Below are 288,358 nucleotides of genomic sequence, written 5' to 3'. Positions count from 1 at the left end.
ATGTTTACTGCGGGAGTAGAGCTCATACATATGCATAAATGCCTGTGTCACATACATACATACATATATATACAATTTAGTATCCAGCAGCGCAAAGGGATATAGTGGCTATGACTTTGACCGTTTGCTGACCAAGGCATTCGTTTCCTGTTTCCTTTTTACATTTTTTAAAATTACGGCAGTTTTGTACATATCTTTATATTTATGTATTTCTTTATGACCCTTACATTTGGCAAAATATTCTGCACACGCTAGTTTTATAACACTGCTCAATCCGTACTTGGTTTCATAAAAGTATCATATAAAAAAAGTATCACCTCAATAATTATGATATACATCGACTATCTCAAGCTGAAGGCTCTGTCATCAAAACATCATTGCATGCGATCTTCAGAAGATAGAAAGATTTATCAACTTAACAATTTTCAATGCTAGCCCGACTTCCAGTCTTCACCCTGGAAGAAGATGTAATGGTATATTTAAAAGGATAATAAGTTGAACGGTCACACATTGGGTAGCAACTTGACAATCTTCTACTATTCAAAAATCGAGTATGATATTCCTATTTCCAAATCGATGCATTTTATTCTTATTATATTATTATATTACTGAGGGCTCCCTCGACATCTTACGACTTTCCTTAGGTCAGAAGGATCTTGCGACTAATCAGCGCTTGCACAGCTCAGCTGAAGCCCAACTATCCAGTAGAAAATCACAATAGGATTGGTGGAGTTCCTACTTGTACCCATTCTCTTCTTGGTAAGTCGGACATTAGTCGTACAATTTCGTGGGATTCCGCTGTGACTAGGCATCCAAATTAGTATAATCTTGAAGATCTAAATCTCCGACTTCTCTGAAGTGAATTAAACAAAATATCCAATTATTTTCCCTGTTCATTTTAAATTCTGTAATTTTTTCTTCGTTTTTGGTAAGCCTAATCAGTTTTGGAGGAATATATCTCACCTCCATGACTGGCAACTGATCTTTCTGTCGGAGTTTACGCGGTTAATTAAACGTTTCATCAAACACCAACTTGAAAGAAGACGGGGTGGAATCATCTCAACACTTTATTCTTAAACGACAACCATTGCGAAATGTAGACTATAATTTCGTGGATTTCATATTTTAGCATATGTACGGGAATTACCGTAAATGAAAATAACAGAGCGCTTTGTCAAGATTTAATATCCAACTACAGGGGTTTCCAATACTACTTGTTATTACTTCCAAATCAGGTTGTTTTAATAAATGTAGTTATAATTTTTTTTCTGAAAACTAACAGATATTTTATGTACTATCATATCATAACTGTATTCATATTAAATATTCCTAAGTCAAACCGCAACAGAAGGTTAGCTGATTTTGAGATAAGATCAAAACACAAACCATAAATTAGTCGAGATTTTACAGTTTTTACCATGTCATACACTTGTTTCACTACTTTTGCAGAATATGAAATTTCGCTTATCAGTCTGCTGATATTTTAACAACTAAAACTGTAAATGTACATATGTATGTATGTAAGAATATCAGTCAGCATACCAAATCGCTTATCCGAGTCATCTCTACAAGTGAAAATGTAAAAAAGGAGAAACAACAAAATATTGCACACAAAACACCTGAAAAGCAATAAAAATGTTAACAAATGTACGAAAACGAGCACAATCGAATGGCAGCAGCAAAGTTGTTGAAGTGTTTGACGCCCACGTTGCACGATCGTCAATCACTTTGTGCGCATTATGACGACACAACAACGGTACACAGAACACAACGCAACAAAGGCATAAACAAAATGACAAACAAAACTGTCAAGAAAAGGACACAAAAAACAGGCGGCAGAGCTGAGAAAAATAAAAAAGTTGAAATATTTGAAAAATCAATTGAATGGTGTAGCTGTCAGATTATAATCAAAACCATAATAAAGAAGAAATTTAATGTCTTCCTTCCTTCCGGACACTCCGATTGCTCTGTGCGAATATGCAATATGTGTTGCTCGTACGTGTGCAACACCTGAGCTGAGTACAATTGAGTAACTACAGTAGTGTTGAACTCAGCAGCTCATTAAGATTAGGTGTCGAAAAGAACACCATATCGACTGCATCGAGGACATGTACAACGAAGACTCGTAATAGCGGGCCAGTCAGGTGTTCAGATTGTCTTCACATACGAGTATATTGTTTGAATGTGTGTACTTTATGGCAAAGGTTAGTAGTTTTTGTTGATCCTTTGTTGATGTGACTCAGCAACAGGAACTCGAAAAATATGTGAGAAAAATAAATAAATGTTATGTTTTTGTTTTTGTAGCAATTGAAGACACTGAGAAGAACATGTTCCCATAAATGTAATAATGCGAGTATGTTCTATATGTACATATGTACATATTTACAATTTGGTATTCGAAAAAAGTGAGTATTGCATAGAAGAAGTCATACAAATATGATCCGAGAGACTTCATAATTTTTACTAATCTTATAATTTTTATTTAATTTATCTCAGCTATAGAACTTTTAAATTTTAAATTGAAGATGTGATTAGTTTCGTAAAAAGGTAAAGTTTCGAGTCAAAGCGAGCCAGTTCGGTTGTCGTGCCAGAAAAGTACCTGTATCTCCGAACATAGTTTGAATTTTATAAAACCTCTTGTAGACATATGCATTTTTATTTCTACATTAAAAAATCTATTCGAAGTTAACTGCGATACAGAAATGAAAAAGATCGATGACGAATGTCATTACCGAGGTGGACCCAAATTTATATCCGAATAAGGACTTTCGCAATCCTCAAAAATATATTGGAAAATTTTATGTTCCTAGAACAAATTAATTCGATAATAATTCGGTATATCATTCATATAGCTTACCCTGTTACGTATTAGGCCCTTCCGAATATACTCTAGAGTCATTTGTATATAACGTTAAAGCTAAATAGTTTGGTCAATTTAACGTTTATATCAAGCAAGTACCGGCATATAAGCCACAAGCTGTTTGCCGTCATTTTGTCCAAGAAACATTTTCATTTAACGAAAAATTTCTAAACACATTTTTTAGGTGACAAGTTGAAAAGTCAGTGCTGAAATGAAAAAAGCAATAATGACAGTAAGTATTCGCACGGTGGGTCAAGTAGAATCAATATTTCTTCATTTCTTGCATATATCCTTTTGCTCTTCTTATGCCTGCCTAAAAGCTAGGCCAGATCTTAAAATGGTACACAATGAAACGTTTTTGGCGACACTCTACAGTTGTAATGAGTTTTTCAAAAGGGACGCTGCAAAATATAGACCGTTAGGGACTGCAATCGCTATTTTGACATTCCTTCTCAATAAGGTTTTATCATGGAAAGATATACGATCTAACAACGAATCGAAATTATTAAAATTCACTAACGAAATTCGCAGTCAGCAGCCTCAACTTTAATAGCGCTACGTCCAATTTATTGACGCGATAATAGTCCTGTCACAACAACAACAATTGAGCGTCTAGTGAAAAAATTTAAATCCACATTCGCAGTACCAGTGAGAGAAAGAAGTGACCGTAGTGTCGAGAAAATTGCAGCGGCTAGCGCATCAATTGAGGAAGATCCGACGTGTGACGTTCTCAAGCGTTGGACATCTCTGTGATGTCGCTGTGGCGAATTTTCCGAAAAGATCTTAGCCTACATCCTTACAAGATCAATTCAGATCAAGATCAGTCAATTGGCCGCTTGGGTAGTGCGATTTGATGCCATGAGACTATTTCTATGGTATATGCCAACAAGCCAGCGTCAATGGATGAACTTAGTACGAATGTCGAACGTGAAAGAAAAACTTTTGTAGGGCTCTTATTGAAAAACACTTTATATGTGTGGTGACTGTGAGCAGTGACGGTTTGGGCTTCTTTAAATTATTTAAAGGAAAAAAATCAACATTCAGGATGAGAGAATTAAAAAAAAAAAAAACAGAAGAAAATAGAATACTGTCGCCGATTATTATCTAATATCTAGTTTCAAAACATGAACAAGTCGAATTTTCGTCAAAAAGTTCAATTCGTCAGTGACAATACCAGCTTAAGGTTTCGAATACCGAAATATAAATATATTCGTATATTCTTCTTTTTATAAATAAATAGATAATACAGATGTAATTTTGGTGTCAGATCTGCACTATTTAGTTGGGATGTAAGCTTTTTGGAAATCTATTACTTCAAATAAAATGTGGTTGTTAGATTTTTAAAGATTTTTTTTTTACACTTTTATATAAAAAATTATAACAAAAAAACATATGCATTTATATAAAATAAATTATTTATTCGCTATGTGTTACTACATACTGTGCGCTATTTTCCTTCATGAGTACATGTTGTAGTTGTATGTCGTTTACTCACTTGTATCGCTTCAGTGGGTGCTGACTTCACAAGTTGTATAGTTTTCGACAACACTTTTGGTTGTTGTTGCTGTTGCTGATATTTTTACACTGGTCTGTGATGGCGGTGATAGTGGTGATTTGAAATTTGTATTGTTGGCATTCATGTTGTGAAAATTGTGAAAATTTTCGCCACGTCTAATGTTTGCGAAAATGTCGAAATGTTAAGGCAATTTTCAGCACGTGTTGTCGGCGCAATAAATTTTCACTTAAAAATTTTCAAGTATTTGCCGCTTCCGATGAATGGAAATTACACAGCAATCTAATGGCAACAACTACATTTACAGCAATTTCACTTAGTGATGCAGTACATATTTACAAATGTACCAATACATTTAAAGCGTCCGATGAATGCGTAGTTGTCAAGGGGTGTCAGCGCCAAAACAACATGTGACTTTGTTCACAACAATTGATCAACAACGCTTTCAACTCACGCCTCACACTTCGCTTGTTACGGCGCGTGAGTTAGTTTTGTTTTTATGGCTATTTTAAATTTGTAACCCATTTGCGTGATAACGTCGGAGGTGGTGGGGAGCTGAGAGGCGTATTATAATGCAATATTTTTATTGCTGCCAAAAATTTAATAATGTGCCAAACACTTGTTTTCAAGGGTTAAAAATGTACGCACGCACCATATTTACCAGCTGGCCCATTGACTGACTAACGGGTTATGCCATCTGATGGATATTATGGGTAGGGGTTGACCCAACTTTTGTAATAAAAACTTTAAATTTCAATTGAAAATTTTCAATATGCGCAAATTGCCGCTAATAAATTAACACTTTATGAGGCTGAACTTTTCAATAAGTGTGGGGTGAGGTGTTAAGGGAAATTTATTTTTATTATATCGCAACTTGGAATTTTAATATTTTTACCGGATAGTGACTTGAAATGGATTGGAAGGAGGAGTGACTTTAGGAAAATTTCTTTGCACCCAAAGAGAATAATAATACAAACTACAGTTATGGTCAACTAGCTAGTGAAGCGTATACTAAAACAAGTAAGGAAGGGCTAAATTCGGGTATACCCGAAACATTTTATACTCTTGCAAATTATTTATGTGTTGTTATTAAAATAACATACAATTCGACCCATATATTTGGAATAGACTAAAATAACGAGAATCTCAATTTATAATATATGGGGATGGGATAATTCTTAGACCGATTTCAACTATTTCTGCCACCAAGCTACATTATATCATTATGCTTTTAATTTTTGCTAAGATATCTGATATATTAATCGATTTATACGGTATAAAGTCTACCGTTAGTTTAAAAATACGTATGTTAAGTATATGGGAGCTACAGGAAGTATTGACGTATTATTTAGGCACAGTGGGAAGTATTTTGACATAGAGGCACACTTCTTCTTCTTGACTGAAGTAGACACCGCTTACGCGGTTATAGCTGACTCCACAACAGCGCGCCACGCATCTCTCCTTTTGGCAGTTTGGCGCCAATTGGTAATACCAAGTTAAGACAGGTCCTTCTCCACATGGTCCTTCCAGCGGAGTGGAGGCCTCCCTATTCCTCGGCTTCCACCAGCGGGTACTGCATCGAACACTTTCAGGGCTAGAGTGTTTTCGTCCATTGGGACAACATGACCTAGCCAGCGTAGCCGCTGTCTTTTTTTCACTGAACTATATCAATGTCGTCCTATAAATCGTACAGCTCAAAAAACCTTTCTCTCGAAAACTCCGCCGTCTCATCGGATGTTGACATCGTCCAAGCTTCTGCACAATAAAGTCGGACGGGAATGATGAGAGACTTGTAGAGTTTAGTTTTTGTTCGTCGAGAGAGGACTTTACTTTTCAATTGCCTACTCAGTCCATAGTAGCACTTGTTGGCAAGAGTGATTCTGCGTTGGATTTCAAGGCTGACATTAGGCTCCTGGCCAATCCCAAGTGAATGGCAGTCAGAAACTTTCCTCACTTACGTGAACTTCTACATATGACTCCAGGTGACTTCTACCAGGCACACTAGTAGAAAAAAACAGATCTTATTTGAATTTTTTAGAATATCTGAGAAATTTACCGATATTTTCAATAAATATTCAATATTTTTCTTTGAGGTCCTCTTGTTCGATATCTGGGGTCTTGAAAAGTTATAGTCCGATTAGAAATGGTCTATGCCAAACTAGAAATACAGTATTTGTTTTGCTCCGATATCTGCAATTGTGCTCAATTTATAGATTGCTAAGTGAACGAATCAGATGGGTTTCAAAATAGTGGTATAAGGAAACTAGTCGTGGTTTTAAACTTACTTCTTATTTTCACTATGTTAAGGTAATGTTACGAACCAAATTTTGTTAAACTTGGTCGAGTAGTTTCTAAGGTATGGTTTTTGACTCATAAGTGGGCGGAGCCACGTCCATTTAAAAGTATGTAAAACGTTGAATGCAGTCCTTCTATACCATCCTTACCATGAAATTTAAGTACGAAATTCTATTCTGAATTAGTAGTTTTCAACATAACCTTTGTATGGGAGCTAAGGAATGCGTGTACCCCTTCAAAAGAGATATAATTTCAATACTTTTATAGAATGCATAATTTTAAGGTGCATCTAGAAATTGATTTTGAGGAAGTAAGTTGTTTAACCTACTCTCTAAAGAAGGGTAGTAATAAGGAGTTTTTTAATCTTCCATAAAGGAACAAAGAATTTCTTTCCAGATAAAAAGATTATTGTTGTGTAATAAAACTATATTTAGAGTTAGAGTTGAAGCTTTCTCAATTGTTTTAAATATAACTTGCTGCTTTGATATATATTTGTAGACCCCATAAGTACATATATTAAAAATAAATTTTAGCCTTCTGATTTTTCAAATATAAGATCTCTTCGCCGAACATACCATTTTTTTCTTCTGACATTTTTAGTTAAAACTACTTAAATCCTTCGTACACCCATACTCTGCATTCAGAACAGGTAGACAGTTGTTTTGCATTAATCAGACATGTCTCATGCCTCAGCCGTTTGCTATGGCGAGTGTGTGGCATGCAACGGGATCTGTTGTCATCTTTACGAGCGTGTCTTTCCTGGGAAATCGAAGATCAAAAACACTGAAACGAAATCGGAATAAACAAGAGAATTAAAATCACTGCACAACACACACTCCCACACATACATGTACATACGGAGAGATAGTCGTAACTCGCTGAGGCGTTAATCAATCTGCTGCCTTAATTGCAAGTAAACTGATGTTCCTGTCGCCAAGCGATCGCCAAACTGTTTAGTATTCCATTCATTCCATTGCACAGAGCTGTCGTTGCCCACATATACAGACATACATACTTACATATGTGGGTGCATGGGTGTGTGTGTGTGTGTGTTCACAGCAATTTAATCGAATGCCGATCATGATCATTGGTGACGGTTTGTTGAATTGTTGTTCGCTAGTTGGGTTTACTCTAAGGAAACTGATGGATTGTGACAAGCGTTAAGTGAGCATAGCAAATCGCACTAAAATGCTTTGGAAAAATAACTAACTGCTTATTTGTGCTTTGGTCGGTTTGTGAAATATTTTCTGTTAGTCATTTCATGGGAAAGTAATAAATTTCAAGCGACTTGCATTTGTTTATTTCAATGCATAAATTTCTAGTGTTGTTGCTGTCAATTCGCTACGTCTATAACTTTTTAAATGTGCTGTTTTGTTGTTGTTACAACTGATGTTTTTCGTTTATTACTTGCAAACATTTTCATCATTACAATATCAAACAAAAACCCATTTTGACAAATTCTTGAACATTTATAAAGTCGATGTAATTAAATTAATTAAACTGCGTTAAACAGCGTTGATTTTAATATGGATCGAATTTAAAAAAAAAATATACATACAGTGAGTGCCACTCAAAATGGCCCACCTGTGAAAAAATTTCAAAACGTGTTAAAACACCAAAACTTAGTTTTTATTTGAAATTTTTTTTTATTTTCTTAAATTTTAGACAATAGCCAACAGAAACAAAACAAAAACAGTTCATTTATAAAATAATACTTTCAATATTTACACAAAACAAGGAATTCACATGAAATTATATGTTCCACATCAAATGGCCCACTTATTTAAATATATGAAAATTCATAAAATAATCAGAAATTTTTTGGAATTAGTACTTAGTGGGATAACCTCTTTGATTTATAACTGATTTTAATCTATTTGGAATAGATTCTACCAATTTTTTTGTATACTCGGGAGATATTTTCTCCCACTCCTCCATTAGGGCAATCTTGAGGTCATTTGTATTTGACATTGCGTGCTTCCGAATTTCTACTTCCAATTTATGCCATAAGTTCTTAATTATGTTTAAGTCGGGAGATTGCGGTGGAGTTTTTAAGACTTTAGGACAATTATACAATAACCATTCCTTTACGATATGGGCGGTATGCTTCGGATCGTTATCTTGATACAAGTGAAATGTACTCCCAATTTCCAGCTTCTGTGCACTTTGTTTTAAATTTTCTCGCAGAATTTGTAAATATTGAAATTTATCCATATTCCCTTCAACGAAGCACAGTTTTCCAACTCCTGCAGCGGAACAAGCACCCCACACCATCACATGCCCACCACCATGCTTCACTGTAGGTCTAAGATGTTTCGGATCCAGCTCTTCATTCGGTCTTCGCCATACGTTAACTCTCCCGTCTGATCCAAATAAGTTAAATTTGGATTCGTCCACAAAAATTACGTTTTTCCAAAACTCAAAATCTTTCATTTGGTAGTTGTGAGCGTATTCTAAACGAACTTTCTTGTTTTTATCACTAACAAATGGTTTTTTTCGGGCAATTCTTCCATGTAAACCAGCCTTGTGGAGAACCCTTCTGATCTGATAAATTGTTCTAATAACATATCTCGAAGATTTGGAGCACTCAGACGTGGATTTACTTTTTGGAGAACCCAACGCTCTTCACGCTCACTTAGCACTTTCTTACCAGGATGTTTTGGTTTGTTTGTGATCCGATTTTCTTCGGTAAAGCGTTTTATTATATTTTTTATAGTGCCACGTGGTCTTTTAACCATTTCTGCTATTTTTCTTTGACTTATTCCATTATTATAATGTTGAATTATTAAATTTCGTATTTCATTTGTAGTTTGAGGACCCATTTTACGAAAACTGCCAATATCTTACACTTCCAAAGTCACAAATAGAACTAATTGATCGATATCATAGTAAATATGTCTAAACTAAACATATATAACATGTTTTGAAAACTTTTCGCAGGTGGGCCATTTTGAGTGGCACTCACTGTATATATAATCATTTATATCATCTATAGGCGCTAAAACAATATTTACTGAAATTCAATTTTTCTAAGCAAACATTTATGTATTTTCAAAATATTCAACTACTTCCGGCTTCTTTCATTCTAATTACCATTTTGAAATACACTAACAAAGTTGACTCAATACTTAGAACTCTCGGTCATCCATAATAGGAATATATGATTTAACATCTATTTTTCATTCATTTATTGCCACTATTGCAGTGCTGTTGTATCAGAGGAATTAATAACACCACTGTTGACATTAATAAAACGTTGTCTTCATTTACTTTACTTTGTTGCTCGCAATGAAGTCATTGCAACAGTCAGTTTATTTATTATGTTTGCTTTCAAGTACCCTTTTCTGCTAAAGATACTACCATTCGTACAAACATATTTAAATAGCATGTGCTTATAAGCGAAATGGTGCCAAGTTAATTGGAGTTTTATTGATTTATAAAACAAAAGAGGCAACATTGTCAAGACGAAGGCGATAAATGTAATGAGAAATAAAATGGTGAGAGAGAGCACATATACATATACTATGTGTATGTACATACATATGTATATAAAGAACCGATAACATTTGTATACATACATATGTATATACAATTTTTTACATTTCGTAGAAAACGCTTTATGACTTTCTTTTCCATAAAAGTTTTCAATCAACTTGCTATAGGGCCACACAGAAATGTTATCTCCCGTGATTCGAAAAAAAAAACACAAACATTATTTAAGCTACTGAATAAAAATTTACAGAACTGTACTCGCTTACAGAACTAAATTTAAGCTTGCTGGATGCATAAGCTTAAATATTATTTTTGATAATTTTCCACTTCACTTTTACAGCTGCCAGAGAGATGTATGTATTTCATTCTTTCCTAAAAACTAAAATTTAATCTAACGGAATTTCATGTATTCCTCTGTGTTCTGTTTAAATTGGAATATCGACTATTTCTCCATGTCATAAATCAATGAGAATTATCCTAACTTATATGAATTGGATAACGAATCACTCACACATTCACCTTTTTCCCGGTTTGGAAAAAAGCCTTTCTTAGGCTCCAAGAAAGTTGACGTTGGAAAGACATTACATTACAGTGAATGTGAAGCAAAGAAAATACCAATCGTGTAATGAAGATCTGGACATACTGGATATACTACATGTATCTATGTATAAATTGCAGTTGTAAATAAATAGCTGTCCTCGATAATCCGAAACTACATTTGAAGGATGAGGAATCGAACAAATTACTTGCTTATATACAGCGATGGTCTCGCGAGAGAGAAAGATTAACATGCAATTATATCACTCTAAGAAGGTATCCGTATAATATTTGAGAATTAAATTATATGTATGTATGTATGTAAGTGATTGGCGTTGCAATCGTTTAGCCGGTTATAGCCGAATCGATGATAGTGCGCCACTTCTTTCTCTCCTTCGCAGTTCGGCGCCAGTTGGAGATCCCAAGTGTAACCAAGTCGCTCTCCACCTGGTCCCTCCAACGGAGTGGAGGCCTTCCCCTTCCTCGGCTTCCTCCGGTGGGTACTGCATCGAACACTTTCAGGGCTGGAGTGTTTTCGTCCATTCGGACAACATGTCCTAGGCATGGTAGCCGCTGTCTTTTTATTCGCTGAACTATGTAAAGCGTAAAAAATGCAAGCCTTAATATTACTATATGGGTATATTTAGTATACATATATATATTTACATAATATGTCTGTACTAACGGCATAGCATACCTTAAATCTCAACTGAGCGAAAAAACTGCAGATACACGAAAACCCCAACAATCAACTTATAACTGCAAACGCTTAAAAATCTAGAAAAAGCGCAAAACAAGACATTTCAACAAACAAAAACAAAAAAAACTTCAGCCAAAAAATCAAAAGTCAAAGCTATGCGCGCTGACAGTAATCGCTTGGGAAAAATTAGTTCCAAGAAAATGTACCGGAATTCTATGGAAAACACGAGTTACGCGACTGACACGAAACCAACACGTAACCCGATGCATTCGGCGGCGAAACCGCGTCAAATCCAAAGTCTCCTGCTCCGTTACAGCGTTTGTATCTAAACTAAACCACGGCAGAGCGGTAGCCTTGCGTCCATGAAATTTGCCAAAGTTGCAATTTTCAGCGCATTGCAGGTCAAAATACATACACACACATATACATATGTATACATAAGGCAGCATGTATAACAGTTGTTTAAAAAGTTATAAAACCATACATAGTAACTAAGCAAAATCCAATTTTATGATTTTCTGCTCGTTGTTTAGTATGTGTCGCGCTGGTGTTTTTGTTGTTGAGCTCAGCATTTTTGTTGCAAATATTTTACTGCACACTTTTTATGAGCAATTACTTTTTTTTCGTGATTTTTGATTTTTGTTTTTTATTTGACTTTTGTTTTTATTTTCGTCAGTCTCATTTTATTCAAGTCATTTGAATATTTTGTTTAAATACGACTGTGCTGCTGCTGTTGTTGTTGTACTGTGCAACTCTAATTACCGTTGATTATATGGCAGCGTATGTTGGTTATGTTGACGATGTCGTGGTTGTATTGCATGTGTTGTATCAAATCACGTCGTCAACAATTTTCGTTTAGCATTTCGTGCAAACTGATACTATGGGAATAATGTTTTCCAGGAATATGCCACCGAGTTTTATTATATGAATGGCAAAGCAAAACGAAAAAAAAATATTATCATTAAAAATAACATAAATTAAATAAAAATTGTATACATAACCACGACTAAAGAGTCGAGCTGGACGAAAAGCATATATGGGGTATATATGTAAATGTGTACATATGTACATTAGGGTGGTCCTTAGTTGTATGGAGGATAAAAAAAAGTTTCTGGATTCTCGATCGCACCCCCTAGAAATATGCGAATAGCCCAAAAACTAGTATATACAAAGTTTTGGGTCAATCAAAAAAGGTTTAGAGGTTGCGCAAGGAGCTTGAAATCCTAAAAAATTAAGAATTTTTGCCATTTTTATGTCTCAGAATTCCATATTTCAAAGCCACACTATCTGGTTTCCATACCGTAATAAGATCTGCATTTTATTACCTTTCCAAAATTACCACAATCTTAAAAATCGGTCGATTTGTCGATAGAGTTACAGAAATACAAATATGAAAGTAAATTAAATGTGTTGCATGTGCATTCTCAAGCGTCGCATGCTCGTGATATACCGTTATAACGGTTCTAATGATATTCTTATTATCTTATTACGGTATGGAAAACCAGTAAGGGATAGTGTGGCTTTGAAATATAGAAGTCTGAGACATAAAAATGGCAAAAATTCTTAATTTTTCAGGATTTCAAGCTCCTTGCGCAACCTCTAAATCTTTTTTGATTGACCTAAAACTTTGTATATACTAGTTTTTTGGCTATTCTCATATTTCTAGGGGGTGCGATCGAGAATCGGAATACTTTGGAAAATAAGGGCCACCCTAATGTACATACATATATGTATTTAGAAAAGATAGTTATTCTAATTCCCAATCGTTGTAGTTCTTTATATTAGCCTTTATTGTATTTTGATAAACTTCTTCAACTTATTCAGTAATTTTTAGATATGTATGTATGTATATCCATAGTACATTTAACCTTTTGTTGTTGTTTTGGTTGTTGTAGCGCCTAATTGTCATCGAAGTCATCTAACGGGGGGCCAAGGAAACGAGCTCTTTCGAAGGGGTCGGACCAAAGGGAAAGGGGTGTTAGATGAGTAGGATCAAGGGGCATGCAAGGAAGTGGTTAGTGTCATGCGGGTACTCTTTGCATGCAGGACATATGTTGAGTATGTCAGGGTCTAGTCTGGATAGGTAGGAGTTTAGTCTGCTACAGTATCCAGAACGAAGTTGCGCAAGGGGCACTCTACTTTCGCGAGGCAACTCGAGCTCTGTGTCTGCAACGGGGGGTGTTGTTTCTCCAAGTACGCCATTCACGGGGAATGAAGGTGTTAATAGCTCTTCTGTGAATGGCGTTTAGCGCTTGTCTGTAGTTAGTCGTCCCCGAAATCTTGTCGGTATAGTCTTTTAGGTTGTCGACGTATTTCAGGAAGGTACTCTTGATGGCTCTGGGAGGCGGCTCGGCTTCCAGCAGGTAACTGCAGGGATGATTTCTAAGAAAGCAACATAAAGTGCTTGGTCAGCATTACGTTATGCTCCTTGACAGGTAGCATGTGTGCTTCATTGTGAAGGTGCTCGACCGCAAACATCTAGTGGCAACCTGTGGCTATCCGGAGGCCGGTATTTTGGCAAGTCTGAAGCTTTCCCCATCTGCGTCCTATTGCATCCAGGCGACCATATTGGGGCTGCGTAGTTTAGGACCGGCCAGCCGATTGCCCGGCCATTAACCTTCGATGAAATCGGAACTGGAATCCCCCCACACTACCAAATCTCCTCTGAACCACCAGGTGACCTTGGACAAGCTTTATACGTGTAACTTCCGAGTTAACATCAAGAAAACCGCGGTCATTATTTTCTTATGCAGAGCCTTGCAATCACATAGCAGATGTACTACAGGTTCTCTTTCTTTTACTTATTGCTTCTACAATAATTATTGTTTTCCCCAGTTTACTGGAGTAGTTTCCAATCAGACAGTGAACCGCTAGCACTTCTACTGCAGTCCTTAAGTCGTTCCTTTTAAATTTAAATAGCCTGCCCTTTATCCATTCCATTCAAGCCACGTTTATCCGCTTGTCGAGCAAGTCGGAGATTGTCTCCACCAAGACTCAGTGACCTTAATTTTCCCTCTTCATGGGAATTTAATTCTAAAGTGGTACCCAAACTGGTTAGTTCTGGCTGCTTCACAGTTTCCTGGGAAATCACTTTGTTTTAAATCCCATTGGAGGTTTATAGTGAAATAAGCAGCTATTCCTATACGATGTCGATCTTGTTGTAAACTCGAATTTCGCATTTTATAATCCCTAAAGCAAAATTGTTTGAAGAATAAAACATCTTATTGAACTGACACCATGTTCTTAGACTTTCTCTGTAACACAAACATTGAATGAGTTGAACAAATATCGGAACCCCTTATTCCTAGTAAAATTAATGATTATTTTTTTCGTCAGTAAATGATTTCATGTTAAGGTAACAAAAGCTTATTCTAAATAAATGTGCTTTAATAGTGCTTGAATTTCAATAGTATATAAAAAGCACTTCAATTTTTTTCGTAAATATTCAATGTGTCAATAAGTTTTCTTGCCTTTCAACGCCTCAGCACCATCAGTGAAGCGAATATCTCTCTAAACAACAACAACAAATACATACGTGTGTACCCTCATTCCAGGGCGCACCCACTACCACAAATCGCACACAAATTCCTTATTTCGAAGTAAACAAATTGATTCCCATAAATGGTTGCTGATATACTGGCAACATTTAATGATCAACATGCGGACAACAACAACAGCAATAAGCATAACAACAATGAACGGCCAAAAGCAACAGGAATTGTCTTAAATGGAGCTTTCAATTAATTAAACCAGTGAATGCAGGCGCCAGACCCAAACAAAATGTGTGTTCTTCAGAATTACTCTTGTTGTTGTTGTTGTTCTTTTTATTTTGTGGCACAGTTTTATGGTGTGGATTCTACCTGATGATGGTCAAGTTGTAATAAGTTGTTAAATCTTTTGTATAAAATTTATGTTTTGATCATATCACAAAATTAGTCAGCAGCCTCAGCATTTGTGCACAGCAACAAAAACAACACCAACACATGCAGTTTAAGCAGGAAGCGCTGAAGTGGCCAATGTGTGAGGTATTTATTTAAGTGCTGTAGGAAGATTTGGTCATTGTTGTTATTGTTGGTGTTTTTGGTTTACGTGGAATAAGTGTTTATTTAACTATAAAAGCACTAATGAGGGGGAGCCGGAGTGTGTGTGTGGGGCTCTGTGCAACACTATGGCTTCGCCGATAAAATCCAAATATTTTGGTCTTCCTGTCTGTCAGCGCGCATTTTTATAACGGTCATTAAATTTGTATCGATTGATGCAATCATAAATTTTTGGCAGATATATTATATTTATCAAATGAAATGAAACGAAACTAAATATTTGTATTTGTTGCAGTCGTAAAAGAAGTGTTGACAAAATTAATGCTTTCATAAAGATTTTGATTTATAGCGCCGCGCTGCGCGCTGTCTTAGCAGCACAACCAATCATGTATGCATACTTACTTACATTTATTGAACACTAGCACGCAGTCTTAATGAAGACGCGTAAGATGCTCGTGGATGCCCCGTTGCTACGAGCAGGTTAGCCACCGCGTGAAGACATGCTGATGAAAACTATACGCAGCGCGCTCATCAAGTCACCATCAGAACCCATATCATTACCATGGCGCGTACACAGCCACCAATGTGGCACACAGCACATCGAGCGCGCATACATATGTGCTTGTGGCATGCCCAACCTCATCAACATCGTCAACGCCGCGCGTCTCCAACGCTAACTGCGGACCGCCCAAATGAGGCCCAAGCACTCAAGTCGGTAAGCGCTTCGTGGCTCCCTTCATTGCTCAATTTAAATGCCCAGCAGCGGTACGAGGTAGCAATGAGTGGCGCGGCACAGCACAGCACAGCATGAGTAGCTGTGATTTGACACCTGGACTGACAGCCTGAATTTGTGGAAAATTATTAGACTACAGTCAGTCAGGCGAACGTGAAGTAGGCGCGGAGTAACAAGCGCACGATCGAAACTGGCAGCGCTCTATGCTGCTGATCGCATAGCATATTTATATATTTTTTTCATTTTTTGTAAGCTTTTTTCTCTCGGGCGCACATTTAATGGGTATCATTGTCGGGTTGTTGTGTTGCTGTTGTGGCACCCAAGGCGCTAATTTGTTGAAAAATTATGTTGAATGTTGCACATAATTAAGCGGTGATCGCGCGTGTAATTTCCAGCGCTGGCTCTTCGCTTTTTTATTTTCTATGTAGATTTTTCGTTACAACAACAATGTAGTTTTGTATTTTTTATTTAAAAAGTCGCAAGGCTATCGAAAATAACCACATTTAATTGCCATCAAATGGTGGCTGTGTGTAATTCGAGATGTTATTAAATTAGATGCTAATCGGTCATTAGGATTTGAGCGATAAGAAAATACTCAAATGTTGTTTTTTTATTTTGTAGTAAGTCTAAGTTACTGTTGGCCCTATTCTGGGGCTCTATTTTTTTAAATGATTATTTGTGTAACCTTCAACTGACAAATGCGGCACAAATGTTTTTGGTATTCCATTTTTACATACATATAATGCTTTAAATATACATATTTCTGTTTTTAGTAATATTAAGTTTGGTCTTCAAAATTTGTAAGGCCTTATAGTTGAGACGATAGCATTGAAAATTAATAGATACTTAAAGAACTGAACCAAATTTATATGCAGTCAAAGGGCAGTCACTTTAAAAAAAAATATATGTGAAAATTTAATTAAATTGAGAATTAGAGAGAATAGGAATGTCTCTTTAAAAATGAGTTAGTTGACCTTTTCATTTCAGATCATGGTTTTATATAGAAATAATTATTATAATATACTTAATTCGTAAGTATGCACTGGTAAACAAGTTCAAAGCGCTCTGGAAGAATCTTCCGGGATGCAAAACCGCAAAAGTTGTGTGTAAGACGGTAGATAAAAAGTACACGAGCGTCAATAGAGCTCGATAGAAGGAAATGTAGGAATATGGTCGTCATACTCACTGGTCACTGACTTGTGGCGGCGCACGCCAACAAGATGGGGCTGATAGATCGCGAAGACTGCAGGAAATTTCAAGAGCAAGGCACCAGAGATCCATTGTTTCTCCTCTTGTTTGAGTGTCCTGTATTACCAAGACAACGGTGTTAATCTGGAAGAGATTTCGGTAGTGAAGCCACAAAGCCGCGTCAAGCGCAGTCATCCTAAAGGAGGATTACTCCTCATAAACTACTTGACGGCACTCCATCTGGTATCACAAAGGACCAAAACTGGTCTATATGTGGCTTTCTAGCCTACCAGATTAACTTAACCTAACCTAACCTATTTCGTAAGTTTAACTGACTCTTTGATAACAATACGTAGCGCTAACTGTTGCAGTACTCTCTACCCTTATTCAGCCTCAGCTTCCTCCTCCTTGTGACCAACCAACGATTACATTGCAAGTAGTCAAAATCGTTTGTTTCTCCCTTCTCTCAGTTCTTTCAGCAAACTGATTGAGGTCCTGGTTACATAATTGATAATAAGAGTTCTGTAGGGGGGTTATTTATAGAACGTATCAAATGCCTTCTTCGCTTTTCATCGAAGAAATTTTTATGTATTTCTATGTAATGAAAAAAAAAATAGTCTGTACAGTTAGTCCTATTGAAAAAGTGAATTTATTAGATGAGAGGTTTAGGTTCTTGAAATTAATTGAAGAGAATACTAAGATAGATTCTTTATACCTTACAATCATAGATGTCAAGATGAACAGGTTGTTCGGTTTTAGATTTTTAGACTTTCTGGTTCATAAAGTCTATCCGGGCAACCAGGCTTTTAGAGTATACAATATTTGTGCTGCGTTACAGATGTTGAAATCGATTGCAAGTTTTACTTGTTAAGAAATGTAAGCATATATGAGAGAATCCTGAGGAATGGCTTTAGGTACCATTGTCAGTATGTTGTCAAAATAGAATTAATAGCGCTGAATTTATGGAAAATTTAGGAAAAAACAAGAACTAGTATACTAATTGATTATCCAAAACATTTTGTATAAACAATAATAGTATCTAAATATTAATCCATTATCTATAGACACCCATATTATTCCAATTTAAGAATTACAAATTCATACAAATTACCTTCCATAACTCGAAGTATCTCTAACAAAGTTTTTTGTGCAATACAGTGATTTGAGTTAGGAAAGTTCAACTGTTCTTATATTATATATATACATATATATATTATAGTTAAGAAGTGCTTTAATTCAATTTTTAGTTAATTATAAATCTTAAAACTACATTTTCATCTCTACTCATAAAGCTTTTCTGCCAGAATATTTAACAATACCACAATAATATTGCAAACTAACCACTTGCAACTGTTCGTCCATGTCATCCCACAAGTTTGTAGGCTCTTGTATTCAGCCTCGAAGTCTATCAAAATTCCTACATAATCATGTTTAATATGTTGTGAACATTGAAATATTTCTTGCTGTTTTTCCGTATTGGGAACATGCCACAAACATCATTGTACATAATTCCTCTACAAATGTGTAAAAGTCCATATAGAATTATTACTGGCAACAACCAAAAATATAGCACAAAATATTTATTGTTTTGGTGGCAAAGGAAGACCGCAAAAAATCTTTTAATGATGACAAGTTCACGAAACATAAAAATTATGATTGTTTTAAATTCAATTAATGCATTTTTTCTACACCAAAAAAGAATGGAATCATAAATTCATAACTCCATAACTGCATGAGGAGCAGAAGAAGTTAATACACGATGAATATGAGGAATGTCAGCGCGCGTTGTTGGACAGTGTGCAGAAATTGATGAATTTGTTAGAAAAATATGAATGAGCTATATTTAAAATATAATTTTATTGCTTTATTATGCTCTCAGGAACCTTTTCAATAACGTTTAACCCGCGATTGATTCTGCTCAGCATGCTCGCCACCGTGGCATTCTAAGATCTTGGCTGCCATGCGGTGATCCGACTTCAACTTTTTGACGCCAACACCCATCTCTCAGCAATTGCCCGGGACCACTGTGAGCTTAACAGAGGCTCCTTTACTAATGCTGGCGATTTTGCCTCGCACCACCGCCTCATTAACCGCTGTTTTCGGCAGGCTTCTGTCGAACTTATTACCCTTTAAGGGGGGGGGGGGGGGGGGGGTGTATCCTCACATGCAAAGGTTTTGTCTTTTCTCTGCCTCCCGGGACACTGTTCGTTTTAAAAGTCGGTTCCGACTTTCCATCTCCCTCTTCCGTTTTCGTTTTAGTAGATTTGAAGTTCATTATTTAACAGGGTCCCCACTCAGAGCCGCTATCCATCTTCCGGAAGGTAGTCGCCTTTAAAATGGTGCCAAGGTTATCTCGGTTAAGAGGCCAAGGCGATGGTTGACGCCCGCCCTAATGGGGAAATGCGTTCAGAGCAGACCAGCGTAAAGGGGGAGTCTTCTCCCACCACATTAACTTAATGATGACGGCAGATCAAAAATTTCAAAATCATAGTCCGTGTCGGTTCAAGTTCATAGTCCGTGAGGAGCTTCAAAAAAGGCCTTGGAAGCCGCAGGTCATTTAGTGTTACTCAGGATGCACTGCTAGGAGGCGACCCGCTTTGCATCCCCAAATGAAGGATACCATAACTGTTTTGTTTAAATAAAGAGTCTATACAAATAGTTTTCTAAATATTGAATTTCCGAAATTTCTAAGTTGACGAGATACAACTCTCTTATTTCTTTAAAAGATGTGACACCACTTTATATTAGTTGAAGGCTTAAGATAATCTCCTTCCATTATCCACTGGTGGAGAGAATATAAATCTGTAGCTCATTCATATCTTGTATACCGACTTAGCTATATTTCTATGGTCGATTGCTGACTATTTCTGAAGATTTTGTTCTCTGTTTCTTCCAGCAGTTATATTTAATTTATCTTCGAAGTTTGAAGTTTCTTAAAGCAGTTTCAGAAGAAAGATATCATAAAGAATATACATATTTGCAGTTGGACTCCCTCTAGCTGTGCCGACCGCAAATTGGTTTACAATAGCATGCAAAATCGCCCACTGTTGCCTTATAAAGTTGTGTCGTGCATGCCACAGCGTACGATTCTGTGATATGAAATATGAAAAACATGAAAAAGTTATGTTAAAATGTCATGCAATAATTTTATGATTGGCAATTTGGAATTTTTTTCCGACTTCTTCAACGTAGTAGCATAGCAATATGTCGCTGAAACTGCGTGCAGTACAATGCTGAAACAAGAGATAGCCGGAATAAGTTCCATAGTCTCTGCACAGTAGTAGTAATGAACTCTTTTCAGTAAGGAAGTCTTCTTCATTTCCCAGTGATTGTTTGCCAGCAGCATCATTTTCGGCAGTGGCGCTCGACTCGGTTGACAACAAATCAACAACAGAAGACATGGATTGCAGTTAGTCGTCAAGAAGTCTCAACGTTTCTGCGAGTAGTAGCAATCAATTAGTGCGGCTTCTGCTAATTCGTCGTTTAAAATGCAAAGCACGTACGGCGTGTGTGTCCTGGCATCCAGCCGCCTTCTGCAAGCAGAAAGCGGCAAGACACTTTTGGAATTCGATGTGGCCACTACAGTGTGTAGTCCTTGTTGTACACATGTCCGTGAAGACACTTGTGATATGTGCACAAAGACGGTCCAGTGCTGTTGAAGACAACGTCGGCGGCGGCGAAAGCGATGGCGCTGGAGGTGCTTGTAGACGTTGCAAAAACATAATCAGTACAACAACTTGAACAATTTCGAAAACACACATATTTGGGTGCCGGCTACAAAATATGAATTCATTAGGGAGTTGGAAAAAGGTAGAGATGGACATCATGATTGATTGAGGCAACATTATGATGAGCACCGAAAATTGGCAGAGGCAGCAGCTTCCATTTCGGTTGCAGTGGTAGCAACCTTCATAAATCCTATATGAAGACATCAATGTTCGCATATGACAGTTGGCGATTTTCATCATTCTTTTTTACTCTTTGTGAGTTCATTCGGCTTCATAATGTAGTGATGCGGACTTATGCTGGAGTTACTGGCGCCCAACAGTAGCCAAATTTTATTATTAAACAAGCATGTTTTAGTATTTATTATAACTTATTTGTACAAATGTTATTGCTAACCATTTTTGGTGCTGAAAACCTGAAAAAAATGGCCGTGTATCGTATTAAAAAGGGAATGAAGGAAGTGGGTTTAAATGAGCATACAAGATGGTTCATATAGTGACTTTTTGATTATATCTTAACTGGATGCGGTTGCCCAAACTTTGGTTCCCAGGTATACGAAATTATCTACAACTTCGAAGTTATGACTATCAACAGTGACGTGGGAGCCAAGACGCGAATGCGCGTACTGTTTGCTAGATATAGGAGATATTTCGCCTTGTCCTCATTCACCTCCAGACCCATTCGCTTCGCCTTATCCATGCAGGAAAAAGCAGAACTAACGGCGCGGTTGTTGCTTCCGATGATATCAATATCATCGGCGTACGCCAGGAGCTATACACTCTTATAGAAGATTGTACCTTCTCTACTTAGCTCTGCAGCTCGTATAATTTTTTGCTACATCAAGTTAAAGAAGTCACGTGATAGTGAGTCACCTTGTCTGAAACCTCGTTTGGTATCGAACGGCTCGGAGAGGTCCTTCCCAATCATGACGGAGCTTTTGGTGTTGCTCAACGTCAACTTACACAGCCGTATTAGTTTTGCGGGGATACCAAATTCAGACATCGCGGCATAAAGGCAGCTCCTTTTCGTGCTGTCGAAAGCAGCTTTAAAATCGACAAAAAGGTGGTGTGTGTCGATCCTCTTTTCACGGGCCAAGATTTGGCGAATGGTGAATATCTGGCCAGTTGTGGATTTTCCAGGTCTAAAGCCACACTGATAAGGTCCAATCAGTTTGTGCACTTTGTACTGAGTAGCCAATTTAAAAGTAAAGTCCACTCTCGACGAACCAAAATCAAACTCTACATGTCCCTCATCATTCCCGTCCTGCTTTATGGTGCAGAAGCCTGAAAGATGTCAAGATCCGATGAGACGACATTTGGAGTTTTCGAGAAGTAATTTTGCGGAAGATTTATAGTCTTTTCAACATTGGCAACGGAGAATATCCTAGACGAAACATTGACATAGTTCAGCGAATAAAAAGACAGCGGCTACGCTGGCTACGTCATGTTGTTCGCATGGACGAAAACACTTCAGCTTTCAAAGTGTTCAATGTTCCCGCTGGAAGAAGCCGCGGAAGAGGACGACCTCTACTTCGTTGGAAAGACCAAATGGAATGTTACCTAGCAGCACTAGACACCAAACTGTAAAAGGGAGAAATGAATGGCGCGTTCTTTTGAATTCGGCTATAACTGGATAAACGGTTTCTACGCCAATTACATACATAACACAAGAGATTATTCCACTACAATGAGGTAGCCACATTCTCTCTTCTCTCTTGTAGCGAATACTTTAACTGTTGATTTTGTAAGTAATATTTTTACCAGTGTGCCGAGCTCAAGCAAGTTACGTTCCGAAGTCCGCCGTTCCGTCGTTTTCTCAAAAGATTCGTGAGACTCTGTTCAGTATTCATTCTGTTTAAGCCATTAGCGAGCTCGACAATTAATACCGCGGTCGCGTTCAATTAGGTGAGTAGTTGATGGCACCAAACATACCTTTATTTTTATTTTTTAATTAATCTAAGCTATAAACCATACCCAAAAAATTTTTATTTTCCAAAATTTTATCAAGAAACTGCCATATGAACCACCCTGTACATATGTAAGGCATCAGCATATCAGAAACAAACTGCTACTGTGTATACACGACACGCCGGTATTCGATAGTTACATAGACCACGAGAGTTCCTAATGCGCTAGCTGGCGCCTAAGGTCTTTGTTGTTGCGCTGCACTAAAATTCATTTCTATAAAAAGCTAATTTTATTGCGTTTACAAACATATAAGTATGCAACTATATGCCCATACATACATATATAAGTATGTATGCTTGTATATCAAATTGTCAGTTTTATGATTGGAAATGTCATGTCGCCTGTCGTCAAGCCGACCAACGGCTACCAAAACGTCAACCGGTCACTACTGGCCCTTCAAAGTCTTCAAAGTACGGCTGCGGAGACAAACGTTTTCGACAACATTTGATTTAACATAGGAAAATGCAATTAAAAATTTTATTCATGCGCCGTCATGAATACTCAACTACACTCTAGCTGCATTAAAACGCAGTTTTTGAGAGCGCGGGGGGAGTAGTGAGTGCACGCAGGTGTATTGATTGTGGCGGACAACAAGCGCCACACCATAATTTTATAGCCATATTGTAAGCGCATAAAGCCGCATTGATTGAATATCGAAAATCAAATATTCAGGTTTTCCAACGAAAATATTGTGGTTTTGTGACATAAATACTATTTGAATTTACAAATTTATTATGCACTCTCATATGTGTGTGTGGGTGTGTATGTGTACGCATTTTGTAAGAAACATATTTTTCCGTTTTATTGCTGGCTTTACGGACAATAAAAAACTTTGAGAGCTTATGCAAATGATTATTAGTTGGAAATGTGCGTGAAGTAAATTTGAAAGAAATACTAAAGAAAGAAGTAAGGCTGGTTAAGTTCGAATAAACACTTTTTTAGTTTCTCGACTTTTTTTAAAGATAAATATTTTGCTTACACAAATATTGCAGTTCTTGTTTTTTTATTACAGAAGTGTTATAACGGATGTTTTTTTAGACGTGTGGTTTTCAATGAGGCATTCCTTTTTTCCGAGTTGGTCTTTATGATTTATACTCACTTGGTTTTCGTTTTCATAATGTACCGACTTACTCGAGAACAATGTTTGTTGCTAATAGTCGGCCCCAATTGCTGTAAATATTGGGCCTTTTGGCTGCAATTTATTTGAGCCAGTTGTCTTAGTCGAAATGATTTACAAAACAAATGATAAATCCTTTAATTCGTAATAAAAATTAATTCGAGGCCATAATGGAAGGATTTTTTTTTGCATTTTTCTTTTTAAAAACCAACTGTCTAACGAAATACCCTTTATTTTCAGAAAATCAATGAATTTTTAAATAAATGGTGGCATCCTTTTTATTGGTTCTATCAATGTTTGTCGGCCTTCAGACAAAACTGCATTGATGCAAGTCTTTCCCCTGACAGTTTCTCTAAAGATTTATTTAAATAAGTGTAACGGAAATAGACTCGGATTTATATCTGTCCAAAGATTGTCAACGCGACAGTTTACCTCAAACTTATTTGTGTTATGAAACGTCTACAACAGCATCATTGAACTCTTTCTATCGTTAGCGACTTGAGTTCATCTAGCATTGCAAATTATAACGTTGTAATAAACCAGCCGTTCGAAATGGGTCTTTAATGTTCGAAGTGATTTCGCTAATCAAAGTAAAATAATTTCGGTTTAACAAGAAGGTTCGGGTCGGGACGTCTTCTACATAAACTCCCTTCATTTGTTAGACAATAAAGAAGCTTCATTCATAATATCGGCATTCCAGCGATGTCTAGACAAGAATGGTTTCATTATTGAGTATTCCACTACTTCAAGTGTTTTTTCCTATAGACCAGAATGTGACCAATTCGGTGTGGAAACATCATATTGCCTTCAAGTACCTTCTTATGGTGTAACTTGCAAATTTTCAATGGGAGAGCACCCAAAAATTTGAAGTACTCTAAGTTTCAATACCTCTTAAAAGTTATCACTAGTTTTAGTTTTAGTTGCCTTGTGGTTGCAGCTCTACAAGATTTTAATGAACCGCATTATTATTTGGTTGGTAGCGAGATGACCGATCCGCATCCAAAGCAGTTTCGACGCCGAAAAACCGAAAGTTGGAATTGCAGAGAAAAAGAATTGTAGAGTGTTTGAACGAAGATTCAATAAACAGAATTCAGGATTCTACCAGAATGGATACAAGTTTTTATATACCATATTCTTTGTTTCAGAATATTGATAACCATAACACTGTACAATGTTTGACTAAATATTGGACGACACTGATTTATCTGAAAAAAAATAACTTGGTCCAATACCACGAAAAAAGTCGATTTTGTCTTATAGTGTTATTATTCGTATGTGGGTAACGACACAACATATGAAATCGTCCTCGAATCGCATAAGCTTGCAGGATAGCGAATCGAATAAAATTAGGCATAATATAAAGGAGTTATGGAACTTTAGTAAGGTGCTCACATCTGAAAAGGCTTGAAATAGAATACGGCTGAAATTTACATATACAAAGCTTGCACACTCTATAATGCTTAAACCATTTAAGCACCTATTGAAGCATGAAAGCTTAACTCTTTATACTTAACCAAAATTAGCTGTAAATCATAAAAATTCAATATACAAAACTCATTCAGCGTGGCAGCCTAATAACGCATTGGTATTCATGAATGAACTTACCGGTCGCGGTTGTCTGAACAGTAGCAAAAATGATAAACATAATAAAGACATATATTATATCTGAAAAAAAAGATTCAAAAAAATTAAATCAAGACAATGCTCATAAATAATTACACAATAAACTAGATGGAGAACGCGTTCGACGGAAATGACCACCAACATAGTGGCGAAGATGTTTAATAAAACAATTTATTACATGTGTGAGAGCTTAACATATTTTGTCCAACTAAATACAATACAAATTGCTCACAGCAAACACACCTAAGCACCGCATTGCATAGAAATAAGTTGTCTCGAGCAGGAGATACTATTTACGTAGCGCTTTGTTTGAATAGAAATAGAGTTATAAAGATGCCGCTCACAAGGCTTTATAGCTTAATTCCTCAAACGGTAGTAACAAGCGAACTGCTACTTAAAAGAAAAAATACATATATTCAATGAAAAAAAAAGTAAAATCATTTTTAATATGCCACAACACATTTGCTACAAACACAATAGATGTGCGTGTGTGTGTGCAACATTATGCTGATTCCATTTGATCACTCAGCGAATCAGTTTTGTACGAACAACAACGCCACCAAACGGCATATTTAAGTCAACAATCAAGAAACACGCTTAAGTACATAAAAATTGTAAAGCAAAAAATCAAAAGAGAAAAAAATTAAAAAAAAAAACAAAATAGAAATAATTTAAAAGCAGAGCGTGAATGTGAAATCCTAAGCTGTTCTTTCAAGGGGAAAAAGCCATTGTGACACTAAAAGCAAAATACCTTAAACCGATTAAGTGGCGATCGCGTTGATGAACAATCCATGCATCCACATTTGCCGGTTATCTATGGTACACGCATACTGGAGCTGACGAACTGTCGTCGCTGCGCCGACTTTAGGCATCTCTGCGCCCACATATTTTCATAAAATATACCTATAAATATGTGTGTGTGTGCGTGCCCACAAATGAAAATGTTACAACGCTATTATTTTGTCTCAAATGATTTTTTTTATTCCGAAATGTTTCTAATGGAAACGCTTAGTAATCCGCTGGAAGCATCATTCAAGCATTGACAATGTGAAAATAATGTTGATCACAACGGGGAAAAAGTCGATCGCTCGCATTCAAGTATATTTGATCCAATTTCAAATGGCCTGACAATGCCGACGACAACGCGTCAAAGCCATAAAATCAAATTTAAATAAGAATATTCGAAAAATGCTTGTAAGAGTAGATATACCTGTTTTGATCTGCTTGTTTTTGTTGTTGATCTTGTTGATGCTACTGTAAAATTGTAATTAGTGACCCAGTAGAAAATTTGATGAAATGTCGCATATTACTTAAATCATTTATTCCCTCCAAAGTCTGTTTTAATCAATATGAATTAAAAAACAAGTAAGGAAAAGCTAATTCAGGTGCAACCGAACATTTTATACTCCCGCAAATTATTGCTATATTTTTATTGAGATAACACACAATTTGTCCCATATATATATTCACTTAAGATATTTCACATATTAACCGATTTATAAGGTGTTAACCCCATCGTATTTTTTGAAAAACCTAATTAGGTTTATGGGAGCTGGAGGAAGTTATGACCCGATTTTAACCATTTTTGGTACAAAGATACAGTATTAGAACAAAAATATATCCTCTGAATTAAATTAGGATATCTGAGAGATTTACCGATATTTTCGGTGAAAAAACACCAGTACTATAGCTCTTCATATTCGATGTCCGGCGCATTGAATAGTTATAGTCCGATTTTGACAATTTGAACGAATCAGATGGAATTCAAAATTGATTTATATGGGAAGCTGTCGTGGTTATGAACCGATTTCATCCATTTTCCGCACGTGTCATCACGGTGTCAAGAAAATATTATAAACTGAATTGAAATCGGTCGAGTAGTTCCTGAGATATAGTTTTTGACCAAATAGGTGGGCAATGCCACGCCCATTTTCCATTTTGTAAAAAAAAATCTGTCTGCCTTTTCTCTTTAAGTACTCAGAACATCTGCCTTCGGCATATTATGCTCATGTTTGGTTAAGTATTCGTTCCAAAAATGCCATTATAATGTTGTGAATGAACAGTTTTTGAAATATATTATCATATATATAGATTTATTCCTGAAAATCCTATTAGAATACTGTTTTGTTATTTTATTTTTGTGTTTCTGCTTTAACAAGAATTCATCACTAAAGCTCTATGAATTTCTGAACTTGCTTCATTAAATTCACTTTTATTTTTTTCGATGTTATTTATTGTTTGATTTTAAAGAATACTGGGTATTTATTTGAATGATCTCAATCTATTTTGGGAAGAACAAAAAAGCTATTGGTTTCTCGTTTTCGTTCAGAATTCAATCATAAAAGGACCACATACTCAACTATTAACGCAAAAATAGTTCGAAGCAGGAAAATAATATTATTAAGAGACAGTTTGGACCTCCGAACAGTATTTTATTGAATCATAGTAGAGTTTTCAATAATGAAATGAGTGTGGCCTTGTTTTTCAATAATTTTGAAGTGGTGTAAAGGTAAAGGTTTTGGAGTATTCTTCGTATAATTGAACGGCTACGAATTATTAATACGTTTTAAGAAAGTATGAAAAACAGTTTTCCGGCTCTTGATCTTGTGTTACAGTAACTAAATTATGTGGGTATTATGGGGTTATTTTCAAAAAGAATACTGAGAGACTCTCTTGCCATACTGATCTTCCCACATTTCAAATTACGATATTATTGTCTTTAATGAAGATTTGTAAAGAGTTAGGGTTAGTTTTGAGATCAAGTAAACTGTTCAAAACAAACTTTAAACATTTTTTTCATCATAAGTAGGCTTATTCATATGAGCTGATGGTAACAACGTTGAAAAATCTATCTGTTCGAGTCTAATTATATCTTCTAAGTTCCTGCTGGGCTGCAATCCACTATCACCAAACTCTTTCTATAATTATTGGAATTTTTCAAACATTTTTTTCTCTTCATACAACCCACATTTCAATATTGAAATGTCGCTTAAAGAAATTCTTGTAAGATTAAAAAGAAAAGAAGCAACAATTGGAGAACAAAGGATTGAACATAACCTATAATTGTTGTAAACCATAATCTACAATAATAAATGCAACAAAAGGTAACACAAATCACAACAGCAAATGCATTCTGATGACTAAACGCCCGCGAGCAGCAAAGCTTGCAACAGATCTAACGACTGCGTTGCGTATTTTATGGCTACTGGTTTTGAATATCTCTTACCACCGTCTGTCAGTCACTTTTGTTTTCTTTTCTACACGACATGCATACATATTTGTTGCTCCAGTGTGTGGGATAAAAACAATGCGGCGGTCGGCGATGCGTTAAATCTTTTACCGGCTGAGAATTATTATTGTTATTTGTGTTGTTATTTAAAAATTTCTATACAAAAAAATTTTGTTGTTTTATGTATGTATACTCACATGTATGTTGCACGCATCCCAAAACGATCAGCGGTAACAGAGTGAGCTGCGCATCAAAAGCGCTGCCAAACAGTAGCACTAAGCACAGCATGAGATTAATTCGATTTTATTAATCCACATGCTGTTTCTAAATCCGCACTTTGAGTGCTGAGGACCCAACTCGAAATAGCGGTTAATATTCTGTGTTTCTGAAGTGTGTGTGCGTAACTCGACGTTGAAGTCACGTCAGCGTCAAAGGAATGTGTGGCTTTGTGTTAAACTCCCGCCTGTTGATTTTCAACCGATGATAAAACGATTTATTCCTCAACTGCACTTATAATGTAGAGGACTACAAAGAATAAAAATTGTTGAAATTCTTCAACTTTAGCTAGTGTATTGATTTAAGTACGGTTTTTTGCTTATTTCGGCTGCGCCACGCCTTTAACTTCAGCGCTTCTTCCGCGACACACCACAATCGAGGTCAAGTATTGTCGAAGTGGCATGCAGACTCGTCTCATCTTGACCAGCAAAGCAAATATTCAAACCAGCGCCGAATAGTTGAACAGCGTTGCCACCGGAAACGACAACTTTTGAGCTGTTATTATTATGCTAATACTCAAAAGTCTGTGCTGTCGTGTAGTTGAGAATGCAAACTGCATACAAAACATATGTTTCCAAATCCGCCTCCAACAAACTCGTAAACACCCCTCAGCACGCTCACCCACTTAAAGTTCTTCTTTTTTGTCGAATTCAAGCTTCGCTTTAATTCACTCATGCGCCCTGAGATCTTGGCCATACTTTGCATGTCATAGCATTCAATCTCATGCCGTCCCGCCTGGCCGTTCTATGTCGCCCCAAGTGGCATGTATACCAAGGCATAAACAATGATGACACGTTATAATTCTCTGGATTTACACGCCGAGGTGTTTCTGCTCTTTTGTTTTCGTATTTCTTCAGCTCGACTGCCACTACATGATCGTCGCTTGTCGTCCGCTGAACAATTGCAAAGTTGCAGCGTCCGCCGCCCCGCAGCCGCGTTCACTTTGGCTTTTGTTGTGCGCTCTGCCGTTTGTTTGGATGCGCTCAGTCGTGTCTGCATGTCGATTTTATGATGTGTGGCTTTGTGTTTCCGTCCCGTCTTAAGCGAGCTGGAACTGCGCGCAGTTGTTGTCGGCGGCGGTGGCGTCGTTGGTGTAGCATGTTCGAAAGGTGTATATTATTACAGTAATTTTGTTCGAGTGGCCACAAATTATGCAAAATCAGTGTTTCTTCGCAAATATTCATGTTGTTTCGCATACTTTTTCCATTTAATTTATGTAGATTTGTAAATAAAAGTGTTAATTAATTGCTAAATATGCAACAGTAAGTGGCTGGGTCGTATTTATTTTATGACTACACAGACTTGGCGCAAGTGATACTCTTGTCGGACACGCTTTTGCGTTGCAGCCTTTGTATTGCGCTTGGGAATTTCGAATGTTGCAATAAAAACGCTATTTAATAACATTGTTTATTTTCACACTGTTAATATTAAACCAAAAGTTGGTGCTGGTAACTGTCATACTCAAACGGGAAGTGGGTCCCGAGATCTGCCGTAAGTAATACATTTAATAAGGAGACGCGTAATAGTATAGTAGTACTCAAAATATGTTCCAATATCTTGTAAAAATAGTATATAAATTGGCTTTCTATAATTATATGACGTTGAAACTGTTGAATTACTTAACAACACTATGTTTGTTCTGACGAAACATATATCTCGAACATCATTCGATCGATCATATATTGTATATTCTGGCGCCAATTCTTTCAGATTAGGTAAAATATGCTTATGGTGACACTCACCAGTACAAAATTGCGTCGTTTCGTTCGATAATCTGTTTCCATCTAGACGGCAACTTCTTAATAGCCCCCTCGTAGAAGCCCCCTCCTTATCTGCGAAGAACTCGGACAGCCACTTTTCACAAGGCTCTTTTGAGTTCTACTTTACACCACCAAGGGCATTCGCCATGGACAGGAACAGGTGGTAATCACTTAGCGCTATGTTCGGGCTATACGGTGGATGCGATAAAACCTCCTATCCGAGCTCCCGTAGCTTTTGACGAATCATCAACGAAGTGTGTGGTCTGGCGTTGTCCTGGTGGAACACTATACCCTTCCTGTTGGCCAATTCTGGACGCTTCTGGTGGATCGCTTGCTTCAGGCGGTCCAGTTGTTCGCAGTAGATGGTAAAATTAAGCGTCTGGCCATATGGGAGCAGCTCATAGTGGATGGTTCCCTTCCAATCCCACCAAACACACAGCAAAATTTCCTGGCCGTCAATCCCGGCTTGACCACTGTTTTCGCTTGATATTGTCGTATGTGATCCATTTTTCGTCGCCAGTCACCATCCGCTTCAAAAATTGGTCGAGTTCGTTCCGTTACAGCGCATATCACTGGCATAGATTCGGTCCAGAAGGTTTTTTTGCGTCCAATAATGCGGCACGCAAACATCAAGCTTTTTTGTGTATCCAGCCTTCTTGCAGATGATTTAAAATGGTTTGGTGACTTACTCCCATCTCCTGGGAGGTCTCACGAGATGCCATATGCCGGTCTACTCAATGTTTTCCAGTCTGAGGGCATGACACATAAGATGTTTCAACCTTGGTCTTGCGAAAACTGACAACTCCAGAAGAAAATGTCGAGTATTCTAGTCTAGAATTTGGCATTCCTGCAAAGATTATACAGCTATATAAACTGTCGTTGTACAATATCAAGGATCTCTCCGAGTCGTTCGGAACCAAACTAAGTTTCAAGCAAGTCTACACTTCACCGTAAAACCAGCATCAACAACACCAACAATTCCCGCCTCGGAATCCAACGCAAAATACTCTATCAACAGGTGTTATTTGGAACTGAGTAGGCGACTGAGTAGGCAACTGAAAAGTAAAGTACTCTCTCGACGAACAAAGGTCAATCTGTACAAGTAGGTAATTATTTTTATCGTGCTTGATGATGCAGAAGCGTGAACGATGTCGATGATTCTTTGAGAGAAAGGTCCGGTTGGAAACCCTACAACTAGAGCATGGAGAGTTGTACTTTTTGCTGGCTATAGTGGTTCAGAAGGACAGTTCATGTACTGGTATAGTTAGTATTACTTTTCGAAAGCTCATCTTCCCATTATTGGATCCAAAATAAGCCGTAATATAGGATAAATTGTCATGTTCAAGTTCTCACGTGTCCTTTTGTGAATCACAAGATCATAACGAAGTAGATTGTTTGATAATATTAGTGGAAAGCATTTCTTGAATATCTTTGCTGAAAATTAAGTCCAGGGAGAGAGAACTGAAAATGGTTTAACAGACCTCGTTGTTATTTTATGTTATCAGGTCCTTTTTAGTCCGTTCTATGATTAGTCGTTGAATTCAGTAAAATTAATGAATATTTTTAAACAAAAGTGTTTTCTTTTCGGACTCATCTTTGAAATTGCAGCCTTATGAGAATCATATTAAGGTAATAAAATTTTCTTGACTTAATTTTACCTTGCAAGCATATTTATGCTAATTACACTAGCAATATATGCACGCATGTCTGTCTACCTATAAGCTTGGTTCAAAATCACTCTATTGTTTTCTATTGTGTATCAACTTCAAAGCTTACAATATTTAATACGCTTAACAATTGAGCAGCCAAACCGCCTTAACAAAATTCACATTTGCTACTCGCATTTTTTGTTTGTCGCACTCTCGGTGGTCAAATCAATCGAAAACAATTGGAACGCCGCAAAAAATGTTTAACACGCACTTAAGATAACAAAAAAGCTCCGGAATTCATGCGCGTTTCCTACAACGCTACCAGCAAACTGGGTGCGACATTGCCTCTTCAACATTTTATGCGAATATTTGCCTAAGCCATTTTTGAAACCCGCAGAATAATTGTGTGGAGAACAATGCGAACCGAAAAAGTGTCGCCAAATTGATTCATGGGAATATTTTTATTGCGAGTGTCAGATCAGAAGTTCTGCTGTAGATAGCAATACGATTTCAGTAGATTTACGCGTAGTCTGTGTGTGCTTGAGAATAAAGAAAAAGTGTTTGTGCCAAAAAAAAATGCAGTCTAAAAATGTCGTCACTTTGATAAATTGGATTGAATGGGGTGTCGACTACTTATAGATTGTTTTCATGTATGTATACAAGTAAGTATGAACATGGATTATCAGATAGGCTTTTTAAATACGAGGCAATACACAAGAAGGTTGCTCCCCTAAACAGCACCAAGTCGGATGAAATCATTTAATACATATATGTAAATACATATATTCAAGGTTATATCGCATCAGTTATGTGGATGATTACAACTATAAGTTTTCGATCTTAATGAAGTTGTATCTAGTTTGATGTTTCATCGAAATTTATGCCACTCGGATAACATTAAGCAAATCTAACCTGACCAATATATCGTTATAGAGCTCATCAGGATGAAGGAGATATTATTAGGTTATAAAGAGTTTTTCAATAGGGACGATACAAAAGTATACGCCATATTTTTTCCCGCTCTTTTGACATTTCTCTTCAGTAAGGATTGCCATTTAAACATGGAAAGATATACGATCCAACAACGAGTCAAATTATTACAATTTATTACCGAAATTCGGAGTCAGTGGCCTCAACTTAAATAGAGCGTTACATCCTACGTAGCTATGACGCTCATTTTTGGCTGAATAACTTCGTCAATAAGCAAATATGCGTTATTGGTCAGGCAGGTCCATTGCATCCCGAAAAAATTACGGTTTGGTGCGGTTTACGGGCCAGCAACGTCATTGGGCCGTACTTCTTACGTGATGATCAAGACCGATACGTTACTGTGAATTTCTCTTCTTGTGGGCAACGTCAAGTCTATGGTCTTTGAGAAGAAACAAAAAGGAATCCGTCAAAGTCGATATTAAAACCTCTTTTAATAGTATATAATAGATTTAATCTCACGTCGATACGACTGAATACAACAAAACTGAACATGAGAACGTTGAATTACACAACCAGAATAGAAAAGAACCTTTCCGTAGCATTGTGCTATCCAATCCAATTTTGGTATATTTGTTTTCAATACTTCTATCATTTTCAAAATAAGCTAAGAAAGGTTAACTTACCAATGCTCCATGGCTTTGCGAAATCTACTCTGCCACTGAGTATTGAGAAAAGGTCTATCGATTGCAACAAACGCGAATAAAAATCATTCAAATAGAGATAGCAATTGAATTTGAGCTCAACAATGAATTCTGAAACTATCAAACTGTGGCAAATAGCTGAGTATTTGAGCAAATAATAAAATCTTTGCGAATGACAATTCAATGGGGACCAAAACGTCGACCTCAGGGCGATCGAACTGCACTAAATGGCTGAGAGTGGCAACTGAATGGCGAATAAATGAAATCAAACGTTGAAAGTAAGCACGGTAAAGCCTGGTCCTCTAGTTTTATAGCGATTTTACACGTGTATGTATGTATGTCAATATACTATGCATGCAAGTTGTTCGCGTTATCATCCATTCAGGAACTGAACAAGCGCTGCTCAATGATCGTGCCGTTTTTTTTTGAAATGTTGTTGCTAGACCACAATAGAGGTGTGCAACAGCTAACTACAATAAAATCCGGCAATAATAAGCAACATTCAATTTGAGTTGCCAGCTGCTGACTGCAGTCCCACTGCACTTGTGGATCAGTTTGTATTTATTATTGCTTTTGTTATTTTGTTGTTGTCGGCAGCATACAAAAATCGCAGCAGAAATAAATTCAAATTTAATTGGAAAGATATGATGGTGACAATGACGACAATGGTGTGTGCTGTTGATGCTAAATTCGCCGGGCACGCTGACGGCTCTGACGAAGGCAAGTTGAGGCGGTTAGCGCGACGCGTAGTGGCTGAGGTGACAATTGCCCTGATGACGGCGATGGTGGTGGCGATGATGATGATGATGCCGTGCTGAAGATTTCACTCACTTCCAATTCCAATGTTGTATTGCTAGCTGTTTGACTGACGTCTTTTATACAAGCGCAACATGTGGCACGGAGTATATTGTTGTTGTTTCGAATTTTGTGAATAATGCGATTGAATTTATGGATATTTAAATAAACAAACTACTAATAAAGCCACCAGCCGACTAAGTATTGTAGATCCGTATTTTCATCCGTCTGGTAGAAAGCAATAAATCGGTTAAACATCGTGATCATTTTGACAAACCACAAAGAAATTTGTTGAGTTCCTTAATAGGAATCACTTTTCATCAACAGTTATTATCCGATTTAAAAAAAAGTTATTGTCTTGTCTGGTAAAGGGTAAAATGGACTATACAAAATTTTATAGATGTACCAAAATATTTAACACCTTGAACATATCTCCGATTCGCAAAAGTTATATTGTTCGGTTTCGCCCTAATTTCGGCCTTCCTTACTTAGTTTTTTATTATTTTTTGTTTTCAATATTTACTTCTTCTGCATATGGTTGAGTGTCTGTGCGTTGGTTGCCGTTTCGCAATACATTTTTGTTGTTGGTCGTGTTTGCTGATTGGTTGGCTTCTTAATTTGCGGAAACACACTTAACACCTAGCAGCAACATGACAACGCCTGGTCACATCAGTGAAGTGTGAAGCGCCTACAATGCGCCTAAATTGCAACCCCGGTCCCGCCTGCTCACTAACAACGTGGCAATTGCAAGTTTTGGGCGCTGTGCATATCGCTACGTAACGATCTTGCCACAGTCCACAATTCGGGTAACTGCATATTTTGTGCTTGTTGCATACACACACACACATAAATATTGATTTCTAAGCTGCAACGCCATTGCAACACATCTGCCACAGTTCTAGTTGCGATTGTTGTTGTTGCTGTTGTTGTTTTCATGGCCTCCACCCACATGCGATCAGTGTACGGTGTAGACTCGACATGCGTCGCCTTAGCCGCCTCGTCGTCATCGTCTCGACAACACGAGTACACGAAATGCTACAACTTGTTAACGCGAACATGCGCATGCGCTTACAACTTACACGAAATCGTACAATAACAACTGCTACATTAAAAACAACACCACCAACAACAACAAGACGAAATGATCTTGCCATCGTGTATTGCTGTTGAAACTTCTGCTCCTTGCAACTGTTGCTGCAGTTAAAATTAAATGCGAAATTGTTGCGCGTGATGTTTGATTTAGCGTAAAACCATCGGCGTGGCCCATCTTTCTCCCCCAATCAGCTGCAGCGCTCCCTCAGCGCTCAAACTACACTACCCGGTTCGCTAAAGAGGATCGTCTGCTGTGTTTGTTGCTTTTGTTTTGCTCGCCTCTGTGCTTTTTGACACAGTTATTGCTGTTATTGTTGTTGTTATTGCATGTGTCGTTAAATTTATTGGTTGTAAATAAATGAGGGCTTCTTCTACATGCAAAGTGAACAGAAAATTAAAACCGGACAGCTGAGAAATAAAAATTACATGGCTTGTAAAATAAATAAGTGTCCGATGGAAAGTTAAGTAGTGCAAAGGTGGGAAGAATTCGAGACACCACAGCGTTCAGACTTACAAATGGTCAGTTCGATTGATATCTGGAAGATTGGCTATTCAGAAAAATCTAGGTTTCCACTTATTATATGCCGAAGAATTATATAGGCGCTTCAAATATCTCCTTAATGAGCTAATTGTATATTGATGAAAACCCAGAGTGTTTGGAGGAAATTTGATATTGGGAAGAAAAGCTTCTCGACACTGCTAAATGGCTTAAGTTCTACCGCGACAGAAGAATAAGAACCCACCCTAATAATATACAGTGAAAGCAGCTCTAAGTCGGTTTAAGAACAAAAAATTCTAAGGGGCCGATGTTTTCGTCGGATATATAAATGCCCAATAATTGGAATATGACTGTATTCTGCCTTATCCACAAAAAGGGAGATCCCATAGTCTGCGCTAATTATCGCTAGTTTTTCAGAACGTCAAACCTTGGAGATAACCGTCGGCAAACTGATCGAAACCCATTTCAAAGCTGTTTTGACAGCACAGACGAAGGTTGCCTATTCGACGATATGTCTACATTTGGTTTTCCAGCTAAACTGGAGAATATACTTAAAGATTCCTCTCGTCTGGGAAACTACGTCACTATCGAAACATTGACGATGACCAATCATTATAAGAACGCATTTTGAGAACCAGCCATTCGCGTAAACGATGAGTACCGAAGAAGATGGAATCATGAACTGTATGGTGACATGGATATGTATACTGCTACATGGATAAGGTTAAGTGCATAGAAATGCCAATGAATGCAGTGGTTGGATTATTCCGTAAGAATGGAAGACTATGATCTAGCAAAAGTCTCATTAAACGATGTTACCTTGGGAAACGAAGAAACTATAACAAACACAAGTAAGGAAGAGCTAAGTTCGGGTGTAACCGAACATTTTATACTCTCGCAATTTATTTATTTAATTTTATTTATATTATATAATACACAATTTGACCCACATACTCGTCATTTATATGGTATAAAGTCCATTGAAAGTTGGAAACCATAATATTAGACTAGAAGCACCGAGGTCCTCGTGTTCGATATATGGGGCCTTCAAAACCTATGGTCCGATTTCGGGGATTTTTAGAATGGGGCTGCCACACTATAAACGTAGTATTTGTGCAAAGTTCTGCACCGATATCTTCACTAGTGCTTACTTTATATATTGTAAAGTAAACGATTCAGATCATCTTCAAAGTTCTGGTATATAGGAAGTAGGCGTGGTTGTGAAGCGATTTGGACTATTTTCACAACATATCATTGGGATGTAAGGAAACTATTACAAACCAAGTTTCATTGAAATCGGTCGAGTAGTTCCTGAGATATGGTTTTTGACCCATAAGTGGGCGACGCCACGCCCATTTTCCATTTTGTAAAAAACTCTGAGTGCAGCTTCCATCTGCCATTTCTTATGTGAAATTTAGTATTTCTGCCGTTTTTCGTTAGTGAGTTAACCCACTTTTAGTAATTTTCAACCTAACCTTTGTATGGGAGGTAGGCGTGGTTATTATCCGATTTCTTTCATTTGGAACGATTTTGGACTGTACTAAGAAGTGGCTAAACAAAACGACTGCAGAAAGTTTGGTTTATATAGCTCTATTGGTTTCCGAGATATGTACAAAAAACCAATTTGAGGGCGGGACCACGCCCACCTCCCAAAAAAAATTACATACAAATGTGCCCCTCCCTAATGGGATATTATGTTCCAAATTTCATTTTCATAACTTTATTTATGGCTTAGTTATGACACTGTATAGGTTTTCGGTTTCCGCCATTTTGTGGGCGTGGCAGTGGACCGATTTTGCACATTTTCGAAAGCAACCTCCTCAGGGTGTCAGGGAACATGTGTTCCAAGTTTCATTAAGATATCTTAATTTTTACTCAAGTTATCGCTTGCACGGACAGACGGACAGACGGACAGACGGACGGACAGACATCCGGATTTCAAATCCACTCGTCATCCTGATCATTTATGTATATATAACCCCATATCTAACTCTTATATTTCTTGGTGACACAAACAACCGTTAGGTGAACAAAACTATTATACTCTATGCAACAGGTTGCGAGAGTATAATAATGGCTCTAATACGTCTTCTGGCAATTGTGATACGCTATTTTCTATTATTACTTTTTGCAACCCCTTTGATTAAAAGAGAAAAAGAGTCCATGTCTTATGTAACCACTAACCATATTCTATCAAATTCAACTCGCTAACTTCGATATTGGTTTTGCTTGAAAAAGAGAGTAGCACAAAAAGATAGCGAGTACAAGTAGTTAGAAGTAGTTAGTAGTTAGTTTTGGCGAATCGAAGACAGGACAGCTATAATGAAATTAAGCAATATACTATAGTGAGATATCCATTTCAACTGTCGCCAAAATTACTTATCTCTCTTTCAGAAGTGCTCGAACCATCTAACTATATTTGCTAGGGTTATCTCATTAATATTAGGTTTATCAGATAGATTATCGTAGAGATATTTGTTGACGTTAAGTTAGAGTTTTTTACATGCAACTTCAAATTTCGTCTGATCCTACATTTTTCCCCAGAATGATTCACAGTCACGGTTATTAGTTATTATCATTATCTCATCCCTTTGGATATAAGCCGAATCATTGGAAAGGGAAAAAAAGGGAAAAAAGGGGGATATATGAGTACTCTAATCTACTCACGGCCCCAGATAGAAATATCATTATGCCGAAAATATTCTTAAACGGATAGTAAATCATTGAAGAGTATCTAAAAAAGTATGAGTTAACGGACATTTTACGCTAACGTATTATTATAATAATTTTTTTAATAAACGGAAAACCCCACTTGTTAAATAATTCCGTTTCGAATAAAACATTTCTACAACACTTTGTAGATTTTTTTCTCTCAGCCTTATAATTTATTGAATTCATCAAGAGCTTTTGATTAAAATAAGTGTTGTTGGCTTGTCTGTTTTACAGTTTATTTTTTGTACGTTCGCTTTGCATATGCACGTCAACAATAACAACAACATCAACGCTGTCAGTTAGAACAAAACCACAACACAAATAATGATGCGTTGCAATATATTACGCATAAATCATACAGACAACACCTTCACCAAGCATTTGGCGAATGCAAATGTGCGCCAACAGCAACAACAAAAACTGCTAAAGCTGACAACAAACGGCACTCATTGCATTCTGATGGGGATGATGATGATTATTGTGATTCTTTTGATGATAATGATATTGCTGATGATGTGCAGAGGCGACTTGGATCATCAAAAGACATGGGGACGGACACAAGAAAGACGGCGATCATCAGAATCGAATCGAACCGAAATGCTGGCGCACGACAAGTGCCGGCGAGCCGCCAGTCACACGTAGGATGAATAACTTGGTCGATGGGTCGACGGTCAGTTTTTAGAGTTGCAAATCGAGGAGCGTCCCCTCCTTGCGCTTTGTTGCTGCTGCCGCCATATTAAAGTGGAACCGCATTTTTATCACGAAATGCATTCAACGCGTAATTAAAATTCAACGCTGCAACTATAAGCGTTTGCCTCAGCTTCAAGGTGAGTGAATTGCTGCCGCTAAGGCAATTGCGAGGCAAAAAAATAAACACCAAAATGCTTGTTACGAAAAAGTAAATCCAAAAAATATTGTTTTCTTTTGTAGCATATTTTATTTCTTTTTTTTATTTTTCACCACAATTCACTCAATTTAGCAGTCAGCAAGCGAAATGATTTTTTATGCATTTTATTGCATTCGGTACTTGCGTATATTTTCTCGTGCCGCCACCGCCCTATTGACGACAATGATTATATTAGTGATGAGTTGTGTCATCAGGCCGTACGTCGTTTGCGGCATGCGCACGTGGTAGCTTCCCTTGCGGCGCAACTCATGCAACGGCTGCATTTGTGGCATCGCGTTCGTGATCTCATCACATTAAATCTCATCGCGTTGCATCAACACTTTGCATTTCCTATGTGATTTTAATTCACTTAAGGTGGCAAATTAAAGATCAAAAGATTTTCCAAAAAGACATCACAACAAATTTCTCTGAACTGAGAACTGTCAACAAAATGAGGTGTTTTTCATTTTCGATGGGGCAACAAAGTTGAAATATTCATTTATAAAAATTTTATATGAAGAGTTTTAATCGAAGTTTATAAATGCTTATTAAATATATTTTTTGAACTGTCCAACCATCAACAAACTACTAAATTGACCGCCATGACATCTGTAGAAACAATGATAAATTGGCCTAACTCCTTGTTGATGATAGAACTCAAATACCGATCAGATGTTTTGGGATTTTTTGGAACTAATGTGGATATATCTAGATATGGAGATTTAAGGGGGATCTCCCACATTCGAAAAAAAAATTGATTGATCTCTAAATTTCTGCGGCCAGATCCAACATTCCTTGACAACATAGTTTTTTTTCATATTGGAATTTTCCGCATCATTCAGTTAGGTCGGAGGCGCAAGATTCAGGCTACATAACTGAATTACACAATCATACATAACTGAACACTACAATCCTTTAAATGAATATATAAGATCGAGTATTTGATATATTTAGTAGCAAGGGAGATGATAAAAAGACTTTTGCATATAAAAAATGATCGTTACCAGAATGCAACTAATAAGTTTCTTCACAAGAAATCATGCATTCATTCAATATGCAAATAAATTTTCGTTAAGGCAACTGAAATATTCATATACATAAGTATTTAAATCCTTCGTGGCAAACAATTGCTTTACGAAACTGTGTAAATCACCCTCAAGTCATAGCATGAATAAATAAATTACGAATACTTATTTGGTTTCTAAAATAATAACAACAAAAAGCTGTCAAAAACTTCAAAACTCCGTAAAAATTAATTATATGAGTAATTTATTGCATATTTTCCGTGTATAATTGGTAGTAAGCCTTATTTGCAAAGTCTTATTTGTAGACACAATAATAAGGAGTACAATAATTGAATACAAAATGTTCAATCTGAAGGATAAACTCATGCATTTTAAGTAAACAGCTACGAGGGTTTATTAGCATTACGCGGTGTAACTGCAATAGGCGCATTGGCCGTTTTGAAATATACTAGAATATTCTGTATTTTCTGATGAGGCCGATTTGGTATCAAAATTTGTTGAGATCCGTTCACAGAATGCTTATTCATCTATAGTTCTGAATTAGGTTAATATTTTCCCCAAGAACAATTCTTCACATCGGCAAATATTTTCATAATAAACATTTTGTTAAGCATAATATAATTTCGGACGGAAAATGGATGCAGACTTTCATATATTCGGATGTTTCTGTTAATATATACAATGCCGTGATAGCCATGCGGCACTTAAAGCAATCTCTTCGTAAGAGAAGTCCCGCTAGGCCAGAGAGTGCGTCGATAGACTCAATAGACTTTCACTGCATAATAGTATGGGTACCGGGACACAAAGAGATAGTAGGGAACGAAATGGCCATTGAGCTAGCGCGATCGGCAGCTTCAATAAAACAGCTGGGCCCAGAACCCTTTATAGCGGTTGCAGAGGTGTTCTGGAAGGAGGTAAGGTTTGACAGGGAGGAACACTAGCGGCAGACAGCTATGAACGCTTTATGGGAGGTTCCTGGAAGGACTGTTTACAGGTAACGGTAAGCACAGGAAGCACCTATATAAGCTGAGCATAGTCTCAACAGAAACGTGTCGCTTCTGTAACTTGGAGGCTGAAACTCCCCTGCACCTGATATTCGAATGTGTGGCACTTCACAGAAGCAGGAGTCAAATTAGCAACCCAACTGAGGAACGCATGGACTCCCTCATTCCCAGCACCATTCTGGAATTTATAAGAGTGCTGCGACTGATGGAGTTGTTGTAGACAAAGGAAGGGTGCAATAGACCATAGGTCGCAGTGCATTCCTCTAAAATTTCTATTCTATGCTATACAATGCCGTTGTCAAAAATGGATCTATAACACAGTATAAGAATGAATACTGATTTCGAGTACCTTAACTAACTAAATGCCACATATATATAAACTTATTGATTTATATAAAATGACAATTGGTAAGCTGCAAAATAAACCGGTGACGTCGTCACACTTTTGCTTGAGCAATTTTGGTCATATAAACAGTTTCATAGCGGATATTTAGCTGCGCGACAATTTTTTTACCTTTTACACTTTTTCGTAGTGTCTCAATATAAAATACCAATTACTTGTGTATTCGCCAAATTATTTTTTGCAAATTATTATTCATTGCAAGCCAATGCAAAATTGAGTTTATTGTGCATTTCGGCGATTGCAACTCTAACGGTGAATTAAAGAAAGCCAGCAATTTTGCCTAAATCGATTTACCGAATAGCGAAATTGCCGCTTTGTGAAATAATTTCCATTTCCATTCACTAATTGCAGCGACAATTGTGGTCGGGCTGAATTTTGCGCTTTTCCATTGCCATTTTCATTCATTAAGGCAAGCTTTTTTGCAAATCTGCTACTTTCCTGCGAGCGTTTTAAGCGCTTTGTTGCTTGTTATTTTTGTTCCCCGCTTTTTGTCGTGAGCATATTACTTTTTTTTGTGCATTTCCGGTCGCTGACATCGAAAGAGACAGGAAAACACGTTTCCACAACAATTTTGCGCTTGCAATAACTTTTAATATTTTGTTTTGCTCGTAATGACAACAACAAAGCAGGTACAGTTTTTTTTCGTCTGGCCCTTTCCACTCTCTTTTTTTCAATAATAAATTATATTGCTGTTTATAAACAACTTACTTCTTTTTTAAATATTCCGTGCTGTACGTTCAGTTAACTATCTGTCCGTTCGCCGGTGCTTCGCTTACTCAGCTCATTACATTTTCATAAATTTTTATGTAATAATATTGTTGCCGATTGATTGTCAATTTGTGTCAATATTGTGTTGCAATATATTGTAACCAAACGTACATAACATATTCGTCATACTCCAAAACGCAGAGCGCGGCAGCGTGCCACTCAACAGTCAGCGGTCAGCAACAATGCACTAACAACTCATTTTGCAACCATTGTTGTTGCTGGTATTGTGCTAAATTGCCGCCAAGGAGTAGTAACTGTTACAAGCGTCCATGGAGTAGTTGATGCTGCCGCTAGCCATCGTCCGTCTGTCATATTTAACAACACAAGTTGTTCTTACCTGTCTGCACCTACCGCTCTCCCGCCGCTTATTACCCATTAGTCATAGGCTCTGCGATGCCAGCAATGATTTATGCAAGTCTATCTGCTCTACATAAATACATAAGTAAACATGTTGTAGTAATTGTTGTTACTGTCCGTCAGTCAAGTTGTTCAGCTCTGGTCTGGTCCTTCAATGGACTAACGAATGAACTGATCGCTTTATGTCCCAATTAATGTCAAAAGAGAATAACTATTACATTTGCAATTACCGCTTGCAGCAGCTTGCAGTTTTCTTGATACTACGAAAATTCCTTTGAAGTGTTCCACTAGAGGTTGCTTCTCTAGCTGAAATACTATATACATGTGTATATGATACTGAGAGATCGCGGCGGGTCCCATTCTTCAAATAGACCACTGAAGCTGAAGAGAATGGAATACTTTCAGGTATTTTTCGCACGTCCATACTCAATACTTATTTTTAATCGAAATGTGGTTTCTAACATATATAACATAATTTAACGAGACTAAAGGAAAGAAAATTTAGCAGAGAGAGGTCCAATATTTGTGATCAACGCTTTGTGTGCTGTGCGTAAATGTGTTTTATTGGATCTTTGTGTTTGATGATTTTTGACTTATATGCACTAATACTATTTTTTGTGTTACTCAACCAATGACTCAAAAAAGGGAATAATTGTAGTTCTCTGGTTCACACCTTTAAAAATAACATATTAAAATTTCAAATCGATATCTCAAATAGTTTTTGAGTTTAACAATTTAAAGAGCAGCCGCTCGGTAACAGCGATCGCTATCGAGTTCTTATTTACATGTTCATTATATAGTTCTCCGTACAATGATCTATCGATTTTTGATCTGATCAAAAAATCGAATTTTGGCAGGCCAAAAACGACCAAAATTTTGGGTAAAATTCGACTATTTTTCATAGGTCATTGTACCGACAATATTATCTAGTTTAAGGAGAATTTTTTTTCAGATTTCATCCACGGAGAAGGCCGGAATCACTGCAGCAGTGAAGGACCTTTTTTTCGCGCCGTTGGAGATCGACTATAACTTTTTCAAAAATTTCACTGTATATTCTTGAAACATGTATAAATATATTCCTCAAATTTTGAAATATTTGATAAAATAGTTTTTTTAATAAAAATTCCCAAAAATCACCTTTTTTTAGGCCATTACACTAGGTGTGCCCCTTAACGGACCATACATCTTCCGCAAAACCTTCCTCCCAAAAACTCCCAGTGTTGCCTCTTCGGATGTTGACATCGTCCACGCTTCTGCACCATAAAGTAGGACGGGAATGATGAGGGACTTGTAGAGTTTGATTTTTGTTTGTCTAGAGAGGACTTTACTTTTCAAGATGTCTACTCAGTCCAAAGAAGGTACAATCTTCTACAAGAGTGTACAGCTCCTGGCGTACGCCGATGACATTGATATCATCGGAAGCAACAACCACGCCGTTTGTTCTGCTTTTTCCCGCATGGATAAGGAGGCGAAGCGAGTGGGTCTGGAGGTAAATGAGGACAAGACGAAATATCTCCTGTCATCAAGCAAACAGTCGGCGCATTCGCGTCTTGGCTCCCACATCACTGTTGACAGTCATAACTTCGAGGTCGTAGATAGTTTCGTATACCTGGGAACCAGCATCAATAACACGAACAATGTCAGCCTCGAAATCCAGCGCAGAATAACTCTTGCCAACAGGTGCTACTTTGGACTGAGTAGGCAATTGAACAGTAAAGTCCTCTCTCGACGAACCAAAATCAAGCTCTTCAAGTCGCTTATCATTCCCGTCCTGCTTTACGGTGCAGAAGCTTAGACGATGTCAACATCAGATGAGACGACACTAGGAGTTTTCGAGAGAAAAGTTTTGCGGAAGATTTATGGTCCCTTAAACATTGGCAACGGCGAATACCGCAGACGATGGAACGATGAGCTGTACGAGTTATACGACGACATTGACATAGTTCAGTGAATAAAAAGACAGCGGCTACGCTGGCTAGGTCATGTTGTACGAATGGACGAAAACACTCCAGCCCTGAAAGTGTTTGATGCAGTACCCGCCGGAGGAAGCCGAGGAAGGGGAAGGCCTCCACTCCGTTGGAGGGACCAGGTGGAGAGCGACCTGGTTACACTTGGAATCTCCAACTGGCGCCGAACTGCGAAGGAGAGAGAGAGGTGGCGCACTATCGTCGATTCGGCTATAACCGGCTAAACGGTTGCAACGCCAATCACATACTCAGTCCAAAGTAGCACCTGTTTGATGACATGAGATATTTCGTCTTGTCTCGTCTCGTCTTTATTAATACTGTTATAGAAATATAGATTGTTATATGAAAACTTTATACAATTTTGTACGCTGAATTAATCACGAATCACGAATGCAACATTGTTGTCCTAACTGTCAAATTGTAAGCTCTTGTTGTGACGGCTTCGGCTTATGTTATTAACCGCAACAGTGACTGCAGTTTCCTCTCGTCTTATCATATTTTCTTTTTAAGTGAATTGTTGTTATTTTGATGAGTGCTCAAAATGATGAGATCGAAACATAACAAGTTTATTAAAAGAATTACTATTAGCTAGTATTAATGCCTATGTTGCAATGTTTAATTGTACACACACAAAAGGCAACGAAACGTAACATGTCGTAAACGCACATTCTCCTGCCTAACTACAAAAATTTACTTGCAACGGCCGACTTAGCGGCATTTGACACATGGCCCCATCGCCCAGTGCCGACCAGTCAAAACAAGCGCCAACATACTGCAAAACAAGCTGGGAACAAGCTCTGACAAGACAACATACATTGAATGTTTTTCTGGCATGTCGCATCTACTGGCAACTTCATCTGCGTTCACCTAAGCTGTGCCACAATCGCACAGCCAACGTAGTATCGTACAGTCCAACGCAGTTTCTCACACTGCTGCGTTCGTTTGTGGCAGCAAAAGCCACCCACTGGAGTTCCGTATGGCGAGCGGTTCGAAAGCAACAAAAACAGTAAGCGTTTAACCTACTGTAGACCGCAATAAGTCTGCTGACAATTCAATGCGCTGCGATCTTCAGCAACTTCAGTGACTTCGGCGTCGTCTTGTCATATCAGCGCGCATCAATTGCGCCAAGAAATATGACAATGCAAACGTTGCGTAGTGAAGAGCGCCTGTCCGACATTAGTTGGCTCGCGAGTTGTGCGCGCGCTTTCTTCAAGGCGATCTTCATAAATCAAAAAAAAATTCCTGTAGATTTACTTGTTCACATTCAATTGGTTGTTGTATTTGATGTGTGTTCTTTGATATTTTCGCATCATGTTTCACTGCTTCATGTTTCGCTTATTCCCAACACGATCGCTTTATGTTCGATTGTGTTGTTTCGATTATTGTTCGCTACTTTTTAGTGATGATGTGATGTTATCTTACTCCTCTTATTTGTTCGAAAAAAGTATTTTATTTATTATACTCTCGCAACAAAAGTTGCTAAGAGAGTATTATAGTTTTGTCCACATAACGGTTGTTTGTAAGTCCTAAAACTAAACGAGTTAGATATAGGGTTATGTATACCAAAGTGATCAGGGTGACGAGTAAAGTTCAAATCCTTATGTTTGTCTGTCCATCCGTCCGTGCAAGCTGTAACTTGAGTAAAAATTGAGATATCTTAATGAAACTTGAACCACGTGTTCCTTGGCACCATAAGAAGGTTAAGTTCGAAGATGGACCTTCGAATTGGATTGGATTCGAAATGGATTGGAATCGGACCACTGCCACGCCCACAAAATGGCGATAACCAAAAACACATAAAGAGCTATAACTAAGCCATAAATAAAGTTATGAAAATAAAATTTGGAACATAGGATCGCATTAGGGAGGGGCACATTTGATTGTAATTTTTTTGGAAAAGTGGGCGTGACAAATAGGTTTTTTGTATATATCTTGGAAACCAATAAAGCTATATAAACCAAACTTTCTGTAGTCGTTTCTTTTAGCCGTTTCCTTATACAGTCCAAAAATGAAAGAAATCGGATAATAACCACGCCCACCTCCCATACAAAGGTTAGGTTGAAAATGACTAAAAGTGCATTAACTCACTAACGAGAAACGTCAAAAACACCAAATTTTACAAAAGAAATGGCAGAAGGAAGCTGCACTTCGATTTTTTTACAAAATGGAAAATGGGCGTGGCGTCGCCCACTTATGGGTCAAAAACCGTATCTCAAGAACTACTCGACGAATTTCAATAAAATTCGGTATATAATATTTTCTTGACACCCTGATGACACTTGTGAAATATGGGCGAAATCGGTTCCCAAACACGCCTACTTCCCATATATCTCAATATTGAATTCCATCTTATTCCTTCACTTTATAATGTATACATAAGGAACCGATAAAGATAGCGAAATAAAACTTTACACAAATACTGTATTTGAGCTGTGACATCACTAGAGAAAAAATTGTCAAAATCGAACCATGACTTTTCAAGGCCCCTGATATCAAACATGAAGAACTCAGTGCCGAAGGGTAATTTTTCACCGAAAATATAGGTAATTCTCTAAATAAATTGCGAGAGTATAAAATGTTCAGTTGCACCCGAACTTAGCCTTTTCTTACTTGTTTGTTATTTAATATTGAGTTTTATCATAAATGAATTAAGGAGTTACATGGAAAATAAATACAAATAGATTTTTGTATTGTTTCATTTAATTCTACAACGTCTCTAGAATATTGTCCCAAAATAATAGTCACGATGTCACGATAACTCGAAAATTACTCAACCGATCTTGGTGAAATTTCAGACATGTCTTCGAGATACAACTTACAGTGACTTAAATATGGTGTAATATTTCAATTACAACTTATTTAAAAAAAATGAGGAATTACTAAACCCAAGTTAGCCCTTAAGTTCTGTCAATGTCTGCCAAGAGAATTCAAATATTATAACGGTTATTTTTTTTAGACGTGTGATTTTCAATGAGGTCTTGTTATTTTGACAGCCGTTACTTGATTTATATCAGTTTTATTTGCCATTTCATAATGAGGAGACTTACTCTAGAACAACGCTATTTGCAGACATATGGCTCCAATTGCTGCAAAAAGTGGTCGAAAATTGGGCCATCGGCAAAAATTTATTCAAGATAGCTGACGGTCACTTGCCAGAAATCATTTACCCTTACATTTATAATAAAGCCAAATTCTTGGACATAACATCAAAGGTAGGAAATCACCCTTAACTTGCATAATGTTATTCCTAAAATAATAAATTAATTAGTTTTCATTGCATTTAACAAATGAGGTTCTCAGTATTTATAATGAATATTATTATATTTTAAACCTCCGAAAATAAAGTGAAGATTTGGAAGCAGAGCAATATGAAAATTCGGCGTCCAAGCTCCTTACGTAGATAAAGATTTGTAAAATTGTATTCGGTTCAAGTTCGAAATAAACAAGAACCGGATTTAAGTGATCTTCAAATCTCCCACAAATACTGTAATCTGAAATAATCAAGGAAGTCCGGTATGTTGGCTGTTTTTCTTGTAATTGTAGCGGTCTTTGGGTGGATGTTCATGTCAGTTCCAATTACATCGATGCCACTGACGTGTATGCGACTGGAATGGTGATTAACAACAAAGAAAACTGCTTAACTCCCCATTCTCGGTTTCAAAAAATTGAGTTTTTTAAATTTAATTCTAACTATTCAAGAATGTTCCTTTAAAATTTTAAGTAAACATTTCAAAAACTCTTGAAGATATAGCCGATTTATGGTGGAAGCGGCAGGCGACGGCGAGAGCGTCTCAAAACTTTAAACACTTTCGAAACAGTGTTTAAACGCCTGGCGCTGGTTAGGTCAAAACCTATTATTCCAAACCGCACAAAATTTTAATAAGATATTCTATACATATATAGCTATGGTATGAACTTGGATAAATCAAATCGGCGAAGATCTAATTTACTGTTCAACTTGATTTGTGGCTGAAAAAAGGCAATTTTCAAACAAAAAATTTCAAAGGTCCGCGATTTTGTTAATTTTTGTGCGAAATTAATAATCCTATTTCATTCCAGAGCCTAACGTGTACTTCTAATCTAATTTTTAGTTTCAGAAAAGAAGGACTTTTGTTTGATCAAAAAAAAAAGCAACAACAACAACAAATTATGTAAAATTTGTTTCTTCAAAGTTACAACCCTAAAAAATAATTTATATTCATTTAGTTGAAAATCGTCAAAATTTCAAATCGAGAATGGAGGGTTCCCCTTAAATAAAAAACAGCTACGGTGATACCACAAAAATGCCATTCAAATATATTTAAAAAGTATAACCCCGTATATATCGGCAACATGCATTTTGTTGTGGTTTCATAACTCCCGCGGCATAGGAATTCAAGCCCAAAACTCGACAATTTTGTACCCACCCATCCAATTTCAAGAAAAACGAAAGAAGTTTTAAATTTTTCAAATCTGTTTTATTTATTGTTTTTTTTTCAGTTTTTATTTTTTTATGCATTTATACTTTTTTTTATTTTGGGATAAAATTTTCATATTGCAACTAAGTACTGCATACCATTGCCATTACGCTGTCATTACTTAAACAACTTGTTTGAATGTATGTATGTGTTGTTGTACAAATGTGAATTTTGTCGCTAAGTGCAAGTGTATTTGTGTGCAGTTTCAATGCATATACATATGTACGTGCGTTTGCCATTTTCCACACAAAATTCAACAAATGAGCGCATGTCATACAACCGATATTGGCTTATCAAACTAACGGCCAATAAGTAGAAATATTTGTATTTTTTTTATTCTTGCTTCCGCTTACGATTAAAGCGATTTCACAATCAAACGATTTGTTGCGATTTGCCAGCTATTTCTAGCGTTGTACGCAATGCGCTCATTTGCTGTTCTTGTTGTTCATTTTTCACAAATACATACCTCAGCTTTGCATTGCTAGTAATGTAAAATGTAATTAAATAATATAAGTACTACAATTACAATGGTACAATGCGTTGTATGCTCAACGGTATTTTTATTTCACATATTTCTTTTTTATTTTTATTTATTTTTTAATTTTATAATTTTCGTTTACTTATTGCATTAGAATAATAATTATTTGTAATACATACTGCACTGCTTCGTTTTTATTTATATGTATATGTATATATGTATGTGTGTGTGTACTAATTATATTAAATTACAATCCATTACTTATACACTTTGCATTATGACTATAATTATTCACTTTTCTTCACATAATTTTTGCAGTTTATTTTCCTTGTTTACTGTTATTTTCAACACATATACATAGTTAACTAATTGCTAATCACTTATTTACGTTTACTACAGTGTATGTTAAATAATCTAATTATTATTGTATTTAAGTATGTGCTAAGTAAAACACAAATTCTGTATACATGCGATTATTTACAATTTACAAAAAATATACATTTATGTTAATATCATTTTCCAATTGCTAAATTGGAAAAATGCTTGCTACACTTTAAGGTTTGCAGACCTTGCATTACATTATAATTTTTTTTTATTTTTTCAAAATTGTGCTTATTTTCTCAATTACGCTGATTTGTTTTTTTTTTTTTCAACTTTAAAGTTGCATAAAAATTTATTTTAATTAATTTTTATTTATTATTTTTTATTTAATAAATTATTTTACAAACGACAGGAACAAAAACGTTTTATGCTTAAAACAATACAAAACAACCTAAACGACTAAGTATGTGTGAGTGTATTTTAGTATACACTGAAAAATTGTTTGCTTAAAATTATTTAATTATTTTTTTATTACTGCGCTGCTCACTGCTTTACTGCTCTTTGATATGTTTTTTGTCAGCTTGCGAAATTAATTTAAATAAATTATAATTATTTTTATTGCATAATTTGTCACTGATTTGTAGTTTGTGTCTCGAATACTTTAATGTTTTTTCTTTTCTTTTTACATTGCGAAAAATTATTTGCTTATTGTATATAACTCGACTCTACTCCTTTTAATTTTTTTATTTTTCGTTCTGTGTATCGTGCTTTTTACAATTTCTTTTTCTAACTGTTACTCGCTATAAGCTCTGTTGCATAAGTTTTATTTCTTTGAGTTTTGGTTATTTCTTCCGGTGTACTATTTTAGGTTATTTTCTTTATATGTCTATATATAATATGTACTCTTCCACCTACTCTTATATACATTGCAACGAAAAAGAAGACTAAACAGAGAAACTCGAATGCCGTTAACTTAACATACATACATATTTTTGTATATACTTGCATATTTACTGGTTTTTACATTTGCTCTGCTAATCAAATACTTTTTTTGGTGTAAACGTCTACAAGTGGGCTGTGTACTCACCGCTCAATTAAAAATTATCAAATCACATGTAAATTATTGTCCGATAGGTCAAATTCTCAATTTCGTTGCGCCCACCTCCACAAACACTCTCCGTGTATGCGTGTTGTTTCGCTTACTCACCTCACGCTACAACAACACACTCGGTTGTACACCGTTATACGAATTACGGCCGCAACGTCACTTTTGGCGCTTGTTGTTGCATATGCTGTTCGCGAAATGCGATCAACGAACGAAAGGCGGACATTGGCGACGCTGAGGCAGCTGCTGCTGAGGCAGCTGCTGCTGCGGCCGCTGCCGCTGCTGGTATCACATGGGTCAGTGTGTGCGTATGCGTATGAGTGTGTGTGTGTGTGAGCGCAGGGGTTGCAGCGCTGACGAGTAACAGCGAAGTCGACGACGCAGCAGCAGCTGTAGTTGACTGCGGCAGCGCTGCATTCGCTCCGGACAACATTGTTGTTGTTTTGGTTATGTTTGTTGTAGCATTTACCGACGGCGACATTGGTATTACGGTCAACTGTCATGGTTTGCCCGGCGACAATTTACCCGAATTGGAGGAGTTCGATGAGGATGTGGAATTGCCGGAGATGGGACCCATATGATGTGATTGTGAGAGACTCATCGAGGTGGGTGGCTGCACAACATCGCAACCAATCGATGAGGATGTGCTGGAGGCTGATGGTGAGGCGCCCGCTGGTGGTGGCACATGTTGTGGCGTATGATGACTGCCCGTTGTGGTGAGGCTGAGTGGCGCGAAGGGTGTGCCACCAGTAACGGCGGCCTTCCATAGCAGCGGATTCATGCTGAGTCCATTGTGTGCTGCTAGGCTGGCGTTGAAATTACGCTGATGCTCGAGAAATTCCTGAGAGGGTCCCGTAAGACCGGCGGGGTTGTAAAAACCGCGATACAGATCGGGCCGCACATAAGGTGAATAATTTGGTATGCGCGCCGCCAGCGGTGACAAAATCTTACCGGGTGAGGCATGTTGCGCGGGATGGCCATAGAGTGCGGGATGTGTGGGTGGTAATTCGCCAAGTCCGCCGCTACCGGGCAAACCTATACCGCCGGGTGGACTATCTTTCGCGGATGAGTCTTTACCATCCTTGGATGCCATATCCGCTAGCGACCATATGCGTGGTTTCGCTGCTAAACTGGCGCTGGTACTGACACCGCCAAGACCACCTGCACCGCTAGCCGCTTGTAAAGAATTATGTTGAGCTTGCTGATGTTGCTGCAACAGCTGTTGTTGATGGTGATGGTAGGCAGCGATGTCGGGTGGTGAACCGGCTGGTGGGCGGAAGTGGTGATGTAACGCGGCGGGATGAAAGAGTGGATGACCGCCACCAGGCATGCCCATGGGGCGATCATAAAGGTCGGGTGAGCCATTTGGTGAGCCAGGACGCGAACCAGACCATTCGCTATTGTTGCTCTCACCGGGACGGTCACTCAAGTCGCCCAAACGATTCGAGCGATCTTTGTCATCGTTCGAGCCCAAACCAGAGTCTTTGGCATCTAAAAGAGCAGAAGAAAAAGAAACGGAATAGCAAATTAGTAACATATAGTGGGAGTATGTACATAAATTATATAGGGAGAGGCATAAAGTATTATTCATTCTTAATTTCTAACATTTCCAGCAACTTACCTAGCAAATCATTATCATCGGTGCTCTTATGATCGTCATCATCGATATTTGCATCATCCTCGTCGACGCGATTTCTCGGCTCCCACGTCATTTTATTCTCTTTTTTCAGTCTTCTTCTCGCATTCGCGAACCATGTCGACACCTGCGTCAACGTCATTTTCGTTATAATTGCCAACATGATTTTCTCCCCCTTCGTGGGGTAAGGGTTCTTCTTATGTTCATTCAGCCAGGCTTTCAATGTTGAGGTGGTCTCGCGGGTGGCATTCTTGCGACGCGCTCCATTCAAGTCGACACCATAACTGCAAATAGAGTAAAGAGAAAAACAAAATCGGGTTAACGCGGTTCGAGTTTAACGGTAACATGTTACTCTATATATTTTATACAAAATGTACTTAGTTAACAGTTATTAGACTGCCTGACTGGCAGTCTACTGTGGACAAGGGCGGGTTTTAATGTTGTCGACATGGCTGAGTGCAGGTGATTACAATTAAATATAATGCGGCATAAGGCGATTAAAAAATGTGCTACATGGCGAATTTAAAGCGCCTAACAGACTAACAGAACAGTGTGGCACAAATGTGCTTATTACGCATGTTGCCACATGCGCGAAAAATGTGTTAAGAAGGTGTAAGGTAAATGGCGTATTTGGAAAGCTGGTTAAATGTAAGTAATTTTTATGCTATTAGCAGCTATTTAAGGTGACAGGAGCGGAATAAGACAGTGTGGCGCCTTAAGTTGTTAGAAAATTTTTACAGTATATAATGTCTGAATGTGGCAACATTTATTTTAAAGTTAACGATTATTTACAAAACGTATTTGTAGTTTAAAAATATACTTTTTCAGTTACAATACCGTTATGATGTTATTTACAGCAATTAACGGTGAAAAAGAAAATATAGATTTTAATTTTTTTATTATATCTATATGATTGTTTAACTTTCATAATCGCAACTAAAGCTGCAATAAAACCACAACAGAACGAACTTAAAAACCAGCTGTTGCAAGCAACGCAGTCAACTTTTACATATATACACACAAACATATAGGAGTGCTTGTCTGAGTATGTTATTTAAAACTCGTTTTGCATTACATTAACGGCAGCTTGCTGCTGCTACACTTATTAAATTACATAGCAGCGAACACAACAACACACACTTCACATTAAACAGGCAACATACAACGTAGGACATGATTCGCAACGATTTTTAATTGATTTTCAGCACAAAAAGGCAACACAAACAAACCGACACAATGCTACACATTTTCACTTTATAACTGAACTGCGTATGTGCCGCATATTGTGGCCACCACTAGCAGCAGGCGGCCGCGCGCCACACCTTAGGCGTGAAACTTGGCGTCCACGTTGGCGTACAAACCACAAAATTTGGCGGTGCCTGGCATGGCAGCCACACGACCAACATGGCGGTCAACATTTACGCGCAATTTGTGGTCGCTTAATAGGCGCCGCGCAATACAAAAAGTGCAATTAAAATGAAAAAAAAAAAACAACAAAGGAGCGCATAACATGAAAAATAGTGAAAGAAAATTAAAAAAAAAAAAGTAAAAGTGAAAATAAAAAAAAAAATTATCTCGAGAGTTACTGTGCTAAAATGGCTTGTGATTGGTTGTAAGCGCGCCAGAGTATGCACACACGCATACATACATATATGTAAATCAATTGCCATGCTGTTTGTTTGTTTGTTTCGACTAATGGCGCGCTGCACATTTGCTTATTATAGGCCTTTGTGGTTCTGCAGGCAACTGTGTTGGTCAATCAGCCAATTGTGGGCTGGGCGGTTTGCATAGCCGACGGCAAAATCACCATTCGCAATTTACATGACTACGCGTAGTTATGTGCAGATGTGCGCGTATTTCAAGGTCTGCAGCAAACATTGCATGGGCGGCGAGACACATCGATATATTGCCTATACATGCGTATATCTATGTTGCTACAATTTTCTGGCATGTTGCAAGCTCCTGTTGTTTGCGTATGTATGTCTGTTATGGCTTTATTGGCTATGCTTCGACCACATAATTGCTGTTTTAACATGAAAATGGCTTGCTACTGCTACTGTCGTTGTGCATTCGAACATTAATGGCTGTTGTTGCTGTAAAGCACTGCATTTTATTTAGCAAAATCGAGCAGCAGGCACTGTGGAAAGTCAATTGTAGAGATCTATTTGTTTGGTTAATTTTTTCTACGTAAAAATATGTATGAAACTATTAGGAATGAATGAAGTATCGCAACAAGCTAAAACAGCAGAAAGTTTAAAGCAAAATTGGCAAGAAAATTTCGTATGCGTGCCTTTAAAGCTTGCAGCTGTGAGCAGAATATGTCACCTAGGCCTTTTAAGTATGTTCAATAAAGACTTTGTTTACTATTTATTGGAACTAAAAGTAACACCTGCAAGCTACAGCCCAAAGTTGGGGGCGCACACGGTGCTCTTGGCTTGACTGTTAAAAAAAAATATATTGGCACATACATACGTAGTCATGTAGCAGCAACTTGTAAATCACAGCACAAACTTGCTACTACTATATAAATATATGTCTATATTCATCATTTTACAGGTGTTTCACACAGGTGTCACTTGTGTTGCGACATACAAGCGCGGGATTAGCCATTGTTTATTAATATTAAAATGCAAATAGCATTTTTGTTTAGTACAAAATTGTGTTAACACCTGACAGGAAAACGGCTAAGCATGTTTAGGCACATACATACAAATTGGTCAACAAACATATTGACAAGTGTTGCAAGTATTATATTGCATATATGCATAGATGTATTTTAAAATATTATATTTTAATTACAACATGTAATGTAAGTGAATTTTTCGTAAAATAATTTTTTTTGCAGGAAATTAATTTATTTTCGCTATCACTTTGGTTGCACAATCATTTCCTGCCGCAAAAAAAATATTTACAAATTTTAAATATTTAATATTATTAGCAAACGGAAACTTTTACAAACTTATATTAATTTTGTATTTATATACAAACGTATATTTGTATGTGTAGTGTTATGCATTTGAAGCGCGCCGCGCATTTGCATTACGTGACGGGATGTTTACAATTGTCTAATTGACGTCTGTTGAGGTGTGAATTGGTGTCAAGTGAAATGTAGAAATCTTCTAACTATGCATATGAAATTGTAATTTCAATTTATTGTTGATATTACATGCATGCATGTGGAAAAATGTTGTTTCTACATTATTTATTGCATTGCATTTAATCAATCAATTATCTTTTTTAGCGCTCTTTTTTGTTCAGTTTCCATAAATTTTTATCACATAAATTAACTAAATTATTATGTGATATATTTATGTAAGCGCAAATGCATGCATGCGACGCCTGATTTTTTCCTTGGCACACAGACACACAAGTCAATGTGTTAAGTTATGCCACCTAAAGCGCATTGCTGCTATTATTTTTCTTTTTTGTTTTCTTTTCAGCATTTTACTTCTTCTGCTCCACTTGATTTGTTACTCTGTTTGCAATCCATCAACATCTTTACGAGCTTGTGTGTTGTGTTGCTTGTGCAGCTTGTACGTATGTCAATTGCATTTTACGCACGTTGAATTAAGCCGCACTTCGATTTGTACAAATTCTCGCGTATTATTGTTGAATTTTTATTTAAATTGATATTTACAATTCGACACAAGCATAAGTACATGTATACATACATACAAATATGCATTCCACATGCTTGCCGATGGTTTCAGCGCTATGCTGCTGCATTGTTGACGTTTGGTGCATCAGCCATGCTGGGCACGCAGCAACAAAGCAACAACAATGCGTATGTGTTGTAAAATATGCATTTATTTGAATATATGAGTGTGTGCGTATGCAATTATGCGCTTTTATAGAGACGCAGTTAGTCACTTGGCGGCAGGAAATATGCATAGCTGCTGCAAAAAAGCAATATCAACAACAGCAAAGCATTTGCACGTGCGCCAAGCGCGTTCTGTTTTTGAGTGGCCACTGTTGACGACCAACGTAGCAGCTAACAGCTCATGTAGACCGCCTACGCGTGCTTCCTTACATTAATTGCATGCTCTTTAAATATTTAATTTCATATAAGCTACATACAAACACTTCAAGGTAAAATTGTCAAGTTTTTGCATTTTTATTTTCACTCAATGCTCTTTCGCATTTTGCTGCGTATTTACTTTGCTAGGCTTGCAAGTAGTATTTCACTTCATATGTACATATGCATGTAATGTAATTTTTTGTTTAATTGCATATTCAGCATTTAAGCTTATCGACAAATTACTGGCGCTGCGAATCTATGTATGTCGTTAAGAACGTCGCTGGCATGGCGACAAGCCAGATGTGGGTGGTTTGGTTGGCGGTGCGTAGGCGCGCATGCGCAATGGTTAAATACACGAAAAATAATAATAATTCAACATATTTAAGCATTTTATATTATTTCGCTTTGTTTGTGCGCGGATTTCTATGATTTTTATCTACTGGCGCCGTCTACTGAAAAACTGCCGCTTGGCTGGATAATTTTTATTTTTTGTGATCGTAAAAAACTTGTTGGCGGCGGCATTTGTAGCAGTTAAATGTCTTTATTTTTATGTTATTTGAATGCGCATAATTACATTTATGTATTTATGGATAATTGGCATTTCTGTGTAATGCTTTGTTTGGCGGTACAAAATAAGCAAGAAATTATGAGTTCGTGACAAAGAAATGACGAAAAAAATATTGGTAAAAGTTAAATGAGAAATAACTGTAAAAATGAAATGGACACATACAGATATAACATAAAATATTAGCGTATAGCTTTTATATGTGTATCTTAATATACTATCACTTGTGTCACCACCCCATCATCCATCATGCAACGTTAATTTTCCAACATTTTTCTCGACACCTCCTGTCAGCCTGAGCTTATTAAGATTTACACACTTAAAACAATAAAATCATCTGCTCAAATTTGCTGCTACATATTCCCATACATTTCTATATTGCCACAAATGGTTCGTGCCACACAAACAATAAGGGATGCTCTACATTTACATTTGTCACCAGCAAAAGCTTCTTGCATATTCGAGTATATGTATTTATGCTTTAAAAGCAAAATGTTGTCACTCAATTTGTACCCATCGACTTTATTAAGTCGGAAGTTGGGCGTTTGCTGTTGTTGTTAACGGCATATAAGCACCCCAATGGCTGGCAGTGCATTGATTTATTTAATTGAAAGTTGTCACTGGTTAAAGTCTACTATTTTCATTTTCATTTTCATGCTGGCTTTGCTTGTTGCATTACGGTGAAGTGTGGCAGCAGGGTTCATAAATTTGGAGTATATAATATATATGTACATAAAAACTGAAAGTTAGGGCACATAAAAAGTGGGCGTTCACGGTTTTTTTGAAGGTTTATGTCCATATGTGCTTATATTTTTGAGAGTGATCTATTAATTTGTCATTAAGGCGAGAGCTGAAGAGCTCGTGGCATTAATAAAAATTATATAATGGCGCCGCATGGGGTTTATAAATGCATTTGTAACTGTAAAATTTAATAGATTTCTATTATAAAGTTGCTAAATAGGTCGTTTACAATAAATAAAAGCTCTCTGTGTGTATTTCTAACTCAAAACCTTGCACTAAGTAAAAATTTAAATAATTCTCATGAAATTTTCGCAGAAGATATATTTTTTGGATGTTATAAATTAATTATAATTTAATTTATTTAACCTTTGTGTCAGATTTTTTTTATAATTTTAAAATTTTTGTTGTATTAATTTTTATTAAAATTTTAACATTTTCTTCTTAAACTTACCTATTAAATGGATAGCCGAACGCTGCATCGTAGGGATGATAAACCGATGGATATGGCCATGGCGCACCGCCAGCTACCAAATTCTCTTTCAAATCCAAACCAGCCTGCAAAAACAAGAAAAAAAAGAATGAAATTAAATTAAAAAATTTTATTTAAAATATATTTACATATATTATTTGTACGTAACAGTTATGCATCTTCAAAATAAAAACACGGAGTGAAATAATTAGCAATAAAAAATTTTCAACAGCGATAAGCGGCTGCTGGCTTACGCATTTCATTCATAAAAAATCATACACAAAATTATCAACTGTATATATGTATGTTTGTACATAAAATCGCATATTTTGTGAACTACATTGTTTATAATATTTTTGAATATTTATTTTGAAGACCTTGATCTCGACACACTAAAGTATCATGTTTAACAAATTAACAAATTTTTCTGCTGATTATTTCGTTCAATAACTTATTGTGTAGCACAGCGGCAGTATTTTGATATGTATAAATGTACATATGTATATAGGTACTAAGTATATTCACATATATTTATACACGCAATGCGTACTGGCAGCGCTTAGCTTTGATTGCGTCAGTGGTCGCGATAGTAGGGGGCAATGGTGTTGCATTGTTGCATGCGTCATTCGCTTGACCCCCATAAATATGACAAGAATAAATTGGCGCGACTGTCAAAAGTGTTCGATTTTATTTTGTTTTGATTCCGCTGTTATGCCATTTAGTACAATGAGCGAGTTTTTATTTAATATAATTATATAAATATACATGTATGTATGTAGAAATATTAATAATCGCACAATTTCATAGAAATTATTATATTGAATGGCATTAAATGGTGGGGCGCGTACACTTAGCAAGTGATAATTGAAATAAAATAATGTGTACATAAATTCTAACAAGGCAATTAACCACACACTTGTTATTTGTTATTTATTTGATACCCCGCAATTCGACGTCAAAGGGAGCAGCGCTCGCGTTTCTTGTAAGATTTGTTAAAACAAGCTTTTATATTATTAAATGAAATGAAATGAAATAAAATATAGTATGTTAATTTAATTGTGCTTGCACACTTATCGCATTATAGTGACACTTATTTCTGCTGTTGTTGTCTAATTGAATTATACTTGTACATATGTATGTATGTATGTGCCCGTGTGTTTGTAATTGTTATAAAGCATTTGCTGATTATATTCAGACAAAAGTAACAAATTAATTATTGCGCACCACAAAAGCCGCAATTTTCTTTGAATGAGAATTAGTAGATTGTCTTATTAATAAGCACTTAGTTGTATAACAAACTGACATACGCTTTTGTCATTTACGCATACGCCGCTGCTGATTACAATGGACATTGTATTAATTGACATTTGACGCATTGAAATAAATATATGTACATATATTAAATAATATAAAGTATATTAATAAACTGAGCCGATAGTTGACTGAAGATTTTATGCAAATTTCGATTTAACTAATATTTTCATATAATTATTAAACAAAAATATATTGATTTCTTTACAAATTTTACAATAAATCTAAAATTTTCGCTATTACCCACATTTTGCACCCTTTAACTAGCTCGCCAACAGCTGCGTTCTCAGCGGTGCGTGTGCGAAAGCGTGTAATCGAAAACGTAACCAAAGGAGCCAAAAACAGCAAGCAAAATTAACAACACGTTGAACACATTTATTGCGTGATTTGATTTTAATGCGTTGATATAAATTTCACTCATGTAGTTGTTGTTGTTACTATAGCTACTACATACTACAACTGCTATTACGAACAAACACAGCAGACAACAATCAACAAGCCAACATATAACCACTCAACGCCGCGGCCTGTAGTTCATGTGCGTATAACAGCAACAACAACAACAAAATAAATAATATGCCAACCAAAACACAGGCAGCTAGAGTAACAGAACAACAGCTACTGTTGCACGTCCTTCAAGCGACACGCAGTGTGTTGCAGCAATAAGCAACAAAAACAAAAAATCGAAAAAAAACAACAACAAATAATAATATACTGCCTGCTGGCCTGCTGTTGCTGTTGAAGAATGTACAACGTATGATGCAAGTTTGTTGTAGTAGCCTCTTGAGACCTTTATGCTGGCCAGCCAAATAGCAACAACACTTGAGTCGGTATAACAGCCACAACAACAACATCAAATATGAAGTACTAAATACTCGAGTCTGTGATAAACATTAACAACTTTCGACATGTTGCTGCTGCCGTTGCTGTTTGTTGGCGCTGCTGCTCTCTGTGGCATGTTATGCTTTTGACAACAACAACAAACAATGTGCTGGTAATAATAACACTAACCTGGCGAAAAACATCGACAACAATGATCAGCAACTTGAACAAACGTGCTATATTGTTGTAGCATATTTTAATGTTGTTGCTGTTGTTGTTTGTAAAAATATTGAGTTACTTTGAAAGCATACAGCTACTAAAGCATGCTTATGTTTGTTGACATGTTCGTGCTGCATATAGTACAACATATAAAATTGCTACCAGTATGTGGCAATGTGGCAGCACAACTATTGTGGCTATAGATCGACACTGCTAGATATTCGCGCTTGCATTCAGAATTTATTTGCTGCAAATGTGATAAATTTCGCATAAATACTGCATTTGTTGTTGTTCTTGCTGTTGTCATGTGACTTGAACTTATGCTGGTATTGTTGGCACTTTGTTGTTGTCGCTCAGACTGCAGCTCCTGCTTGCTACTCCGTATCGTATCGGATTTATGAATGAGCAACAACGCCACCAAACTGCAGCATGTTTATACATATGTATTTATGCATGTGCATGTGCGTAACAGTCGACACGCATTTTATTGTTGCTTGAATTCCTTTTCCCTCTTTGTTTTGCCATTTTTCACTATATTATTTTATTTGTTTTTTATGTAATTTTTGCTTGTCTTTCGACACTTTCTTATTTATTTTTTTCGATATTTTAGTTACCGTTTATCGCGAAAAAATTTCAAATTAATTTATTCAAATAAAATGCTGCTACTCTTCCTACATCTCTTGCCCTTTACCCCAACCACCCTTGGCATTTGCATATAACCACTTCTGCAATATTAGCATATTTCTGTTGTCTTCTCATGTTATGTATGTATGTTAACTTTCTGTATGCTCAGATTGCATTTTTGATATTTTTACATTTATTGTTTTTTTTTCTCTTATTATAATCTCGCTCTGTTTTTTATTACATTATTTAACTGCATCTCGCTCAACTTGCTGAAGTGTGCTGTTCGTTTGATTGTCGTTTCTGCTGACGTCGTGTGCCGTTGTGTGGTCCAGCAGTGCTAATTTTGTTCTTGTTTAACGCATATAACACTGATATGTATACTAAAAGGCTGTTAATATTATTAGTGCTTCGTGAATGTAAACAAATCTGGTTGGGCTTATCAGCGATTTGATTTGCGAACAACGCGAAATGGCGTTCTTACGTAAATTATTGACATGCAAGAGTTTTTTTGCAAAAATAAACAAAATAAAGAACAACAAAATTTTTTTTTTTGTATTTAAAATAGAACAAATTGATTAAAATTACGACAAATTTAACAATTGCTGTGGAGTGTGACGGACGAAAATATGGACAGATGTGCAGAGGTTCTTCTGCTTACATACATATGTATTTTCCAGTTGATTGTGAGTGTTTGTTGTTGTGATCTGTTTTTTCAGCCATGAAGGGCTGATGGACTTAACAAAAATATTATTCAGGGCACTGCCAATTCGAGTGGGGAATCGGAAATTACATCTGAGACCAAATTAATAACCACAACCTTAAAGAATGTCGTTCTCAACTCATATTAATCTATTATATTAAATATTTAAAAACGATCGTTGTCTTAGAGTCGATCAGTGAGGTCATGGCAAGTTGCAAGTTACGAAAAAATAGTTGCAACATGCATAAATATATTTATATTAGCTATTTCGACAAGAATTAACTTTTTGCCGGAAAGAAATGTGCACATAACAACAACAAGAATCAGACAAAATCGACCGGAGATCAAAACTCGTTCTACGCAGACACGGTCAAAATGCTGAAAACTAAGAAGAAAAGGAAGAAGAAGAAGCAGAAGACGTGCAAGCAGACAACAATCCGTTGCACAACAATCGGCCGACAATCGACAATTGTAAAACGCAGACGTAGACATAATTCACATTTACAGACTGTGTGCAGAAGACTGCAACGAGATGCCACCAATGCTGATAAGAGGTGCAAACGTAGCGCATTGAAATGCCAGTTGCACCAATGATGTTGCAGTGGCACACCAAAATTCATTCAGTAAATTCCAGTGTGCTCGTTGTGCAGCATATATATTCCCACAACAACAACAGCAGTGTACTCACTATTTCGCTTGCGATTAGACATTGCATTTTTGATGCGCCACACAGATATAGCGTCGGCATTGACGCAAAATAGCAACAACATGTTGCAGACACATTTACGGGCCAAGCATTGCAGACACACTTAGTTGCGAGCATTTGTATGCGTGTGTGTTTATGGTAGTTGTATGACACAAAGCCAATGAGTGCCAGTGATTTGCTAAATGACTTGTAGTACTTGTCGTTTCGGTCAAACTGTATTGTGTGTCAACTATTCAGTTTTAGGTGCATGCATTTTTGATTTTTTTTTGTTTTTACTAATGCAAAGACATACTCATGTTGTGCTGTCGCCGCCACATGCTGTGCCATTTTAGTCAGACGCTTATGTGACACGCTTGTTTGTACAAATATTTATGTTTTCAGCGAGTTTCTATGTTTAATAGTTTGTTCTTACTGCATTGCGTCCAATATTTGCTCAAAGCTGTTGTTGTTGTATTTAACGTGCATGTTTGCCTGCGTATTTGACTTCTTCGATTAACTGCAGTGATAATGCAATGAACAAATGTGCTACAAGCGTTGAAAAAAAAAAAATAACTGTAAACATAAAATATTCTCAGCAATGACAAAATCTTGCGTATTAAAGAAACACAGATGTATAAAAATTGCATGAATTTTTCGTTTTGGTAAACGTTTAGTGTTTTACATGTTTTAAGCATAGTTTTCGTGCCTATCTCTTTCGAACCCACATGGTCAACAAGCTCCCTGTGAACGCAAAAATGCTGGTCAGAACGCAAAACTTTGCTCACCTTGCCACTGTCAATTGCTTCTTCTTCTACTTTCGAGTATGTATGTACTATGTATTTTGCCTGCTGCGACTTGTCGATTTATATCTAAGTATTTATGTGTTTTTTTTTTTTTGGAGTTTATGTTCGAATGTGGTGATAAATGCATTTGTTTTTTTAAATACATTTTTGTTACCTAGACTCTTAGCATGATGTTAAAAATTTAGAGGTTATTTTTGGTATTATATACATAAATATAATAAGATGTTTTCATATAATAATATGTTGGACTTTTTGAAGTAGAATTTAAGATGAATAGTTGATATGAAATTACGTTCACAAAAAATATTAGTAGAAATGCATTTAAGGGATAGCAAATTATAAATATGTACTCAACATTTTATCTGTGCTATATGTATATTATGAAAAATCTAATTGAGCCTATATACATATATATTTTATGTACCAGTCAAGTAGTCACCAAAGCTGTCAGCCAAATACCAAATACAATGCGAAAAATCACACACACAAGCTCTAACTTGTGATGAATTTCATAATAGAAAATTAGCAACCTTTTGATAAAGACAACAAGAATAGCAATATGAATTACTTTTTAAAATACAGTGAACCACACAAAAAGCGAGTAAATCATGGATGGAGTGAGTCAGGCAAAGAAGACTGTGCCCGAAAAAAACGCAAACACAATCTTTGGAACCTAAACGGAAAAGCTTTCAAACCACGAAGATAGATAGATAGATTGAAGGTAGATACATACATACATATATGAATAGCACAAGACATGTATACACTTTTTTGCCAAAATGTTATTTTCAATTTATTGTTGTTGTTGTTTGGTTAGGGTTGTTTGGCGACAGGGCGAAAAGTTGACAAATCTGTACACAAAGTTGTAAGTGTTGAAGGAAAGACTTGATTTGAGGAAAATATTATATATGCATAAAACATTTCTAGATAAAAAGTTAAAAAATATTTATTTTTATAATTCATTATTTATAACAGAGAGCCTTCAAAAAACAATTACATTACTTCATGACGATAGATCATAACAAAATTCAGATGTGTTTACTTCCCTAAAGGGTACCTTTGAAAAACCCTTCTGTTATACCCCGCCTTCTTCTCCCAACGGCACTCAATTCAGCACATAGGAGACGCCCAATTCAACTCGATTCGGCGCCTTGCTCACGCTGAAGTGCAATTGAAAAATTGAGAAGTGTAAAATTCACAAACTCTCTCATACAAACACACACACACAAACACACATACTCACATACGCCGAAGTACGAATGTGCATTGCACTCGTTGAGTGCTGCCAAAGTGTGTTGCGGAGAACTCAAGTATTGGATGTTGAAAGAAATACGATTTGCTAGGAAAAATTAACAACACAACCCTTAAACAGTAACTATAAAATTTCGAATTGTTGTTGTTCGTGTAGTGGAAAAGTTTATTTGTTGTTGATTTGTGAGCAACAATGACAAGTGGCAAGCACATACATTTAGACAAACAAACGCATGCGAAATTAATATTGTTTGTATGTACGTACAACAACAATAACAAAGTGCAAAGTTGATTTTTCGATAAACACATAAGACAGCTAAGAGGGCGCCATTGGGGCGTACATTCGCACCCACTTGGCTGAATGAGGCAAATCACTCAGGCACTTGACATGTGCGTACGCACGAGATGCGCTGAATGGCATACGATTTTATTTAGTTGGTTGAAATTCTCGAAAATGTTTTCATGCCACCAAAGTAATTTAATGGTGACTAAATAAACAAACTATGTAATGTGTCGGTACTGAGCGCGAACAATGCAATATGCCTGTGAATAGGTATTTAGACACAAGCATACACATATACTGATATACATTTCTGTGTGTATAAATATCTGTTTTCAAAATATTTTCATTTAAAAATCAATCAATTGCGCCCACTCCTTAAAGTACACATCTTTTCTGCCGAATTCTTCGTCCTTACTTCCTTTGCTTTTCATATGAAATTTCATAAATCATATACAATAATTGCGCTGCCGCTTGCCTTTGTCGCTTGCCTTGCCGCCTCTGTCACCGCCGCCGCCGCTGCCTTGCAACATCTGCACTTATTTCCGATTTCAAGTGAGCTGTCATCCGTGTGTTGACAAATTTATTAATAAGGCAATAATAAGATGTGGCAAATATGCACAAACAAAAACAAAAAAGACAACAAAGCAAGTGTAGCTCAAATGCGACGGCGGTGCCTTTGAAATTCACCCCCAACAACAACCAAGAATATGGAGCGCGTAATAATATCAGAAGACACGAAAAAGCCGCGAGTGTCAAGGGAAATTTCAATGTGTCTTATGGGTATTTTAGCATTTTAACTGAACACGCATATACATACATATAAACATTTTTGTATAAACACACGAGCGCACATCTCCTTTGCGTGGCGGCAACAGCAACAGCAGCAAGTGACAGCCACTTGACAGCCTGTGTCAAAGTAATGATTTCCCTGCGACAATTTGACACTTTTTCTCTTGCCACTGTGGCGTCTTGTTAAACATTTTGGCGTACAGTATTCGTGAGTTTGTTGTTGTTTTGCGCTGGCAGTTCAAGAAAAATTATACACATTTAAAGGTGCGTTAGTGCGCTTCCTCGAAAGGGAAAGTCAATGCCGCATAAATGACTAATTACTGTTGGATGATTTATGCCGTGGAACGCGCGTTGGGGATGTGCGCTTATATCTGTGTCGCTAACTAATTAGAGGCAGTCAGCCACGTCCGAGTTGCATACGCATCCTTATACAAGTGAGTTGTCATTTTGGTAATCAGCAGTCGGCAGTTGCCAAGCGTAGCGTGTCTACAGCTGTCAACTGAATTTAACAGCTGTTATGTCAGTGTTGACGTGAGTTGTTATTGGGAGTAAATTTTTTGAACATTAAGGATTTATATTAAATCGGTGTGAATATGAGATGTATTGTGATATTAAGGCAATATTTCTAAGCTTTTTTTTGCCTTTAGGTGAAAAGAATAATAAAGAAATATTAATTATTTTTGGAGTTATAAAATATGTTAAGAGAGTTTTTTCCACAAATCAGAAAATATTTAAGTTTAGAATATTTTCGATAATTTGTGCTTATCTATTGCGAAATCAAATGAGGTTCGTAAAACTGCTAATAATTGTTTAATAAAAAATAAATAAAAATATTATTTCTTAAGTTTCATCACTTTACTGCTATATATATTTCGATTAATATATTATAATAAATTTTATAATTATTTTACTAATCTCCAAAAAAATCGAAAACTGCTTTCTAAACTCATAAATATATTCGCGATCACGCAAATTACTATTGGAGCGTGAACTAATATTTTTCTGCCGCTTATAATTACTAAACAAATAAGTTTAATGTATACATTTCCAATATAATACATATATTTTGTAGTATATTTAAATATATATTCACGTTTGTATGTACATATCTACTTCGTGCATAAATTAGTTGAATGATAATTTTGTACGATTTGCGGCATTATTTATTATTCACAATTAAGCTTCGAACTAATCGCCATGTTGTTAATATACAATTTAAAACCGCAAATGGCATGGTTCAGCGCATTAACATGAGCGAGAAACTGAAACTGATCGTGTTAGCAAAAAGCGGCGACAAACACCCCCAAGCCGTATAGAGGAGTGCTGCTACTTGATAAGTAGTAAGCATTAGTATTAGCAAGCAGACAGACAGACATTAGTTCACAGCGGGATATAATCAGGTTTTTGTTTCAAATTGTATAAATTTGTGCACAAACACACATATATGACGCCTTCTCTAGCTTCATGTAGCGCTAATGCAGCGCTTAATATGCAAATGTGCCGCATATTGACTACCACATTTTTATGTCACTTGACTGCCATTAGCTCGCAAAATTATTGAATTTAGAAAAAAATAATAAATAAAACTCACAAGAAATTTATTTAAAAAAAGTACGAAAATTTAACAAAATAAATTTAATTTAAATGTTCATAAATGAGTTTGCTTATATAATAGCATTTATATGCGTTACTGCAAGCGATATTAAAAATGCAAAATCAAGCTGATCGTGTTAATATTGTTAATATTGTCGCTTGTACATACAAATATATGTGCATATGCATACTTTATGGCATAAATTGAATATTACAACTTTTATATTAGTGTCAACGCGACAATTTACATATTTCTGTAAAACAACTCATTTTATGACGCGAAAACAACAAAAACAAAACGTGTTTTTAGCAGATGTCGATTGTGGCAAGGCGAGACAATAAATGGTTTATTGGAAATTATATTAATTTTGACCAAGAATAGACTCAAGTTCAATCACTTTGAAAAAAAAACTTAAAAAAAATTAAAATAAAAATAAATAAAAATAAAAATGAAATAAAATAATTAAAATTAAAAAAATAAAATAAAATTAAAAATATTATAATAAAATAAACTTTCATTTAATATTATATATTAATATCATATCCAATGCTCCGCACAATATGTAACGCCTTGTAATAACACGCTTACTGTAACTTTAACAAGCTTTTACCGTTTTCTTTTGCTTTTATTTGTTACGCTGTGGCGCGTAGGTGGAACTCATTTGCATTTTAAATCCAACAACACAAAACAAATGAGAAAATACATCGAAAAAAAAAACAACAAAACATTGCTATTAAATGAGAGAAAAAAACAATATCGAACGCTAACAGACGATTACCGCTGATCGTGCTACTAGCGATTGAGTGGCAGCTAACTGCTTGCGACAACGGTAACCCAGCGAGAGCGGCAGCTGTTACAGTTACTTTGAAATTGGGCTTTCGAAAAAGCATTTAACTCGCTATTTATTGGCTTAAAATTAAACGTTACAACGGCTATTAACAGCGAGTCACAACAACAACGGCAACTACAAGTCACCACCCGCAATAGGAGGAAAAAAAACGGTTTTTAACTCACCGCACAAAATGAAAATGCTCATAAACATTAAAATTAATGTCACTTTGTTTGTGTTTTGGCATTTTCGTTTGGATTTCAGGCAAATGGCTGGCCGAGCAGCGGTTTCTACGGCTTTGCCGATCAGTCCATTGGTTAGCTGGCGGAGGCTTCTGTATTGACCTATGTTGTTGTTGCAGCAATTTTTCGCCGCATCGGCTGTTTTTCGTTTTAGCTTTTTTTGTATTTCTGTTTTTGTTTTAATATTTTTTTCTTCCTACTCTTATTATCCACACACTCGTTGCGCCAAAGCTGCTGACGAATTTATGTATCAATTTAAGTTGAAAAGAAATTAGAGATCGTTAAGAATTCAAGCGTAGTAAAACAAATTTATTTATTGTTGTATTGAGATTGTCGTTGTTACTGTTTGTTGCGGTACCGGTGCTATTGTTTTTCGCTTTTTATTATTTTTATTTGTTGCTTTTTTAGTAGTGTCTTCGGCGCTGCGGACATTTTCGATGTTTAAGAATAAAGTTATTATTGTTGTTGTTGCAATACATATATTTTAGTCGCTGCAGCTATACGCAGCTCATTTTCTATATGTCTGTATGTATGTTTGTAGTTGTTTAACATTTTATTATTGTCATATCTTCGCTTTTATTTAACGATATCGTCGGTATGGCTAGCAAACTTGTTATTTATGTCGTTAACGAGCAAGTCGTAAAATGTTTTCGAAATCAATGTCTGCGCCTTTTCTTTCGCCTTCAACGTGCTAATCTGGAACAAAACTCCTTTTCAATCGCACCGAAAGCCACTAACAAAAACATACCGCAATGTTTTAATTTTCGTCGATGTCGATTTTTATTATATAGTGAAATAAAATGCGTGTTATGCAAAGAACATTTCCATTTTTTCTAAAGTCGATCAAAACGAGCGATCGGTGTGTATGTACATATAGTATCAGTATATGCATATTTGGTGGATTTTTTGTTTGTTGTGTTTCGGCTTGATGGATTTGTTTGGGATTTTTATTGATTTCGACCAAAAACCTGTCTATACGTATGTGATATTTTTTGGGTCAACAAATTTATTACTCGAATTTTTATAAATTTGAATTTTATGATTTTTGATACAAACGAGATTGAATGATAATGCCACGACGAATTAGGTGACAATATCTGCATTAAACAATTTGTGTTTTTAAATTTATTTGAAATTTCCGAAAATTTCAAGGGAAAAAATTTAAATCATAAAAAATCGCAAAAAATTAAAATATTTTCGAAAATTCTAACCTCGAGAAATTACTGTAGTAAAAAATGTGCAAACCAAAAAAATCATTAAAAAAAATACAGAATGTGTAATAGGGAAATATTAAAAAAAATTTCTAAGTATTTTTCGAAAATTAAAATTTGGAAAAAGTTTACTGAGAATTTACTACATTCAATTTCTGGACCTCTTATACACATAATTATTGCCCTCAAGATGTATATTTTTTCCTGAAACCAAATAATAAATTTCACTTTTCCCAAAATGAGCCGCACGAGTTCAGTTTACTCGAATTGTGGCGACAATAAGTGGCAACAAAGGAAATTGAATTTATTAAGCCATTGACACGAATTATATACTGGCCACATGGTACTCATGAGTTCCAAATAAATTTTCTATAAAATAGAATGTCCAACAAAATTTCAATGTAAACAGTTAAATGTATTTTGTCCACAGCGCGCGGCAGGAAGTCAATGTTCGCATTAAATGCTATTTTAGCATTGCATAAAAGATGCCACAAATGTCAACGCAGCGGTTATGCCACATGCCAACGCTGTCGGACACTGACCATAGCGAGTTGTAAAGGTTGCTACTAGAATACAACAACAAATATGCCAAGTGAATTTGTACTGTTTTTGCTGCTGCGCTTTTTTGTAACACAGCAACAACTGTCTATGTCGTTGGTGTTGCATGCCACAAAAGGTCGCTGCACAAAGACGATACAAAGTACCAGAAAGAAAAACATATATATTTTCTTCTTCAAGCATTTACTATTACAGCTGCAGCGCACGGCAAGTCTGCAAAGCGCATTAAATATTACTAAGCACAGATAGAGAGGTCAAGGAGCGTTGCTTTGCCGGAGCTATGCTAACTAAGCAGCTAAGGAGCTGTACGACCACCCTCGGTGTTGCAACGAAGACATATTGCAGAAAATTGCAAGACACATTGTTGTGGCTAAAGCTATTGTATAGTAAGTAGCAGCATTGTTGTTTTTAGACAAGGCGAGTCAAATTTGTCGTAGGCGACTTGTATTAAAATATGACATCAAAATTTGAGCGGCGGGTAACAATAACAAATTATTATGTATAAGAATGTCTCAAGATCGCTTAATATTATATTTTATAGGCTAGTACTTACCGGATTCGCATAGAACGGCGGCTGTTCGGCCGCTATGCCCGATAGATACGCAGACATGCCTTCGGGATAGACGCCTATCGGCACACCTCCAGGACCCGTGACAAGTCCGCCGGCGGCCGCTAACCGCTGGTAGCTGAGCATATCATATTGACATGAGCACAGCGTTTGACCGCTAACGGGATCCGTGTAGATTGTGCGTCCAGTATCACAGCAACGATTTGAGCCCGGCGTACCCGGCGGCGGTGGTACACCACCAGGCGCACCTGGTGGACCGCCCGCCAAACTGGGTGGCAGACCTGGCGGCCCACTGCCCGGTGGACCAATTACCGAAACCGTTACACCACTACCGGGTCCACTCGCGCTAAGACTCGCGCCACCTGGTATACTACTACTGCCGTAGGGTGTGGCAGCTGCTGAGCATGGCGATATGGAGCGCGCGCCCGGCGGTACTGACGATGTTACGGCCATTGGACTGCTATTGACGCTGTTGTTATGATGATGATGTGCGGCGGCAGCAGCAGCAGCTGCAGCGGCGGCGGCGGCGGATGTGATTGTTAGCGGCGTTGCTACTGTGGACGTAATGCCCTTGGTTAAAGGCACGACGTTGCTGTTAATGTGACTGTTGTTGTTGTTATTATTTATGCTTGTGCTTGTTGGTGGCACAGCGCCAGCTGCAGCTGCTGCAGCAGCAGCGGCGGCGGCAGCGGCAGCGGCAACAGCGGACGCAACCGAAGCGGTGAGTGTGGGTTGCGGCGCGTTGGCAGCAGCAGCGGTGGCTACGTTGTGCGTTGCGTTGGTGCTAAGGTTGGTGGGGTGCTGTTGGATCGGCGCGACGGGTTGTGCGGTGGCGGCTGTGGGCGATGCAGTCGGTCGAGTTGAAACGGCGTTCTGTAAAAAAACAAGTAAATAAATGTTTTAAAACAAGTAATAGAGGGAGAAGTGCAGGGCTTAAAAGGTGCCCAAGTAGGGTTTGCTTTATCGCTGCCACCAGCAGTGGCGCATACACGTATAATATGAAATTTATGTAAGTATAAATAGAAAATTTAATTAAAAATGCGTGTACCGTTATCAGCTGTATGCATTGCAAGGGACGCACGCGCTGATAAGCAGCTACAATTGCCGTGGCAACTTTTTTCATTAATTTTTTATAGCTGTTCACCGCTGCAGTTATTTGTTAAGTTGTCTCATTGGTATCAACAAATCAATACTAAGTCAATAAATAGGCAATACATATATGTACATATATGTGCTTAAGTCCCTATAACGTTTCAAAGGCATAGCAGCTTACCGACAAATCATGTAATAGATTGACAGCACCGATTTGAATTACACGTTCCAAGAGATGCAACAACAACTCTTTCTACAAACACCTAAATATACACTAGTAGAAATCTAAGTGCGCTAAACTGCCAAGAACCGGCTTTTACTGTACGCAAGCTGCAATTACTAGTAACAAGCGCTGCACTGCAGTAAGGGCTAAGGGCCTCTCCAGCGCTATCTTAACACTGGACACTTGGTTATCTAAGAAAAATCGCAATGTTGAAACATCTATAATTGCAATGGTATTGATTTGGCAATTAAATGGTGCCATGAAGCCAAACATGTTTGCGCTTAATTTAACTTAGAAGTAATTTTTGTAGATTCATCAATTTGAAGGAAAGAAGAGCAGTTTCTGGTTATGATAAATTGGCAAGAAAAAGAAATTATGAGGAGACTTTATATAATTAATGTTTAATAATAATATATTTATGAGGTAACCACCTCTAGAAGACTTAGAAACAAATTATTTGAAGTAAGTTTTAGTTTTACAGCAACATAGGAAAGCATTTACGCCACTTGAAATCAATTTTAAATATTTCAAATATATAAAATAAAATAATACATATTCTAAATTATGTCAGCAATACCAACAAAAACACGCCAACAATCCAAATATGGTGCATTGCAGACACGTATTATTTGAGGCGCGTGTGGCACTAACGCATTATCCGTGTACATATGCAACCGGCAATGTAGAATTGTGCATAAACGCCGTAAAAGTTGAAAACTTCTTCATAAACAAGCATTTAACTTTGTCTAGCTTGACTTGTTGGCGACTTGATTTGTTGACTTTAGAGTCGAAGTTGTTGTATTAGACTTGTTTCAAGTGACAACTGAAAGTGTTTGATTTGTTATTATTTGTAATATTACAGCTCATGTTTTAAACGGTATTTATTTATTTATGCGCTATGTGTGTGCGGTATTTATTTAATAAATAACAACGACATTTTCAGACATATGTGTTTGAAAATGTGACTAAGACGAACAAGCGCGTCTATGCGACATGCTCTAAGCAACAACCGAGCATTTATTGACACAACAAATCGAAAACATATCCAACATATAATGTAGTAAAAATAATAATAATAATATTGAACCGAAAAAAATCAAAACTAAATACAAACAACTTCACCAATCATGGCCGGCAATCAGTTTGATTGAACACGCTTTGAATCTGCCGCTCCTGTTTATTTACACGAAGCGCTGCCCCTGCGTTATCGGTAAGCAAAGCAACTTTGTCAACGTCGTAGTCGTCGCAGTCATTGTCGATATCGCCATAATCTCTGCACACAGCTCAATCAGCTAATAGTTCGCTGAGATTGTTTTAGCTGCATACTTGTACTCGTATGTATGTTGTTCTTGTATCAGTATTTGTTGTTGTTGTTTGTTCAATATATTAATGTCGCCCATTTTAAATTCTTTCCGTACGTTAATGCAGCATGTACGCATGTTCGTTTGTGCGTGTGTTTGCTGCAGGAATTGTTTAGACTTATTATTTTTTAATCGCATATGACCACTTGAGCACGTCACTTCTTTAGTGGCCCTGTCTTTTCGCCATCGTCAAAAAAAACCTTAAGTAGTTCGCTCGTGATAAGCGTTAGGTCATATAAATAGATATTACCAGTATTTATCTCATATATAAGTGTTGTATATTGATATTGATTTGAAGGAATCAGTTGGATGTTCAGACAAAGGGTCATGTTCCAAATGCGTACGAGGAGTTAGGTGATGTAAATTTTATATTTGTTGTTATGAATATGCATAAACACAATTTTTGAGATTTTTTTGATTTAATATTAATTATTAATATTTATTTTTTGGTCCAAAATTTTCAAAATAATACTAATAAATTATATTTTTTATTAAAAACTGTAGTATGCTCAAAGTAGCATTGCTTCTTCAGCTTGAAATAGTTAAATATTTTGAATCATTTTTTAAGAAAATTAAAAAAAAATATTTATGCTATTTATATATAAAATTACAAACGAAATAATAACACAATTTTCACGTATACATGGTATTAAATAATTATTTGATATAAAAAAATGTAATTGTAAATGTAATTTTACAATTTGCTTTTATTGATAAAAAATATTTCTGAGTGGTTTTTTTTTATTTAAACAATTTTGTTAGTAAAAAAATATTTTTTAAATTCTTTAAATTTGAATTGCATCAGAAATTAGAAAATGCTAATTTTCTTTCGAAATATTTTGTACAAAATGTTATTATATTTCTAGCTTTAATCCACTCGCTTTGCTTTTTATATACAAAATACTAAAATTATTTTATTAAATCCTTATATTTTATTATCATTATCAATTTTATTTTTGTGATTTTTGAGATTTTTGTACTTGAAACCCACTTCTAGTAGTAATCTTCTAATACTAACTTTATTACCGAAATTTTATTAATTTCGACTAAAATCTGTTTATTAGTCATTACACAATCATTTAATATGTTTTTGATTTGTTAAAAGAAATAACAATGCATCGCTGTGACAATACACGCGGCGATATAATTTATGAAGCAGAAAACAGAAGATTCTTGCAGATAATAAACCGACGAGATGTGCTTGTAAGCAAAACAAATGTTTCATAACTTTTCGTTTAATCATGCTATATTTATGGCGATTATAAGGTAAATATATATTTTTTTTTATAAACACTTTTAATAGTCACACTGTTTGCCACAAAACTAAAGAATTCATTTTGCAGCAAACCAAAATTGCATTTCAGATGAAACAGAAAATAACAATTTGAGATAAATTGAAGTGAATTCCTCGTTGCTGCTTATATAAGATTGGTAAAGAATGTCACTGCATGTAAGTACATATCAGCGAGCGTTGCTTGTACGCTTAGGTAAACATATGTACTTTGAACATCGCTGAAAAATTCAACAAATTTTAATCAACTCACAGAAGACGAGAGACATTGGCAAGAACATCTATTGAACAGTGCTGAAAAATGGGGACGGTCACAGCGGCGGCATAGCAATAGACTGACTGATAAGCGCGAATCACTGCGGACGGGGGCGGTAAGCAGCAGCAGCAAATCATGTCAGGCTGCCAACACTTGTACTTGAACGTCTGAATGCTGTTTTTCCCCCCAACGACACTGACATTTATGTACTTGCTATATGTTGATGTAGACGCTTGTAGGTGTCTGAAATTACTTAGTGCCACACAGGCATACTCGTAATGATAGCAGACACGATATCGCATAGCACAAGCTGACAAAACAGTAGCGCATGTTTTTCGCCATGTCAATATGGCGGATATGTTTGCTGCACACTGATTGTGGCAACAATGCCAGCAGCTGTTGTACAACATGAAAGTTGTAATTAAAAATCAATTCAAAGTGCCGTGCCAAAGGGAGCAAGCAAAAGAAAAAGTGGAAAAAAGTGGCAAATGAAAATGAAAATTGCGCAATTAAACGTTTTACGTTCGAAATGTGGCAAAAACAAAAACAAAACACTGAATTTCCTTTTTATAATTTCACATAAAGTCATTCACGTTGCAATGCAAACACTTTGGGCCCGCGAAGTTGGCTCGCATTTAATTGAAAATGTGGCATTGCCGTTGACTGGTACATATGTATGCATGTAAATGACGGCATATACATATACATACATATAACTTGTTGTTTTGTAAGTAGATGCAAGCGGACTGATATTTATGTAATATTATTTGTGTGTGGCGGTCCGCATTTTGCTTCACTGTGGCGGCGGTGATTTATTGCTTTGAGATTATTTATATTGCAGTTCTTTACATGTTTGTGTTTGTGTGTATGTTTGTTGTTGTGGCTAACGGAAACATAGTAACCACATATTGCGTATTTTTATTGAAAGTTAATTTGAAATTACTTTACAATTCTGTAAGTGTTATTAAATAATTACGGCATATTCTGGATGGCTTCAACTACAGACTATTGAATATTGATTTTTAATAAAAAATAATAAAACAATACTAATTTTTAATAATGTGGTCATATGTAAATAACTTTTTTGGTAACAGAAATATTTTTTTTTAACAAATTAGTCAAAAATAGGAAATATGAAGCAATATAAGCATATCTTTGCGTTATTAATTTTTTTAATACAAAATAGCATTTTTTATTTTTTATAAAAAATTTTTAATTCTTAAAACAACAAAATTTTACGATTTATAATTACTGTGAAAAATTTTTAAAAATATAAAATAGCATTTTTATAATTTATATAAAGATTTATCAATTCTTAAAACAACAAAATTTTACAATTCTCCAAAAGGAAAATATAATAGATATCAATATTTCTTGATTAACTATGAATATTATTGCGAAACTTCTTGAATATAATCATCCCTAAAAATATTTTTCAACCCAAACCACCATTTTGAATTAATATTTATTCTAATAAACAGCAATTCAATTAAAGAGTTTCTGCAGCAGAACTATAACAAAACAGTCCACACAATGAATTTGTAATCTCACCGAATTGAAGAAGAATTAACGAGTATATTCAAATGCGGTAAATCTGCACGAATATATTTTCGGCAAACAATGGCGATAACCAATGACGACACAGAGTAGTACATAAGTACAGACATATGCATTAACTGTCACGAATTGATAAGAAACATGATTCACGAGCATATTTTTAAAATTTTGCATTCATTCATTAATTTGACATTCGAATACATATAAAATTTGGCGCTACTAATATATGAAAAATAATTATATATATATACATATGTCTTTCAACTCTTGTTTGTAGATACGAAAAACGTGCGTTCTTCAGAAAATGCCTCTTCATGGTGAATATAAATAAATATGTTGCGTTTTCAATTGAACATCCGTACTGAATTAGCTAGATTAATGCTTAAATTATATAAAATATAAGTTAGTTCTTTCGAAACTTGATAGCAATTCACTATTAATACGGTGGAAAGGCTTAAAAATTTCCGAACATATCCGCATAGTTTTATATATCATCTTTTTTGTACTCAAAATTCCATCGATTCTTTTTCGGCTCATAAATTATCTCATCATAATAAAATCCGTGCTCTGAATCGGCGCAAGCTAACTCAATCAGTGCCCACTAACTAGCCGAAATAACGTGATTTGTTTTTTATCACACATAAATAGTTGAACTAATAAAAAAATCAATAGAGCAATTAAAACCACTACTGGGGTGTTGACGCTTGTATTTTTCTAGTTTGCAGTTTAAATCATACCGGTTTCAGTTTGTGAAAAAAATGCTCGTAAATTGCTTGTGCTTAATAAAATGAAGTTTATGTATCATGAGCTCAAAACTATACTGTAGTTTGCAAAATTAAGCCAGTTTCATGTTTAGTTTTGAATATTTTTGCTTGAATTTTGTGTTTAAATATGCAATATGTGCTTTGTGGGTAAGTACGATAATCAAAATGTATGATTTGAATTGAGATTATTTTCGCACATACAATACAAACTCAAAAAATGCAAAATTTTATCAGAAAATTAAACAAAATCATTGAAGAATTATGGTTTAACCCTGTTTAAATAACTAATCAGCCAAGTATAAGCGAAGTTTGTTTTAATATATTAACTGTCAATATTGTGGCCAGTTCCTTATGTAAAAGTTTCAAAAATAAAATAAAATAATTTAATTCAGATTGCTAAAATACTTATCTAATACAGAAACTGCTCGCTAATCAATTAAAACTAATTTGACTAATCTCGATTTAAATAATAATTTGACTAATCTCGATTTAATAAATGGATTAGTTAGATCCATACAAAAAAAGGTAGTTATCCATAAATGGCGGAAAGCTTTCAAAACAATATATCAACGATTTTTTTATTAAAACTACACCCATTTGAATGGAACAGCACTGAAATCGTAAGCGATGAAAAATAGTTTAGTTGAAACATTGTTTTAAATATTTGCATTTTAAGCGAAACTGTATCAGAAAACGTAACTTTTATACTGAAATGTTACTGAATCGATATTGAAAATAGGTATTAAATTGAAAAGAGATCAATATTACGAATATATATACAATATATACAAACTTTCTGATATAATAAAATTTTATAAAAGCTAGCAGAAATGAGTTGATCTTGAAAATCCATTAACCCTTCAAAGGCAACTGAGGATATTAAAATTCCATTATTTCTGGAATTTTATGAAGTTTATGCGCCCAAAAGGGAAAGGAAGGTCGTAAGGAATTTAGCAAAGCTCTAACGATAATTAGATTCACTAATTTTTATAAAATTTATTGATATTTAAATGTATGGTATTTTTGCTTTTGAAATTGAGTGAAGTGAAGTTGATAATATAATAAAATACTTCATACGTTATTCGATTTTTTTTTTTCAGAAAAACTTATCACATCTTAAGGGCGGCGGTAAATACTTGACATGGAACTATAGATGCCACTCTTACTAACTATTTTCAGTAGTTTTCACAAAAGGCACGTGCAGTTTTTAAGTGCAACTGGGATTGATAACATTAATTCTGATGTAAATGTTTACAAAACACCTAATAAGTGTTTTTGTTTTCTGCAAGTTTCAAAAGATAAACATGACACTTTCGCAGCACAATTAAATATAGTAATATATAAAATTTGCGTATTCAAAAATCTATTTTTTTCTCTTCGATGTCTATCATTTAAGTTTTCTCAGCATAAATTTCAGAAAGTTAAAGAATATGCCTGAAATAATTATGCTTATTCAAGCTCAGATAGATGGGAGGTGTTGTCTATATATTCAAATATGAATTTATTGTAATCCATATACATTTCCAATTTCCGTTAGTTGTTATTCTCTACTTCCACTAAGCGTAATATTATATTTATATTAACATTGAATTAAATTGTGTTTTATAATATTTATGTAAGCATATTGAAATTTATACGCACCATTACTAAACACACACCACTGTCATTACTGTGCACTGTCATTTAATGTTATGATTTGGCGAAAATAATAAAAATTAATTTACAATTTATAATTTACTATGCAGCAAAACCGCAATAATTATTTAATGCACTTTTTTGCCTGCATTTGCATTAGTTTCACACGCTTACTTTTTTGTTTCTTATTAGAATTGCAATTAATGCCACAGCAAACACGGTTCGGGTAATCACCGACACTGCTTTACACTAATTTTGTGAGAGTAACTATTCCTTTTTGCTGGTTTACTGTGTGTTTTATTTTATTTTACTTCATGCACTTTTCAATTATTAATAATATAATTTTAATTACACATTTGCATATGAATCCGTTAAAAGAGTTAAAGCTACCGGCGCTTCTATTTCATCACACTTTTGCCGACGCAATTTTCAAATTTTGTTGCACACGCACGATTTTTGTTGTTGCTTTAACGGTACTAAATCGAGTTTTTCTTTTATCTGCGAAAATTGTTGTTTTTACACTAAAGAAAAATCACAGTTCACCGGTAAATAATTTTAGTTTTCTTTTTAATAATTTTTCCGCAAAAGTTAAACACAAATTTCGTTCAGCTGCCTTGCAAGCGCGAATTGGCTAAACACCAGCTAGTAGTTAGTTAGTGTATGGTGAGACGTACTGACAACACTGATTGACGGCGGCGGGCCAGTGGGCGAACGCTAGTACTGGCGAACTACCCGTGTATTGACTCAATAACGTTGCAAACGGCTGGCCCTGGCTAACCAACTGACATTTCTTCGTTCGACGGCGTACTACGGCGGAGCGAACGTGCGAGCGTGCGAGCGATTGCTGAGCGACACGGTACGACGATGCAAACAATCTGCGTAACAGTCAAAAGTAGACTAACATGAATTTCCAACATGAGCAACTACAAAGTTGTACAACAAATGGGAATTACAACACGACGACACGATGATGATGACGACGACAACAAAAACAACAGCGCGCAGCTATGCCTTGCCAATGTACAACGACAACGAACTACTACGACATCGACATAAACATCAACAACGACACGATGTACAGCCACAAAAACAAATGAAAAGCAAAAACAGCAATAACAACAATTGGTTGTACAAGCAAAGCAACGATAATGGTGATAGCATGGCTGGCTGGCTGGCTGACTGGCTGCCCGCAGCGCAGTAGCTCGCTCTATTTGTGTTGGTAGTGGTGACGGTGGTGCCGGTGCTGGTGCTGGTGGTGGTGGTGGGTTCAGCGCTAATACAACAATACGCATAGCAATAATGAGTGCCAAACAACAACAACAATCACCAACAAAACATGAGAGTACATCAAGAAAACATCAGACAATCGCAGCAATAAGACACACAAATACATGTTTACACAAATACATGTTTACACACACACACACATACACAGACATATCTCTGTATGAGCCAAAGCGAGTCACGAAAGGTTAGAGGAAGGTAACAAACGAATTGACACACAGATACACCAATACATAAAAAGATAAAATTCGTTGAGCGCGTGCTATACGCTCAAAGAGAGAGGTTGAGAGAGCGAAACTGTTTGTTTTTATACAGAGCGTACTGCGAGAGAGCGCTTGAAAATTCAATATGAGTAGTATAAAAACTGCATTTGAGCGAGTCGTGCTGTCGCAGCGTTAGTACTAGGTTTTGTATCTATGAGTAAGCGTTTGTTTCTGCTTCAGAAGTGTGTGCGCATTGCTTTAAGAGAGTTATAAGAAAATAAGTTAAATACAGCACATGTAATAAAGAGTAACAAACAATCAAAAGCAAATTGAAGAACAAGAAGTGCTTAAAATACAACAACAATCGGCAATAACAAATGATGATAATACTAAATGAGTATGTACAATGCATACATTGCCGAGTGGAGTTAGACAAGGAGTTTTATTGTAGCACACACAACAGCAACAACAATATCAGCAGAAAAATATGCCCGGCAGCTAGAGGTTTTGACCAGCAAATGTAGCATATACAATTGGGCGATGCAAACGCGGTGGTTAATTGGGGTACTTGTAAAGTCCAAAATCCTCTTATAAGCATAAACTCAGTTGCGTGAGGAATAAACTTATTTACAAATGTATAATGGTATTCGAAGAAATCAAAAACAAAAATAACAAATAGTTCTTTGAATTCTTATAATTATGAATTTGTTTAAATAATAAATTAATAATAATCAACTCTCCTTCAATGTAGTAATTTAAAATTTTAATTAAAAAAACCAAAAATTCGTTAAATTCGCTTTTGAAAAAATCAGAATTTAATTACTTAGTAATAACAAATGTTGAATATAATTTATTTACTAAATATTTTCATATATAATCATAACAACATTTTTTATTGAGAACTAACATTCAAGGAAAGTGGACCCTTAAAAAATTGGCACGAAGTCTCGGTGTGCGGTAAAAGTGGAACTGTTCTATAAGTGTCGAGTAAGGATATGTATATGTGTAGCCCTGGTCATTGATCAAAAGCATATATTCCTTGGAGCTGTGAAGTCCTCCACGCACTAAGAATAGACTTTCACCATTGTTATAGTAAATTGTCATTTAAATTATAATAATCAACTTAATCAAAGTCAATATTCACACATTTTTTCGGTACTTTTCTTTGAAGAAAACCAAAAACTGATATTTTAGCCAAAATGTGCGAAAATGTGAAAAATTTCAAAGGAGCACAAAACACGATTTTGGAGTTGAGTACAACTTATGGCATTTTCTATATTTGCTGAATAAGAGACATTGAAAACTTTAAACAGTTCTCTTGAAAAATCGACTTTTTTGGGTTGTGACACTATTCATGTAAATGAGCGATATGTTAAGAAGGGTTTCAGAAAAATTTTGTTTTTATAATATAAAATTGTGTATTATGTATTATATTTTGAATTATATTTTTTTTGGATATGGGATATAAACATTTCGGTTTATGGAAATTTTGCCTATCATAAGAATAATATAAATTTAAGATTTATTAAGAATAATATAAAACTAAATAAAAACTTATAATGTCATATAAAATATACTGAATGTATCAAAACTACTATTTAATTAGGGTTTTAAGGCATTTAATAATTTTTTTTTAATTTTTTAGAATTTCTTTCACAAATACATATATTTAGTACAATTTTTAATAAAGTTATCTGTAGTCAACATTTAATTATTATTATTTAAACTGTTGTTGTTGTAGAGATGTTCTCAAATTCATTTTGAGGAACGCTACCAAGTCTTTAACCAGATAAAAAAAACGGATCCATTACAGTTACCAGTCCGCTATTAACTACTTTTGATTACATCTACAAAAATAAATTAATCGCAGTCAATTTCACGTTCGTTGAGCAAAAAATTATGATAACATTGGCGAAATTAAATCTAGGTTTCTTCAGCAAAACAATTTTGCTCTTAGCTTACTAATTAGAAAACATTCTGAACCGGACAAATATTTCGATCCTTAAAAGCCGACGGCGGTATGAAATTAAGGCTAAGAAATTTCTTCATAATTTGAGTGCATTGTATGCTATACACCTTACGGTGTAATTTCATATATTTATGTAATGTTGTAAGCAACTAGCATAGGTTAGTAAAAGTCGAAAAAAGAACTTGAAATCCTAGTGAAAAAATATCAAGAAAAATGAAATCCTTAATTCAACCGCACGTCACTTTTTTACGCAAAACTGCAATGCATTGCGCTCTCTTATAAGCTCATTGTTGTGCCTTATTAAAATTCGTTCTCTTCAGATTTATTTATTCATTTTTGTTTTACACAGCTATGTTTATTGTTGTTGTTATTTTAGGAGTGTGTGGCATGAACACTCGCTCATTCATGCTCACCACGAGAATGTACCTACAAGATACGACTTCTTACTACACTAAATGTAACAACAAAAACAATACACAGTGTACAGATCATACATACTACATACATATGTACAAATAACATTGATACACCAAATAGCGACAGCAGCGTAACATCGGCAATAATGATAATCATTAAAGTGGGCAGGCTGCTGCTACTACGCTTCGGCAACAACTACAACAACAATAAATATGACAGACAATTGTACTCAAAGGTTGAACGGACAGCGGGCAAATACTAGTGGTATATAGTTGTTAAGAAGATCCAGCATTGAACCGGTTAGGTTGGACGTCTCTTTGCATATATGTATGTATGTATGTTTGCGTGCTGAACAAAACTACTACAAGATACAATACAAGCAACGTCGTCGTCGTAGTCGTCTCATATCTACTGCGGCCATAAATAAAATATCTACAGGCAAACAGGCAGGAACACGCGAGAGCAAAGTAGCAAACAGCAAAAGAATGCGGCCACTGCGAGTGAGAGCGAGATGCAAAATGTGACAACGAAAAATCGACAACACGAATCAAAAGAAGCGTTGAATATGAAGCAGAGCGGTTAGATTGCAGGGGTAGTAGCGCGATGAGGTCGCGACATAGCAGAGCGTATACATAAGTGTGTGTGTGTACACTGGGCGTTGAGTAGCGGTGTAAGCGACAGGCAGGCAGACAAGCAAGCAAAAGGAAGCAAAATGTATGACTGGTCGCAGCTTTGGTTGGGGCGGTGGTTGAGCGCACTCACTGTTTGTGTTTGTGTGTATGAGTGTTGGCAAGGGAAGTGGCGCGGTGCGGTGCGGTGCATCGCATTAACTTCATAGCGCGCAAGTGAGCGAGTGAAAAAGAGAAGAACATGGAAAAAATTAACTTAACAACTAGAAAAATGGCTGTTATTGCATGTTGCGCTGTAAATGCCGCTGCCACTGCCGTGGTGCGGTAGCATAAGCACCACGGCAACAAAACATGAAAACAATAACTACAACACGATTGCATGCATACAGCTGTACTTATACAGAGGAGCGCGCACACACGAAAGTATGTTGTTGGTAGCTTTGTAAGCGCAATTGAGTAGACTATGTTGCGCTTAGTCGCGCTTTTTTCTATGTTTCTACGCTTACGACAGCGACTGGAGGGCAGCTCCCCCAGCGTGCGCGCATTTTGAAAATGAGAAACAAGAAAAATTAGAAGCAGCAAGACAACAAGCGAAAACAACAGTAGCTACAACATACAAACATTTTCGCGTACACACAGACACATGTACATATGTACATACAAACACATACATGTAAGTACGAAAAGGGGTGGGCCAGCGTGTTTTGGTAGCTCAAATTGCGCACTGATGCGTCCTCTTCTCGACGGCGCCGTTCGTCGCGTTAACCTTTACATCTGGCAGGGGGCAGTGGTTGAAACGCGCTTAAGCAATCGCTGACAAGCATTGAGCATTGAGTGAATTTTCGCCTTTTTCTGTGCGCGTCGATATCTGCTTAGCGTTACTTGTTGTTGTTGTCTGCTGTTAATGTTGTAATTGTGTTCGTATACGTGTACTTTTACCATTTTAATTTTTATTTTTTTCTGCTCATATTTATTTTTGCCCAACCATGCGTTCTGGTTTGTAGTAACGCTTGTTATTATTTGTAACTTTGGGGTTATGCTGCTACAACACGCTGAGTGACTGATGAGCTAGTCAGTTGTGTGGCCTTTTTAGTTTACAGCTTTCATATTTTTTTGTTTCTATTTCATGCCTTTTTCCTAATTAATTGAAGTGGTTACGTGAAATCGGTTGATGTAAGAGCGAGATGGCACAATTGTTTAGATTTTAATTGATATTATATATTTATAGATTATTATATTATTATAGATTTTCAAGAAATTATTTTAATTTCATCGTTATGTGTTTGAATTTATTGGGCTAATCAGTTTTTAAAGTATAATTATAAGTATTACATATAAAATTTATTTTCCAGAATTATAAAACTGCCAAGATATGTTGGTTTATTAGTCAGAAAGCATTTTATTAATTGTAATATCAGTTATAACGAGTTTAATCAATTTCAAACCCATGACAAAAACTTAAGAACTTTTTTCCGAAAGTCTATTCGAATGGTTTTCTCTCAAGGTAAATTTCGGAAAAATGTCTAACGGAATTTTCGAAAATAATTACTTTCGCTCAACTTCTCTAAATCTTTCAATGGGCAATTTTTCTAGTCAGTGTCGATTAAGAATTGTTTAGAATTATATTAGTGTGATCCTCTATGAAGTGATGGAAACATTGAAGGAACACATTGAATTTAACTTGTTTAATTTTTATTTTAAGCCTTGGGGTTGGAATTGCTTCTAGGTGATACGTGGGTTTAATACAGAGCATTACGTATATTTTAAATACACAAACTTCGATAATCCATTTGAGGGACTTAGACATTTGTTAAGAGAAACATATTTTACCATGAAAACTATACTATGAGTATGAGCGGACGCTATTTATCAAAAAAACGTTAAAAAAAACTTATGGCACACTTTCAATTTTAATTTTTTTCTCTGACAGTGATTTATAAATAAAAAATAGCTAAAATATTAAAAAAACATTAATTACTATTTAATAACCCTCATGTACTGCCTTTCCATGCTACGGACTAACTCTCACCCATAACGAATGCCAAGGAGTGTCGGCGATTACATGACTGCGTTTACAATAATTGCAAGGGATTTAACTAATTCACATTACGTTGAGCACAGTGTAAGCTTACATACATGAAAGCAACAACAACGACATTATCGCATACACACAAATTGTTGCATGGTACGTAGCGATATGTTGATGTGATTAAGTGGCTGCCTGTTAAACATTAAATGGACGCAAGTAAAGTTGAAATACAAAGGATGATAGCGAAAATGCGCGTAAACTTTGTATGTACATGTATAAATAATATATACAAAAGTATATACACGACGTTGATATAAACGCTGCTGGTACTTAGCGCATACATAATTGGTTAAAGATGTTGCAACAAATGCGTGCAGTAATTGCATAAGAGTATGTATGTAGTGGCAGTAAAAGTGGCTCGCAGCAGTTAAAGCAAAATCACCAACAATAATATATACAAACGTACACACATTACATACATTTCAATCCTTTTTTCTATAAAAAAAATTCATATTTTTCTTTCTGCTTTCTAGCCTTACATGCACTTAGTTACTTTTCTTCTGTATGTTGCATGTATATACACATGTTTACTAACTATCTGTTGCAACATGACTGTTTTGCGCTATACGGATATGTTGCTTGCTAGACGCTTTGCTGGTTGGTGGGTTATTGTTAGAAGCCCAAGACAGATAGAGAAAGAGCGAAAGAGCAATATAGTACGTAGTTACTACTTGTGTTGAACACGAAGTGACGACCATGCGATGTTATGCATAGCTACAAACACCAACACAGCTAAACATCTTTAGCGACATTGTATATACAAATCCAATAATAGTGAAAAGTAAAACAAAAGTGCAGTATACAACGGTTATAGCGAGCTACACCTTATAGGTCCGCCTGCAACTTGATTTATTGTTGTTGTTTATTGGCTATTTACTTTTTTAGCGGTCTTTGCACACGAAGAGCCAGTACATTTTGTAATCCGCATACATTTCTGGCATGGATAATTTACAGTCTTCTCCTAGAAGGTTGTAGTCTTAAATATCATATAAAAGGCTGATACATGCTTTCTTTCTTTGGCAACTTTTTCTGCTATATATATGGGCCAGGTTTTTGAATTTACATTTATTTAGTTTTGAAATATTTTTGCAACCTATAATCGTGTTCGCAAGGTTCGTTTTTAAAATATTATTAAATATTCTCTTAAATATGCTCCAATTTTCACTAAAAAAATTACCAAATTAATTTATGTATTTTATTTAAAAACTTATATTTATTCATTTACACTTTTATTTTTCTCTAACTTTATTTACGCTCATCAAATGATTTCATGTATCCTTACATTCCCACTGATTGTTTGCGCTACCACACCCTTGTGCCAATAAGTGAGCTTGTTGCTGGCATATTCCTGCATGTTATTTTTTATTATTCCCTACCGCCCTATTGCTGTCTACATTTGTCTTAGTCTGTGTAAGTTATCCCTACTCCTGCTATGCTCCGCCAGAATGTTACATGTTTTTTTGTACTCGTAGTCTCTACACTCCCATGAGGCTGGGTATCGATAGCTTCAGATATTCCGTATTTTTTTTTTGTTTCTGCACGCTTCCTTCCGGTGCTGTTATCCATTTTTTTAACAAACACTTCTTATTTGTGGTATTTCGTCTTTCAAGATTGATTTTGTGTGGTTTCGCTTATCGACATGTTTCCAGTAGCTAATGCGCACCCGAACCAAAACGTTTTCCCCATTTTCCCGCCTCCTAATCTGTGCTGAGTCGTTATTTGGCGTTTATTTATTGTCTCAATTGCTTGAAATTGCTTTTCTTTTCAATGTAATTGATGCATGTAAATGATTTTGAATGGTTTTAATTAAGGTATATCGTTTCACATACATACATATGTACATATATATATGTACATACATACATTCCATATGTAAATATTTATGTATATTATATGTATAGAATCTTACTTTAAATTACGTAAATTAATTTCAAATGGGCTCACTCGTTTGAAATAAGGCTATGCTCGCATAGTATATTTAAAGTTTTTTGGACAGATGCATCACAGGAATGGTAAATTATTTATTTATATGCATATCTCTACATAATTTTGGGCTTTCATTTTGGTTGTTGTCCTTAATATTATCAGACCAATGAATGGATCTATATGATTCCATGGGAACATTTTTCAGGACTTGTTCTATGTTTCGAGTGCTGATTATTTAAGTGTGAAAATCGAAAAAGATCCAACCCAGGTTTGTATAGTGGTAGACCATTCGGCTTGAATGTTATATCGGAAAGGAATTTTGAGAATCAAAATTTGTATTAAAGAAATATTTAGAGAGAGGATTCGTATATAATTATATTACATTGGGAAAAGTTCAAAAATGGGAGAGATATTTATGTTAAAAATTCTAAAATACTAGAGGCCTAGTACATGCTTCGCTATTTATTTTTTTTTTATTGATCAAATTCACTTATTCAAACAAAAAATATTTTATTACGAATGAAGAACCCTTCGACCGATTTTGTGCAAACTTCGCATAAACCAACTCCTAAATAGTCCGAACAAAACCTAAACATTTGGTTTGAATAGGTGAGCTCGTACTTAAGTTAGAAAATTACAACGAAAGTGGCATTAATTTTTACATATATGGATAGATAGATAGATTAGAGAAACTGAAGGTACTGAAAAATTTATAACTATTCACAATACCGAACGATTTAATAAAATCACGAATATTTTGCATTATTTTTAGCAAAAATATGTAGATCTGAATGAATAAATGTTGTTATTTCTTCAGTTTGGGAGTCAACAACTCTTGAAAATCATATGTAACTCATACATTTCCCGCTGCTTAACCGCCGTCGGCAATCAATCAAAGCTAATAAGTATATTTGGGTATATTACATACCTATCTACATATACAAAATTTTTTTGCGAAAATTTAAAATTCTTTAAAAAAAACTTTCTTAGTAAGAAATTACTAAATGGATTCGTACAAATTATGCTTATTTAACGCTTTCTTAATGAATAAAACAACAAATTATCTTTTCAATGTGCAACAAGCTAGTTATCGAGTTTTCGCTTAAATAATTTACAACTACAACTCCTTGTACGTCACTACTTTGTTGCAAAAAAACCATACTCAAATGCCAAATGAATTTCAAACGCCAACTATTTTCATCTAAAACATACACGCAGACATAGCATGTACACACGATCTTATGTTTTAACAGTTTTATGGCAGCAAAACATGGCCCACTAATGCCACTGAACCGAGCGAACTAGAAACCAGCGACAATAGCGAAGACAAGCAAAACAGTTACAACAATCTACAATGTACATAGTTGGTACGAGCGGTGGCAAGAGCAGCTAGCGTTAATAATACGGATCATTTGTGGCAGTAACAACAGCAACGAATATCTTTGAGATACTAAAATGCATGTTCGCATGTTGCCAACACGCGACTATCAACGACCACCAGAAACACACAATGAAGAAGAGCCAAATAGCTACACACACACGCACATGCATAAATATATATAAAAGAAGCTAAGAGACACAGATACTCAGACTTGAGTATACATTAGCACCGAAACAAAGAGCGAGAGAGAGCGCGCGGCCACAGGAGGGGAAGTGCTGCCGCGTCGGGAAGCGCTAGCAAAACCAGCAACCATCCGTATAGAATGTATCTGCAAGATTTTACAGTCTGTGTGTGTAATGTGTGCGAGCGAGACAGCAATATATATACATCTATTACCGAAGGGGAGGTGTTGTAGATGCTGAGTATCTTATAGATAGCATTGAGTATCTGATTGCATAGCAGTGATTCTCTGCAGCTACACCTGAGTATATTTACAAATGCATTAGCGTGTATTCCTGCGTTTAGTATGTGTGTGTGCGTGTGTGAAGTTGTAAAGGTGTGTTCTGCATCCATGTGAAGCAGCTGCATTTGATTCAAGCGAATGTAACTTCATACAAATAGTAATTGTGGAGTGAGACACATACTTGGATTTGTTTTGTAGCCAGTTTTTCTCTCGCTTATTTATTATTATCTGTGGACAACTTTTTTCCATGTAAAACGCATAGGTACAACTACAACACTACACAGTATTCCATTGCATATTCAACTTATGTAGTACATTTAAAACATGGCTCACACAGCTTTGGCAGGATTACACTTTATTTCTTTTAGAATTTGTGTATTAAATGTACTACAAGGGTGCTCTACAGTAGCTAAACGGAAGCGATCTGTATTTAGCAGCTTTTAAAGCGTGTCCATAGAACTTGAATTTTAAGTTTCTCTTCGGTTTAAGGATTTCAGTAAGATAATATCTAACTAAATATGATGTACATAGTTGACCATAGTTGAGAGATATTGAACACAGTTTTCCTTTAAAAATGTCTTTGCTATTCAAATTAAAAATAAATCTACTATACTGATAGTGAGGCGAATATAGCTAAATATTCATCATCTAATCAATTTTTTTCAAGGACTTTTTGCCCTTATTTGAAAACACGCTTCTAAATGAAGCTTAACTTTCCTATAGTCATGATAAACATGATAAATGGAAGCAATCAAATTATAGAATGCTATAAGAATCATTACATTTTCTAAAATACATCTGAACTTCCATAACTCGAACTCTTGAATTGGCAATAGAATTCAAATTTCATACAAATTACCTTCCATAACTCGAAGTCTCTCTAACTCGAATTTTTTTTTTATGGATTATGGTGATTCGATTTAGGAAAATGCAACTGTATATGCTTCCTTTAACCTATTTAATTGGCTTAGAAGTTTATTTTTCTTAAAGACATATTACAAATTTAAGATCAAATAGGTATAAGGATTCATTTCTAATAAATATTTCAGTGGAATGTCACACTTTATATTCAGTAGTTAATAAATGGATATTATTGGTAGTTAAATATAAAAATCTAAGATGTGATAAGATTCAAGAATATAAAAAGTATATGTCGTACAATAGCAGGATTTAATGTACATACATATATGTAGGTAAGTACATTCATGTATATATGTGTAAGTACATACATATACATATAAACATATAACTGTTATGATTATTCCATAGTTTTATCTATACTACTATTATAAAGAGGAATTATTTGTATGTATGTTTGTATTGAATAAACTCAAAAACTACTGTGCCGATTTCAAAAAATTCTTTCACCATTGCAAAGCTACATACATTCACCCCGAGTAACATATTTATTGCTAGAATCTCAATTTTCGTGAAATAGTTCCCAAGTGAGGATATCAAAAAGACTCCGTGATAGAGAATCTTAATCTGAAATTCGTCTTGCAAGTCATTCTCTTCGCATCGCAATCGCGTGCCAGAGATTCGAGGGCTCGCAACTGCTTGCTGAATAAAAGTTCAAAACCTCCCAAGTACGCTGGGTTGAGTATGGAGGGCGTGCAGCGTCTTGAAGAACAAAATATTAAAAAAATATACAAGCCCGCACTAGGGAGTCGAACTCTGAGCGTTCCTGACGCCTTCATAATCAGAGAGAAAGACAACTGAAATCAAAGACTAGATATCATAATAAAGTTTAGCTCATTAAAAATAGAATATAATTCCTTTTCGAATTTTCATCGTTTTACTTTTTTAGATGAACCTACGCAAGAAACGGGAAAGTACATAGATATGTATGGAAGAGTGTGTATAAGTGTGTGAAAACTTATAACTTTTGAATAAGTTTTGCTAGTTAGATATAAAACTGTTAAGATAGTCTCACAAAATTTTGTTTAGAAAGAATAATTTTTGTGGCATTTGTAACAATCTAAATACAGTTACATCTAAATTTAATATACATCTACACTTAAATATTATATATTGTATTTTTTATCATCCGTGAATTAAGTTGATTGGAATGTTAAGTGGTGTGGAAAGTTGTTGTACATAGGCTGGTTGTTCGTTTGTTGCGACTATCTATGCAACGACAATCTCAGCCGTTAGATATTCGTACGCACTTCAAATAAAACGAAAAACATATAGTATATAAAAAAGATACATGCTGAGATTGGTAGAATGAAAAATAAGCTAGTGACAATAAAAATATATATGTACATACATTATAATATTCTAACATATATACAAAACTATATAAATTAACGCTCCTAATTTTACCTAAGAATGCGAGTATACACATGTGTGGTTAAATTTTTATGGAGATGTTGTTGTTGTCATGTACATTCACATGTCATATACAAATATATGGGTAGATATATATTTATGTACTTGCAATATTCGAACTGCGTGTGCGGTCATTTATGATCCTTCCCTTCTTTACGTTCCCAAATTAAATATTGTTCCGCGCACAATAAAAGTTAAATTAAAATAAATTTTATAGCGATACGCGAATGTGCAGATATTTGTAATATAAAATAAAATTATACCAGTTTATTCACTATCGTCTCGTAGGGTACATATGCTTGTAAATAAACTAATGTATGTATGCACTACATCAGTTTCCTTCAGATCTAACACATATATTTCAAATTTTACTGTTACTACTATTGACACCCGTATGAGATTTATTAAGGCAAACGAGAAACAAAATATTAGAAATATTTCAAGCTTAATTTGTTGCTGTGGGGTAGTTAGTAACCAAATATTTGTTTATTCTTTCAAGCAACTAATTGTCTCCTGAATTGTAAAACAATCGAATACTGGGTTCACTGGGTTCAAGTAATCAAAAGTTTATATATAATTTAAAACTCGTGACAAGTGATGCTGTGTCCAATTTAAAGTCATACGAGATTGAAACAATTTTTTGTAAGAAAAGTCATATGACCAATGAGAGGCTTTACATATTATTTGATAGTATTAATTGCTTTCAAACACAACAAATGAAAGTGAATTGAAATCAGAAAACTAAAGTAATAATAGATGACATTATATATCGAAAATAATATATAAATACATATATACTCTTATCGAGGAATTCATTTGAATGGGGCTCGTGCAGACTTAAATTTGGTTGTAAAAAACTTTATTGGCAAAAATTAAAAACTTCCTTTGATAATCAGTTATTAATGTATCCAGATAAGTCTACCTTTCCCTGAGATATCGAACATCATTGCTCTTTAAGTACAACAACAACCGATCTCTGTCGAATAAAGATTACTGTTGTAATCGATGATATCCTTAAATTCAAAAACTAAAAAATTTTGACTGAAAATTGTGCAAAAGTTTCGACAGATTTAGGGCTATATTAAATTATAAGGGTCATAAAATTAGTATTTATTATATATAATATTGATTATATACACACTTTTTCTGTTTCATAAAGCAGAAATTGTGAAAAAAACTCTCCTTATGTAATTGCAAAAACAAGATTACCGTAAAATATTTATATAAAGAATATTGCGAGTGACGTTCTACAACAAAAACAGCAAATATACTTAATAACAATTTTTGTTGTTTTTATGAACTTCCCTTGCTGAGTTCATAATGAAGTTGAATGCAAACAACTACAACTAAGTAACAAATAGCACATACTAGGATACTAAGCACACGCTCGCCAACGCCATATACAAGCTGAAAAGGCATAAACCGTTATTATGCTACAGCAGCGTATGCCACGAAAAAAAATTACAAAGTAAAACTACGACAACCAGCAGTCAACTTTATTCTATTGCCAACTTTCCACCTTTCTCGTTCGTCGTCCTTCGCCTGCTGCAGAGGTTGCTCGGTAGAGGCTAAGACTGTTGCCGCCCGTTGGCGCGACTAGCGCGCTGATGTCCTTGTTTGTCGTTACACAAGTAAAACATATCACAGTGTGATACAAAACTTTTATGACAACTTTTTTCGCCAACTTGTTACATTTTTTTGCTGTTTTTGTACTTATGTATTTTCGCTTGTTCGGTTTTTTTTTCGTTACTTGGCTTAGTCGCCGCTACCCAACATGGCTTCCGTTGCGCGCCTGTTACATCCTGTGTGACAATGTTGGTACCGCCTGCCAACTCCCTGTCTTTAGTGGCGCACTGATACACACACATACATATATGTATATACTTGTGTATGTAGTGGTATGCTAGTACAATGCAACGCTTCACACCGCTTCGCCCCTTCCGCTCTTTAAACACTTCAAACATTATTTTTCCGCTGCTACAGTTTGAATTTATTATCTTTTTTTTGCATTTCGTGCTCTTCCTTTAGTCACTTCATCGTCTTTTATGTTCATCGCACACTTTTTCGTTTTGGAAAATTTATGAAATTCGTGGCGTGAAATGAGCTGTGTACCAGATGTATGCTTGGATATATAAGTGTACATACATAACAATGTATGTAAGCATTTTTATCTTTGTGTCACTTGTGGGTGCGCTTACAAAGTGTATCATTGAGAAATTTGTGTATCCTTTGAAGCATAAAATGAGCACCGCATATTTGTACGTGTAAATGCCACGCCTCACCCTCTTTTATTTGGTAATGAAGAAGACAAAAAATATATTTAAACGATGTAAATTTTTACGATGCTCAACTGCGTGTGCTTCTACTTTTATTTAGGGTGGCGGAATTTGAATTTTTCAAAATGTCAGCGTTTTAGAATTTAAATTTCGAAATTAATCTTACTTTTTGTTGATTGCGTGTTGGCTGCGTTTATTAGTTCAATATGTATGTAAATGAACATAAAATATATTTTCACTCATACATAAGAATATATGTAGATACTTTCATATATTGCATGACCCACTTAATGTAAATATTTTATTAAATGTTATTACATTTTTAAATTAGTATTTTATACGAATTTTTTATACAAATATTCGTTTCCATTCTTTAACAAATTAGTTTTAAACTGAGATTGAAGAAACGAAAAGCATTACAGAAGCGAAAATATTGATTTTAGTGATAGTTAATTTTTAAGTTCAAAAAAAGTATTAATATTTATTTTAGATTGAAGAGAACATAGTATTTTCCATTAATATGTCTACACTGGTAATAAATTTTAATTGGAAAACTAATGATGGAAGTATGTAATCTAAAAAGAAATTATTTAATAAATATTTGTTTTTAAAGTGGGCTTGTCGTTCTTTAACATGTTTAATATACAGTTGAACTTCTCTAACTCGAATCACCATAATCCACAAAAAAACTTTGAGTTAGAGAGACTTCGATTTATAGAATTTTCATTGCAATATAAAATTTTTCAAATATTGATTTATAGACAGTTTTACTTATTTACTTCGCATAAACATATGTATGTATATTCTGTAATTTTGTTTCCTGCAGTTTGTTATTGTTTTGCTCTTGACGTCTGTATCCCATGACTTTGTTACATGATTTATGTAATACATATGTGTAATACCTTTTTTTTTTTTAGCCTCCATACGATATAGAGAGACTCTTTTAAAATACTGCCTCGATAGTAAAATTTTAATTTTTGTATTATGGCCTGACCGAAAAGTTCGATTTATGGAAGGAAATTTGTATGAAATTTTACTTCTATTGCCACTTCAAGAGTTCGAGTTATGGAGAATTTCGAGTTATAAGGCGATCTTCGACTTATAGAAGTTCGAGTTATGGAAGTTCCACTGTACTTATTATTATTACTATTACTTATTATTTCATAAACTATTTTAGCAATTTTAGCAAATAACAACAATAAAGTGCAATTTCTAGCTAAAATTATTTCAAGGAAAATTATATATTATACTTATATGTATATGAGTCAGTTAAAAAACTATGTGATGAATGTGACTCTACTTCTGAATCTTTGGATTTAATGCAACACTTGAAGAATGTCTAGTTGGAAAAAATAAATATTTGAATAGATTTCAAAAATTTTCAAATTTATGATTTACGTTTTTTTGTATCAGCAAATCGGGTCCAACTAATCAACAATATCTACAAGTAAACCAAGCTTCATTAGTAATTTTTCCTTGAATCCGTTCAAAAAATTTCTAATTTCCAAAAGGATTCAAACGAATATTACGTGTGGCTGGGACAAATGTTAAAAACCGGAATATGTTAGTTCAATATACACAATTTTAAGAAGGTAAAATCCACTAAAGATCGACAATCCATGTTTTATTTATAATCCTAAATTTTGAACTCTACTTAACTGCATAATAAGTCCTTTTTGGCTGTAGTTCTTAGAAAACATATTTTAAGAACAAGATTATGACACGTAAAACTAACTCTTTAACAATCTTGTTTGGCATAGGGCATCTTGAGATAGCGCTCGAAATTAAAAAAAAATTGGAAAAATATCCACATATACGATATTACATAGGTTCAGAGCAGCCTAATGATGACCACTGATTTTTAATATTAGTAGAATATATGTGTTCCCATAACACAAACCCTCACATATCGAATGGTTGATATTTTCTACTCAATTTTGTTTTACAATTAACATTAAAATTTCACTTAAAAAGTAGCAATTTTTTAGTCAAGAAGTTTTTTTATACATACCAAGGTACATAGGTGTGCATGTATGTATGTACATATGTATGTATGTATATGAATTCACCATCTTTTACAAAATTTTGTCCGCCGTCATTTGTTCGCTATAAATGCTCCTACACATATATACATAAATACATAAGTACATACATACATATGTATATCCGAATAAACAGCTTGTCCAAAACACCGCGCACACGATGCGAACGCCATTGGTTACAATTACTTATTGGTATTTAGATGGAAAAAACGTTAAATCAAACATAATAATGCGACTATACTGAGGCCTACCACAGCTAAGCCGATTATAGCGGCAAAACACGGTTGGTAAGTTTAGAGACATACAACAAAAACAAAAAAAAATAATTATAATATTAACAAGAAACTTGCCACACTTAAATGTGTGCGACGCGTCGACATACAAACATACATTCATACACACAACTGCAGTAATAACAAAAAATAATTTCATTTGCGGCAATTGCTTATTTTTCCACGTCTTTCATAATTTTATGCACACCTTTCTGATGATAATCGCGCGAAAATGAAAAATCTGCTCAGCAGCAATTCACAATTCCCAGGAATGTGCTAAATTATTGAAGGGAGCCACGCACACACATGCACATATTTACTTACATATAAATGAGTATAACGGCCACCACGTTGGCAATGACAATGGCGAAGTTGGCACAGCGGCGGCGAATGGCGAAGCGGGCGGCTGACTGATGCGTACACTCGTAAATTAGAGGATTTTCAAACGCTTCTAACAAGTTCATCAACTTTTATGTCGCTCATACATATGCACATATATACAGTTAGCAAACAAATAGCATGCATTTACATATTTATACTGTATATACATACATATGTATACGTATTTGTTGCTGTATAAAACCGTTTTGCCATTTGAAGTTGTTATCCTTCAGCAGCGTGTTCACAGTTATTTAAATTTGTTGAGCGACACGAAAAAAAGCGAAGCTGATGATACATAAAAGAAAATAATGAAATCTGCTAAAAAGCCAAAGGAGCGTGGAGAGCAAGTCAAGTCGTCGTCCGCCGTGTTGGCTTTTTCTACCGAGAAGACAAATCTAATTTTCCAACTGCTTTGCAAGCGTCTCACCGCCCACACCATGAGGGTTGTAAATTTCACATTTTGCTTTGTGAAAAATCGTTGTTGGCAAATTTCATAAATACATATTTTTCACGGCCAAGCAATCTCCTCTCAAACGCTAACAACAGTGAAGCGCTGGGGAAAGATAGTCTACACAAGTGTGGCAAAGAGAGTGTAAATTGTGTGTTTATATGCAAAATTTTATGATGGTGGAAAAGGTGGCACAAAAAGGGAGCGAACCGAGATAAAAAATGAAGAGGAAGATGCTGACGATTATAAAGCAAGCATCATAATACAAAATAGCTACGGACAATGGCTGGAGTTGAGAGTTGGGCAGGGTGAAAAATATGTATTTATGATGAAGCCGGCGCTGACGTAGTGAAGTGTGGAGCAGTTGCCAAGTATATTAACGCTGCATATATTCACAAGTATTGTGTGTAAATAAAAGTATAGCTGTTGTGTTGTTGGCGAGGGTTGTTGACTTCATTGGTATCATTTATCATAACGACTTAAGGCACGTTTTTTTTCTTCTAAAACATACATTTTTCGAGTAATATTAACACAAGAGGAATTTAATTCACTTGTAAAATCGCCACCGCTCAACTTCATTTTATTTGTGGGTACAAATGTACATATGTGTGTTAACACAGATATTTGACTGAGTTTGCACTTTTAGTGGCGTATATTTATGTATTTTTATATTTGTGTATGCGAGTTGATAATATAGAAAAATTAGTTTGGTTATTAAGAAGGGCCTCAGGAGAATAGATACTAGTGAGTTGTTAAATATGAAAAATATATATGATATAGAAATATACATATATATAATTGCCTTCTAAATTTCACTTTTCGTAAGGTAATCTTGTTCATCATTTTCGGTACTAGGTGGAGAAAGTTGTCTTTCAGACACTTTATTTTGTTAGAGACAATTTATAAGGAGAAAACAGAACGCAAAAGTGATGTGAAGAAAAAAGAAAAAAAAAGTGTTCCCCCAGTTTTATCTTTTTTTGAACGTCTTTTTCAGATATTTAACAAATACTGGGTTTAATTTATATACTTTTTAAGCTACGGTTTCTTGTTAATAATTATATTTCGAATGAACTATAGTTAGAACCTAGTAGTGTTTTTGCAATCTGTGATAAAAAACTAATATAATTATATCAGGCATGTTCTGCAAATCGGAATCGTTAAAATTTTCCGATTTCATATTTGGCAAGATAAACGATAGCGATTTTGAATCCAAAACAACGATTTGTTTAAGAAACATTTGTTACAATGAACGTATTTATTAAAATACATAAAAATAATACTATTATTAAATATTAAAAAGCACATATTAACATGTTTTGCCTGTACTTGTTGAATTTTCGCAGCCGTTGAGGGCATTTAAGATTCTCGAAGTTTTGGGATAGAAAGTGGAAGAACGGTGGAAGAACGTCCACAGACAAGCAGGGAAACACACTACATGTTTCCGAAACTCAAGAAGGTGTTTAGATATAAAATAAGAATTCACTCATAGAATCATCGTATTTATGCTGAAAATGCCTTGTATGTTAAAATAAAGAAGTCGTTTACAAATCGTTTTACCGTAGCTGCATGAGTGCCATCAATGCATCCTATTTATTTCTGAAAATGCATGCTTGCGGAACCAACATATGGAAATAAACCTGAAACAAAAAGAAATCATCTCAAGTAGACAAGTATAAACGTTTTAGTAAAACTCAGGTGCAGACAGATGATTAGAATGGTCTCTCAAATGCCGCCTTTCGATTTTACCTTAATAATATCGTTCACAACAAAAAAATTGCTATAAAAAACATTGTTTCTTTAATAAAAACTGTTTAATTTCAAACTATTTAAAATTTTGGACAAATTCTATTAGCTAGTTCAACATAAGTATATTAAGATCAAAAATTTTAATCAAAATTCGTATAAATAATAACATTAACAAAAAAAGTATAAACTTATTTTTATTGTCCGTTGTAATTAGCAGTAATTAATACTAAAATCTTCGAATACATGTTTTCAAAAATTATAATTTTTCAGAGTATTTTCGGCTTAACTATTACTATATTTATGTACATACATACATATATATAAACATACTTACTCACTTTTATGCATACAATCGAAGACTGGTCGCACACTTTCACAGTTAAACAGATTAAATTGCTTGCACACTTTTCAGCTTAGCTACTATTTAAATGCTAAACTCATTATCTATAGCTCACGAAAAAAACACAAACTATAACGAACAATTTGTATGTGACTACAAAGAATGACTTGTGCACACATGCGCTTAAACACATAGACAACAATATATATATGTATATGTATGCATGTATATAGTGCCAGTAAGTTTCTCACTGAGTACAAAGTATTTGTTGAACATCATCAGATGCGCTAAATAGGATAAAGGCTAAATGTGACAAACTGCCGGCTGAAGGATACAGGATGAGCCATTTGGTTGACGATATTATTGTTAAGTGCCTGAGTATGGCTGTTTGACTGGTGTTCCATAGCTCACACATGCACAATAAGCTAATTGATAAGTATGGTCATGTGTGACTGTGTGTATTTGTAGGCACGTACTCATAGCGCAGAATGCATCTGGCTATCTTTTAAACGTTTGGGCCGTTTGACATTACCTGTGCATAATGATTTATCAAAACACAAATTTGAGCATACTTTTAATTTGTTTGAGTATATAAGCATATACCTATGTATGAACATATATATAGCATGTATATATACACATATAGGTATATGCAACGTGTGATGCAACCACTAACTCTAGCGCGATTTTTATGACTAAGCAAATTTATAGTTGTTCACGGCATACCGAAATCATAACATAATTAGATTTCACAGCAAAACTAAATCCAGATCAGCAATAATGGCTGCCTTTACCCCCTCGGCGGTTACCCGCTGTGCCTACCACGCTGCAATATCTAATGATCGCGTTATATAACTTATGTGTGCATGTTTCGGGGTGAAATTGGCAAACAACCGAACAATCGAAAACAGCTCGAAAAGCGCAACCATCATTGTAGGTAACCCAAATAGGTGGAGGAAGGAAAAAAAGAACAAAATAATAATAAAATCCATCCAGCGCAGGGGCTTAAATACGCAGCAAATGTCAAAAACAAGGATAACAACTACACAAGGGCAGAAACTGCAACAGCAACAATAACTTAAGCTTGCACACTAACAACTTTGATATCAAAACAACACGCTTAATAAAATAATGGTTGACAATTGTTGTTTGTATATATCTGTATATGTATATACATAGATATGCACGTAAGGGGCGATTGTGTGTGTGGCGCATTATAAACTCTGCCAGCATTTATAGTTTTTCATTATTCGCGCAGGATCACATCCGGTTCGACTGCTTGAGCTGCTCCGGTTTAGACTACCACCAACAGCGCTACTGATTTCGGTGTGCGTAATTTCGAGACCTTTGTTGCTATAAAACTTTTTATTTAGGCATTGTTGTTGTTGTACTATAATATTTTATTACAATTAATGCCGGTGTCAGAGCTTGTTTGATCGATATTAGTATTTCGCACGTTTACAGAACGCAAAACATTCTAGAAATGTTCACAATGTGCCTACATATGTTTGTATTTGCCTATTAGTGGTGTTAGAAATTACAAATCACCGTTACGATATAGAGCAAAGGATTACAGTGTGGGGTGGTGTATGGAATGAGCTTCGCTGTCTAAGGGAAAATTAGGTGAAATAAAAGATATTTGAATAAAGATGAGCTTCGAGCTGAAATTATGACACATTCAGATTGGTTAGAACGTTGTCTAATAGACGTTTCTTTAATTACTGACCTTATAAATTTATTTTATGTTTGTGAAGGCAGTTTTTCATTTATTCGGGGGTCATCGAGAATTATACATATATATTATATACATAAATCACTACTATATCCTCAAAAAATGCATTCTTAAGATCATATTTATATAACAGATTATATATAGAAATAGTAGATATTTATGTATCTATACATATAAATGTATATTTATGCAATGTTTATAACGCTCTGACCTTATTAGACCACCTAAAGGAGGGCACAATGCAAAATGGAGTATTGGGTCGGTTGGATATCTCTAGTTACATGCGCATCTAAGTTATTTGATAGCTGAATTTCAATATCCATATATCTACATATGCATGTATAATAAATAAATATTCAGTAATATTATGGATTGAGGGTTTATGCGAACATGCACCATATATAATATGCACAATCATATGTACCTATGTGTGAATGTTGGTAATTTTACGTTTATTCGTTGTACAAAAAATTAGTCTCCTAATGGTTTCGCTAACGTAAAGCGACAAAAACAATGCAGCGTACATCGGAACAACATAAACATTGGCAAGTTACGCACACCGGTGTAATATTTGACAGCAAATGGTAAACTCGAACGAGGGGATTCGTTCACAGCGGTGTATCCGCCCTAAGGGTGTGAGCTAACGTTTGCAGGCGACATTGTCTTCGTTGTAATAAATGTCACGCATAACTGTTGGTGCGTTAATTTTGTTGGTTTTCGTAATAACTAAGTGGAATAAGAGGTGGTTGAGCAGCACCTTTTAGTTAAAGTTACTATCATGACGCTATATTATGTAACAACAGTGGTACACAGAGAAATGTATAGACCTATGTACATATACATACAATAGATACTATAATTTAATATTATTTATAACTTTTCTTCTCAGCTAGTTTACTTGGAAGCGTAAAATATTTTTAAAACCGACAATTCCAATTTAAGATAGGTCCTTGTAACCGGACGCGAAATTTTAGACATTAGTTTTCCTGAAAACCTCCGTCAAAAATCGTATTTTAATATAATTTTAATTTTAATTTTAATTTTAATTTTAATTTTAATTTTAATTTTAATTTTAATTTTAAAATTAATTTTAATTTTAATTTTAATTTTAATTTTAATTTTAATTTTAATTTTAATTTTAATTTTAATTTTAATTTTAATTTTAATTTTAATTTTAATTTTAATTTTAATTTTAATTTTAATTTTAATTTTAATTTTAATTTTAATTTTAATTTTAATTTTAATTTTAATTTTAATTTTAATTTTAATTTTAATTTTAATTTTAATTTTAGTTTTAATTTTAATTTTAATTTTAATTTTATTTTTAATTTTAATTTTAATTTTAATTTTAATTTTAAAATTAATTTTAATTTTAATTTTAATTTTAATTTTAAAATTAATTTTAATTTTAATTTTAATTTTAATTTTAATTTCAATTTTAATTTTAATTTTAACTTAAATTTTCTTCATCCAAGTTTATTTTTTTACATTATTAAGGAATTACGAGTGATGATTTCAATAACTTTTTTCAGACTATGAATAAATATTAATATTATTTCTATTATATCGGCCCTCCTATGTAAAACCTTTTGTGGAAACATTTTTGATGCTTGAACAGAGAGAATAAGTGACAGTAAAAAATTGTCTTAGTGGCATTAAAAATGAAGTTCCACCAAATGGTGAATATAATAGTGCCGTTATGTCACGCCTTTTGCCTCATTTTTATTACCACCAACCGTGGCTGATGGCAGTAAATGGTAAATGGAGAAAAGCTAAAGCGTACCAGAGGCAGAAGCACACTGTTTCACGAAACCGTTACTCTGGCAACATAACTTCAATCGAAATGTGTTAACGCAGCCAATAACACCAGTAGCTACGATGTTACAACAAAAGCAACTACAACTTATTAACACAAATGGCAGCGCATGTTTTAAGCACAAAAAGGCGCGTATTTTCATATATTATATACATACTTACGTATACATCAATGTTTTTGTTGTTGTTTTTAGCTACACACCATGCTGTCTTCAAAGGTTTTAATAGCATTAAGTATACCAAATAGTGACTAAAAGTTCACATTATTGCGACACGACATGCATAACAACAACAACATCAATAGGCACACGCACTTGGTTGTTGTAAAATGTTAATGTACAAAAAAAAAACATTGCTACAACAAATATGAAATCACGCCATGCTAAATGTTGTTGTGTGGTGTTATTGTTGCTGTTGTTAAACATTACACATCCCTGTTTTTACTCTTGTGTGCTACGCGATTTTGGCATTTTGCGTTTAACATAGTCGTCGTGCGTTGTTAATTTAGCGTTTTGTCAAAATGTGTAATTACGCATTCGCACGCCAAGTTTGGTGCCAAAGGCTAGAGGTACTTGCAACAACAACAGCACATGGAGATGACAAGAATTTAGCACAAAGTTACGATAACTACGAAAAATTTACATACTACATGGAAATGTTAGAATAACTACAACAACGTAAATAACTCAAGTTATTTACAACAGTTTTGTAAGTTTTTCGGGTCAAAAATAATTGCCACGAATCTGTGATCACAAACATGAAAACAAATATAATTAAATAAAGTAGTTGAGTTACATGGATTCGAATATATTTTTTTATTTAGGGCTAATTTCAGATCCCCATCGCAGATTAATTTTATTTTAATTAATATTAGATGACAGAGATGAACATATAATAGAAGGTTTCAAGTAATGTAGACCCGACTATTATGAAAGCACTACTTTAAATCGAGGATACCTTTAGGGATTTTATAATGTTTAACTTAATAACATATCATATGAAATATATAAGGTTGACGACTAATAACACTCAAACCAATAAAATATTTAGTATGGTTTTGATTGAAGTCTAACCATTTTCTCTGATTCGTTGACTCTTTTATTAGTTCAGATTTATTTTACGAGATCCTCGTTAAATCCTCAAACTTGTGAAAAGAACGAAAAATAAAAGGAAACTTTTTTCCTGCCAAATGTCCTTTCCGTAAAGGCTCTGAGTGTATGTATATCCGATACTTTTAACTGAAACGCGAGTACTATAAATAGAAGTCCTTACCGATATTCTAGTTCTATTTTTGTTCTAAATGAACAAATTACGACAAATGGAGATTCGCATACGGTTTAAAACTCTTCCAAATTACTGATTTACCCGAATACTAGACAATACCTACCATTTCAAAAAGCTATGATAATAGTTTTACGACGGCATTGGCATAGTTCAGCGAATAAAACGACAACGGTTACGCTGGGCTAGGTCATGTTGTCCGCATGGACCAAAACACTCCAGCATTAAAAGTTTTCGATGCAGTACCCGTGGTGGAAGTCGCGGGAGAAGAAGGCCTCAACTCCGTTGGAAAGACCAGGTGGAGAATGAACTGGTTACTCTAGGGATTTCCAACTGGTGCCGCATAGCGAAGGAAAGATAGAAATGGAGAGCTGTTGTAGATTCGGCAATAACCGGCTAAACGGATTCTAAGCCAATTACGTACATACATGATTATAGCCTTAGTTCTAGAAATATGATACAGTTTCGTCTAAGCTTTAGTTTAGTTTTGCCAATCTGAGGTAGTGATCTATTGCTTAAGATCGAGTGTTCACATTTCTGGACCACCCTATGGAAAGTTATTCATTTGAAATGGTAATATAATTCGCTTTTTATTTTCGTCATAATTTATGTGGTTACCTACTTTCAATGGCTATTAAATACCAAGTAGAAGAAATTTATTGGTTATCGAAATTTTCGTCTTCTATAAATAGATAATAGCTCATAAAATCAGCGATGCATTGCCATCAATAGCTATATATAGTTATTCCAATAATCAATTTAATTAGAAAGTGGAAAAATAAATTATAGACAGTTTAACCCTGTTCCGGAAGCTAAACAATTGAAAATTAAATAACACTGCGCCAGAAAATCGATACAGCTATTTTGGAATCCTGTATAGACTACATACTTTTTAAAACTAAAAAATCGAAAAGATTTCTCTACAAAATAGGCATGAAACGAGCAACTGCAAACACAACCCAAAATTAATAATACAGAGCAGAACAGACTACGTAAAAAGAGCATGCGAAAAATCTTTAATCCTATTAGAGAAATAATTCACTAAACACTAACACAAAAAACATTTGTACGACAACCAATCGCTGGAAAAAGAGCAAAGCCTGCTGATGGAAGTACGCTCGATAGGATTGAAAAAAGAAACATTTGTTGACATACAATTTTCAAACGGAAGGGATGTTGAGGAACGATATTAATTTCATCATGTGATATATATATATGTATTTATATACGAATTGCACTATTGAAAAAAGTGTATCACACTTCTTTAATTAAATGAATATTAACTGATATAAGTTGAGAAAGTATTTCCAAAATTTTCAAGTAAATTTTAAACGGGAGAAAAATGGTCAAACCAGAAGTTATCATAACTACAACATTTCAGACTTTGTTTCCGCTTGTTCAAAGATGGATATCCAGATATATCCAGATATATATGAGGATTTGGCATTCTTCTGCTTTCTGTGTTTCAGTATGTGGATACCTCATTATGGAAGTATAACCGATTTCTATTCTATATTTATTTCATTATATTAATATATTAGAACTTATAAAGAATTATATTTGATTCGTTCGACGCTCTTTTCTCTAATGTTTAATTAATCGGTTACAGACATTCTTCCAGCTCACATTTAGTAAAATGCAATACCAGTAAATGAATGGTCAATTATGAATTTAAAATCAATAATAAACGAAATCATTAACGGACCTCCGACTTGAAGAGAGTTCTCTAATATTGAGAAACAACACGAATATATGATGAGTTATTGTTGAACAAGTGGTTTAAAAAAATAAAAGCTTTGATAGATTGATAATTATATAACCCATTATATACAAGGCTCATTTAAGGAGATTGGCCATTTTCGTCAGGTGGGATCCTGGGTGTTATCCACCAGATGGTGACTAAAGTAACTTGAAACTATGGAATCCGTTTTCCCTGCCTCACAGAAAGAAAAACATTCAATCTTTATCGGATCTGGGATCGAACTCAGACGAAATGATGCACATTTCTGAACTCTAAACTTTTGATTGTAAATTCTTTGCCTTCTATTTTCACATATCAACCATAAAAAATAAAATATTATTACTACAAAAAATATATTTTGAAATTAAAAATATAATTTCGAGTAGCACTTTATTTGAGAATCCAGAGGCACTACTTTCCTCTTGATTTATTTTTAGAGGAGATTTTTCAGCCGGAGCCATCTCTAAGCAGGTGTATATGCGTGTGTCCAATTTGCATTTGTATTTATCATGCGTTCTTTGCTCATTCTTATTGCTGATTATCCGATTTTCCCTTTCACCTGTCAACGCTTTATGTATGTACATCCCATTTAGAGGTGTTATACAAATATGCAATCTACAGAGTTTTTTCTACAATGCATATTCACATGCAACCTATGTTTCCTTTCGCATTTATATTTTTGTCATTTATTCCATTATTTTCCTTCGGTTATACTCCATTATACTCTCTCTTTGTTTCCATTAACTTCTCTTCACCTTTTTAATTATGTTGTTATATGTGAGCATGCATTTTCCATAATTTCCATTTGGCATTTCTATGTTGTTCTCATTTTACCGTCTAATTTTCAGTTTGTCGCATTTTTGTTCACTGCGCTGCGCGCCGCCGCACTCTCACACTTCGCAATGCATTCGCCAAACTCAGTTGCATTGTTGGCATAAGCGGCATAAGCATACGGCTGGCTGCCTACCTTTTTAACTCAATGCAATTCACTTTGCCATTTTCGTTCGTTTGCTGCACTTTGTTTGTCAGTTGGCTGCCTCTCAATCGGCTTATGCTCGCCATGTTTATGCATGTGCACATTTAATGCGTTTAATTTGCAACTTTTTAATCAGCCTAATCGGATTTGCACTGACAAACTTGTAACGATTCAATTCAGCAAATTCCAACATACCCATATGCCTACTAATGCACATGCACACCTGAATATACATATATACATGCATACACCTCGATATGTATTAGTAGATAATAATTCATTTATGAGTTATATATTTGAACTGCTTTGTCGAATTGGTTTGCTCTCATGACAGTTCAGTGTTGCTCGACGTTTTTTCTTTTGTCTGTCAATAATTCCGCTAATCGATTTTTGTGCATGATTTCCAGCCAGGTGAATTGAATACCATGTTCCTGGTAATAAGCAAGTGTATATTCATTCTCTGCAAAGAGACCCTGGAACCGGAAAAATTACCAGATCTGAACTCTTGAGATTTCGCTCACTGTCATTCTATTTACATACATATATGAACAAGCCTTAGTGTATTTTTTCGTCTTGGAAAAATGATATAAATCAACTGTAATCTCTATAATTCAATCAATTCTTTTAAATATAAGCCAAAAATACTGTCAAGAAGATGTACTTTCGGTCCTTTTTAAATACTTGCTGGGCGTTGATTGATATTTTGAATGAGCAATATATTAGTTTCGCAAATATCTCCCTACCGCCTTTTTGGTTTTTGAATTTCGCGGCTATGTATAAAGTGCTAGAGAGCTTGTATCTGTCAATACTATACACCATTGAAAGGTCTTGACATAAACTACAAAACGACTCTATGCATGATTAGTTTGGATATTGCGTTCTACACGTGTAAACATGGAGTTCACTAACGCCATTTTAAATCATCTGCAGAAGGCTGGATACACAAAAAATTTTGATGTTTTGTGCCGCATGATTTTACGCAAAAAAACCTTCTGAACCGAATCAACGCCTGCGATATGCTGCTGAAACGGAATGAACTCGACCCATTTTTGAAGCGGATGGTGACTGGTGACGAAAAATAGATCACAGACGACAATATCAAGCGAAAACGATCGTGGTGGAAGGGCGTTGAATCGTCCCAAACAGTGGACAAGCCGATTCTTCTTCCGATTTCTCTCCAATGGAATCTAATGGCATTTTAGAATCACAGTTATGCAAAACCCCTGTGTTCTGAATTCTCGAAACGGCGAACAGGAATCATATGTTTGTTACTAATACATCTCATTTATACTTTCCGTCATTTAAAGCTATCTAAAGAATACTGGGAATTAGAGATACGCCTTCCTAGATGATCACACCTCACAAATGTCTTTGTATTAGATTAAAGGCCTACCAAAAATTATAATCACCAACTTTTAAAATATTGAACTAAATACGATAAACCTTATTGTTGAACCTCTGAGGGTAATCTTGACATAAGAAATATGTTTATAAGCTCGTAAAGTCATTGAGAGCCAGTTCAAAACTCGAGGGCCTTTAATTGTTTGTTAATATGAAGACGAGCTCCAAAAATAAGTCGAGAGGATTGGCTTAAATACTACAGATGTTACCACTATTTAAATTCGAAGTACTATCAAACATCAAATCATTTTAAAATACTCAGCGAGGTAAAATATTCGTCTAGAACTGTGGTAAATAAGTGAACGAAGTCGGGTATAAGAATTCAGTTCTGCTTGAATTCAGTTCTTTATAACCTCAAAATTGTAAATCTGTATAGAAAAATGATCTGAATGATCTTCAACTTTGAGTTAGAAATCTCTTCACTTTTTCGGTTAAGAGGACACTTTTATATTTTTCGCTTCGATAAATGCGATAAATAGAGAAATGCATATTCTGCAAATATAAATTTATAGCAAATATTGATTTATACACATATGTACATATATACATGTGTATGTATTTTTGGTTTTCCAACCAGCCGTTTAATGATTTTCTCAGCTATTGTCATTTTGTTGATTTTGCTTTGCGTGTGCGCACGCATAAACATTTGTACAACTTAAGGATTAGTTGAAAACAATATAAATTTCGGGTTTTAACGCAAATAACAGTACGTAAATGGTTTTTGCATTAACTTCTCACGCAAACCACGGGCGTGTTTAAATGGCTGCGTTGGGTCGGCGCACAACGAAAAGCCTAAGTACATACATATCTTTCCATGTGTATGTGTATGTATCTGCGTGCGTTGCATTTGGCTGCGCATGCGCACATACACTCTGCGGCTGTGTGTATTTAGGACGCTAAGCAAACATTTTGGCAGAGCAAAAGCGTACTGATTTACAGCCGGAGCTGGTGTGATTTGATCCTGCGGTTAATGTGATTGTTTTGCCAAGGATTTCTGTGTTTTCATATTTACACGCTTTGTGGTTATTGTGTAATTTCCATTTTTCACTTGGTTTTCCTCTTTATCTCATACCCTTTGCGGAACGTTAATGAATGTCATGGCAGTAAGTAAATAACATAAACAATAAATATTTACACGCTTAGGCAGACAAGTATGTTTGAAAGTATATATGTAGATACATATTGATTGAATGGATAAAAGGCCAAAAATATTATGAGTTTTCCATACGCTAATGTGTTAAGAATGAAAGTATATATATATTTACATATATAGATATATATGAAAGTATATATACCTTTTTCCTTCTTTGTCAGTGTTTCACTTAGAACATTACTTAAGCAGTTTAGGCTATAAAATGTCATAAACGTTAAGCGGATATTCATTTCGTTTGTAATTGAAAAAAAAAAACTACTAACTGTTTGCTGCAATATTCATTTTCCATTCGCTTTTTTTTGTTGCATTCACTCTTGTTGTGGTAATTGCATCATTTAATCCACTTAAAACGCACGCGCAACGCTGCCAGTTGGATGCTGCTACCCGCTGCGCCTGTAGCGCTATGTGTTTTCTTACAGTAAGCGTAGAGCGGCGTCGGCGGCACGCGTTACCATTTAGGCGTAGCATAAACTGCTATACCGCAACTCAGTTAAAAATTAAATATTTGCTGCTTTTTTATTAAGTTAATTACGAGCGTTTGATTGGAATGAGCGAGTGCGTTGCAAAGGCGCGTAAAATGTCGGCGGCACGCGGTTGGCGGCCATTTTTCGTTAGACCGCCGTTGGTTACGGTATCAATGTATTCGATAGGCAATTAATTTATAAACAGTTTAAAATTTTCAATATGGGAATATGGGTGTAAACACTTCCATTTATATACGAGTATATATATCCATATGAGTATACTTCAATTTGTTGCTATAATAATTTAGATAAGCTGCCTGTGGCGCTTTTATTTCACCATTCAGTTTAGTGAACTCATTAAATTTTTGATTGCGTTCCATTTTCTTTTAATATATCGATTCATTTAAAATTTTACAGCAACATATATATATAAATATATACATATACATATATACTTACAGCTGGGTTTCAGCGTTTGTACATAAAACCAAAAAAATCCTTTTCGTTCTTAATGGTCGTCACAAATTTTCTTTAATTAATTGCTGCTATTGATTGACGTTCGTTTGCCTGATAAATTTGTCCAATTGATTAAGATTTATGTCTTCTACATTTTTAAATATATTAGTATCTACGTAGATTATATTGATTTCTGAATTAGAGGATAATACGGTCAGTTTTTTCGTCGGCAACAGGATCATATTAAAATAAAACCATTACAAATTAAATGAAATCATTACATCATCAAACTAACAATCAGCGCACTCGTGTCTTGGCTCCCACGTCACTGTTGACAGTCATAGATAGTTTCGTCAACTTGGTAAACAGCGTTAACAACACCAACAATGTCAGCCTCGAAATCCAGCGCAGAATCACTCTTGCCAAGAGGTGCTTCTTTGGACTGAGTAGGCAATTGAAAAGTAAAGTTCTCTCTCGACGAACCAAAATCAAACTCTACAAGTCGCTTATCATTCCCGTCCTGATTTGTGGTGAAGAAGCGTGGACGATGTCAACATCAGGTGAAACGACACTTGGAGTTTTCGAGAGTTTGCGCCTGATTTATGGTGCTCAGAACATTGGCAACGGCGAATACCGCAGACGATGGAACGATGAACTGTACGAGTTATACGACGACACTGACATAGTTCGGCGAATAAAAAGACAGCGGCTACGCTGGCTAGGTCATGTTGTACGGATGGATGAAAACACTCCAGCTCTGAAAGTGTTCGATGCAGTAACCGCCGGAGGAAGCCGAGGAAGGGGAAGGCCTCCACTCCGTTGGAGGGACCAGGTAGAGAGCGACCTGGTTACACTAGGGATCTCCAACTGCGAGGGAAAGAGAGGAGTGGCGTGCTATCATCGATTCGGCTATAGCCGGCTAAATGGTTTCCACGCCAATCACATACATTCATTTCTCAGATAACTTCTCTTTGATCTCAGGGACTTAACAAAGTAGTTTTCGATAATTTTACTAAGCATCGGCCATACATACATAAGTTATGGTCATAATTATGTTTGAACTTATTATCTTATCCATTCTTAGATTCGTATGTTTTTCAGAATCCGGGCTATTGCGGCTGTATATATCATGAAAAATTTATCCACTTTAATGGCCTTGTATTTCCATTTTCTCATACTATGCTCGACAAAATAATTGGAGCGTTTGACTTATAAATTTTACCGGGCTTATAAAATTAAGTGAGAGGCTACGTTATTGGTAAATCAGTTTGAAAAAAAATTATTTTTCCATAGAATCTTACTCTCCGTAGAAATTCGAGCTCAACTTTATGGAAGTGTATTCACTTGAGAGTGATTACGCTCTTATTGAGAGTGCGATTACTGCAAAAGGTTCATAATTACAGCAAATTTCTATACCAATAGCAGGGAAAGGTTTTTAAAACATAGAAATGATTAGTGGAAATCCATTTTAATAGGTTAGTATATAAATCCGGTGAATAACTGGAAATTGTACATAAGGGTAATCCAAACCCATTGTCTGTACCTAGACTATGGAACCTTGTACAGTATAGAAAGAATAAATTTGTTTTTCTTTAAGGTATATAACAGTGCATCATAAATGACATATTGCTGAAATTCAATAATCACCTTTCAAAATACAATATCAAGAAAATTTAAATATATAATAGTGGTGGCAAGACGTTTATTGATATCAACAGATTTACTGAGTTTTTGGTACAACTAGCTGATTAACACATACATTCATAAATCTTCAAAAGCTGTCCAGCCGCTTTGGGTGACTTTCTGAATTATGGAAACCATTTTTGCTGTCATAATAAATTTCAAAAACTTATACCTAATTTAAATTTATGGCAAACCAATCAATTTTTATGAAACACTCTAATTTCCGAATATCTCAAATGCATACATTTAATAGATTTAATGTTCGTAGCAACAAACCGGTTAAATAACGCCGCTAAAATATTGTTCCGAATACATACATATATATATCAATTGTACAGGTTTTTTTTTCAAAGAAGCCAACAACAAAAACGTTGTTGAGGTGAGCAGCGTTGGTGTGTGAGCGTCACCAACATAGTATAAATCCGTTCCGATTACGCGACATCCAGCGATAATAAAAATAATAATAAACCAAAGCAAGCAACAATACATTAATTCTGTCACCAAAACCGCCACAACAGCAACAGCAACAACAACAACATCACAACAAGCACCGTAGTGTGGGCCAAACAGCAGCAATAAACAGCAGCAACGACAACAATTTGTTGTCACAAATACATATCGATATGCATAATGCCGTATTCACGACTTTTCAACATAAACTACGCACCACAAACACACACACACATCTACATAGGTGTATGTGTGCTTAAGGTAGTAAAAGCCTCAATGCGGCTGATAAAAGAAGGCATACATGCATATTTTCTTTTATTAAATCAACGGCTAACCAAAAAGGTAGCCACAACGACACAATTTGCCGCCTGAAGTTGCGGTCGCACAGTGGACCAAATGAGTTGGCGATAAGCGACACCGCTCCGCTTCACCTTTCTATGCGTGCGTGTGTATGTGTGCATTTACATACGGCAAACTCTGTCTTTATCAGCGCAGCTACATATTTATGAGCGTCCATTCCATTGGCGTGTTAATGGTTAAAACAAATTTAAGTCACTGCTACGACGCTTTTCGGCTGATAAATATTCAAATGAATGAATGAACTCGTATGGGGATTTAATGGCACACACGCGGAAAACATGACGTTAATTAATTTTATTTCATTTCTTAACCAATTCTATGCTTGTGTTTCGAGCCAAATTTAATGCTTAATTAGTTGACAAAAATGCGTGTTTTTGTTTCCTTTTGGCTTCTATTGCCACACTTTGCGGTATGTGGTGTTTTGTTTTGTTAGTTTTGTTCGTTAAAGCAAGAATTGTCCATGTTTTTACTGATATGCTGGATAATAAAATCCGATGAATATCTAATTAACGGTAAATTCAGTTGAGTATAGAGCTGGAAATGCCACAATAAATAATTGTAGTGGAAGGTGGCTCTGAGTTGGATAGTATAAAATGAAACTTTATACCTAAATAAAAGTGTTGATTGGAAATTAAGTTTTAAGCATTAAAAGGCACACAGATCAAAATTTTTCTTTTCCTTCAGGCGACTATGTAATTGAGATAACTAAAGATTAAATATTTCTCTGTTAAAAATACATTTCCCGTTCAAAATCAGATTTGTATTAAACGCATAACAAAAAAAATTTGGATGTTGAATTTTGGAGATGTTTTTAATGAAAGTAAGACTTAATAAATATTAAAATAGTTAAATAAAATCGGAAAATATTTGAAATTGGTCTATTTAATATCTTAGTTTGACTATATGATTTGACCCAGGTTTCAAGATCTTATTGACTCCTTTTTTCTGTAGTTTGGCGAATGACATCACCGATTGCAATATCTATGCCAGGGCAATAAAACAAAATTAAATAAATATAATTGTAATTAAGAAGTTGTCCGTTGCTTCACTACCGCGAAATTGAAAATGCGATCGATTTCGTCAAGTATTGACAATCCAAAGATATTACAATTCCCTTACTTTAATCCATCTGTGTCTTTAACTTTCACTTTTTCCTTCATAAAGAATCAAATTGTACAGAATTCCAACTTTAAGAAGCGTCATCACCAAAATGGCAAATAAGGGGTTATACAAAGAAAGTTATAATGCTTTGGAATAATGTTTAAGTACCGAAAATCTTTGCTACAGCTTTTAAAACTCCTTTTATTTAACTCATGAGTCAATGAATTAACCGTACGATAACTAACCATCGGTTAGCTAAAGTTTTACTTTCGCTTCAGCTAAATTTATACTTTAATGTCTCTTGAATTCTATTTTTTCAAGTCAACAATTTACCGTGTGATAACTAACCACCGGTTAGCTATAGTTTAACTTACGTGTCTCAAACTTCTGCTTAGCTTGAGTACATTTTTATACCGGCCGATCAAGGCCAATCTTGAAAATGTGACGAATCATTTACCTTTTATGCATTTAATTTCACAATTCGTAACACATATTCACACTTTCTTTGTATGCAATAGATATAAAGTCCTTTAAGACCTACTTACTTGTAGGTATATACTACATATAATATATATAGAATTTTAACAACTGTCGCCACACAATAAATATTTGCACTGCATTCATACGAATGCATTTATCTAATGCAACAAAGCTACACATTTATTTGAACACAATACAAATAATCGAAAAAAGAAAATAGTCGTTAAATTGCCACACACGCATGCGCCCAACAACAACACTGGTACAATATGTATGTGTGTATGCATATATGTATCTATAAATATACACATACTCCTTGCATCATTGTTGCAATACTGACAAAGTGCTCTTGCTGCCACAACGTTTCATCATTGTTTGGCAATGACATTATTTTTACTCTTGCTTTGTCCTTTTCGTCCTTCGCCAACTATATGACGCATATGTTTGCTTTATTTGTGTTGTTTTTGTACCTATGCAGGCAAAACGGAAGGATATCCGAATGGTGTTGTCAAAACAAAATGTGATTATCGTTAATTTATGTCATTCATGGCTTTTTTGCTTTCCTGTGGTTTTATCTTATTTTTGGGTGTCTGCCATATAGCGGTCCAGGCGTTTTCTTGAAGCCAATTGAAATAGTAATGTTATTTTACAAAGATCACCCTCTCATACACCAACCAGCAGAAATTATTGGAAGATATGCCTGTATATATCTGTAATTGCCACTTATTTCTCTAGTAGATGCTTGAAGTATCCTCCCAATTTAAAGTCGCCGAAAAATTTTGAGACTCTCCGGAATGTTTTCAAAGTTGTATCATTGGGATCGATTCATGGTTGAGACGACCAGTTGCTTTTAATTTCAGGCGACTGTTCTCTCGGTGGAGAGAGGCTTTATTGCTATAAATTTACAATTCTGTACTAGTTTCTTAAGTTGTTTTATTTGTGTGAGTATTTTAAAAAATATGTTTTTGCAATTAACTGTTCCCATATTCTGATGATTAAAGAAAAGTTATTGGATTTTTTACAAGCTCACTGGCTACGAGTGTTAGAAACTTTAGTCTAGGGAAGATAAAGATAGTAACTGACTGAGATTTGTCGGTTACTAGCAAATTCCACTTTGGACTTCCTTGATATGAGACAAGTTTAAGAAAATGTTTCTTTATTTTTGGGTCATGGTTTTGACTTAAGTTGAGGTTCCTCCGAAAAAAATATTCTAGATTACGTATCCGTCTAGTTAATCGCGACTAGTGAAAAATAATGGAGTAATTGAAGCACTTTTTTAAAGTGATTTTCAAACTGCCGTTTTCGAAATAGGAGAAATATGACTACAGTGTCTGACGTCATATATGTATATATAAATATGTCATAATACAATAATATATATTGCACAATGAACCACAAAAATAATCGTATATTATTTTATACTCCAAGTGGGCACACTTCTCCGCACAAGTGTTTATTCAAGCTTTTGTTATTCATTAACAGGCATTGAACAAACAATTGAAACCCCAAAAAGAATCGAACTTAAATTGAAATATTGGAAATATATTGAAAAGAGCATGTGCCTTCAACTGCATAACGATACTTATTTACACATAAATATATACATATATATGTATGTATGCATTCAGAAGCATATACTTATGTTGATTGAATGGGCAATAAATGCTTGAAGAATGTAAAATCAGTTGGTTGTCTACTGATGTCGGGTGTCTCAATCGCCTATATATTTGTTTGTTCACTGGTTGTTGGCGAGATTCGCTTTTCAATAAATTCGTTAATTTCAAATCAAATAATGATTTATTTGCTGAAAAAAAAACTTTAGCTATGTACACATGTATGTGGAAACCCATTGTTTGGGTGTATGTATGTTCATTGTCTTTAAGACGTCTTCGAGAGTGTTCATCAATAAAAATATTTAAATGAATATTTCTGTTTTCTCTGCTCATAAAGTACTTTGAAATGCTTTATATGTGTGCATATCTGGCAGCTTGTTGCTTCAACCATGCTTGCGCACGCTTCACCACATGAATTGGGCTATACCCAATGGAACGATTCTAAAAATCATTACGCATATATGTATGTGCATATGCCTCTGTACATAAATACTCCAAAGCAAATACATTTGGTCTGTCTATATATTAGAATATATGTATGTACATATGTACATATCGAACCTATAGCAAATAGGCATCGCGTTAATGTTATTCCATTATCAATTTAACTTATTGTTGTTAGTGATAAATAAATTTCTATTTAATGAGCACGTGACGTGCACGCCCAGCAACTTTCTTTCACCTTCGCCGTTCGCTTTGAATTTGGCTGCGAAACATTGTTTTTTATTCCTTTCTAATCTTTTGTTTACCGAAAACTGGATATAACATTGCTGTTTTCAACGAAATGTGATTAATTTCTAATTAATAATATTATATTTTCTCTTCCAGCCACTGTAGTCGAGTGCGAGCTTGTGATATGGTCAGTCTTAGCGTTGAAGTCTGAAAAAATTCGACACTTTCGTTCGCGTTTAAGGTTAGGTTAGGTTGGGACTCTCCTATTTGTGGATCAAGACGACTCACATGTTTCGACAAAGCCCGTTGGGTTCACCGAAAGTATGTCTACCGAGATCCTTCGAATTCTGACGAAAGCTGGTCATTGATGTAATCTTGCCGAGATTGAGATATTCGAAGGACCCCTTGCCTTCCTGCCAGAAACGATCTTGCAACAGTACAATTGCTGGTTGTAGTCCATCCATGAGAGGTTCCTGCCTAGGATCAGCCCCAGTTTACGGGTTACAGACTGGCGCCTCCCAAAGATGGGGGAAGACAACAAGTACAAATGCTGGTTGTTGTCCATCCATGTGAGCCTTCTGTCCAGGATTGACGCAGTCTATGGAAAGGAAAGCGTCTTGATCTTGTTTGGTAAATGGCGGAACCTACACACTTTAAGCCACCTCTGATAGCGAGAAGTAGTTCGTGAGGATTATATTCATAGCTATTGTAATAACATTAGTCATGTCTGTCGAGTTAGAAAGGCATGTAAATAGTATTATCTTGCATAATTGACGCCGAGGAGAGTTTCTTTACAATTCTGATCGAGCTGGACGTACCAAACAAGATAAATAGTAAATTTTGGTCTAAAGCCGCTATGATAAGGTCCAGTTAATGAGACTATTGTTTCCACCATATAAAGCTTCTAGTATCACAGTTGTTCACAGGGGACCGAAAGTACCATCCGTTGTAATTTTTTTGGGTTCACTGCTATTTACTATAAATTATATAATTTTTAATGACAATTTTACAAAATGATCTTAGACAAAATTTGTAAAAATTTCTTATGGAATTTAGATACTTACTATAACTGCTTTATGAATCCACCGCTGACTTACAAATACCTCATAAGTTCAAAAAATATTGGTGTTAAATGTTGTTAAGGCGACGATGTTTTGATTAATGATGATGATGTAGCAGCCAACAACAATGTTATTGATTTATAATGAATAAATAACACCAACTATTCTAGAGAAGTATAGAAAAGTATCTAAAGGTGTATGTGTGTGCATGTGTGCGAGTATTCAATGCGACGCCATCAAGTGGTCCTATGGTACTCCATTGTGGCATAAACAGCTTCTATGACTTTTGGCTGACTGACTGGCTGCCAACACGCTGCCTCAATGACTGAATGAATTTCCATTTGAGTGAATGACTTTAGATGAATTTAATGCATTAAGCATTAATAACGATGCATCATCGCGTTACAATTGTTGATGTTGCAAGCTAACTGCACATGTACATAGTACATGTGGCATGTTGTTGAGCAGCTTCTTCATACTTGAAGGTGGTGGCTGCAAGGCACTTGTGTCGCATGCAAGGGCAAGCCCTTGCAGCTGCTGTTGTTGTTGTTGTGGCAGCGACTGCCACATGCAGCAACCTATTGACGGTTGTAAGTTGAATGTTGAATGACTTATCAGGCGCATTGTTGTGCTTACATTAGCCTACGTAATGAACAGCACTTGAGAATTTTGAATTTTTTTGTACTTGTATAAGCCCAACTTAACTAGACGGCTTTCAACAGTCGTTGCAACTCTGTTGCTGTGGGTCCTGCATGCAACGATTGCCGCGAAGCAGTTGTACTTATATGCGTTTTCTCGGTTTTTTACGGTTGGCAATGATCATGGCAGTGGCAACGTGGCTCGGTTGGCAATGTGAAGGTGTAATATGTTATTTATTCATGCCGCAGCGTGTGGCATCATGCGTGGCGTTGATAACCTGCTGCTTGGCAATGACTTGATTTAAGAGTTGTTCATGTTGTTGTTGTTACCACTGCTGGCAGCACGCGTGTGCAATTGGGTATAAAATATGACTGTTTAAGTGGTTACTCATTGCCATTGCTACTTACATATATGCGTCTGTGCTTTTGTTATTAATATTTTGAACTTTTTTTGGCTTGTCAGCTGCCTCACCTCATCGCACTTAAACTTCTTGCCTCTAAGCGCTTTGATAAACTACAAGTCTACTCAGACACAAAAAGTTTAAAAACCGCGTGTGGCAAATCGCTGAACGCGCATCATTGCGCTTGCAACACTGTTTTCAAGGCAAGAAATTTACATAGTTTACCAAAATGCATTTACCGTTGTTGTACTAACATTTTTGCGCCACTTTAGTGACTTGCGCTGCAGCCAACATATCTGTGGCATCTAAGCACAACAATTAACAATAAGTGTCAACATGACTTTTGCAGGCTGTGAATTAGTCGCGTGCAGCAGCGCTTATGGTCAAAGGCCATCTTGTAAATAGCTAATGTGTGTGGGTAGGCATTTAAGGCGTTCCTTTGTTGCGAGCCGCCACCGACGTGCGCGCTCACACAAGTGTCGACAAATGTGTCTGCAACAGTGTGCAACATGCAGCCGTGGTATGAAAGAGTTGGTAAACTGTGTATCTTTTGTGTGGTGCGACAACAAATAAATTCATCGATTTGCCGAAACTTGAAAAAATGCCGCCGCTTCCATTTTTGTTCACAAACAACAACACTAAACAAAGCAGTAAAATAAATACAACACAAAACAACAACTAGCAGCAGCCACTTCATGCTAGATGCAGTATTTGCATATCTGCCAAGCAAAGATGTTCTTCCATCTACATGTACGTATGCGTATATTTGCTCAGCGGCAGAATCTGTACAGGCATTCCGGCATTAATGTGCGCCTCAACAGCCACCAAGAAACAGTAAACAGCAATCACAACCACTGCCAAGTATTTGCCACTTAGCCGCAAATGACAGGACGGGCACAGAAAATCGCTTAAATACTTGTGCGTTTACTACTCCGGCTCTCTCGCCGCCTCTTTGTTGCAGCCACACGCCAGCACCTTTCCCTCTAAGCTGCACAGCTGTCACATTGCAGTAGTGCGTATGTGAGTGTTCCTATAGTTGTAACCATCACTGCTGCGATCATTGCTTGGCGATCGTCACTCGAACCCTCAGTTGTCGTCGTTGCCGTCTATGCGCTTAATGGCGATACGCCTTGGGAAAACTCAATAATCCGTTAAATGTGTGCAAACAGACAAACAAGTAAGTACACAAACAAAATGAACAGCCTGCTATAGTATCCCTCATATTCGAAACTCTAATGTCATACTCCTCTCTTCCTTTTCTTCCAGCACTAAATTGTTTGTTTTCAGTGTTTGCTCAAATGGTTTCGGTTGCAGTTATGGAGTTCTTGTGCCGGCAACTATAGGTGAAACTACATTAACTATACTTGCAATACCTCATGGATCGAGGTTCTGCGCTGAGTTTGATTTTGGGTCTTGCGATGTAAAATAAAATCTGTAATATAGATGAACATCATTCATGTAGATCCTAACGACATTTTACGACAATTAGTTCTTCTTGATATCGGACGTTCCTATATGGGAGTTCGGGCTAACTGAGGCTCATACATTTATATTGCATTTACATTTTCTTGAGAAAATATAAGCACAGCTCCTTGAAATTTTGATTTTAAAGAAATCTCGGTTACTGCCACGACTAGATTTGATCTCGGTTCTTTCGTATTTCACTGATATCTCATCATAGAAGAACAGAGCAGGTGGTGTCACAACGGCAATTCATTCATCAATTATTTGGCAATGTGGCATGACTGGTTCGGATGCTCTCGTAGAAACATCAACCACTGCTTGGGCTTAACTATCAGGTTTTTTCAAAATACTTTAACTAATGTTACATTAAATACCAGGTACTTATTTCCACTTACAATCTACAATTTACTGACTCAATTCGTCGACTAAGCTCGAACTTCTCTGTGTCATATAACCTACCTGCTGTTATTGCGTTGTCGGTTTTTACACTCTCGCAACAAAAGTTGTTAAGAGAGTATTATAGTTTTGTTCACATAACGGTTATATATAGCAAAATGATCAGGATGACGAGACGAGTCAATATCCGAATATCTCTCTGTCCGTCCGTCCTTGCAACGGATAACTTGAGTAAACATTGAGATATCTTGACTAAACTTGATACATCTGTTCCTTGGGACTGTGAGAGGGTTGCTTTCGGACAAAATCGGACCACTGCCACGCCCACAAAGCCAAAAACACATAACTAAACCATAAATAAATAAAGTTATAAAAGTAAAATTTGGTTCAAAGTATCACCTTAGTAAGAGGCTTATTTTGATGTAATTTGTAATCGCAAACCAATAATGCTATATGCACCAAACTTTCTGCAGTTAGTTCCCTTACGTACTTTATCACACACACCATGAAAATAATTGGAATCGGATAACAACCACGCCCACCTACCGTACAAAGGTTAGTTTGAAAACTAAAAGAGCGTTAACTCACTGACGAAAAACATCAGAAACACTAATTTTTGCAGAAGAAATAGCAGAAGAAAGCTGCACTCAGATTTTTTTACAAAATGGGAAATGGGAGTGGCATCGCCCACTTATGGGTCAAAAACCATATCTCAGGAAGTACTCGACAGATTTCAATGAAACTTGGTATGTATATAATAATTTCTTGACACCCTGATGACAACTTCCCATACAACTCAATTTTGAATTCCAATGAAGATAGCGAAATAAAACTTTGCACAAATACTGTATATGATCTGTGGCATCACTTGTTAAAAAATTGTCGAAATCGGACTATAACTTTTTAAGGCCCCGGATTTCGAACATGAAGAACTCAGTAAATAAAGGGTAATTTTTCACCAAAATATCGGTAAATCTCTCAGATATGTTAATTTAATTCAGAGGAAATCGTTTTCTTCTAATAGTGAAATATCTTATCCAAATTAAGGGAGCATAGAACCTTAGATATAATGTATGTTGGTGATGAAAATGAGTTTAATCGGCTCAGGAATTACCGCAGCCTATATAACATATATGATGATTTTCGCTTTTCTATTGGACTTAATACCGAAATATGGGTCAAGTTGTGTGTAATCTTAATAAAAATATAGCAATAAATTCCGAAAGTATAAAATGTTCGGTTGCACCCGAACTTAGCCTTTCCTTACTTGTTACTTTTACATGTGCCTCTAATTTCAATGCCAATTGCCTAGTTAACAATTAGCAATTTTAGAATCACAAAACTTTTCCGCATTTAACAATATGCAAAACATTTAATTTATTCACTTATTTATGTGTAATTGACCGGATTTCGCCGCGTAATATGGCAGCGACAGTTTTTTTCTGCGCACACTCGAAGCCAATCAGCCACTCAAACAGCGTTGGCAACGACACTTAACTTGTTCATAAGTTTTAATTAAATTTTAATTGAACATGACGTATTTATGAGTTTGACAACGCGTGGTTTTAATTGCCTTTAAATTCGCTGTTGCTCACTGCTCCCTATAAACTATAGCTCGTGGCTCAAAACAATGCTCCGCCATTGTGCGACGCCAATTGCTCACTCCTCTGGCAATGCGTATGAGCTTTATTAAACCGCCACAATGCTTTAACTACGCGCGCACATCCACACATTAATGGAGACCGGGTCACAGACGGCGTACACGCATAATTTTAAACGACGAAAGCAAAATTGTATGTGAAAGCCTGCGATTGCTTACAAATAGTCCTAGTTAAGTAGCTCTAAATATGTACGTTAACATTTTTACATACTCGCTTGGTTTAAATTCAATTAATTTGCATGCAAGTGTATTCTTACATATGTACAATGTACATATGTGTGTGTACTACCCATTACTCGATGCCCTCTACACCGAATTTTAAGAATTTTCGGAATTTACGTAATTTTCATTCTTCATGAAAGTCAACTAATCAGCGCTTACACAAGTTGAACAGCTTCGTGTGCAATCGCACGTATTTTTTACATTTATATATGTATGTATGAATATTTGTAAATACATATGTATGTATAAATAAATAAATTTTAAGTACTCGTTTACATAAGTGCTTTTAATTATTTCGCGTAGAACAGCTGTTGCATTGCGAACGAGCTTTTTATGAAATGTTGAAAACAACCGAAATGTTGATTATTCGCATCGGAGCAACCGAAATATTTATGCATTTCAAATTTTATTTTGGAATAATTGACTTGTGTTGCCGAAAATGTGCACGCCTAGGGTTATTGACACAACTAGAATTGTAATTTGTATACATATTATACTTATTATATAATATAGGCGAATTTTCGATAGCAAGTTCATTCACACTACCAAAACTGGAAAATGTTACTAAAGAGAATTTAGTCGGAATAAAAAACATCAGCCACAGCGATATTTTTATAGTATAGTACTTGATTACCACTACTGATCTTGATCTTCGAGATTTGAGTAGGCCGAGTAACCATTAAATAATATGAACAACTTAAGAGCAATCTCTCAAACTACGAAGCCGGATAAGTCTAACGGAATGCCTCATTTAAATATATTCTTATTACAATATTTGAAACTCTTCCTGGTACTGACTGCATTGAGGAGAATAAAATCATAAAATAATATACTGTGAATACTACTACTGGGTCACCGAATTAATAAATAAATGACAAGCGAGAGTTTAAATTTTGGAATATAGATAAGAGTTGAATCCTCAAGTGTGAAAATGAGAAAAATACGCCTTTATTCTAAAATCATTACAGTTTAAGTAATTAGAAGACTCCAGAAATCAAGCCTTGGGAAAGATACAGAAACAAACAAGTGAACAAATAAAATGAGGAACTGATTCTGCCAAAATTTAAATCGGTATGCATGTTTTGTAACGGTTAACGTGATTAAAGCTGCATTCGATTCTAATGAAACTAGAAGTGAATGCTAGATTTACAATAATATTGGTTGGCAAATATTTCCCTTCCGCCTTCGGCTATGTATAAAGTGCCAATACTATACATCTTTGAAAGGGCTTGACATAATCTACAAAACGACGCTCTACATGATTAGTTTGGATATTGCTTTCAACAGTTACAGACGTGTAAACATGGAGTTCACTAACGCCGAAATTTGCGCTATTTTAAAGACAAATCCGCTAGAGAAACGTTCCGTGAGATTAATGGTATTTTGGGGGATGGTGCTCTATCACTTCGAACTGCGGACGAATGGTTTCGACAATTCAGAGCGGGTGAAAACGACACCATGGATAAGCAGCCGGCGGAAGACCTGAGACGACGAATACCGATCAAATCATGGAAAACATCGAGTTAGACCGGCATGTAGCATCTCGTGACATCGCCCAGGAGAAGGGAGTTAGTCACCAAACCATTTGAAACAATCTGCGAACGAACGAACTCGACCCATTTTTGAAATAGATCACATACTTTCAAAATCAAACGAAAACGTCGTGATCTAAGGCCAAACAGTGGCCAAGCCGAGATTGACGGTCAGGAAGGTTTTGCTGTGTATTTGGTGGGATCTACTGCGAACAACTGGACCGCTTGAAGCATGCGTCGACCAGAAGCGTCCAGAATTAGCCAAGAGGAAGGGTGTAGTGTTCCTCCAGGACAACGCCAGACGACACACTTCGTTGATGACTCCTCAGAAGCTACGGGAGCTCGGATGGGAGGTTTTATAGCATCCACCATATAATCCGAACATAGCGCCAAGTGATTACCACCTATTCCTGTCCATGGCAAACGCCCTTGATGGTGTAAAGTTGAATTCAAAAGAGGCTTGTGAAAAATGACTGTCCGAGTTCTTCGCAAATAAGAAGGGGGGCTTCTGCGAGGGGGTATTATGAAGTTGCCGTCTAGATGGAAAAATATTATCGAACGAAACGACGCATATTTGAACTAAATCCGATCGCTGTAACACTTTTTATAAATCACTAAATACAGAGCTAAAAAGCGGAAGGAAGATATTCGACAACCGAACATTTTAGCCAAATAATGAAAGACGTCAATTTTGCTTTGCGTTCGTCCAAATTTTTACAAAAATTTAACCACAAATGTTCTTAAATCGAAACAATGCACTACCGGAAATAGATGTCCACATTAGAACATACTGAAATTCTAACGAAGATAAGCATAATATCCACCAATATTTGTATGAATGGCACAAACACGCGATACTTAGATAGGAATCCGTGCACAAATTCATAATAAAACTAAAACTGAACACAAAACGTCAATTAAATGTTGTGGCAAAAGGCAGTCAAGGACGATGTTGCCGTGCTATGGTGTCTACTTACCTAGAAGAATGGATGGTGCACCTATATTCACTCGCCATTTTATAGCTATTTGGCTACCATACGCCACTCTGGCTGAATGCGGTGCGCAGGTGAGACGTTTGAGATCGGGTGGTGGACTAGCGGTGCTGTAACATTGTTCGCAACTACAAGTAATTAATTTTACCACTACAAGGTTTTAATGACTTCTCTAAAAACTTTTCAACTTTTTAGCCGACAAGTGAACTGCCGGACATGCCATTGTCGGTTGGGCTAAAAGCTTTGCCCAACTGAAGGGACAACAAAAGCACTGAGTAACAAAGGTGAACGCAAATAAAAGCTGCCGTGCAAGATTGTAAATATATAAATTCTTAAGTTGGTATTTTATTAGGTTTTTCAGGCGGTCAAATGTGGCCACAAGCAAAGCGCACGAGTCAAACGTCGAGGCGTCTTTTAGATGGACTCCTTTCGGATCTACCGCATTGTTGCTATACTTTAGGTTGGCAATTGCAAATGCTACGCGGAGACATGCTCGCATGTAACGCATATGGAATACAACAAAGTGTTTGGCTGATTTGTTGTTATAATTTGAATTTTAGGGTGTAATTGCACCCCGAAAGAGTCATAAATGTATTTGCCATTTAATGGACTACAAATACCCTTTATATGGTAAGCGTGTGTGGTAAAATATCGGCCACGCGAACTTTATTGAGACCACACACGTTGTTGTTGCGCGCTGTAGCTTGTAGCTTATAGTGGCGCCTTTGGTGAATTAAATGAATGCCCCATGCCATCCAATCGCTTACGTGCTTACGTGTATTGTCCGAATACGGTGCTGTTGCGTCGCTTATGATTGCATGCAACATCAAATTGAAATGCGAGTATTTTATAGTAATAAAGCAGTAAAGCTATAAAAATGTGAAACACTAAGAACTACAAGCTGTATCGGGACACACGCGCGTTTGCAGACTCTGCGGTATCTGTTCGTTTGCTGTGCGTAGAATTTGAACTCAGCATTTATGACAGTCATGAGTGAAAGTAGTCGGTGCACTAAGGCAGTGGATGTGGTTTTATGACTATGTCATGACAATTTATGCAATAAATAGTTTATTTTAAAGATCTTTGCTGAGTGAAAATTAAATTACACTCACATAAATTGCCAAAAAATCTGGTAACATTGCAATTCACATCATAAAATTTTCAATTTAGCACAGATCATTTTTCCTATGCTTGAGTTGAGGGAGAACATCTTGGAACATAGATGTTTTAAGGTAGGGTTAAGTATGCAAATTAAAATTGATTTTGGGGTTAAAGTTAAAGTTGTACCATTCTGTAGAAAAAAGTTATTCTTAATCTTCGAAAACTGCAATTCGCTTGTGAAAATAATATTAACGGTAAATCTGAATGGTGGTACAATATTTTTTAACATTGTTGATTATAAACAGAGCCTTATATTGGTCTGGTTGACTGAAGACCTTCTTGTTGACTGGCGAAGACACTGCTTATGCGGTTATAACCGAATCCAGAACAGCGCCATTTATGTCTCGTTTTGGCAGTTAATGCCAAATGAAGTCAGGTCTTTCCAGTCTTTCCAGCAGAGTAGATGTCTCCCTCTTCCTTGGCTTCCACCAGCGTGTACTGCATCGAACAACCAAAAACCAACTTTTTAACTAACACAAATTCGCCTTCTTCAATCGTTTTCGTCCCAATTGGCGCAATGCCAAATTTTTTATGGATCGATTGCAGCTCCAAGGTGCTTGAAATTTTTGGTCCTATATCCGAATGATGATTTATAATTATTAAGATTCTTTCTATATCGATTTTGTTTAATTGCGTTAGAAAAAATGTTATTTCTCAGCAGACTGTTTAAAAACTATTCGGTTTATTCTCAAGAATTTACCAATGATACCCCCAAACTTGAAATTTGATTCGGGTTACTCTACATCGTTATGCCGCGGCATAATTATATTGACTAAGGCTGAATATAATAATATTGACTAAGGATGGCTAGGTTTCACGAACAGATACCGCAGAGTAAACTTTCTAATATTATAGGAAACCAACCGGTGATAGAAATCGCTAAAATCTATGAGAAGTCACTCAATATATGTATGAAAATGTGAATTTAATGCGAATTGAACATATTTATAAGGAGATGGAAGCTTAATCCACTACCTTCAATTTAGTACCTATAGTTCTCTGGTCATATAGTTGATGATTAGATCCACAATGTGTGCCATGTATATCGAATAAAATCGTTTATAAATACATATTCGTAAACTAAATACATGGATATTTGTATTGGAAAACTAAAGAACATTGTCGAGCAACACTTTGCCATACCAAATTCGTGCAAAACAAAGAAGCAATAAATAACATTAAAAAACAAAAACAACAACATAAAAACTCAGAATTTAAAATTGAAATAACTTGTCGCGAATTTTTTGTCACCACTTACGGTAGGACAAACAAAAGCGAACAAAATGACTTGTATATCAACAGCGGACACAACAACACCAAAAACAATGCAGTTGTGGCAAAAATAATCGAAATAAAGCACCGAAATCACAACGCAGCAAAAGGAAGAAATCGTTAACACCCTTACCTATTGCGATTTTTATAGCGAGCGAGTGGCAATCGAAAGCGATTGATCTGGTGGTCCTAGCACATGCAATACATATAAACATGTGCAACAACAATTACAGCTTTAGCTGGTCACAGCCGCTCCAGCAACAATACAGGAAACGTTTCTCGAATTCAGCGCGCGTCACCGCCGGTGTTGCTGCCCTGGCGACTTTTTACCTCCCCGCTGATTGCTCCGCTGGCATCGCCAGGGCGAGGTGCCAATGACAATCGCGACCGGATGTCCCAAATCAGATTTTATTTCACCTCTGTATATCTTGCTTGCTTTATTTCTTCCTATTTTTTATAGCAAGCCGAGTGGCGTCTATATGGATTCGTTTTGGTAGCCTGACGACGACCACTTCTTAATGCCTTTGGTTGCCTTTTTGTTGCATTTTTGGTCGCTTTTGAGGTTTACCAAAGGTGGCGAGGCATAAAGATTGCACTGAGAAATGCATACAATTCAAACCAGTTAGTAAGGAGATGAATGAAGTTTCTTATTTTTTCCCCGAGCTTATTACTGTACTCTACCGTTTCGCGTTTTGTTTCATTCACTTAATCGTGCAGTTGCATTGATCACTGCCTGGTTCATTCATGATGTTGGAGATGGTCTGTTTTGGAACAGAGTTTATTTCATTTAATTTTTCTTCTTTATAAGTGGTCCAATGTGAATATATCAAATCGAAAACAGTAGTCTATATGAACTGAGGTCACAACCAATTCATTTTAGAAATAATGTTGATTATTCTTATACTATTTTCTACTATACTTACGTACATATATGTTTGGCGTAGGAACTGCTTTAAGCGATTATATCAGAATCCACCAGAGTGCGACACACATTCCACCTTTTCGCTTTTTGAAGCCAGGACACTTCCCACTTGGTCTTTCCAACGTAGTGGAGGTCGTCCTTAGCCGCTGTCTTTTTATTGGCTGAACTATGTCAATGTCGTCGTATAACTTACACAGCTCATCGTTCCATCGTCTGCGGTATTCGCCGTTGGCAATGTTCTGAGGACCATAAATCTTGCGCAAAATTTTCCTCTCGAAAACCCCAAGAGTCGTCTCATCGGATGTTGTCATCGTCCACGCTTCTGCACCATTCATCAGGACGGGAGTAATGAGCGACTTGTAAATTTTGATTTTGGTTCGTTTTCAATTACTTACTCAGTCCAAAGCAGCACCTGTTGGCAAGAGTGATTCTGCATTGGATTTCGAGACTGACATTGTTGGTATTGTTAACGCTGATTCCAAGTAGACGACCCTATCTACGACTTCGAAGTTATGACTGTCAACAGTGACGTGGGAGCTACGTCGCCAGTGTGCAGACTATTTGTTTGATGACAGGAGATATTTCGTCTTGTCCTCGTTCATCACCAGACCCATACGCCACGCTTCCTTATCCAGTCTGGAAAAAGCAGTACAAACGGCGCGGCTGTTGCTTCCGATGTTATCAATTTCATGGGCGTACGCCAGCAGCTGTGCACTCTTTTAGAATATTGTACCTTCTCTTTTTAGCTCTGCAGCTCTTATAAATTTTTCCAGCAATAGATTGAAAAAGTCGCACTGTCTGAAGCCTCATTTAGTATCGAAATCTTAAATGTGAGTATTACGAATATAATTGTCTGGAAGGAAATTCCTACTCCTACTTTCACACCTACAGTATATATAAATGTAGAATTTATATATAAATTTAAATTTCTAAATTCGCAAATGATTTTTTGTAAATAAATTTGTACTATTTGAGATAGAGTGAAAAAAGAGAACTTATCATCTTAATTGGACCAATATCCTAAACTCTACAGTCTTTCAGTTAGTATATGATATCTTCTGTTCAAAAACTACAAAAATATTTTGTTACGACAAATAAATATGTCTTCAATATATATATAAACCTTTTATTCCTTTTCCAGCAAAACAATTTGCATACTTTATCCAATGCCAGAAATCGCACTCAACTCCTACAACTCCACTTTCATGCAAACAAAAACTGTAACAAACTTGAGGTGTGAATTAATTTGCTCTATTATTCCGGCAAGTTTAGGACATTGCTTGAAACGAAGGTAAAATCAAGAAAAAAGGGAAGTGAAATAAAATCGAGTTACGAACATTTGTTGTGCTGAAACCACACGCGACTGTTGCGCATATCGATCTGCGGCGAGCGCTTCCAAGAAACTACACGCGAACCGGTTGACAAGCTGGGACCGCACCAAACCCTACACTGAGTCCCTAATCCGTCGACGTTGTGCTGTTTTTATCATCTGAAATCTGCAAAATCCTCGTTCTTGTGTCCATCGTTCGTTCTGTTCCACCAGCCCGACGCGCTTTGGCTGTCAATACATTTTCCGTACCATAGAATGTTGACACTTTTCAAGTCCCTGCGGATTGCCCATACATCCAGCACACCTACATACATACAAACGATGCGAAACAATCATCGCATTGATTGCTCGTCTTGTACGAAAAGTCATTCAGAATCCGTTGGCCAAGCAACCAATTCGTTTCATTCATTCTTTACGTTATTCACTGGCCCTTTACATTCCTTGGCGTCTCCGTTTTTTAGGCGCTCTTTCATCGTTGGTGTCAAGTTGGCTTGGCCGCCTTTAAGGTTTTCATGAATGAAACCAGTAGTCACGCAGTTGCCGATAAGCTCCACAGCAGCCAAGCAGTCAATCGGTTGATTGTCTGTGCTTCTTCCTTTTTTTGCAGCCGCCTTCACTTTGTTTATTACTGCTGTTGTTGTTGTTGTTTTTGCTTGTTGATGGCTTGACAAACGGAAATCGTTGACTTTACCGATGAAGTGAGACAATCAAATGCAGACATGCTTTCAGAGCTAAACAACAACAATTACACAACCCCAAAAACAATAAGAAGCAAGTATATTGATAACCAGACAACTTTGCCAGCAAACTCTTTGAGCGTCTTAAGCCAACCGCTCTTCATTCGGTTCACCTCAAATGTGAAGCTCCGAGATTATTGTCTTTTTAATGACGAAGCGTTCAAGCAACTCAACACGTCGCAGTACAAATCCGCTTTCAATTCGGATGTAGCTATTTGAAAGATTTACAGTATTTACAAATTTTCGCTCTTCTTCACGATTATTTTCGTTATTGCATCAAGAAATCTCATTTTGAGAACTCATCATTTAGAGATGTCGTTAACATACCCGATACTAGTAATAATACTAAAAAATATGGGTTTTGCAATCTAAAGGTGAAAACGTCTGTTCTCAGGATTATCGGTCTAAGGTCCAGAGTTGAAAGGTTAAACAAATTATTGAGGGAATATACATTTATTTTGACTATGATGATTGTACAGTAAGATTTCTCTATAAAAGCTTTTTGGTATGAAAATCGTTTTTGGTTCATTACTTTTTAATGCATAAAAATCATGAAGACAATTTTTAGTTAAAAATATTTTAAAGAGTTGGCAGCTTTTTTTAAATTTTTTTTAATAAATTAAAAGTATTAAAACAATACGAGTATCTCATCACCGATTCCAGTTCATAATATTTTGAAAGAGTTGCCAACTGTTTACAAATGTTCATCAAATTCTATTGAAATGGATACTAAATAGGAACATGAATGACATCTGTACATATATAATGGAGAAAGTTCGTGCATAATCTACTTAGGAAATACACATAAATCACAACCGTATCAAACATAAAAAGTCTATAGAATTTCAAACAGAAAAACGATCAAGATACTTTCACGATCAACCAAATTAATCTAGCACTGTGTGAGGTAATTGTAGTTCTATTTGTAATGGGTTCACATACGCATGAGCATACCTAACCCTTTTACGAGCCATGTCCCAGTAAGTAGCTCCCACACAGTGGTCATAAAACCGATCAATATGCAGTGCAAAACATTTATTAATTATGTTTTAATGTCAGTCACATCATCAACAACAGCAACAGCGGAGAATGTACGCGCACACGCGCATGTCAGCAGCTTTCCCCCAAAAAAGGGCCCGCCCAAACAGACGGCACCGCCAAATCCCCAAGTTGGCTTATCTTTTAGCTATGATACGGCGATCAAACGGAATTGCCGCACCGCGACAAGTATTTAGCAGTCGGAACACAACTACCGCACAAAACAATACTCAACGCGCGTCATTCGTCATCCAGTGGCTTGCATATGCGTATGTACGCCTTGCGCATGCGCACACTCATGGGACGCCCACGCCGTTGGAGGTCCAAGCGTTTGATGAAAGGTCGCGCTACCGCTGCCAAAAAGGGCCGCTGCTTACGCACTTGTTGTATCTAACTGAGCATAGACAGTTACATGTGCTAACTTAGGGACCTACGCTCAGCCAGCTCGTATGTGTGCGGCGTTGCCAGCTGTTATGCATGTTTGTGTGCATTTAATGGGTGTGCAAGCAACAATTTGGAAATTTATTTATAGGTACTCATATTTATTTGAAATTTCAAGATTAATATCACTCATGGCATTAAAGGGGTTTGCTGGCTAACCGACCGGCCAAGCCATGAAAATTAACGAGCAAAGAAATATACCGAAATCGAAAATTAAGTGAGGAAATGTGTATTGTTAGATCGGCTGCGAGTAGAAATTACAAACAAAGTCGTCTCGGCCCATGCCCCACCAACCTTCTTTACCCCCTCCCCCCCCTGCAGTTGAAGCCTTCTTGCACGGCAAGCGTACGCTCTGAGGTGATATACAATTTCCAATTATGGTACCGCCGTCTTTTGCCACATTTTTCGTGAGTTCACGTTGTGCATACAAAAAAATGTTTAATTAATTTTTTTCGACCACTAAATCTCACTGCTTACACCCGCTTGCTCATACGCATTTCTATTTCTATTGACAATGTACATGTTTTCTTCGTATTATTATTTCTTTATACATGGTTTGGCACATTTGTTTTCCATTTGAACGACTTAAATATGCATTTAACAATAAGTTTTCGTTAGTAGTTGGTTTTGTTGTTGTTCTTTTTTTGGACTTATTCAATTTTTTGGTGAGTTATCCAAAAATGCGACGTGCCGACGTGTTCACGGGCAGACAGGAAGTCTGTGCGGTGGCACTGCGCTGAGCGCAGTACGCTTACAACAACAACGTCAGTGCTTACGTGACATAATATATATATGTAAATGTTCATACAGTACATGTAAATACGTATTTAGTTATATTTGGTACAACAAATAAATGTAGTTTGTTAAATCATAGCCACGACATATGTTGTCGCCGCCTTGTTCACACCATTTTGGTGAGAAGTAGTTATTTAAAATTTAAATTACCTGGAATTAATCGTAAATATGAAATATGTTTGTGCCCGCTAATGATTGTCTAGACACACTCATACTTATTCAAATGCATATTCATATGTACATATATGGGAATGTAGGCATGTACTTACGCAAATCAATCACCAACATCAAAAATAAATTTGCCGACAAATAAATAACTCACATTTTATAGGTCACTCGATTTCATATATGAATATGCATACAACGTATGTATGTAAGCAAAATATACATGGCGATTTATGCTAATATTGTATTAGAAGTCGCTTTATGCAAGCCTTTAATCGTTTAATCATTGTATGATTCACTCGATGGGCGTGGGCATAAATTGCGACGAAGTAGAATTTCCGTAAGGTATATATATGTAGGTGTATTGTATACGTTTAATATTGCCATGACCCTTAAGTTTTTGATTAAATACTGTGTCTATACTACAAATAAAAGAATTTTAGTTAAGTGGTTAAGGGTAGTCAGGATTTTCAAAAAATAAATTATTTTTTGCATTTTCGTTAATATCTTAAAAATAATCTCTGAAAATATGAAATTGATCCAATAATTACTTTTCGAGTTATTCGACAAATAACAAAGAGCGCTCGGGCACTCCAAAATGCTAGTGTGAAACTTTAAATGCGTTTTTCTCAAAACCATGTTTTTTGAACTGGTGACAACTGTAACTCGAAAATAATTTCATGAACTTTATACAGCTTTTAGAATACATAATAATCTTTGTCCTGATCGAAGCTAAATATCGATTTATTAGACCAATTTCCAAAAAATTTCCTTAGGACGCCATTTTGTTAATTTTTGAAAAAAAAAGCTCCGATCAAGTCCAGGATCATCTATTCACAAAACTAATTTTTCTTATCCGATCGATTTTAGATGAATCTCCAATGACTTATGATTGTCACCGCAAGGCCTATTTTTTTGGAACTGGGTCAACAAAACTTTGAAAATATAATTTTTTTTTACATTTTCGTAATTTTAATTCAAAACATTGTGAATTAATGCCATATTATTTCTTTTATAAAATAATATGATTTAATAACGGGTGATTTTTTTGAGGTTAGGATTTTCATGCATTAGTATTTGACAGATCACGTGGGATTTCAGACATGGTGTCAAAGAGAAAGATGCTCAGTATGCTTTGACATTTCATCATGAATAGACTTACTAACGAGCAACGCTTGCAAATCATTGAATTTTATTACCAAAATCAGTGTTCGGTTCGAAATGTGTTTCGCGCTTTACGTCCGATTTATGGTCTACATAATCGACCAAGTGAGCAAACAATTAATGCGATTGTGACCAAGTTTCGCACTCAGTTTACTTTATTGGACATTAAACCAACCACACGAATGCGTACAGTGCGTACAGAAGAGAATATTGCGTCTGTTTCTGAGAGTGTGGCTGAAGACCGTGAAATGTCGATTCGTCGCCGTTCGCAGCAATTGGGTTTGTGTTATTCGACCACATGGAAGATTTTACGCAAAGATCTTGGTGTAAAACCGTATAAAATACAGCTCGTGCAAGAACTGAAGCCGAACGATCTGCCACAACGTCGAATTTTCAGTGAATGGGCCCTAGAAAAGTTGGCAGAAAATCCGCTTTTTTATCGACAAATTTTGTTCAGCGATGAGGCTCATTTCTGGTTGAATGGCTACGTAAATAAGCAAAATTGCCGCATTTGGGGTGAAGAGCAACCAGAAGCCGTTCAAGAACTGCCCATGCATCCCGAAAAATGCACTGTTTGGTGTGGTTTGTACGCTGGTGGAATCATTGGACCGTATTTTTTCAAAGATGCTGTTGGACGCAACGTTACGGTGAATGGCGATCGCTATCGTTCGATGCTAACAAACTTTTTGTTGCCAAAAATGGAAGAACTGAACTTGGTTGACATGTGGTTTCAACAAGATGGCGCTACATGCCACACAGCTCGCGATTCTATGGCCATTTTGAGGGAAAACTTCGGAGAACAATTCATCTCAAGAAATGGACCCGTAAGTTGGCCACCAAGATCATGCGATTTAACGCCTTTAGACTATTTTTTGTGGGGCTACGTCAAGTCTAAAGTCTACAGAAATAAGCCAGCAACTATTCCAGCTTTGGAAGACAACATTTCCGAAGAAATTCGGGCTATTCCGGCCGAAATGCTCGAAAAAGTTGCCCAAAATTGGACTTTCCGAATGGACCACCTAAGACGCAGCCGCGGTCAACATTTAAATGAAATTATCTTCAAAAAGTAAATGTCATGAACCAATCTAACGTTTCAAATAAAGAACCGATGAGATTTTGCAAATTTTATGCGTTTTTTAAAAAAAGTTATCAAGCTCTTAAAATATCACCCTTTAGCAACAAAAAAAAATTGAAAATTCTCATTTTTACTTATTTTATACTCTCGCAACCTGTTGCACAGAGTATCATAGTTTTGTTCACATAACGGTTGTTTGTGTCACCAAGAAATATAAGAGTTAGATATGGGTTATATATACATAAATGATCAGGATGACGAGTAGATTTGAAATCCGGATGTCTGTCCGTCCGTCTGTCCGTCTGTCCGTGCAAGCGATAACTTGAGTAAAAATTAAGATATCTTAATGAAACTTGGAACACATGTTCCTTGGCACCCTGAGGAGGTTGCTTTCGAAAATGGGCAAAATCGGTCCACTGCCACGCCCACAAAATGGAGGAAACCGAAAACCTATACAGTGTCATAACTAAGCCATAAATAAAGTTATGAAAATGAAATTTGGAACATAGGATCCCATTAGGGAGGGGCACATTTGGATGTAATTTTTTTTGGAAAAGTGGGCGTGACCCCGCCCCCAAATAAGTTTTTTGTATATAACTCGCAAACCAATAAAGCTATATAAGCCAAACTTTCTGCAGTCGTTTCGTTTAGCCATTTCCTTATACAGTTCAAAAATGAAAGAAATCGGATAATAACCACGCCCACCTCCCATACAAAGGTTAGGTTGAAAATTACTAAAAGTGGGTTAACTCCCTAACGAAAAACGTCAGAAACACCAAATTTTACATAAGAAAAGGCAGAAGAAAGCTGCACTGAGATTTTTTTACAAAATGGAAAATGGGCGTGGCGTCGCCCACTTATGGGTCAAAAACCATATCTCAAGAACTATTCGACCGATTTCAATGAAATTCGGTACATAACACTTTCTTGACACCCTGATGACACGGGTGGAATATGGGCGAAATCGGTTCACAACTACGTCTACTTCCCATATAACCCAATTTTGAATTCCATCTGATTCGTTCACTTTATAATGTATTCATAAGGAACCAATGAAGCTAGCGGAATAAAACTTTACACAAATACTGTATTTGAGCTGTGACATCACTTGTGGAAAAATTGTCAAAATGGAACCATGACTTTTCAAGGCCCCTGATATCAAACATGAAGAACTCAGTGCCTAAGGTTAATTTTTCACCGAAAATATAGGTAAATCCCTCCGATATTTTAATGTAATTCATTCCCTCTGAATTTTTTTCTTATAACAGTTTCTCTCTGTACCTGAAATGGTAAAAATTGGGTCATAACTTCCCCCAGATCCCATATACCTAATTATAAGTAATATTAAATTAAGTGAGCGTATAGTCTTCGATACGTTGTATCTTGGTGGTGAAAACGAGTGAAATCGGTTTAGGAATTACCTCAGTCCCCATATACTATTTATGATGATTTTCGTTATTCTATTGAACTTTATGCCGAATATATGGGTCGAATTGTGTTGTCTTTATAAAATTACATCAATAAATTGCGAGAGTATAAAATGTTCGGTTACACCCGAACTTAGCCCTTCCTTACTTGTTTTCACTTAAAATGTGTTCCTAAAAAATTTTATTCGGACAAGAAATTCAACTTCAATTTAACAAGTAATGTTTTAATAGCTTTCAGATCTTATATGGAAGAAACGAAAGAGTTTTATCTGTTAAGATACAGTTAAGAAAAAAGTATCTTTGGAATCTTTATCCTGTCAAAGTTACGCCAAGAAAAATATTGATATTCACAGATAGCCAATCTGCTTTAAAGTCACTAAGGTCTCACTGAGGTCTATTGGTGCACTGACATCATAATTTATTATAAACCTGCAATGGGTTCCATGACACCGTGATATTCCTAGAAACTGTGAAGCAATTGAACTAGCCAGACTGAGCACCACCTTACAATTATATTCAGAGAAGGAGGGAATATATGTATATGGCTACGTGCAGATATTGAATCGATAAATATGTATAGATAAAGTGAGGCTAGGTGGAAACAACTCAGTGCTTAACTAAGAGCCGCACATATCGATTATTGAAGTTTAAATGCAAAGGCATAATAACACTACAAAGGGTGTTAACTGGCCACAGTCTAATTAGAAGATACGCTAGCCGACCGGGGATACCATATAATGATTATTGTAGAATTGTATTGTAGATTGCTGGGAATGCAAGGCTTTTGTATAATATAGGAAAAGAAACGCAACTATCGGTTGCGGTTTCCTCGAGGATATCATTGACCTATTAGAACATCTTTGTGGACAAACTTTGTCTTGTTTTCCATGAATAATAGCTGAAAGATAAATTGAATGTTTTATGTAAAATCAAATTTGAAAGTTGATTCCATTTAAGGAAAATATAGTATTTTACGTTTTGAAGTCTTTCATCAGAAGTATACGATTTATATCAGAAAATGGTGAAGTACCCTATGTATATTAAACTCATAAATCGATTTTTAGTTTCTTGTATATAGTTTCAACAGGATGAAGTATCTATTAGAGAATTAACCAATACATACATACGAGGGCTGCTATATATATTTCTGGCCTAATAATGAAAATAGGAATATTTATCAAAGAAAATGGTTTTATTGTTTTTTCAAAATATTCTCCATCAAGATTTATACACTTTTGTCAAATTGTGCAGGATCCAACGAGAACAAACCTTTTTTACGGCCAGGTGTTCATGCAATATCGAATGTATGCTGGTGGGAGAAATGCATAGGCATGCCTCTATCTGAAGGTATGTTACATGACGGTCTTGCATTATCAGTTCACGTAAGACATCGATGTTTTCTGGCACAACGGCTGTTTTTGGACGACCTTCACGGAATTCGTCTTTGAGCGAGCGTCGGCCACGATTGAATTCGTTGTACAAGTTTTTCACAGTGCTATAGGATGGTGCTTCATAGCCATACAAAGATTTTAGTTCATCGATGCACTCTTGTCGCGATAATCCACGTCGAAAGTTGTGAAAAATGATCGCACGAAAATGTTCACGAGTTATAATAGCAATATATATAGCAGCCCTCGTACATATAGCAAGGAAATAGAACCATCAATAAAAAGTTCTGCTTCAATCTTCAGTAGTGTCAAAATCAAAAATCAATAGTCTATTTCTCGGATTTCCTAATTAATTAAAGGACTTTGGACCACCCTATTTATTCTTCTAGGCCAACAAATCGAATAAAACTATTTTCGGAAATAAAACTACGAAATCATTTCCATTTGAATAGAAACGGCAACACTGCCTCTATTATATCGCAATCACCTTTCAAATAAAAGTAAATTTAATACAATATATGTTGTGATTGCCGTTTTTATTGTTGTCAACGCATAACAATACCGTGTAGAACTGATAGGTCTTTAGACCCTTTATTATGTAATTATGCTGGGTGTTGTTGGGAATTTTAAATTAATTACCAACGTTCTACACTTTGGACATGTGGCCCCACACAAAGTTCGACCGACCGAAATGTACTCACACGGCTGCCCCCGAAACAAGTAAAGTGACAGAAAAACGTGCATACATACATACATAAATACATACCAGTGTTTGTATGGATGTAATAAGAAGTTGTATTGACATATTTTGTAGGCAACAGTAGCAACGGGAATAGCGAAGTACATGTGTCGTAGGCAAGACATAATATCTGTGGAGAACTTTCGATCACAATAAAAATATATTCAAACGAATAATACAAGTAGATATGTATAAAATGTATTGCATATGGAAGCTAAAGTTATTGTAATGTAAAAGTAAAGCGGCGTGTTGAGCTCATTCTTCGGCTTTGACTTTTTTCTTTAAATTAGTCTTTTGTTTCAAGACGTGTTAAATGCTTTTGGTATACATTGTTATTGAGCTTGTTGTATCTATTTATTTATGCATTTGGTTGTTTATTCTTTTAATGAGAACATGAACATATTTCTACTGTAATTTATGATTTTTCCACAGTGTATTGCTTACGAAATGAGCGAATGCCGCCAAATATTCAAATTGATGTTTAAATTTTCGGTATTTTTGTACTGTGTCAATGGAAGAGCAGTTTAGTAGAAAAACGTTAGAAATATATTTTGAATCAATCGGAGAATATCTTGCTGTTCTATGTAACTTTTTAGTAACTTAAGTATAGGGTGGCTTTAGCAGTATGGAATTTTTTAGAACATATACCTTTTCCAATAGATCATTGAAGCAACCCAATCATTTGTGACTGACCAAATAACAACAATTTACGCATTATAGGCGAGTTAAGACCAACTGTTCCCACACAAAGAGTATCTCTCTAAATTAACAGTTCTTATTCAAATATCGCTCTTAAGCCTTGATCGAAAGACTAATAGAACTATAGATCGGGTTCAATAATATAATTTAAAGCAAATACAAGATTCACATTTCGTACTAATAATACTCATTCGTCACCATCTCACACTTAAACAACTAAAACTAAGTATTTACCATAATTATACAATGTTATGGTATTCCACTTAATTTAATGCGTTGTTATTTAAGTATTTATATATATGTACTTATTTATAAATAGTTATGACAGCGTTATTATTGCCACCATACACCAATCAGTTTCTGTGCACTTGTAACTCTTAAACAAAATAGCTCAAGGGTGTTTATTGAAATTCATTTGATTCATCATACGTGTTCAACAATCTGATAACTTTAAGTGATAACTATGTTTAATACAAATGTAAGCATGCAGTTAATTATTTATAAATTGACCACCTACAAGTTGATAGTCACGTTTGGTTAATTTTAACTCCAAGCTTTGCAATCACTTGTCACTTGTTGTTTAGCATCTCAACGTGACTATTTTCTAGTAAATCAAATAACTGCCTATATCAGAATAAATAATATTTTGTCATTATGTATGTACATTTATTAAGTACTTACATATTTAGTAATAATGATAATATACCGAAATGAGTTGCAATGAGTAGAAACAGAACAGTTTTTTTTAAGTCAGCTTCGCTAGTAAATATACTCATCTGAGGTTTCTTGTATTGTATTTTACTATAAGTGCAACAAGAGGAATCTGTGTCTCAACGATCACATCTGAATATATTAGGCATAGAGTCCAATTATAATAATCTATACTACTATTATAAAGAGGAAAGATTTGTATCTATGTTTGTAATGAATAAACTCAAAATCTACTGTGCCGATTTCATAAATCACCATTGGAAAGCTACAATCACCCTGAGTAACATAGGCTATATTTATTGCTAGAATCTTAACTTTTTGGAAATAGTTCCCAAGTGAGGGTATCAAAAAGACTCCGTGATGAAGAATCTTAATCTGAAACTGATAATCGCTTGCAAGTCTTGTTTTTCGCATCGCAATCCCGTGGGAAGCCGCAGCGGTCTGCTTGTCCAATATATACAGTGGAACTTTCATAACTCGAACTTCTATAACTCGAAGTTCTCCGTAACTTGAATTCTTAAATTGGCAATATTAGTCAAATTTCATACAAATTTGAAGTTTTTGTGGATTATGGGGATTCGAGTTAGAGAAGTTCCACTGTATATATTTGTCGTAGGAACCGCTTAGGGGATTATAGTCGAATCCACCAGAGCGCGCCATTCTCCGTTTTGCAACTTGGCGCCATTTGAAAATTTCAAGTGCAGCCAGGTCACTGTTCACTTGGTCTTTCCAACGGAGTGGAGGTCTTCCCCTTCCCCGTCTTCAACATTTTGAGACAAACATTATTGTATACGAAATTATCTTCCAATTTAAAATTATGACTGTCAACAATAACGTGGGAGCTAAGACGCGAAGGCACTTGCTTTTTATTTGGGGACAAGAGATATTTCGTCTTGTCCTCACTCACCACCACACCCATTCGTTTCGCTTCCTCATCCAGTCGTGAAAAAGCAGATTATATTGTAAATATTTAATAATTATTATACATATATGTGCATATAACTTCTGAAATCCTTTATAATGTCCTGAATATACATATTTAATCCCAAACATATTAACAAATATAGTACAAGTTATGCAAATGAAATATTACTTTCATTGCATGCATATGGACGTACATACGTACTCTTAAAATATCTTATCCAAATTCAGCTGAACCTTAATTCCACGTACGATTATAAATTCTCAAATTTCAAGAAAATTAATAAAAATAATTTTATTACTTGTTAGATTGCATCAATTGGTGTTGATGAACTCGCATTTTATATGCGGCCAGCCACATTTGACTTTTGCGCTCACTCACCTCTTTCACCTGTACATATAGTGTACATATACGCGGTTTCTCTATTATCAGCCACACTCACCGACAACTCCGCCTCCTTTCATTTCGTTTATTTTGTTAATTAATTTTCAGATCGTCATCATCAACACATCATTCAGCTATCATCATTACCACTCTTTAGACGCCGACACAAACGAGTCATTTAAATGTATAAACTTTATTTAAGTATGTATGTATACGTGAGCAACCAAATTATTCTATTTATTTCCTAACAGTAGTCACGGACAAGACCCGCCTACTAAGGCGGCGATACAATACTCGCGTGATATGCACAAACAAACATACACATGGTTATACATCTGTTCATAGTCACACCATCACTATCAACGTCAGCGATCTCTTAATCACAAAATTCAATAAAAAACCTGGAGAAAATGAGGAATTAGAGAAATGAAAAATATTCGTGCATAATAAACGAAAAAATATTAATTTTCACTTCCAAGGAAATGCACTCGAAAACGCGAAGTAAGGCTAACTACAAAAAGAATATAGTAGATATATACAGACATGCATACATATAATATTAGTTGGCGTTTGTGCTCATGCAACAAACTAAAGGTGCCACCACAATAAGCCATGCGCTACTTTTTGTTGCTGTCCTCATTATAATGTCAGTTGGCAGCTGTTCTTACGGTGTTTTCGGTATTTTTATTTGAGGTATCTACATTTGAACATCTAATTCGCATTCATAAATTTCGCTTCGGTACATTTTCATAGCCGAAATTCGAAATTCCTAAAAGCAATAAAAAATTAAGCAAAACGTCATTTATTCCCCAACATAAGATACATTCTCCTTATTGTTGTAGTTGTTGGGAATACCTCGAGAACTCTTGTCACCATCGTAGTTGTCGCGGCTTCTTCTGGCTTCGCTCACTTTAGTGCCACTACTGGCGCTCTTTGGTTATCGGTAATTTGTTGTTGTTGTTAAATATCGCTGGCGTTAATAATGGCCCATAATGAGGCTTCCTAACAATTTGATGATTTATGTGTGTGCGGCTCCTCGAGCTCATTTTATACGGTCTCTTCTGACTATTTAACATAAGAATTGTGTTTGTTATGCGCTTAGTTATCTGCGGACAGCTACTTATCCGCCATTCTATCATCCGTCTGCCGGTTTGTTGGCCGCGCATGCCCATTTGTTTTGTTGGTCCGCATCGTAAAATTACCAAATGGGAGCGTTTAAAAACAATTTTCCACACCTGCTTTATGACACGCTCTTACACGCTGTCTTGGGGCACATTCGCGCGAGCACTGTGTGTGTTTGGTTGTGCCGTTGACGGACTGTTGAGAATTACATTGTAATATGTTGTTAATTGAAAACAGCAGTAAAAAAGCATTAAATATTTGTGGAACCCATTAGAATTGAGTTAAGTTCAAAGGAATTGAAGCGGAAGCAGCAAATGATTCCCTGCGGCGGAAGCGTATTGGGCAGGAAGACATATTATTTTATACTATAAATGTAGAACTAAGGTTCGACAAATTGGCATCAAAATAATATTTCGACGTCTAGATATCTATACATATTCAACGCAAAATATATTTATTCGAAAAATGAATATGTATTTTGTCCATTCATACAAAAGTGTTTATAACCCGTACAATGGATATGTATAAAATGTAATTTTAGATTTTGCTTTCCGTTAGTCTTTCTAACTTTTCTATATATTATATTTTATGTATCTTAAAATCGCTTACAGATATCTGTAAGATCCGGTACTAAAAATACTATCCAGCATTTCAATGAAGAAATTAGAATAGCAATTATCCGCTTGAAGAACAACAAGGCGGCGGGTGCCGATGGATTGCCGACCGAGCTATTCAAATGCGGCGGCGAAGAGCTGATAGGGTGCATGCGTCAGCATCTTTGCGGAATATGTACTCTGCCCAATCCACAAAAAGGGAGACCCCACAATCTGCGCCAATTACCGTGGGATAAGCCTCCTCCTTAACATCGCTTATAAGGTTCTATCGAGCGTACTGTGTGAAAGACTAAAGACCACCGTCAACAAACTGATTTGACCTTATCAGTGTGGCTTTAGATCTGGAAAATCAACAACGGACCAGATATTCACCATGCGCCAAATTTTGGAGAAGACCCGTGAAAATAGGATCGACACACACCATCTCTTTGTCGACTTTAAAGCTGCCTTCGACAGCACAAAAAGGAGTTGCCTCTATGCCACGACGTCTGAATTTCGAATCCCCGCAAAACTAATACGTCTATGTAAACTGACGTTGAGCAACACCAAAACCTCCGTCAGGATTTTGATGGACTCTCCGAGCCGTTCGATACCGAACGAGGTTTCAGACAAGGTGACTCACTATTGTGTGACTTTTTTAACTTGATGCTGGAAAAAATAGTACGAGCCGCAGAGCTAAATAGAGAAGGTAGAATCTTCTATAAGAGTGTACAGCTGCTGGCATACGCCGATGATATCGATATCATTGGAAACAACACCCGCGCCGTTAGTTCTGCTTTTTCCAGACAGGATAAGGAAGCGAAGATTATGGGTCTGGTGGTAAATGCGAACAAGACGAAATATCTCCTTCCTTGCCTTGGCTCCACGTCACTGTTGAAAGTCATAACTTTGAAGTCGTAGATAGGTTCGTCTACCTAGGAACCAGCGTTAACAACACCAACAATGTCAGTCTCGAAATCCAACGCAGAATCACTCTTGCCAACAGGTGCTAGTTTGGACTGAGTAGGCAATTGAAAAGTAAAGTCCTCTCTCGACAAACCAAAATCAAACTCTACAAGTCCCTCATCATTGGCGTGCTTTATGGTGCAGAAGTGTGGACGATGCCAACATCTGTTGAGACGTCACTAGGAGTTTTCGAGAGAAAGGTTTTGCGGAAGATTTATGGTCCTTAACCATTGGCAACAGGGAATACCGATGAAGATGGAATGATGCGCTGTATGTGTTACTCGACGTATAAGCGAATAAAAAAGCAGCGGCTACGCTGCCTAGGTCATGTTGTCCGAACAGACGAAAACACTCGAGCAGGGTTTGATGCAGTACCCGCTGGTGGAAACCGACGAAAAGGTAGACCTTCACTCCGATGGAAGGACCTGTCTTCACTTGGTATTACCAATTGGCGCCAAACTGCCAAAAGGAGAGAAGCGTGGCGCGTTGCTGTGGACTCGGCTATAAACGCGTAAGCGGTGTCTACGCCAGTCAAGAAGAAGATTTCAATACCACTTAAGTCGAGATCTGTCGAGTTTCCGCCGCGTCCTTCACGAACTCTGAAGCTGCATAGGACGAGAACGAATATTAAATATTACAAAATGGGGATCAGCTGCTCGAAAACAGAAATATAAGTATTTTATATGTAATCTATCTATCTATCATAAGAAAATTGTTTTTTAAATTATTTACTGCTATCAAAATGGCGGTAGAATATCGGTTAACATTGTTTTGGTAAATCAAGCTTCTCATGCCGACATTTCCTTCCTGTCTGTTTAGAATTGGTAAGATATTTCGTATAGCTTAAATCTATTATTTTAAAAAGAATTTAGAATGAAATCTCAAAACAAACCGCTGTTAACTATTCATAAAAGTGATTGTTTTATACTAATAAACTAACTAATAACTTTACCTGCTTTCTGATTAATGGTTTTGCTGATTCATTACTTAATTAAGTTAGATATGCACCTAATATGTACATATGTATATAGGTAAACATAAATGTTGTATATTATAGTGGGTATGACAAAAGTTAATTTAACATCCGTAATAATTTTTCAGCAGAAATATTTCTAACCTCTCTACTCTTGCCATCAAGAGCATTTAATTGCATGATATATGACTATATACATGCCAACAAATGCAGGTAAAATATGCAATTGATATTAACAACTTCAAATATATGTATATAAAAATATGTCTGTGCACATATGTATACATATGTATTTATATAAGTACTTGGCATTTATCACCCACCCGCTGATTTGTGAAGAGGAAGTGTTGGCGCAGCAAAAATATAAAAATTTGCATTAAAATTCAATAAACTGAGCTTGTTTACAAGCAAAATAATTTCGTTTTGAATGAAAACAAACGTTGGAACAACAACAGTATCAGCAACAAACAGAGGCCACAACTGAATTTGTATTAATAATAACAGAATTGTTGTCTTCATATTTGGCTTAATGGCAATGCTACACGACTTACTTACGAAGTGCTACTCTCATACATGCAGAAATGTTTACAAGAACAACAACAACCACCAACAACGCTTGAACAACCTTCACGAGGCGTCAGCGCACCCACATTAAAGCTGATGTTTGGAGGGGCTGCGCAAAAGTGGCGGTGTTGTTGTTGTTACTCTCGTCTGCGAATTGTTTGTTGGCTAAGTGAATGCTTACACTAATTTGTGCTAAAAATAGTGTAGAGCATGCATGTATTAAATAAATAAAATATTTGCGCCAACAATTTATGGCATAATGAGTTAGTTGTGTTTCGAAGTGATATCAGAGAAAGATATATTTAGAGGGGAGGGGAGGAATGTGAAAAAACCGGCAGCAAACATGTTGTTAAATACAATTGCAATTTCACCAGCGTTGCGGTAGATTTCCATGAGTGTCTGTGTATGCATTTCTCATTGCATTGTTGAGGTTATGAAGAATGTCTATCTCACAGCTTATCCGAAGCCACCTGCGCGCTCAACTCGCGGCCTACTTTTAAGCCAGTGCGTGTAGCGCTTAAAATGCTTGTTTTGTTTACAGTTATTAATTGCAATTATTTATACTGCATTAGTTATTTATTAGGTTTAGTAGTGTAACTAGAATTAATATACATATATAAAGGGTGATGCAATGGGCGCTTGGGAAACATTTTCAAAATTATTGCGTAACATTTGTTTTCAAATAAATTAAGTAGACCATGAAATTTCGCAGATAAAAATGTATGTACTCTTCACTCATTACATATGCTACCAAACACATAACCCTTTCGTTACAAAAAAATTTCGTGTCATAAATTAATTAAAAACTCGCAGACAACACGGAAGTGTGATAATCCGCGAATTAAATGCAAAACTCGCTTGCAACCATCTGCATTAAAAAAAACGGCAAAACTTTGTGCAATTGGCATAATAATAAAATTAACAAAATCGTGCAGAAAACAAAAACTCAGTTATGCATTTATCGCCACAGAATGCAAAACATAAATTACATTGTTGAAAAAGCCACTAAACTATGTAGTTTGTCTATTAGTTGCATCTTAAACACCCGCACTCTGCCATATCGTAAACACTTTTACCGCTGGTTTTGCTCATTTTTTATCAAACCACCTTGGCGTTTTACTAGACACGACGAATTCCATAAATGGCTACAATAAACGTATAGAAATAAAAATTAAAATATTTTTAAACCTAAAACCCCGTCATTGCTAGCAAACGAAGCCTATAAGCGGCTTATAAAGTCTACGGAAACACAGTGGTTGATTTCTGTGAATTGAGTCGACACTTTTTTATCTGATAGCTTTAATATTTAGTTGTCTATGTTTTTTTCTATTTACACTGTATGGTTTGTGACTTATTTATTAAAAATAAATTCTAGTTGATTTGACAAAACGAATGGTGTATCTTACTTCATTAAACATACGGTATATTGGTCTGATGCCAATAATAGAAAGGAAGTACTCATTAAAGTTTAAAAAGAGCACCAAGTGTACATAGGCAGCAGACCTCGAAATCGGCTCTTAGACTGAGTAAACTCAATAAGTTCCCGTTTCTACCCAATAACACAGACTTTCGTAATCCGTTAGAAGCGAATCTAAATCCAGACCTTAACATTGCCTACCGCTATAGAGAGATGTGGAATACGACCGATGTGGACAAAGATGTAGTGTTAAATATCTGCATAGACGGATTCAAACATTAAGAGTGGAGAGCGGTGTCTTTTCAGGAAAATTAGGCACAGAAATTGCCTTCTGGCTACCGGATCACGCCATATCTTCCCATCGGGAATTCATCACAGTATGGCATCGAAGATAGTGTAATAATGTCATGAGCTATTGGTGGCACTAACATCATAATTTACTATAAACCTGCAATGGGTTCCAGGACATCGTGACATTCCGGGAAACTGTGAAGCAGATTAATTACAACAAACTGGGCATCACCTTAAAATTAGAGTCAGAGAAAGCGTGAATATATATGGCAACATGAAGATATTGAATCAATAAATATATTATAGATAAAGCTGAGTCTCGATAGAAACAATCTCTGAGTTGCTCAACTAAGAGCCGCACATACCGACTATTGAAATTTAAAAGCAATGGCATAAAAACACTAGAAGGGTCGTTAACAGGTCACTGTCTGATTGGAAGGTACGTCAGCAGACCGGGCATACCATATAATGGATATTGTAGAAGCTGCCAAGAACTAGAATATGAAGAGACTACGTCTTCTATGGGAATTCAAGGCTTTTTGCATCCTTACTTAAATTAATTTATATCCTTACTTAAATTAAAAATAGTAATTTGTATATACAATTAATGCATAGTAATATTAACAATATTTCACACTACACACTCCACTGTGCGACGTGTTGGAATTTGTACTCGATGGGCCGTTTCGCACCGTTCCACTTTTACCACTTTACATGTTGTTTTCATAAAAATGCTTGTTTATTGTTTATCACATATTTAATTCTTTATTTATTTTATTTTTCAACTGGAAATACAACAGCGAACTACTACGTACAATATACTATAATAACAATAAAACATATAACTTTGCAAAGGTTTGCAATTGTCAGACCGTGCTTACATATCCGCTACGTAAGTGCATGTATGTATTTATGTAAATTAACTGAATTTGGCCCAGAAGCGACGGCGCATTAAAATAATAATTCAAATACTTTAAGCCACTTAATTAAGTTTTCGAATAAAATATAAATATACTTAAAAATATTTTAATGTTAATATTATTTTGGAAATTTATTCCCATTTTTATAGACGGCGGCGAGCGTGCGGGTGACAGTGTCACGCCACTTGCAGACATTTCGCCAAAGCGATTTGCAATTATAAGTAGCCGAACCTCGCTGACACGCTTTTTGCACCAGTGCATGCACCTACAGGTAAATCGCTTGTCACAGCGAGAGGCGAGGTGTGGCAAGTAGGTTGCAAGTATTGGTGACCGGGTGTGTTGCACATGCTTGTAAAACACGCAAAAGGTCAGCGCTGGCGACACCTCACATACACTTGGTTTTGTTGTTGCTATTATTGCTATTGTTGTTGGTAAATTAAATTGCGCTGGCAGCAACAAATTCTGTCAGCTGGTCAAGGCATATGCATTTGTATATATGTATGTATGTATGTTTGTGTATATATTTATAACACTTGTTCTTGTTGTTGCGGTCAGTTTTTTCAGTTTGCCCATGAAATTGCATGCGTTAATTGCAATTAAATTGCATTGAGAATTAGAAATTAATTGTTTAAACCACAAAACACTTGCTGCGGCATCTAATACGCCTTCTGGGAATGGGATCCTAATTTTCCAATGGGCTGACACGGTGGCAAGGGGGTTACTGCACATACGCATTTGCTTTTCAGCTAAGCTCTTAAACATACGTTAATTTTCGCTTTTCAGTTGAATATATATTGATTTGAATATACAATCATTATAAAAAGTTTTTATATTTAATAAGGCTGGAATTAAAAAGCTGTATTACTAGGACGCTATTCGGTGAATTTTTATGATTCCCGAATTCCCTTAGGATATTTCACTATTTTTAATATCTTTTTAATATCTCACATTTGATAGTAAGAACCCTAAATATACTTCTGAGAGACTGTTACATTTTCTTCTTCTTGTTTGCTGAGCTCAAGCCTCTCTGTCTCTAATTCAAATGAAGTCACCCCATAGAACGTATATTATATAAGTCAGGTCTAATGTTGGTTGTTTTAAGTTAAACTTGCGAAGAATTTAAGATGTCAAAGAGTCTAGCAGCTTTTCATACATATGAAAACTTGTTATGGGAGACAACGAAATCGAAGCTCCAAGACGGTTACTGCATATGTACTTATATATATATATGTAAATACATATATGTATATGTAAACATATTTAAATCTGGATACCAAGTGTAGCTAATTATCAGTGGCATTGCTGGCAGCTAAGCAGTTGCGCTGCACACTCAAGTCGTCGCGTCTGCCACTCAACAGTCGACAAGCAGCTATTTGGATGCCAAAAAAGCACCAGCCATTAGCACCTTCAACCTGAGATCAAACGTCAACAGCGCTAAACACAAACACACATACATACATACATTGATGCAGAGTTCCTTGTTGCCGTTTGCCATTATTGCTGCTGCTGCTGCTGCCGTTAGTAGCTGTTGCTTATTTGATAAAGTGTTGCAATGCTGGGGTGATTGTTGTACAACATCTAACCAGCCTAATATTCTTGCTGTTGTTGTTGTTGTTTCGGCGCGTAAGCAGTTAAAATGATTTCCATGCGAGTAACGCTTACATAATTACGGCGACTCTTCGACTCCGGCACATTTTCACTTGCAACAAGTGGGAAGGCAGACAAGGCGCTTGACAGGCAAGCAGTTGGTATTTAAGGCAACACTAATGTGCAATATCAATTTTTAATTGTTTTTGTTGTTGTTGCTGTAACTTCCTTTTGTTGGCGCGCTGTAGCCGTTTTGTACGATTTTGTTCCGAGAAAAGTCATAAAATTACAGCGGAACAACTGCAACAAGGTGTAATGAAGGCGTTACGCGCTCACCAAACAGAGCTGTGGCGCAGTAGCGGCGGTAGCAATGGCATTAGCAGCGGCACTTACCAGCAACCGTTGCCAAGTTATGGTAATAGAAATAAAATTGTTAATTGCCGTTGTGTGTTTGCTACAAGGTGGCCGAGATGTCGAGCTAACGCTTCGTTTGCTGAATTCGTGTGTGAGAAAAATTGGAAAAGCGTACACATGTATATACATTTCTTTAAAATTACATACATGTGTGCGTTTGGAGGTGTCGACGTACATTTGTGTGTATATGTATCTGTACGTCGCAAACGGTATAAAGCATTTTCCCACTGACATTCGCTATATAAATACAAACATATCCACGTATATACCTAAGAGTGAGTGCTTGCATTTTTAGAAAGCGTTTAGTTGGAAGTTATGCCTGCTTGCGTATGCGTTTTTTAAATGGCAAGAAAAATGCGGTGGATGGTAGTAGCTGCGTTAATATTTCTAAGTAAAATTAAGCTGTTAGTCGTAGGTGTTAGAGATGGAGTTGTTGGTTGGTTTTTCGTTATGCTTCACAACTTTTGTTAGATATTTAGAGCGTAAGTTGTAGCTGAGTGATCGTGGGAAACTTTAAAGTAATAATAATGTATAGCATAAGGAAAATATTGTTAATTGTAAGAAATAAATGAGCATTTGAAAATATCCTTTACTCTTCATGGTTACAATATTTTAACGATTTCCTTGAGTTGAGTACTTCTGTATTTGAGGGCTTATTATGCTACTAGTTAAATAGATGACCCTACAACTACTAGAATGGATGTTTAAATATTTTTTTTGAAGAAAACTAATTTATTTCCAAATATTTGTAAGTGTTTTGTGATAAACTATATTTACAGATAGGGGTGTAATTGGGATGTGGTAGCGTATCATACTTTATTTCTACTCCTGCGTCCACGTTGAGCCCCCTTGGCAACGTGAGCAACCCTGAGCGAGATGCAGTAACCAATCCGTGTTGAACTCAGGGTCATACGAGCGCTGCCCCCGCCACGATATCAAAATCGTGCTTATCGACTTCATTGCCAGGGTGGGCAAGGTGAGCATATTTGGTGCGATAATCGGAAGATACAGCCTTCACGATCTAACTACCGATAACAATTTGAGACTGCTCGACTTCGCCGCGGCTCGAAACATGGTAGTAAGTAGCACCAGATTTCAGCATCGAAAAATTCATGAGGCTACCTGGCTGTCTCCTCATCAAAGAACACTATAAACATGTTGTAATAGACGGAAAGCATACTTCCAGTGTTCGAACCACTACCTTGTTGCAGCCAAGGTCCGCCTCAGCGCTGCGAAAAGCGTACGCCTGGGAAAAGAAGCGGAGCAAATGGGTCTAGTAGTGAACGAGAGCAAAACGAAGTACCTCCCGTCATCATGCAAAGGATCTCAGCAATAGGAACCCACTTCTCGGTTGACAATTACAACATCAAGATAGTAAAATACGAATCTAGGTTCCAGCATAACCTCAAACAACGACGTCAGCCACGAAATCAATTGGAGGATCACTCTTGCTAACAGGTGCTATCACGGGGTAAGTGCGCAATTGAAAAGCAGAGCACTCTCTCGCAAAACCTCATCATACCCATCCCGATGTATGGTGCGGAAGCATGGATGATGACCAGTAAAGATGAACACTCATAGGAGCGTTCGAGAAAAGTCCTCCGAAGGATTTATGGCCCACAACGCGTGGGCATAGGTGAGTACCGGATTCGTTGGATTGACGAGCTGTATGAGATCTTCGCCGATATAGACATAGTGCTCTGGCTGGGATATATCGCCCGAATGGAAGAAAACTCTCCAGCGCGAAAAATATATGACACGGACCCACTTGCGTCCGACGATGAAAAGGACGACCGATACTCAGGTGGAAGGATCAAGTGGATGTGGACTCCAACGTCGCCACAAAAAAAGGAAATCTAATAACTAATGTTCCATAATCGTAATTTATTCTGGGATTTAACTGTATTTTAGAAAAGTCCAGATTCCGGTAGAAGTTCTTACTGGACATAGTGCAATAGGTATACATGCAGTCAATCATATTGGATACAAATTGTTCAAGCTATGTAGTGCTGTATCTAGTCACTTTCTTCTCCAATGTTCAAGCTTTCGCAAGTTTGAGGTTGAAACAACTCAGCAGTATTATCTTCAAAAGGAATGCATAAGAATAGAAAATAGCTGCTTCAACAAATTTGTGGCATGATCAAGGCGGGTGGAAGAAGATATAAAGGAGTAAAGCCCTTTTTTCGGAGGATTTAATTTGGCCTCACAATGGACTGACACTTTCAGCTATCCAAATAGCATCCTTCATGTTCCTTATGCGAGAATCAGCCTCTTAAACTAACCTAATCTAATCTTCGGTACAATGTTTGCATAAAAATTTTAAATTTTGGCTTAACAAAATAAATGTATGTCGATATCGCAATTAAAATGACTCATTAGACACAAATATTCAAAATATACATAAATTAATTATAAAATATTTACGAATTCGCAGCCACATACATAACAATATATTCATTCATAACTCACATTTTTTTTCATTCACGCTTTTAGGGGTGTATCATCCATTTGGCATTGTTGTCTCATTACTTTATTTTTTTTTTTTTTGTATATTATTCAGGCAATTCATATTCAATCACTCATTTATATACTTTATTTGGCAATAAATAAATAAATGTGAAACCGGCGACATTAATGAAATTCAAATTCGCTGTGATAACAATAAAAACAACAACAACATGGTGTACTCTGAGGTTTATGAGCTGGTCACAGCAGCGGCATTAGCAGCTGACTACATGTGTTTTCAGCGCAAATCTGCGCCTTAAGCGGCCGATCACGTAGCGACGAATTGCATGCCAACAACAACAACAATGGCAGCAGCAGCAGCAGCAGCAAGCTGTATTGGTACTCGTAACAACAACAGTAGCAGCGAAAACATTTATGGCGTAGCCTTCATGCGGTGAAATAAATTTAAAAATTTACAAATGTCCACACACTCCCATACATTAATTACACGCAAATGAGTATGTGTGCGGGTGTATGTGTTAAATGAGCGCACGCGTACAAATTGAATTCCTTTCACCAATATCACCAACAATTACAGCGCCACAATCAGCGTCAGTCTGACTGACAGTAAAGACTGTGGGTAGCCTTGCTGGAGTTGGCGGACGCCGCGGCTCGGCGCTTGGCCGGCATGGCTGTGGTCGGTGTCGCACGATCATCATGACTTGGTGTCGCCAAACGTCAGTCAAATGGTCACTTTGGCGCATGACATGGTCTTTAATGTTACAGCAAATTGACAGTAACAACAGCAACAGCTATAAACAATGCGCCTGCGTACATATAATACTTACATATGTACATCGAAAGGGTACATACATATGCTCTTTTATTTACTTTGTTAATATTTGCGTATGTTTATATGCGTATTGATGTTTTTGCGCCAAATAAGTGCATACGTTTACCTTGCAACATTGCACAAAACAGACGGCGTCACTGTAAAATCCATCAGAGCTCGAGAAAGGGTTGCCAGGTTTCCGGTAAATTGAGTCATGTGGAAAAAGTGTATTCTCTGATTTTCAAAGTTAGTCTCCAAAATCGAAATATTTGGCTCCGAAATTCGAAAAAACAAATATTTTTTTAAAAAATTACTATTAACTACAGAATATAGTTACTAAAATATATATATAATCTACATTTTCCTCTTAATAAGCCGTATAAATCTTTTCGATCAAGCTCAAATAAAATGTATAATTTTTCGTAGATCTAACTTAGAATCTTCAAAGCAACTAGCTTATAAACTTTATACACCATTAAATTAAGAGGAAAATATAGATCATTCAAATATCGAAGTGAAAAATTTCGCTTTTGGAGGGTAACTTCGAAAAGCGGAGAATACACTTCGTTTGCTTATGACTCAATCTACCGGTTAAATTAAGTTTGGTCCAATCCCCAGAAAAATGTAGATTTTTTTTCGATTACATATTGCTAAATAAGCATTCTATTTTTCACTAGTTGTCAACTCTGTTCATTCGCTTGATGGTAAATTACGGTACTATTGTTAAAACCATTTCAGCATTTGTTTATGGCTTTTATTCCGCTACTCCAATGTAATTGACAAAACGTTATTGAGTTACCAATTAACTACTCCAATGAGTCATCGATATGTTTACAGTTTGGCGCATTATGTAAATACAGAAATTCATATATATTAGAATTACTATACATAAAGCTATTATAGCAAAATATGTTAAGTGACATGAAAGATACGGTCCTTTTTATTTTATTTAATATAATTTGCACAAAAGGTTTTTATTTGTATGAATATGAACAAAAGAAATGATATTTTAATAAAAAAATAAAATATTAAATTGATTATTTATCTTTTCGTTTATATGAATAATCCTGTCGCTAAGGAGTTTGATATATTTTGCGAAATTTCTGTTAAGATATGTTGTTTAACCGGTGGTAACAATTTAATAATATTAGATCAGACCTTTCTACTCACTTTCTCAAAGGGCGCCAAAGGCGGGATATGTGAGCTTAATTTTAATTATCGGATTTACATTTGACTGATACACCCATAAAATCATCAAACATACAAAATTTGTATCTCGGCACAATCAAAGCACGTTCTCGTTTTCCATAGGGTTCAGCGGCAGGACAATGCAACCCAAACGCATGATGTTGCAGCTGACTCGACGACATTTTGACAATTAATAACACTATTCAATTCAAATGGCAACTTCCGGTGCCGTGCTGATGTTGTTGTTGTCTTTTGTTGTCCAGCCCATGATCATACCATAAAAGACGAAAATAGACGGCAAATCAATAAAAGAAAAAAGAATTGACGAAAGAACTTAAATTGATGGATTACAGTGACACACTTGACGTACACACACACACATATGTATATATATACTTGAAGCATACAAATCTACAAATGTCTAAGCAAACGCTGACCGTTGGCGATCGCTGCGCATTTGATTGCTGTCATTTGTATTATTTAGTGGCCTTAATGCGCATTGTACTTTGGCATGTTATTGTTTTTAATGGTTGCCCAAGAATGGCAGTAGCAATGCGCATGAATTTCGAGTAGTCAAACATTTGACGCTTGACAAGGATTTAGAGAATGATCGCGCGTTGATCGCATGATCGTATGTAAGATTGCCGCTTGGTCATTGGCCGCCGGGCAATTGTTGTCGCTGCGGTTAATAGACACAAAGCTTAAATAGTCGCTGGCTAACACATTTGCACGTACTTTTAGTGAACAAAAGATTTTTTAGTAGACACCAAAAACATAAGCACAAAACATAGGCGACGCAGAGGCAGAGGCAGACGTAGAGCGCGCATTCTACTTGCGTAGTCGCAGGTGTATAACTGCATGCATTTATGACTCGCTATCTGACAAAATCTACATGCAATATTTGTATGCACTTTTACGCGTTTATTTCCTTTTTTCAATTTATTTGCTTTTCCATATACACTCGTATGCATATTTGTTAGTTGCGCGCATGCGTATTTACGCGCGCGAACAAGTGGTGCGTCATTTGGTTGTACGTCCGTCTGCTAAAGAGGCAGCAACAAATAAGAGGAATACACGTTCGTGGCCAGTGCTATGCATATGCACTTCGGCGTTGGACTGCCGCATTGCATGCGTAATAATCTGCACCTGTGCACCTGCGCACCTCGCTTGGACGCATTACCGCATTTGTTGTCGTTGTCGTTGCCGAATCTAGATGTGGCACCGAGTAAGGCGTTTTTTAATTGCAGCGACATGCGTGGACTGCAAATCGTTGCACTTCTCTCGTTCACTGCACTCGCTCGCGCGCATATAGCCAACGCGCCAATCGACGCCACCACAGCGACGAGGCGGCCGACGATCGATCGATCGCATGATCGGTGGATCGAATGTTCGACTGAAATGGCATTGCGCGCCAACAGCGCTTTGGAAGACAACGCAACGCTGCGTCGCTGCAATTGAAATGCGATTTTCACTTTTTCTTCATTCATCGCCGCCACACGGTTGCATTGACGCCATTTAGCTGTAAGTTGCTGTTTATGTATATTTGTTTGTTGCTTGTGGTGTCTTTAAGCTTTCGTATACTTTTTGTACTCAATCCAAGCGCTGTTGTCATCAGTTGCATAGTCTGCAACAACATCTCGCTTTGTTGTTGTTGTTGTCATTTGACGTTCGTGGCCCTAAAATAGGCATCTCTTCACACCTTTAGTGGCCGAAAGTCAACAAGACAAATGCGTAATGTTTGTGCCGTGTTGTTGCCAATAGTTGCCTCTTTTTTTGAACTCAACTCGACTGTTTTTAAACACCATTTATGGCGCGAATCAATCGCCACATTTGTTGTTCAATTGTCACTATTTAACTCAGGAATCAGCAATTACCATTGCATTTAGCATCATACGTCACGTTCAATTGAGCACCAACATGTCCATCCACTCAAATATATATATGTATGTATATGTAGTATATGTACCTCTGATTTGTAAAAACCTGTACTGCAAAGCTTTTCCTATTCGTCGTTGAATGAATGAATCTCTTCGTAATTGCGTCCAGCGTCATAAGCAATGAACGAATGAGAAAACATCTAGCAAATTACAGATCATCAACGCGTCAGAAAAACGTCTAAAATTGGTATACAACATGTCTGCTTCCAAAGCCATTATTAATTCTGATATAATCAAGGTTTCGCCAATTTATTAATGGCTGAGAAATGTGATAAAAGGTGAACTCGGGAGAAATATACGCTTACATTGGTAGAGAAGAGGGAACACCGTATTAAATAATTGCACTAGAACTAATTATATCTAGGCATACCAATTATAATTAAAACGTAAAATAGAATCTGACAGAGGTTTAAAACAAGAACCACAATTTATTATTGACAAAGATAATCTACATGACGTTGAGCAACACCAAAAGCTCTGTCAGGATTGGGTAGGAATTCTCCGTGTCGTTCGATACCAAACGAGGTTTCAGTCAAGTTGACCCACTATCGTATGACTTCTTTAACTGAATGCTGGAAAATATAGTACGAGTCGCAGAGCTAAAGCAGAGAAGGTACAATCTTCTATAAGAGCTACTGGCGTACGCCGATGATATTGATATCATTGGAAACAACACCCGGGCCGTTAGTTCTGCTTTTTCCCGCCTGGATAAGGAAGCGAAGCGAATGGGTCTGGTTGTGAACGAGGACAAGACGAAATGTCTCCTGTCAACAAACAAACAGTCGGCGCATTCGCGTCTTGGCTCCCACGTCACTGTTGACAGTCAGAACTTTAGAGTTGTAGATAATTTCGTCTATCTGGGAACCAGCATTAACAGCAATAACAATGTCAGCCTGGAAATCCAATTCAGAATCACTCTTGCCAACGGGTGCTACTTTAGACTGAGTAGGCAATTGAAAAGTTAAGTCCTCTCTCGACGAACAAAAACCAAACTCAACAAATCGCTCATTATTCCCGTCCTGATGTATGGCGATGAAGCGTGGACGATGTCAACATCCGATGAGGCGACACTGGAAGTTTCCGAGAGACAGCTTTTGCGGAAGATTTATGGTTCCTTACACATTGGCGAATACCGCAGAAGATGGAATGATGAGCTGTACGATTTATACGACGACATTGACGTAGTTCAGCGTATAATAAGACATCGGATACGCTGGCTAGGTCGGTGGAAGCCGAGTAAGAGGGAGACCTCCACTCCGATGGTAGTGCCCTGCCAAAAGGAGAGATGCGTGGCGCGCTGTTGTGGACTCGGCTATAACCGCGCAAGCGGTTTCTACGCCAGTCAAGAAGAAGAAGTTAGATTCCCATATATCAGTTCATATTTCATCATTTTATTACATAATATATAATTTATTGGAATAATTAGTTGAATGAAATTATTTCTAGCTGTAAGCTTTCTTAAATATCCATAAGTGTTCATCCATATTTCAAGTTTCTTAACTTAATCCATTTAAGTATTATCGATATATTGAGTTCTTCACAGTGGCGGAACTCTCTAAACTTCAGTCATTGTTACTTTATTTTATTAAATAATTTTTGTAGAGTTGACAGATCTTGCGACATACTTTGTACATTTCCTTACCAACACTGGTTGCCCTCTGTCAAACTATCACCGCTCCTCATAACCTGTGTTTGATTCAACCTCACGACCAAAGTCGAAAATACCACTGTCACTGACTCCCGAGTATATTTTTGCAACCTTTCAAAAACTACTCTAGTTTCCTGATAAGGTTCGGATGGAAACAATAGAATTTACATTTTTTACTGAAATGCTTTCACATGTTCTAACTGAGATTGTCTAACACATTACATTTCCAATCATGTTCTTCTGTTTGGTAATGAAATTAAGAGACTTGGATGCAATTTTTGTTAAAACACTCAATAAATCTCTCAATATTGCGACATAGGACCTGAGAATTCACGCACCCAAATACCGTAACTTGTCTACGTTAGACCTCATTTTACATATGATGTTATAATTTAAAGGTATTGTACTGAGGAAGCAATGCTTTAGAAAGTTAATGTCATTAATTCTCAACTTCAGAGAAACGAACAATAATACTGTACTTGTCATTGACTGTGTATCCGTCTCGTCATTGCTCTGCTCTTTATATTTTAAAGGAACCGTAGTAAACACCTCTTTAAATTGCATTCCTATAAGATTATACCAGCCTACCAGTATGTAAATATGTACGAGTTGTTTGTTCGATTCGTCACTCTCCAAATTTTATATTCAAATTTAAAAAAATTTGTGAGGATTTAGTTCAACTATAGGATTATTTGCTCCTATTGAATTCAATTTAATGATTTGTCTTTTCACTTCAACGGCATCTTAACTTTATTGCAAATACCGTATTTCGATATTATATATAGACTTAAAATACTTGAATTCTAAATAAAAGATACCTAAAAATATAATATTAAGACTCATATATGAATGAACCATCCTTGAACGAAATTCCTCTATACTTTTTTGAAGACATAATACCAATTAGTTAACTCACCTGTACCTAAGAAATAATCATCTCCGATTACATATTCGAAAAAATTTATTCAATTTAAAAGCGCGCACAAAACTAATATTTAACGCGTGATTCTTATCAGTAAAATGAAGCAAACTAGCCGTTGCCTCGACAAAAAATTCAAGCCATTTAAAACCAAATGAATTGTGGCTAAACTCAAAATGAGATTGTCCGGTAGCAATACACATGCAAACGAACATATTTACCACTATACATATGAAATCAAATGACAACGAGTGAATGAAACTAGTATCCCAAACGGTAGCTTATAAAAGGAAAGTCAAGTTTGAAATGGTTGCGCCGGTTAATCGCACTAATGAAAGTTGAAAGACAGAGTGGCAAGCACGCAGCCACACCCACAGCTGAAAACCGCTACAATAAAGCTAAAACCAGATGTTACACTATTATTGGGTTAGTTTTATTTTTGTTTTTTGTTTTTGTAGCTTGCTTGGGTTGTTAATTGTATGTTCATACCTGATAGTCACACACCCATTTGCGTTTAGGCATCAATTACAAGCAAACATTCCCAGATAAGCTACCACAAAGCGAACAAAAGCACAAACAACACAAGCTTCTCAAAACATTGATGCTAAGCGGTACTTTGCTGTCGCACAAATTGCGGTAGCCTCGATTCCATTCAACACTCCCGAAAATGTGTTGCGCGCTCTCATATCTATTTCATATCAATTTATTGATGTGATGTAAGTTCGCATTTGTTGACATGTAAAAGGTGATTTCGTAAGTGTTCCGAGCACACTCTATCGTTTGCCATTGGGGACACTGTGAGAAATGGTGTGACGTTAAAATCAAAAATGTGGGGTTTTAGAAATTCCGAAAACTTCATTTTAATAAACAATGTGGCATTTCTTTGCACCTTTAAACTTCTATCAACTCTATTCAAAACTTTATTAGAAATTCGTATAAAAAATACCGATAGTAACTTTATATGGTATATACATACATTTTCTGAGTTTTCCACATGCAAGTAAATATGTTCCAATATTTTGAAGATATAGTATCACGAGCGTCGTCAAGATAAATGAGTGCTTGCTCCAAGAGTCGTGTCGATCGTTTCAACGAGAATCGGAACAACCTGGCATTTAAATCCTTCCAAGACCTGTCGATATCAAGACTAACAGGATCGTGTCGAGTAGAATATGAAAAACTTTTGGAAACACATAATCATGAATCAAAGACTAAATTCAAGCCAGAAATGAAGTAACAATCGACTGTTTCGGTATTTGAAGATGAGCTAAATATAAAAAAACATCCATAATACAAATTACTTCAGAACCGAAAATTTTTAACTATATACAAAAATTTTTCACAAAAAAAGAATAAGAAAGGAAAGACGAATAAAAATAAATCAATTATCCTTTACCTAGACGATGTATCCGTTACTTTAACACCCAAACTATGAAATTAATTAAGCATACGTCATGTAGTCCCCATTCCGATCCAATAACAAATAATGCGAAAACTAATTGCTTCGGAGGTGCTAATCAGACCGAAGACTGAAAAACGAATTTTATAAACTTTGAATTTTGAAAATTTTGAACGAGAAGAGAAGTTGATTTTTTATTATTTTAAAACGATTTTTTTCACTTGTATTAACTTTTTAATTGTATTAACTATATAGCACTGGAATGAATCCTTGACAAGATCTATTTTTTTAGTTCCAACTGGTTACTGGTCTATTGATTACACAACCCCAGCGACTCCGAAAACACCCGAGTAACGAGTTTCGAGCGATTCCGATGAATTTTTCAAAATAGGGTCCGCCATATTTGATCCTCCATTTTGAATTCTCTAAGGTTATGTCAATAACACTGACCTGTTGGGGGTTAAATGGACCAACGGATTCGGATTCAGCGACCCCAAAAACATAATACACACATAGTAGGACCTCAAGGTCATGTCACACATTTTTTTTTGTGGCAGTGTTATATATTATATATTGAAAAAATATCAAATTCGTGTTGAAATTAAAAACAAGTGTATCTACTATAACTAATATCTACCAAAATATTACTTAGAACATTTCATTAAGCCTTACATTGTCATTAAATGTTATCAAAATACATTTATACATCCGTTTCGTTATTAAAATAGTTAACAAATAAAAATAAAATTATAAAAATACTATATTTTGCTTAGTACATACACCGAATCGACACACTGTAGCATATTTCCAGTGTAGATCGCATCTACGAAGTCATTTAGCATATTTACATACAATTTATCATAACTTGTTGAAAATAAGAGCAGTTGCCAGACAAGTTTCAAATGCCTGTATAATTTTCATAAAAGAAAGCAAAAAGAATCAAAAGTCATGTTGTCAAAATAGATAAAAATATTTGATAAAAACCCTCAAGAATTCACAAAGCGACAATAAATGCTGTTTCTACTAGATATATACATACATACATACAAATCTACAAAAAATATTCTCGTTTCATGTCGTATTTTTTGCAAGACATGTTTTTGCTTCTGAATTCCATTTTTGACAAAAATCTTACAAGACAAAACAGTAAACAGCAAAACATCTTCATAAAAAGTAATAACATGACAGGGTGCGTAATTAATTATTGCTACATAATTGATAGTTCGATAGTTCAACAGCCACTGTGTGCGCTGGCATTTAGTAGTTAAACAGTTTTTGAAAGTTGTCACACCGAAATTAATGTTTTTGTGTTGAAAAACAAAGCGTTCAAATTTTGCTGCGCATAATTGGTAGGAGAACTATGTCTATATGATTATATGTATGTATGTATGTACTAAAGTTATATTGTCAACGCGAACAAAGCCGTTAAAATAGCACGTGTGGCCCAAACAGTAGGCTACTTTAAGAGACACTTACATATTTAGTACTCACAATGAAATTAGTTATGCTCATATTCAGGTTTGTAAATTGTTTTTGTTGGTAATAAACGGGTACTGCACACTTTAATTGTAATTCGTGGAATTACCATTGAAATGAATTAGTAATGAATGATAAATAAATATTTTTAATGAATGAAACATTTTGACAAACATTCATACATATAAACCGATTTATTTTTTTATACGTTTATCTGCTTACATGTAGTACAATGATGGATCACCAGCAACTGATTGGCTATGTATGTACTACGATTTTGATGTACTTAAATATTTTTCTGTTGTACTTTTCAAATTTTGTTTTTTGGTATATTGCCAAAGCTTCCGTACATAAAAGTGTGGATTGCTTAGTTATATACGATCAAAAGGTCAATAAAGAGAGGAATAGAAACAATACTTGAATTTTCGCGGCGCGTTTTCTTGATTGTCTGAATAATTTAATCCGGATATTGTTTGAATCGTGCACCAGTATACTTATTAGCTATATTTCTATTGAAATAGCTCCATCCTAATCTTGTACACTTTATATAGAACACCATCCTATAAATCTGTACCCACTTTAGCACAAATAATTCGATATGAACACTATATATAACATGAAGAGTAATACGAATTTGCATTCCTAGCAGAGGAGGAAGAAGGTTTCTTAGAATTGACTCTCCGAATTGATATCAACGTGTGAAACGAAATAATGTCTGTATGCTTTTGTAAACTGAGTTTAAGGGCCTTATTAAATTCTACAACACCTCTATAATATTTATCTTTCAAGACTATCTGAATAAGAGTTCAGGAGTTGCCAATATTTCTCGAAAACTACTAAATCGATCTTAATGATATATAAATATAAATATAATAACAAGGAATTGTAATTTAACCAATTATTACTCGTTAAAATCACTGTCAAAAATAAATTTTAATTTTTTTTTTTAATTCGTTCAATTTCTCTTTTAAAGTCTTATCTAAATAATATTTTTTTATTTCCACTTCAGATGTTTCTGCTAGGTGCTATGCTGTCAACACGGACCCACGTTTATCCTAAAGGCTCACTGGAAACGATGTGTGTTCTATTTCGCCCATTTCGAAAGCAACCTTACTATGGTGCTAAGAAACAACTGTACCAAGTTTCATCAAGATATCTTAATTTTTACTCAAGTTACAGCTTTTAAGACAGACGGACGGACAGACAATCATCCGGATTTGAACTCCACTCTTCTCCCTGTGAACAAAACTATAATACTCTCTTAGCTTTGTTGCGAGAGTATAAAAGGTAACTGTTTTCTTAGGAAATCCATGTAACCAATTAAATTCTGATTTTCATCTCACTTCAAAAATTGCATGGGTGCTCTTTCATCAATTATTTCTCAGTTAAGTACTAATTGAGCAATTAAAAAATTATTACAATATGGTAAATTGAGTACATTTAAGGTTAATCGTGTCAGTTTGAAAAAAAAAATTAAAAATTTATACAATTTTTTTGAAAATTCATTAATAAATATTATATATCTCTTATATGTAGTTCCACCTTTACAGTAAATTAATATTTTTTACTATATAACCAAAAGAGTTTGAAAAGAAATGCTTTTAAATATTTATGATTTAAAATCTCTTCCGCACACTTAAGCAAATGTTAAGTAAAGTCTATTATAATTTTCCGCTTCTAATCAATATATACACAAATAAGGAAGTGCATTTAACTTACCATAAAACTGCCTGCTGTTGTCGTTGGTTGTAATGTCACCTTTTGTTGCGGCACGTTGTATGACATGATTTTATATGAATTCAAATCGTTTCACAGCTGAATAATTGTTTATTATGAGTTGAAGTGCATTAAGTAGAAATTATAAACCAAATGCGCACAAATTGTAACAAATTCAATGCAAATCAAATGCAATTACACACGCGTTAGAGTTATTATGCTAACAGTATGTATAAATGTACACTTGTTTGTATGTATGTACATAAGTACAGACAACCGAAGCGAGTAATTGAATTAATGATTATCTACACAAATCACTCGTAATGCCTAAACGTTTAAGTTTTAATGTTAATCACAGCGACAAAACTGTATAATCATTTAATCAATCAAATAAACAATGCATCGAATTGCATTGCATAATTTGCAAAACAATGTTGCATTGCACATATTGGCATATTTATTGTATGTAACTACAAATTTGTATAAATTTCACTCGATCATATTTAGCGATCACCGATCCGCATTGAGGATATAACACTTTCTTCGCTTGAACTTCACGCAATCACTAATCGGCGATTTGTATGACAATTGAGCGCTGACAACAACGACTTGTGTTTTGTAAACATAGTGCACAGGTCGACATATGTACATATGTAGTAGTGTTTTGTTGTTGTTAATAATTCATAAACACAAGCATTTAACAACCAAAAAGATATGTATTAGCAAGTCTTTACAGTTCTTACATATTTGCATATACATATTGCAGGTATGAATTAAAAGCTCGCATTTAGCTGACGATCATTCGAATTGCGCAAACGTAGTGAGTTTCGTAAATTCATTCACAATTCAATAATGCAATGAAAAGGTATTTTTAATTGAGTTTTGACTTTTTATAAACACCTAGTTATTGCTTATTATTTATATTTTTATTTCATAATTATTTATTGTGATATTTTTTGACCAAAAGAAAGTATGACCTGTGTGCAAGAAATTGTGCTTTTAAGTAAGAATTTGCTGGAATGAACATATATATAATTTGTACTCCATTCATTCATTACTTTTACTTAGGAAAATTACACATTTTATAATTTTTGGTCGATAATTATAGTGATAGTTAAACCAAAAATGAGTCAAAAAAAATAGTTCCTGGATACCAGATAAGATTGTCAGGGAAATCAAGTCTTCATAAAAGTGCTCGACAGTTTTGCCTCTCTATATGTATAATATTAACTACGGGCTCGTGGGCCTATGTACCAAATAGTTCTGGACGTAATTTTTTGAAGTTCAGAATATAGTCATTAAAATATGAAAAGCTCGTCGTCTATCAAACAGAATGTTTCTAAGAATTAAGAAATATAAGGAAGAGGTATATCGGGCTGATCTGATTATAATATGTTGAACAAATATATTTTGCAGAGATACAAATGAATAAAAATAGGAACGGAAAACAGCAATATGAAGTATCAGATGCTTTCAACATAATGAAAATACAAATATTAAAAGGTACACAAATTTTTTTTTTGAAATATCTTAATCAGTTGCCGATATTTACAAACTTGAAGAATGAAAATTTATTCCGATAACTCAAAGGTTAACGGGTTTTATATCAATATAACAAAATCATTATGAAGTTAATTTGAGATATTTCGTTTTTCAACTTTATTTGTATCAAAAAGAGGGATTTATAGCTGGGTACAGCCTCTTAACCTTTGGGATCATTAACTTTTAATACACAACAAGGATAATTTTATCAAATTTACTCCACACTAAAATAATTTTTATTAAGTTTATTATTTTCACAAATTCTTCTCAACTTCTCATAATCAAACCACGAACCATAAAGGGTATAACCGTAAATATTCAATTCATATTGTTTTCCTTCCATTACTTATTACATTTTCTTGTTGTTATCGCGTGCTTTGCAATTCCGGAAATATTTCGAATATATACCGGATGAACTATTGGGATCACCGACAAAGCGTCGACGGCGTCGTAGACGACATCAGCAAAGTCTGCCTGACGGCAGACCCATGCAATGGGTGCACAGCAAACATGAAGGGGGGTAAGCAGTGCGTGTTTACCATAGCGGTTTACCAACATTCATATCGCTGATTTACGGGTATAATGCGCCAACATATATGCTTATGTACGCGTTTGCATTTATCACCATTTCAATCTGAATTGCAGTTTTATTTCATTTTTTTTAGGTTTTTTCTGTATCTGCATTGACTAGTAAACTTGCAACTCGCACTGAAGTATCGAATTTCAATTAAAATTGCAACTCAGCAATACACGGTCATCAGCGCAAAGCGGTTGCTGGTGGGACACACTGTAAACAGCTTATAGTTGCTGGTAAATTGTTGCTTGACAAGACTTAAATGGGCAACGAACATACAATTTAAAGTAAAGAAAGTTGTTCGTACATAGTTATGTACATACATATGTAAATATTAATGAATGAATGTAAAGTACAAAGAAGAGGTAAGTACCCGTGGAAGCACCACTAAATTGCATATTGAATATTGGAACGAAAGCGGCGAAGTTATGAGGCTGTGAATTTTAATTTTTAAATTATTTTTAAATTGATTATATTATATATAATTAAAATATTTATATTAATTAATAATATAATTTTTCCAAAAATCCTGTAAAAATATTTTTTTTTTTATTTTAAAAATATATTTTTATATTTTAAAACACAATTGCCGACGGTTTTTCCTGCTCACATATTCTTTAAGACGTCCAATCAAATAAAATGGCCAAAAACCAACACCAAAACTGTCTTGCACAGGTATTCATATAATTATCCTCTTACAACGTGCGTTTGCAGTTGCCTTTACGGTATTAAATTGCACGCGCCTACATGTGTGTGTTTGTGCTTTTATCGAATTTTAGCAGATAAGTATTACAACAACTTTAAACAACTCGTTCTGCAAACAACAACAAAATCTACTGCTGCACCTACGTCTCTTCGTGTCTCTCTCTCTCGCTCACCCACCGTGTGGCGTTCTCGAACGGTCAAAGGAAACACACCCGATCCGCGAATCGCGCACAAAACCGATGTGAATAAGCAATAAAATATTTGTAACTACACCGTTTGATACACACCGGCGTGGTGTGGCGTCCCGTCTGCCGTCCGTCCGTCCTGGCCAAAGCTCATAAACTGAAGTAGAAGACCAGCGCTCGTCGCCGGAAAGCTGCAAAAGCAAAAAGCAAATGCAAAATGCAAAACACAAAATGCAAAGAACGAAATGCAGCAAATAGAGAAATGCAATTTCGCAAAGAAAATTGTTGTAGAAACTATGCAGCAAAACAACATCATCAACAGCACGCATATACATAGATGTTAGCAAATGCAAATACAAACTGTTAAATGCACACAACTAACGTTTGGAGTGAGCAAAAGAGAATTGTTTAAAATGCATGGAGGAGGCTACAGTGGCCTCCAATGAAGGGGACCAGAGACCAAAGCAGCTGATGGAATGAAGTATTCGTATTGTAGCGCTACTAAGAAAGCGCACGGCTATGTTAACAACAAACAGCCAAGCTAGGGTGCCGTTTGTAATTTAAGGTGGTAATTATGTTCATAATGATGATGGAGTAGTTTGCGAAAAAATCTGGAAGGTTGTGTAGAACAATTTTAAAGCATTTTGATTTTTTCTTATGGAAAAATTAATGCTCTCCAGATTCTGATTACCTTCATTGGAAGACATCTTTCAATCTATGAATGTGGATCTTAGAGATCAAGAGCCATCGCCATACTTCATTAGTGCGAGATTTCAGCATTTCTCTAACCTTTTGTCCTTTTCTTTTACTAACACCGCACTAAGCCTGTGTTCATAAAATCGTAAATGGTCCGCAAGTCCAAACTCCGTTTTGGTCAAAGGCTCAATTGTAACAAAATGTTTATTGAAGAAAATCTTTATATTTTGAAAAGAGCTTTCGAGAAATATTGATTTAATGTCTTAATGTCTTATTGATAACGTTGTAAGAGGATAATTGCTGACTGGAACTTTCTTACCTGAGACTTCGATCATGGGGTTAATTATAAAACAACTCTTAAAGGGCTATACCAGTGTAACCCATGAAAAATTAGGCGATTTTCGTGATTTTCTTTTTAAGGGAGTACTCGATCGATTGTTTTGGAAATTTTTGCTACATTTCTAATTTTTTTCTACAAAAATTTTGAAAAATAACCGAGTTATGTTGTCTTCGGAGGTGCCAAAAAAACATTTACAAAATGGCGTAAAAATGGTATTTTCTTTAATGAAAAATTGACAATTTTCAAACAATTAAAAAGAACGTAGATCATTGTATAGAAAATATATTCAAGAATACTCAGTCGCTCTTTAGAACGCTCCCATTCAAAAACTATTCAAGAAGTATAAACTATCATATAAGCAAAAAAATAAAAAAAATCGATTTTTTGAAAATGTCTTACTGGTATAGCCCCTTAAATAAAATGTCACAATGGCTCATATTCGACAGATTCCTTTTTGTCTGTTCTATTTGGTAGAACAGTATATTCCTTACATGAATTATAATTCATGATAATTATCATTCCAAGGTAACTTTATTATTCATTCGAGTTCTAATTGAAATTTACTTTAAGGACTCGAAAAAATGAGATTTCGTTAAAAATATTCATTAAAAGCTCTGTCTTTACCCACATTTGAGCAACTGTATAAAATTTGTATACGCATGAGTTTACATACATACATGTGTATGTCTCACCAAGTGACAAGGATCATATAAACAAAATAACCAAAATTGAAGCAACTTCCACTTGGTAGACATTATTTCATTAGCTCATAAAACCAATGTATTTGCATGCAGAACATATTAAAATTAAGTGGAAATTTATTTTTTGTGGCTTTTGGGTTGACAGCCATTGGTCAGGTTACAAATTAGTCACAAAACTTAACTAGCACAACACCCGCTACAAACTTAACACACACACACTCGCACTTACACATTAACCCGCTCACTAATGCCCATGTCGAACACATGTACCCGAAAAGGCTTCGACCAACTGGAAACTGGTGTTTTAGAATTTAATTTACACAAACAAACATTGGCATTGCCAAAGTTGTAGGCACTAAGCGGGGGAGTCGCAGATACTAGCAAATCCACACAAAAACCATGTCGTACATTTTAGGTCGTTTGAAGCGTAGAAAAACAGCGGTAAATCACACAATGCAAGTCAACTAATGACATGACGCCGACATGTTTGCCAACAAAAACATAAAGTCAGCTGATGAGCGCCGGTGGGTTTGTAGCTGTGTGACAATGTCAAAAGCTCAACTAGCCGGTTCCACTAACCACAAAAGCAGGTACACAATGCACTATGACGTCCCTGACCGCAAAACCATCTCCACCCAATGACCAAAATGACACAAAAGCACAAATTAATACGTCACATGTGTTTGAGTATGTTTGAGTGTGTTTGGACGTGTGCTTTTGCCGGGTTTTGTGACATTCAATTTAAAATCTCAAATTTCGGACATTTACTCATCACTAAATTGCTGTCAAAGTTCGACTTACACTCAACATACTTTTATGCATTGGAAACGTTTTATAGTAGAGCATACAGTTAGTCATGTGTAGTTATATAGCGCAGAATGTGTGAGGATAACAAGAATTTCCTTGTTCTTTTGTGTTATTGGCCGCAGGCTACGAAGGTGATGTGAAAACGATGATGTAGCATACGTGAATAGTGTGACCGAACGCTTGACTTGTGGCAGCTATTAAAAGTTAAATCGCTTACAAGTTGCATACGTGAGAATATAGGAGTGGAGCTTGTAGTTGAAAGTGCTAAAATGACGTCACTAACTGTATAGTTTTCATGTTTTTAATTTGAGATTTTTAAAAAATTATTTAAATTATGGAAAACGGCAACATAATTATAGAAATAATTTATATTACAGCTTTCAGTATTTCTTACAGAAAATAGAGAGTTATTCTGTGTTTCTGGATTTAAAACTCAGAAGAGGATTTCTCTTAGGGTTCACTATTTTTCAAGTTGTCATTTCCAGAAGAAATTGTCAATGTCATATGGGAAGTCCAGAATTTTTACTTTTTACTGTTAAGAACATTGACATATAATCTCCATATTTTCTTACCGGTTTCATAAAACTTTCTCTAGTTCGTTTCTTTTTCCCTCCCCGCCTTAGTTCTATGTTACACGTACATTCATGTCCTTGTTGGAATCAGGACTCTTTCATTATGAGCTTATATATTATTGAGCTTATATATTATGCGTAGTCAAGGTCTCACAAATAGGAGTCATTAGCTCCTATAGATTTTTCTGAAATCTGGAAAGTTGTACACTTATAGTTCAGTATAGTACCTTACCAAATATAAAGACATGTATGTTTGTACATTGGAAGATGGCTTAAAATTGAGGAGCACCCATTATTAGGATAAATACAGTTATATAAATTCCTATATATTATATTCTCCAACATTTAAAGAGAATTTGGGGTGCTTATCCGAAGAAATAATTACACTTTCATATCATTTACTATGAAAGATTTTATGAGCATTTCAAAATCGACCATTTTCATTAATATTTACTTAAATTGACTGGTGCCGTGCTTTTGATAAGTTATAAGCGACTTATTTACTTTATGTTCTTGTGTCTTCTTCTTCTTCCTCCACATTTGCTTTTACTTATTTTCCATGTGTCGTCTGACGGTTTTGTTTGAATATGGACCCGCCGCCGTATTATCTGCTCGATCAAATATAGAAAAAAATTAAAAATTAATAATTTCTTTCAACATTCGCAAAGAGAGCGTGATAAGGGGCGCGGGGTGTCTAAACCATTTGTACGTGATAAAACGACGTACTTCAAGACACTCGAGAAAACATTTCACAGTGTTGTGTTACTTTGTTTTGTGGAGGTTGGCGGCCTTATCGGTGGGGCGTTACTTATCGCCGCGCCATACATGTTGGCGGCGACATGAAACGCGGTTGGACAACAACTTGGCTGATGGACAGGCATACAAGCGGACAAGCATACAAGCGGCCAAGAAGAGTGTTACAAGTACTTTGTATAAACAAAAGCAGCAACATTTAATAAACAACCATGAAAATCAAATCGAAGCAAAGGTTTACTCGCTGCTATCGACAATCTAAGGAGACAAGTCAATATTTTATGCCAACACTTTGTCGTATACAATATAATGCCAATAATTATATTCGATGTACGTACATATATAGGCTTACGAACACACATAAGTTTATAGATATAATATAAAATTCGTAATCAATTACCAGTCGCCAACAATTATGGCTTATTATAGCAACAAGGACAGCAGTTTTGGATACATAATTACAAAGTTTTAGTAAGCAGTATTTTAATACAACGAGGGGGCACAATCATTGGTTGAAATATATACATATTCTCACAGATTGGTTAAAATCTGTTGTAACAAAACGACTACTTGTAACGAACTAATTTGTAAAGTATTTTAAGTCTACTATTGTGAATAGCTACTGTGAATTATCGCTATTATGAATTATTGCCATTGTTAATTATCGTAGTATCCTTTGCCTCTGCCATTCGCTTCGGTGTCCTCTGCTGTAAGACAGCGATCGCAATTCACTCGATTTCCAATCACTGAAGAGGATGGCTGAGACACTGCGGTAAGTTAGCTAAATTATATATAAGTTTGTATTATAATTACTTCTTTATAGAAATAAATTCCTTTTATGATTTATCGTAAATCGAATTAAATTCGCCAGCCGGGGAGTCGAGACATCTTTATTTCGCAGTTGTAAGCGAAATATCTTATTTCGCATTCTGTTGCATTTAATTGTTGCCGCCGTCTTGAATGTAACAGGCCGATCTTTATTATACAGATGTAAGCGAAATAACTTTATTTCGAATTCCTTTGCATTCAATGCTGCCGCCATCTTGAATGCAAAGAGTCATCTTTACTTACGATGTCAGTGAAATAAATTATTTAGGAATCTATTGCATTTAATTGTTGCCGCCATCTTAAATGTAAAGTGCCGATCTGCATTTGCCGTTGCTACGAAATAACTTTATTTCACACATCTTTATATCGCATTCAATTGTTGCCGCCGTCTTGAATGCAAATGCCGAATACATTGTCGTAACTCCTGTGCCAATTGGAGTATACAATTTACAGCAAAGTCCTGCCATCTTTGCACCAGAAGCTCGTTGTGGATTACTTGACCACGTGCCGCCATTGTGACACAACGTGAAAACGCTTCTACGCCGCCAAACGGGACGCCATCCCGAGAATTCGCAGCCAGCGAAATAACCGTTTATTGCCAACGGGACGCCATCCCGTTAATCCGTAACACGTATATAACGATTATAGCCAAGTTATAGTGTTTATATTGCCAAAGGGAAGTTATCCCATTAATTTGAATACCGACTTCCTAGTCGAAGAATATATTTGCCGTTAAGATTATTTAATTATTTGTTTGCCGCCACCATATTAACCGCATAATGGACAACTCAACGAGAAAGAGTGTGCGGGTTCAACGCCAAGACAGCCTTAGTAAGTCAACTACAGCCGAGGACCAAAGGTCAGACATCGAAGACGCCGCCACCGGAGCGAATCCTCCGGTTAACACATCAACCAACCCACCTACCCCGAGTACGTCTACTAAAGCCACAGTAGAGAGCCAACAACAAATGCTAATTGCCATGCAGAAGCAAATCAACTCCCTAAGCAGCCAGTTGCGCGGTACCCAGGCTAGATTGAAGGAGAGTGAATGCCAGTATGAACTTTTGAAGTCTATTATACAACAACAACCGGGACAAGAAGAGAACGGAGTAAAGTCGAATTCCACTGCTGCCTCAGTGGATCCCGCAATAGATACCGCTATCCAGCCTATAGCGGCGACAGCGCAGCCAATAACGGACCCGCAGAACGGTTCGGACGTTACTGCACAGTCGACGTCAACGTATGCAACCGCTACGCATACGTATAGCCAATGTCTTCAAGAGAGGACTACTTTACCGACTTTGACCGCTACAGCCTCTTCGTTAGGAACTACACCTTCAATTTCATCACCGCCACAGCAAACTGTCAACCATATTCAAGACAGTTCATACTTGCTTTCGTTGCCAAGGAAAATACAAGATTTGCCAAATTTTGATGGGTGTGCAGAAGACTGGCCTATGTTTGCCGCCGCCTTCGAACAGTCAACTGCAACATACAACTATACGAATTTCGAGAATAACCAACGTCTCCAGAGGTGCCTACAAGGTGAGGCCAGAGAGACAGTGCACTCACTGCTAATTCATCCGGATAATGTCCCTGCCATTATGGACATGCTACGATTTCGATTCGGACGCCCAGAATTGCTGATCAGAAGTCAGCTACGCCAAGTACGTGAGATGCCCTACATAACGGAATCTGCTGTTGACAAAATAATTCCGTTTTCCGTCAAAGTGAAGAATTTAGCCGTGTTTCTGCAAACCATAAATGGTCAGCATCATCTTTGTAATCCAACGTTGATGGAGGAGCTTGTGGGGAAATTGCCCATGAGCAAGAAACTCGAATGGGCCAGAACCTCATCGACGATACAGCCGTATCCGACAATTAGAGATTTTAGTACGTGGCTTAGTGGAGTGGCAGATCTGATATGTACAGTACAAGACAGTCGCCCAAATGAACATAAGCGACGCGTCCTCCTTCAAGCCACCGCCAATATTCGTGAAATTACATGTCCACTGTGCCGTGGTGGACACTACATTTCCGATTGCGGAACATTTAAGTCGTTAAGTGTTCAAGAGAGATGGAGGAAAGCTAAGCAACTTCGATTATGTTTCTCCTGCCTGCTGGGTGGTCACATCACAAGAACGTGTCACCGACGGAACATCTGTAGAACGAACGGATGCCAACGAGTACATAATAAATTGCTACACGAGTCATCGAGGATCATTTCGAAGCCGCAACCAGCTGAGATGCAACCTTCACAAACAGCAGCCACAGCCGACAGAGTTTTCAGTTGTACAGCCAGTACAGTGAGAAAACAGAAGGTATTGTTTCGAATAGTTCCTGTCACAGTACATGCCAACAAAGCGAATATTGAAACTTTCGCTCTACTGGACGAAGGATCATCGATAACTATGGTCGATTCTTCGTTAATTGAACAGCTTGAAATAAAGGGTTACCCACGCCGAGTATCCCTGCAGTGGTTGGGTGGAAGAGCTGCAAGTGACAATGCAACTATAGTCGACATCGACATCAGCGGTTCCGGTCTAAGTCAGAAGCACAAGTTACGTCACGTTTACGGTATTAAAGATTTACAACTTCCGATGCAAAGCCTACAGAAAGCCGATGTAGATGAAGCACGTTTGAACAAGCTGTCGATTCAAACGTATGCCAACGCAGTTCCCAAGATACTTATTGGACTGGACCACAGTCACCTGGGAATTGCCACAAAGATTGAGACCTTACAACACAAAGGTCCTTATGCCGCCCGTACGAAGTTAGGTTGGGTCGTCTTTGGACCCACCGACAACTTCAATCAAGGAAAGACGTCATGCTTGCACATGTCTGTCGCCGATGACGGATACTTGCATGACTTGGTAGCCGATTACTTCAACACAGAGAGCTTTGGTGTACGTCCAGCACCACTTATCGAGCCCGATGAAGATAAACGAGCCCGCCGGATCCTTGAGTCTACAGTTATGAAAACCGATGGACGTTTTCAAGCCGGTCTCCTTTGGAGACAAGATGATGTTCAGTTACCCGACAGTTACTCCCACGCCGAGAGAAGACTTGTTGGAATTGAACGTAAGATGAAAAGAGATGAAACATTTGCCCGAGAGTATCGTGCAGTTATTCGAGATTATGTTAATAAGAATTATGCCAGGAAACTAACGCCGGACGAAGCTGCAGTCGTAAGCCCAAGGACATGGTACCTTCCACACTTCGGTGTGACGAACGTTAATAAGCCCGGTAAACTGCGCCTAGTGTTTGATGCCGCCGCCGTCGTCAACGGTTGTTCACTAAACAGTTACCTTCTAAAGGGCCCTCAGCAATATCAGCCTATGCCAACGGTACTATTTAATTTTCGTGTGGGCGCAGTTGCAGTCGCCGCCGACATTAAAGATATGTTTCACCAAATTGTTATAAGAGAAGAAGATAGATGTGCCCAGAGATTTCTTTGGAGAGACGGTGATGATAAAATCCCTCCAGAAGTATATGAAATGTTAGTGATGACATTTGGAGCAGCGTGCTCGCCATGCACGGCTCAATATGTTAAAAACATTAACGCACTTGAACATCGCGAACGATGTCCAAGAGCCTATGATTCTATCGCAAAGCATCATTATGTCGATGACTTCGTGGATAGTTTTGCCAATGTGGAAGAAGCCACCAAAGTTGCCAACGAAGTTAAGAATATTCATAAGAAGGCCGGATTTGAACTACGAAACTTTTCTTCAAATTCTATAGAAGCCAAAATTGCCCTTAACGGTTGCAATTCGAAGGAAGTAACAAATAGCCTAGTCACATTAGCCGTAGAACGTGTGCTGGGAATGTATTGGCAGCCAAGCAACGATGTATTTATCTACACACTTAAGTTTCACAACGCGGATCCTGACGTCATCAGTGGACACAGACGACCTACTAAGAGAGAGCTGTTAAGTATAGTTATGTCAGTATTTGACCCGCTTGGATTTCTGTCCAAATTCATGGTCAACGCAAAGCTGTTGGTGCGCGAAACGTGGCGTTACGATCTGCGATGGGACGAATCTCTACCTGAACCTATATATCAAGAATGGGATAAATGGCGCCGCCAGTTGAAGAATGTTTTAAACTTTCGGGTTCCTCGTCACTATTTTGCCTATGGACTACCACCCGAACTCCAGCTACATATCTTCGTAGATGCCAGTGAAGATGTATTTGCCGCCGTGGCCTATTGGAGAGCAGTATATTCGGATGGTAGAGTCTGCGTCGTAACCGTATGTGCCAAGACGAGATGCGCCCCATTAAAGCCAATGACGATTCCACGCCTTGAATTGCAAGCAGCAGTTTTGGGAACGCGATTATTAGAAACCATCATTAATGAACATTCAGTAGTAGTTAAAAGACGGGTTTTGTGGAGTGACTCCAAAACTGTTCTAAGTTGGATTGAGTCAGGAACACGTCGCTACAAGCCTTTCGTAGCACATCGAGTAGCAGAAATCCTCGCCACCACCAACGTGGACGAATGGCGTTGGATATCATCACGGGAGAACGTGGCCGACGAAGCAACCAGACCAAGCGCAACTTTCGATATTCGCCCTACTTCGAGATGGTTAAATGGACCATCATTTCTAAAGGAAGCAGAGCATGCCTGGCCTGCAACCGAAAAAACCCCGGATTTTGTGCACGAGAGTGAAGAACTTCGCCCAAAGTTCGCAATGCTAACAACACAGTCATGTGTTATAGACATTGCCCGATTCTCAAACTTAACTAAGCTGAAGCGGTCAGTCGCTTGGATCATCCGATTTATTAATAAGTGTCGCCGAAAGAGGAATACCGAAGGATGCCTGACCGTTGAAGAACTAAAAATAGCAGAATACTGCATATGCCGCCTAGCCCAATCCATCTCGTACTCTTCTCAACTTAACCAGTTAAGAGAGAGTGGAAATGTCCCGAAAGGAAGCGAGTTATATAAATTGTCGCCATTCATTGATTCAGAAGGTCTTATGCGTGTCAACGGACGTATCAATGCTGCCAGTTGGCTTCCGTATGACGTCACGCGTCCTATCATATTAGCGCCGAATCATGAATTTACTCGCTTAATCTTATTGGATTGTCATAATAGAATGAAACACCAGAATGTGGAAGCGACGATATGTGAAGTTAGGCAAAAATATTGGGTGCCGAACATAAGACGTGTCATGAAGAAGATCATATCGAAATGTCTTGTTTGTAAAATCTCAAGGTGCACACCCTCACAACCGATGATGGGTCAATTGCCAAAGGACCGATTAACGCCGTTCATGAGGCCATTTTCCTACACAGGAATTGATTATTTTGGACCTGTTAATGTAACGATTGGTCGACGTAAAGAGAAGCGGTGGGTGGCATTGTTTACATGCCTAACAATTCGAGCCATTCACCTGGAAGTCGCAGCCGATCTCTCAACAGATGCATGCATCCTTGTGATTCGAAACTTTATCAATCATCGTGGTTTGCCTGTGAGAATTCGGAGTGATAACGGCAAGAATTTCGTCGGAGTCAATAATGAAGGAAAGCGATTTCACGAGGTATTTGATTGTCATAGCATTCAGGACGACCTTGCCGTGAGAGGAGTCGAGTGGATATTCAACTGCCCAAACAATCCTGCAGAAGGTGGTATATGGGAACGCATGGTGAGATGCGTGAAACGCGTTCTCAATATGACCCTAAAAGAAGTTGCACCACGGGAACACACTCTACAGAACTTGTTAATTGAAGCCGAGAATATCATAAATTCCAGACCGCTCACACACTTGCCGCTATCACCAGATCAAGATGAGCCGCTCACACCGAACCATTTCTTACTAGGGACTGCCAACACCGCTCAGACGCCAGCAGTCAACGACCCAGTCGAGAACGCTTTCGTACTTCGTAAACAGTGGCGCATTGCTCGCCAGTTAAGAGACGCGTTCTGGCGGCGATGGATCCACGAATACTTGCCAACGCTCACACGCCGAGCAAAGTGGTGCGAAAGGTCAAAACCCCTTCAGGTGGGTGATCTGGTATTCGTGTGTGATGCTAATATGCCACGTAAGCAGTGGTGCCGCGGTCGAATAGAAGCCGTACATCATGGAGTTGACGGTGTCATAAGGAGAGCCGATGAACGCACAAGTAGTGGAGTACTTAGTCGCCCCGTAGCCAAATTAGCCGTTTTGGACGTGGAGTAAGTGAATCGGATCGATTCACGGAGGAGGGGATGTAACAAAACGACTACTTGTAACGAACTAATTTGTAAAGTATTTTAAGTCTACTATTGTGAATAGCTACTGTGAATTATCGCTATTATGAATTATTGCCATTATTAATTATCGTAGTATCCTTTGCCTCTGCCATTCGCTTCGGTGTCCTCTGCTGTAAGACAGCGATCGCAATTCACTCGATTTCCAATCACTGAAGAGGATGGCTGAGACACTGCGGTAAGTTAGCTAAATTATATATAAGTTTGTATTATAATTACTTCTTTATAGAAATAAATTCCTTTTATGATTTATCGTAAATCGAATTAAATTCGCCAGCCGGGGAGTCGAGACATCTGTAAATAATAATAAAATAATAAAATAAGCGGACGGATGTATAATATTTATACCATCGAGAGAATACTTGAAAATTGCTCGAAATGCAATTATAATATTAAGGAATTAAAATTGATAGACTATTTTTTAGAGATTAAACTTCGGAATTCTAAAAAATTCTTAAACTTCTAAATACTAATGTCATGTTTTTGGATTAAAATTATCATATTGGCAGAATATTGACTTTTTTAACATAATGTAAAAATATGTATTTACTTAAATAAAAATAACAATTAAATAAATTTTAATTGTCCTTAATAAATAAATGTTACTACTGTTCACAACGCCGGTCACGTCCTGTTCCGTCTTCGGAGAGTCTTTCAGTATGACTGGCCTTTTAAATACTACAATTATGTACTCGCCAGAAACGTTGAAATAATTTGACACTAAAAACGAAAATATATAAAATTTCAGTAAAATACTGTACACTGTAAGGTTTTGCACAACTTTTCGTTAAGTAATACTACAAAAAATTGATTTACTTTGACAGATCCAATGACCTTTCGGCCTAGAAAAGTCATTTTCGACCTATAAAACTAAAAAGCATACCCTTTATATCTAATTATTATAATAAAAGTGCTGAAAAAACTTACTACAAATACAGTGGAACTTCCATTCCTCAAACTTCCTTAACTCGATGTTCTCCATAACTCGAACTATTGAAATGGCAATAGAAGTAAAATTTTAAAGAAATTTCTTTCCATAAATCGAACTTTTCGACTAGGGCATAATACAAAATTTAAAATTTTACTCTCGCGGGAGAATCTTAAAATAGGCTCTCTATATCGTATAGAGGCGAACATAAAATATGATATTGCACTTATGGATTACATAAATCATGTAACAAAGGCATCATCATGTAACAAAGGCATGGATGTAAAGGGCCAAAGAATAGCATACTGCAACAAACTAAACACATACAATTTTAGGCGAAGTAAATAAATAAAAAGAGGTATAAATCTATATTTTACAGCTATTTGAAAAATTGTGATTCAAGTTAGAGAAGTTCCGCTATATTTGTTTGTATGTTTAATTTCTTTTTTAACGTATCATTTGATTAGTTTTATTAGAATAATTAAAATTATAATCATATATTTATAAATAATTCAAATGGGAAGATTAATGAATACAATTGAATGTATTGGGAATACATGAGCTTAAAAAATAGTGGCAATTTCTACGTTTGAAAATAATGACCACTCAGTTCTTAAAATTTTCTGATAAATCGAGCTATAATTTTATAATTTATATAAATTTAAAAAACTTCAAACGCGTCAATTGTACGTGATCTTTTTATCAGACCTCATATCAACCTTTATGCATTTATTATTATCAATAGTTTTATTTTTTAATTTAATAATTTTCTTCTCCCCTGTGAAATGCATTACAGTCTATCAGATGTAATTTAAGTTAATTAAATTTTAAGTTAGGCGCCATATTAATACGAGAAGATACAACGTATTATATTATTATTGAGAAATAAGTTTAGGTCTTAAAATTAATTAAATTTCCATATATATTCATATATACATACATATGCGCATATGTATATTGTTTTAGGGGTAACAAGTTAGCAGTGTGATTAAATATATTGGTATATATGTACATATATTATTATTAAGTTTATAACAGCCAGTTTCAAGTATGTTATATTATTATAAAAATAATGCAGGAAAAGACATGACAAGGAAGCTAATTTAGTGATCAGTCCTACATTCTGTGAAGCTCAATTTTTTCACACAATATTATTTACAGACGTCTTTTACTCAATGCGAATTAGATATTTTAGAGCTTCATTAATTTTGAACAGCAAAATATATTCAATGTTTGGAAAATATTGATTTCGCTTAAACTTAGTTTTCCAGAATTGTTAAGCCCTACAAATATATGTATTTACTATTTTACATAGAGAAGGTGCTAAACAAACGGTGGATTGAGTCACAAATTTGAACTGCATACATTACGTATATCTTTAATATATTTATCTGTTATCTTTATGTAAACATATTTGAAAATATCACTATAAAAGCAAATAATTTTTGTAAATAATAAATTTATATATATTTTTTATTTAGCAAATTGTTGATTAAACAAATTTATTTTTTTTTTATTTTCAAAAATTCTAAAGCACTCAAACTTTTAAAAAGGCCTTATTCCACTAAAACGAAGCAGCAAATTCTTCCGCCTCCTCCGGTTGGTTGCACACCGTCAAAAGCAGAAAAACCGAATAAAGCAAATTTGAGGAAACAAAAAAAATATCTGTACTCTGCAATATATCAATTCAAAAATAAAGAGAAAACGGCAGAGAGCAGCTATAAATAAGCATTTGAGCGAAGAGAGCGCGAGCATGCGCCTCAAAGCAATAACAACGTTAAATACAACAAATTAATAAAAGCGCATGCATTTGTGGTGGTGCAAATTTCCCCTGCGCACAAACACCAACGCAAACGCTCGCACTCACCAGCCGCAACAGCACCACTGAAATGTGAGCACTCACACATACCCGAGATTATCTTGCAGATAAATCTAAGCTGTTAGAAAATATGCACATAAGCGCTCTCCGCAAGTGAGAAAGAGATACAAAGTGCGCCAGCACGACCGTGCTAGCTGTGCTACTCATACTTTTGGTCGGTTAAAACAAGATCAGCTGAAGCAAGCAGCCATTTTTGGTGCAGGCGTACACTCGTCCACCGCTATGACACTACCACCATTCCCAACAACAACAAATGCAAGTAGTAAATAACAATAGGCGCTCGCAAGGCATGCGGTTGCCGGTTTTGTGCAGCTGGCAGCCGACTTTCTGACTTTGCTTTGCTTTCATGCTATTTGAAAGTGTTATGTGCTCGAATGCCGCTCTGCAAATATACTGGGAAGTTTTTCATTTATTGTTAGATATATTTGCTGTTAGTGTGGCAAAAAGTGGGGTTTTTCTGCTACGACGCAGTTGTGAAAGTTTGCAGTTACTTTTGTATTTCAAATCTGTTATTTGGGCGCCGTTGGTGTTGTTGGTTAAACCAATATTGTTGTAGCGTGATTTTATGTTTAGGCTGCCTGTTGGTGAGGTGACGCGACTGTGCGAAAGCTCTTTCGGTATTTGTTGTTGTTGGTCGGTTGCACGCTGTGCTTTTCAAATTCCTTTACTTTTGTGTTAACCCTGCCATTCTTGAGACATATATGTACATAGGTATATAAAGGTGGCAGGAATTTTTGTTATAAGTAGTATTCAATTTGAATTTATATATTTATAAGACGGGTAATTTCGGTATGGATTATTAAATTTTAATTTAAAATATTTTTGACAAATATTATAATTTATAATACATTTGCAAATACAGTTGAACTTCCATAACTCGAAGTTCTCCATAGCTCGCAATTAAAGTCTCTCTAACTCGATGTATTTTTGTGGATTATGTTGATTCGAGTTAGGAAAGTTCAACTGTGAATTAACTCTGAATATTCAGTCAAACATTTTTGTTTTTACAATATTTCAATCTAATCATAGTTTTTTTTTAATTATTGGCAATTTTGTACTATAAATTATTATATATTTTATATGAAACGACAGATAATAAGAATAAGAATACAGATTCTTAATATTCTTCTTTATATTGCTTAATATTAAATTCGTTTTATTTTAATTAAACTATCTGTATGTTAAACAGAATTAAGACAACTTCCAATTAAATTTTTCGGATTAGTTACATCTCATATTGACTCTCTATTGGGAAGCATCTCAACGCTGAATACTTTAAAGATATTTACCAATATAAAATAATTATAAAATCGCTTCAAATGACGGGCATCTGCTCAAAAATTAATAGTGCACTATCCCTAAAAGCTTTCGCACTTGTGTCTATTACAAAATTTAGCCTGTAGAGCTTTTATAAAATAGTTTTGCGCACCGAGTAGCATACGAAATAATGGTTGAATGCAAAGCTTGAAAGCAAATCATAGACAGCAAAATAACGGAGATTTTAAAAAGCTTGCAAATAAGTTTACAATTTCAAGGCACCTACCATTTTGTACTTTTAATATAACAGTTATCAGAAAGTAATGTACGTAATTATCAGAAGAACAAATAAATTATATTTTTAATTTTGGACTCTAGTACTAGTTTGACAGTTCTGACTTCGTTTGGTGAGAAATATTTTTGTTGTTTAAATAAAGGATAATGTTTTTATCAAAGAAAATAAAAAAATGGAATATTTTCCTACATTGTTAAAAAATCTGCAGCAGAAGCTTCACTGCTTCATTCAAGTCAAAATATTTTTAGAATTTGTTAAACAAAGTTTTTATCATGCGAAAAATTTTTTTTGTTTATCTTTTATAATTGCAACATGTTTCGACAAAGAAATCTCTGCAACACGCAAGGTTACTCATGAACAAATATACACTTTCTATCGCTAACCAAAAAAAAAAATATAATGATAATTTTATCATAATTAAAAAATATATACAAATATTACTTGAGAGTATTTATCTATTTAATTAATTTTTTAATTTAACTTGTCGACACCTTCAGTACTGTGTCGCACAGAACACTGGCGGCGGCAACTTCATACGCTTTTTAGCGCCGATATTTCTTCAGCTAACTAAATGTGTAAGTATGTGTATGTATTCTTATACTACAGAGCGCCATCGAAAGCAGTTCAAATAAACGATTGTGATGGCAGCGATAATAGTAAATAAAACAACTGAAATACACAGCAGACAATCACAAATAATGTCGCAACATCGATATTGTCGCCGTCAATGCACAAAACGCACACACTTACATACATATATACACATATGTATAAGTATTTACATGAGTACGTGCAGTTGTTGTCATCACGATGCTATTGCCTCATTTGTTGCAACCTTTGAAGCGTAGCGCCAGCATCAAAAGGCGACACAGAATGCAACCCTTTGAGCCTCAAGAGTGATTTTTATCGTCTTAAGCGGCAATCGTTCGAACATACATACGTGTGTACAATTGATATAGTAAAACTATAGCAAGACATTCGATTTTGAAGCTGGAAACTTATAACAGCAAAACAACAAAAATGTAATGGAGACGGCATATTCATCTTCATATGACGGAAAAATGTACAGCGACGAGGCAATGAATATCTCATTTGACTAAATTTGTTTATATACACACATATGTATGTATTTGCATTACGTTTTGACTCATACGGGGTATCGATCTGCCCGTCTTTAGGTGATGAATCAATTTGAGTACATTTGGCCCGCATCGTTGCAACATTTCGATCAGTTTTCGATTGCAAGCAAGCGCAGACGAGCGATCTAAAAATAATTTAACGCAAAAAATAGTGAAAGAAGATTTAGTATGCAAGTACAACTATTTTTTTTTTCACTTTTTAATCACACTTTATTTAAATTTTTTTTAGAATTTGGCAGAAGATCGATCAAAGCGGTTATGCAAACTCGATTCTGCATTTCCTATATTATACATCTCATATGTCGTCAACATTTTTTTCGTGCCATGATTTACTGTCTAAACACGCCCATTTCACTTGCAGACCATCACTGTTACTTTGCATAATCCTTTAAAGTCAAATTTAAATTCAATTGACACGCTTGCTATGATAAGATATGTGCACGGAAAGGCCCTAAAGGGTAAGCTCACTTTCACATTCCATGCGTATTTAATCGATAATTAAAGCTAATCCATCAAGTTTCCAAATGTCAGTTGCACTCGCGTGCTAATGCAACAACAATGCCGGAATTGTTGGGCGAAAAAAATCATTTGAAAGATGTTTTCAAAAATTTGCCTACCAGCAATGAGCGCGTAAAAAACGTGCGTCCATAAAAAAGACACACAAAATCCATGTTCAACACATCTGCATGTCGCAGAAGATACTTACATACAGACAAACATGCGTGCAAAGCAACCCCAAAAAGTACTAAGTGCGCACGCAAGCAACCCTAAAGCTGGACATGCATGTTTGTGTATGTATGCGAGTATTTACTCATTTGCCAATTTACTCGAGTCAAAAATTTGTTCTGCAGCTCATTGCCTTTTTGATAAATATTTAAATGATGGATGTTTAATGTCTTTAAACAATCGCATTAAGGTTAACGACAGGACTTTGGCCAACAGTTTAAAGTAAGTGTTTTTAATCTGTCGGTTTCCGTTATAATAATATATAAGATTTTGGAAAATTTTCACCTATATATAATACAAATATTATATTATAGATACATGTCCAAGATGAAAAAATTTCTAATTTTTATATTAAGGCTAGAGACTGGGGCTAAGTTTTGAGACTAAGGTAAAAATTTTAAATTTTAAAATATTAAAAAAAAACTTAAATATTTAAATTTGGAAGAATAACATATCCTTATATTTAGAAATATAGAAAATATAATATATAAAATAAATATAAATACAGATTAACTTCAATGTCTATATTTCTTATACCGAATAAAAAAAAAATAACAAAACAGAGTTTCATAAAAAATACATTATCACTATCAATATCTAATTTGGTGTATTGCGATCTTTTACTTTCCTCTGGGTGACATTTTTAACACAGTAACATTCCAGGAGTACCTTGGTAACTTGATCTTCAACTTTATTGCCACAAAGCATATTTTGGCGAGCCCCTTACTAGTTATTTCTTCGATTCGGCAATTGCTGGCAACATCAAAGACCAATCTGAAGAAAAATATCTTTCCAAGATTCTGCTATTACTGCTCGTACCTCACGCTGGATGAATACTCTCAACACTGGAAATATGTATACACGGACGACAAGTCCAAGCCAACGACAACACTGATCTATGTCACGATACGACTGCGCTGATTTTTTTTGACAACAGTCTCCTCATTTAACACCATAACCATTCGTTTAGCTTGTTCATCCCAACTAGAGAAAGCAGGACTAAAAGTACGGTTACTTCATCAGGATGCGCTAGACATTGTACGATGTTATAAAACAAGGTAAATCCACGAATTAGTTATACTATTCGAACTATTTCCATGAAATTATATTGAACGAACCGAATGTCACCTAATCGTACCTTCAAACTTCATTTAGAATCAAAAGGTTTGTAATGTGGAGATTCAGTTTGAGTAATGAGGAATTCTGTCATAGCGTTATTCCGGAGACTCCTTGTACTGACAATAAGTATCGAGAGTAGAAGTAGGAATCGGATTACAGGCCTGTGATCGACTAAAACTTCAATTCCTTGTTCGGGATGTGTAGAACACTATATGCATACATTTCTTCTATTATAATGTGATTGATTTCGTTTCGCAGCTTTAAGTTTCGAGTTCCGGCGAAGTCGATTATTTTAAGCCCGACGCTAGAAGCTTTCGCCGTCAGACTAAGTTGTTCAAGAGTGGTACTAAAGATTCATACTTTTAAGCTGTATCTACTCTTATCAAAAGTGAAATCGAAAGCATTATCCGAAATTCAAGTTGCTACTAGTCTAAATGTTCTATTTGCGCACATGATGTATATTTATGAATTACTACATTCACAATTTCATCCCCTGTATAAAATAACTTCACATTACAACCTTAAAGTCAGTTTACACTAAGTATTGAGTAATTCCTCCAATAATATGAAAAATTTATTAGCAATAACTATCACATGACACCAGTTAACTATGCATATTTATTTATTTTTACTTTCTGTGTGAATAATTGCGTTACAAATGTGTTCATGCAATGGTCAAAATAATAAAATATTGTTGCAACAACTGTCCAAACTGAACTGGACAGACTGCATATCAATGAAGTCAGTTGCTCATATGCGTATGAGTGTGTGTGCGTGCGCGTTTGATAGGCCACTTATCATCCGCAACTTGCCTTTGCTTCCGGTTGTCCAGTTTCGTCGTGGTCATTCTGCATAATCGAAGTGACCGTGAAATTTCACGTTGCCCCTCGCAGTGGCACACTTGCGCCGCTTACCATTCTTCGACCGCTGTGTCTTCCCTTCAAGTGTAGTCGGCGTCACAAAATTGTTTGACATATTGTTGATAATTTGTTAGTACCGTTGCGGTTCGATTCGCTGCTGCCGTTTCGCTTATTTATGCACCTCTCCAATCTTGCTACGCTTGTCCCCACTCGGCTCAGCCACCCTCATCGATCTTTGTACTACATAAATTCGTTTGTGTACACGTTTCTTTTATCACATCTTTCGCTTTATCTTCTCCTTTATTGTGTGGCATTTTAATGCCCGTTTGTACTTTTATTTAGTTTTATATTTATTAATTTGACAGTTGCGCCATTATTTGACCATTTCATTGTTTGACAGTTTTGTTGCATCCCGTTAAATTATTGCGTTCACTTGCGGCTCAAAAGGAAACCCTCTCACATATCTACATATGGGTCAGTTTTAGGCACTGATGCACTTTGCATAAATTATTTTGAAAGCAAAAGGCAAACTGAACTCACCTACATATGTATATATGTATGTTCTCAACTACGGTCCTACACGAGAACCCATGCAATCAAACATTTGTAGTAACATTCTTGTTGTTCTTGTTCTTCCTTTACACATGTTTTTTGTTGTTTTTGTTAAGATAGTCAACTATTGCGGCAGCTGCCGCAGCGAAAGTGGAGCCAATGCATAGCCGAACTGATAGCCCCTTAGTTTTACATGCGGACATAAAGATATGTAAATGCGTTTGGAGCAAAAGACATTTGTACCTATGCGCAGGCGTTCAGATAAAAGTGAATGTGTCTTTGAACACCAAATGAAAGGGATACTGTGCGAAAGGTCATGATGTCACGAAAAAATTTCCATTAATTGGCCAAGTTGGTTGAGTGTTTACTAATGTAAATTAGTAGAAAGTGTTCTACTGTATAGTAACTAACTTGTGGCTATACACATGTTTTTAAAAGAGGTAGAAATCTTTTTTAGGTCAGTTGCTTGCATAATGGCAAGGCAGAATATTGTTATAAAAACAAGTATATGAATTTTATTGAATTCAAACGGTTTTAAAAATATGGATCTCTATATTAACGTATTTCTTATTTTTCTTTAAATGTTAGGCCAGTCCAGGAGCTGTAAACATATTATTCAAAGGTATAATATTTAATACAAATAAGGAAGGTTTAGTTCGGTTTAAACGAATATTTTATACTCTCGCAATTTATTTATTTAATGATATTACACATAATTAAGATATATATAATATATATATAGATTACACATAATTTGACCTAGATATTCAGCATTAAGTCCACTAGAAAATCATTAAATATGATATTTTGTTCCGATATCTTCACTATGAAGTGAAACAACCAAATCAGATGTATGTTATTCAAAACTGTAGTAAATGGAAAGTAGGCGTGGCTGTGAACTAATTGAAATTACTGTAGAAAGTTTGGTTAGTAAAAGTTCTTTCAAATATGCCCCCTAGTTTTATCCTCTGTACCGAATTTCACTTTTTTACTCTCGCAACAAAAGTTGCTAAGAGAGTATTATAGTTTTGTTCGCATAACGGTTGTTTGTAAGTACTAAAACTAAACGGGTTATACATATATATCAAAAAGAATCAGGGTGGCGAGACGAGTCAAAATCCGAATGTCTGTCTGTCTTAACTTGAGTAAAAATTGAGATATCTTGACGAAACTTGGTACACATGTACCTTGGGACCGTGAGAGTGTTGCTTTGGGCAAAATCGGTCCACTGCCTCGCCCACAAAATAGCGAAAACCGAAAACACATAAAGTGCCATAACTAAGCCATAAATAAAGTTATGAAAGTAAAATTGTAAAAAGGAACGTCCTAGTAAGGGATAGATATTCGGATGTATTTTTTTGGGGAAGTTGGGGTGGCCCCGCCCCCAAATAGGTTTTTTGTATATATCTCGCAAACCAATAAAGCTATATAAACCAAACTTTCTGCAGTCGGTTCCCTTACGTACCCCACCATACACCATGAAAATAGTTGAAAATTTACAGGAGAAATGACAGAAAGCAGCTGCACTCAGATTTTTTTACAAAATGCAAAATGGGCGTGGCATCGGCCACTTATTGGTCAAAAACCATATCTCAGGAACTACTCGACCGATTTCAATGAAATTCGGTTTATAATATTTTCTTGACACCCTGATGACACGTGCAACGTGCCACGACAATTTCCCATTCAACTCAATTTTGAATTCTATCTGATTCCTTCTCATTATATTATATTCTTAAGGAACCAATGAAGATAACGGAAAAAAACTTTACACAAATGCTGTATATGATCTGTGGCATCACTTGCGAAAAAATTGGACTATAACTTTTCAATGCCCCGGATATCGAATATGAAGAACTCAGTGCCTTATGGTAATTTTTTACTGAAAATATCGGTAAATCTCTCAGATATATTAATTTAATTCAGAGAAAATCTATTTTTCTAATAAAGTGTCTCTGTATCTGAAATGGAATTTTTTAATATAACTAATTATAGGATTTTCATAAATACGATGGGATTAATAGCTTATAGATCGATTAATATGTGGAATATTTTAGGGAAATTAAATGAGCATATAATTTTAGATATAATGTATATTGGCGAAATCGGTTCATGAATTCCATCATCCTATATACCATATATGATGATTTTTCGTTTTTCTATTGGATTTTATGCCGAATATATGGGTCAAATTGTGTGTTATCTTAATAAAAATATAGCAATAAATTGCGAGAGTATAAAATGTTCGGTTCTACCCGAACTTAGCCTTTCTTTATTTGTTTAATATTTTTGGTTTAATTCTCTTAATGGTAACTGAAGTAAGGATCGACTCGTCAACCTTATCACTTTGGTATATATAACTCAACATCTAAATCATTTATTTTTTAAACACCGCCCAATACTCTGTGGTGTCGAAGAGTTTAGGCCAGGCAACTTCAGCACATAATACTTTAAACGAATTTTTCTTAAAACTGCATTTTTCAAATCGTACTAAAATAAGCCTCCGTAAGATATAAATTCATTTCAATACTTGAATAGGACACTATAGACAGCGATATGAGAAGTCAGTCAAACGCGCTACAATAATAGTAATTATCATACTCTATACCCTACGGAACATGAAATTAATGTGATATGCGAAATCTCTGCTGACATTGCCTTCTCGTTTTCCTAAAAAAACTTGCAGAAATGTTAAAGGAAGAACTTTTACAAAAACTACTCTACATGCAGTAAACTAAATAGAACATCAAACTTCTCAACGTTTTAGCCTATCTGAAAGACAATCTTAATTTGAAAGTTTAATTACTACTTATATAGATTTTAATACTGAGATTATCATATTCACATATAATTAAACAAAAACTAAAGTCGTAAAAACTTTTTGACGACACAATTCTCTTGCAATAAAAATCTGTGTATGAAAATCAACCTTGATCAATCCTTCTAAACGCATAATAAATTGTGCTGTCAAGCAGAGGCTCAATGAAAAAAAGTAGGTCTCTAAATAATAACACACACCAAGCCACTGACCATACGCTGGCATCCAAACAAGTGGCGCTGACTGACCAACCAATTTATGAATGATCATTATTTTGGTAGTACATTTAATTTCCATTCGCTTATCTTATCGCGATTACGGTGTGTGTCCTTTCGCCATGCAGGGAGTCTGACTATCTATTACATTGTGCATAGAAAAAACACAAAAACATTAATTTAACCCAAATTATATTGGACTCGACGACATGAATTACTCGTCGACTATGACGTTGACAACAACAATGCCAACAACAGCGACACAATTACAAGTGAGGAAATGCCAACAGATTTATGGCAATGCTTGGCGCCAGCGTTGAGGGAAAATGAATGTGTCCTTTATTATCCTTTCGAGCAACATTGATACTCAGCGATGCACTTGTTGGTGTTGTATTATTTTTCGGATTTTTTTCTGCTGTTTTATGGCCATTTACTTGGGCTCAGCCATGCATATTTGGCTTATCTGATGCAACATGTAGGCAGCGCTACATGAACGACGCGTTGCGCCTGCGCAAACACGCGGTGACAAACGCCGAGTGACGCCAATAGCTGTCAACCAGCAACAATAAGTTAGATATTAAGCGAAACGCTAGTGCAGGAATGCCTTGATTTTAATTGTAGTCGGGCACACGCAGAGTCTTTGAATTTTCCAATTCATTTTTTTCACTCTTTCTTTTTGGTTGCTTTGTTGCAACATTTACCACTGTGATTTGGGCATTGAACATTTGTTACGCTCGCAAGCTTATAATGCAGAGCACTCGTACGCATATCTTGTAGTACAAGTATCCTTAAGATAAATTCGATACCTACTCATGTTTTTGTGCCATGAAATGTGTTTTGTTGAATGAAATGGAATGATGAAATTTTTTACTGCCTCATAATCGTTGGACAAGCAACAAAAACAGCAACAACAAAAGATTTTAGCCTTTTTACGTTTGTACCGATTTTAAGACTTTGCGGTTTTGCTGTTTATGAGCCTGCGGAACAGGTTGGTACGCGCAGACGACTCAACAACAGCTCGATTGTAATTTAATATCTGCCTGCAAAAACAACACACACATACATACATACATACATATGTATACTACAAACTAAGTCACATACATTTCGATTTGTTTAATCACATTAAGGATATTTGGGTTCGCGCTGCACTGATTGCTCGCTTGGCTGGTCGGCCGGCCGCTAGCCGCTAGCTTGTTCTTACCGCCACTCATATGTTCCTTCTACCTGCCACAAATTGTCGCACCAACAATATCATCGTCATATTTATCAAAGTATGCTGCCCATAAAGGTGTGTGCGGCGGCGGCTTCCACACTGCTCGCATAAATGGCGGCGAGCGAATTGACATGATTTTTTCTTGTTGTCCATTCATGTTCATTCGCGCAGTTTAGATTTCGTTTTAATGGCGCATTCAACGCGAAGCCTTCGTATGATTGCTTTTAGTCCTGCGCAGCACAGCTCTTATCTTTATGTTTTTTGTTGTTATTATTTTCTTTTTTTTTTTGCTGTGTAATATTTTGAACCGAAATGATTTTGTCGCTGCCTTTGGTTCTTTGTCGTCGTTGGGACGCTCATTTTATTATCACTCGAATAAACACGAAACATTTGTTACCAATCAGCGTTTTAATTTTATGCGCTGGCATATAAATACATATGTTTATTTGTACCGGCGTATGGCTACCATTATGTGGCTGACTGAAGTTTTGTGCTATTATCTTATATTAAATGTCGCAATATTCTTTTCATTTTGCTGCTTTCGCGTTTCTGTGCAGGCGTGTGGAGCGATATTGGTCTCGGAAATGTCAGATATAATTATACATATATGTATGTATGTATACATATTTACATCCATATACACATATATTTGGTATGGTATCTGGTATATTCGTATATATTCCGAACTTTTTATAGTTTTGTTATTGCGTTCATATTTGTAGTTGTTTGTATATCAATGTCTGACCGCAAAAATTAGCTTCATCGTCTGATCTTAACTATGACAATAAGCGCTTTTGATATCGCGCGATTAGCGAATTTACGATACTGGTTTTATTAATTACATTGGTACTTGTATTTAATGGGTTGGTTATTGTAATTAAGAAGCTAATTTAAAAATCTGATGCCGAGAGTTCATTTATTTTATTTTTCACATTAAATAATTCCGAAAAAATTAAAAAAAAGGAAAACTGTTAAGTTGAAATTCCCTAAACCTTTATTGAAGTCGGTATTTTCAAAGGAAAGCTATAAATAACATATTTATTTTCACAAATTTGTGAAATCAGTTCCAAAAAGAAATTATATGAATCCATGCAAATTTTTACTAGGTTAGTGCAACTCGCAAATACTAATGGAAAAGCATTATTATATAGAAAATAACTGACCGTTCCGTTAAAAAAAATGTACTTATTTGTTTCCCCTCCATTGAATATTATAGTCAATTGATTGATTTTTATTGTTCTTTATGAAAAAATTAAGGATTTGTTGACAGCACAGCCATTTTTAAGCATTTCTTTGCAAAGCTCTGTTTTGTAAAATTTTCGTATTCACATTTCAGCTTACTTCCGCTTTGAATTTATCTTATGACTTTTATGACGGTCCATCACAAGATTTATCCTTCGGAGCCGCATTGGCTCTACCAAATAATCAGATTTTAATTACTGTACATATTATTTTATATCCACCTCATTCAGGGAGTACACATTTATGAGAGATATTTTTGTCGTTAAAGAAACTCATTCATTTATAGCCGAGAGAAACTACTTTGGTAGTTGCAAATATTTTTTCTCTTTATATGCTAAATTTTTGGTTATTAGCCCTTCACACTAAAACTGTCTGAAAGTATTTTTTGGATAATAATTCTGCCTTTTCAAGTTAGTATTTAGTTACATTTAATTTTTACTATTCCGAATGAGAGGTTTCACTAAGTGCAGACTATATTCTAAAGTCTTGCAACATGGAATAAAAAAAAATTTTGTTCTTTATCCTATTCCGATGATTATTTTGTGTATATGTGCTTACTTCTTAACGTTACTGTATTTTCAGTGCACCAGTTAACGGATGCTCAATTCATTGAAGAACTTCGGAATAGATGGATTCAATATTTTAGATCAAAAGATGACAATTTTTTTTTTGCAACTTTGAACATTATAATTTAACTTAAAAACACACAAAAATTATCTTTTTGAAAATATATATCTAGGTAAAAATTCATTACAAATATATTTATGGGTCATAATAAATAATGACAAATTTTACGTGGGAATCATTGAAACCGTATCGAAAATAAATTTACATTCACATTGAACTTACCGACTCGAAAAAATACATTCCGCGGCTAATAGATGTCGCTAATCATTGAAACCGCAAAATCGAAAATTTTCGTCGAAATGTATGAGTTGCGGAAATGTAAAAAAAATAAACCAACTGGAAGTTTTTCTGATGATAATTACTGATGACGGACTAAATTATGTTTTATATGGGTATTTTAGAGGAAAGAGACATAACACTTAAAAAAAGCTTAATTTTAGGCGTTTAAATACGTTATAAAGTTGCCACAAACCACATCGAAATCGAATTCGCTGCGGATTCTGCAGGCCCAATATATAGAATTTGAAAATCAAGCATTTTTGCCACAAAAAAAATTAACTGTTTCTAAAATATCTATTCTATTATATGGGTAGGAGTGGCATACCTCGTCCGCCCTGTCATCATAGGATCTTTGTGCCTACGACTATTCTAATACTCAATTTTCTCAATAAAACATAATTTATATATCATATGGCTTTAATCTACTTTTTTGGGGTGTAGAACCATTGAAATTGTGTCTCCAAATTTCGATTGCTTATCTATTCATTCATCCTTCATTTTTAGCTCAAACTTATAAAATTTTTAACTAGAGAATTTTCTTGCGGCGGCCTTTAGATGAGATGGAGTCTAAATTTACATATTTTACATATGTATATATATAAAATTTACCACAGAAGAAATGATTTTTATATGACTGATTGTATCGATTTTAAACACTTTTATTTTATGCAATTAAAAATCATATCCTTAAATATATATGGACACAGTTTAAACTGTATGTATACAATAAGAGCATATCTAATTCTTTTATATTACAACAAACACTTATCACTTCGATTGTACTTTGAATGGTCATATTTTAAAAGTCATTAAATGATAATCCAAAAAATGAAAACTATTTTTGCATAGCGCCACTCGCACAGCAGCCACACAGTCAGTGAGACGAAACAATTCCCTAACGCCAGACCATAACAAAGACGCCACATGTGGTCCACACTAACGTAATCTTGCCAGTCGAACAGCAGGCGCATATTCCGGCCGCCAGGTAAAGAAGAGCCAACGTAAAAATAAAGAACAGAAATAAAGAATTTAGCAGAATGACAAACTGTAGTTCGGGTCAAGACACCATAAATCATGAACGGTCGAGACGACTAAAGATGGGTTGGTTATGATGGTTGAGGTGAGACGCGGCTTAAACTCGACTCTAATCGCCAATGACAGTGGGTATGTGTGTGCGGTGCGGTGCTGTGGAGAAGGAAGCGAGCGAATTTGGGAAACGAAATGCGATCACTTAAATGTCATTCAGGTATTAATAAATGTCAAAACATGCAAAGACAATGGACGCAGAGAAGACTAATGTCTGCACACACGTATGTATGCATTCATGTATGGATGGGTGTGCGCCGAAGACGTAGACAATAACGCCGGGAAATTAAGAACATTGAATGAGCGTCAACAAAGCGAAGTTAACTACAACTCAATTGACGAAGATTGCGCACGCAACGAGCAAGAAACTACGCAAAACAGCGGGGAGTCGGTCAGAGGGTCGGGACGGAGCTAAGCTGCAGTAGCTACATATTGCGACAGCGGTGAGAGGGAGGACCGAATGGTTGAATGAATTTTCGAATGATTGTATGGTTGGTGAAGAAAGTGCTATTTAGACATTTTTCTCTCAAAGTGGTATAATTTATATGTTGGCTTTTGTGCTATTCACTAACTAGGCCAAAGTATCTGGGAAAAAGTAGTTTGTGTGGAAGAAAGCAAAAACAATTCGTTCACAATTTTGCGCCAAGTTACTTGAGCATATTTGTTTTGACTGTTTACATAGCAGAAGACAAGACTTTATTGTTCACATTGTTGCGAAACCTTTGCTGCTTTGTTACTATGTTGCGCTGGGAACATGCTGGCGATCGACGACCACACAGGATGGACCCAGTCAGCGAGCAAAGCATAGTTACTCACTATGTAAGGTCTATATTGCTAGCGCCTAACGGCCACTGTGCAGTTTGGCCACCAGAAGCTCGCTTAATCCTCCTGCCAACATATTGAACAATTGTAACTACAATTCATGTTGCACGATCGTGCAAAAGTACAAACAGCCAAACAGCGCTGCGATCAGTGTGTGGAGTGTGTTCGTGGCATGACAGGTGGCGCCAGTCACAAGCGTGGACACATGTATTTACATACAGTCCCAAAAAGTAGTTGAACAAAGTGCAGCTCTCCAAAAGCAGAATCGCTTGCGAGACGCTGCGCTCGTTGTTGGCTTGAAAGAAGCTGGCTGGAAGTGACTCATTCTGTGGAGTGTTGTTTCTTTAGTTTGCTTGCCTTATTGTTTTCATGTAATTGTTATTGTTATTGTTTTATGATTGCAATAAAAGAGTTATGACAACGACAACGCACGATCGGGCAATCGAATTTGCCATTGTTTTCCGCAAATTTTTTGTGAGATTACATTTCGTTTAGTTCATTTGTCGTTAGTTGTATTGTTGTATATGGAACTGTATCATCAGTGATACCAAGTAGCTCCATATAATGTAGTCTGCAAGCAATTAGGATGATTTGCATAATTTCAGTGCATGGGTTCAAATAACTTTTTTAAGGACTCACTCGTACAATTATATATACATACATATACATGGGATTGTCGTAAAAGTTAACTGTTTACATCTGACATAAGGCCTTTATTGCTTTATACAGATCCACACGTGGTACTTAACTTTAAAAAATACTTCAATATATTAATGGTTGAAAAAAAACCTACTCATGGAAAAGTTTTCTAAAAAATTTGGTTTTAGCAAAAAAAATAATGCAATTATTAAAATACATATATATACACATCTGAGGAATATGGGAAAGTAGTAATTCTAATAAATTATTTCAAGCTTTTGTCATAGATGCCACAATAAGAAATAATATTACCACACTCTTGAATGATATTTCTTAAAGAAATATTTTAAGAATTGTTTCAACTTATTTGCTGTTTTATGAAATACTAAATACAATTTCTTTAAGCTGCCTACCTCGTGATACAGATTCAACTGAGAATATTTGGCAATTTTTTAGAAAATTCAACTCGTGAACGGAATCTCTCTAAAATCAAAATCTGCTAATTGGGAAGTCACATGTTCTTTAAGATTTATCGAGTTGTTTTACAAAATTCTATATCTCAAGAATTCAAATTAGTTGTCCTAAATTCCCAATCGTTCTTTAGGGTAGCTTTATGTCAAAATCTTATCTGCGTTTTTCTCAAAACTGTGTTTTCAAAATCAGATCTCGAAGAGTCATGGGTAGTGACGGCCTGAATAAATAGAGACTTAAATATTTTTCTTCAAAACTTTCAGTAATCTCTTATTAAATAAATATCTTTAAGACCATAAAAAGTTTGAATCAAATATTTACTTTATTTCGAAACAAAGAATATTATTGAAAAAGGCCAAAAAAAAATTAGAAATTAAATTTAGAAGAGTATAAAATGAATCCAAAAAATGATTAAGATTTTAAGTAGATATTGCAAATACTATAGTTGTCACTGTTCATTTAAATAACCGCGTCATCGAATATGTAAGAATATTTGTAATGTAGAATATTTGTATTGAGCTCTAACCATTTGATTCATAACACAATTTTCAACAAAATTTTGAATTTGAAGCGAAAAATGCAAATTTTTAGAAAGTTGTTACTGAGTGGAAATTATTTTAACGAAAAAACAATTTTTCAAAATGTTTGTAAAACTTTCTAATTTGTATTGAATGCATCAATGAGACCAGTAAACAAATTGTAATACAAATATGACGATAAATATATACAATATTATTCAAATCAGAAAATTCAAATAGAAATATTTTCTTATTAATTAGTCGTACTTTTACGGAAATACATTAGTCTAATTAGATTACAACACGTTCAAATAAGATTGTCTAATGTACGCCTGAAAGCATGCAACGAAATGACAGTCATTACATTCAGTCACTTCGTATTCAAAAATTGCGCCTGAATGTATGCAACGAATTTGAGCGAAAATTATTGCGATCGTTTGCTGGCAACGCAGCGGAAGAATGTAAGGATATATTTGTGAATAGGTATTTGATATAATAATTAAATATTAAGCAAAATTTTTTTGTATTTGTTAACTTCAAAAGTGGTTATCATTTTTCTTTTCTAAAAAAGTTAGAGAGACATTTAAGTTTAAACATTTTTTAGCATGCTCTGTTGGTCTTCTCTCGGTTATTAATTCCGTTTTTTTTTTTCATATACAAATGCTCTACTTATCCAACAGTAACATATAATAAGTACAAATAATTATTAGTTATGCATTTTATACCTATCTTTTATTTATTTACAGTTAACAAAAATTAATAACATATCTCTGATATTACACGCATACATAACCTGTTTATTTATAAAGAATGAGGAATAAGCACTGTTTTTAGACATGCGGAGTTGAGAAAAGCAACGTTTTTGTCGGGTTTTGGTAAATAGATATTTAATAATGCTACATTTAATGGTTATTCATTTCAAATTACCCGATTTAAAATACTGAGAGACAAATTAAAATACCAAAATGTAAGTTTAAATTTATGTAAGAGAACTTGATCGAGTTGTGGCATCTCATACATTACAAATTATTTAGCTGACAAATAAATTTGTAAGAAATATATCGTCAGGTTTGGAATTATTTTCTAAATTTTCCATTAAGATTTTACATTCACAGTTAAATCAGGATTCCTAGAATCATTATAGGTAATATAATTTTAGTTCATCAGAAATGTTGACCTCGGTTATGTTCGCCATGAGAATAATATTAAGTTAAAAATAAATTATATAATATACATACATATATTTTCTTGATATAATTATTGATGTACATATCTTTTATTTACAAATGCAAGTTTTTTTGCATAGCTGACGATTTAAAACATTCTAAAGATAAATATTTATGTGAAGAAGTGAAGAAAATTCAGTTATTAATTTTGTTTCAACAACTTCCTTTTTTCGAAATTAAGTAATGCCCTTGACTTTTAGGTATGAGATATCGCCGAATTACTACTACCATTTACAGAGCGTTGTATGTATCAAAAATTTTAACATTACGCATCTCTATAATTTGTATTCTCAACCATTTCCTAGATTTATATCCGGCCAAACTTCGTCAACTCAGCTATATGCGATTATTATGTGATTTTTAAAATTTATAATGATTACGGATTACTGGAAATAATTATTATAAAGAAAAATGTGCTCATGAGTACAGCAACATGTTGCGAGAATATGAAAAATCTTCAGTTCTATGAAGAAATTGTCAATCAATGTTTATTTAAATAACCTCACATATTAATGTGTCTGGTCTACTGATAACTTTTAATAATTGATTGTGTAAACATAAGAATGTTAAGCTGTGCAACATGTTGCAAAAATAAAATTAAATCTGATATTTTCTATCATGTTAAAATTGAAATTTGGTAGAGGAATTGTTCTTAAAAAGTAAAACTGTGAGTGCCTGATTGATGATGTGATATATACTAATACAAATTAATGTAAAACTTTATATTTCTTCTTTACTTTTTACTAACTTTATGTAATATGTATACATGTGTTGCCACAACTCGACTGTTATTCTTTGATATACTTATTATGTGATAAATTATATAATAGTAAATCATAATGTTTTGCTGTCTCTTTAGTTACACTAAAATGATTATTTAGCTTTCTTAAAGATTATCCACTTTAAACATTTTCTAAAAAATACTTTTGTTGCAAATTTAAGCATAAACACAGTAGATAAATACATAAATATAACACATAGTATTACAATGCAAAACACAGTTGATGTAGTTTATAAACAATTATTTTAAACAATTACGCATTTACAGTTACACATTTTATATTATATTTTTATATTAGTTACACTAAAAAGTTACATTATTTTTTTACAATTTATTTCCATTTATATTACAAGTACTGCACTTTGAAAGCTTACTTATTCTTCTATATATATATGTATTTATTTATTATATTTTAGAAATAACAATATGATCTGCACAATCCATTTTTTCTGAAACTGTGAGCAAAACTGTGTTTCACTTTAATTATACATTATTTTAGAATTTTATAAACTTTGCTATATTTTTTAATTATAAAAATTTATTTTTTTGGTTTATTTGCACTATTGCCCACTGTAATTTAATTATAATTTATCTATACACACTCACACAGACAGACGTACGCTAAGCAACATTTATTATTGCTGCAAATGCGTTGGATGTGTATGCGAATGGTGTTGCTGCCAAATGGCGCTCTCAGCAACATGTTGCGATAGTGCAGATAGCGCCGAATGTTGCTGTAGTTGCTGTGAATGTTGTTGTAGTTGTTGCTGTTGTAATTGTGGAAAATGCGCATGCAAACTATGACTGCTGCCGTTGTCATTATTGCTACTGCCATAAAAGAGATTGCGTGAATACTGCTGGGGATGTTGATAGAGATCTGCAAGAGAAATGCGAGAGTGTGAGTGATTTGCTTCAGTTTGAATTTATAATAAATGTATATAAAATATACTAAACCCATGAGCTGCAGTTCCTGTGTGCGGGCGGTGGGAAAAAGTAAAGAAATTATTGGAATATTAATTTTACATGAATGCTCACATGTTTATATGCATATGTATATACACATGTGTACAGGCAGGCAATTGCATTCAAGAACATGCATACAAAGTGAAAAGTGTAGAAAAAATAATCGAACCCATTTGAACAAACTAAAAAATTACCAAAGTCAGTAATAATTTGTATAATCTACTTAAATTTAAATGTCAATACTAATTAAAAATTTGTAATATGTATGTATACATACACCTAATATACGTATGTACATATGTACATTGATGTAAAAATCCAACCTGTCTCCCATAATCAACAGTCCAGCTGCCACGCTGTCTGCATGCAACAAAACTCAGTAGATAGAATAAACTCACATATCTAAATAGCTACCCGAGATTGGGTTGATAAAACTCGAACCCCAAATGAGAAACTTGGCACATAAAAATCTTAAAAGCAGCGCAATCAAGCAAAAGAATCTCTTGATTGATTTCGAGCACCTTTTTTCCAGGAAAATAGTTTCCAAAAGAGTTAGTATTGGAATTATATTACTTGATTTCAATTAAAGGCAGTTAGCCGGTTTTAAAACAAAGTAAATACATACACACATGTATGTATCGGTATTGAGTATACGAAGCGCCCTTGAAGCAAAATTTATGTGCATACATATACTCGTATATATGTAAATACACACACATATGTAATTTACAGCACCCAACCCACCGAATTTACATATTCACATAGCACACATACACATTGAAACATCATTGAAAGTGTATGTATGCACTTGCCCATATTTTACGCTACAGTCAAGTGAAGTAAAGAAAAGCGTTGAGTCAAAATCAAGCAATGAAAATAAATAAATAAATGAACGATTAAATAAATGAATGAATGAACGGCACCTGAGCGCTGAGTGTCCAACGTTCTGATACCAAATTGTACCTGCAACTATAGATGCTGCGCTTGTATTTATTTATTTGATTTTATTGTGCTGAGCATCTGAAGTGCTGCAGCTTTAGGCATCCGAGATTTTCGCTGAGATAAGAAGTTTCCGGTCAAACCTTAAATACACTTATCCACTAAAATGCTATTGGATATGCTTGGGGCTCTATGGTTATGTCATATACGCTTGAAGACTGTACACTGGTGGCACCATATGTGGGAACGTGTGTGAAATAAAAATTTGGGAAATTGTGAATACGAATTGAAAAAAATTATCATAATTATTTAAAAAGGTCAATAAAATAATTTCCCATGTAAGAATGTTTAAAGGAGTTTAGTAGCTAACTTAGAACTCCAGCGAGTTACGCACCGATATAGTAATATCTTGAATTAAAAATAATTAAAGAAATCATCACATTCGATGGAAACATCATTAAAATTTTTTTTTTTTGGCATGAAGAAGACAGTGGGAAATTTCCACATCTTCCATAATAGAAATTTAATAAGGAGCGATCCTCACAAAATAGAAGATTTCTATGGTCTGAGACATATAGGTTGATTCTGCAATTTTTTTTACATCTCGACCAGGCCTATTAAGCAATTTCTAGCACAAAATATTCGAGACTTGACAGCCATGAAAGCCGTTTTAAAAGTTAAATTTTTTGAATTAATCAAGGACTACAATTAATATACTTAAAATCATTTAAAACCGTTTAAATTCTAAAGCACATAATACTTAATACGCACTTGTATTTGAAAAATAGATGATTTAATAAATCTACGATTTAGATGTGGCCTCAGAAATTATTCTCTACGTAGCCAGGGTATCACTCGATGGCTCTTGAACCTATACAGAAAATGTAGTTTTCAATAATATGAAAGTCCGCAGAACAAATTGCAAAATGATATATGCCCCCGCCGCTCCCCAATCATTTAAGCAACTCTCTGAGATGAAATTATTGCATATACGGGGAGCAAACGGGATTTCAAATAGTAAATGAGCCCATTCATCATTCAAATTAACTTTAGTTGGTGTCATATTTACATAGCCACCACTGTAAGTTATTTATAACAGTCGAAAAGTCTGTCTTGAAAAGCTGAAATAGTAACAAACCCGCGCAGCCAAAGCGGCGGCAACTCAACGGTCACTCCGTCACAGTCACTATACGCTTTTAAGATGCAACGGCATAAGAGCTCTTCAACTATACGGCCCTACACAAATCCAACTGTCTAACTGTCTGTCGGTATGCGCGTGTCCGTCCGTGTAATTAATGATGACCCACTCGCATTCCTGCTGCCTTTCAATGTTCATTTGTCGCACAGTTCAATATTTGTGCGCCAACGACTTCGAACAGTTGGACGCGCTAGTGCGCATGTGTACACGTGAGCGTGTGTATGTGTGCTTGAGCACTTTGTGGCGCAACGTCGTGGTCCCACTCATCACATGTCTTCCTGCCATTCTTTGTTTAGTTTTGGTGTCGTAAGTGCCAATAAACACGTGATTTACTTTGACAATTCCGAAGGGTTCAACCGGCAGGCAATCAGGCAAATACGCCCGACACGCACACACACCAATATATAAATATGCACACATATGTACGTGTGTGTGTGTTTGCTATCGCGACGCATCGCCCATTAAAATGCTGCTCATTAATTTTAAAATTAGGCGCGTTTTCAAAATGAATGAAGGCCTCCAATTCCGAACTTCAAACGTAAGGAACAGAAAAAACCTCCAACCTCTGCCTCCCCTGTTCCTTAAAAGTCATTCCCATGCACTATACTTGGCATGTTTGTGGCATGACCATTCTTTGGTTTATTTGGTTGCCTGCGCTATTGAAAACTTCACGCTAGCGTGGGGGAAGGTGGTGCTGTTGGTCCAAGCCTTATAACGCTTGATGGTTGACGGGTGACGGGGGGTCTGCCGTGCGCGCATAAATTAATTAAGTCGGTCGTTCGGTATGTGTCGACCTTTTGTCTGGTGTTGCAACACACAGCAAAGACAATAAAGAGACACCATTGGCAACAACAAAAGAAGCACAACAACAACAAAGCAGCGTCAACGGCATTAAAGCCAAATTGCGGCGGCAGCAATTGCAAAGACAAAAGGAAGTGGCAGTGGTCGGCATGCTACAGCTTTTGTAGGTGTGCGCTCACATACGCATATGTGGCATGCAGCAGGCTCTGCACTCACTTACATATACATTAACACATGCACAAACGTTGGTTTATTGGCGAGTGCGCGGCTTTGTCAAACTTAACCGAAAAGTAAGGAGTTTGTGAGTTCGGTGATAAATTCAAAAATTACCGCTGCCACTTTTGTGCCGCATTGCAAGCGCAGCAGCGCCTTTCCTGGCATGCCACTCGAGCCGAGCACATGTGGTGGCCGCTTGGTGGTGGCACTGTTGCTGGTGAGTCATTTGCATATTGTGTGCGGCCTCATTTCTGGCATCCTGATTATGAAAGATGCTGCGCCGCTGATAAATGATTGCTTTGCGCATAATAAATTTTCAAAAGCTCAGCGCCGCTGCACATAAAATTTACTTACATAATGCCATATATGTAGTCGGAGTATGGTGCTATAGATCGAGCGGATTTGCTTTGCAACCCTTCACTATCCTTGCTACTTCCGCAAGCTGTGAGGTGTTGTTGGGCAGCTGTTGGATTTAGATTTTCGAGTTTAAACTTTTTACATTGAAAATTTTCGGTGGAAATATTTATTGTCCTTTCCTATTATCGAATTACTGGTTAGCTTTGACATAGAGGTGCTTTACTGTTAAATCATTTTAAGTCGAAATCTGTCGATCAAGCAACAAGCAATACTTTTGTTGGTAAACTACTTTTGAAATTTTCTATATGTATTCATCTGAACAAGTCGATCCAGCTAAATCTTAATTCGTCAAGCGAAGAGTCAGTTTATATTTTGCCTTTGTTCATTAAGATTCATAGAGAAGATATAAATTACATATGGATGCGTAGTGGTACTCGTTGTATTCTTTAAGGACGTTCATGGAATATAACGGAAGAGTTCACAAGCATTATCTCCCCACCCCAATTCCATAACGAAGAATCGTTTGGTTTTATCCGCTCTTTATCTTTTCAGATGCAAAAAATAAGCTTTAGCTTGGTTAAACCTTATTGGGGATTTCATGATTACGGTCCTATCAAATTCTAGAGAGTATTGCGAGCCGATAAGGGAACTGTGGAACGGCATCTCAAACTCACTGCGTACCGCTGCAGCCGAAACAATTGGTTTTCGGCAACGACAAAAAACAAGCTGGTACGATGAGGAGTGCCGTCTCGCAGCGGAGAGAAAACAGACTGCCTACCTCGCAACATTGCAAACGACCACAACACGTGCGGGATGGGATAGATACCGAGAGCTGAAGAGGGAAGCGAGACGCATTTGCAGACAAAAAAAGAAAGAGGCCGAAATGCGTGAGTACGAAGAGCTTGAGAAGCTGGCAGACAGAGGGAATGCTCGAAAATTTTATGAAAAAATGAAGCGACTTAACGAAGGTTTCAAGACCGGAGCATCCTCATGTAGAGACCAAGGTGGTAATCTGGTAACCGATGTCCAGGGCATACTGGGATTATGGAGGGAACACTTCTCCGACCTGCTGAATGGCAGTGAGAGTACAACACCAGGAGATGGCGAACCCGATCCCCCAATCGATGACGATGGAACAGATGTTCCATTACCCGACCATGAAGAAATTCGAATAGCAATTACCCGCTTGAAGAACAACAAAGCAGCGGGGGCCGATAGATTACCGGCAGAACTATTCAAATACGGCGGCGAAGAACTGATAAGGTGCATGCATCAGCTTCTTTGCAGAATATGGTCGGAAGAAAGCATGCCTGACGATTGGAATCTCAGTGTACTCTGCCCAATCCATAAAAAGGGAGATCCCACAATCTGCGCCAATTACCGTGGGATCAGCCTTCTAAATATCGCATACAAGGTTCTATCGAGCGTACTGTGTGAAAGACTAAAGCCCACCGTCAACAAACTGATTGGACCTTATCAGTGTGGCTTTAGACCTGGAAAATCGACAACTGACCAGATATTCACCATGCGCCAAATCTTGGAGAAGACCCGTGAAAAGAGGATCGACACACACCACCTTTTTGTCGATTTTAAAGCTGCTTTCGACAGCACGAAAAGGAGCTGCCTTTATGCCGCGATGTCTGAATTTGGTATCCCCGCAAAGCTAATACGGCTGTGTAAGTTGACGTTGAGCAACACCAAAAGCTCCGTCATGGTTGGGAAGGACCTCTCCGAGCCGTTCGATACCAAACGAGGTTTCAGACAAGGTGACTCACTATCGTGCGACTTCTTTAACCTGATGCTGGAAAAAATTATAAGAGCTGCAGAGCTAAACCGAGAAGGTACAATCTTCTACAAGAGTGTACAGCTTCTGGCGTACGCCGATGATATTGATATCATCGGAAGCAACAACCGCGCCGTTTGTTCTGCTTTTTCCCGCATGGATAAGGAGGCGAAGCGAATGGGTCTGGAGGTGAATGAGGACAAGACGAAATATCTCCTGTCATCAAACAAACAGTCGGCGCATTCGCGTCTTGGCTCCCACGTCACTGTTGACAGTCATAACTTCGAGGTCGTAGATAATTTCGTATACCTGGGAACCAGCATCAACAACACGAACAATGTCAGCCTCGAAATCCAGCGCAGAATAACTCTTGCCAACAGGTGCTACTTTGGACTGAGTAGGCAATGGAACAGTAAAGTCCTCTCTCGACGAACCAAAATCAAGCTCTACAAGTCGCTTATCATTCCCGTCCTGCTTTACGGTGCAGAAGCTTGGACGATGTCAACATCAGATGAGACGACACTAGGAGTTTTCGAGAGGAAAATTTTGCGCAAGATTTATGGTCCTCAGAACATTGGCAACGGCGAATACCGCAGACGATGGAACGATGAGCTGTACGAGTTATACGACGACATTGACATAGTTCAGCGAATAAAAAGACAGCGGCTACGCTGGCTAGGTCATGTTGTCCGAATGGACGAAAACACTCCAGCCCTGAAAGTGTTCGATGCAGTACCCGCCGGAGGAAGCCGAGGAAGGGGAAGGCCTCCACTCCGTTGGAGGGACCAGGTGGAGAGCGACCTGGTTACACTTGGGATCTCCAACTGGCGCCGAACTGCAAAGGAGAGAGACAGGTGGCGCACTATCGTCGATTCGGCTATAACCGGCTAAACGGTTGCAACGCCAATCACATACATTGCGAGCCGATTAATAGTTTTGGAGACACAGCCTGAAGAAGTTGGGCGCTCTAGGGTATCGGTTGTCAAGATTTCTCGAAAATTACTCAACCGATCTTGATGAAATTTTGGACAGGTCTTCGAGTTTACAAGAATTTGGATGAAGGATTTTTTCTTTAATTACAACAACTTAAAAAAAAATAATCCCTTGAAATTTTATCCATCGTTTTCGTAAAATCATCTGTGGAAAATCAAATTTTCGGAGTGCTGCGTGTTTTAAACTGGCATTGTAGACAAGTAAGATATGAAGTAACGGGTGATTTTTTTGAGGTTAGGATTTTCATGCATTAGTATTTGACAGATCACGTGGGATTTCAGACATGGTGTCAAAGAGAAAGATGCTCAGTATGCTTTGACATTTCATCATGAATAGACTTACTAACGAGCAACGCTTGCAAATCATTGAATTTTATTACCAAAATCAGTGTTCGGTTCGAAATGTGTTTATCGACAAATTTTGTTCAGCGATGAGGCTCATTTCTGGTTGAATGGCTACGTAAATAAGCAAAATTGCCGCATTTGGGGTGAAGAGCAACCAGAAGCCGTTCAAGAACTGCCCATGCATCCCGAAAAATGCACTGTTTGGTGTGGTTTGTACGCTGGTGGAATCATTGGACCGTATTTTTTCAAAGATGCTGTTGGACGCAACGTTACGGTGAATGGCGATCGCTATCGTTCGATGCTAACAAACTTTTTGTTGCCAAAAATGGAAGAACTGAACTTGGTTGACATGTGGTTTCAACAAGATGGCGCTACATGCCACACAGCTCGCGATTCTATGGCCATTTTGAGGGAAAACTTCGGAGAACAATTCATCTCAAGAAATGGACCCGTAAGTTGGCCACCAAGATCATGCGATTTAACGCCTTTAGACTATTTTTTGTGGGGCTACGTCAAGTCTAAAGTCTACAGAAATAAGCCAGCAACTATTCCAGCTTTGGAAGACAACATTTCCGAAGAAATTCGGGCTATTCCGGCCGAAATGCTCGAAAAAGTTGCCCAAAATTGGACTTTCCGAATGGACCACCTAAGACGCAGCCGCGGTCAACATTTAAATGAAATTATCTTCAAAAAGTAAATGTCATGAACCAATCTAACGTTTCAAATAAAGAACCGATGAGATTTTGCAAATTTTATGCGTTTTTTTTTTTAAAAAAAGTTATCAAGCTCTTAAAAAATCACCCTTTATTAATGAAACTTTCCATTAGACACCAAAACTATGCTAAGGCAATATTTCAGGTTCCTTTAAACGCTCTAAGCTGTGATTGGAAAGCTTCTTGGACAATATGGATAAATAAGCATCATTAGATCCATGAATGAAGTGAAACAGAAAAGAAGATACGGCATTAAGAGAGAATGGATAGACTCCTATCGGTCTGAGTATGCTAAGCTTATAAGAATAATAAACCTTAAATATGATCTGGAACGATTTTAAGTATACGACTATTAGTTCAAGGTAAGTTGTTTAAAGAATACTAAAAATGCTTATACTAAGATAATAGTATTAAGTTTTTAACTTCTTTTTTTATTCATTAAAATCTACTCAAATGTGGAAGTAACACTGCAGTTCAAATTGAGGTATCACTGCACTTCCACATGATATTCTCCCGTATAAACGATTATATTTGCTATTATTTCCCGAACTGACAGTAAATCCACAATCACTATAAATTCAAGGTTTACTCTCGCCTTCCAGCCTGCTTTTCCAGCCAATGTGGTTAACTACTTAAGCAGGCATTAAAATTGCGTGAGCCGCAACGAATTAACCCCTCGCTGTGCGCCACAGCAAGCCATCTTCCAAATATAACTAGCCCAGGACTTTACTGCATGTTTTTCTTGCCATGTCTTGGCTGGTGGTGCAAAATCGCTCGATGGTTTGAGGCAAAGAAGGAAGGAAGGAAGCGCCTGGCCTGCGAGTAGATTAGTTGCCACACTTCATAGAGAGGCGGGAGACCTCATCCACGCACATATAAATAACTGGCTAGATAAGTACGGCGCAGCGGCTGAGCTAAGTGTTTGCAAGTGCAGGAACACACAGACACACCCAAGGGAATATTGCAACAGTCTTCTCTGGGTAGCGAAGTAGACGCTCGGATTTGACAGACGCTAGCAGCGCCAATGATGCCACTTCGACTGTCGGCGTTCAGTTAAGCTTAATGGATTCTGATTGAGATTTAATTATTTCATTTAATTTTCTAGATGACTTCACTCGTGGGTGTTGCTGCCAAGTGAGTGAGTGAGACTTCAGCTGCTAAGGGTGGGCAGTGACAGCATGCTGGTCAGACATTAAGGGGTTAGCAGTGTTAAAAAGCGGCTGTTAAATAATTGACTGACTAACTGACTGACTGACAGACACTCTGACTGAAGTTTAACGGAGCGATTGAGTAATGATACTGAGCGACCAACCCCTAAAGACACAACCTCCTTTCCCCATCACTATCAGCAGCAGCAGGCGCTGCTTTTTCTCTTCTGCCTCTTCTGCCTCCTTGCAGTTAATGAAGTGGCTAATTTCGCTGGCAATTATCTGCGGCGAATCATTTTAATTGATTTTGTGCAGCAACTAATTGCTTGATGGCTTAGAAGGGTTAACCAAATGGGTGAATAGCACCAAAAACAAACCAAAATCAAAATCAAAAATTACTTGCAGACAATTAAATTTGTATAATTAAAACATTTTACGAATACAATGCAAATCTACAACTACGAAAAGAAAGACTGCATTCAAAAGAGATGAGACTCACCTTTAACTCCTGCAGAGAGCGAGCGGTAAGCATGCGTGAATTAACAAGAAACAAAGCAATTTTAATATATCAAATGCAAATCTACGAAAGTACACAATCAACTTTACCTATCCCCCACACTCGGCGCACAATCACGCACAATTCTGACCCTTACAATAGACGCCGTCAGCAGTCAGGTGTTCCTCACTTCTTGCCGCATTATAGGCGATCATATCCCTAGTAGCCGCAGACATACCGCTTCCATGATTAAAAGCACCAGCAAATGTATGCAATGAATTTGGTGGCGTCTGAGGCGGCGTCACTGCCGTCGATTGCCCGCCGTACCGCTGTGGTCCGCTGGAGAGCGCCGGTGAAGTTGGTTGCATGGAAATCGTCGCAACTACGGAGGTTTGATTCTTTGTTGTTGTAGGTGCATAAGTCGAAGGCATATAGTTGGTGGTCCAATCGCGTTGCATGGAACTCATGTTGGTAAGCGTGTTGAGCTGTAGTGGCGAAGTCTCGTCGGCAGCGGTGTTAGCCAAGCTCCATATGCGTGGTCTTCCATGTGGGTTGTAGAGTAGCTCTTGTTTGGCGTAACTATAGCTATTCGGATTGTATGTGTCGGCGTTTTCATAAGACTGATAGTTAACTGTTGATGGTGGTTGCACTTCTATTGCTGGCGATGGAGATGCTCTATTTAATTGCACTAAATCTAAAGCTTCTGAAATGCAAATTGAGATGAGTTGTATTAAAATCTAGTTATTATATGAGAAGTACAAAACTGTTACGGAAGAGTTTTGGTAGTAGTCTGGAAATAGTCTTCTTAAACCAGAATAAAAGTATACCCAAATTTGCTATTAACAGAACCATCAAAGAATGATCTTGCAAGCTCTTTATGATGAAACAATGGACATGTTACCATATAATCCTTTTCGAATTATTGGGTAATACTTTGTTGATCAAGACAAAAAATGGAAGGTCCGCTTTAAAGTTGTGTGTAAAAATTACACTGCAAACGAATCGTTGAAAATAATTGGAGACCATAGACCGGGACTACTCATGAAACCAAGAAAACAACTTATAAATTTATTCAGTTTGAGATTGAGTACCCGCGAAACCTGATCTTAAGAACTGAGCAGGAGTTTTTCATAGTATTTAAGGTTTAATTTATACAACAGTGTGGGAGACATATGCCTTGGGGGTTGAAATTATATATATATATATATATATTTGGTCAACTAGCAATCTTCATTTTGGTGTCTTAGTTTTCCAAATCATCGCAAACTGCATAATAAAAATATCGAAATAATAAAAAAACTGTGAACTGAAGAACTGAACTGAGTAGAATAATTGAGACGTAAGACCCCTTTTGCTATTATGCTATCTCTTTCCATACCTTAATGATATTTCACCAATGTTAATGATGATGATGATATAATGATAGCTGGTGATGACATTACGATATGTGGCAGCTTGCTTTCGTAAGGGTCATAGGCTTTCTACCCATTCTCATGGAATGCGCGAGATGATGAATTATATTTTGGACACCCACTGTCGCGCTCTCACGCATGCATAAACACATTGCCACTTACAAACATACGTTTGCCCGCGCTCATTTGTGTGCACTTGTGCAACACACGTGCTCGGTGGCTGTCATATTAAAGTTATATTTATATACGTGCAAACGTCAAAAAGGCACAATAACAGTGGCAGTCAGTAAATACAACAACAACAACTACATATTGTTTATATCTATATTCACCGCCACTTATGTGAAAGTTGAAGGACAATATGTTGTGGGCATTGTTTTTGTTTTCAAATACTCGTATATGTATATATATATGAGTATGTGCTGCTGCGTGTGCTTCTATTTTTGTTTACTCAAGCTCACGTGACACTTAACGCCGCCATGCAAATATTTTTGCAATTGAGGCCTGTTGATGATGTGCCGCGCCGTTTTCAGTTACACTTATGAAAAGTGTATGAATAGATAAATATGTTTTTAAGTAAACGTATGGCGACGTCGTCACATGTGATGTCTGTTTAACAACGCATAACAATCAGTCAAAGTCAGTGATATTGCTTGTGGGGGATTGGGTTCGGTTTGAATGGTAGAAATCAGTGCATTGGTTAGTTGAAATGTAATTTTGGATGTGCATATTTGAATTTGTTATTGTTTTAACTGTTATCTAATAGTTAAATTAATTTCATTGTTATATAACACCTATGGTTCAAGCTTATATGATAGACGCTTTAAGGGATCAAATCTGGACCTTCGAAAAAAAATATATTTACAAAGAAATATATATAATGGAAATCTTATAAATAAATTTATATATGCAATTCAAGATCTATTATTTGAAACTAAAAAGAAAATTTCATGAATTTTGATATTACAAGTAAGGAAGGCCTAAGTTCGGGTGTCACCGAACATTTTAAACTCTCGCAATTTATTTAAACAATTTGACTGACATATTCTGTCCATAAATGGTATAAAGTCCATTGAAAGTTTGAGATCCCTAATATTAAGTATATGGGAGATTGGGGACTCACTCATTTTTGGCTCTGAATTTCTTCAAAATTTCTAAGAGAGTTACCTGCATTTTCTGTAAAAAATGTTAATCGAAGCTCTGAGGTCCTCATATTCGATATATAGGGTCTTGAAAACTTATGGACCGCTTTCGGCGATTTTTAGAAGGGCGATGCCACTCTTTAAATGCAGTTTGCAAAGTTCTGGTCCGATATCTTCACTAGTGCTTACTTTATATATTGTAAAGTAAACGATTCAGATCGACTTCAAAATTCTTGTATATTGGAAGTAGGCGTGGTTGTGAACCGATTTGGACTATTTTCACAACATATCATTTGGAAGCTGGGAAGATATTATGTCCGACCATTGAAATAAATCGAGTAGTTTCGGAGATATGGTTTTAAAGGTTTCTGGTGGTTTTCCTTACTGAATTAAAGCGTTTTTAGTAGTTTTCAAATTAACTTTTTTATGGGAGGTGGGCGTGGTTATAATCCGAGATATGTACGAAAAACTTATTAGGGGCGGGGCGACGTCCACTTCCTCAAAAAAATTACATCCACATATGCCCCTTCCTGGTGCGATTCCTTGTACCAAATTTTACTTTAATAGCTTAATTTGTGACTAAGTTATAGCTCTTTATATGTTTTCTGCCATTTGGGCGTGGCAGTGGTCCGATTACGCCCAACTCGAACTTAACCTTCTTATGTTGCCAAAAAATACGTCTTCCAAGTTTCATCATCTCAATTTTTACGCAAGTTACAGCCACGGACGAACGGACAGACGGACGGACAGACAGACATCTGTCATCTTGATATATATAACCCTATATCTAACTCGTTTAGTTTAAGGACTGGCAACCAACCGTTATGTGAACAAAACTATAATACTCTTTAGCAACTTTGTTGTGAGAGTATAAAAAGACAATAAATTTTAATCGTGAAAAAAGATCAAGATTTGATGTATCCTTTTGATATTCGTTTATTTGAGAATACGTGATTAAAATCAGAGTTTTCCCAAATTATGAACAAGAAAGCAACTGATTTCATAAAAACTGCCAGTAATTTCTTCACTTTGCTTGTATGATAATTATCTAAGTGAAGCTCTGTTCCTCTTATCCCCTTATATAACCATTTAATACTTTCAGAAAGAATTAAATGCACAGTACATCTCATTCGAACATAATGCACTGATTCTCATTTTCAGTTCCCTGAACTCCGTTATTATCCGGGTCTGTTTCTTCTAAATAATGTCTTATAAGTAAACCTTGGTGCCAATCTACAATTTCAACTCGTTAAGTTACCGGGACAATGCATCAATATCCTCGCCACTATTTTATTATGATATTTTAAAATAATGAAAAAGAAGTCTCTCTAAAAGAATAATATGCAGTCACAAAAAGAACATCTTTTGTAATTTCTTTGCATTTTAATTCTCAATTACTTCCATTCCACAAAATTAATTCAATATATTTTGATTCAGTTAATATTTTTATTTATTTAAATCCTTTCTTCTCTCATTCTCTGTCAAGCAACGTCATTTAAATTATTACCCATTAACTCTTCCACAATCTTTACTATTTTTAACCATTTACAGCAGTCCTTTTTCGACATTATGTTATCCTGGTGTCAAGTGCTTGTAATCCAACACTATACAAAAGCACTTTACAACTCAGCACAACTAATAATAAATACATATATTGTAAAACGGGTCGCTTCCCTTGCGCACAACTTGCACCCCTCACCCGGCTAATTGCAGTGGATAAGCATTCACACAAATTTAGATATTTTACGCGAGGCCATGATGTCACTTATAGTTGGCAAAAACTTTCAAAAAGTCCTTTTAAATAATTAATGTCAATTACCGGGTGGCAAGAGTGTGCAACTTTGCTCATCAGCAGCAGCAAGAGGGGCATAGTAGCTATGGAGTAGTGGAAATGGAAATGCCCCAATGGAAAAAAGGTGTATACAATATGTGTGTGCCGTTAATGCTTTGAAGGACTTTTCAAAGTGCCAACTTGACAAAATTAAAGCTAATAAAATTCTGAGAAAAAGTGATTCGCTGCTGGTAGTGAGGCAAGCAAATGCGTCTGTGTGTGTGTGAGTATGTATGTATGTGTATAGTTCCAGAGAGAGAGAGAGAAGAGACAATGCCTGTCATAAATATTTTATAACATCAATTACAAAGCACTTAACTTGCATGAATTTAATACACGAAAAGAAGTGAGACATTTGTGGCGCTTTCATTACACTCAGCTCAGCTCTCTGCTCGCAACGCCGCCAACATTTATCATACGCCATCGCGTACCCCACCATCACGACAGCGGTACTGCCAATCATTTATCTTGTATCGCATACGTTCGCCAGTATACCGAGATTTATGTTTGACTGTGCATGTGTGCACGTGAAAGTTTTGCGTTTTTTTGTTTAATTTTCGATTACTTTGTGCGGCGGTTACCAGCTGAAGCTACAAAGTAATCGTGCAAAAAAAGTGCGTTTGAAAGCCAGGAAGAGCAGGCAAGTGTCAGCTGGATAAATATCCATCAACACGATAATTTCAACACCTCCACCACCAACACCACCAGTAACTAAAACAAAGTTTATGCTATGGCTGTCGATACACTGAAACCTACTCACACTCCAGACAGCTTCTCTTGTGAAAAAAATGAAAAAACGCTACTGTTTTTGGCCAACTAAAATCAAACATTGCGATGTTGGCTTCTGCCATGTCGATATATTCGACACAGATAGTCAATGATTTACTTTCATTCAGATAGGAGATGACGCAGTGTCTGAAGGTCGGTGGAAGCACTGTGCCGAAAAATAAAACCACAAAGAGAATAATAAAAGTAAAATGCGTACATTTGTATGTCTTTGTTATTATTATTGTTTCAGTGTTTTTAATTTATAATAATGTTTCAGTTATTGTTCCTTTACAGTGTACTTTCATATTAAAATAGTGTTAATACACAATCTCTTTGTCGATTTTAAAGCTGATTTCGACAGCACGAAAAGGAGCTGCCTTTATGCCGCGATGTCTGAATTTTGTATCCCCGCAAAACTAATACGGCTGTGTAAACTGACGTTGAGCAACACCAAAAGCTCCGTCAGGGTCGGGAACGACCTCTTCGAGCCGTTCGATATCAAACGAGGTTTCAGAAAAGGGGACTCACTAACGTGTGACTTCTTTAACCTGATGCTGGAAAAAATAGTACGAGCCGCAGAGCTAAACAGAGAAGGTACAATCTTTTATAAGAGTATACGCTACTGGCGTACGCCGATGATATTGATATCATTGGAAACAATACCCTCGCCGTTAGTTCTGCTTTTTCCCGCCTGGATTAGGAAGCGAAGCGAATGGGTCTGGTGGTAAACGAAGACAAGACGAAATATCTCCTGTCATCAAACAAACAGTCAGCTCATTCGCGTATTGGCTCCCACGTCACTGTTGACAGTCACTACTTTGAAGTTGTAGATAGTTTCGTCTACTTGGGAACCAGCGTTAACAACACCAACAATGTTAGCCTCGATATCCAACGCAGAATCACTCTTGCTACTTTGGACTGAGTAGGGAATTGAAAAGTAAAGTCCTCTGTCGACGAACCAAAACTAAACTCTACAAGTCTCTTATCATTCCCGTCCTACTTTATGGTGCAGAAGCTTGGACGAAGTCAAAATCCGATGAGGCGACATTAGGAGTTTTCGAGAGAAAGGTTTTGCGGAAGATTTATGGTCCCTTAAATATTGGCAACGGCGAATACCGCAGACGATGGGACGATGAGCTGTACGATTTATACGACGACATTGACATAGTTCAGCGAATAAAAAGACAGCGGCTACGCTGGCTTGGTCATGTTGTTCGAATGAACGAAAATGCTCCAGCTCTGAAAGTGTTCGATGCAGTACCCGCTGGTGGAAACTTCCACTCCGACAGAAGGACCAGGTGAAGAAGGGCCTGGCTTCCCTTGGTGTTACTAATTGGCGCCAAACATACCAAAAAGAAGATATGCGTCGCGCTGTTGTGGACTCGGCTATAACCGCGTAAGCGTTGTCTACGCCAGTCAAGAAGAAGAATACATAATTTAATAATTCAAATGAAATTAAAAAAGAAAGTTACTTGGAGTGCCAATTGATATACTAGGTCAAGTGTTTTATTTCAGAATTTCATACTGTTATGAATTGTACAATATACTAGGTTGGCATTGATTTACAACCGGATAGTGATATATTTTTTTCCATCCATCTAACAGAGAACTTTTAATATCTTGTAAGTTTTCTGAATGAAGTATAAACTCAAATAATTTAGTGTCATCGACCATGTTATTAAAAGAGAAGTAGGCATGGCTGAATATCAATTTAGAATATTTTATTATGCCAACAGTGTGATATAAGAAGTTTATATAAGGAAAGGCTCAGTTCGGGTGTAACCGAACATTTTATACTCTCGCAACTTATTTATTTAATTTTATTAATACACATATTCCGCATATATATGGTATAACGTCCATTGAAAGTTAATAATATTACATGGTTAAATGGGAGATAGGGAAAGTTAAGACATGTTATTAGAAGGAACATATTCCCACTGAATTTCTTTCAAATATCTGAGAAACTTACCTATATTTTCGGTAAAAAAAATTAGAAGCACTGAGGTCCTCATATTCGATGATTTTTAGAAGGCAAAGTTTTGCAAAGTTCTGTTCTACGATATATTCACTAGTGCTTACTTTACATATTTTAAAGTAAACGCTTCAGATCGACTTCAAAGTTCTGCTATATGTAAAGGCGTGTTTGTGTATCGATTTGGACTATTTTCACAACATATCAGTGGGAAGCTAGGAAGATAGTAGTTTCGGAGATATGGTTTTTGACCCATAAGGCATATGGCTTAGTTATAGCTCCTTATGTTTTCGGTTATTGCCATTTTGTGGGTGTGACAGTGGTCCGATTACGCCCACCTTCGAACTTAACCTTCTTATGGTGCCAAGAAATACGTCTTCCAAGTTTTATCAAGATATCTCAATTTTTACTCTAGTTACAGATTGCACGGACGGATGGACAGACAAACATAAGGATTTGAACTTTACTCGTCACCCTGATCATTTTGATATATGTAACCCTATATCTAACTCGTTTAGTTTTAGGAATTACAACCAACCTTTATTTGACCAAAATTATAATACTCTCTTTAGCAACTTTGTTGCGGGAGTATAAAAATTAATAAATATAAGTATTTATAACATATTTAAAACCAGTTTCGCTATATTCAATTACAGTCAAACTCGCGTCACTTTGAGTCTCAAATATGTTCCCAGTGGGATTTACTAAGGCGACGAAGCGTGCCGCCACATTATTTGGGGCATATTTGGCTAACAAAGAAAAAAGAACTGCTTAAACGCAGCCACGAATTTCCGTTTTAAAGGGAGCATTGAAAGCGTTCCACTAATGCTATTCTGTGTTATATAAATACACCGTTATGTACTATAAGCAGTTAATTCGCAAAATGTCAGCGACCTCATCATCGAAATATGAACTCCAAATGCATTGGAAAGGCGCTAAGTGAATGCAAAATTGAGTGACTCAATCACTGACTGACTGACGGACGGGCTGAATGACTGCTAAGTGTGCTGCGACTCAACAGTTGCCAATGTTCTCTATGTTGTTGCCACTGATGAACCAAATACAAACTCATACATAAACACATATTTGAAACCGGAAGAGGGCGCATTAGATTTATGCCGGCCAACGTGAGTTGCATACGATTATAAACACAATGAGGCGACGTGTGTTTACTCCACGCTGGGGTTGCATAAGAAACAGTCAAGCAGACGCGACAATAAGCCGAGTCGAGTCGGTCACATAGTCGGAGAGGCGGGCGTACAAAGGAACCATGAGGAATACCGATGGATATTTGGTCGGTTAACCAAAAAACGTAGCCGCCAGACACGCGTCGCATAAAAGCCATAGCCGCAACTACCGTTAATGTACATACATATGCACATACAGCCATGCAGTGGCAACACCCTCGTTTCCATCGTTTTCTAGCGTCTCACCACGCAGAAGGGTTGCTGTTATTGCAACAGCCAGTCAATGGCCATAAAGAAAGAAGAAACAACAGCGAAAGTGCTTGGAAGCTGCCACGACCGCACTTGTGTCGCTTTGTGGCAGCACTGCGTTTATTTCATATGCGTCGAGGCAGCATACAACGTTATTATCAGTATTGATGTTTTTGTGCACGCGTCCTTGCCAGCATTCAATAATGCGAATGCGTGGGCATTGTTGTGGTAGCCCAGTAGGAAAACTGGCACTTACTTTTATACATCTGAATAATTTTTTGAATTTTTTACAAAAACCCGTGACGACACTGTTAAATTAAGAGGTAATATTGAATATTTATAATCCTTAGATAGAAAGATTTGAAGATCATCCGGTGAAAAGGTTATCTTCTAGTATATGATTCCGTCAGCTGGGGTCCTAGAGGAAATTAATGATGCAAATTGGGTGAAATGGGAGAAGAAAATAGAGTTGGGAGCAAACTGAAAAAGTGTTTTGTTTAAACCTTTGAAAGCGCCTAATATTCTTTTCTATTAAAAAAAGTTTTTATGGATCAAAATTCATTTTCTTAAATTGAAAATTCGTTTATTTTTACCTAACCTGAGAATCGTAGATCAAATTTGGTTTAAAACCATACATATACGCGATCTCTTGAGAGATTTAATCTACGAAATAAAGTCAAATCGGGGATTTAACTATATTCTAGAGTTAAAACATTAATTAAACCATAGATTTATTAAGGAATGCCAACGCAAGATCAACGTGAACTTGTTTCAGGAAAATGTTTGGGAAGGTATCATCAAATACAGACTTCAAATAACTAGTCACAGATTTAGTTTAGAAAAAGTAGTATTACTCTCAGGAAATTGCCAAACTTTGCCTTAATTTGTCATCAGATAATTTTATGCAAATTTCAAGAGCATACGACACATTTTTTCTAAAGGGTATCTGCCACACACTTTCGCGCACAAGTGGTTTGAGTTGAGCGGCTGTGGCGCATAAAATTCACACTAACGTAATAAAGAGCTCAACGACACTTAAATTGAATGCCACACGACTCAGACCAACAACACACCAGGCCACGCATTGTTACATTCACCGCCAGTCGCCCCAACCAACACCTAACCTATCATCTCTTTGGCTTGATGACGGTTTGGTTTGGTGTGAATAAGGTAATGATTTTCTCAGTTTTAGCCCTTTGTTTTCATTTGTGTAATGCCAAACTGCAGAGCGCTCACACCGCCTCGGTGACTGCGCTGTTACCATTCCTCACTGCGCTCCTCGTTCCAACAATTTTTGAGTATTTATGCTTTTATTATATTTGTTATTGTAGTTGAGCTTTGTTTTTGTTTTGTTTGCGTGGTCGTAAATGAAATTAACCCTCAAACAAAAAGGAGACATCATCATCGTGAGTGTGTATGTGTATGAGTTTGTGTATGTGAATGTGTATGAAATGAAATCAGGTTGAGAATTTAATTTGGCGCAAAATGATACACCAAAACATCCCGAAAAATATGAGGGTGGTTTTTGACTCTAAATAAAAGCAAATTGGAGTGATGACTGACAAGTGGCGTTGTTGTTGTTGTGAATGCACATATATACAAATGGATGTAAGCGTAGCTTCAAAGCACGTTTGTTGAGCATGGAAGTGTGCCGGAGTGGCGTGAAGTGCCGTGGAGTGGAGTGGATGACACAAGTTGACATTGAGAGGCACTTCGATAATGGCCTCAACGTCATAAATGGACATATTTTCAAATTTGCACTTATTTTTTGACTTTCTTGTTTTGTTGTTGTTTTTGTATTTGTTGATGAATGTTTTGTCATTGAAAAGGGCACAGAATGTCACAAATATATGCGTAAGCATTGATTATATACCTCCCTCATTTGAACTGAATTTAATATGAAATTTTGTGAAAGTCTTACGATATTAATGATTTTTGGCGCGACAACTGACCTTCAACAATATTTTATGTAATTTTCGTGTGTTGTAGAACTTGTATATTTCTATTACGGTTATTTCTAATGTATTAAATGTATCCGGAGTTGACATTAGTCATTTCCATATTTATGGTAAAATAAATCGTTAAGACTTTAGGGATTTTTATCAATTCCTATTGAACTTCAACAAATTTTGTATTATGCTTAAAGTACTCTTAACGGTCTGTGACATTCATATTTAGAAGTTTGTGGCATCACTGGCGGTGGACTGGCGATTTTAGCTGCCCAAGTAGAATCCATTAGATCAGCCCCTTAATCTAATTTATTGACCTTGGGACCTGCAACGATAGGTATTTACCAGATCCACGAGTATATATTAGCAGTAGAAGAGTTTGGCTCTTTTAGTAAGACTAAAGTCCAAAAGTAAATCAACAGCCCTGTTCAATTTTTAGAAATGGTCTGACGTATATTTATACTTTGGTTAGGCTTGACTGTAAATCTAAGTGATTAACTTGGGCTTACGCTGTTTCCTGCTGCATTTTAATTTCAACTAATATAATACTGCTAGCTATGCAAGAATTTTCGAAATAACGTTCTCCGGAGATAACGAAAAGTAGGAACAAGTTGATATAAAGAGTTCTCTCCAAAGAGTATGTTAACTTAAAAATAAAATATTCAAATGCAATCCTTTGACTTTTGAAGTATTCGAAGAATAAATTCTCGAAGATATGCTGAATTTTTAATGAAAAAAATTATCAAAAATATTAAAGAGATACTTAAAATTTACTCTTATAATATATCGTTGTAGAACTTTCATCAAATTAATTATTTTAAAAGTAAAACTCATGTTGGCTCACCCTTCATATAACCAAAAGAAGATTCGAAATTCAAAAGTCGTCTTGCAAATTGCATAATAAACTCTTAAACACTCCTATAAGACTCTTTATAGAATCACACATCATAAATACAGATTTTTTTAATTTTATATAAAACCTTGAGTTAAACCACAAGGCTGTGATGTTGCTAAACTGCCAGGAAATACATGAGCTGCAATAAGGTGTGTAACAATGGTATGTGGCGCCTCGCAAACCTACACAAAGCACACAATTCAAAAACCAGAAATCACTTAGTTGCTAGCACTTAACAGCCACTGAAATAACTACAAAAACAACAATGAGACAATCAGTAGTCCCAACACAGCGCAGAAGCAGCAATTGCAGCCAACGAAACTTTGGTACAAGACAATAGAGTCGCCGATAAAGCAAAGAACAGAACAATTGCGCCATTTGATTGCGTTTGTGATGAACAAGTGAATTATTTAAGGCAACAATAAACACACACACACTCGCCAATAGAGGGAAGATACACGCTCGTGCAGGCATTCAATTATGCCACCCACACGCTAGTGCCAGCCAAACAATGCTGACGAGCAACGGCAGCGCATGCGACCACTGCCCAAACCAAAGCAGTCTTCGTGATGTGCCTTTGCATTACCATCCTGTGGTCTGTCTTGAAGTCTGCTTGCCTATAAAGAGCTTACCTTTTACAGGTTGTATTGCACCAACGGCGCCCACACTCGTGCCGCCGATGTGGGAATGTTGGTTGGTTGCTGCTGACGCCGACGACGTCGCAGCCGCAATTGTTGCACCCACGCCACTCACGCCACCATCTAAAGCACCTGCTGCCGTCGTGGCCCCGGTTGCTGCAGGCATCGCTGTACTCCCCGCAACTGTGGCATTATTGCCAATTGGAACGTTTATGGCGCCGCCACCACCAACGCCTGGGTACTCCATGCCGAGTGGCCGTCGGCGTTCCGCACAGCCAACGCTGCTCATGCTGACGTCCTCTCCATGCCGTGGTTTCTCATCGTCTGAGCCCAGCGCATCCTCATCTTCGTCTTCGGTTCGATTCTTTGGCTCCCAAGTCATTTTGTTATCCTTTTTGAGGCGTCGGCGCGCATTCGCAAACCACGTGGACACCTGTGTCAATGTCATTTTGGTGATAATGGCCAACATGATCTTCTCGCCTTTTGTTGGGTACGGATTCTTCTTGTGCTCGCTGAGCCAGGCCTTCAATGTGGCAGTGGATTCACGCGTTGCATTCTTACGCCGCGACGCTAAATCATAACTGGCGCCATAACTGCAACGAGAAGAAACAACGAGTACCATATAAATAAGGAACGTAAATGGCATAAAAGAGAAATGTTGAGAAAATTAAATACTTTGACTTGTTTATTGGTTCAATTGCAAGCTGAATTGCAATGCTTAAGTGACGCAAAATATGTAAGCCCCCCTCAGTGCATGTTGCAACAACAACAAATACGCCGTAAGCATCAACTGCCAAGCGTTAATGGGTTAAGGTGCATAAAAATAGCGCCAACATAATTCAAACCCGCCAGCGCGGACCGCAGCGCCACTTGCAACGTGTGGTTGCGCAATCGCAAACGAAGGTCCGCTCCCACCCCCCGCTGTATGTCCCATTAATGCTGTCGCTCCATAACGCATTCGCTTATTTATGCATCCTAATGTGAGGTGCTCTCGGTTGTGCACACTCAATCGACCAGTTGACTCTGAGTACCATTTCTTTTGGCTAAGCATCTTTCGGGCCCTGCAACCCAGCGCCACAAATAATTCATGACTTTATTAGCCAACATCATTTCTCGCTTACTTATGTATGAATGTACCCACTGGCTGTTGCTCCCCATTCCAACAAAATTGCACTGGATTAGGTGTATTGGTTTCGCAATTGTGTTGCAGCATTTGCCACCACGTCTCAGACAGCCGTGAAGGCAACGGCGGGCGGTCGCCGCCGCTCAGCAGGTGTTTGTTGTTTTGATGTATTCTTTCGTTCTCGTCGCCATTACACTTTATTTATATTTGGGCATTGCGCCAGCAGCAGGACGCCGCTTATGGATTGCACTTTTTCGCGTGTAGGAGTTAAGTAAGAGAGCGAAATGTGGCAGATGGAATTGTAATGTAGTGTCAAAGTAAGAAGTAGTGCGTATGAGGCTGAAAAAAATTCTTATTTTTTCTATATATAAAAATTAGGTGTTTATTTGACTGGGATTGTAGCCTTTAGAATAACAAACTCAAATAAATTTGTTTACCCAATCCGAATTAAATTATTTGACAGACTAGGAAGTCGTTAGTTCAATTAAGGATACATTTTATAAACCTGACCTATAATACCTGACCTATGATACATATATAGAGAAATCTAAGCTAAAGTTCTGCGCACTGTCGCTGCCGACAAATATTTACGAAATTTTATTTCTAATTTATTTTCGAAAAATCTGAACTGTCAAGCTTATGCACAAGTAAAAAGCCCGTCAGTTGGCAGTTTTAACTGACGGGCTTTTACGAAAAATATGAAATTGCACTTGATTCTCTCAGCTAAGTGCAATCAGAGCGGCACTGTCCTAGCGCAGTAATTATTCATTAGCATAACTTAGTAGAAAATGAGAGAAATTGGGCCAGCTGAAATCGGCTTCGAATATCAGATGTTATAATTTACTAATAATAATCTGTCTATTTTTTCTCTCTCTGCTATGATGTTGCAAAGAGTGCTCATAGAAAAAGTCATAATTTTAAACGTGTTTTTTCTCAATACAGTGCTTTCAACGTCGGTTGTCAAGATTTTTCGAGAACCACTTAACCTATCTACGAGATCACATTTGATATAGGTCTTCGAGAAACAATTTATAAAGATTTGGCCGAAGTTTTTTTTTACTTCGTCTAAGTTCTCTTCTCTTCACTGTTCCGGGTAAGCATTATGCTGAGCTGGAGAAGTTTTCTGAATTTTCCTATAAAAACCCTCATTAAAAGGGTATCCTCAGACCGTTTTTTTCCCGGACGAAGCCCCTTAAATACCAATTAAATCAAATATTCCATAACCATTTCTCGAACTATGTTTTTGTAATAAGAACTAGATCGCCGCAAAAACTGAATGCAAAAAAAAACTTTCGATTTTTACAAATGGTTACTTTTCGAAGTAATCCAATCAGCATATAAAACATATTAACTCTGCATGCCATGTGGAGGAAGATGTACTTTTTATAATATTCTATTAGCTTCTGCCCATATAATATTCTGTCTCTTAAGACTTCAAAAGTAAAAAAATGTCAGTGATTGTAAAATTGTTATACTCTCGCAATATAGTTGCTAAAGAGAGTTTTGTTTTGTTCATATAACGGTTGTTTTTGTACATATCTCGTAAACTACTAAAGCTATATCAACAAAACTCCCAGGAGTCGTTTTCTTCAGGTATTTCCTTGTATAGTACAAAAATGGAGTAAATAGTATTATAACCACGCCCACCTCCCATACAAAGGTTATTTTGAAAACTACTAAAAATACATTAATTCAGTAAGGAAAACCACCAGAAACCTTCAATTTCATTGTAAAGATGGTACAGAAGACCTGCCCCCAAAATGGTATACAAAATTTTAAATGGGCATGACTCTGCACACTTATGGGTCAAAAACCATATCTTTGAAACCACTCGACCAATTTCAATTAAATTCGGTTCATTATATCTTCTTGGCTTCCCAATGATATGTTATGACAAGTAAGGAAGTGCTAAGTTCGGGTGTAACCGAACATTTTATACTCTCGCTATTTATTTATTTGACTTTATTTATATTATGTATTATACAATTTGACCCACATATTCGTCATATATATTGTATAAAGTCCATTGAAAGTTGGAAACCATAATATTAGACTAGAAGCACCGAGGTCCTCGTGTTCGATATATGGGGCCTTAAATACCTATGGTCCGATTTCGGCGATTTTTAGAATGGGGCTACCACACTATAAACATAGTATTTGTGCAAAGTTCTGCACCGATATCTTCACTAGTGCTTACTTTATATATTGTAATGTAAACGATACAGATCCACTTTAAAGTTCTGGTATATAAGAAGTAGGCGTGGTTGTGAACCGATTTGGCCTATTTTCACACCATATCATTGAGATGTAAGGAAACTATTACAAACCAAGTTTCATTGAAATCGGTCGAGTATTTCCTGAGATATGGTTTTTGACCCATAAGTGGGCGACGCCACACCCATTTTCCATTTTGTAAAAAAATCTGAGTGCGGCTTCCATCTGCCATTTCTTATGTGAAATTTAGTGTTTCTGCCGTTTTTCGTTAGTGAGTTAAACCTTTTTTAGTAACTTTCAACCTAACCTTTGTATGGGAGGTGGGCGTGGTTATTATCCGATTTCTTTCATTTTTGGACTGTACTACGAAGTGGCTAAACAAAACGACTGCAGAAAGTTTGGTTTATATAGCTGTATTGGTTTCCGAGATATGTATAAAAAATCAATTTGAGGGCGGGACCACGCCCACCTCCCCAAAAAAATTACATCCAAATATGCCCCTCTCTAATGGGATCCTATATTCCAAATTTCATTTTCATAACTTTATTTATGGCTTAGTTATGACACTGTATATGTTTTCGGTTTCCGCCATTTTGTGGGCGTGGCAGTGGAAAGATTTTGCCCATTTTCGAAAGCAACATCCTCAACAGCCAAGGAACATGTGTTCCAAGTTTCATTAAGATATCTTAATTTTTACTCAATTTATCGCTTGCACGGACAGACGGACAGACGGATGGACAGACACCGGATTTCAAATCCACTCGTCATCCTGATCATTTATGTATATATAACCCCATATCTAACTCTTATATTTCTTGGTGACACAAACAACCGTTATGTGAACAAAACTATTATACTCTGTGCAACAGGTTGCGAGAGTATAAAAATAGTCCAAATCGGTTCACAACCACCCATATCCCATATACAAAAACTTTGAAGTCGATCTGAATCGTTTACTTTACAATATATAAAGAAAGCACCAGTGCAGATATCGGAACAGAACTTTGCACAAATACTATATTTATAGTGTGAAATCGCCCTTTTAAAATCTCCGAAATCGGACCATAAGTATTCAATGCCCCATTTATCGAATATAAGGACCTCAGAGCTTCGAATAAATTTTTTACTGAAAATATAGGTAAGTCTCGCAGAATTTTTAAGAAATTCAGAGGAAATGTTTTCTTCTAATAATATGTCTCCGTGCCAAAAATTAGTGAAATCGGGTGATAACTTCCTCTAGCTCCCATATACCTAATATTTGGGTTTTCAAACTTTCAATGTATTTTATACCATATGAGTCAAATTGGGTGTAATATTAATAAAATTAAATAAATAAATTGCGAGAGTATAAAATGTTCGGTTATACCCGAACTTAGTTTTTCCTAATTTGTTATTATTATTATTATAAATTCCAACCGATCCTAAAAAATAAGTTGAAATACATATATGCGCAGGGAAGTTATCTATGGACGACCCAATGACCCAAGCCCATTAATCTACCCGCGTTTATTTATGCTTAAATCAGGAATATACATTAGACCAACAAGCCAAATAGAATGTCGCAATTTGTCACCCGCTTGTCAAAGTAACGAATATCACATATGAACTTCTAATACAAACACACATGCATACAACTGTATCTGTGTACATATGTTTGGAGTTAAAAAAATGGCTTTACACCGTAGCAGCTGTGCGCTGAGCGGATTTAATTTTTCACACAATAATTTCGCGCCAACAAATGGTGGCCAATTCACGAGCCGAAATCAATTCGCTAACATAGCAAATGGTAAACGGTAAAAGGCAAACGGAATGTTAGAATAGCAAATGGCTGGAACCGCAGGGCCTATTAGCCACATGCGCTTCTGCGTGACATTTCGATATCAATCAAAGTTTCGCGCTGGCTATTATTGCTATTGGTGTGGTTGTTGTTGTTGTTGTTTTCGAGACTTTTGCCATCGAAGCACGTGAGCTATGAGTGTGCGTGCGAGTATCCAATTCCACATTTGCCAGCGACCACACCAAAACCGGTTGCGCGCTGAGCGTTGGGCGCGCGTAAAAAAAGACATTTTGACAAATTTAAGTAGTGCCATCTAGACGCAAATTTAATAGGTTTTCTGCGGCCTGTCACAATAATTCATCAGTCAGTCAGCGCTACGCATATGTGTAGAGCGTGAGCGGGTTCCACTCAAGCGGCGCGTCGGGCGGCGTGTTGTTGCAAAGTAGGAAATAATGACACCCTTTCGATTAGTTTTCATGTGTGCGTGTGCGCATATATTAATTCGGATTTGTATGGTAAAGGCGTCAGAAAATAATGAGGGTGTTGGAGAGTGAAAATCTGCGCCACGCATACCAAGGTCACACACACACGCGCACATACTTACGCACAATTCACATATGTATATAAGTCGCTGAAATTTAATACAGCCCTCCGCTTGTTGAGTGCCGCCTTACCCACTCCACGCAATAATTTTGTAAATGATTTTATTTTATTTCATTTCATTCACATTTCGAATGAATTATTTGCTTTGGTGTGCCAGCCGACCCCCCACTCACCCCGCCACATGCGTTGAGGGCGTTATTGAAAGGACTCATGCGTAGCGCGTATACGTGCGCGCATTAGCTGTGGAGGGGATGGTGCGGCATGAATGACGTGCGCGCATAAATTTTGTTGGTTGGCAAAACTTTTTGCCGCATGAAAACCGAAAATAGTCAACAAAATAAAAACAACAGCAACAACAATCACATATGTGGAAATTTCACAAACTGATTGCGCTGCAATGCGCCTCACATGCTGCGTCGCCACCCATATGGCATGAACAGTATGTAACGCTGTGGCACGTCACGGCAATGCTCGGCATGCCACTCACTGCGTTGAATTGGCTCGACTTGGAGTGCCTTCTTGGATGCGGTGCCCTGTGATTTGATTTATTTTATTTGCTTTGTATTACACCCTCAAGAGCTTCCCCAATGAGACGTGTTAATATTCGGGGCGTTCGATGAAAAATTGCCCGAATGACTCTTTTATTTCCTAAAATTAAGTGGTAAATATTATGCGTTACCTTCGAGTTTATTTATTTACTCGCTATATGCATATGTAAGGGATACTCAGATTATTTTCATCGAATAAGTAAATTAGTACACGCATTGTGGAAGGACAATTTTTAGACCAATCGAACAGGATTGTAACAATAAATTTTATTCTATGTTTAGTAACATATGGAAATTTGGTTACCATTAAATCGAAAATTTGGTAATAATTTGTTGTTCGTATGAGAATAATTGAAGAGCAATCTCTTGACTCACATGGTCGCTTACGTACCCTAGAGAAGAAGTAGTTTTGGAAACACATACGAGCATTTTAAAGCTTTCGGGATTGGAGTACTTAAAGTAAGTACTGGAGTAAAATAGAATTTGAAAGCCCCGAAATTTAATGCTGCTTTTTGGAGAACCTTAGGAGTAGGAAAAAAAGTATGAAAATATTTCCTATAGTTTTTGGTTTATAATATGACAACAGTTTTCAGTCGAATTCAAATCAGGATTCGTTTCGGTTGCGTAGACTCGAATATCTTGGAAGTGATCCCTCCGCGAGCGAGATACGTTCTAATGAAGTTTACTTTAGGATAGGTTAAGTTGTAAAGCTGTTTCCAAAAGGGAAATACACGTAGACTTTGGAAGGCAGTCCTTTGTAAAGCCCCTCCTAGATTAGCAATTAGGAGTCTATTACAAATCTGCATAGATTTTTAACTTCTAAATTCGCTATTTCGCGAGCTTGTTCGAAAAAGTAAGATCCAAGAAATATATTTCTTCATCTCGCAAAGGCGGCACGTTCCAGAAGAAAGTGATGAGATGATTCCACCTCATCCTCCTACAAGCAGCTTCTACAGCTAGCGTCCGGTACAATGGTCAGTAAGAACCCCTACGACTAAGGAGAGGCAAACTTTACTGAGGGCGAAGAGCTCGGTAGATCTCCCGCGGTTTACCTTAAGCCAGAAGGATCTTGCGACTGCGCAAGTGCTGGTGACTGACCAGCGCCTGCCCAGCTCAGGCGAGGCCCATCGTGCAAGTTCACCAGCCACAATTTCCCCCGATTCCGCTGTGACCAGGAGGAACCTAGACTAATCTAATTTAAAAGTATAACGATGCCACCGACAGTGAAGATGGACATTCCTTATCCATAGTCAGTGAACTCAAGGCTAGCATCGCCGATCTACTATCCGAATGGATCGTCACCCCTAAAGGTTGGTGCGCTCCGAAGCAATATATACGTCGCTGCCTTAATAGCAGCCACTTCCGCTGAAAAACGCTGAAATAGTCGGGAAGCCTGAAACTAAGATGGATGCGGAATTCCCCACCCACCTTTTCCGCGCCTCTCCTCTAGCGACTCCTTCCCGCCCAAATAAACCCTTGAAGGAATAAGAACAGAGAAGTTGTTTGCCTGGGCTCTGGAGTGTGAAGTGTGCGAGGATTCTTGAGTGTTCAAGCACGCACTCGTCTATAAACCCGAATTCCCTAAGTCTGATAGCAGCTTTCGCGGTCAAGCACCTTCCCGCTATGTCCACGGGTGCTATATGCAGTAAGAAGTTAAGTACCAAAGTTGGTGTCGTCCGGAGCGCGGAGAACTTTGGGTACAACATGAATAATGACCTCGTCATCATATTTTCATAACAACGATTTTTTTGAAAATATCAGTATAGAAACGCTAAAATAATAATAAAACCTTGAATCTAACTAAAACAATGATAATTATTATTTATGAAAATATTCTTGATCTTCTTGATTTTCTTGATAAGCGAATATTTGTTTTTTATGGAACTTTATTATTATTTTCTAAGAATAATATTCATCAAATTGTATACTTAAAGCACTTGCCACTTAAATCACTTTTCTTTTCAATACAACAAATTTATCACAATAAGATAAGATAGATTTAAAGTCTATGACAAATTGCTTCGTAGCAAACTCAAACACAGCCATTAGTCTCGAGCAAAGGATATGGTAAACACGAGAACACGTGCCCATACATTACCGCCAGCATTACCGAGATAAAAATTACACTAAGGAAATATCATTTGGCGTATCGCAGTTCCGCATACAATACGAAAACAATGAGGCAACACACAGTTCAAGTGGCTGACAAGTGCAAGAGATTTGCGATTTTCCTGGCGGATAACAACAGCAACTCGAAAGTGAAGTATTTATCTCAAGGGCATTAAGCGAAAACAAAAAAATGTAAAAAGTGTGTGCAAAAAATAAGAGAAGAAATGTTTACCTGATAGCTGGGAAAGTCCATGGAAAGATTTCAGTTTCAACGCTTACGGCGTTGAGTAGCGCTCCCTGCCGGTACGCCTGCCTCCTTTCTTGCGGTGGAAGTGGGTGGAGCGGCGGCGACATGTATCGATGACTGATTGATGATGAAGATGAGCAATGTAGAAATCTACAGCCGATACTTTGCGCAAAACTTTGTCGTTAAAAATGCTCTCAATGCGACCCATTCCCCAACGCCGAGGCTGGGAGTTTCGACAAAATGCGAATTACTTATTCATATGTTGATGATGAGTGGGGGCTGCAGATGGTGCTGTGATGGGAGAATGTGGGTGGAGTTGCGCAAATTATAGCAAACAAAAAAGCGCACACAAATGAGTGCCATTTTGCCAAAGCAGCTGTGCGCTCAGCTAAGTGCTCGTGGCTGTAGTGCATCTTCTCGCATCTCCATTGACTGTGATAGATGCCGGCGTGTCTGGGGTGGAGTTTGTGTACGAGTATAGATTGGACTTCCATCGATGCTGCTAGCTGATAAATCACACATTTTCGCTGATCAAATCAATCTAATTGACATCACTCAAAATGATGTGATGGTGGAAAAATGTATCGTCAGTAGACTAGCTGACACACCGATAGACAGCTTTGAAGAACCGCAACGATATACTCATGCGATATGTAGGTATGTAAGTTCGCTCGATGAGTTCGTTCAGTCATTTATTTAGTCACTATTGCCAACGCCACTGTGGGGCCTGTTCCAGCTGCAGCGCTCTAGTGACTGTGCCGCCCATCTTCCCCCACTCCGTAGCGTTAGCTTCTGCTAAATATGAATGGATGAGTTGCGTTTCGTCTCCGCTGGGGTTGTGCTGTCATATATAGAAAATGGCGCTGTACAGACAAGTAAGAAGCTGCGCGAGGTAGTTGGGAAGCTGAAGCGGCTTTGTGCGGATAATGTATCTGCCGTTAGTTGGGTTGAGTGCAATATACGCATTGCTGGAATTTCTAGTTGGCTGTGATTTATTTGTATGAAAGTTACCACCCACTCATCGGTCGCGCGGTCTGCAGTGCTCTTGGTTTCTGGCTGCTTTATTGTTGAGCGCTTCATCAAAATGCCTCATGCGAAAATGCAAAACGAAAATCGCGTCACAGGCTGCAAAAACAACTGTGCCCAATGCTGAGAAAACAACAACACTAAATACAATAAGAAAGCTTCGAAAGCTTTTGTGAAAATCACCAGAGGTTGTGAGGGCGATAGAAGTTCTGTAGGAAAGTAGGCACACACTATCGTAGAAACCAGGTAACCACCTGAAGATACGTTAATACAAAGCCCCGAACTATCATCTCCGCAGCGTTCCTTAAACATTTTTGAAAGTCTTGCTGATTAGTTGCATGATTTGTTTGGATATTGCGTTCAACAGTTATACACTTATAAACATGGAGTTCACTAGCGCTGAAATTCGCGCTCTTTTAAAGTTTCCCTTTGTTAAAGGCAAATCCGCTAGAGAAACGTTGCGTGAGAATAATGGTGTTTTCGGAATGGTACTCTATCACTTCGAACTGCGGAGGAATGGTTTCGACGATTCAGAGCGGGTGAAAACGACACCAGGAATAAGCCAGCCGGCGGAAGACCTGTGTCGAAGAATCCGGATCATATCATGGAAAACATAGAGTTAGACCGGCATGTGACATCTCGTGACATCGCCCAGGAGATGGGAGTTAGTCATCAAACCATTTTAAACCATCTGCAGAAGGCTGGATACACAAACAAGTTTGATGCTTGGGTGCCGCATGATTTGATGCATAAAAACCTTCTGGGCCGAAAAAACGAACGAACTCGACTCCGTTTTTAGAAGCGGATGGTGACTGGCGATGAAAAATGGTTCACATACGACAATATCAAGCGAAAACGGTCGTGGTCAAAGGCCGGTCAATCGTCCCAAACAGTGGTGGGTTTGGTGGGATTGGAAGGGAATCATCCACTATGAGCTGCTCCCATATGACCAGACGCTTATTTCTACCATCTACTGCGAACAACTAGACCGCTTGAAGAGGCGATCGACCAGTAACGTCCAGAATTGACCAACAGGAAGGGTTTAGTGTTCTCCCAGACAACGCCCTTGGTGGTGTAAAGTTGAACTCAAAAGAGGCTTATGAAAACTGGCTGTCCGAGTTCATCGCAAATAAGAAGGGGGCTTCTACGAAGGGGGTATTATGAAGTTTCCATCTAGATGGAAACAGATTATCGAACGAAACGGCGCATATTTGAACTAAATCCGATCACTGTAGCACTTTTTATAAAGCATTGAATTAAGAGCAAAAATGCGGAAGTGAGATATTTACCAACCTAATATATGAAATTTAGGATTTCTGGCTAACATGCCAACATTTTGCTAACTGGGTATCCATATTTGGTCACCCACTGCTATACGAGTACAACTGAGCAAGTGTAATTCATGATTGTACCGTTATATGTGCATGTGCTCGTTCGTTAAAATGCCCAGCTCCATGCAGTTCGTCAGTCTGACCCTGTGCGCATTTGAATTCGCATCTCATTTTCGGTTTATCGTAGACTTTTTGCTCATTTGCACTCACCCCATCTTATTAACGCAACGCAAACACACTGCGCCCACGTGCACCCTTTCGCTCGCATTGCTAAGTGAGTGGCACGCAGGTGGCACTATAAAGGACGACTATGGCGCGCGGCATGGATAAATGTCCAGGATAGATTTCAATGGCTCGAACTATATATTTACAAGCCGAAACGCATACAAACGCCTCAGCACATTCATATATCACACGCATACAACCACGACACACACGCATATATTACCGGCATTTTGAATGGATTCATCGCATTGCAATGGATTTCACTTCACTCCACATAACTAACACCACAACATACACAGCTACTTAGTATGTATGTGGCCACGCACCTCTTCCACTCTGACGCTATGGCGGCTCATTTTCTACTTTAAACTCCACATGTGTGTACTTTTCAACGCATGTGTGTGTGTTCGTGTGCTGTGCTGAATGTGTTAAATCTCTGCGTTTGAACGTTGCCAAGCGCTGGAGCAGTCACAGCAGTTGAGTAATTTAAATTGAAATTTAAATTTTTCCAATGTGGCAAAATAAATGGAGTGTGTTTATTTACATAAAAGCCACGTTAATTCAAACGTAACTTAATGCATTTCAAAATGAAATAAAATGCAGAGAAAGAAAATACAACAATAATAAAAAATCGATGCAGAACGGTAAATGCGGCAAAAAGGGCTACCATGGCGCACGATTGATTTATTATTGTTTTTTGAATGTGAAATGCTTTAAAATTAATTCAGCATCCACTAAAATGGCGTTGGATTTTAAGCTTTAAATATCGTGAAATGTCTGCTTAAATTCTCAATGGAATATTAAATATTTAGGTATTTTGGCGGAACTGGAATTCGAACGAATATAAAGTGGAATTAAAATATTTGTTTCTGGTAAGGAAGACCAAAAACTATCAAATCCCACAGAATATTATTTTACATATTGTAAACTCACTTAGTCTCTTAAGGTTTAGTTGGTATCAAAACTGTAATACAATTAGTGTTTAATTAGATAGAGAATTTAATCTAATTTCACAATTATATGTAGTGTACTCGTATTCTTAAGGGTAGTGTGTTGGGTAATTCGAAAGCTCATTCAGTTATTTGCCCATATACAACGACCTTCATTTTTGATTGATTTTATAGTTATAAAATTGAAAAATTTATGAACATCAAATCCATCGATCCATTTTTCAGGTATATCGTAAATTTTTTTTATTTTAGAATTTAAAAGTTATTAGTCAACAGGACAATCGGTTTATTTATCTATCTCTCTCTAACTTTCCTTAATTTTGGAAGAGTACTCCAAAAGGACAACATGATACGGGTACATCATTATTCTAGTCTAATCAATAGAAAAACAGCTTTGAGGCTACTACCTATTAAAGAATATTACATTTTTTGTTGTGAAGGTTTTCTGTTCAAATTCCAACAGAACTTTTCGTATTAAGATTTGGTGTACGTCTTTAAGAAAACCAAGTAAGGAAGGGCTAAGTTCGTGTGTGACCGAACATTCTATATTGTCGCAATTTATTGATTTAATTTTATTATTATAACACACAATTTGATTAAAATATTCATCATATATATGGTATAAAGTCCATTGAAAATTTGAAAACCCTAATATTAGGTATATTTGAGGTAGGGGAAGTTATCACCCGATTTCACTCATTTTTGGCACGGATACATATTATTAGAAGAAACATATTCCCTCTGTATTTGTTAAAAATTTCTGAGAGACTTACCTATTTTTTCGGTACCAAAAAGAAACAACTCTAGAAAGTTTGATTGATATAGCCTTAGTAGTTTACGAGATATTTACAAAAAATTAGAAGGGGCGGGACCACGCCTAATTCTCCAAAAAAAATACATCCAAATATGCCCCTTCATAGTGCGATCCTTTGCACCAAATTTGACTTTATTGAATAGCTTTATCAATAGTTGTTATTAAATAGATTCACATCCCGTTGCTAAGTACTTTGCTTTGAATAAGCTTTTGAGCATTTAATATCAATATATTTCAATTAATTAAAGTTCTTCAATTGGTTAGTAAGTTAGGAATCGGATGTACTTTAGAAATAATCATCTTAGATTTACAGAAATATGGAAAGGTATTAACTATAAATAAATCCGTCGTGTAGACACTCTATATATACCTTTCCTGTTATTTTTATTACAGAGACAACCGAATTGAAAATACATATTACAGACATAACTTAATATATTACTTATACATTTGTATATGTATATCAAGAGTCTTGTTAATAAATTTTTTAAATAAAACTTATACTCTGTCAAATAAATAAACACTCTCAGTTCGAATTTTACAAAAAGTGCCTATTAATATTTTACACTTAACGTGTACTATTGCATGACGGCCACAATGACCTCGTGCGGGTGTTGCATGCGCCTCTGTGTGTGGCACAGTAAACAATCGGGCCATAAGCAAACAGCTGGATGGGCGAGGCAATAAAAAGCAAATAACAAGGCAATTCATATTTTTCGCTTAATTGTCAGAGTTGCAGTGTTTCATTGTTACTGTGCATTGAGGCAGGGAAGTGTATTTGCAACGGGAAAAAAAAACTAAAATGTTTTCACTTAGTTTTAACTGTGCATTCACATTCGTTTGTACTCTATAAAGTAACTGGAGGCATGAGATTTCTGTAGTTAGTAATATTTATGTAACGGATTTTGTATATGTGTATGTCTCATATTTGATGCAATAGAAAACCAATATGAATACCTCTCTTTAATTATCCGCTTGAATGCTTTTAATTTTCATACGATTTTAGATGATGTCAGTGCGTATGATGAACATTTTTCAATGCATGATTTTATATTTCTTAGTTAATAATTTATTTGATTAAAACTTAAAGCAAGCACTTTTGCTTAACTTACAAAAAATAAAATAAATAAATAAACCGAAATCAGAAAACAAAACCACAAAACTATTGAAGCAATGCGAACTCCATTCGTTTTGTTGCACTAAATGCCTTTGTTGTGCATTTCACGCCATTTTATTGCTGGTGAAAGTTTCAATTTGTGGTCTCCGAGTAGTCGCCAACTTTTGCATTTACAATGCCATACTTCTGGTATATACTCGTACACACGTATGGATACACGCACACATGTAGCACAGACAGCACGCGCCAGTGATATTTCACTTAGCGGTGGTTGCCACTGCAAAGCGTCTGGCATTTAAACTAACTATTCTACAACTTTCACACCAAGCACAAAAGGCGAAAGAATGACATTTAAACCCTTTGAAATAGGAGGGTGTTATACCATATATTCTAAAGTACAAGTTCATTTAAACATTTGGTGGCTTGAAAAATTTAATGCTGTTAGAAATTTAAAGAATTTCACGGGAATAATTAGTAGGATTACAAGTTGTTCCTTAAAATTTTAAATACGAACTTAAGCATGTTTATTGGTCATGTAAAGAAAACGTGATCTTCGAATCTTCTGAACTAGAAGACATAGAACAACAAGCGTTATGCAATTTTAATCCATTATCTCCATATTATAAGGAAGTCAACTTAAATTTTGAATTTATTTACTTTGTTGTTGTATTTTTTATATATTTTTTTTTATACGGGAACATAGACCGACTAGATGACTAATGCTAAAATTCACTTTTCTGTCGAATTGATTTAAAATTATCACATTATCCATGTATTACGATCAGCTCTGCCTTACTCTGATTTCGAAACAAACGTAGGGACACATGTATATGTTCACTTATGTGTACTTATCCTTTGCTTCCAATGCACTAAGCCTTACTACACCAAAGCAAGCCATAAATATTTACATTCCAAACCATCTTATGTACGAATACACTGGTAACCACTTGTATAAGCATCGTTCAGTGCACTTATTATACCAGCAGGACTAAAAGAAGCTAAGTAAAATAGAATGTGTGACATAAACGTTGATATCAACAACTTAAAGTGGTCAATAAAAAGAAAAACTACTAAAAAACTGAACTGAGCAAATGCAAAGTGAAAGAAGCGAGCCAGGTTTGCGGAAGATGATAAAATATATAAAGATTTAGGCGATAGGTGGCGCTGAGTTCAAGATATCTCTTGAAATCTTTCCATATAGACAATTTAACTGCTGGCTGATATAATATTCCAACGACACTTCTAAATTTCAAATCAGACTTATAAGACCTAGTTTAGCTTATGAAGCGGAAATTAACTAGACGGTAGAAAATGAAAGCACAGAAAAGGAAAACAGTAAGAAATTAAACTAAAAGTCTGCTTTAAACATAAATAAGTTCAAAACACAGTCTGGCTACTTCCAGAACTGTAGTGGTAACGCCATTATACCAAAATTCATAAACACGAATAGTCAGAAACGTGTGTACTTTCATTGTTTTCCAGTTACGACGTAGCAGAAAACTTTGGTGGCACTAGCGCAGTAGGTACAGTCTAACCAAAGATTGATGGTGTATATGAGAATGTTGAGTAGCATAGCTATGCCAATGTCGTCGACGGATTTTAAACAAAAACCGCAACAACAATGATGCTGCAATAGCACCAAAATATAATACAACAACAACAACAACGTAAGGAAGGAGCACCAACAACAATAAAGGTAAATATATCTCAATGTAGGCAAATACAACAATAATAGCAACAAAATAAATTAGACTACGGGCAAGAAAATTTAGATGAATACAACAACAATAGCAGTAACAAGAACTACTTTGCATGGATATGTATGTGCAACATTTACCACATGTAGTTACATCACATATCACGTATCTGCAACATCAAATTTAAAACAAAGCCGACAGGCGCTTCCAACACCAACAACAAGGACAACTAACAAGGATTACGACTCCGGTAAGCAAGAGTTGTGCAGGCAATGTAAGTATCTCGCCGCCATCGCTGTTGTATGAACATTATGTATCGCCTTATGTTGTTAGACCGCCACATAGCCGTACTGTCACACACACGGCTTCACAGCCGAGCTAAAATTTACATCTACATATATTTATATCCTTTTATTCCTGCAACGGCATGCAGTACGCCTGAGTGTCCTTCCTATATATATATATGTATGCTGCATTTATTATGTTGTTGCCATAAGCGCATGAGCATGGAATAGTGTTGATGGTGTGCGGTGCACGCTGGCAGATTTCGTTCTCAGCACAGCTTCTATGAACAAATCCACAATCATCGCAACGTTGCAACACATCAGCTCGTCTTGACAGCCGGGACAAGCCGCCAGGACAAACCACCGGCACATTGTGGTACCGAGGCTCTACTACACTCTTCACTCAACTCCACTCTACTTAGCACTCTGGCTCAAGTGCGGCTGGCACAAGCTGCATGTATACAGACAGGCATAGCAGACGAACAAACAGACACCGGGATGAGCCGTTGAGTAGATCAACAACGCACAGACAGTTGCCACTATTTGCATGGAGGATGGCGGAAGGATGGGATTCAACGTGAAGTTGGTTACAGGCTGTTTTTCGTGGAAAGTTTACACATGTTAATAATTATAAATGTATGTATGTACTGAGTTGTTTACATAATATAGGATATAGACTAACTAGAAACTAATCCATTAGGAGATGCTACTAGTTTCATATTTTGTACTTGTGTTCTATATTTAGAACTTATAATTTGGCTCTAAACCTTATGTTCTTAGAACCACTTTGTCCTATTTTTACCTAATGAAGTTAATGATAAAGAAAGTCATATGTTTTTAAAATTGGGTCAAATTTAATTATACATAACATATTTCTCGGAGTAAGGTGATCCTGAAAGGGACTTGTATTAATAGATCGCTTAGATAATTTTCGGTGTAATTAGAATTTAATTTTAGATAAAGAGCTTTGTCATAATTCCTTAAACCCACCACTTCTCCAAAAGATAGCAACGTTGTCAAAGGATATTTCTACAAATACTTCCTTAAAATACTCGTTTTCATTATCTAGTAACTAAAATTAAATTTAAATAACTAAAATATTAGGAATTAGTTAAAACACATGCAGATATACATATGTACGACATTTTATTAAACATCAGTGAGTATATCTTAAAAAAATGGAATGGAAAATACTGGCTTTTTATGGTTATCCTTTCGTTCGATGAAGGACCTGTTGTCGTCAAACAAAATTAACCCCTTCTTTATTCATAAATTATACATTTTATAAACAGATTTTGTACACTGTACAAAACTCAGCTGGATATTGAGCCAAACTTACTTTTTCCGGAAAATTGAGTCATAAGTAAAGAGAGTGTCTTCTTCGATTTTCGAAGTTATCCTCTCATATGGATATATTCGCCTTCGATTTTCGAAAGTTTTAATATAAAAGCTTTATACTTCGAAAAATACTTGTCCAATTTTTGAAATTTTTGTGCGGTTGTGAATATGGTTAGGCCACCTCAAATTCGAAGGAGAATGTTTCGATTTTGGAGGCTAACTTCGAAAAACATAAAACATACTTTTTTTTACTTATGACTCAATCTCCCGCAAAATTTATATTTGGTCCAATAAATCTTTCGCAAAAACTTTCTCTCGAAAACTCCTAGCGTCGCCTCATCGAATGTTGACATCGTCCACGCTACTGCACCATATAGTAGGACGGGAATGATAATGGACTGGTAGAGTTTGGTTTTTGTTCGTCGAGAGAAGACTTTACTTTTCAAACGCCTACTCAGACCAAAGTAGCATCTGTTGGCAAGAGTGATTCTGCGTTGGATTTTCAGGCTGACATTGTTATTGCTGTTAATGCTGGTTCCCAGATAAACGAAATTATCTACAACTTCAAAGTTATTACTGTTGCTCTGCAACTCGTATTATTTTTTCCAGCATTAGGTTAAAGAAGGCACACGATAGCGAGTCACCTTGTCTGAAACCTCGTTTGGTATCGAACGGCTCGGAGAGGTCCTTCCCGACCCTGATGGAGCTTTGGTGTTGCTCAAGGTCAGCTTACACACCCGTATTAGTTTTTCGGGTAAGAAGAAAAAAATCAAAACCAATTATATTAGTATGATAAAGGCCGCGGAAAATATTTGGATTGGGTGTTTCAAAACCTTTAATGTTCTTTGACATTAAATTATTCACTGATAGCGTGGATTTTAGATACATATACATAATTTTCCATGGTTAAATAGAAAATGATTTTACTCTGGCAAAGGTAAATAGACTGTACAATAGTCTGCCGACAATGGATTTTACAATTGGCTGCACGCAGTGTTTAAAAATGAGTATAGAATTAATATCATATTTCAATAAATATCAATAAATAGATAAACAAATATATTTAGGAAAATTTCTATTACATAAAGGCAAATGAATTAATCCGAGAATTACTGAATGTTAGGATTATGAAAGGGAATATTGAGTATGAAATGAAATGAAACTAATAAAATTATTTCATTTTAAATTGCAATAATTGTCTTATTAAATTTCAAATTAAATTCAAACTTGCTTTATAAATTGTAAATAAATACCGGAAAGAATAGTTTTCAACAAAATTTCCTATAAAAATTAAAAAAAGTAATATGTATGGATTATATATAATGTTATTAATTATATATATGAAGTATGTGTTGCGTATATTGTCTTAAGCTTAATTAGCAATTTGATTAGCTAATAAAAAGTGGCTACTATGCTGTAATTGCTAAATCAACACTTCGAGTAACGAATAAATTATTACAATTACCAAAATAAATGCATAAGTCGATTTAAGTTGTTTTAATATTATTTTCTACATCAAGTGAGATATCTTTAACTCTACCATAAACCACATTTTGCTCTAAATAGATATTCATAACTCTTATAAAAAGCCAAGTTTAACTTAATTAGTTAAAATATGTCAAATTATATTATGTGTTCCACCAAAAGGCCAGTAAGAATAATTTTTGTCGAATTAACACAAATGTATTTACATGAATTGCATCAAATAAAGCACAAACATATGTACAACATGTGTATCACACTTTGTATTAAAGTCTATAAAAGCACTTGCATTGCAATGCGGGCGGCCATTTTGATTTGTACTCATCACACCGACGCATGGACATGCCAACAGAATTTGCCAAACTGCCCCATGGCACACAATATATTGACATACAGACAAAGAGAGGTAACGGTATCACCCCACAGCACAACTTGGCCGCTTGACACAAACACTAGATATATTTAAAAGTTTGTCTGTGTATTTATAACTGTATATTTGACACAAAATGAATTTCACCCGCAGCCATGCTTGTTGTTGGGATTTGTGTTAAAGTGTCAGTCTGTCATGCGGCCGGGGGCTTTATGGACGCACAGGCGCATGTAAACACTCATTTGTAATTTACATATGTACATATGTAACAGTCTATATGTGAATATATATGTAACTGTGGGTGTATGTGTGTGGAAAAGTGTGCAGAGTCGTAGTAAAGTACAGAGGACAAGCGCTTGACAACAGGATACTGTTGATATTGTTGTCGGCTCATTCGGTGTCATCCTGTGCGTTATTTGTTGTTGTTGTTATTATTCTGCTACAAACATACACACTTACACTCCGGTTAACTATTATTGTCATTTAAATTGTTTGTTGCAATTGTTATTGCTACCATTGGCGGCTTGCTTAATCTGCTGTCGTGCAGTTTTTTCTGAAAACTTTTGCATTTGCACTTTTTTTGCTTTTGCCCGACAACTCCCATGTCTTGCGCCAAAGACCCCCTCATAGTCAACCCCCATCGAGAATCATTGGCATCAGTTGCATCACATTACAATTTGTTGTTGTTGTTGCAAGTGCAGTTGGTTTTTATTTAAATGTTAACAACAATGCCTGCGCGCATTTGCATTTATCGATTTTTTATTTTTTTTATCTCACCATTCGCAATTTAATCCATTGCGTTAATATAGTGTCGTATTGTTGTTGCTCTGTCATTCCATATACTTTTTTATGCACTGCAATTCTTTAATTGCGAAAAAAATATTCCAATTAAACTGTATACTGTCCATAGTCTCCGAGTGTGTGTATGTATTTATAATTTTTAAGTTTTTGTTAAATTCACGCATTTCTTTCGTCACACGCCGCTTTATGTTAAATCCTTTTAATGTGCTTTGATGTAGAATTTAATGCGTTCAGCTTACCTATTGGCGAGTAATGCGTACCCTTTACAGGATTAAACGCAATTCAATAACGTTCGGTAAAACTATTCGAACTATTCTGTGTGTATTGCGCCAAATCTGTTATTTGATTAGAGTATTAGTATTCTTCACTACTTATGCCTCTTTAGTTTGGTAAATCGAAAATGATCTAATATCAGATAGATTCGTTTAAAAGCCTTAAATTATTAGATATTGGAATTTTAGTATTAGTGATGATCAAGACCGACACGTTACTGTGAATTCAAATCGCTACCGTTCAATGATAACCGCATTTTTTTGAGATATCTTGATGAAACTTCTTGACGCTATAAAAAGGTTAAGTTCGAAAATGGGCGAAATCGGAACACCCACAAAATGGCGAAAACCTAAAACACATAAAGTACCATAAATAAAGCTATGAAAGCTATAAAATTTGGTACAAAGGATCGCAAAATTAAGGGGCATATGTGGATGTAATGATTTGGGGAAGTGGGCGTGGACCCGGCCTTAGTAAGTTTTTTGTACATATTTCGTAAGATACTAAAATTCAAAATGGAGGAAATCGGTTTAACCACGTCTACCTCCTATACGAAGGTTATGTTGAAAACTACTAAAAATGCTTTAATTCAATAAGGAAAACCACCAGAAACCTTAAATTTCATTATAAAGATGGTACAGAATAGCTGCACTAAAATGGTATGCACCATTTTAAATGGGCGTGGTTCCGCCCACTATGGGTCAAAAACTCCCTCTTTATGGACTTTATATTAGGTCTACAACTTTGCTTCCGCCGTTTTCCATTAGATGTCTCTAGGGTCAAGCACTGGTCGATTAAATCGATTAAGTCGTTTTATATCGATCTTGGACTTTTGTGTCAACATTAACCCAACAAAATATTATTATTATTCTCAACTGAAATGCCACTTTTTGAGAATCTTATTGAAAACCCTTTACTTATATGAGATTAAATGTCAGATATGCACATTTATATTTTTTATGCAATTAGGATGTTCTGCTTTTCTATGTTTAATAGAAATCTTATGAAAAAACATTTCATAATATTTTCATTTGTTTAAATTGTTTAATTCTCTTTCTATGAATTTCACAATTTCTGATGTTCTATCTATTATTATAATGGTGAAATAATTAAATTATCTTTACCGGTCCGATGACAAAGCCAAAACCCCAGAACCCACTTTCAGAGAGGGAACATATATTATCAAAATATATTTCGAAACGTTCATTGGAAAATGAGCCGTATAAAATAAATTAGTTCAGATTGCTTACTGGGTTTTGAAGTTATCAGTTTAAGGCTTTGGTAATTATTAAGGTGCTAATATATTTTAAAATATAAACTAGTTCTTGATTTAGTTTCATCAAATCCCAAATCATTCTAATATCTTGGAAGGATAGGAAGATGAGGAGAGTCAGTAGTGTAATAGCAAAATGATTTCTGCGGATTATTTTACTCAATTAGAGTTTCTACAAGTAAAAATATATCCCCTGTATAATCAGTCCTAACCACAACTCCCGGTCAGCAAATTCTTCAGATATCTTCCTTACATCCTTCCTTCTATAAAAATATATATAGTAATTACTATGAAAAGTTGATAAAATTTAAAATAATCAATTACAACAATAAAAATTAAAATATGTAGCGATACCTTAGTGAATTAAAGAGCACTAACTTTAAAATATAAATTACATATATTTCTAAAACAATTTTCCTGATACACACCAAACTCGAAACAAACGTCTCCATTTTCTCAACTAACTTCTAAATAAAGCTTTTTTGTACTAACTTTGAAAAAAAATTCTCCGAAATAAAAAGTCACAATTTAAGGCACAATACCCTCCGGCGACGGAGAGAAAAAAACTTTAAACTTTTAAGTTCAGCCGGCTGTGCGTGCGCTCACCACTCGCACAACTCATTGTCTCATGGCAGCACACAATGGGCCACCACTTGTGACTCGCACTGACTGACTTTGCAAAGCCAAACGCGTTTTTGTGTCTGCCGCCGTCATCCCGCGCTCAGGCAACTGCGCAAGCTGGCCACTTTTGCTTTCTTGGCTTTTGTTGGCTGCTAACCGCTCGCCGGCTGCGTCTGGCAAAGTTTCAATTGCCGGCGCTCCAGTGCTCGGCGTAAGTCGCCGCCTGTGCTGACTTTTCGGTCAATAGCTGCGAGGAGCAGGCGATGTGAGAGGCGGTTAGTTGCCGCACGCATTTTTAAGTTCGCCCGCCTGCCAAAAATACAAAGCAACAAATAAACAGCAAAACAAGAAAGTCATGCGAGCAGCCAGAGAAATGAGTGAGTGTGTGTGTGTATAAGTTCATCATACGCCACGACGTTCGGCTCATCGTGTGCACAAGTAAGTGTAAGTGTGTGGCAAAACTATTCAGCGTCGCAGCTGGCGCAGCACATAGCCGCCGAGCGTAGCTGAGCACAGCAGGCGTTTTTAAAGTAACCGGAAGCGGTGTGGCACGGCTGGTGAAAACTTGGCAGCTTCTGAGCGCCAATGTGGGGGATGAGTTGGCTCGCTTGGCCCAGATGGAATTATCTCACGTCTCGATTTTCGCTTTTTATTGCAGCAAGTTCACAAGTTCGGAATTTTGCCAGCAATTTAAGAACTTACTCGGCGCGCACACACACATTCACACACAGAGGAATAATATGTAGGTATGTATTATGTATTGATGTGTAGGCAAGCAAACTGTAAAAAACATTATAATGCTTGTACTTGTTGGCTTTTATGAGCAACGGATTTGTAGCGGCTGCTAGTGGTGTGAGGGCTGTGTGTAGGTATGCTCGTTTGTGTGAGGTTCAAAGTTCGATTCATATATTGTGGAGATTAGAAATTAATTTAACATTCTGTTCTTCATTCATGTTGAATAAGGGAAGTGTGTGAAAATTCTTCGCAAGAACTTCGCCATGATTGTTGTGAAGATTTTTACTTCAATACCGTTTAAGTATCATAGAACTCTTGGATTTTCGCAGATTTCAGGTGGTCACGGTTATTTGCGGAATTTGTCGAAGATTTACTTGCTGTTAATTTTCACTGATTTTACTGCTAAGAAGCGTAAAAGAAAAAATAACTCAACTTACTTCTTCTATCTTTAACTGCTGTATGAAACTGTTCTCACTAAAAGAATGTAATTTTAGAGATTTGTGCTGAAGGTGATTTTGATGAACATAATGAAGGATTAACCTTGTTGTCTGTAAAATCTAAAACTAATAACGATCCACATGGAGTTATGTATATCAAAATGATGATAATGACGAGGTGAACTAGTTTTCGGATGTTTATATGTACGCCCGCCTATCCGTAAAGCTTTAACTGGAGTAAAAATTAATAAATCGTAATAAAAGTCGAAACACATATTCTTTGGAGCCTTCAGATATTGTATTTAGGTGGAATTAAAGGACTGAGGGCCAAAACATAACAAAATTTGCTGTAACTCAGTCATTTACCAACCTTTAAAACACTTACTATACACGGGTCGCAGTAAAAACTTTCCCATAGAATTGATATTAATAAATAGCTCTATCACGCTACATTTTGAAAATATGAAGGTGGGACCCTCGATTAACAGATCGACACCTCCGCTCAAAGCCTATGCCAGACGAGATTTTAGTCTTTTTAATCTGAAGCGCAATATACATGTATTCTAAAAGGACAATGCTACTGGAATATGCAGATGACATTGTAATGAAATTATGTGGAGATGTGTTTTTGTATTAAAAATGCTTGATATCGGTCAACTAGTTGTCTTTGGTCCCATATTGGCAATATAATGATTTTCACTATGGAGTTCATGGCGCATTATATAAAATTATTTATATTTTTCTTTTATCCATTTCACTTACCTATACGCACCGAATGTAGGATCATACGTATAGTAACCGGTTGAAGGTGGCAACCCCGTCGACGTCCAAGTTGTCACCTCACTACCGTTGCAACTGCCATCCTTCAAAGCATAAGGAGTACTCTGAAAAGATACGAAGAAAAATTAAAATCCACAAAATAATTAAATTTCACAAACATCAATCGCTCTATTTGCTTTATTAAATGCGAATAAACTTAATGAATTGAAGATCTGCAGCTTAGTAAATAAATACATACATCGGTATATACAGTTATCTAGCAGCATATAGAAATTTGTTAGCTTTCAGTTGGCAAACAGCTGCCGAAGTGAATAATTTTGCATTTAATTGCTACAGAATTTTGTCAACCAAACTGCCGACACTGAGGCGGACAGAGCCGAGCTGAGTGGTGTTGTTGTTCTGTGAACTCAAGTTCATTTCAAGCAGCAAGTGCTGTAGGCAATCGACTGAAATTCAAATTCGAATAGAAAAAGAGTTGAATAAGATTATAGGTATCTAAGTGTGTGTGTGTGTGGGTATGTGCTACAGGCTGGAATTCGTTGTAGTCGCATATTTGAAGAAATTCACTTTTAAGAAAATTTGCATAACAGAATTTGTACAACAGCTGGCGTTTCATTAGGCTCTGAAGTTGTTAAAATATTTAAATGAAATTCCAAATGACAAGCAAGAAGAAAATATATTTTTTCTGTATAAAATTTAGGGAACAATGGTTAAAGTATAATAGATGAAGTTGGAATAATAGCAATTAGATGAACAAGTGAGTAATAATGAAGATGAAAGCGTTTAACTCTATTATTACAAAATTATATTACTTAAGAATAATATTTGCTTCGCTGACTAATAATCGAAACTAATATTAAAACTTTTTAAAACCATCAGATAAAATTTGTATCCTATTCTAATCGATTAAAAAGTACTGAAACGACTAATTGCTATATAAAAAAATATGGAGGAGATAAGGTCGGGTAGAACAAAAAATTATTACCAAAGTCTACCTCACTATATTAATGATATTAATAGAAACAAGTAAGGAAGGGCTAAGTTCGGGTGTAACCGAACATTTTATACTCTCGCAATTTATTTATTTAACTTTATTTATATTATATAATACACAATTTGACCCACATATTCGTCATATATATTGTATAAAGTCCACTGAAAGTTGGAAACCTTAATATTAGGTTAGAAGCACCGAGGTCCTCGTGTTCGATATATGGGGCCTTAATATATGGTCCGATTTCGGCGATTTTTAGAATGGGGCTGCCGCACTATTAACGTAGTATTTGGTCAAAGTTCTGCACCGATTTAGATTGTCTTCAAAGTTCTGGTACATAGGAAGTAGGCGTGGTTGTGAAGCGACTTGGCCTATTTTCACAACATATCATTGGGATGTAAGTTTCATTGAAATCGGTCGTGTAGTTCCTGAGATATGGTTTTTGACCCATAAGTGGGCGATGCCACGCCCATTTTCCTTTTTGTAAAAAAATCTGAGTGCAGCTTTCATCTGCCATTTCTTATGTGAAATTTAGTGTTTCTGACGTTTTTCGTTAGTGAGTTAACGCACTTTTAGTCATTTTCAACCTAACTTTTGTGTGAGAGGTGGGCGTGGTTATGATCCGATTTCTGTAATTTTTGGACTGTATTAGGAAGTGGCTCAAAACGACTGCAGAAAGTTTGGTTTTTATAGCTCTATTGGTCTGCGAGGTATGTACAAAAATCTTAGTAGGGGGCGGGGCCACGCCCACTTCCCCAAAAAAATTACATCCAAATATGCCCCTTCATACCAAGTTTTATTTCCATAGCTTTATTTATGGCTTAGTTATGGCACTTTATGTGTTTTCGGTTTTCGCAATTTTGTGGGCGTGGCAGTGGTCCGATTTTGCTCATTTTCGAAAGCAACCTTCCTATGGTGCCAAGAAATAAGTGTGCCAAGTTTCATCAAGATATCTTAATTTTTACTAAAGTTACAGCTTGCACAGATGGACGGACGGACAGACAGGCATTCGGATTTGAACTCCACTCTTCACCCTGATCACTTTGGTATATATAAAACTATATCTAACTCGTTTAGTTTTGGGTGTTACAAACAACCGTTATTTGAACAAAACTATTATACTCTCTTTAGCAACATTTGTTGCGAGAGTATAATTATATATCGATATCACTAATTTTACCACCGAACCAGATAATTCTAACCAAACGTTCTTTTTTCAGATACATTTTGCTAATACCGATTATGGGCTACAATAGAACGAAATTCAATATATTGGGTATAATAAGGAAAGAAGGTATTTGGTGGGATTGGAAGGGAATCATCCACTAAGAGCTCCCATATGGCCAGACGCTTAATTCTACCATCTACTGCGAACAACTGGACCGCTTGAAGCAGGCGATCGTCCAGAAGCATCCAGAATTGGGCAACAGGAAGTGTCCAGGACAACGCCAAACCACACACTTCGTTGATGACTCGTCAGAAGCTTCGGGAGCTCGGATGGGAGGTTTTATCGCATCCACCATATATCCCGGACATAGCGCCAAGTGATTACCACCTATTCCTGTCCGTGGCGAACAAGGGCGTTGGTGTAAAGTTGAACTCAAAAGAGGCTACTGAAAAGTCCGAGTTCTTCGCAAATCATGAGAGGGGCTTCTACGAGAAGATTATAGAACGAAACGGCGCAAATTTGAACTAAATCCGATCACTATAATACTTTTTATAAAGCATTGAATAAATAGCAAAAATGCGGAAGGGAGATATTTGCCAACCAGATATTACATACATACATAGGTGTATGGCTGAGGTCTAGATTCATTTAATTTTAACACTAAATCCACCTTTTTATTGGAAGTATGGGGGCTAACGGATGTTTTGAACCGATCATATTAATTTTTATCACCAGCCCACATTGTCATCAATCCCTTGTTTAATTAAGATATAATATCTCAGAACTTGAACGATATTTTCGGTATAAACTCAGACATAGGCACTGAGGCGTTTATATTCGGCATCTATGTTCTTGAAAAAGTATAGTCCGAATATCGACTACTATGTGATTAGAGTTGCCATCCCTTCAAAATCACTATTTTAATATATTCAATCTAATGGAAATGAAGTTGCTGTTATATTTAATGTAGACGTCGTTGTAGTCCGATTTTACCTCAAATCGTAACTATAGGAATTCCAGAGGCTCGTATATATATATATGTATATATATATATATATGTATATCGAGTAGTTGCTGAGATGTGAGGCTTGGTCTAAAATGAAGCGGTCCATTGTAAAAAACATGTAAACCTCATATATGATCGTTTTAGTTAATTTTATGCTTCTGACGGGTTTCTTTAGAGAGCCAAACCATCTTTAGCACTTTCAAAATATCATGAAATATTACTTATATTTTTTGATTTTGTTCTCCTCGAAGTACAATGAAAGATCTGTCAATTTGTTATTGGTTTACAAGCTAATTTCAGAATAAATATTGCAACTGAATTCAGATATTTTTGCCAATTTCGAAATTGAACAACCAAATCCAAACACCATTCTATAGTATTTTCTCACATTTCCTCAGTAATCTGAGATGTAGTTAACATCGTCGTTGCTACTGGACCTTAAAACTGGCCAATGAATGGATGGTGATGAGGAAATTAGAAAAATACATGAGTGTTACGTCTCATGCATGAATATTTCTGCAATTTATTTATTTATTTTCTTTAGCCATGTTAAATTAAGCGCACAAGCGGCAATTAGCGAACGGCAGCCAACAAGCAGTCAATAAAATGTAAAACGCATTGTAGCCAATATATGTAAATATGTGCATGTACAACAACTTCATCGCGCTGTTGTTGACGGCTGCCACAAACATGTGTATGTACAAATGTAGGAGCTTTTGTTGCTGCGTTTGTGTGGCACTAGCTGCTAATCGCGCATTTTTACAAGACATTAAATCTGTTGCAAAGTAAATTATATCCGGATCCACATAAACGCTCGCACGCTCGACTCGCTTGTGACAACAACATAGTTGACGACAATCAAGGAGTTTGAGCTTAAGTACTTATACATAGATGTATGTGAACGTTATCAAGAGTCAACTAAATGAACGCACATTTTAGTGCCCAGCAAGGCTTTATTAGACGATACAGGGGCGCAGATCTGACTTTAACTCTGCCATGTAGGCCGCTGGTCGCTCGTTTCCTCCGCAATAAATGCATTTCGAATATTTTTCTCCGCTGCCCAGTAGCCAATTTATTTGTTTTTAGACTTTTTTCCGCCATCGAATTGCATTTGTTTAGCGCTTTTTCGCATTTTTTTACTACTTTGAAATCAGCTTGAAACACGAGTCAACAACTGTAATTATTTTAATGTTGGCGATTTGCATAAAAATGCAATTAACTACTTTTTATGAGCTGCTGCACTTCGGTGTTGCACTAATTGTTGTGCCAACTGCAGCCAAAACGTCTATGGACACACAACCACCAAACCACTCAGTATCACTCAGTGTATGAAAAAACATAATTATATGTATATGAGCATATACATACATCTACCTATGTAGGTAAATATGTAGACCTTAATGCTATGTGGCGGCGGACAATGTGAAATTTGTGGAAACTGTGGTTCTGTCGGCAGCAGCAGCAGAAACAGCAAAAACAAATATCACAATGACCATATCATAGAGGTATTTATTGGCAGTGCCGCTTGGTACTATCTATAGCTTTTGTAGAAGGGAAGCACATAGGGGGCGGCGTTCGGTTTGAAAATATTCCGTACGTTAAGCGTTTTCGGACGTTAAACATTTGTATAACTATTTTCTGCACAATTGAATAAATTAAGATTGGCATGCATTATATGCAAAGCGCAATTTAAAATCACGTTCATTAAATTTAATGCAATGAGTGATATTCGTGCAAAGCATGAGAGAAATGCTTATTTTACAAGGTTACAAATTTATTTTTTACCATTAAAGCTTTATAGAATAGATAGAATGGACAGATTTTGTTATTATTTATATCTTGAATTCTGGAATAACGTTTTGACCAAGTGGAACAAATCTGTTGATTCTTCAATCGGTGGTAATATCGAAAGTTCGTTTGAACGCGAGGGGAATGCTCTGTGAGTCGAGAAACAATACCATACTCTCCACGAAGTTTTAGAAATTCGTATCTATAATGAATTATACTCACTTTGTTGAGAGGGTTTTTAGACTAAGTGTAATCCGAAGTCCCTCGATAACCAAATATCTACCGCAACGGACAAGAAAACTCAGATCGCAAAGTATCGACCTTATATGCTAACTTTGAAACGTCGTTATAGATTCAACAATAATTAAACCAGTTAAGAGTTAAGATTTTTTATTGACGATTCCAGTGGGACGATTCTTCTTCTTACCATAATACAAAAACGGTTAGTCATGCTTTTATTTTTTTTTTAATTATTATATTCAAGTTAACTTTGCAGTTGAACTTCCATAACTCGAACTATTATAACTCGAAGATCTCCATAACTCGAACACTTGACATGGCAATAGCGCTTAAAAGTCAAATTTCATACAAATTTCCTTCCCTAACTCGAATTTCTATAACTCGAAGTTCTCCATAACTCGAACTCTTGAAGTGGCAATAGAAGGCAACTTTCATACAAATTTCCTTCCATAAACCGAACTTTTTGGTCAGGGCATTATATAAAATTTAAAATTTTACTCTGTATATTATGGAGGCGAACAAAAAGTATGATATTACACTTATGAATTGCATAAATCATCTAACAAAGGCATGGGATACATACTTCAATAGCAAACTGCAACAAAGAAAATTACAGAATACATCTTTTAACGTATGTAAATAAAAATGTTTGCGAAGTAAATAAATAAAACAGTGTCTAAATCTTATTTTACAGCTTTTTGAAAATTTATATGTTTTAATGCAAATTCTATAACTCGAAGTCTCTCTAACTCGAAGCTTTTTGTGGATTATGGTGATTCGAGTTAGAGAAGTTTCACTGTATTTTCATGAGATTTTTTTTTAATATTTGGATATAGTTGGAATAATTCCATATACCAGGCAATAGTCCCGATTTGAGACCAATCGAGAACATTTTGCATATTTTTAAGGATTGTCGTTTATAATATACTCAAAACTTTAAACGAGCTCGACTTAAATATAAAGAGGCGGTAATACAATGGCATCACTTTTGACGCAGTAAAAATTATTGTGGATACAGTGATGTATTGAGAATGTCGTAAGAAGTAAAGGAGCTCCAAAAATATATTGGAACCTGTTTTTTTAACCAATTTACTAGTACTCATATTAATTACAACCATATTCACAAATATGAAGGGAATTATATGTAGCATTGATTTTTTTAGCAAAGCACTTATTAAAATCTAATATTTTTAAGAGAAAACTTACAGAAAGCAAATACTGCTTTCTTCTCTGTTATTTAGTTATTGATCATTGAACTGGAGCCTAGATGTTGATTCTTACACTATCCAGTTGTTCATTAAGTTATCAAACGAATGGTCAACCAAAAAGCAGTTTTGCAGTGTTTGTGAGTTCCAATATCTTTCAAAATTTTTGATGTAATAGCATCAGTATCAATAAAAATTCAGCTAGAAAGAATATTCATTAACTAGGTTTTCAAATGAAACTTGAATTGCTAATATTTTGCGCTAATGTGATTTTAGGTAGAACAAAATATCTTTCTTAAGTTCAAATAAAAATTACTATGAACCGACCAATTGACTCATGGAAAACTGAATGAACCTTGTTTGCAGAGAAGGCGCTTCTTACTATAATTGCTGTTAGCCACCCAATGTGGTTCTACTCCTACACTATGTTCGACTGAAGTCATTGGTACTAATTTGAGGTAAACAAAGCATGCCTCGCGTTTTCCAGTTTTAACGTCTCCATATCACGATATATCTAAGTCAAATCAACAACATTTTGGTGGCACTAAGATATGCACATATGACACGGAACCATTCTGTATTTAATTACGAGCTGATTTGTTTTAAAATTGATGAAAACAAAGTTGGGTACAAGTGAAATGGGAATATATTATTAGAAGATACGGAAGATACAGAAGCTACATTTGCAAACAGATTTCAATGTTGTATTCCTTTATTTAAGGGTCGAAAAGTGCTTATTATGTGCTAACGAATTTTTAAATTCTATACTCACTTCCCCATAAAAGTAACTTAAAAAAAATTAATAACTGTTGTCTGCTTCTTTGATAGACAAATTTGCATTCATATGCATTCTTTTACTTTTCACGAAGTGCAATGCATTTTGCTTTGGCGTTTCCTATCCTTCACCTATAATAGGCGTCTACCATTTATGAGTATTCGACTGCCACAATTGCTTCCTCGTCTGTGTTTTGTTCCTCGCAAAAACATACAATATAATTACTACTCACAACGGAATCGCACACGATTCGTCAGTTGAGACTGTTCAGCCAGACAGCCAAAGCGTTTCACCCAGCAACAATGTCAGCACGGCTATCGACATTTGAGTTGTGCCTGCCACTGTTCTGTTGCAGCAATTATACATATAGTTTTTTGTTGTCAGTGTTTACTAAGCGATTAAGATGTTCACTCGCTCGCAAGAGAAATTAAACACAGGTAGCTCGCTGAACGAAAAACAATTGTAAGCGGAATAGTACACATACAAATGCCAACGAACATGCAAAAATATATGCCTATAAATTATTATTTGCGCACACACACGCACATACAAACAGCAGTAAATATATTTACGAGTATTTGAGTGTATGTGCGTTGGTACGCATGTTAACGCGCTCATTAAAAAATACTCGCCGCCAATTATCGCACGAAAATACACGACTCTTCGAGTGTAGAATTTGAATTTCAAACGCAAATCTTTGACTTTCCACTTACTTGCCGCATAGCTCTATTTCGTGCTGCTCGGCATTAGCTTAAGGAGCCCAAGGAGCACTGGCTTTGTTACATTCCAGCGTAATTTCTTCATTTCATTTCATTTGTGCGCACTTTGAGTGAGTGAATGACCACTGCCGCATAACTTGCCCCATTACTTGCCACAGCGGCCGTCTGCAATGTGTGAAACAACTTGTTTGAAAATACCCCCTTTTAGATTTAATCCTTTCCACGGAATGGGAACAAGTGCAAAGCGCGTTGAGCTAATCGCTAATAATTATGAAAATATTTGAGCTCGTTAATGGGGTTTGTGTTAGCGGTTTTGTGCTAACAAGAGAGTAAAGAAAATTCAATAAAATATGTACTTAATCGCATGTGAAAATTTCTAAAAGGTTTGTAGTTGTTAGTTAATCAACTTAAAGTTGTTTCAGAGCACCGATTTCCTTTCATTGTAATTTCATTTAGACATATTCACTTCTTTTGCTCAAGTTCATTTCTTTTAATATGCCTTCTTTAAGCCTGGGTAACCATGATACATGTTATAGTACTTATTGTTAAAGAAAGAGGAGTTTCTGCGTAATTTCGTAACCATTGAATAAAGATGGATCTATTGGATCTTGGATCACAGACCAATGAATAGTCATAACAGTGGATGCAATCAGCGAACCAGGTCTAAAGAAGACATTGGAATTCCTTATCCGGAATTCAGAAGTTTTGACGACCTTGACTACCAAAAATAATCATATTTGGCTAATCTCCGTTGTCGCCACAGTCAAGCTGTTCAACACCCAAACTGCTGCACCAGACGCCGTATTTCCCATATCTGATCCTGTATTACTTCTGTTTGTTTCAAAACTTGAGAACTTTGAGACGAAAGATAAGTTTTTAGCCGCCATATACCTAGGCCTAGTTTTCAGACCTCGAGGGGACATACTTTTTAAACGTCTTAACGAAATTGGATCATCACTAAGTTTTAAGAAACGAGTTGAAGGAATGAACGAAAGTGCTCCAGCTCTGAAAGTGTTCGATGCAGTACCCGCTGGTGGAAGTCGAAGAATAGGACCTGGCTTCACTTGGTGTTTCCAATTTGCCCCAAACTGCCAAAAGAAGAGATACGTGACGCGCTGTTGTGGGCTCGGCTATAACCGCGTAAGCGGTATCTATGCCAGTCAAGAAGAAGAAGAAGAAGAAGATGTATATTGAGAACTGAATCACCATTTTAACCATTAGATGTAAATAACCAGTCACAGAGAATACGTTCCAAAAGACAATTTTGTAATATGATGGAAGTATGGAAGAGAAAAGCTTAGATGTAACTGAACATTTATACTATAGCAATTTGCAAAGCTCAATAGAGTAGAAACATTTTTAGGTATTGGTGAAACTTTATTATATTTAGTAGAGCTATGGGAACGAGACCACGAGTCTATACCAATATATACACTAAATTGGGTATATTGGGTCTTGGGGAAGGTTTATATTCAGGAACATATTTCCACCAAATTTCATTAAAGTAAGGCACAATTTGACCCCATATTCCACTAGACTAAAGAAAATCATTGTATATGGGGATTAATCCGGTAATTCGTGAACCAATTTCATAAATGTTCACCCAAAATAAATATTGCAATGCGAGAATATAGAATGTTCGGTTATATCTTTTATATAGACTTTTACAATTATAATTTCAATAATGTGAAAATGAGTTGTTGCGTTTCACCTGTCAGCGCTTTTTACATAATTAAATGAAATACGTCAAATGCTTTGAAAGAAGCTACATTATTATGACAACGAACGCCACAAAACCATTACGCTACAAGTTTCTACAAATTTATGAAACCGAAATACTTAAGTAAAATTTATTTTCCTAACGTGCAACAGTGAGAATTCTCTTTATATAAACCGTTATGCGTAAGATTTACTGAAATTTTCCATCATCTTATATAAAAAAAAAATACCACAATTAAATATATAACTATATTATTAATAATTTTTTACATTTTATTGTTTTGTGCTAATTTGACTTATTCACGCGATTTTCAACTACATAGTTGCCTACTTATTGGGTTTTATTAAAATAGATACGTATGCCTACACACTATGCTAAGTTAAGTAAATAGTATTTCGAAATGCTTTCAGTGCTGTGAAACCTAATAAATAATAAATAATAAGCAAGTGTACATTAAGTGTGCCTCTGAAAGCGAGCACAGCAGCAACCAGCTAATTACAAGCAAACCAATTTTTCACAATCGTGGCGCGCATTGCAATTATATAGTATGTTTAATATGTATATGTATGTATGTGCGGACGTGTGTAAAATAAATGCGAAAGTCGCCGATGCAGTTTGTAGCGAATATGCGTTGCGCATGCGCATGGGCATTCACACGAATGCGCGCCTTTAATAGCCACACGCACGTCAAGCAGCACAATTTTATATTTATATATGTATGTATATATGTATGTACTCTATATATAAAAGCACACGCGCTCGCACCTTGCATTGTGTGATGCGACTTAATGCAATCAAAACAATTAGATCGCTTAATTAAAGAGGGGCTCTTACGGGTTGTACGCGAGTACATGAGTGCTAACGTACCATCCATTATTGATTTCACGTGCGTTTTCATGCTTCGAAAAATAGGCGTTTGCGCAAAAATAATTACGCTGATATTTATGTTTCTTTAATTCCATACACATACTTACATACATACATACATATATATATACAAAAAAATATTGTGAAAAAATAATTATTAGCAAATATTTATGAGCAAAATCTGCGTTAAAGTTAGCTCACAACTCTTGGTTATTTGCTTCTAAGTTATGCAGCTCACATGTCTGTATGTATGTATGCGTTGGCAACTGTCAGTCAAGCTGAAATGATAAATAAGATTGCGCATACGCTCCGTTGGACGCTTGTGGCATGAATGCATGTTTGGATTGGCAGTTGACTTTGATGTGGCATGGCAGTGACTTTGAGCTGCACACATGCATATGTGTGAGTTTATGAGTGTCTTTATATAATATATTATATATAATATTTTATTGTTGTTGCTGTGATGCGTTAATTATGCGTGCAACTGACAACAGCTTGAGTGCGTGAGCACGTTGGGGTTGCTATCAGCTGAAAAAGTGCGTATCTACTTAGTTTTTTACAGTAAATGATAAAAACGCATGATGCGCTTAACTCGCTAGGGGTTTGAAAAAGTGCCAACAGTCTTTTAAATATATTTTTTGCTTTCTAAGTGCCTATCCATTTAGTTTGTGAAATAATTGAATAAAGAAAGTGCATATATTTGATATATAGAGTATATGTGTGTGAATATTATCACACAAACTCCTTTAACCAAGCGCTCAACGCACAATTGCCTACACGCATGCGCTAACCAGCTACCAGCAACTACAATAAAATCTATATTATATAGCGTACAACATCATTAGCAATATGAATAATAGCGAAAAATTGCAAATTTGCTAGTCAATTAAAAATTTCTTCAAGAAAAGCCAGAAATCATTTACAGCTCATAAATAATATGCTGCAGCTCAAACATACATATTTCTACATATATATGCTTGCACTAGTTGCACACTGTGGCATTGCCATTTTGCAGCATATAATTTTTCACAAATTTACACATACTACCATTGGGCTGTGCCACTCTAATGTTCAACAATCACTTTTACACAATAATTACGCAGCGCAAATTAAGTTTTAATTCTATATTTCAAACGCTCATACATACATACATATATGGAGTGGTGTATGTGTGTGAGTGCGAACACACTCATATTGAATTTCATTTCATCTTACTCACCCTAATTTTATTTGCAACGCATTGCAATCGGCTTCTCACTCCACATAATACATTTTAGTTGTTATAAATATTTATTACTGTTTATGTCTTTTAAAAATGATGAATAGCTATAGAACATGCCAACCGTTGTTGCTGCGGATTGCAGTGGGTTGCTCTGTTAGTCATTCGCTTAAGATTGCAAATTATACAAAAAGCTTCAAAGCCAATTGACATGGTACACCGCTGTGCGGCAGCATATAGTTATTTTTATGTTTATATGCAGTTAGTGCTGACGGCGTATTGAGTAGTTAATAACTAGGAGATCATATCTATTTATGTACATACGTGAACATTGAGTTAAACATGTTGTTTGTGTACAAGCGCCCATAAAAATAATATAAAATATATAGTATATTGATACTATTAACGGACAATCTATTTGACATTTATTTGAACTGAATATATTTTTGGTTTTGCATTGGATTTTTATATTCATATACATGGTGCACGGAGTATTATACATAGTTTGGTTCATATAATGGTTGTTTGTGTCATACAGAATTAAAAGAGTTAGATGTGGGGTTATATATATATAAATGATCAGGATGACGAGTGAAGTTTAAATCCGGATGCCTGTAGTACGTCTCTTCATCTGTCCGTGCAAGCGATAACTTAAGTAAAAATTAAGATATCTTGATGAATCTTGATACACGGGTTCCTTGTCACCATGGAAATCGGCTCATTGCCACGACCACAAAATGGCGAAAATCAGTTCACAACCAAGCCTACTTCCCATGTAACTCAATTTTGAATTCCATCTGATTCGTTTACTTTATAATATATACATTAGGATCCCATGAAGATAGCGGAATAAAACTTTACACAAATACTGAATATCATCTATGGAAATCTTGTGGAAAAATTGTCGAAATCGGACCATAACATTTCAAAGCCCTGGGTATCGAACATGAAGAGCACAGTGCCTAAGGATAAGTTTTCACCGAAAATATCGGTAAGTCTCTCTGTTATTTTAATGTAATTCAGAGGAAATCTTTTTCTTCTAATAGTGTATTTCTGCACCAAAAATGGCTAAAATCGGGTCATAACTTCCCCCAGCTTCCATATACCTAATTATAGGTTTTTCAAAAATACGGTGGGCTTTATTCCGCATATATCGGAGATAAGTATATATGCCAGATATCTTAGCAAAATTGAGTGAGCGTATAGTGTTGGATATAATGTACCTTGGTGGTGAAAATGCGTGAAATCGGTTCAGGAATTACCTCAGCCCTCATATATGATGATTTTACATCAATAAATTGGGAAAATATAGTATATTCGGTGCACCCGAACTTAGCCCTTCCTTACTTGTTTTATAAAGGTGATGCCAAATAACCCAAGCCCAACAGACAGCCTTTTAAATCCAATCTTGTGTGTCGAGGCTCAGATAGTTTGGCGATAAATCACAAAACATCAACTATTATCAGCGTTTCAAACCATATACTTCAAATACTGGACTAATAGATACTTTCCACTTTTGCTAGAAAATAATTATCATAAAAATCACCAAACAAAGACGAGACATTTTCAAGATTATCTGCTAAGTCAAGGTGTATACTAAATAGTCGAAAAACAACTTGTTATATATCAACGAAATATTTTACCTCAATAATATTTAGGTAGGAGGTTTAATGGGTTAAAGTCTCACAATGACATGTTCAAAAAAGCATGGAACTCCCTGCTCTTAAAACAAAAACTATACTGTAGACCAAATGAACGGGAAATACCTCTAAATCTCCATGTATATATTGTTTTAATCCCCTTAAATTAAGAACTAAAGCTTAGCCACTGAAAACTGTAAGCCTTTGAATGCGTCTCATTCAATTTTAATCGGCGATGTTGACTACTACTAAAGATATGCATCTCTATAAGTGTATATAAATATGCATAAGCCTCAAAAAATAATCTTCGTGACAAGCCAAAGACATAAAACAAAACCACAACAAAATGTGTGGCATCATGTTACACATTACAAAAACAATGGCGTAATTAACAATAAAGCCAATATACATATGCAAAACTAATTGCAAAACTAATTTGTGACATTTACAATAATTGTTGTCATAACATGAGCACATTAACCCGCCAGACGGACGGACGTCACATTAAACTGGCATGCAGAAATGAATGCACCAGCCGAGATGCACAGGCATGAACACATACTCGTAGATGGAAAAGCACCAGGTGCTGACAGCAGTGCATACGGTGGAAGGGCGGTAGTTGATAGGCATCGAAGCTCAGCTACTCATTCGGCTTCATGCGGTTCAGCGATGAGTGGAAACCTGAGAAGCATTAAGCAGAAGAAGATGCAACAGACGTACTATAAAAAGGCGAGGCAAGCTTAAAAAAAAACTAAAATGCACATAAGACTTTATGTGTAAATAATACCAACAACAGAATAACAATTAAAACAAAAACAACAATACGCTGTGTACTATACACTGCACACAAAACAATAACAATAATCGTCAAAGCTGAACAACTTCTATAATACGCTGGAAGACACCCATTGCATTTATGCACATATTATGGTACGGAAGGTGGATTGCACTGAGAATATATTTACCAGCAGGAAAATGCAAAGGATTTCGTTCTTCGTTTAAAGTTTCGGTAGTTTATAAATGGTGATCTTGAGAGTCTAATATCCATTTACAGATTACCTTTTATGTATCTGTAGACATTTAAAATGTTTGAAAAATATCTACTTATATAATCTCCAAATATTTTTGTGTTCAAATTAGAATCTCTACATATACGGTCTAATAAAAATTAATCCGTGTTGTCTTCTTTGATGTCAAATATGGCATAGAGATGACAGAGTCTCCCTGACCTGCTCAACAAGCAAACACAAGTGGCCTGAATGGAATATGGGCCTCTATTGCCGATTGTTGTAATTTAGAATGTTCTATATAAGAACTCTGGTCGAAGTTTTAATGGGACACTGTTTTTATTGGTAGACATGATTGCAGAAGCTGTCAAAAAAAGAAGAAAATAATGGAAATAATAGGTCTCGGTTTCCTGGACGATATATCGGAAGTAGTACAGTTGAAACTTTTTGATTTAATTATTTTCATCAAGACCCACTATTGGTTCAATGAGGACATGGTAGTGTGAGGAGAATCCAGACCCGGGGGTCTGGGTCTCCTAAAGCACAGGTGCGTCGTTCGACATCCACTACACCTACCTACTACGTTGACGCTCTGAAAGGCCAACTGGCAAACACATCGACAATATAAAAGAAATCGGGATCGACGAGCTAAACATTGCATACCAAAACTCTTTGAAACCAATTAAATAAGGCTGGATTCAAAAATAAAATTGATGCATGGGTCTCACAAAAAAAACTCAGCTCAATTTTCATCTCGAATGAATCCCAACATTGCTCCATTTCCGAAGCGATGGTAATTGGTGATGAAAAGTGAGTCACATACGAAAATGTCAAGCGGAAACGGTAGTGGTCGAGCTGGTCAAGGTTTTGCTATGTGTTTGGTGGGACTGAATCATCTACTATGAGTTGCTCTCCTACTGCCAAATTCTTATTTATGTTGGCTATTAGACCGTCTGAAGAAAGCTAACGCCTAGAAAATGCTGGCATTGGAGAGGACTTGTGTTTCACATCAATAGTGACTCCATAGAAGCTTCGAGAGGCTCTTGTCCACCACATATGTTGGACCTGATACCAATTCATTACTATTTATGTGCTATTTGGATTCAAGATAAGATTTAAAACCATTTGTTGTAGTAACTATAGATAAGCTTTAGCAAAAATCTACATATATACATCCCATATGTAAGTATAATTTGTTGTAGTAACTATAGATAAGCTTTAGCGAAAATCTACATATATACCTCCTATATGTAAGTATAATTTTCCTTAAGAGCTTAATTAATGCAAGTCCAATAAGCATCCGGCTAATCGATTAGGGAAATGCATACCAGATTTGTCATTACCTGTTGAGACGAGTTATACATATATTGTTGGACATAAGTTGGGATCGATATCAGATCCGGTGGATAGGAGTACCTTACCATAGTTCGATAAATATGTTTAAAGAGCCAGCTTTCTGAGTCAAATATTCATGCGATATCTAATGGTTGCGGAAAGATGTTATTTGTTTTAGAAAGATAAGATGAAGAAGAGTTTAGTATTCGATAAGAAGAACTGGACCATTTTGATTAATGCTAAAATCATGCTTTATTATTTAATAGAAGAAATCCCACCACATCTCCTCTTATGAATATAGAAATCAACAGATTTGATTTTCCGACAGGGAAAACCTCACGGCAAAGCGAAAATAAGACGCTACGCCACACGATGCTTAGATACACCAAGCAACAACAACAATCAAAGAAGTATAAAAACAACAGTGAACAATAATAATAATAATAATAATAATAATAATAACGAATGCAATAATAACAACGTCAATGGCACAAAAGTTCCGTGAAGCATAAACCTTCAACTTGCAAACAAATGTGCCAAATGCAAAGCAAAGGCGAGGCAGCGAAGGGCGGAAAACTAAGTGAAATTAGTGGAAATGGGGAAATGCGAAATGCAAATCCGCAAACCGCAGTCGAACAAGAAAAGTACAGCAACAATAAACCAAATAAGCAGACGACACGACACACACATACAAGTATAGGCAACAAGAGCAAAAAAAGAGCAACAAAAATCTTCGGGTACCCGCAATAAAAACAAAAACAAAAGGCAGAATGACAGTGACATTTAGTTCGCCGTGCAGCGAATATGTAGCCCCACAATATGTCTATTTGTGGACAATGGCGCTGGCGGTTCGGGCCGGTACGTTGTTGTTGTTGTGGTTTAGGGATGGTGGTGGGCGCTAGAGAATTAGCCACATATGCCCGCAAAGCAACTGTATAAATGCACACAAAATGCTTTACAAGCTTATAAATGAAACGACAAATATAGAAAACAAATGCGAAAGCGAAATAAAAACATAAAGCAACAAAAAAAGTAGAAAAACAAAAGCAAATGAAAATGCCCACAAAGTGCATCTCCATATGGTATTATATATGAAAAAGAGCGGAACCGAAATGTTTTTGCACCACTACTTTAAAACTCGTATAAATAGTGAGTGTATGAGCACGAACTTTAAGACACGTGACGTGAAACATTTAAAGACAGAGATCAAAATGTCATAGACTTGCAAGTGAAATATATCTAAATAATTAGTGATAATAAAGTTATCGATACATAAAGTAGCACTAGGATGTACTAATTTTGTAAAGAACTGAACCATCGATCTTGATGAAATTTTAAAGATTTGTTTTTATAATCTCGCAACAAAGTTGCTAAGAGAGTATAATAGTTTTGTTCACATAACGGTTGTTTGTAACACCCAAAACTAAACGAGTTAGATATAGGGTTATGTATACCAAAGCGATCAGGGTGAAGAGTGAATTTCAAATCCGAATGTCTTTGCAAACTGTAACTTGAGTAAAAACTAAGATATCTTGATGAACACGTGTTTCTTGGCACCATAGGAAGGTTGCTTTCGAAGATGGGCAAAATCGGACCACTGCCACGCCCAATGGCGAAAACCGAAAACACATAAGCCATAAATAAAGCTATGGAAGTAAAATTTGGTATCGCACTATGAAGGGGCATATTTGGATGTAATTTTTTTGGAGAAGTGGGTGTGGCTCCGCCCCTAGTAAGTTTTTTGTACATATCTCGTAAACTAGAGTCGTCTCTTTTATGTACTACCATATTTTTTTACAAAATTGAAAATAGGCGTGGCGTCGACCACTTATGGGTGAAAAACCATATCTCACGAACTACTCGACCGATTTCAATGAAATACGGTCACCCTGATAATACGGATGAAAAATTAGCGCAATCAATTTACAAGCACATCTACTTCCCATATAACTCAATTTTGAATTCCATCTGATTCGTTCACTTTATAATATATACATTAGAAACCAACGAAGATAGCGGAATAAGACTTTACACATATACCTAATTATAGGATTTTCAAAATTACGGGCTTTATAGATCGGTTCATATACGATATATCTTAGCAAAATTAAGTGAGCGTATAGTCTTCGATATATTGTATCTTGGTGGTGAAAATGAGTGAAATCGGTTTAGGATTTACCTCAGTCCCCATATACTATTTATGATAATTTTCGTTATTCTATTGGACTTTATGCCGAATATATGGGTAGAATTGTGTGTTATCTTATTAAAAATTTATCAATAAATTGCCGGAGTATAAAATGTTCGATTGCACCCGAACTTAGCCTTTCCTTACTTGTTTTATTGTAAATTTTTCCAATATTGATTTTCAAATAATTATAGAGCAATGACGCTACAGACCCAAATTTCGCACTCTAAGAACTAAATTTAATGATAAAGCCTGACAAGGTATAGATAATCATTTTGAAGGTTTGTAGAGAATGTATATACGATTGAGGAGTTACCATAGAAACTGTTGATGAATTACAAAAATTAATCGGAGCGCATTTACTTTCACCAATGAATTTTTTCAATTTTATAATAACGAGAAGGAAAAGGTATTTCCCCAAATGATACAAACTAATTTTCCAAAATAAAATCGGAAGGAGTAATCTAATTTCGTTAACATTAAACTTGCTATATCTGACTAACGCCATGAGAGTTCCAGATGCCTTAAGTATTCTAACTAACGAATTTTTAACTTACCAAACTTGAGTAGAACGGTCCACTGTCCACACTAATACTGGGATACGGATTCTGCTCATTCGAGGGATATGGTGTACCGTACACGCCCACGCTAGGTGTTTGTACACCTGCCGATGCTGCCACCGCCGCAGCCGACTGCATACGAGCGTAACTACTTAACGCCAAACGTGTGGGATCATATTGACACGAGCAAACCGTTTGACCCGTCATCGGATCTGTCATAACTGGTCGACCATTATCACAGCAAACTGCGGCGGTGGAGAGCGGATGCGGTGCTGCTGATGTTGGCGGTATACCCGACATTGGATCGACAGTTGCACATGTTCCATATGGTTCCAAGGAACTGCTATCGATGCTGCCACTAGCGCTGCCACTACTACCAGCCGCGCTGGGTGTGCCGGTATTTGAAGGTTGCGATGCGGGGTCAGGTGTTAGTGTGCCGCTATTGTGATCGCCGACACCACCGCCAGCACTGCTCACATTACTGTCGTGTCCATTAGAGGGTGGACTGATCGAGGCAGGTAGATGAGCAGGAGTGGAGGCAGCTAATGGAGATTGCGAGATGGGATGCAGGTTGGATAATGCACCACCAGCCGTGAGATACTGAAAATAGCAAAATAATAAATAAATAATTTGAATAAATATTTCTGGTCTCAGATTAATATAATTTGATAATAAATAGTTATTTATCCCGTCTTACGAAATATTAGTATATATAATAGTAATAGTAACATTTATTTAAACTTAGAAAATACTACTCTGCAATCGTTCGAACTGACCAATATATTTTCTTAGTCCTTGCAGAGCCGTTTTTATGCCAAGGAATTTACGACTTCCTTGGCGGCCTGCGCACAAAAAAAAAACATACACATATTATGTAAGATTACTTTGACCATACTATATCTACATATATGTGTACATGTACATACATGCATATCTTAATATGGCTTTAGTACCAGCAATAGCAATAAATACACCGTTACCCCATAGTAGTAGCCAGGACTGGTGCCATTTGGCTCTTGGCGGCATTTTTCTTTGAGGGCCTTAAAAATTTGTCAAAGCCTGTCACAAATTTGGCCGCTGATGGATTTACGATATCAGCACAGCCACTGCCACAACGTCTGCCACCGGCACCACAAATATGGTTGCAGCCACAAACGACACAACGTTCGATTCGCTTAACCGCTCAATTGGGGTTGACGGTTCGCTTTGTTTAGCGCAACACTCGGCTGTTGGCCAACAACGGTCTGCCGATGGCCAGTGAACAGTGGCTAGTGGCTTCTTGGTCACTTGGTGCTGATGCATATGAGGGGCGGTCGCGACATGAGTTGTCGTTGCGCTTACTTTAATTGCTAATAATAAATAAGTTAGTAAGCGAGCGCGAACCGTATTCAAGTGTAAATTATGTGCGAACGTGTAGATTATGAAAATTGTGTAATAAAAGCTAAACACCAGACAAAAGCCAAGTGAGCGTATGCGCTTAACATATGTAGCTGTAATAAAAACGGTGGGCAATAAACTAAACAAGTGAACAAACAACAACAACAAATATTAGAACCTGAAATGTATGCAAGTTGCGGCAGAGTTTTTATTATTTTATTTTTACTATTTAGTTTTTGTATGAATTAAAAAGCACATTGTATTGCTAATTTTCAGTCAATATTTTTTGCACCTATTTATTGTATTTTTTGCTCGCTTCACAAATAAGCCGCACTACTCTGCTAAGCTGCTCATAAAATGCCCAGAGCTGTGGCATTGGCTTGAAACGCGGCAGGCGAATTTGTTTCTATTGTCACGCTACGTCGAATTGGCTGCAACAACACGATTTAATTGAATTAGTTCTCATTAAAATAATATTCATATAATTGCATTGCAAAACGACGCACTGAGGCGCGAAGTGCCTGCCAAGTGCAACAAATACAGTGTTGTACTATGCAAGTGGAGAGCGATTTAGCGAAACTCCTAAATAAATGAATTGTAGTGGATTTGTAATACAATCTCATAAAAGACTCGTCAACTATAATTGTGCTCATTTTTCAAGCTTACAAACTAAACTAATTGATTACCGCTATTGTAGTGACAGTGACGTATAGAGTAATAACAGTTAGACTACTAGTTGGGTGGGTACACAGTAATTAGTGGGTTGTGAGAGGATGACACTGGAAAAATAGAAAACAATTTAAGAGAAAATATGAAAAATCGGTTTCTTTGGCCATGATGAGCTCTTTACGACTTCATAGAATGCTTGAATTTTGAATTCATATATATTAACCAAGAATAACTGGAATGAACTTAAAGTCTTATATCAATATGAAGGAACTGGCAACAAAAATGCTATATTTTAGCACTTGTCTCTATTTAAGATATAATTATCTACCAACTATGCAATAACTTCAGTCGCTGTCTGCAGGCAATATTTTCTATAAAACACTTCCAAGTGAACTCAAGAGTCGTCAAATTATGAATAAATTCCTAATATTCCTATCTATGCCTGGTCCTGGATCTTTATATACCACTTAAGGAATAGACAAAATCAACTTCGACTTAACCTAAAAATAATGTGAACTTGGCTATGTTTACTTGAATCGTCCTAGACTCAAGAATGTGTTTTAAAGATCACCTGACCTAAACTTCTGCAGAACTCTAATGTAATGGATACTCAACAATCCATAACCTCAGAAAAAAGAGATGATTTGTAGTCGAAATTTCTATAATCTATCGTTCTGCACATCTCGCAAGACTAAGTCGTATTACCGTTGATTTTGCGGTATTCTCGACATTTTGCGGTGTAGCAGAAGGACCCACTCTCGTGTTTACGAGTCTAAACCTATTATAATTGCTTGACAAAGGCTTATGAATTAATTCTGGAATCTCAAAAAATGCTTAGGTTGAAAGAATCGTGCAAAAATTTCAGATTTCGGACTCATTGATTTATCTCCAAATTTGGAGCAATAAACTACGGTGGGCATAGTTGTTTTTTGTTCAGGCTGTGACGGCGAGGCAAGTGAGGATATAAATCCCCCATATAGCGAGATAGGCGGTATCTGAAGCAGGAACAACGTCGGAGAACTTAGTAAGCAAGATGCTTTAGTCACTAGATAACTAGAATGGTAAATGCTGCGAATACATGTATACTCTAGCCTAACAGAGGTGGCAACAAGTATTTGCAGTAGAACTAATAACTTCTTAAGGTATTCTGGAAACTGTTAAGATATTCTGAAATATATTAAGAAGATTTGAAATCATATCGAATAATATTAATTACCGAATAATTTTTACATGCTAAAGAATTGGGGTTGTCTCTAGAGTTATACCTGTATGTACGCAGGTCTGACCGGCTTATGAAATATAATTTTTGCTTTTCTATTTTATTGCTATTGTAATAATTTAATATCACCTGCCCCACGAATTAAACAAAAAATGCCAGATCCAAGAACAAAAACAAATTCTAGATGGTAACATGTTGCATGCAACACCGGCAGCCGCAGCAGACGAGGTTTTAACGGCTCAACGCGATCATTTTACAGCGAACAAGCGCGTAATATATAATTTTCTTCATTCACTTTCCGAAGCATAGTAGCGCAAGCAAGTGCGAATTCCTTTAAGCGCGCATTTAGCACACACTTAAAGTAACCGCTGACCGGTCAGCCGAACGGCCAACCGACAGTAGCATGAAGGACATTTCTGCGCTGCTTGACTGCTTCGTCACGACTACAGTCTTCCCCGCCAACTGACCCACTGCTTGCATGCGTTTGTTGTATTTCATGTTTTGTTATATTGCATGCCGAAAATATAGGCTTAAAAGTGCAGCGGTTAGTTGCAGCAGACCGCGTCAGGGTAATAAGATGCATGCCACAGTGCAACACCACGGCACACAGTATGTATTATGTGTGATTATATGTATGTGTGTTAAGAATACTTTCGACATTGCTAATTAAAAATGCCTACACTGCAATTGCGGAATTAGTTTCTTATCGCGCTTATCATCAATGACGTTGCGACCGCCACAACTTGCCACAAAGCGTTGCAGGCGCTGCTCGCCTGATATTACACACTTTTTGCACATTTCTGTTGATGCGTTGATGGATAGTTGAGGAGCTGTGAATGCCGCAAGGCTTTTTGCCAAAGTGCGCAACAGCAAGAAATACCAACAACACAACAACAACAAATGCAAACTTGCCTATGCAACGGTAGTCGCGAGTGCAACGTTAGAGGGCGCAGCCGGCGGCAGCATAATGCATTTATGAATATTATTAAATTTATATGATAATTTGTGCATTTTTAATTTTTCTTTTCGTATTTTGTTGCACGCTTTTGTTGCTTTTGTAGATAGCGGTAAATGCTTCGAAGGCGTTTTGCCATACATTTTCCCCATTTTATGACCGAAGTCACGCAACTTATATACACTTCGAGTCGCCGAGACATGAAACAATGTGCCTGAAATCGTCCGGTTATGAGCTCAAAGTAAATGGAAAATAAAGAAAAAGAAATGGCATAGAGTGTGCTTAGTGCGAAGTAAGAAAATAGAAATCGAAAAACTCAATTAAGGAGACGAACTGGAATTAAAACTTGAAAAAATTACAAACTTGTTGTGGCACTTTACATACTATGTTTACCAAGCGGAGCAGGGAAACTTTAAACTTTGAATCGATCTAATATAAAAATATTTACCGTGGTCTGGTCATTATTATTAAATGAGCAAGATTTATTTAAACTTCGCAGAATCTGTAATCAGGGGTCCAGCATTTGAATAGTTAGTTGGATTTCAAAATACCGTCTGAGTTCCAGTACTAAAAAAGTAAGCTAAGCAAGTATTTGTTAGCGACGGTTTCATAATATAGATATTCGACCAAGCGCAACATTTTCTTAAAATTGGATCACTACAAAATTCAGCCAAGCTGTCAATTGAAGAATTTGTCCACACTTTTAAAATTTACCTCGGGCTTGGCACTGCCGGCCTGGATCTATCTGACAGGCATGGATAAATATATGTAGAAATGAGTTGTAAATTAAATTATAAGTTCCTATATAGGAATGGGATCAGTATAATATCATTAGGTTGCTTACTATATAGTACTAAATCTTTAAAAAGTGGGGTTTGTCTCATAGACGGGGGTTTATGATCAAATAAAATTCTTACGCAAGAAATTGTACGCTCGCTCTAGTACCATAACTCTGTATAATTAAATTCATGTTATTAAAAGAAAGAAACTCTGATTTTTTTATCAAAAATTAGAAACAATGAATGGCGGAATTAACCGCCGAAGCAGCAATATGATAGACTCATGATACTTTGTCGTAACATATAATCAGGTTGTAGTAGTTTTCTGGAATTATAAAGGATCGACACCTAGTTGTATATGTATGTTCTGAGGTCAGAAAATAGCTGATAGTGGACCACAAATTTCTCAGCAACCTATAACCTGCAAAACAAAACTTCGAAATTGTTTTGTAAGAAAATGTGTTTTTTTAATGAAAATATAAATGTTTGATATTGATGAATAAATACAAAGTTTTTGATGAAAAGTTCCCTCCTATATTAAATAGACTCTCTCTCCCTCACTCTCAGTTGTACGTGTTACCACATTTTAAGATTATTAACCTTAATAAGTTTTTCAACAATTGTGGAATTCCAGCTATGTATTTGAAAATATACAAAATTCTCCTCAAAGGCACTAGACAAGCCTCGTAATTGTTATATCATCATATTATAATTAACACATTATTATTGTCATCAAAGAATTCAATTTACCAACAATTTCTGAACTTTTTAAGACTCATTTCAAAAGAGCTTTAAAAACTCCTTACAATAATTTTAAACTGAAAATGCTGTCAAAAATGTCTCAATTGTCATAATAAATAACTCACACGCACTTTTATTTACTTAAACAATTTTATTATTATTATATGTCGAAGTCTATCAATATGCACTTGAGCCAAGCAACCAACGCCTTGCTCGCCAGTCGACCAACGAGTATCCTACTCGTAAACTGTCGGTGACAATGCGGTCTAATAGGGAACGAAGCTATTTTTTTCTTTCTACTATGCCTTAATTATATATTTTTTGTATTTTTTTGCATTAAAACGGTATAAGTTTTTAGCCAACGTTCATTGTTCTTAAACATTTCCTTCGTTTAAACATTTCCTTCGTTTGTGCAAAAAACAAGTACTCAGTTGCAAGTTCTTCTTGACCTTCTATTATTCTTAATACTTCCTCTCTGTAGAAGTTCAACATACAGTCTTTTAATTCCTTTGTTCACCAAACATACAGACATTTTTTGCTGCAGTTGTCTAACTTTGTTAGCTTTAAGCTCGCAAATGAATTTTCTCCTGATATTAAAGAAATTAGAGAGACTTAAATTTAATTTCATATAAATTTATAATTACATATATACTGCATAAATATGTGGAAGAAATACAAAATATTTCAGTGGAATTTTTTTTCTCATTTCACTTTGCATTCGACAAAATGTTTAAAAGTGACTTGGAATTTCAGAACATTGCACTGTCGCCTGGAAATTAATATCGATTATTTTGCTACGAAAAAGTGCAACAGAAATGTATGCAAAATAACTGTAAATGGGGCGCCACACAGCAAGAGTAAACACAACGCGCTTACGGCATTGCAACACGCACAACAATTGAGTCATTTCATGCCTGCCACACTTGATAGTGTGACATATGTACATATAACTATTATATATAGCATTGTAAAAAGCTTACAGACCCTGGCAGACTTTGGAAACGCTGGTGTATGCCACCAACTTTCGTATATTGAGGTTCACGAGATTTGGAGACCCTACTCATAAGCAAAAAAGATTGTCTTTGATCAATACTCTTTTTTCGATATTTCAATATTTGAATTTCCAGGTTTTTAAGAGTAAGTTTTTGAGAAAGATATGTAATTTCTTCTTAAGTGACAGCAAATGGTAGGGAAATCTCTAAGAACTTTACATCGACATAACTGTAGTAAAAGAATTTGGACTTGCCTTCAGAATTATTGTAGAGCCTCCAGCTCTGAAAGTGTTCAATGATTTATTATATGTTGTTATTATAGAAAGATAAAAGATAAGGAGCAAATTAAGAAGAAATAAGAAACTGAAATATTTCTCACTGGGTTATATACGATTTGCGCTGGTGTTTGTTTGCGTATGTGGGTGTGTTGCGTTTACGCCGTGCGTTCGAGGAAGTTGACAAACATCGAAAAAATAACGCAAATAGCAAACGCAGTGAAAAGGCGAGACTTACAAAAAGTTGGTACAATAGAAAAAAAATCGAAATTTGCAAAGAGGCGAAAGTAAACAAGCGGCTTGACCGTAGCTGATAGCCACATCCCTGCTGCCGCGCCCCAAACACTCACCACCAACGACTTGTGTCATCCGTTCGGCAGCGCACCTCCGTCACAGCGGGGGGTTGAATTTGTTTTTGCAATTTGTTGCTTACGCTTGCGTGTCTTATTGTTTATAAGTAATTTTTAGATGGTTATTGTGGTTGTTGTTGTTGTGCATATTATTGTTTTTGTGATTTTTTTTTTCATTGTATTAGTATGCCAATATTTCGTTTTGTTTTCCACTTACGTGCAACCTTGTAGCTGTGGTTAGACACGTTTTGTTGCTGTGGCTCTTGTTATTATTGCGTTGGTGTTAAACAAAAATCACAAATGAAAGTAAGCCAGTGTGTCACAGGCAACGGAATAAGCCATCACACAAATATATAAACATATATAATTATTTACATATATAATATATTCTGTGATATACATATATAAATCCACAAAGACTCAAACCATTCCTTTCATATAGTATTAACAACAACAATAAGTGCTTAAGTCGGCGCAAATTTACTTTTTCGAGTATCTTAAATGTAATTTCTCTATTGGTTCAATAAATATTTGCCTTCATTTCTAATAAGTTGAATTCTTTTTCACATTTTCATATGCTAACACACACACATATATTTATATGTATTTCGGCAAGAGTTACAGCATTAGCTTTTTTGACTTTCGAATGTCTTTGTATATGTTCGTACTTCACGTTATGACCGTGTGGAAATGAATAAGCAATGGTAACTTAATTAAATAACTGATAGTGTCAATGTATAAGGTTATAAATATTTTCGAAAATTTAGCATAGATTTCCGATAACAAAAATAAAGACTTTCCCACAATGGAAGGAATAAGGTGATGACAGTTAAATAGCCTTACTGTATACTCTCGTATATTTCACGTAGTATGCAACTACTAAACTAAACTAAACGAGTTAGATATAGAGTTATACACGTATATGTACATACATATGTATATATATCAAAATGATCAGAATGACAAATACCTCGATTTCGGGATGTTCGTAAATTTGTCTGTAAAAGCATTATCGTGTAACTACCGAGATACAACTAAGTCCAAAATGAAGTTACAAATAATGTTAGTAGTATTTAGGGTTCAAAGTAGAGAGGGAAAACTGTGATTTCACATTTTATAAGTGGACTTGTCCTCACTTTCTGGCATAATATTGTTTTATTGTGTGTCTTGTAACTGCCGCTAGATCCTTCTGGCCCAAACTAAATCGCAAGAGGTCGAGGGAACTCTTCGCCCTCAACAAGGTCAATATTTCTCTAGTCATAGGAGTTCTAATCGGCCACTGTCCCATCGGGATTCACTTTACCGGATGCCAGAGAGTATGAGGTGGAATCTTCACAGCGTTTCCAATTTGAATGTCCCACCTTTGCAAGATCTACGAAAAAGTTCATTGGTTATAGATGTAAAAAGCCTCTGCAGATTTCCTTTTGTGGTAGGTTCTAGACGCTTGGTGGATTCTTAAATTTAAATTTTTTTCTGGCGTTACAAAGCAATGTCCTTATTAGTCTAAGTGTGTTTCGTTCTTAGGGAACAGCCTTCGTGCCTAACTCAAACCTAACTGTCCAACAAGAAACATCAGGGTCATTTAACTGTAAAGATAGTACTGGAGCTTATTAGGTGTGGCATCGTTATTAACGCCAGTACTCAGTAATTAGTGGGTTGTGAGAGGATGACACTGGAAAAATAGAAAACAATTTAAGAGAAAATATGAAAAATCGGTTTCTTTGGCCATGATGAGCTCTTTACGACTTCATAGAATGCTTGAATTTTGAATTCATATATATTAACCAAGAATAACTGGAATGAACTTAAAGTCTTATATCAATATGAAGGAACTGGCAACAAAAATGCTATATTTTAGCACTTGTCTCTATTTAAGATATAATTATCTACCAACTATGCAATAACTTCAGTCGCTGTCTGCAGGCAATATTTTCTATAAAACACTTCCAAGTGAACTCAAGAGTCGTCAAATTATGAATAAATTCCTAATATTCCTATCTATGCCTGGTCCTGGATCTTTATATACCACTTAAGGAATAGACAAAATCAACTTCGACTTAACCTAAAAATAATGTGAACTTGGCTATGTTTACTTGAATCGTCCTAGACTCAAGAATGTGTTTTAAAGATCACCTGACCTAAACTTCTGCAGAACTCTAATGTAATGGATACTCAACAATCCATAACCTCAGAAAAAAGAGATGATTTGTAGTCGAAATTTCTATAATCTATCGTTCTGCACATCTCGCAAGACTAAGTCGTATTACCGTTGATTTTGCGGTATTCTCGACATTTTGCGGTGTAGCAGAAGGACCCACTCTCGTGTTTACGAGTCTAAACCTATTATAATTGCTTGACAAAGGCTTATGAATTAATTCTGGAATCTCAAAAAATGCTTAGGTTGAAAGAATCGTGCAAAAATTTCAGATTTCGGACTCATTGATTTATCTCCAAATTTGGAGCAATAAACTACGGTGGGCATAGTTGTTTTTTGTTCAGGCTGTGACGGCGAGGCAAGTGAGGATATAAATCCCCCATATAGCGAGATAGGCGGTATCTGAAGCAGGAACAACGTCGGAGAACTTAGTAAGCAAGATGCTTTAGTCACTAGATAACTAGAATGGTAAATGCTGCGAATACATGTATACTCTAGCCTAACAGAGGTGGCAACAAGTATTTGCAGTAGAACTAATAACTTCTTAAGGTATTCTGGAAACTGTTAAGATATTCTGAAATATATTAAGAAGATTTGAAATCATATCGAATAATATTAATTACCGAATAATTTTTACATGCTAAAGAATTGGGGTTGTCTCTAGAGTTATACCTGTATGTACGCAGGTCTGACCGGCTTATGAAATATAATTTTTGCTTTTCTATTTTATTGCTATTGTAATAATTTAATATCACCTGCCCCACGAATTAAACAAAAAATGCCAGATCCAAGAACAAAAACAAATTCTAGATGGTAACATGTTGCATGCAACACCGGCAGCCGCAGCAGACGAGGTTTTAACGGCTCAACGCGATCATTTTACAGCGAACAAGCGCGTAATATATAATTTTCTTCATTCACTTTCCGAAGCATAGTAGCGCAAGCAAGTGCGAATTCCTTTAAGCGCGCATTTAGCACACACTTAAAGTAACCGCTGACCGGTCAGCCGAACGGCCAACCGACAGTAGCATGAAGGACATTTCTGCGCTGCTTGACTGCTTCGTCACGACTACAGTCTTCCCCGCCAACTGACCCACTGCTTGCATGCGTTTGTTGTATTTCATGTTTTGTTATATTGCATGCCGAAAATATAGGCTTAAAAGTGCAGCGGTTAGTTGCAGCAGACCGCGTCAGGGTAATAAGATGCATGCCACAGTGCAACACCACGGCACACAGTATGTATTATGTGTGATTATATGTATGTGTGTTAAGAATACTTTCGACATTGCTAATTAAAAATGCCTACACTGCAATTGCGGAATTAGTTTCTTATCGCGCTTATCATCAATGACGTTGCGACCGCCACAACTTGCCACAAAGCGTTGCAGGCGCTGCTCGCCTGATATTACACACTTTTTGCACATTTCTGTTGATGCGTTGATGGATAGTTGAGGAGCTGTGAATGCCGCAAGGCTTTTTGCCAAAGTGCGCAACAGCAAGAAATACCAACAACACAACAACAACAAATGCAAACTTGCCTATGCAACGGTAGTCGCGAGTGCAACGTTAGAGGGCGCAGCCGGCGGCAGCATAATGCATTTATGAATATTATTAAATTTATATGATAATTTGTGCATTTTTAATTTTTCTTTTCGTATTTTGTTGCACGCTTTTGTTGCTTTTGTAGATAGCGGTAAATGCTTCGAAGGCGTTTTGCCATACATTTTCCCCATTTTATGACCGAAGTCACGCAACTTATATACACTTCGAGTCGCCGAGACATGAAACAATGTGCCTGAAATCGTCCGGTTATGAGCTCAAAGTAAATGGAAAATAAAGAAAAAGAAATGGCATAGAGTGTGCTTAGTGCGAAGTAAGAAAATAGAAATCGAAAAACTCAATTAAGGAGACGAACTGGAATTAAAACTTGAAAAAATTACAAACTTGTTGTGGCACTTTACATACTATGTTTACCAAGCGGAGCAGGGAAACTTTAAACTTTGAATCGATCTAATATAAAAATATTTACCGTGGTCTGGTCATTATTATTAAATGAGCAAGATTTATTTAAACTTCGCAGAATCTGTAATCAGGGGTCCAGCATTTGAATAGTTAGTTGGATTTCAAAATACCGTCTGAGTTCCAGTACTAAAAAAGTAAGCTAAGCAAGTATTTGTTAGCGACGGTTTCATAATATAGATATTCGACCAAGCGCAACATTTTCTTAAAATTGGATCACTACAAAATTCAGCCAAGCTGTCAATTGAAGAATTTGTCCACACTTTTAAAATTTACCTCGGGCTTGGCACTGCCGGCCTGGATCTATCTGACAGGCATGGATAAATATATGTAGAAATGAGTTGTAAATTAAATTATAAGTTCCTATATAGGAATGGGATCAGTATAATATCATTAGGTTGCTTACTATATAGTACTAAATCTTTAAAAAGTGGGGTTTGTCTCATAGACGGGGGTTTATGATCAAATAAAATTCTTACGCAAGAAATTGTACGCTCGCTCTAGTACCATAACTCTGTATAATTAAATTCATGTTATTAAAAGAAAGAAACTCTGATTTTTTTATCAAAAATTAGAAACAATGAATGGCGGAATTAACCGCCGAAGCAGCAATATGATAGACTCATGATACTTTGTCGTAACATATAATCAGGTTGTAGTAGTTTTCTGGAATTATAAAGGATCGACACCTAGTTGTATATGTATGTTCTGAGGTCAGAAAATAGCTGATAGTGGACCACAAATTTCTCAGCAACCTATAACCTGCAAAACAAAACTTCGAAATTGTTTTGTAAGAAAATGTGTTTTTTTAATGAAAATATAAATGTTTGATATTGATGAATAAATACAAAGTTTTTGATGAAAAGTTCCCTCCTATATTAAATAGACTCTCTCTCCCTCACTCTCAGTTGTACGTGTTACCACATTTTAAGATTATTAACCTTAATAAGTTTTTCAACAATTGTGGAATTCCAGCTATGTATTTGAAAATATACAAAATTCTCCTCAAAGGCACTAGACAAGCCTCGTAATTGTTATATCATCATATTATAATTAACACATTATTATTGTCATCAAAGAATTCAATTTACCAACAATTTCTGAACTTTTTAAGACTCATTTCAAAAGAGCTTTAAAAACTCCTTACAATAATTTTAAACTGAAAATGCTGTCAAAAATGTCTCAATTGTCATAATAAATAACTCACACGCACTTTTATTTACTTAAACAATTTTATTATTATTATATGTCGAAGTCTATCAATATGCACTTGAGCCAAGCAACCAACGCCTTGCTCGCCAGTCGACCAACGAGTATCCTACTCGTAAACTGTCGGTGACAATGCGGTCTAATAGGGAACGAAGCTATTTTTTTCTTTCTACTATGCCTTAATTATATATTTTTTGTATTTTTTTGCATTAAAACGGTATAAGTTTTTAGCCAACGTTCATTGTTCTTAAACATTTCCTTCGTTTAAACATTTCCTTCGTTTGTGCAAAAAACAAGTACTCAGTTGCAAGTTCTTCTTGACCTTCTATTATTCTTAATACTTCCTCTCTGTAGAAGTTCAACATACAGTCTTTTAATTCCTTTGTTCACCAAACATACAGACATTTTTTGCTGCAGTTGTCTAACTTTGTTAGCTTTAAGCTCGCAAATGAATTTTCTCCTGATATTAAAGAAATTAGAGAGACTTAAATTTAATTTCATATAAATTTATAATTACATATATACTGCATAAATATGTGGAAGAAATACAAAATATTTCAGTGGAATTTTTTTTCTCATTTCACTTTGCATTCGACAAAATGTTTAAAAGTGACTTGGAATTTCAGAACATTGCACTGTCGCCTGGAAATTAATATCGATTATTTTGCTACGAAAAAGTGCAACAGAAATGTATGCAAAATAACTGTAAATGGGGCGCCACACAGCAAGAGTAAACACAACGCGCTTACGGCATTGCAACACGCACAACAATTGAGTCATTTCATGCCTGCCACACTTGATAGTGTGACATATGTACATATAACTATTATATATAGCATTGTAAAAAGCTTACAGACCCTGGCAGACTTTGGAAACGCTGGTGTATGCCACCAACTTTCGTATATTGAGGTTCACGAGATTTGGAGACCCTACTCATAAGCAAAAAAGATTGTCTTTGATCAATACTCTTTTTTCGATATTTCAATATTTGAATTTCCAGGTTTTTAAGAGTAAGTTTTTGAGAAAGATATGTAATTTCTTCTTAAGTGACAGCAAATGGTAGGGAAATCTCTAAGAACTTTACATCGACATAACTGTAGTAAAAGAATTTGGACTTGCCTTCAGAATTATTGTAGAGCCTCCAGCTCTGAAAGTGTTCAATGATTTATTATATGTTGTTATTATAGAAAGATAAAAGATAAGGAGCAAATTAAGAAGAAATAAGAAACTGAAATATTTCTCACTGGGTTATATACGATTTGCGCTGGTGTTTGTTTGCGTATGTGGGTGTGTTGCGTTTACGCCGTGCGTTCGAGGAAGTTGACAAACATCGAAAAAATAACGCAAATAGCAAACGCAGTGAAAAGGCGAGACTTACAAAAAGTTGGTACAATAGAAAAAAAATCGAAATTTGCAAAGAGGCGAAAGTAAACAAGCGGCTTGACCGTAGCTGATAGCCACATCCCTGCTGCCGCGCCCCAAACACTCACCACCAACGACTTGTGTCATCCGTTCGGCAGCGCACCTCCGTCACAGCGGGGGGTTGAATTTGTTTTTGCAATTTGTTGCTTACGCTTGCGTGTCTTATTGTTTATAAGTAATTTTTAGATGGTTATTGTGGTTGTTGTTGTTGTGCATATTATTGTTTTTGTGATTTTTTTTTTCATTGTATTAGTATGCCAATATTTCGTTTTGTTTTCCACTTACGTGCAACCTTGTAGCTGTGGTTAGACACGTTTTGTTGCTGTGGCTCTTGTTATTATTGCGTTGGTGTTAAACAAAAATCACAAATGAAAGTAAGCCAGTGTGTCACAGGCAACGGAATAAGCCATCACACAAATATATAAACATATATAATTATTTACATATATAATATATTCTGTGATATACATATATAAATCCACAAAGACTCAAACCATTCCTTTCATATAGTATTAACAACAACAATAAGTGCTTAAGTCGGCGCAAATTTACTTTTTCGAGTATCTTAAATGTAATTTCTCTATTGGTTCAATAAATATTTGCCTTCATTTCTAATAAGTTGAATTCTTTTTCACATTTTCATATGCTAACACACACACATATATTTATATGTATTTCGGCAAGAGTTACAGCATTAGCTTTTTTGACTTTCGAATGTCTTTGTATATGTTCGTACTTCACGTTATGACCGTGTGGAAATGAATAAGCAATGGTAACTTAATTAAATAACTGATAGTGTCAATGTATAAGGTTATAAATATTTTCGAAAATTTAGCATAGATTTCCGATAACAAAAATAAAGACTTTCCCACAATGGAAGGAATAAGGTGATGACAGTTAAATAGCCTTACTGTATACTCTCGTATATTTCACGTAGTATGCAACTACTAAACTAAACTAAACGAGTTAGATATAGAGTTATACACGTATATGTACATACATATGTATATATATCAAAATGATCAGAATGACAAATACCTCGATTTCGGGATGTTCGTAAATTTGTCTGTAAAAGCATTATCGTGTAACTACCGAGATACAACTAAGTCCAAAATGAAGTTACAAATAATGTTAGTAGTATTTAGGGTTCAAAGTAGAGAGGGAAAACTGTGATTTCACATTTTATAAGTGGACTTGTCCTCACTTTCTGGCATAATATTGTTTTATTGTGTGTCTTGTAACTGCCGCTAGATCCTTCTGGCCCAAACTAAATCGCAAGAGGTCGAGGGAACTCTTCGCCCTCAACAAGGTCAATATTTCTCTAGTCATAGGAGTTCTAATCGGCCACTGTCCCATCGGGATTCACTTTACCGGATGCCAGAGAGTATGAGGTGGAATCTTCACAGCGTTTCCAATTTGAATGTCCCACCTTTGCAAGATCTACGAAAAAGTTCATTGGTTATAGATGTAAAAAGCCTCTGCAGATTTCCTTTTGTGGTAGGTTCTAGACGCTTGGTGGATTCTTAAATTTAAATTTTTTTCTGGCGTTACAAAGCAATGTCCTTATTAGTCTAAGTGTGTTTCGTTCTTAGGGAACAGCCTTCGTGCCTAACTCAAACCTAACTGTCCAACAAGAAACATCAGGGTCATTTAACTGTAAAGATAGTACTGGAGCTTATTAGGTGTGGCATCGTTATTAACGCCAGTACTCGCTCAGATGTAATGATTTCCAACTTCCACTTTATATATGAACAGTTGAACGTCACTAATTCGAATTGGCAATAAAAAGTCCTTCCTTAACTCGGAAGTATCTCTAACTGGAAGTTTTTGTTTGTGGATTCTGGTGATTCGAGTTAGGGAAGTTCAACTGTATATTAGACCGCAAAATGATTTTCGTTATCTTATTTGAGGTTATGCCAAATATATACAAGTACATAAGTTAGTAGGTTATTTATCTTAATAATAAACTTTTTTTACATTTTAGTTCAATGCCAACAACGAATTAATTATACCCAATATAAATATATTCGACATACCGTTAGACTTTATTAAGTATATATTGGATATCGGTAAAACTGATAAGGATATGTTAAGAAAATAAGACGGCGCGTTCCCTAATGCATAGGCATTGCTCATAACCCTTATAATTAATACAATTTCGCTCGATTCCTTTTTTGCCTTTTACACTGCCGGCTTCTCTATAACCGATCAGCTGTTATACATTTTTGTTTTTGCTTTTTATAAGAAGTTGATAAGTTTCATCAGCTGATTGATACCTTTTAGCAGCGACATCTACCGTAGCTTTTTTTATCAAAAAATTCAGCTTTGTCGCAGAGTTGCATTTCATCTTTATAAGCGTTTTAATCGAGCAGAGGCCGGTTAATTGATCAATTAGCTCCTAATAAACCTAATAAATGATTTCCAGTTTTCGGGTTGAGGGTCATCATTATGGTCAATTTTGGAAGACTTTTAAATAACTCTAAATATTAGGAACTCTAGCGAATACAGAAATATACTTGAGTGCTTTTCATCTAATAGCGATACCTTTCAACGGGAAATGCTTCTTACAAGTACATACAAGCGTATTTGTATAATTCAACTTTCCATGTACTTATTTATAATTCGAATATGATAGCCTGGGATAGCAGTAAAATTTCCATTAAATAATGTATATCAAGTAATTGCTTCGGAACTATTTATCAAACAAACTAATTTTGAATCACATGCAACCTATTCATATCAATTGAACTTTGATTGAGTTTACTCCAATAAACAAACACTTATAAGCATATATCCCTAAATACGAACACAGAGCATGTCCATATATCTCTTCTGATAAGTTTTCCTCGCGCAAGCAAGAACGCCACCACTATTGCATGTGAATTCATAGTGACATATTGAATAACTTGAAGACTACAGAATGCGGTGAGTGCATCATGTCTGTTATAGCGGCATAAGCAATAAATAAAAACCAAATCAAGTCGAGCAAGAACCGATGAAACTCAAATGAACTGAACTCAAACCGAAAGCGCTGAAGCCAAGTCAAGTGAACTAAGTAAGCAAGTAAGTAAGTGACTGTTGGCTGTGAACCCCAAACGCTAGTCAAGCCCAGTCAAGTCGGCTAAAGTCAAGTGACTTCACTTTAAACTGTGAACTAGCGAGGCAGTGCATCGATGAATGAATGATTTACGATGTTCCATGGAAAAACTACGCTGAATAATTTATTGATAAATTGTGAAAGCGAAAAACCGGCAATGCCCACTTGCATACGGGATGTGGATACGGCCCACAACAAACAGGAAACCAAAAAAAAAACACTGAGAGTGAGTGTGTGTTTGTATATTTATATTTATCAAGTCGACTCGGCACAGCCCAACCCACCGTTGCAGCTAGAGCAAAACAACCACAAGCTGCAAGTGGCAACATCATCAGCGTCAACCATCAGCCGGCATTCACTTTTGGCATGAAAAACTTCAAATTGGAATGCAGCAGAAAATGTCAATGCGAATTCCCATCGCATGCTCATAACAGCCAGCCAGCCTGCGTCCACAGCTGAGCCACCAATTCATTCGTTGCTTGGAATTGCTGTTTCCTCCGCGGCTCGAGCGGCCCGTGGTTGTGCCATCGTGCGACGTGATTCCAATAAAATCGTGTGATATTTTTGTGCGATCGCATTCGCATCTCCTACCTGTAACACTCATTCCTATTGCAACAACTTGTGGTTAAATATGCTGCAGTCCATCAGCATTCATACAAATGGCATTTGTGGCGTGCAACAATGCGCTGTGCAGTAGCTGATCGTGCCACTCAACTGCGACGACAACAATTCGGACTGTTACTTCACTTCAGCTGTCATTGTGGATCGTTTGCTTGTAGGTGTGTTTGTGTCCCTTTGCAGGGCCCAGAGGACTCATAAATATTCTGTGCGGATGCTTGTCAAAAATGCATGATGGAATTATGACAGATCGTTATGATTAGCACGTTGCGATGTGCGTGATATGCCAGGGCACAGTGATGATGACAAGTGATCGTCAACGTTCGGTAGCAGCGATCAGCCATCAGCGATCAGCGACTGGTGTGTGATCACATTGATTTCGTGGCATTACATGGATTTTTTCATGCAGTTGTTGGAAGGACATGCAACTGGTCGGGTGGAGCAATTTAATTGAGTAGGGCGCATACATTGGGAGTATTTGTACATATTTATTTGCTTTTTTATGAAAGAGTTGGTATGATGTAAACAAATTAATGAAAGATATTCTCAGGCATTTCAAATGCTATGTGCGCTAATTTCTCATTGGTATTACAATTTTATTTTTGGCTTGGCAAATGAAAGACATATTGATTTACGTTGTGCATTTAAATAGTTATCTAGAGTTGAAAGTCCCAGCCGTATGAAAATTTATGAAAAACTGTTTGATCAAATTCAAGCAAAGCAGATCAAGCAAAAATTATCATTGTTAGCAATTTAGTGAATTTAATTTTTCAAGAAAATCTTAATTTAACGGAACATAAGCTCCTTTAAAAAAAATTTTAAATATACTCGTACATATATATGTACATGATGTTAAAATAAATGTATCAAAAGCCTTAGAATGGCTTCAAGTAGAAGTAGCAGTGGAGCCCACATCTTAGATTATTATAATTTATGTTAAAAATAATAAGTCATTCTTGAGACTTGAGTAGTATCTATAATTTATGATTATGGAACATTGTTCGGCATAGTTCCATGAAATTGGTGTATCCAAGTTTTTTATTAAATCTGGGTTGTAAATGGTGTTTTTTATTAGAGTGTGGTTTTTAAGAAAAAATAAAATAAATATTTAACGTTATGGCCAGGAATTTAGCTTTGATTTAAAGATAAGGCATGTGACCGCCGTGGCTGGACTTCAGCAAAGAAGCACAATTTTCGACCACTTTTTGCTTCAAGTGGGGCGTATGTCAGCATGAAACGACGTTTCATAGATAGTCTGTTCATTATGAAAAGACAAACTAAACTAAGTATAAATCAAGTAACAGCTGTCAAAAAACGAACTCCTCAGTGAAAACCACAAGTCTAAATATCTCCCTTTATGAAAAAATTATGTAGAACTGTTTTTGCGGCATTTAGGGCGTAAGAAATATTAATCTACAGCGTTAAACAGTTACCCAGTTCGGAATTGGTGCGAATAATCCAATTTGAATGGCTGCTAATTAAAAGAATTATTATCAAGATTATTGAAGAAAGATTGAAGAGACTACAAATTAATTAATAAATTGTTGTTTAAATTCTAGAGGAAAGAACGTCTGGATATCAACTAGTGAGAGAAATTGAGATGGGGACAAATCGCTTATTCAAATGTGGCTCATCACATATCTTAGGTGGATTTTATGAGGAGACTTTGAAAAAATATACTCATTAACGGAAATCAAAACGAACATCTAGAGAACTATTATGGCATTTTATTTAGAACAGGGAATAATCATAAATGAAAGATTTTCCTTAAATAAAGTACATGGTATTAATTCTTTTTAAATCAGCTTTCAACGGTGTCTCGCCTCTTTTATGAGTCTCTAATTACTTATGAATAGTTATGATGTACACTTACATGGGGATAAGAAAATGCATATGGCTGATTATTGTGTTAATTACCACTTTTTAGTTTTCTTTAGTATCCAATTCGAAATTAAATATAGAAAATCGCTCATCATAGCATGCAGAGTGGTGACTTATGACATATTTTTTTATATATCAATCACATCATAAGTTTAAAATTATGAGCTGATAAACGAATTTACAATTCATTTCTTGCATTTTTTTATGAGATAGAATATTTCCGACTAATCTCTAATATAAGAAAACGGTACGAGAACAATCAGACAATAAATCAAACAAAACAGGATATAATTATCTAAGCGGGAGAATGCTAGTTCTCCAAAGGAAGTTCTTTTTTAGCCCTCTAAAGAGATTTAAATATGAATTTGTAATTAAATATAATAAATTAAAATAATTTAAAATAATTAAAAAATTAAAAATTGCATTTTTTCATACATTTTCGAATATTTGATTTCTCCGAACAGTGTCCATTCAAGTTCTAACATAGTTTACAGTTGCTTTCGACTAAATAATACGTAAATAATATAAATATATATAATTCGAAAATTCTGCAGTATTTGAAGCTATACTTTCCAGATAATGTTAAATTTTCCAGTCTTAATGTAAAAATTGTGATATTTTTGTTTATAATATTATATTTTATAATACATAAAGTATATTTTCGAATAACTATATTTGTATACCATTAATAATTAGTGCGTGATTTTGCTGGAATAAATTCCATTCTTTATTGATAATTTCCAGTATATAATACATAATAATCATAATTTAGTATATAGATAATTAAAAATTCAGACTTATTAACTTACTTGATTCGCCGACGGATAACCGCAGCCATTGTATTGCGCATAAGCAGCCATTATAAATGCTCAACACTACGAAATTAATGAATTGCACTTTTTTGGTTTTAAACTATTTAAGTTGCGGTTAGGTTTCAAAATGTTTCATCACACATAAACAAAATATGCAAAGCATTGACACAGACAACGAATTTGAATAGTAAAACCATAATTTTTAGTCTACTACCGATTTTATTTTGTTTGAACTCAACAAAGTCCGTTTGATCTTTAATACACGTTATGCTTTCATTTTCGATTTCATTTGGAAATAACTGTATATTATTACTATTTTTTTTTGTTTATTCGTCTGCGCACGTTACTTAAAACTCTTACACACCTGACCGCTATGCCATTAACACCGTTGCGACATTTTGCCACCGTCTGACATACGAAATGGCCGTTGGTCACAGTTTGAACGCACGCCCGTCGTTTAAGCCCAGAAGCTGTTAGCTACAAGTCTGCATTACTATGTTTATTTCACAGTTTACTTGACATTTGAATGCCATGTGTTACTAGTTACAGTCTAAAATGTGTAGCGGTTCACACTTTGACAGGTCAACATTCTAATGGCGTTGACTACTTACGGTCGCCGCTTGCTAAAAGCGTGTTGTTGTTTTAATTGAGTTCACTTATTTTTGTTGTGGCGGCTTTGCTAATGTTGCCTTTGTTTTTATAGTTTTTGCTGTTTTGGTTGACAGGGTCAAGGTTTCGTTGGACAGCCTGCAAGCCGACACATACATATACATATAAACATATGTATGTGTATGCTAAAAGCAGTTTAACCACAAACTCAAACCGAAATCCCCGCCGCCTGCTCTAATTAAAAAAAAATGCTTCACAATCTTGTCAACCGCCTGCAATAGCAACAACAACAACACTGCGCGGCCAAAAACTTGTTTTGGGCGTAATTTGACACTTTGACTGGCGAACTAGCCTGTGCTTGGGTTATTATTTTATTTTTTTTTTACTTCAATTTTCGCTACTGTGGTCGTAAGATCTGTTGGTTCAAAATTTATTTGTAGTTTTTTCACTTTAGCTGACTTTAGGTTATTTTAGTATTTATAAGTTTAGTTACTTTTAGTAATTTGTATTTGTAAATTTACTGCGTCGGCATTTTCAATTTATTTTCACTTTACGAAATTCCGCTCGCCAATTTCCACATTGTTCATTACGCGCGTATAGCAAATTCATTAACTAATCAAACGTGACAGCAATAATTATTTCATAAGATCCTCGCCGATTTCTATGCTCGTCATAATACTTGCAGCTCAGAACCGTCGCTGTCGCTATTCAACTTCCGGTATTTTCCGATTGGAAAATCTCAGCCCTTGCAACGCACTGCATTAGCGCTGTGGCGCAGCCGATCGGCGCAACGCAATCCCAACACACAACCACACCCCTCCACAGATGCGTTGCTGCTTCTTTTCTCTGGTATTGGTATATAAAATCCATATACGCCTCGCACTATATTCGTCTCGATTGCGTCGCCGCCACTGCTGCTGCCGGCCGTCAAACTCGTTTTCGCGTGCCCACACTTGCTCGCCGATGCGCGCTTATTCACGTTCGAGCACAAACTAGTTGCGAGTTCGTACAGGCGTTGCAGCGCTTGCTTAGCGCTCAACACATAGCTATGCGATAAGAGCGTGCGCAAGCAACAGAGCGGGAGCGCAATAAAATGGTTAAAACGACAGGAGAAAAGCGGCATATTCATGTATGTGAGAAGAGCGTGCAACGGCTTGTGTAGCAACAACTTTCGGCGCTCCTGTATAACTGTGGCGGAAAAGAGATAAATAACGGTACAATGAATGCACTGCTCTTGAATTGCAAAACAAAGCTAAAACAACTGTATTTCAGCTACACGGGGTGTGGTGGCAACGAAGAGGCCACACCCACCTTGTGATAAGTGAGCGTCGAACAACTGCAGTTGATGGCAGCGCCGCCACAGGCATTTTGCGTGAAAAACCGGAATTAACAACTCGTTACTCGCTGCCGTGCATTCACTTGCATTGCAGTGCATTTCCGCTGCACTCGAGCTCTGCGCCTTGCGTCGCGCTGCAAGACCCAGCTCCAGTCGTTGTCATACTGGAATGCCGGCCATCCAAACGCCTCCAACAATATGCAGACGGCGGGGTAATTTTATGGCGCTCGTCGACCACAACTGGGGTAACCAGCTATTCATAGCGCATAGTAATGGAATACTTTTTACTTTCCGGACTTATTTACTTGCTTTCGTGTTATATGCTTTTGTTTGCAGTAAGAAACACAACTCTTTCGCTACGGTCATAAGATGATGGGCGTGGTTTACGGTTAATAGTTTTTGTGATTTCAAAGAAAGTTTTTGGCTATGCCACTCCTCATAGCAAACTTTCATATGTGTGGTATGCATATATTTCTACACTAATGTATATGTGTATATGAGTAAATACTGCAAGTAAATAAGCGTATGTTCAAACGTCTGCATGCCTATTAAATGACAAATTAATAAAAAATAAATGGAGTGTATGGTTCAAAAGCTTTCCTGAATTAAATACAAATAAAGTTTGATTTACCTAAATACATATATACATTGTAGATATATAATAACATACATAACATAAACATAAATATATGTGATGTATAACATGTATAAATAAGTATATATAATGTACATGTACTTTCGAAAAGTAAAAAGTATGAAGTGATATATATGTATGTACATATGTGCATACTGCTTGTCAAATATACACTTAATTAACTGTAAATTATAGAGTATTAACGGCATGATTTACTTAGGAAAGATGTTCTAAAGTTTGGATAAGTTTTAAATTATTTGCCAATGGTAATCCCATTGGTGTAATTAGTGAACTTTATAATATAAAATGAAAGCTAGAGCTTATGTTTCTCTTCTAAAATAGTTGAAGAAGAACTTATATGCAGAACTAATTATATTAGTTACGTAAGTTTACAAAAAACAATTACATTTAAATTTTTTATTAGTTTATAATTAATAATTAATTTTCATTTAATAAATAAAAAAATGGTTTTTATCACCAAATCATATTGTGTTCCAGAAAGTGTTATTCCTTAATATAATTAAGATATCGGAGAGACAAAAAATGTCATATTTGGTATATAGAATCAATCGATAGGTTTAGACTGATTTATATTTTATTGGGGTGTTTCATATATTGATCGATCTAATGTGTACAGTTTACCAAAAGACAACATAATCATATTCTGTCAACGGGGCTATCAAAATTATTTACCGGTATTATGTTTCAGTTTTCTTATGTTAGGTAGGTAAGTAGGTTGTAAGGCTGTTCCCCATAGGGAAGCACACATAGCCTATAAAAGACAGTCCTTTGAGAAGCCAGTTTCCCCCTAGATTAGCAATTAGGAGTCGACAAAGTGCCCTTACTTCAAATCTGCAGAGTTTTTTTTAATTTATATTCGCTGTTTCGCGAGCTTGTTCGAAAAACTGAGATCCGAGAAATATTTTTCTTCT

At 36.1% G+C, this 288,358-nt stretch overlaps 3 protein-coding genes across 5 annotated transcripts; 1 reads left to right on the top strand and 2 right to left on the bottom strand.

Annotated features, from left to right (window-relative positions):
- Positions 1 to 50,622: 50,622 nt before the first annotated feature.
- On the bottom strand, positions 50,623 to 168,164 carry LOC105221036 (homeobox protein caupolican). Of its 2 annotated transcripts, none has more exons than XM_054228766.1 (5): positions 165,024 to 168,164; positions 72,109 to 72,996; positions 59,617 to 59,720; positions 53,827 to 54,125; positions 50,623 to 53,696 (listed from the first exon to the last, which is right to left on the bottom strand). In XM_054228766.1, the coding sequence occupies exons 1-5, from the start codon at positions 165,087 to 165,089 to the stop codon at positions 52,705 to 52,707; spliced, it is 2,349 nt and encodes a 782-aa protein (XP_054084741.1). In that variant the 5' UTR covers positions 165,090 to 168,164; the 3' UTR covers positions 50,623 to 52,704. The 2 variants fall into 2 exon arrangements, with proteins under 2 accessions (XP_054084741.1, XP_011195983.2); XM_011197681.3 differs by lacking the exon at positions 165,024 to 168,164 and adding an exon at positions 80,309 to 81,245.
- A 4,360-nt stretch (positions 168,165 to 172,524) lies between these two features.
- LOC128921580 (uncharacterized) lies at positions 172,525 to 179,248 on the top strand. Its single transcript, XM_054229591.1, has 3 exons — positions 172,525 to 172,667; positions 172,719 to 172,885; positions 172,992 to 179,248. Exon 3 carries the CDS (start codon positions 173,503 to 173,505, stop codon positions 178,906 to 178,908), a length of 5,406 nt encoding a protein of 1,801 aa, XP_054085566.1. The 5' UTR covers positions 172,525 to 172,667; positions 172,719 to 172,885; positions 172,992 to 173,502; the 3' UTR covers positions 178,909 to 179,248.
- A 19,776-nt stretch (positions 179,249 to 199,024) lies between these two features.
- Positions 199,025 to 286,514, bottom strand: LOC105221038 (homeobox protein araucan-like). 2 transcript variants are annotated; one of them, XM_011197684.3, is made up of 6 exons: positions 284,845 to 286,514; positions 264,275 to 264,877; positions 245,829 to 245,950; positions 221,666 to 222,264; positions 209,736 to 210,328; positions 200,414 to 200,551 (listed from the first exon to the last, which is right to left on the bottom strand). In XM_011197684.3, exons 1-5 carry the CDS (start codon positions 284,893 to 284,895, stop codon positions 209,760 to 209,762), a joined length of 1,944 nt encoding a protein of 647 aa, XP_011195986.2. In that variant the 5' UTR covers positions 284,896 to 286,514; the 3' UTR covers positions 200,414 to 200,551; positions 209,736 to 209,759. The 2 variants fall into 2 exon arrangements, with proteins under 2 accessions (XP_011195987.2, XP_011195986.2); XM_011197685.3 differs by lacking the exon at positions 209,736 to 210,328 and having other exon boundaries at positions 199,025 to 200,551; positions 284,845 to 286,500.
- Between the last annotated feature and the right edge of the window lie 1,844 nt (positions 286,515 to 288,358).

This window comes from Zeugodacus cucurbitae, chromosome 4 (assembly GCF_028554725.1).
Source record: "Zeugodacus cucurbitae isolate PBARC_wt_2022May chromosome 4, idZeuCucr1.2, whole genome shotgun sequence".
NCBI classification, from domain to species: domain Eukaryota; kingdom Metazoa; phylum Arthropoda; class Insecta; order Diptera; family Tephritidae; genus Zeugodacus; species Zeugodacus cucurbitae.
The sequence above is the reverse complement of the archived record's forward strand: the minus strand, read 5'-3'. Positions and strand labels throughout refer to the sequence as shown.

Bases quoted from the DNA above. Each gene is read 5' to 3' on its own strand.
- LOC105221036 (XM_054228766.1), bottom strand. From the start codon at position 165,089: ATGTCATACAACGTGCCGCAACAAAAGGTGACATTACAACCAACGACA. The intron at 54,126-59,616 runs GTAAGTTTAAGA...CTCTATTTGCAG, and splicing joins TTCGGCTATCCATTTAATAG to TTATGGTGTCGACTTGAATG. The intron at 53,697-53,826 runs GTAAGTTGCTGG...CTGCTCTTTTAG, and splicing joins CGATGATAATGATTTGCTAG to ATGCCAAAGACTCTGGTTTG.
- LOC128921580 (XM_054229591.1), top strand. From the start codon at position 173,503: ATGGACAACTCAACGAGAAAGAGTGTGCGGGTTCAACGCCAAGACAGC.
- LOC105221038 (XM_011197684.3), bottom strand. From the start codon at position 284,895: ATGGCTGCTTATGCGCAATACAATGGCTGCGGTTATCCGTCGGCGAAT. The intron at 222,265-245,828 runs GTAAGTGAAATG...TTCTCGTTGCAG, and splicing joins CCTACATTCGGTGCGTATAG to TTATGGCGCCAGTTATGATT. The intron at 210,329-221,665 runs GTAAGCTCTTTA...TTTGCATTTCAG, and splicing joins TGCAATACAACCTGTAAAAG to AAGCTTTAGATTTAGTGCAA.